General features: G+C 39.3%; 9 protein-coding genes across 10 annotated transcripts in view; 4 read left to right on the top strand and 5 right to left on the bottom strand.

The window, feature by feature from the left end:
• The first annotated feature begins 24,140 nt into the window (after positions 1 to 24,140).
• On the top strand, positions 24,141 to 33,051 carry LOC108678226 (hydroxymethylglutaryl-CoA lyase, mitochondrial). Its single transcript, XM_018166595.2, has 8 exons — positions 24,141 to 24,297; positions 25,166 to 25,349; positions 28,818 to 29,041; positions 29,333 to 29,456; positions 29,656 to 29,753; positions 30,323 to 30,437; positions 30,824 to 31,012; positions 31,902 to 33,051. Exons 1-8 carry the CDS (start codon positions 24,263 to 24,265, stop codon positions 32,136 to 32,138), a joined length of 1,206 nt encoding a protein of 401 aa, XP_018022084.1. The 5' UTR covers positions 24,141 to 24,262; the 3' UTR covers positions 32,139 to 33,051.
• A 2,169-nt stretch (positions 33,052 to 35,220) lies between these two features.
• On the bottom strand, positions 35,221 to 43,423 carry LOC108678316 (acylphosphatase-2). The gene is made up of 3 exons (XM_018166698.2): positions 43,303 to 43,423; positions 37,038 to 37,164; positions 35,221 to 36,054 (listed from the first exon to the last, which is right to left on the bottom strand). Exons 1-3 carry the CDS (start codon positions 43,346 to 43,348, stop codon positions 35,940 to 35,942), a joined length of 288 nt encoding a protein of 95 aa, XP_018022187.1. The 5' UTR covers positions 43,349 to 43,423; the 3' UTR covers positions 35,221 to 35,939.
• Positions 43,424 to 46,063: 2,640 nt separating this feature from the next.
• On the bottom strand, positions 46,064 to 57,590 carry LOC108678290 (nucleolar complex protein 2 homolog). Its single transcript, XM_018166669.1, has 12 exons — positions 57,488 to 57,590; positions 55,356 to 55,636; positions 54,737 to 54,897; positions 53,018 to 53,124; positions 52,264 to 52,415; positions 51,577 to 51,804; positions 50,184 to 50,372; positions 49,881 to 50,000; positions 48,871 to 49,002; positions 47,136 to 47,537; positions 46,542 to 46,717; positions 46,064 to 46,210 (listed from the first exon to the last, which is right to left on the bottom strand). Exons 2-12 carry the CDS (start codon positions 55,614 to 55,616, stop codon positions 46,078 to 46,080), a joined length of 2,061 nt encoding a protein of 686 aa, XP_018022158.1. The 5' UTR covers positions 55,617 to 55,636; positions 57,488 to 57,590; the 3' UTR covers positions 46,064 to 46,077.
• Positions 57,591 to 61,718: 4,128 nt separating this feature from the next.
• On the bottom strand, positions 61,719 to 195,260 carry LOC108678171 (leucine-rich repeat neuronal protein 4). The gene is made up of 6 exons (XM_018166527.2): positions 194,799 to 195,260; positions 133,058 to 133,720; positions 90,460 to 90,549; positions 64,258 to 65,828; positions 63,385 to 63,529; positions 61,719 to 62,662 (listed from the first exon to the last, which is right to left on the bottom strand). The coding sequence occupies exons 4-6, from the start codon at positions 65,455 to 65,457 to the stop codon at positions 61,719 to 61,721; spliced, it is 2,289 nt and encodes a 762-aa protein (XP_018022016.1). The 5' UTR covers positions 65,458 to 65,828; positions 90,460 to 90,549; positions 133,058 to 133,720; positions 194,799 to 195,260.
• Positions 195,261 to 239,334: 44,074 nt separating this feature from the next.
• LOC108678178 (ubiquinol-cytochrome-c reductase complex assembly factor 1) lies at positions 239,335 to 242,052 on the top strand. Its single transcript, XM_018166539.2, has 4 exons — positions 239,335 to 239,529; positions 239,979 to 240,121; positions 240,524 to 240,641; positions 241,195 to 242,052. Exons 1-4 carry the CDS (start codon positions 239,335 to 239,337, stop codon positions 241,282 to 241,284), a joined length of 546 nt encoding a protein of 181 aa, XP_018022028.1. The 3' UTR covers positions 241,285 to 242,052.
• A 1,853-nt stretch (positions 242,053 to 243,905) lies between these two features.
• Positions 243,906 to 252,485, top strand: LOC108678266. Of its 2 annotated transcripts, XM_018166647.2 has the most exons (7): positions 243,906 to 243,969; positions 245,625 to 246,930; positions 247,398 to 247,519; positions 248,413 to 248,511; positions 249,172 to 249,401; positions 249,779 to 249,903; positions 251,307 to 252,485. In XM_018166647.2, the coding sequence occupies exons 2-7, from the start codon at positions 245,685 to 245,687 to the stop codon at positions 251,486 to 251,488; spliced, it is 2,004 nt and encodes a 667-aa protein (XP_018022136.1). In that variant the 5' UTR covers positions 243,906 to 243,969; positions 245,625 to 245,684; the 3' UTR covers positions 251,489 to 252,485. The 2 variants fall into 2 exon arrangements, with proteins under 2 accessions (XP_018022136.1, XP_018022129.1); XM_018166640.2 differs by lacking the exon at positions 243,906 to 243,969 and having other exon boundaries at positions 245,474 to 246,930.
• A 1,361-nt stretch (positions 252,486 to 253,846) lies between these two features.
• Positions 253,847 to 258,915, bottom strand: LOC108678299 (tenascin-R). The gene is made up of 5 exons (XM_018166679.2): positions 258,261 to 258,915; positions 257,616 to 257,723; positions 256,255 to 257,067; positions 255,215 to 255,322; positions 253,847 to 254,644 (listed from the first exon to the last, which is right to left on the bottom strand). Exons 1-5 carry the CDS (start codon positions 258,686 to 258,688, stop codon positions 254,461 to 254,463), a joined length of 1,641 nt encoding a protein of 546 aa, XP_018022168.2. The 5' UTR covers positions 258,689 to 258,915; the 3' UTR covers positions 253,847 to 254,460.
• Positions 258,738 to 262,510, bottom strand: LOC125178127 (tenascin-like). Its single transcript, XM_047881188.1, has 5 exons — positions 262,453 to 262,510; positions 259,968 to 260,990; positions 259,628 to 259,735; positions 258,804 to 259,190; positions 258,738 to 258,747 (listed from the first exon to the last, which is right to left on the bottom strand). Exons 2-5 carry the CDS (start codon positions 260,987 to 260,989, stop codon positions 258,738 to 258,740), a joined length of 1,527 nt encoding a protein of 508 aa, XP_047737144.1. The 5' UTR covers position 260,990; positions 262,453 to 262,510.
• Positions 262,511 to 283,421: 20,911 nt separating this feature from the next.
• LOC108678187 (midasin) overlaps positions 283,422 to 288,358 on the top strand; it is a 34,045-nt gene continuing 29,108 nt past the window's right edge. Inside the window, exons 1-5 of the mRNA XM_018166550.2 lie at positions 283,422 to 283,642; positions 284,997 to 285,487; positions 286,142 to 286,286; positions 287,198 to 287,304; positions 287,870 to 288,051. Of these exons, the coding sequence (XP_018022039.2) occupies positions 283,553 to 283,642; positions 284,997 to 285,487; positions 286,142 to 286,286; positions 287,198 to 287,304; positions 287,870 to 288,051 (1,015 nt within the window). The 5' untranslated portion in view covers positions 283,422 to 283,552. The remainder of the gene's footprint in view (positions 283,643 to 284,996; positions 285,488 to 286,141; positions 286,287 to 287,197; positions 287,305 to 287,869; positions 288,052 to 288,358) is intronic.

Raw genomic sequence — 288,358 nt, forward strand, 5'->3', positions numbered from 1 at the left:
GAAATCTACACATATTTTGCATACATGAACGTTTCCTTTACGTGTGTTATGTGTATCTTTTTATTTTCGTGTCAATTCGAAAGATTTGTGCGAGTAAAAAGAAATTATATTTCATTTTGAAAATCAGGGAGTCACACGCATGAGGGTTGTTAGAATCTGAGAGAAAATAAAATTTCTTAAAATAGAACAGCTCTCACCACCAGCCAAGTTTCTTCGATATTATCTTCAATACATCCATGACGGTTCCAACAGAATCACGGGGCGAATTGGCATTAAGAAAAACATGAGGTGGGCCCTGTAATTGAGAAGCGATCTTGAGTTCATTGGTCAAGATCTTGGGGGCTTAAAATAAGGTAATGAGGCAAAAAAGTCTGTAAATATCGCTTGAACCTTGATGACAATTATGCTATTATATTCGTTCAACAAATGAACTCACGTTGGTCATAGCAGCCCTGATGCAGGAAGAGGTCTCGCCTTCCGACGCCGCAGCCATGGCCTATTATTGTCCAGATTATCAAGATTACTGTTCATAAGGAAAGGACTAACTCGAATTTACCTTAACCCACGTTCATGGAAATATTTTAATTAGTAAACAATTCGGCATGCGAAAGGGGAGTCCTATGTATTGAGAAATCCATAAGTTGTCTATTTCATATTATGAATGTAAAAGATGATTTGTTTATTATTATACATCTAATCGTAAGGAGTACTCACTGAGGCTGAAGTAGAAGTAGGAACTCCTGATGACTGATATTAGTGCTGCAATGCTGAGCTATTTATTGTCGGCTTAGTGTGAAAGCCATGTACAATTTGTTCGTTGATTTAAGACTTTTCTTGTGTACTGCAATTTAAAATTAAATACAAAGGAATAATGGAAGCAAAAGGCTGAGATTCAAAGGTCATCCCTTGATTGTTCGACTAAATTATTCGGCAATTACTTTTTGAGTTTAGTTCGGGAAATCGTGAAGCTCCTTTCTATGGAAGTAAGCATCGAGTTTTGATCAAAATGCCCCACTCCTGGAGGAATTTTAGTGCATGACCGATGCAGTGAACCTTCAGATACAAATCCATAATTAACAAATGCAGGGCTGTCGGATTATTTTTTCTCAGCCAAGAGTGCCTCACAAAACAAAAAACGAAAATGTTGTACAGAAACACGGATAGTTCAACCGTTACCTCACATGATTAAACTCCTGGAATTTTCTTTATGGAACGTGTGTACCAATGTTAGATTATTGTGAACAATGGAATACAATTAAATGCATTTAAATGTAAACTGACTTATAATTGAAGTTATCACATGCGAGATTAGTCAGTAGATATATTTGGAATGTGTGTTGTAATTTCATACTAGTTTCATAATGTAATTTTCAGTTATGTCCTTTAAAACTATAAACTTTCCGTATATAAATGAATGAACAAGGCATATATATAGGCATAGTCGTTCGATTTCACACAAGCAAAAGTCAAATGTTCCAAAACTTTAACAACTCAAAAAAGAGAAATGACTGTTGTATAATGTTAGTTGTACAATGTAAATTACAGAACAAAGCAGTATTGAGAAATACTTCGCTTGACTCTGGCAAATATATAGCGTTTTCTCAATACCATGACTGGACATATTTGTTTATTTACGTAACTTCTATGATCAGGTCTCGCACTGATGATAAAAAGACGTACAGGTGACACTTAAAGTGATTGAGCACTATAAATAATCAGTCCTACGGCAAGTAAAGCTAATTCTGGAATTAGTTTTCTGCGCATCGTTTCATGATCATATCGTTCGCAATCAAACAACTATCGTGTCAAAGTTGTAATCGCCCTGGACAGTTGCGCTTCTTATTAAATTTTTGCCTGTTCATAAGAATTTCCATAATGGTCGGCAATTATCTCCTCTAAACGTAAATGATTTTTGGTGGGAACGTTTTTACCATCGCTACATTTAATTGATATAAAGTTATATATATTGTGGGTGTAAGATTGTTATCCTCACTATACTACGCGGAATAGTACATGTCGTAAGGCCTATCCAGTCATTTGACGGTACTTTGTGGTGTCTTTGCGAGGCTGACTGAGCTATTATAGGCTGCAGTTCGCTATTGTCAGGTGCGAGCGCATTTGAAATAGTTTTTTCTATTAGTGTCTATACGGATTATTCTATTATGTATTATTGTATTATCTTCTTTCTTGTACATCTCTACATGTACCTATTTACTGTCATTTGTTCATCACAGAAGGGCAGGGTCGATCCGTAAACGTGATTATCTTACGTTTACGATTCCAATCTGCTGAGGTTTTCCAGAAATAAATATGAAGACTTGATGAGCTCTGACTGAACCTGACATCAATACAGCGTGCATGGGGTTCATTGCTATAATGTTGTTGCATATATACGTTCAACCTCCAATAATATTGTCGACACCTAAACACTGCGACACCTACACAGCTGATATGTGGGCTAAAAAAGTAAGGAGTAAAACCGCATTAAATTTCTTCAAACAACGTATCAGTTATGAAGAAAATAAATTGTTCAGTAATATAGGACTCACTATTGATACATGCGGTCATAGCTTGATAAATGTTGCCGCAAGAAAGATATTTGTTGGTGCAATAGCCATCAACGCCGCGCAGTCAAAGTTATGTCTGAATCCCATGTGTTCATCAAATCCCGCAGGGCGAGACAACCACTACAATTTATAATCGCTGCCTCTCAATTATCACAGTGTTTTATCATGATCTGCATGGTGGTCATTACAATATGCTGGGTGCGTTACTTCAACCTGTTTTGCATAACACTGCCTTGTAGAGTTATTCGATTATTTTTGTAAATTTGGTTACTTTTAACATTTGTATTAAATCAATTGCACAAAAAAATTTTATTTCTATACCTACATAGGTACAATTTTGATAGTCTCCACTTATCACTTAACATATCGCGTAAATCGTTGAAATCTAATCTGAATATAAAGTTATTATTAAAGTCATAATATGAAGGTCCGAAATGCACTTCTGGAAAATAAATCAACTTTTTTGTGATTTCATACGATATCAGTGGGAGTTAACGGGTTAAACGAAGAACAGTCATTAAAAGCAACTTTATTACTCATTGATGTCCCTTATAATTTGAATGAAAATATACCACTGAAAAAGATGGAACTCTTAATGGAGGATGGAATAACGGACATTCCCTACGGCCATGCAGGATGAACTTATAAATCACTAAAATCAGTTTGGGTACAGAAATTAGGAGTCTGTTAAAGCAATTTCTGAATGATAAGGAAAGAGTTACTGCTACAAGAATATTGCACGGAAAATTAACTGTGAACAATAATTTAGTCGTACAAGACTCGAACAATAAGCAACCAGGTATCGAAAGTTCAGTTGTGAGTGGCAAATTTTTTTTTTGTTCGTTCATTGACTGGTGCGGAGAAATACTTCAAAAACCCATCTAACAATAGTACCTTTTACATCGCAGTGTATTATCTAACACTATGTCAGAATAGATCAGAATCCGATCAAAATCAGAACAAAGTCAGATCAAAATCATATCAGAATCAGATGAAAATCAGGCCAAAATCATATCAAAATCAGACCCAAAATCAGATCGAAATCAGCTCAAAATCAGATCAGAATCAGATCAAAATCAGACCCAAATCAGATCAACATCAGCTCAGAATCAGATCAGAAACAGATCAAAATCAGACCCAAAATCAGATCAAAATCAGATCAGAATCAGATCAAAATCAGACCCAAAATCAGATCAAAATCAGACCCAAAATCAGATCAAAACCAGATTAAAATCAGATAAAAATCAGATCATAATCATATCAGAATCAGATGAATCCAATCAGAATCAGTTCAAAATCAGATCAGAGTCAGATCAGAATCAGCTCAGAATCAGATCAGAATCAGATCAGAATCAGATCAAAATCAGAATAGAATCAGATCAAAATCAGATCAGAATCAGATGAATCCAATCAGAATCAGAACAGAATCAGATGAATCCAATCAGAATCAGATCAGAAACAGAATCAAAGCAAATTTCAATCTAAATGAAATGAGAAACGAAGAAGATTAGCACTAAAATCAAATCTTTTCTGGTGTGCGCACATCCTGCTTCCTTTGGAGCTGGCCCTAAAAATGTCAGGATGGATTTCGAAATACTAACGAATTCGCAAATGTCCGACGCTTCCCGTGATCTGAGGAGACAGACTAGTCCACCGGAGACCGACTAGTCCGTCGGAGGCAGACTAGTCCGTCGGAGACAGACTATAGTCCCTCGGAGACAGACCATAATCTTTCGGAGGCAGATCATAGTTCGTTGGGATAGCGACTAGTCCGAGAAAGGGCATATCAGTTAATCGTTTACCATCGAGGAATCCAACCAACTGCGAGTCGTTTACATCGTGCGGTTCATCGTTTCCCATCGTGCTTTTTATTATTTGAATACTTCATTTAGAACACTGATTAATTATTTAGTCATTCGATTCGAGGCCCTTCAGGACTTTGGAGGCCTAGCACGGAGGAACTAGGGTATGTGCTGGCTTCGATTATTTACAGCAACTCACGATATATCAGGACTATCATGATCATACAAAGCTCACGGTGCATGACGTCCATCGATACAACACCTAACATTGGATGATCAATATTGACACTACAGCTAATTATACAAATGGCGCAACCTAAATTAATTTTTGTTTAAACAACGAAGTGGATAAAAACACGACATTTTTAGATCTACTTACTGAACAGCTCTAATTGATCTACCACAAACAAACGTAAAGAGGAAAACCTAGCCTAACTACGATATATAGAGCACGAATTAGTTGCCGCCTGTGGCTTTCACCACGGTGGCCTTCGGCGTTGACATGCGAAGTTGACACATTAAGTTGACACACAAAGTTGACACATTAAGTTGACACACAAATTGACATACAAAATTGACACATAAAGTTGACATTCAAAATTGACACATTAAGTTGACACACAAAGTTGACACATTAAGTTGACACACAAAGTTGACATACAAAATTGACACATAAAGTTGACATTCAAAATTGACACATAAAGTTGACACACAAAGTTGACACATAAAGTTGANTTCAATGAAAGAGCACTTCAATGAAAGAGCACTTCAATGAAAGAGCACTTCAATGAAAGAGCACTTCAATGAAAGAGCACTTCAATGAAAGAGCACTTCAATGAAAGAGCACTTCAATGAAAGAGCACTTCAATGAAAGAGCACTTCAATGAAAGAGCACTTCAATGAAAGAGCACTTCAATGAAAGAGCACTTCAATGAAAGAGCACTTCAATGAAAGAGCACTTCAATGAAAGAGCACTTCAATGAAAGAGCACTTCAATGAAAGAGCACTTCAATGAAAGAGCACTTCAATGAAAGAGCACTTCAATGAAAGAGCACTTCAATGAAAGAGCACTTCAATGAAAGAGCACTTCAATGAAATTAGGAATTTAATAGCAAATAAAATGCTAAATACATTTGTTTCTTCTCATTAAATATTTTATTAGCATTTTCATCGCACTTAAATTGGGTTTTAATTTACTGTTTACAGCAAACAAATGACGTGAATAATCATAAACTAGAATGGACGCACGGTAGCTAAAATTCTTTAGCTTAAGGTAAGGCGATTATGGCGAAAATTTAAAGTGAGATATATTTTTAAAATCATTTCAGGAATAATTTTCTTAACTATCATTAGATTTCATAAAGTGTTATTTTGAATCAAGTCTGGTCACCAGAAACTAAACTCGCTTTTCCCTGTCACGCTCTGTAGCTAGTGCACTCGAGTGAAGGCCTTATTTAGAAGTAATTTCTTCTTCTGTAGTTCACGAAGAAAATTATCTTGACTCTGTACTTTTTTTAAGTAAATATTGCATTATTATTATTTATACGTGTTCAACATTGCACCCAAATCTTTATTTGTTTTCGTATATTAAGCAATAAATACTGGAAATGCATCAACATTAGTTTGAACCCATATTGCTTTAATCAACAGAATCTTTTTAAAAAGTAATTCTCAACACGGACCTTCTAAATAGTGAATTTTTTATTATTTGGTATGAGTACGGCCTTCGTTATTACTGATATTTATCAATAATTTCTCCAATAGGTGCTTCAGATACGGAGTTTAATTTTCATTGAGTTGGCAATATTTGATGCGATTCCGTCAATTCTTTTTCTATGATCGAATAATTTGTAAGTTACATCTAACTTTTAAGCTCATGTAACGTATACAATACAGCTCACGTAACGTATTGATATCAAGGAAATATTTAATCCGGGGAATCCCGGATTAAATCCAGAATCCTTTAATCCTGGGTCCGTTTACCCTACACTGCCTGAAGCAATAAGATCATCTCAGGGAATTTAAGGAAAAAAATAAGTATTAGCAATTGGGCGCGAAAAGCAAAACTATACCGGTAATTTCGTCACACGTCAATTCCGACAAAATTATTACTGGTACAGGGCGTTCATTAAATATGTAAGCTGCGACTCACCCTCGTCTTGAGAGAAGCTTTTGATTTTTTATCATTCAATATTGGGCACGTATCGGAAGAAAGCCTAATTATAATTCTATTATTGTTTGAGTGATGTTCTGACATCTTTGCCACTCCACGTACATCATTTCACATGAGCTAATCAACTTTAGAACTCCTGCCGACCTATCACGACACTCATTTCAATAAATGGGTCGCGGAGCCAGCCCCTGCCACTTGTTCATCGCCCGAGCTCGCCGTGTTTGCAATGAAGCCGGTGAGTGCCACTTTCTAAGTGCGAATGATATTCTTCATGGATACTTTGAGAGAGCACAGTTATAATTTTATCGAATAATTTAGGATACTACAGAAATATTTTTGCCAACTTTTTTAATAGAGCAAACACGGTTGTAAATATTTTTATTCCCAATACGACACTGATATTCTAATCGAAAAACTATTGTGATATTTTCACTATACACTAAAAGAGAGCACATTAACATCTTTATGGAACATTTTAATAGAGCACGGGGATAATTTGATCGAATAATTCAAGAAAAATTTTAATACTTTCATCTGATGGTCTTAGGGAATGGGGGGAGATTTTAATTGGACAATTTTAGACAGCACAGAAGCATTGTCATTGGATTATTGAAGAAAATGCCGTAATATTTTCATTAATTTATTTACGAGTGCAAAGCTAATAAATACCAGCTCTACAACATTCATTATGAATAATCAAGTGGATGCACCAATATTCAGGATGTATTATGCATCAGAGGATTATATTGCACGTAGAGAAGAATTAATCGCACAAAAATAATAATTATTTATAATTTACGTGAGCGTAGGAACAATAATGAAATATATTTTAAAACTACACTAATTCAAAGGGGAATGTGAAACAGCGAAAGGTGTCAAAAATTATTTACAGAAATATTTTATTTACGCTGATTATTGATGAAGGAAGAGCGTAAGGAAGTAGGAAAACTATTCAGTAATATTCATCTCGCCACAGAATTTCTATTTTTCTGAATTGAAAAGCATCTACAATTTTGATGGCATATCTACAGACACGAAAGTTGTTCCTACATTACAACATTAAATTGACGCAGATGTCGTTTCAAATTGTAGGCTTCACTTCCGAATAATTATACAATAATCGAAAATTTGATAATGGGAGGTTAATTGAGAGAAAGGATGGAATATTAACGACACTGCGAAGTGCACTGACAATCAACTGCTGCTCCGTACGCTCTGTCAAATTCAGACCAATTTAAGTCGATCCATTAAACTGCTTGCTACACCCACATGTCCTGCAATTTACTCGTCCTGAACACGTGCGAGAAAAAATGAGAATCAACAATTGGCGCGCCACGCATTAGTTCAACGCGTCCTAACATCATAATGTTTCAAACATTTAAAAGAACTTAGAAGACTCTTACCCTGAAGCACACGTATCTTCTGCTTCCATTGAAACTACCACAATAGCCTTCCATTTCACTTGCACCTTCATTTTGGCATTGGCAAATCAGCTAACTTTTCACATCGCGGTTCAAGAGCGCAGTAACACTGTCCTTAAATTTATTCATTTTGCTCTGGTTGTAATAGTTTCTGAATTTATATATGGCTGATCTTTCCGAGATTGACCCACTGTGACCAAAATAATCATACGTAAATAATTTTTAGACATACGTGCTTCTCTAGAACTATTTTACACGAATCATTTCGAAAGTCCCAGTTAATACTCTCCAATTTTTGAAAACGAAAAGGTTTCGAATTTTTATAAGAAAAACATAGCTAGTGAAAAAAAACCGTAACCTGTGATTATTAATATTTTCTTCGTAACTTCGAATACCATTTTCTCTCGTCCAGCAGCGCAAACATTAGTCAATCTGAAATTGTCAGCTCAATTGAGAATGTCACTGAAACTTTCTTCCATAAATCATATTCAGCAATGGATATGTCTGCTGATCGTAGCTATCGATCTTAAATGATCACATTAGTAGAGGTGGAAAAACCATCGCACATCGCAGACAGAGCTCGCGTCTCGATTTATAATTCCTTTATAAACGGATCGCGATATGAACTACTTTGATGTTAGTGTTTGGAAGTTCTGAATGTTTCCTGCTATTCATTCATTATAGATTGAAAAAAAATACGGAGCTTGGTATGTCTAAGTTTTCTGTACGTAAATTTAAATTAAATTGTACTCATTGAATATTTATAGCCACCCCTTGCTTCAGGTAATCATTGACGAATGGTTTACAATTTTCAATAAGAGCTCGGCAGCCTTGACCTCATCCAATGTCCATTTATTATCAAACCTCTGGTCAGTTACTCATCACCATGTCCGCTTTAAAAAATAATTAGAACCTAGATTGGTAAAAATCGCAGGACCTAAACTCGTGCGGAAGCTTGCCAGCATAACGTTTGCAAAGTTTCATCTGAATCTATTCATTATTTTAATTGATATCTTTGAACATTGAATTCTCGGCCTAGCTCGCATTTCAATAAAATTTTATAATTTTTCGTCTGAGTAGTTCGAACTCGAATTAAATCAAGCGACTTGCCAATGAGCGAAGGTTCTCAAGCGTTCAGGCGCGAAGTTTTATTTGGGATTGCACAGAAACGTCAACTTGACTGGCCGCGGAAATGTTCGGTGTATATGCGGCCATGATTATAAAATAATTTTTAAAGCTAAATCTGCTGCACTACAATGCCCTAAATTTAGCAATTCAAAAACCTTACTTTTATATTAGAAATTCAGTTTATATACTACAACGACCGCAGCCTTCTCGGTGCTGGTGATGAAAAATTAGAATAATATAAATTTTAGACCAACAATTTTTCAGACAGTTCTTTTTAGCGCATTTTCTCATTTATGGAAAAAATGCACTATTGTGCTCGCCATATCCGTCTGTCTGTCCGTCCGTCCGTGACCTCAAGTTTTCGTCGACGAGAAAATGTGCTCTCTGTCACTCACTGCAGTGAGTCCTGAGTTATATTTTTTCTGCTACTAACCATTTTGACCAGTCCATTTTTCGATACCTGCGGAAATTAGTTAAGAAAAAAAACTGTGATTTCTGTCCTACCCATCTCATCATGTCTCTTGATTGTTCTTAATCCGATTGTTGATTGTTTTCATTCAAAAATTTCTAATCTTAAATTAATAGATATTAATAAATGTTCCTACAAATTAATTTTTCTCGTGAATTAATTTGTAATGAAAAGAGAAAAACAGTAAACTTCACAAGTCTGAGAAAAACAAAGAACTCGTGCTCAGGCTTTCGTTATAGTATCCCTTAAAATATAATGTCGTTGGTTCGGAGTCACATTTTCTTCGCAGCACCGCTTTGGAGTAGAGGTTGGTAAACTATTTTATCTATCGACACCATAATGTGATATTTATATTTATAGGTACACCAATCGTACGCATACACATTCAAATAAGCGAAAATTTTTGACTGCCTTCTTTTGTACCAATAATTCGGTTCGTGTTTGGCTCTGTACCTGCTCTTATTTCAACCAAAATTCAAAATGTTTACAAAAATTTACTGTGACCGCCATATCTCTAATCACCGTGAAATTCCCCGAGTTTCTAATTTAAGAAGCGCCTTAAATAGACTCCCATCTTCTTTCAAATTATATTCTAGAGTTATCTTACGGGTAGTGCTGAGTCACTGTCGGAAAAAATTATATGACTTTTGATAAAAAAGAATTCTGATATATATTCAGCAGCGTGACTCAGCAACATGCTAATGTGACCGTGATAAGGAGACACAGAAATCATCAATCCGACACAGTCTATGGAGGCGTAATGTTTTGTAGATTTTAAAACAGATTTTTGCCAATTTTGGGGAGATTTTTGTTTATTGTGATTGAGGGAGTTTGCTCGCCGCTCACAAATAGCGATACCATACATTGCTCAAAGCGGAAATCATTTCTGAATATTACACATTACAGCCTTTTATAAGTAATAATTAATAGGCATCATGATGAAGAAGTGACACGAAAATATAGCAGCACAGTAATGTAATACTGTAAATTTTGATCAAATTTTTTATTTTAATATTTTTCGCTTGAAATTAACAGGTGTTTTTAACACGTTTTTCTTAGCTTAGCTTCGCGTTTGTTTGTTTGTTTGTTTGTTTATTTGTTTGTTGTTAACATTGACAACGAAAATTAGCCCACTTCTGATTGTTCTAGAGATCTGAAATTCGGCATGCAGGCTATTTTCGCCTAACAATTTCAGATACAATCATAAAAACTAGTAATTAGAAACCTAAATTAGTTTAATTGAGTAAAGTATATATATAGTATATATAGTATGACGTGCGGGCGCTGACGTTATAGACGAGCATGCGCTGACGCTGCGTATCATCGATCCGTACGTCAAGTCATACTTAATCAAGTTTTAATCGTGTTTCTTGTGGACTAAAAAGTAGAAAATAAAATACTTAAAAAACTTTTTAAAAAAACACGTTTTTCTTGTGGACTAAAAAGTAGACAATAAATTATGGCTCGCCCCAAAAAAAACGTGGATCGGGCTGTACGTTCACCATCAAATTTCCAAAATTTAAGTGTTGTGTGCTTTTCGCTTTAATCATAAATCTGCCCGACACACGTTTTTTTGGGGCGAGCCATAATTTATTTTCTACTTTTTAGTCCACAAGAAAAACGTGTTTTTTTTTTAAAGTTTTTTAAGTATTTTATTTAGAGTTTAACTTGGTAATATTTTCAGGGACTCGTTAATATGTTTATTACAAAATATGGAATAGAAATCCAAATTATTGCAATATCTTGAATACTATATTTTATGAATACTTTGTGATATTATTTCTAAAGCTTTTGGCCCTTACGACTATTTAATTTCATTACTATCATTACTAATCTAATCAACCATTGTTATAATTTTTTTAGCTCCATACGCCGAGATCCATAAGCTGGATTCTATCTTTTTATCATTCATTCATTCACAATGATTATGAAATTAATCAAGTAGTGGGTGATTAACGTGACGCATTTTTACAGAGCCCAACAATCGCTGTTGTCTTGGCATGGATCTTTGGTTCGCGTGTTGCGGGAGCGATACTCTCCTCTCACGCTGTACATGATTCTTGGCGAGATTTACGAAATGATCGTCATGAAGGCCTCCCCTCTCGGTACGACATCGAGCGGCCATTCCTCAACCGAAGAGTTCCTCGAGGAACTCTGCTGACGTCATCTACATCGGCCAAACTTGGCGCAAAGTTTGGAATAACAAGTTCTACTCTCCGGTCACCTGCGCCAGAGGAGGCAGCAGAAGCGGTGGACGTTTTCTTGGAGGCTTCGGAGGACCAAACGCAGAAATGTGGACTGAAAGTCTTTGCCGTGTCCAGCGACGAGCAAGACGTTGATTATGTCAACAAAGTATGAGAGAAAAACTAATTAAATAGATTGCATAATTCGAATTTCTTAATTCGGCAAATACAGACTGCAAAAAATGAAGAACAATATTTTGAGATTGTTGTCATCCCTTGCTTAAGATGTAGATTTCTTCCCCAGCGTAAAGCTCCGACAAATAGGGAAATAGATTCTAAATGTGGTCGAAAAAGGCACTTATAATTGGAGACTTTGATATAATGCGACTCATATTTATTTTTTATCGTGCAATTTGAAAATAATTTGTTTGAAGGTAAAATCCTTCATTTAGAGTAGTTTTTTAGCTTGAATTGGAACTTCGAGGAGGGTTTCTTTTTATTATATATTGTTGACGATTTTTGCTCTTAAAATGGACTATATGAGGCAGAAAGAGTCTAATGAGGTAACGTTATCAGGAATGGAAGATGACTTCGCTGAGACTGTATTACAAGAACTTCACTCTAATAACCCATGAAGATAAATCATAATTCATTGTGGTATAATCTTAATGTCGGTGTTGAGGGAATTTTGTTTTGATGAGTTATTCAATTTGGTCGATGATTTTACGATCCACATATCTTATGCAAAAATTGTAACAACTAAATAATTATTGAAATTTCTTGATCTTTCTATCATCAAATTTATCTGTTAGGTCTCCGTAGCAATTGACAGTATCAGCGGCACCATTCAACTCTTTCATTCAATTCCATTTATGCTAACATCCTAGACATTGAATTCGAAAACGATTTGCTATTTTCCTGCTTTACTGATTGTTATGACTAGAAGTCGTACCAAACGTATTACGTACCAAATTATTATTCGTCGTAGCAAATTATTCGCACTCATTCCGTCAAGGAACTAATCATAATTTAGAACCACCAATTATGCGGTGTAGAATTAATAATACACAATGAACCTGTCTTAGAAATAATCAAAAAATATAACTCAGTACTCACTGCAGTGAGTGACAGCGAGCGCATTTTCTCGTCGACGAAAACATGAAGTCACGGACGGACAGACAGACGGACAGACGGACGGACAGACGGACGGACATGGCGAGCACAATAGTGCATTTTTTTTCTTAAATGAGAAAATGCGCTAAAAACGAATTATGAATGTAAGAATGAAGTCAATCCCCATATTTTAATTATACAATAAGGATTATGAAATGCCGAACTCAAGCATAGCCTTCTCTTCTCCCTCTTCAGCTCGTCCAGCACCTGGAGGTGGAGAGCGGCCGTGCGTTGTTCCTGTACCTCAGAGGCGACAACGCTTCTCTGGACCGTAGCTCCGAGCGAGCAGCCAAGGTCTATCGTAATTTCTATTGTAGCATAGAAATTAAGTTAATTTCATTGCATGCAATGTCGGTATGTATCATGCATAGCGAATTCATGACATATCAAGTCTTCAGACATTGAACTCAAATTAACGGCACTTGCTTCACTGACTTACTTTAATAATTTATTGGCCTTAGTTCGGAATTGAATTCTATGAGGGCCGAATTTCTGTTGTTTGCTATAAGTTTTACGGCTAAAAGTGTAATATACCATGGTTGTAGAATTTAGGTGGCCGAGAGTAGCTGATCATAATCATCATAATGATGCGAATCGCAAATCAGCAGCTGTATTTTGTTATAGGCTTTCGGATTTACTGAGAAACTTGTTTCCAGGAAATAATACATGGAATGTAAAAAATTCAAGCAAAACAAGAGGCAATTGCCTCTATACTGTAATATATTATCATATCTTCTCTTAGCTAAACTTTTAGCAAATATATTGTCGAGCACCAAATATTGAAATGAATATTGTAAACATATCACCATTACTATTATACGGGTGCTGTATTGACTTATCTAAGATGATTTGTCGTAGAATGACTTGTCGAGGCAAAAGAGATCCGCTAAGTCCAATCTTTCCCTTTGTTTCAGAGTCGACGCGAGTCTCCGTGCGAGCGAGTCCTACTAATATCCTGGTCAGTGGAAGAGCTGGAAACTTTCGATGAGCTCGCATTGAGGCATCGCATCCTGGGCGCCTCGTCCGCCCTGCTGGTGCTGACTGCGCTGCCGGTGTCCGTCCTACACCGCGTCATGCGAGAGCGATACTCCTACGCATGGATGCACGCCGCCTTCATCAACTGCGAGGATACAGGCGGCGGAGTGGCGTGAGTGACTGGCGCTTAAAGGCAACAGATTGGCGTGAGTGGCATGGAGGAAAGGGGCAGCAGAGTGGAGTGATTGCCATGCAAGAAAGGGACAGCAGAGTGGAGTGATTGCCATGGAGGAAAGAGACAGCAGAGTAGAGTGATTGCCATGAAGGAAAGAGGCCGCAGAGTGGAGTGATTGCCATGGAGGAAAGAGACAGCAGAGTAGAGTGATTGCCATGAAGGAAAGAGGCCGCAGAGTGGAGTGATTGCCATGGAGGAAAAGGACAGCAGAGGAGTGATTGCCATGGAGGAAAGAGACAGCAGAGTAGAGTGATTGCCATGAAGGAAAGAGGCAGCAGAGTGGAGTGATTGCCATGGAGGAAAGAGGCAGCAGAGTGGAGTGATTGCCATGCAGGAAAGGGGCATCAGAGTAGACTAATTGACCTGTAGGTTAGAGGCAGTCGAGTTTAGTGAGTGACCATAAGGTAGGAGGTAGTGGAGTTGAGTGAGTAATCAGGAGGTTAAAGGCAGCCGTGGGGAGTGATCCGAGCGAGTGAATGACACAAATGTTAGAGGCAGTCGAGTGAAGTGAGTGATCAGAAGGTTTAAGGTACAGATTAAGTGAGTTAAGTAGCGGTGGGAGATAGTAGAGTGTGAAGAGAGAAGCAGTGAAGTTGGAGAAAGTGGTGAGCTAAGAAGGTACATCACTCCGTAAGTACATCACTCCGACCGTAAGCTGGAGCGATTGTCGTTACTGATAAGGAAAGAAAGAGCTGCTAAATGCGGCCGATGATAAGGAGAAGCAGAGAGGCTGAATGCAGCTGATGATAAAGGAAGGCAGATAGGCTGAATGCAGCTGCAGGTGAGGGAGAGCAGAGAAGCTGAATGCAGCTGAGGGAATTATCGGTGCAACCATTATATATTACTGACAGAGTGGAGTAAGTGCCTCCTCAGATAATTGGCATAGGAATGTTCTTGTCCAATGCGACAAAGGAAAACAAATATTCAATAAGCGAAAGACTGGAAGTTAGATAGTATGATTTGTTCTGCGAATGGGTTGAAGACAAATATGATGCGTTTCTAAACAAATATTGCGAGAAATGTAATTGGTAACGAGATTTGATAATTCAAAATGGAAGATCAATCGGTTAACAGTGCTGCCAAGTGAAATAAGACCTAGGATTTCACTTTTTTACAGATTACAGCAATTGCGCTTCTGAAAATAGCATGGCAATTCATGAAAGTCACCTGCGAAGAGCTAACATGGACTCGATAAACTTAGAAATAATTTATTTCTTGTGACACAAGTTACATTTGTTTTCGACGAAGTATAATTACAGCGTAAACAGCATGCAAGAACAATATTGTATATAAAAGCAATTTTTCCAGTAATCTCCGATCTTTTTCCAGAAATCTCCACATATAAAATTTTTCAGGAGATCTCCCCTGGAAAAAAGTCTGTACTAAAATGTATGAAATTATTTCCGATATAATTAAAAACTTTTCATCTTTCAGAAATTTAAAATCCTTTCTATCCTTTAAACTTGATCAGATTCATCATCAATTTCCACATACTATTTGGAATAACATATCAATTCACAGCGTCCCAGGCACCAACGGTATTTTAATAGCGTGACTGTGTGCAAACTGAGCAACTCCTTTATCGTGTTAATTAATAAAAAATATTTTAGCTACCGAAGTTTTGATCTCGTTTGCAAATAATGAGTATTTACAGCCTTTTTTTATTAATTAAGAAACAATATTTCAGCACAATAAAGCTACGAAGTTTTGATCTCTGAGAAGAGTATTTGCAGGTTCACGAGCTACAGCCACACGCCGCACCTGCCGCACCCGTCCGACGGCGTCCAGCGTACCGCCCTCTACAGCGCCCCCCGACAACTGCAGGTCTTCAGGCCCATCTTCCCGCGCAAATTTGCTAAGTAATCGGGAATTTAATATTGTCAAATAATTTTGTAGCTTTCAGTTTTAAATAATAATTTTTTTCATTTGTCGCTTGTTTCTGTTTTAGTTTGTTTCATTCCCCGAGAATCATATGTAAAAAACTGGAACGGTGCGTTTGTTCATATTTTTGAACCCCTTGGACGTGTGCTTAAGAAATCATTTGTAAATGGCGGTAGCAAGTCAATTAATTTTGATCATGTTTCCCTAATAAAAAATGTAAAATCCAGACACCATCACCGCAATAAACGTGAGGTAATTGCGGCAAAAAAAATACGACCGAAATTGATTGTTCTATACAGAACGACATTCATTCCAGTTGATGCGAGAAACTGACCGAATAGATTGTTCTCATATCTCCGAAATGTTTTTTTCTGAGCCACTGTGCTCGTCCCGTCTTCTGGCTAAGCGGGTTATAAATCATACATCACTGAAGTCATATAAAAATTGAAAATAATTTGATGTAATTAAGAGAAGTTAAATTTAGTTAAAACGAATTGAATTGCGTTTAAGTACGTCAAATTAAATACGAAAAATAAAATTTGCAATTAAATGCTACAGTTTCAACGGGGCGACGGTGAACGTGACGGCCCTGCCGTACCCGCCCTACTGGGACACTGCGACCGACTCTGGGGGAGGCGTTCACCACAGCGGCGCGGACTACGAGATGATCAACGCCATCGCACAGGCGCTCAACTTCTCCTACAGGATAATGCCCACCGAGAACTGGGATGAGGTGGGCGCCCAGAGTCGTGCCCACCGACTACTGGGATGAGGTGGGTCTTGAGGATCATGCCCACCGACCAATGGGATGAGGTGGGTGTTGAGTATCGTGCCCAACGATAACTGGGATGAGGTGGGTGCCAAGGGTCGTGCCCACCGACTACTGGGATGAGGTGGGTCTTGAGGATCATGCCCACCGACCAATGGGATGAAGTGCTGCCAAGCAAAACAAAGTGCAGGCTTTTTATTTTTACAATTTAGAGAAATTGCATCTCTGAAAATACTATGGAAATTCTGGAAAGTCAACTTACTACACAGAGCTAAACTAACAATGTTTCCTATCACCTGCTTGTGGAAGCCTTGTATTATTAATTCATATTCTACATGATTATACTGGTTAATATTGAAAGTTAAAATCAGATTTAAAACGCTGAGTCATCTATTACTATGATAATGGTAGGCCAGTCAGTTAGTCCATCTGTAGCAGGAAGCATGCTTGGGGTTAGCAATCACTGATCTAAAATGTATTTGTATTCAAATGGTATACATAAAGTGAAGAGCCATGGCAAACGAGCCCTAATGCCAGTCTAGCCTACATAGACGAGCCACCTTGACTGGCGACCTACTGTATATAGTACCTAGTCGATCGGTCAATCGTACCGTCCCTAGTGCCCGTCTAGCTGGAAAGCCGATTTACAATGAAGATTGGCATCTTTAGAATACCGCGTAATCGAACCGTGGCTCATCTGAAAGGTGATACTTGCAATGCGTCTTCCACCTCTACGAGTTCCAACACGACGATGAATGATACTAACTACCTACACCTGCTATAAGGGGCTAGGTAGCCGCAAACATGGTTCAGGAGACCAAGCGACGATTGGCAGCTTCTATATACATGAAGAATTTCCTCGCCAATAAATTTGTTGTTTAAATGAATTTTTTAGCAGTGTCGTTACAGACGAGTACTTGAACAATATTCAAAATTGCGAAAAGCGCTCAGTGGGCTAGAAGTTCAAGCGAAAATAGTATTGTTCAATGAAATGTTTCAAGGTTAGCCCGGCTAAATTTATTTATTATATTAATTGCATAAAATCCTAAAGACATTCTACTAAATGATCATGACATGCTATGACTGAAACTCAAACGTGGATTACAGAGAGTACGTTGCTGCGCCTTTCGTGAAACGAATTTTCGAACTTAGTATTGTTCATTGACACTCTAGACCACGTATTTTCATGCAAAATATTGGCAAATAAGAAGGCTTTGTTTCGCTTTTCTGTTATTCAACTACTGTTTTCCTTGAGCCCCAGCTTATATCATTCAATTGATCATGATATATAAATGCCTATTTACTAGGCAGTCAAAAATCACCTCTTACACTAAAAGCCTTGTAGGTGACGGCCCGAGTACAAGAACGACGCGCCTTGATGGCATCGATCGTCTATGCTGTGTTGCCCGAGCGTCTGCTGTCGTACGACTACAGCTTCATCTTCGAGTACTCGTCCTTTGGCTTCACCATGAGGAAGCCCGCGCTCCAGCCTCAATGGCGGGCGCTCTACCGCCCCTTCGACGACAGCCTCTGGGTCTCCGTCATGGCTCTTCTCATTTTCATCGTCTTCCCCTTTCAATTGGTATCGCAGATAGTTTGGTAAAGTTTCGCTTGTATATGTGTAAGTTTTATCATAATACTTCGACATGCTTTACTGATTTAATATTCATTTTCTTTCAGTTATACATCACATTTACACTCAAACCTGTTTATAACGCACTTATTTGTATGTTTGTATGTGCTCTCACATGGCAGTTATTTCCATTTATTCATTTTTTGTGATTACAGATAAACTTTAGCCGCTGGACAACATCTTCCGCTGAGGCCAACAAGCGGCAACTACCGAAACATCGTTGCTCCTCTGGAGTCACAATCGTTTCCTTATCTGTGGCCGGGACGCTTCTGGGTCAGGACATTCCGACATCAATGCGTCGGTCCTCCGTCTCTTCAAGGACGCTAATGGGGAGCTGGCTTTTCTGCGCTTTCATCTTGTCCATTGCCTACCGCTCAAACCTGACGGCATTCCTCATGTTGCCAGAGTATCAGAACCGACCCGAGTCATTATCTCAACTGGTTGCTGTTGGAGCCACGTGAGGAGTTTGAAGTCTTCAGTTAACCTCAATTGTTTCTGTTTGCCATTACAGATCTTGCGCAACTTCTTGCATTTACTATGAGAGCATGAGACTCATCGAAATCGTTTTTCTATATTATAAAAATCTCATCCACTTTTTCAAGAAGTACATTAACTACAATGCTGTCGACATGCAGTTTAAATGGCAAAAATTCTTCAACTTTGAGTTATTTTGTCAGTAGGGTAAGCCTTTAGCTCAAATCTAGAGGATGAACCATAATAGTGGGAGTGAAGGTCTAGTGTTATTAAAATTATTTCGGAATCTCATTTCCTTAGCAAGTTATTGAAAGTTTCAATACTGATCAACTTAGTGTAAATAAGTGGGAAATAATAATTTTTATTATTATTACTTCATTGTTATCATGTTATTTGCTGCATTTCTCTATTTTGAGGCTTTCTATACTTATAGCTTTCATGCTCCAGTACATGGCAGTACATGGAGTGTCAATCAAAGTGTTTGATATCTACCCCAGAGAATGATGACACAACTAAAGACTTGGATAAACTTATGGGAGTATTATGCTCATAGTGAAAAGTTGCGTTCAATGCAATACAATGCGCCCAGTAGTTTTACGCGCATGAGAATGTGTGCATGAAAGGGGACGAATTAAAAAAAGTTGGATATCCTATAAAGGGGTTGACGGCGGTATAAAAGCTGGTCTCTCCGTGCCAACCGCTTATCTATAGTCTCTCTTATATGCTTACTCGGTCAACCGCTTATCTATATAGTATCTCCCGAGTTTCAATCCGTGCCAGTGCTAACTTCCGCCATTGTGTCTCCACTTCCAATATAAATTGGTCCCAAGATTTATTGTCCGATTAATTTATTAATTTATTTATTCGTGCCCGTGCATGTCCCAATCTCCGATCCGCGTTTGTCTAGACTCTAGAGCTTCATATTAGCGTCTGTTGCAACTGCGTGCGTCTAAATCTATTCCCAGGTCGATTTTTTCCAGCTTTCGACTCTTGTCTGCATAAACTTTTGCCCGATGTGCTATACCTTAATTGCCTGTCTCGTATGTGTCATGACTGTGCCTTGGTCTGCCCCACATGTGCCATGACTGTGTCTTGATTTGCCCCATATGTGCCATGACTATGCCTTGGTCTGCCCCATATGTGCCATGACTATGCCTTGGTCTGCCCCATATGTGTCATGACTGTGCCTTGGTCCGCCCATTATTGCCACCGTCTCCACTCATGCTATTAAGAGCTCTCTACTCAAGGTTGTCCAAGATTCTGTTCGATTCCATGTCAACTTTATAATACTGCTCGCATCATATTCATAATCATGTCTGCTCTAACTTCAACATCATGTCATCACATACCCATAAGTTGTGTCGGTTGTAAACTCTGACCTGTTTACAAATGATCCTTACCACCATAGCGCCACCATGCCGACGTTCGGCAAGTATTTCATCACGTTCTTCGAGCAGTCAACGTCTCCCGACTTCCAGCAGCTCGGCAAGAAGATCGTGCTCGTCGAGTCTTCGGAGGAGGGCTTAGAGAGCGCACTCCATGCGGGGTGCGAATTATTTTGTACTTTAGTTCCAATTTTTGATAAAGAACTCCTATAATAGGCATTCGTTCTTTAATTGCATTCCTTTAGGGTAAATATTGCATCTGGTAGCTTAATTATTATACGAAGAGCGCAATTGAAAAGGCGTAAATTCAATCATATTTAGACGCACCGTTCACACGGAAAATAATTACAAACATTATAATAATTCCTTCGAATTTGGCCATTGTCCTGATGTTGTTTAGAATCAGAAATTGAGATTAATTCGACAGTTACCTTTATTATTATGCTTAATTTACGATTTAGAAGGCTTTTTTACAAAAGTGCTTTCATTTCAGCTCCGGCTGTCACCATTAAATTGAACCATAAACTTTCCACAAACGAAAATCTATTAAAATACTTTTTAATAATGCACAGTTTCGATCTAATTACAAAAAATTTACTCCTATATGTTTCGACGTTTCATATTTCAAATTTCCATTCCACCATTATTTTCACACTAATAAAATATTAAGTGCCTGATATTTCGGTTTGGTCCACAAACCAAGTTGTCCATCCTTGCGGTACCATTTATTACATCCACTTCTCCGCATGTAAGCATTCTTTATGGCAGCATGGTCATGATAATAATAGCGGTTTCAGCGTTTATTAAGCCGTAGGCCTGTCGCCGATTCTTAACATCGTAGAACATCCACGGCTTGTTGTGGTCTCGAACTCGCAACTCACTGCCTCAATTTCGCCCGGCCTCCTCGCCGATTCTGACCAGAAACTGGCGCACAGAGCTGGGATCGAACCCGCGTCTTTCTGCTTCAATCCTGCTACTCTGAACTGTAACTACTGGACCACCCTACCCAAATTGCCTTTGCGAAACTATTTATTACTTTTAAATCTCATGAATTAAGTATTAATTGTACCGTAGCATTTGTGTGCAGCACGGCGCATCTGGAGCCACGCCGGTACATGGAGCTACTGATCGCCGAGCAGTTCACGGACCGGCACGGGCAGTCGCAGCTATACGTGGCGCGCGAGGAGATCTTCCCTGACCCTGTAGCCTGGCCCCTACCTCACGACGCGCCATATCAGGAGGACATTAACCGAAACATGATGGCCATCGTTGAGGTGAGTGATGGCATATCATTGTATGATGTACCATAAACTTTACAGGCCTCTACCTCACGACGCGCCATATCAGGAGGACATTAACCGAAACATGATGGCCATCGTTGAGGTGAGTGATGGCATATCATTGTATGATGGATGGCCTCTACCTCACGACGCGCCTTATCAGGAGGACATCAACCGAAACATGATGGCCATCGTTGAGGTGAGTGATGGCATGTCATGGATATTGCATAAATTTTGCGTTAAATGAAACATATTAGGCTATAGAATAATTAATAGACTTGTAAAGATGTAATCCGTGTAGTTTTTTCCAGTTATGAATAGCTTGGGAACATTAATTTACCCTAATGCGTAACTCCGGACGTAACCTTAGGAAAACTTCATCAAAATTAATGCTGAACATACGAAACAATGGCTTACTTTTATAGTCTATTTTCCTAAAAAAATTTCTTACTCAAGAAAAGGTCAGCGAAATGCTGTGCTTTTATTTCAGCTAATCGATTGGCTAATTTTTGACCAAACATTATCGTAGAGATCCTTCTCCTGCACCTGGCACAGAGATCCGCTACAATCTCCAGAGGATGAGGAAGCGTTAAATTAATGACAGCACAGACTGATTTCTCTTGATGTGCATCACGAAACTGTTTTTGTTATTCCATAATATGTATAGCTTGCTAAGTACTTCAAACATAGGATGGAAGGGAATAGATTCACTTAAAAATCGCAGAACTAAAAATGTTATTAGCATAATATAAAACAAACTGTTGAACTGCCCGAAAATTATTCGCATTCAAAATGAACTTTGGTAAAACGCATTAATTGATTACCTTAATTGAATTAATTGCGCATTAAGTAATTACTTCAACCATTATGCTATGCGGGTGTGCATGACATGATTTAGCTAAGAGTTTTGATGCAGTAATTTTTAGCAAGCTCAACTACGGAAGTATTATTGCATTTTAGGCTGGACTATACGAAAAATGGCTCCAGGATCACATCGCGCTTGTACGCCTGGAGACTCAGCACAAGCAGGCATACGACATGAGCGTCCAGGCACCCGGTGCTTCGTCCGCCTCACCCCTGGACTTGGAAGCGCCGAGCAGCAGTCCTGAAGCCCTGAACCTACACCACTTACAAGGCCTCTTTATTCTTCTCATTCTAGGCCTAGCCGCGTCCGCCATCAGCTTTATCGTGGAATCTCTGCTACAGAAAACCAAAGTGCGCAGGGGATGGACTCCATAGATAGAAGTTTAACCTACTGAAAAAAGCATCGTACTTGGAAGATTTATCAGGACGTCAACGTATCTAGTATTTGTTAATTCAACGCTCTTTTTCATGTTTCAATCAGCGATCAGTTGATAAATTTGTAAGCGTCACCAATATTTTTTTAGTTACTTGCTGTGTGAAGAGATTACTGTCTCTCAAAAAGATCTGTCTGAATGATTAATGGAGTTAAATACCAAAACCTGATCCAGTCGTGAATTTTCAACGAAGAAACAAAGGATTAAGCCGATGAAGGAATAATGATCGAACAAAATTAAATTGAATTTCAATTATTCTTGTGCGACCTCGCGGTGAGCCAACGTGTGTTAGGTATAACCTCATTCAAGAGCTGAATGGATTGGTGATAATTGTTCCTGAATGCATTAATTAATTCATGAATATACATAATAAATTTTCAAACAAGCATTTTCTAGACTTTTAATTCATCCTTTTACGTTGTTCGTAAAATTAACAGGATAAAGCGAGTGGTGTTTCACTGAAATTTTTCTTGAATCAGCTAAGATGTATCGATCGTTGTTTATTTTATTAAAACTCTTCTCTTTAACTTCACTTCTTATTGTTTGTTTGTTTGTCTGTCTGCTACAAATCTTATAATCAATATTTAACATACCTTTCCCGTCGATATGAGATTTTACGCACTTGCGTAAAGTTGGAGACAATGCATGAAACAATTGACAGAATATATAATTTTTAACATTTTAGAAAAGTTATTTTTTATTTTAAAAAATTTGATAAAATAATTTTGTATTCAACAAATCTTATAATCGATATCAACACACTTCTTCCTGTCCAATCGGTCTGAAATTCTCCACACTTGCGTAAAGTCGGAGGCAATGCATGAATCAATTGACAGAATAAATAATTTCGAAAAATTTTAGTTTTTTTAATTTTAAGAATAAAATTTAAAAATTAATTTTTGTAATATTTGATAATAAAATATGAAATTCATTGTACGTGTGTAACATCGGAGACACTGGATTCTTTAGAAGTGTTGTCTTTAAAAAGTAATTTTTTTAAAACGCATATTATTTTTATTTCATTCATTGTATCATTTTTGTATGTTAGAGCTGTATAAATTCTTGAACGGTTTTATTTAGTTATTTTGTTTATTTCAATGTCTTCAGTCTATTAATACTTTTGTATCCAAGCAATAGTGAAGATAAACTTGAAGGTAAACGGCCTTGCCTGCTGGTAAAAACACGGCGTCCTTCTCAGCCCTTCACCGCCTTGGTGGTTCGGGCGACGTACGACCTTTTCTTTTTTAGTATATTCGTGGGTCCGTTAACTGGTAGAGTCTGTTGTTCGCCAGACTTTGTCGAGCCAACATTCGCCTTGTCACCATAGAAAAAGAAAATTGGCTGTGCCCTGTTATTTTACATTGTTGTTAAGTTCAATATTATAAGTCACTTCTATATCCGACAAATTTTTCAAATATGCGCAAGTTATACAAACATTTTTCAATAAAAAGGTACGTAGTGCTTGTGTTTGCGAATTGTAATGATTTGGTAAATTGTTTTCAAAATTTTCAACGGATCATTAAAGGTTCCAACGCACAGTCATCTTTCAAGTGATTTCACTTTCATTAAACAAACATAAGAGTTACATTGTTCAGTTGAATGACCCAAAACTTTTTTAATTTGGGAGAAGTAGCTATAAAATAATTTTCAGTTCGCTAACTGCGGCGATCGAGCAGATGTCATAGGACTCTTATACTACATATGAAACCTTGTAAATAAGATGGATGTATATAATACGATGGCCATGCATCAATTTTCCTGTCTATTTCGCTTGCGCATTTGAAGGTCGTTCTGGAATGCCAGGTAACTTTTCAAGAAGTTTTTATTGATCACGTTCTGATTCTAACAGGACAATGTGCCCGATGTTTTATGCTATATTATGGGTAAATAACTAACGAAAATACCGGTCAGTGTGTACATTTGTTGATATTTTTAGCTAATTATTACTAAATATGCCTTAAACTCAATTGAGGCTTTCGCTAAAATTCGATCTAATTTTAAACGTATTTAAAAAAAACTCGAGTCAAATTATGAATTAAAATGACAAGTTATTTTGTAAATCGGATATAGAGTTTGCAATAAAACTGCCTCGCTCGATCAAAATTTAATAAACAAAGTGATTTTTGTGCTTTAATTAAAAGTGAGCATGTGCATGATCAAACAATATAAAAAATCTGTAGCTGTGACTCGTTTAATATTATTATTCTCTAAATGACAAAACGATTGAAAAAAATTTTATTCTAGACTTTTTAAAGAATGTAATGTTCAACCATGGTAATGATAATCTTATCAGATGTATTATTTATATTCATTTTGCAGCAATGAAAGAAAATCCACGGGTACATGCTTGCAACATGATGGTATGCCAACAGCTGAGTGCCGGCGCGATGAGCAGTCAACAAACAGAACTCGGCTCGGCGACATGGCATCTGTTGCTACGGCCTGTCGGCAAAAAATTTCCTATGTTATTAGTGGTCTCTGCCGAAGATGTGGATCCTTCCCTGTAAGTGTGTCATTATATATTATTTTAGCTTGAATAAAAAATTTAATATGCATTAGATTTTCGTGTGAAAATATCAATCGAAATTCGAAACACTAAAACAGGCTCAAAAACATAAGACAAGAACTTGAACTGAAGATGTGTTTACCTTCAGGCTTCAACTCGTGAGTCATTCTCAACACATCTTTAACTTATGATTTATCTCATCATAATGTGACAAGATGTATATGGCTTAGACGCTCAGTGACTGCATTTTAATAGTCAAATTATAAGGAAATTGTCCTAAAATTTAGTCCACCTCGGGCACCTTCACCTTGTCTCACAAGTCACAAATTGTTGAGTTGATAGTTAAGTTAGCCATATTGATTGTGTGTGAATGATTGGCAAAACTCAAAAGTAGGCTTTATTATATTCTCTTTGAACTTGGAGCTGGTTAAAATAACAAGGCAGAGAAATACTTTCTAGATTCATACTTGATAATACTGGTAGCCTGGTAGGATTACTAGTTAATTTCAAATTTCAATCTAAATTGGCTTATAGCTAAAATATTGTGCCATTAGAATTCAAACAAGCATGTACAAAAAAATTATTTGCCCTGACTTTATAGCATCAGAGTTCAGTGAAATTACCAATACATGATTCTAAAATTATCCAGTAACAGCAAATTTACCTTGCAGGGCAGCAGGTTATGCTGTACAATCAACTTGAAATCAAGTTACAATGGAATTGCATAATTTGCATTTTAAACTAGCATTGTTAAGTAACCTTTGAAATTTCATATCACATTATCAGGTTGCCAATCATTGCTCGAAAAAAATATGTTTCTACTTCAAAGTCAAATTGATGATTGCATAAATACCATCCTAATGAATGTCCTCTTTGTCAATTGTGGCAAAATCCATTTTCCGCACAAGCAGATAAAATGTAATTACACTTACTAAGATATCCCTGATAACATGAGGATGATAACATACTGACACACTAACTCCTAAGTTATGGCATACTTAAAATTCACAAATTACAAGTATGCTGTGAAATTGCTAGCTGATGATAGATTTTTTGTGCCCTACTAAAATTTTTAAATGGCAATGTTTTTTAATCCTATGTATGAATTGATAATTAACTTATAGTCAAATGGGGTAAGACAGGATCACAGGCTTCAAGGGGTAAGAAAGGACCAGCCCTTGGCATGCATTTTAATTGCACTGAATCCAATTTGATAAAAGAATATGTTAGAGCAATCATTGCATGTCATTTCAGTGTTTGTTTCAACCCTCTTCTGCAAATAATGAATTTCTGGCTAATTTTTAAAGAAAACCTATGTAAAGAAGGCTCACAAAATAGTTAACCTTGTTTGGGAAATAAGCTCTCTCTAATGACAAAAAATTTTTTTGCCAGGTTTGTGGATGTAGGCAGGTAACCTCAAGTAATAAGCAACATCTGAGACATACCTACTAGGCATTCCTACCTTCTACCATCAGTGCCTGACATGTATTTTAAAATGGGGTAAAAAAGGACCGGACATGAGGTAAGAGGGGACAACTAAATGATCCTGTTTACCACACAAGTGGTCCTATCTTACCCCACAAATGGTCCTCTCTTACCCTACAAATGGTCCTCTCTTACCCTACAGTTTATCAAAAATAGTTTTTAAATGAATACATTATTTTGCAGTACATGGAGTATTTTGGTTGAAATTTTTATCTTTTGCTCAAACTTCATTATAACTTGTTAGCCATTTTAATTAGAGAAATTTAGTGCACTACCTATTTTAAATTGCATCAAAAGGATGGAGAAAATATGGATGTCTCTTCCCATTAGTGAGCTGCAGAACTATGTGCAACATTGGCTGGGAGAAAAGTTGTGTGAAACATGAAAAATAATTATGATCACAACTCAGTGAGAGGACATGAGCTATGTTTGAAGAAGTGCACCACAAATGCAGTTAGCAAGAAAACATATGATGTCTGAGACTCAATATATTATGCATTGGTTTTATTACCAATTTGATAAATTTTTCAGACAATGACATTATGACACTAATGGAATATACATGAAGCATTTAGCAGTGCTCTACAATGAACCAAAGCCAACCCACCATTACTATGCTTAACAAAGTTTTCTCGTGACAAAAACCACAATGTGACTGATATTAGAGTTGACTTCCCGCCACACAAAACAGTAACAAGTAGTTGTTCAATCAAATAATGTGTTTCTAGATGGATAATATTGAATATAGGATTTGTACTTTTATTAAAAACTTTGTAACATAAGAATTACCTACCTGTTGGTCCTGTCTTACCCCATCGTGGTCCCATCTTACCCCAGTGGGGTAAGATGGGACCAGCACACTCTTTTCAATCTGTACAGAAAACTATGTTGGATGCAAAATGTCTAAGTTGTAGCTGAGAATAAATACACCTTGTGATAGGTTTAGGGTTTTTTAATTATTCATGTTATAGATGCTACAGGCTTGTTAGTGATTTTGGTCCTGTCTTACCTCATCTGACTATATAACCCATTTTCTACACTGAATATAATTTTTTTTAACTTTTAGATGAGCACCTGGAACAGGCTCTATTTTGACAGTATTGTTATAAAAAGATTGTCATTATAACTATCATGTCTTTGATATGCATAACAAAATTAAAGTTTTCAAAAATGTAAATAATATGAAATATCTCCTCATGCTTCTTCATATTGTGATTGCAATTTTTGTGGTTAGAAATCATAGTGTAAATTTTTTCTACTTTCATGTCTTACTTTAGTGGAATACATTGCATGATTATGTTGAGGTGAGTTCAACTCCTTGCTGCAATAAAGCGTTCTATAGTGAAAAAGAATTCAAAACTACTGTTTTTAATACCTTGCAAAAATTGTGATTGATGTCTTAACTCCTTCAGTTATACCTATAATTTACCTATGTCAGTTTTCTTCAAAGTCACATGATAAATTTATCCTGTTCAAATATATAGATTGTTTTGTGTGGTGTGGATAAAAAATTAACTTGAATTAGATAAGTAGTGCTCCTAATGTTCAGAAATATTTCAAACTGCTCTAAACTTGGGTGTTTATTTTCTGTTGCTGTAAATGCCAACAAAACCATTGATCTTCCTGATGAAGTTTTTTTTTTTTTTTTTGCACCTATCATTTGACTGATAATTTTCTCTCATTCATTTTGATTTCAAATGAAATTTTTTAACTCGTGAAATACTTCTAAGTTGGTTCTATTTTGCATATTTCTTGCATGTTACATGCTGTAACATGCTTCTTATTATGTAGGTAATGATCAAAGCATGAAAACCAATTCTAAATAATTAAATACTGTTTGTGTTTTAACTTTTTAGTTTTTTTACTCATTATAGAGTCATCAGTTAGGTGGAATGCCATACATTTCATTTTTTATTGCAAAAATTTTGTATGTCTGCTTAACCTTGGCTTGCAAGTCCCTGTATTTCTTATATATTTCAGATAGAGTGCAGCACATCAAGACCACTCCTATGCCAAACTGGCACTCAAGTAAATCTGCTACAAACATTCAGCAGCCTCTCGTCACTGCCGAGCAGTGTGAGGCTGGTCGAGGTGGGGCCCAGAGATGGTTTACAGAATGAGCCGACTCTTGTCCCCACGGCAGTGAAGGTGGAGCTCATCCATAGACTAGCTGAAGCTGGGCTCAAAACTATTGAAGCTACAAGGTATCTTGCTTTTATATCTTATATATATAATTATTGCATTATATTCTCATTAAAAGTTAGATGAATGTCTCATTTTACAATTATCTAATATGTTTTTTGTATGATATGCTACATTTAAGCAGAAATTTTTAACTTCATTGTTCTTTAATACCATGTAGTTTGTCTGTACTTACTTATGTTTATTTTATTCTTTAGGTGCTTGTAGGCAATAATGCTCAAAATAATGGAAAAAAATGAGGAATTTACAATTGTTTATAAATAACCTAATAAAAATATTCTTAACTTTTGCAGCTTTGTCTCAGGCAAATGGGTTCCACAGATGGCAGATCATGCAGAAGTCATGGCAAGCATAAGCAGGTCTCCTGGTGTGACATACAGCGTCCTCACCCCAAATTTGAAAGGTTTTAATGCAGCTGTAAGTTAACCTTATAAAAAATAATATTTGCATAAGATCCTACACTGTTATTGTGCAAATATACAAGCTCCTATATACTTACCTTCTGCTCTCAGTTATCTAATTAGGCTGCAGTTCTTATCATGAGTTCAATAAATCATCAGAAGAGGGGTTTGCTCATCTTTTAAAATTAATTTCACAAGTTTCTCCATATTTTCAGATTGCTTCTGGGGCAACAGAGGTTGCTATTTTTGGAGCTGCTTCAGAATCTTTCAGCAAGAAAAATATCAACTGCAGCATTCAGGAATCACTTGAGAGGTCAGCATTATTTACTATTTAGTTCATGTCTAAAATTATTATCTCTGTATTTTCAACAGTGACGTTCTTCCTTTTCTAGCAATTAGATTTCATTCTGATTAAACCTTAATTGTGAAAGTTTATTAATTTACAAAGCATACTAGTTATTTGATGTATACTAAAGTTGATGGAAATAAGTACAGTCTCCTACTGTACTTTTTTTTCTGGTTCAATATTATTCCTCCATTTTGTCGCTATATAAACTTGAAACCTCTTATGCTTTAAATCCCATCTGATGGTTTTTACCTAATGGTTTCATAGAGCTATTTACAAAATGCCATAAAATATCTAACTAGTACTAAACTGTGTGACTAAACTAAAACTAACCAACCAGCAAGTGATTTAAAGGTTATATTCCATTATTTGTGCTTAACAAATTGAAATATATACTCTGGATTTACCGCTAAGGCTCTATTAATATGGTTTAGTTATTTATTAATAGTTATTAGAAGCTTGTTCAGGAATATGATCACAAAATCTACTATTTTAACCATGGCAAAGTGTGATTAAATTTCGTTGATAATTTTCAGGTTCGCAGCAGTTGCAACAGCAGCCAAGGAGGCAGGAGTGCGCATGCGCGGCTACGTCTCCTGCGTGTGTGGCTGCCCCTACGAGGGGCCTATTGATCCCAAAGCTGTGGCTCAGGTGTGCACTTCACGGCTATCAAGTTGTAGTATCAATTCTGGAAAACTAATTTTTTTAAAAAGTTGTATTAGATCTATTGTGAAGCTCCAATGTGGAGCTTTTCCTCGAGCCTTTGGGGTAACCACTTTTTTCCTCAATAAATAAATAGATTTAAGTGATGTACCTAGCCAGTAGTAGGGGCTGTGTATTTTATGTGAACGTTTTTATGTCAGGGTTGTACACTCTCATGTTGCTCGTTCATTGACTGGATACTTCTGCTGATTCAAACTCTGCCGCAGCACATATATTAACTGTGGGACCCATTGCTAATGTGACGACTTAATTCTTGATGCGACGGGCTTCGTCTACCCGCGAGTCCAGTTGATGAGTCGCCCTTGTCTCGGCAGGTGTCGCTGGCGCTGTATGAGCTGGGCTGCTACGAGGTGTCCCTGGGTGACACCATCGGCGTGGGCACGCCGGGGTCGTGGGCAGCGGTGCTGCGCGAGGTGCTCACGGTACTGCCCGTCACCGCCGTCGCCGTGCACTGCCACGACACATACGGCCAGGCTCTTCCTAACATCCTCACGGCCTTACAGGTCAGCCTCACTGTCGTACAGGTCAGCAGGTCAGCCTCACTGTCGTACAGGTCAGCCTCACTGTCGTGCAGGTCAGCCTCACTGTCGTGCAGGTCAGCCTCACTGTCGTGCCGGTCAGCCTCATCGTCGTGCAAGTAAGCCTCACTGTCGTGCAAGTAAGCCTCACTGTCGTGCAGGTGAGCCTCACTGTCGTGCAGGTGAGCCTCACTGTCGTGCAGGTGAGCCTCACTGTCGTGCAGGTGAGCCTCACTGTCGTGCAGGTCAGCCTCACTGTCGTGCAGGTCAGCCTCACTGCCGTTCAGGTCAGCCTCAATACGTCACTGGGTCTATAATTGATGTTCCCTGTTAAATGTGAACTTGAACAGATCTTTCTTTTAATGACGTATTTCAGCTTCAAAATTATTTACTGGGTCGGAGATGACGGTCAACGAAAGAAGGGGAATATCAAATTGCTGGTCTAATCTATCCCGGGCAATGCCTGGCCAACCAGCTTGTGTCTTATCTTATAGGTTTTTAATTCACTAGATTCTGTGATTTCTTTTTAGTCATAAATACTTATTAATGCCTTGTACAACTATGAATTAATATCGCTTTCTTCGTTGGGTCTCCATAATCTCTGTTAGTTTGTGCTAATGTGTGATTTACTACGCTCTTTATTAGTGATCATCTTCCGAGATCATAACATTCAGTGATACCAGCGCACATTATCTAGTTTGATAAACGGTGTGATAATATTACAGTTCTTTAAATCGGTGTGATAATTCGTCAATCCTTTAAATCGGTGCGATAATATTACGATGTGCTAATATTACAGTCCTTTGAATCGGTGTGGTAATTTATCAATCCAGCATAAATTCATCTAAATTCTGTAATGCTCTTTGTTGCCCAGGCTGGCGTGAGCGTGGTTGACGCGTCGGTGGGCGGTCTCGGCGGCTGTCCGTACGCTCGAGGCGCGTCAGGTAACGTGGCCACGGAGGACGTGGTCTACTTGCTGCACGGCCTGAGTATCGACACGGGCGTGGACCTACACAAGCTGGTGCAGGCCTCGGACTACATCTGCACCGCCATCAAGCGGCCTAATATGAGTAAAGTGAGCCAGGCCATGCTCGCGTCGTCTGCTAAGTGATTTCGCGGCCGAGAAGGGACTGCCTGTTAAAGAAGGAATGGCTTGCTAAGCGCACTTTTGGGGTAGTCGGTTGGCATTTTATTACCTCTGCATTGGTTGGCGAGATGGTCGTGCATTAATGACGGCAATAATTGTTTATTTAGGTCTTTATGCCAAGGATAGTTTCCTAGTTATGGTTATTCACAAGATGTTCTTTTGGCAACGTTCTGTCTGGTTAGGTTATATGACGTTCGCCCAACACGTGAGGACGACTCATCTTAATACAATAATTAATTTGGTTGAAGTGCAATTTAAAATTATCAATGATCGCAATATTGATTCGAAACATGATCACGCTGTTGTGATCTTCATCATATGAGATTTAATCTAATTCGCCTTACTTTTCAATGAATACGTCACCCCGGGCGTCCGGGATCCCTGCAATATTAAAAGGCCTTTATTCTGAATCCCGTTAACAACTATAAAATTAATCAATGTTAATTAAAGGTGTCTTTTTATACTCGCACTTCACACATTAATGAATCACAGAAATCTAGTTTGGGCTCCCGTTAAGAAAGTTCCAGTTATGCAATACCTTACTATTCTCCCTCAAATAATACCTACATTTCCAGGTCGCGACACGATAAGTATCCTGGATACGCACCCGAACATCTCTCATGTATTTGCGATGCCGGGCTTAAAACGCACACACACAAACTTTAACAAATTGTGTTAATTTAAAAGTTAAAATTCTTTAAAAATTTGTAGCAAAAAAATGCTGACTTACTCCTTTGCTTTCAATTAAATATCTAGTGTAGAATTAGGTATTTATACTAGTCATTAGCAATTGTAATTGCAGTGAATCAAGCCTGTGATTGCGACAGCTGAAATTATTAAAAATATAACTCAGTACTCACTGCAGTGAGTGACAGAGAGCGCATTTTCTCGTCGACGAAAACATGAAGTCACGGACGGACAGACAGACGGACATGGCCAGCACAATAGTGCAATTTTTTCATAAATGAGAAAATGCGCTAAAAATTATTCACCATGTTTGTTTCTGACTTTCGGTCTTACTGTCTGCCGCCTTAATGCTTGTAGACGAACTATCATCATAGTGTTCTTCCCTCGAGTGTATACAGTGGAGCAGCAAGTTCACCTTCCAAGCGACACTCCAGGAACAAGGTGTCTTGTTTGTCACAAGTTGCTCTGTGATCCTGAACCTGTAAGCGCTGCAGGAAGGCAGTAGGAGCCATGCATTAGAAAAGCTTGATTCGTACCGTGACGTGATTTCTATTTTTCAGATTTTTGCTCACTAAAAAGCTTCACTGACCTTCCCTGTATATAAGTAAAAAATTAAACTCAACTGAATAACTTGTAAGGTCATATTTATTATAATATCTTACGCGGTATCGTATTTACTGCTACTGAGCCCTATTGTTGGAACAATCATAGTTGATTATTTTTGTATAAAATAAAACGATTTTTGCTCCGCTCGATTTTACGCATTACTGGAATGAGGAGCTTTTTACGCGAGTCCTTGGGTCGTCACCATTCGCGCACTTTGCCTCGCCATCTTACCGACTCGCATATGGTGATAAAAACACTCAAAACTTGATGCCTAGAAACCAGATATGCACCTTTGATCTTTTCTTCACTGAATCTCAGTCCCCATCTGCGAACACGATCAGGGAACTATTATACTGTCGAAGCGCCCCGTATGTCACGCGTAAAATGGGGTGTACTTTTGTCGACTTGAGCAAACCCAAAACACATCTTGATGTTATGATAGTAAAATTCTGGCTCCCTCCTTTAAGTTGGGAATGGAGGAGTTAGATATCAATTTAGTTTGTACTTTGTGCTCTGAATACGAAAGACGTATAGTTTCATTTAGCTTGATTAGTAGTACTCATTTTTACAATGAACCATTTCAAGGCGCACCACGAAGTTTCTTAGACCTTTTTGTACGTGCTGGCTCCGCGTCGGTGGCATTCCCAAATACTTTTTTTTCTGCCTCCGCCCGCCCATCTAGAAATTTTTCAAATGCCTCTCTGTTCCAAAATACTTCCTTTTGCGACTAGTTTAGTTTTGGATGGTTATTTGGCTGTTTTGCATTCACTCAATCGTTATTGATTATTATTATGGAATCATAAAGAAGACTTAATGCCCAGTGGTTAAAGTTCAGAGTACTAAAATTGGCGTAGAGAGGCGCGGGTTCGATCCCAGCTCTGTGCGCCAGTTTCTGGCCAAAATCGGCGAGGAGGCCGGGCGGTTAAGCACAACAGAATTGTAGCAGTGAGTTGCGAATTCGAGACAGCAAAATGCTGCGAATGTTCTGCGATGTTAAGAATCGGCGACAGGCCTACGGCCTAATAAACGCTGAAACCGCTAACCGCTATTAATCTACGGTAGCTTCTCGTACCTCACATCGTAGCCAGGACTGCCAACCATCACGTATATAAACTTGTATTCACGTGTCGCGCATCTGGCTTGTACGGAAACGAAGTTTCCATCCACACTGCTGCATTAATTCATCAGATGTTAGCGCTGTTCCGCAGATTTGACTCTGTACCAATCGCTTTGTATTCGTTTCTCATCTGAGATTGGGGCTGCTACCAATCTCACGTTGCTTTCCGGGAATGTTTGTCGATATTAGCAAAGCTTTACTAATCTGATTTTTTTTTTCGCGAACATATAGTATATAGATGTGTTGCTTATCAACTATTAAGTTTTCTGTCAACTGAGGAGCTTTCTCAATGGCACGGTGGCCCATTTTTTCGTCCTAATGCTGCCATGGAGGAGGCCGTTACATGACGTTGTTGCACTTCATCAGAAGAGCTGCGTGATCTCTAGTTCGGCGTTCATTTACTGCTCGCTGATCTCATTTTACATCCTATTCACCTCAGTGTATCTTTGACTATTGTAGGCAAGTCTGCCTATAAAAATATATCAATGATATTGAAGGAGCCAATTCAGGTTTGTGAGCAGTTTTCGAATGTGCGTACGATATACATAAAAATTTTGTATAGACATGTTGTTCTTGATTTCCCACCTAAAAACTGAATTAACCAAAATATATTATGGTATAATTGTTAAAAAATAAAAAAATTAATATTTTATTCAACTAAAATCTACCCGGACATATTGCAAGCATTCTCATTTACCAGCTTTTAATTTGCAACCAATTTTGATTATATATCGGGAATTTGTCAGCGAGTGTCAGAATGATTGATGAAAACAATAAATACTTTTTTTATTTTACTTTAAAACTTGGTGGTATGAGATAGCCAAATCATTAAAAGACTGGTTTAGAATTACAGTTAATTCCTGGTCCATTCGTGTATAATGTCATTTCGCAGCTGACTGAATTCCTAGTTAAAAGGAATAATGCACAATAATATGGCATGTTGGTAGGTAAAAATAAACTGCTTACAAATTTATCGCAGCGTATTGCAGAAGTTATGCAGGAAGCATTTCTCTGGTTCTACGTACCTCGACTACGGTAAATGAGGACTATAAGTAGGTAACGTAGTGACCATCGCTAGAATAATCTAAACTTTTCTCGAGGATTGAATAGCAATAACAATCCGAGCACGCAAATGAAGTCGAATGCATCATACGAGTGTTAAGTAATACAAGATTATCGAGCAATCCTCGACTTTGAACCATGAAAAGTCACAAGTAACTAAGAAACTCTAATATAAATTGGTTATTTTTAACATATTATATTATAGATGATCACTTGCCATTTAAACCGTGCCAAGCAAACAAACACAGAGCCTTATAAATCCCTAAGGTAATGAAGTAGATGAATTGATGGAGTCAGAAGGCAATTTTAAATTTTTGATAGTCGGGCCTGACGATCTTTTTCTTGTTGGTGATGTCACATCGCTCTATCATGGATCCTGGGGAGCCTTCCTCACTCAGCCACCGCTCCCTGTAGAAATGGAATCGTTCGTTAAAAGTGAATTTCCATGGTCGGTGGATGTAGGGAGCATTCGATGGCAAGGCATTTTCATGAAGGGAGTATGCGAGGAGAATTCGTTTGCAGGGCATTTTCGTGGAATGGAGATGAGATGTACTGTACTTTCGCAAGCAGGACATTTTCATGAAGCGGAAGTTAAGGGCAATGTAAGATAATAATGTATTTTATTGAAGGGAGATGAGAATGTTCGTTAAGATTTCCATATAAAAGGAAAAACTAAGGAACGTTAGCAATTTGAGAAAAGTGAATTCAAATTTTGTGAAATGACCGAATCGTACCCCTGTGTGTTGTTTCTCGACGATAGCATTATAATTTATATATATCTTTAATGCGTTGAAATTAATCTACTTATTTTTGTTGCTGAATACTCTCTTTTAATGAATTGCTGCTAACTGCATTTAATTGAAGAAATTAATGGAAAGGACCAAATTATGCGAGCGATACTCATTTTAAAGCAAATTCAAGTCACTCATGCATAGAATTTATAGCATAAACTAAAATTATGCAGTATTAAAAATAGCGGCTACCCTTAGTGATCACGGCGATGAGTGCTAGTGCTAATCGAGTACTTGCATCGTTAGCAACCTAATACCATACTGTGCGAGTATAAGGTGGACCCATGAGAAGCTCATTTTTGCGGATGTAGTTTGTTGTTCGCTTGTGACGTCACGGGCATTAACCTATCACCGAAATGCGATGAAACCAGTCAACCAATCCCGCAATCCGTCATGAGAATAACGGAATTGTTTACGTTTCTCGATCTCAGTGACGTAACAAGAAAGCTGAACTGAAAGACGGAAATCCTCGTGGGTCAACCTTATACAGTTCAACCATGGTGCGTATGACGTCGGACTAGATATAGTGAGCACTACTAAATTTTTAGTAAAAAAAATTGCATCAACTGAAGCAGAAACCAACAAGGACGCGTGGCTCACATTTGGGCGCAGGCAGGTTCGGTGCCCTGTATACGCCCGAGGATCGAGCCTGTCTTGGTGTTCTTGATCCAGCCAAACACACCTAGCGAGTCCGCCTGGTCCTTGGCAACTTTCGGGAAATTGCAACCTGCGACAAAAAACTGAAATGGAGCAAAAATATATAAAATCGATGACGCGTAAAAGAACTTCATTACCAGCGAGGTAATGCCTTCTCAATTCAGTACGACGACTAATTAGGCGAATTATATGGACAAAAATTTCACGGCCAATCATAATTCATAGTCTAAAGTTACAAATTAATTGCTTGCAATCCTTACAAGTTCTTATAGTATTTTGTCATTGAAATTAAAGAATTTGGTTGGCAAAGTTTACAGGACATTTGTTGGACAATCAAATTTTCATCACCAACTCGGACTCTCGAGTTCGACATACTCAGCTTAGGTGACGTGTAGCTAAAGCAGAAACATTCGTATACTATAAAGCGATCGAAGTGGTTTTGTGACAAAAAGTGATTATAATATTTTCACGTATTCGGGTACCGGTATAGACTATCGACCTAAATTAATTGCTTATTGCAATTAATATTGCTTATTATTGCAATAAGAAATTATTGCAATAATAAGATCATTTATTGCATTCCTTCTTATTGCTTAGTGCAATTATGAAAGAATGCTCGTGGTTGATATAACTTCGTATTGAATCTTTTGATACGGTACATTAAAATGATAATATGAAAGAATATGCAAAGAAGAAAAATAAGAAGAATGCAAAGAATACTGCATTCGATGTACGAGATCTCGCATTAGCTGCTGGCCAATTGCCGCGTTCAAATCAGGAGTTGCTGGGCAGAGCTCCTGCGATGTTTGTTTGGCAGCGGTGCAAGCAGCGCATGCATCTTGCCAGTGGCCGTGCAAACATTAAAATCATTCCGAGGCTGCGGTGCGGCATGCAGATCAGGGCATGCAAACGCAAGAAAAAAACTAACGCAATGAGCGGTACTTGAAAATATAATGGCAATCTTGCGGATGCTTGAAATATAAATGTCGCGCAAGGATCGATCAGGTTTCATACTAAAAAGAAGGCAATCAGATGCAAAAATTGAAATGAGCGAGTTATTATGTGTATTTGCATAGTGGTGAACAAAATATATTAGTTAATATATAGTTTTTAATATAATATAATATAATATATTAGTTAATATAGTTAGTTTATATAAGTGATTTTTGAGGTCTAACTCAACAATTAACAAAATTTGAACTTGTATGTAGCATTACGTAGTAATTCGTACGAGTTGTGATCAACCTCTACGAGTAGAACTTCACAAGTATACTTTATTACTATACTTACATTACTCGCAAGTAAAAGAACTAAGCGTGGCAATAAAACTAGCCAATTTCTATCGTGGCCCGTCTCTGTTTAGCGAGACTGCATGAGGGCATCAATATGTCGAGAAAGTTAGTCGGCCGTGCTCACGACGTGCGAATTCCCACCGTGACCAAAGAACAGTCGCTTTTCTGTTGCGCGCTGCCAACGAGCGAGACGCATTCGACGCAAGGGCCTCCTTATATAATGATATCTTCATTATACCAGTGTATAATGTTCCTTATATAATGATATCTTCATTATACCAGTGAATAATGCTAACTAGCTTTCTTCGCTAGTGGGAGATACCTACAGTATCTATATTTAATATATAACTTGATAAAATGAATTAATATCACAAATATATAAATAGTATTGCGCTGGGGACTTTCGTTACGTGAAAGATAAACGCCTCTATGAACTAATAGCTTTTTTTAGAGTTATCGACGTTGCAAGTTCAGGAATAATTAATATCAGTTGTCACAAAAGAGATTTAAGTATCACTAGTGTTTAGAGAGGAACTTCATCGATCAAAAAGCAGACCGTAAGGCACGGGAGTCTCGGCGCTTGTTTACACTCCCGACAGCAGCTGGCAGTCTCTCAGTTCGAGGAAAACTTCTTTTCTTCTTCAGCTCGTCTTCTTGCAAGGATAATTCAGAGACGATTTAACTAGCTTATAATTAATTTACTTTGTGCATTACAGACGAGTTCGCAATGACGGGTTGGTTCCGGTAATATAACAAAACTTCATGAACAATTAATGAAAAATATACGTGAACTCGAAAATTCCGACGCGCATGTTCGCTTCGTTTCAGACTCGACGACCTGATAATTAGTTCTGCTTCACGTATAGAAGGCTTCAGCTCAAATGATCTTGTAAGAGACTCAAATCACAACATAAAAATGGAGAAACAACGAGGAAGACAACTTGATAATCACAGCAATCGTGAGTTAACACTGTACATGCTTGTTGTGAGAAGTGTGTTAGTTATTCAGGAGCGAATTAATTCTATTCAGTTCACGATCTAGACCAGGAAATACTAGATGATATAAAATAATTTACAAAACATCAAACTAAATGATTCTAAAAAATTTAAAGGTTTATTACTATGTATCGGTCAGCAATAAAGAGGTAATTTTCAATACCATGAGGAGGCAGATAAAGTGCAAACTCCATTAATACAAATATATCCAATGATGCAGAGAGTCAAATCCCAAATAAACGTGACATTATTTTTGTGGTTTTCCAAACAGTCCAAGTCTCTGCTAACACTTACTAGACTAACTAGAGGCACCAAGTTAACAAATTTTATGCATTTCTTGAACCTATGCTTATCCTGATACAGGTTTGAAAACAAAGAAACATACTGAGTCCTTTTACATGGGCGATAATGATATCTTGCTGTATGAACACAAAATATGTTAAACATCCACACTGAAGATAATTTCAAATTGAATCAAAACAATAACTTGGGCGCAAACAGCAACATGTTGCAATAAACTTCGTTTGAGAGCAGCGGCAGGCGGCTGCCAGATGAACGTATAATTTCACGCCACCATCATGTACAAAGAGTATTCAAATCTCAGGAGTGATCGTTGGCCTTGAGCTTTGGTATTTCTAAGATCCTAGCAACAACCTAAGACTGAAAATAAGGATCAGCTTCTTTCGTCAATCCTATAAATTAAAACATTGTGATAAGGTAACATTTCATGAAATTGTTCCAGACGTGGTAGATTTTGTAAATAACTTAAGAATTCACATAGACCAGAGCTCCTCATACTCGCGTATGAAATGCAGTTTGAAAGTAAGTGCATCAATTTATTCGAAGGCCGAGGGCAGAGCGAAGTAAATCCCAAAACTCAGACGCAGGACGCAGAGTCTCATAGACAGTCTTCAAGTTTGTGCGGCGGAAGTGTATATAACCACAAAAAAATTCACGTCACAGGTTGCTCTTAGGTCGTCGCCACACGAGCTCAATTTGAAGAATTGTGCGTTTGGGTGACGGCTGCAGCCACGTGCTGGCTGTTTCGAGAAGTAACGGCCCAGCAAAAAAACTTGGCGTCATTCATAATACGACTCTTGTATAAAAACATCTAAAATCTACAATGGAAGAACACGTGGACTTAGCTGCATTTCTGTACCACCAATACCAGCACTACGTACAGCGACGGCCGTGAGATAACACGAGAAGCAACAAGACTGTAATAATTGTCTTTCGGAAGCATGATGGTCTCAGTTCACAGCAACAGCGGTACGGCATTGCTGAGTCGAGCTTCATACTAGCGGAGAGAACGCTACTATTCCGAAGTACGGCCGTTATTAACTGTACAACCATGCCGGCCGTGAGGCATCTTTAGGAGCGGCAAAACATACCATTGATAAACTACGAATCAACGATTTTTCTTACTCTAATTACCATGATAGATTACTAAAAAGCCTGATGCAGAGCCTCATTTGCCAGTCTCGGGCCAACAATGCTAAATAAATAAAGAATTGACTTGATGCACTGGATATGCAAGGGAATTCCGGATAAGGAAAAAAAACTTGGTAAAAAGATTAGAAATATAGTATCATGCACTCGCGCTCCAAGATTTAAAAAAAAATCCGAGGGATATTTCAAACTTCGTCCTAGTGTCTCGATTGGCTGAGTGTTTGTTACGTCACTCCTGTTTGTACGTCAGATCTGCTTGTTACGTTACTTACCATAACGAATGATACAAAGTTGGTGGGGCAAGGGTTGGTTTGCTACTTGATTAACCACAATGAGCGATTGTGACACGGGCCTGCCATTAGCGCTAAGAATGCATGCAGCCGGCATCTATGCCCTCTGTTACCACGAGTGACATGACCTCCCTCACCTATGACGGGATTCTATTTTGGATACCGCGCCCTCAAGACTCCGTGTTTGCCGCAATCGCGTCAAACAAGCACTCCGGGAGCTCTTATCCTTACCAAACAAACCTTGCGGATGCGAAGTAATGGCACGTAAAATGAGCACGTTAGCTAAACAATGCTTCAAACATTTTGAAAGTGCAGAATGGTGTTGCTTAGACACCCCACCAATTTCATGACAAAGCTGGTTACTAGCAAAATTAAATGCATGGCCCTAACATGTACAAAATTTCTTTGCAATCTCTGCACAAACCTCGAAATTTCCTCGCAATCTTCGGAGCGGCGCTGCACGAAGTCGAAGTGAAATTACACACGCGTTCAACAACCACTCGGACGCAATGTACCAGTGTGCAGTTCAAAGATCACCAGGAACAAAGATTGAGATGAGATCAATCAGAAAACCTAATTCTTATATAGACCGAAAATTAAGGAACGTCTTGAGAATTTGTATCAAACATTAAGAACCGTCAATGGACAAAAGCTAAGCAAAAAAAGCACAGTGCGGTCAAAGTTAAATGAAATAAATAAACGGCTACTTTTAATCATGGGGAAAAACTCGTCTGCCACGGCAGCAATATCTAAGGTTGTAGTTGTACGAACTTTGTAACGAATGTTTCAATTGAGTTGCTTCTGGAAAACACTTTTTAGAAGTTCCATCATTAAACCTGCCTTAATATATCATTACGTAAAACCTTTCTTCGCTAATGTTCATTTTGACTGCGGATAATAGGTACCTTAAAAGTTTCATTTTGCTATTCTTAAAAGAGATTGCGCCGACTTATTTTGTCAGGTAAATTAAAGACAACAAAGAATATCAAACAAGTTGGAATATAATGTGCCAAGTACATAAATTGTATTTACATGCACGCAATGGCACCTACAATCACAGAATTAAAAAGACGTTACGGCACGTCGAATAAATTTATCGCGATATGCCGTGAACGCGGAAAAATAGTTCTCTGTAAAGCAGAAAAAAGTGACATTTTTTTAATGCCGTGAGTTGTCGAGCTTGAGCCGCGCATAACACGCAACGAAGTTCCCGCGTAAAAATAAGCTTGACTGCTAGACGTTTGCTACTCGTGTGTAGGTGGCCGCTTGGCGAGCCGCGACTACCACAAAATACGAAGAAGATGAAACCACAATTCGAACCACGTACCAAAGCAACGGGCAGACAATTCAAACGCAAATAAAACTATGCGTACGTAGGCGAACAGGCGACGCCGCTGCAATGATAAATGGAACTACGCACACGAGCGGAAGACAAATCAACAACCAACATGCACGCATTATGCCGCATATACGAACGTTTTTACAACAACAAATGGAACCATGAACAAGCGCATAAACGAACGACAATATATACACAATTTAACAAATAATTTCTTATTCGTTCTCACTCAAACTGTTCTCTCAGTACATGGTCAGAATCAGAAGTAGCATGATCATAAGCATGCAACCAGGCCAAATTTTAAAGTTTGGCTGATACCAATCATTTTCCGCGACACAATTCACAGCAAGCATTAGCATAAATCGAATGGCATGAAGAAATTAGTGAGCGATCACCTACCTTCATAGTTTTTTTACTGGATTGACAGTTTATTTAGCTCTATTTCAAAGTAATCTGGAACAGGGAAATAGAAAATGTGGCACCACTGTCTATAGGGTTCTCCAGTGCGCGAAAACGATGAACTACAGCATCTGATAAAAAAGTATTTCATAAAATAACTCAAACTACAAATTACTGAACTTAGTAGTGTAAATCAAATTTGTCAACACCTGACGGAAAATACGACCACTTCTGTTTGAGTATTTCTATTATTTTTCACATTATAAAAATTTACAAAACTGTTCTCGAGATTAAATTAGTAAATAACTCAAACTGAAATGAATTATTTTTTTCCATCACTGAAACACGAACGTTAAAAATCTAACCAGGAAACACGCTTCATTCTCTACTTTGATGTTATAATTGTATTTCCGTATTACCACAACATAACATATTCGACTTACCTTGCACTTTACCGAAGACCTCAAAATCTGCGGACACGAGATCCATCTCGGGGCTACGCACCACCGACCCACAATCACCACCTCCCACACTAGCTCGTGTACAACTGACCTGTCGCCACTCGCCAGTCGCACTTCTAGCCTAGGCAGTGGGCTGCCCATTAAACCTAACCAAGCGAGAGAATTTCGGCTGTTACAAGCTCGCAGTTCAGAGCCAAATAACTATCCATTGAAATATATGGTTGTGCGAAAATTACTGTGTAATCAATCAGCTACATTTGTCATCACTCTTCATTTTGAATTCATAAAATTCAAGTAGAGCTTTAATCAACATTCAGCAAAGCATAATGCCGGCCATCTCCCTAACCTGCATGTGATCGAGGTGACGAAGGAGAGCCCGAACGCTTGATTTACACTACGTAGAAGGCTCAAAACAGTTATTTAGAAAATCCGGCAGAGAATCAATTAACCTGTTGTAAAGTTTCTATGGTCGACGCCAGAGCCATTAAGTTCATGGGTATTTAGAAAAGAATAGAAGTGTCGGCACTGAAGAAATAATGGATCCGGCCTTTGGAACCCGATCTTTCCATAACTGAAGATCGATTGAGATAGCTGCTGGACTTATTGCCTGGTCTGTAATTTGCTAGGCATTTTAAGACTGAACTATTTGCCCATAGGCATTCTCTGCCATTACTTGGGGAGAATATGAAGCAACATTGAGAAGTCCCCGTGAAACAGGAGGGTCATCCGGTCATGCAACATGCTCTTCATAATCCAAAAATTTGTGGGCATATTCCTGCCTGAGAAAAATAGCTCTAGATAGAATTAGTTTATGCGATTTGGCGCTAAAAGTCACTGGAGTCGGTATTAAACAACCACTCTTTACTTTAAACCAGTGGTTCCCAAAGTGGGCGATATCGCCCCCCCTAGGGGCGGTGACAAGATTTTGAGGGGCGGTAGTCCGAAGCCAATGTCAGAAGTTCCAACGTTTGACGATATGTACACAACACGTGCAGCACATGACTCCCAGCGCTGGTTTATTCACCAAGATCTGTTTTTTAACCTCTCCTGGGTTTACGTCTCGGACAAATTAACGGCCGGACTCGCGGGGTCTCACGGGCCACGGCCAATTTCCAAATTCAATGATCAAGTAATATCTCTAAACTAATGAACTCAACTAGATGAAACGTACACGTATTCATTAGGACCTAATGATGATTTTAGGTCTTGAAAATTGTTTGAATTTTGCCATCGTTTGTTTTTGCCATAGTTATATGGCAATACGGGCCGAAATTCACAGTGACCAAGTAATTTCTTCAAAACTATTGAGCAGATTCGAACGAAATTTTGAATTTGCGCTCCTAACTACTGAACGGTAATGTTTAGCTCGTGAACATTTTTTCGATTGTGCCTTCGTTCGCGAGTTTTTTGTTTTTCATTTCACCTTCATTCCTGATTTAAACAGCAATACGTGTTTAAATTTGCAGTAATCAAGAAATTTTTTCCAAACTGCTGAACAGATTTTAACGAAACTTAGTATTTAAATACCTAACCTCAGCAACGGTGATGTTCAGCTCGTTACAATTTTTTCGTTTTGCCATCGTTTGCGAGTTATGCGGCTATACGTATACGGCTCTTGGTTAAACCGGCCGGTAGAAAAGCCGGTCGTTCCTCCTATATCTGTATAACTCGCGAACGAAGGCAAAATAAAAAAAAAATCGTCACGAGCTAAACATCACTGTTGAGAGGTTAGGTAATTATATACAGTTTCGTTGAAATCTGTTTTGTAGTTTAGAAGAAATTTCTTGATCGCCGCGAATTTAAGTGACAAATTATAGAAGGAAGTGATTTTTTTTAGTTCGCAGTCATGAAGGTATACGTCATGGACTGAAACAAACAAATCATCTGCACGCTATATGAATATACTAAATCGCAGCCAAGTCAGTACGTTGTTTCAGATAGTTTGTTTTAAAATATTGAAAAATTGTCATAGTCTTTTTATAGATTCTCTAATGACATGTCGTAGCTATGCCGCGCACAGCGCCAATCTTGGTACTACTGTAACCACTGGGCCACCCCCAGTGGTTACAGTACAGGGTGGCCCCACTGGGCCACCCTGCCAACATATAACAATTCACCGACTTCTTAGCTCCGAGGCGTAGTACTAGCTATTGCATGTTGAGGCTGGACGATGGCTCCAGCTAGTAAGAGTGAAATTACGTCCTAACCTTCTGTACGGCAAAATGGGCTTTGACACTGATATAGCCTCAGGCGCTACAATTAACATGTGATGCGCTGGCCAAAATAACATTTGAATTGGCAACTAGTTCCTAGCATGACAATATCTAATCTGAACTGAGCTAGCGATGCAGAAACTATCAGAAAGAAAGTATGTAGTATATAATATCTTGGCTCTTTGCACTAATTTATCTAGCTGATCAGCAATCTCATTCTTACAATTCCACCGACACCCTTTATCCAGCAGAGGGCAACCGTGATCTCTCAGGAGAAGAAGCGCGATTTATGCAAAAAATTAGAATAGGTATCTGAAGCATACATTCAATTCATACATGCAGTTGCAATATCATTCGCATAACTTACTGAGAACTACAGAGCCGTCCATCACTACAAGAACAGCCTCCTACCTCACCAAAGCTTTAGACACTGTCAACAACAGGATTCTGATCAACGCGCTCCTCTCATCCCCACTACGCCAACGATCAATCAGAAATTTAGCTGCCGTTTAGGGTGGAAAAACAACACGTGATTCAGGACATTTTACTTCAAATCCGCTAGGATGTCGATGCTCTTACGCTTCTTCTTCTTCAAATTCTTTTTGCTGGATTGGGATGCAGTCTTATTTTTCTTGGTCAGCACCGCTGTTTTCTTTTTCTTCATAATTTTGGGCTTCCTGAAACAGAACGAGGATTGATGCATTGAGCTGAAAGTTCAGGGCGATGGTGGAACAGGAATGAGGTGAGCCAAACATTCAATGAAGCGTAATTCGGCAAAATACTTATAGACGTATTTATTCAAATGTTGAGGTAATATCTCAATCGTTTTTTAACGGTCCGAATATGTGGAGCGAGCAGATGTTGAAAACAGGTATGATCAACACATCGGAAAATTAAACCTAAGCAGAAACGTTTAAAAACCTTGCAAAACCACAACGCAAGATTTTAAGCCATTATAAAATCAAATGCACACCTAAAAGCCCACACATCAGGAAACACAGAACTCACTTGGCAGGCTTTTTCATGTCCTCCTCAGGCACTTCTCCCACGCCTCTGCATTCACTGTCCTCTTCATTTTCAGCAGTCGCGTCTCTCTTCCTCTTGCCAGAGGTGTCGCTCTCGCGCTTCATGAGATTCTCGTAGTATTTTATCATGGGCAGATTTGGCTCTTGCTTTACAGTTATCTGCAACAATTAGAAAACGTTAAAAAATGAATTCGTTCAACAAATAATAAATATGTTCTTGATGCGAGCACACAAGTCAACGAGACTTCAACTAAAATTCAAAAGATTGACAAGAACACGAATAGAATATCAATGCGCTTTGTGGAATGCCTGCGTCCAACTGCGTAGTACAATAGTTCGAATCCTTGCACTCATCCCTCGACCTCGTTTATTTTATTCATACGCATATTGTGACGCGCCGAAGCTGAAAATGTACACAAAATTTTGACTATAATTTATTGCGATGCTGAATTGCATCCTAAACTTGATGGGCAATTGCTCTTCATGCGCAAACGCATCATGATATGAAAAAAATTATTTACTAATCATAAGTTCATGCTGGTTTTTGCTGAACCAAAGTCGAAAGCACCCAACTTACCTCCCAGTCTCGGACTTTCTTGACTTCCTTCAACTGGAAGTCAACGTTCTGTCTTCTAGCGTCGAGCAGCTCGGAATGATCCTTGATCTTGGCGAGGAGTTGTCGCACTTGTCCCACACAAAGCGAGTCTTTTCTCTGGCTGTATTTCTTGAGCATGATGGTCGCAGGCACAACAAGCTCAGGGAAGGCGATGTTGTGTGCTTCGGCAGCGAGGTAGCGCGTCACCTGCAGGAGGCACTCCTCGATGAGACTGCGAGCGATCACACGCTTGCCAAGTTCCCCTTCAGAAAGCTTCAGGGCGCAGCGCCAATTTGGAGGGGAATAATCGGGAGCTTCGCCTTCTTTCTTGTTTCTATGCGGAAACTCCTTGTTCCACTTGTTGCCCTTCAGTTGCGTGATCACCTGAACACAGGACAAAATCCTTAAAAACTTAGCCCCCTGCACACAGCTCATGACTCCTACGGCATTGTAGGATAACTTCAAAACGTTTTTTCTTTGATAGAAGCTAACTTCCATCAAATTGCATGAATGCTAAAAATTTCTTAAAATTCGTTTAAAAACTTATATTTTAGAAATTTTGCACGCAATAAATAGCTGAAAAAAGTGTAATATCAGATACAAGAAATCTCATCAATCAGCGATCAATCATCATAACTGGGAACTACGAAGGGCCTCGTCACTGTTTCTAGTGTTTAAGACAGGGTTGGCAATGATTAAATCAAAATGATTAAATCATGTGATTAAATCACTTGATTTTTAAAAAAAAAATCATGATTTTTTTTATTTTTTCGATTTTTTTTATTTTTTCATATATTTAAAAATATTGAGTGGCAGTCTTTAATTTATATTGAGGTATTGTTATTCATGGTTTAGTATAAATGTACTATGAATGACGAATTGGTATATAAACTTGTTGCCTTTAGTGTGTATTAGGTTCCAATAAATTGAATGTTTTTGGTACAGAGGCATGGTTATCGTTCAGTTTATGTTTAGTATTGGTTTATTGGTCTGAATTAAATGGGAACAGTGCTGTCAGTCACTAAGTCACTACTAGTCAGTGTGTATAGAAGGTAGAGTCTGGTAGATTTATAGGACATAAAACTATTAGATCTATTGATAGTGCTGTGCACTGTGCAATCATCTACCTATCTGTTATGTGACTCTTCAATGTACTTTAGGAGATCTGCATTCCTGAAGTGTTTTTATATATTGAAGCCAGTTAAATGGTCAATATTTAGCTCATAACCTTGCTCCATACAAACTTTACAAAGATAATGAATAGACTGATCAATAATAGTTTACCCAAAAATCCCAAAATGGTAAACACCAGCTTGGCCTGTTGGCCATTATTGAAGGCAATAAGTGCCCTTTTTAGCCATCCATTATGATCCATATACTGTTATTGTTAGTAGGCTAATTGCAACATAAAAAATAACACCTCAAAAAAGACAAAAAAGCTGAAAAAATAAAAAAAATCAAATAAATCAAAAAAATCATGAAAAAATCGAAAAAATTATTGATTTTTGATTTTTTTGATTTTTTTAAAAATATCAAAAAAATCGCCAACCCTGGTTTAAGATGCAAGCCATAGTGAAATTATGCGTAACTTAAAACTGATCTTCAGGTATATTCATTTGGTAAATCAACAGAAGAAACGCGCCCTAGATGAGTCGCCACAGCCAGGTGTTGCGAGGCACACCAGAATACGATTTTTGTATATAAAGCAAGAACTAACATTGATGAGGTGAGGCAAGACGGGTATGAAGATAGAAGTGGCAGCGGAGAGGTCCGTTAGCATCCCACATATATGGAGCACAAGAGGGAAGAACCGAGGACTCTCCTGCAGCTTCATCGTCCCAAACGCCAGCTGTGGACAGATGAAGGCATAAATAATTACTGGGGGCAACAGGCGATTTTTTCAAGACGTTCGAAAAGACGGTTTTGAGAGGCAAATTAAAGAGGTTTCTTTAATAATACCAACAGCTTGGGTAAACCAATCGATAACTATGAGCACTATTCTCAACAATTAGAGAAGAAACAATCAATCAATCTTGTGATGCATTAATAACATTGCGTAGATATGGATAAAACTTTAAAATTCATGCACAATTTTATCACTTCATCAAACTATCGTCGAAATCAAAAGTTCGGAGCATGATCAACACAATACTTGTGATCAAAGATTTTGTTACTCAATTAAATACAAAGGCTTGTACTTCCTCCCATAAACGAGATAGAATATTGGCAAGAAATAATCAGCGTTTTTGTTTTTGCAAGGTAATTTTGCTTCGGTGTTAACACACTAGCAATTCACCTCTGAGATAGTGGGCTCTTCTATTAGGTTTACTTATGTGTCAGAATCTATTGCGAAATACGAAATCGAACAAATATCGATTTTGTAACAAATACCTGCAGTCGTAGTTGTGCAAATCACGATTATGGCTACAATAAACTTCTTTCAACTAACTGCTAAAATCCGTGAAGCCTATCGGTCAAGGATACTCTCTAAAACCCGCATTCAAGGAAAAAACTAAACAGAAAACATCCTGGAAAAATAGAAAACATCCAGAAAACAAAAACTAAACACAACATATCATGGAAAGATAATCATAATAATGTTTCGGTGAACTTGTAATTAAGTGGTACTTAATACGTTTTAAAAGTTTATGTTTTGTTTCCAGCCGTATCAATTCATCCATTAATTAAAGACTAAACCATGCGATATTAATAGTCTAGTTGGTTCACCTGCACTACGGGGTACACCAGCGGCTCCAGGACGGTGCTAGGGTGCGTGTGGCTCAGCACTGTGCACCACAAGTGTAGGCAGTGCACAAATTGCCAGTTGTACACAAGCTGCATCTTCTCCTGTAAACAAGACCAGCCATTCATATCCTATGGGATTATAAATAGAAAACATCACAATCAATTGGCGATACTAGGTTAACACACGAAACGAATACTTGGAGGGAGTACCTTTAAAGTCGCTGTACGTGATTTTTAATTCATTACAATAGATCCCAGACAAAAATATGCGCGGAAATACGACACCTTTTTATTGGCAATGATGGCATTTCTAAGATGGAAGGCCATTTGTCTGATATAAACAAAGGCGTGTCTGTAGGCGAGCGCGTGATTGAGCGAGTAGAGCTCCGTCAGAGACACGCGCATGAACCAAATGACGCCGAGAGACGAGGGCGACGTGAAGCGACAGCTCTGCACGTACGCTAGGTACATTGTCTGCAACAAGCAAAACAATTACATTACAATGTAACACAATTACATGACAATGTAACACAATTACATGACAATGTAACACAATTACCTACATGACAATGTTCATTAAGTTCTTTTAATTATATTGACGCGAAATACAATGAACTGATGAAAGCAGCGCTAAAAATTTCCCTGGAAATTAAAGAAAGGTTATGGATTGAGTTGAGAAGAAAGCTCAGTGTGAATCAATTCTTACTTGGTAGCCAGGCTCGCAATTAAAGGTTGGTCAATAGAAATTACTCCTCAACTTAAAGCCAGACATCATTCACTTTTGGTAATAAAATTAATATAATTTCTATTTCAAGTTTCATCATGCCGGAAATCATTTCCCGAAAGACAGGATGGCGTTGGCTGGCATGTCTACTTACTAGAATAAAAACACTAATATGGAAAAATAATTAGCCTCTACTGTAAAAGTGGCCACTTAAAAATAATTGTAATAGCACAGAATGAATTTCTTCAACGCACAAAAACGTTCTTTATTCAATAGAAATTATTTGAAGTTTTGAACCACCTCATGCAAACGAACGCATCCAAGTTTATTTTATCAAAACGTTCTCCACAAAATTGAGTTTACACACAAAACCAAAGCCTCAAATCCTTTAAATATGCGTTTTGGTCACGAAATAACAAAATTTACCTACTAATAAATCGTACGAATTGGCAGGTAATATTGTCTTCCTCTGTAAAATGTATTCTGGTTCTTGAGTAGCCTTGGAAGTAGATGTTATGTTTCTTTAAATGCATTACGGTAAATTGTATGGTAATGATAAAGTCTTTAGATATAGGCTTTCTGATACAAATCTATTAATAAACACCAATTGCATGCGCAAATTGGTTATCATGCAAATGAAGGTAAGAATGAGTTTTCTAGTGAATAACTATTTTTTTAAATAAATAAGTTTTTCAATAGACATTGTGACCAATAAAAAGATTGCGTTCAATCAAATGATGTTCGTGATAGGTAATAATGAAAATTCTCATTTATATCGAAGTTCATATCGAGCAAGAAACTCACTATTAGTCATATAAATAAAAACTTTGCCTTACTAAGCAAAATGACTTGCACTTGCAATCAACACAGAAGTTACAAAACGAGAAAACAGACTTAGCTTTTACTTGGCCATTGAGTAGAGTAAAGTAAAGTTTTTAACATAAGTTTTATTACCTTGAGAGTGAAGTCATAAATATCAGCCTCGCTGATCCTGACAATCCTAAGGAGGCCGAGGAAGGCAAGCACGCGTGTCTTGTGGTGGCCTGATGACCAGACCTCGACCAGGTCCTTGACAAACTTCTTGCACTGCTTTGGCAGGTCTTTGTACACAGAGATGAGAGGCAGCACGCCGCGCCTCAAGATAACCTCCTTCAGTGATGGCTCCGTGATGCTCTCAAACAACTGAAAACAAACTTGTTATTAACCTAACACAGTTTTATAATATAACAATGATTACATGAGGTATGTATATATAGCGAATGGACTCCAGCATCATTGTTATGGTTCTGCAAGAAGTACAGTGAAGCCTAAGTACTCGGCCACTAATTTTGCATGCAATTAAATTTGAGAACATATTGGCATTTCATCCGTAACACTTTTCTGGATAAAATATTTTTCTTGTTGTTTCCAATTTGCTATGTTTTATACTTCTTTAGGCTTCAAAGAGTAAGAAAATACGGTCGTAACGAGTAATAGACGTTTGAGTAGAGGATTTTACTTCAAATGAAGGTAGTGACCAAACTCTAGGACAAAAATACACATGTAGATAGGAATGACGTAACTTTTGAAACAGGAAGAAGACTATCATAAGTCGAACGCTTACAGGGACAAAACTAATGCAACAATCGATTTTATTCTTACCTTCATGAGGTTTTGAAGGAAATTTCGAATGGTGGGCACGTATCGTTTGTACTTCTTACAAGTGTGCATCTGAGAGAGATTATTGACATGCAGCATCTGTCGTAGAGCAGGCACCATGTCAAGCAGTGCTACGTGCACCAGCTGGTTGTAAACTGCACAATATATTTAAATATAGAGTACACAAATGTTGGGTTTGAATGGATCTTAAGTAGTTGCTATAATGAGTGCAGTGCACATTAACACAATGAGAAAAAGCTCCGATTAAACAAATTCATCGCATAGAAAGAAAAATTGAGAAATGTAAAACAACACAAAATGATATTTGTTGTTTATAAAGTTTTGTAGCTTTGCTGCAATCAGAATAAAAAAATGAACAAATAGGCTTTAGGAAAATTCTCTAGAGTAAAATAGATTTAGGATTCAAATCATTTTTTAAATAGTGGTGGTCATACTTTCAAACAGTCTTCAATAAGAATGACCTGAGTTTCATTCTCGTGTGCAACCATGAAAAAAGTTGAAAGGAAAACTTAACAGGAAAATACCAGTAATTTAATTCAACCAATAAATAGCAAAATAAAATCACTAGCAAGAAAATTTTCCATTTCATTTGGCCCAGCAGACATCATATTAAATCAATTTCAAACTGTGCTGACATCTCACTGCAATTTCGTCAGAGGATAATTGGGAGCAATAATACAGTAAATGAAAATGGGATCATGGTGCCACAATGGATTGAACTGAGACAGCAACTCACTATTAGGTGCTTTGACGATGAACTTTGTGGTAGTAGAGCCAGAGCAGTCAACACTCTCAATAGCAGCGAGCAAAGCTTCAGAGACATCGCGAAATGCTTCATCTGGTCTGAAATATGACACGGTCATAGGAACACATTAGTAAACAAGCACAATCAGATAATTTACAGTTTTAATGATCATCAAAGATTAAGCTTGTGTGAATTATAAGTATTGTTAACACGTTGACTACGATTGCTTCATCTTGTACTATTATTTCATTTTTTGTACTGTTTTAAAACAGGGTTGCCAGACGGTAATTTTTTCCAGGACAAATTCGGTTACTTAGTTTTTCTCAATTGCATTGGCCGGCTAAAATTTATGATAGGGATACTTCCTAATTAAATTTTAAATACTGCAAAAAGGAAATGAATGGAATTTTTATAGTGGAACCCACAAATAAACTATTATATTTTGAGTTATCGGCCTTTTTTGTTCTCGGATTTGGCCAATTTTAGGCAACCTGAATTATGTACCACTACATAGTCAACGTGTTAAAACAAGCAAAGATACTTCATTGCATTTCACAACTTTATACGAATGCAAATAAAACAAATAAATTCTACAGTATTACAACAACAGAAAACATTGCTAGAGATTGATAAGATTTGATGCTACCAATATGAATATTTTAGACAAAAAGGTCATTCTAAAACATGGGTAATAGTTATTAACAAAAGATCTTGCCTATCTCCCATTTAATCAATAATCCAAAAGTGAACAGCCAAATTTTCTCACTACTAGAAATGAAATTTCATATCCAGGTTCAGATCATCACTAGACATGCTACCAGAGACATGGCTACAGATAAACCAATTTTCTAGAATATATAGTAATAGATTTTAAAAATATTGTTGGTTTTTTCTAAACTTTTCACTTCAAGCATGCAGTTTTCCAGACTATTGTTTGAATGAATATGTTATAAATTCCCAATACCTATCAATCTGCAATATCACCAGGACTTGAAGTTCCATTTTCCGTAGTAGTAGCAAAAGACAAAGCAATTTGGTTGTTTGGTTGAGGAATTTTAACTCAATCTAATATTCATGCAATAAAAATATATTTGAAAAAAGCAACTAAATCCTTGAATTTTTTAAATTTGGTGATATGTTTTCTGTTGACAGAGTTTCAACAAGTCATATCTCAATTCTACAGTACAGAAATTTTTATGTTAGAGAGTAAATTGATGTGATAAAGAGGCTATCAAGTGCATATATTAGGATCAGTTTCTTTCATGCCTCATTTAGGATCACAAAAACCATCGACTCCATTATTTGAAAAATATCTCAGCTCAAATGCATTCACTGTGGGAACATGCTATGAAAATTTTAGATCCAAAGATACTATACCTATAGTACATCCAGCCATGCTGAGTTTTCAGTTATGTCCAGTTACTGAGTGGCATCACATCAACCTTCTTAGAACTTTCTGAATCTGCCTTATATGCTACCAATATATGAATCAATTGAACAACAATACATACATACAGTATTATAAAAATTTTAGAATTATAGAATATTGGCAAGCTTGTTTAGTCTTGAAAATAACTCTTAGGCGCCAGAACAAGTGAACAAGATTTTATTTATTTTTATTTCAGAACACATAAATGATCTTTCTTTATAATAAAAAAGTAAATACAATTTTATAGAGCCCAAATTGAAGTTCTATAATTTGCAACTTACTTTTTTTTGTGCAGAGCAATTTTCCACTTCTTGACCAGAGCTGTGGTGACTTCTGTTTTCTTGCCCTGGTAAGGTTTAACTTCATCACCAGGTTGCTCTTCATCACCCGAGTCTTCCCCTTCAAAAACATCTTCTGGCTCATCCTCGTCTTCACTTCCACCCTGCCATGCATTGCATTAGAATGTCATCAACATCAGTTAGAGAGTAAATTCTATTTCTATGGCTAGAACAACAGGTTGATATCCTAATTATGTTAAAATCTAGTAACAAGCATTTGAAAGAATCATTATATATGTTAAACATGATTTTTCAGAGATGTTAGCATTTTTGAATCATAATATAACTCAAATAAAAGGTAAAACTTTTCAAGTTGATACAGCTTGTGTTATCAAAGTATCTTCTAGGGAACTCTGGCAGAATGCAAATTAATTAATAATTTTCTAAAAAGAACAAACTTTGCACAAGCCATAGTTCAAACATGTATCACCAATTACTGATCATTCATGAAATACCCCTATTTATTGAAATAACTCAACTTTCAATACAAATCTCCTTCTACGTTTATCTAATGAGAATATCCCAGAAGTTGAACAATTAACACCTATCACATTGTACTTACATCACCAGCTATCTTCTCTCTGTTTGCTGCAGAGATTTGTTCTTCTTCATAATCATCCTCATCATCAGAAAGTGGGCCAAATTGGGGTTCATTTTTGGTGAATTTTTTTCTGGGCTTTGGAACAGCATTAAGTTCTTTGTCCACAAAATCATCAGGCAATTTAAGCAACCCTTTTGCGGAAATGATGGTACGGTAAAATTCTGGATCCTCTTCTTTCAATTGAGCTAGATACTGCTCTTGAGTGGATAGATCAGCCGTCATTTTGAAAAATCTTAACTGATCTGAAATTAGAATGAATACTTAAGCATTAAAAATTTGCAGTTTTAGCTGCTAGAAATAATCTGAATGATCAGTACCTACTGAATGATGAACAATGGTAAGAATTTCAGCTTTTTCACACATTAAAGCTTCTTTTAATTTTTGGAGATGTAAGACTCTTCCTAAAGTTCATTTATCAGTTCTATACTGTCAAACGGGGTAATAAGGGACAGGCAAGGTAAATCAGGACAGTCCTCCAGCATTTTATATAACTGTTGTAGCAATTAAACTAATTGAAATAATGCAAAACCAAAAATAGTGGCATAAAGTTAAATATTTTTCCTATTTATGTAGAATAATGCAAGTAAAGAAATCTTACATTTACTACCTCTAAAACAGGGTGCGTACCAGTATTTAGAAAAAAAATTTCATGACTTTTCCAAAACCAGGTTTTAGTAGGGTAAACGCGGTATATTCCGACATCGTAGGTAATTCCGTCACTTCTCTAGTTTTTCCTTTATATTAAGCTTTGTTTTAGTTCCATGCGTTCATTGATGGTTGAAATGGTGACGTCATACATTTGCGTGTCGAAATACTGCAAAAACACTAGGTCTTGGAGTTGCTGACGCGTAGTGAAGTGTTTTGAGAGTCATGTGAAGGCAACAGAACTTACGTAACGCATACGTTTTTTTTATAGTTTTTCATTTCTCGATGCGTCCTTAATGTGTCGGAATATACCGCGTTTACCCTACCTAATCTTTGAATGTTGGCTGAAAAGAGATAAGTCAGCGCAGCACGGCAGCAGAACAAAACTTTGCTAGAACATGTACAAGATGTGTATCAAACCTATGCATCCACTTGTATATTTATAGGTACATTTCATCTTACAATTTCATTATGAATCCATTTTTCTCTGCTGGTTCCAAATGGAACCGCTTGGCATTAATAGGTTAGCTACACGCATGACGCAGCACAGAAAAACACTTCCTTTTTTCTTCAATATTTGCAAATTCCATGACTTTCCATAACCTGAAATGAAATCCCATGACTTTACAGGCCTGGGAAATGATGAATCAAATTCCATGACTTTCCAGGTTTTCCATGACCGGTACTGGCAGTGGCGGTACACACCGTGCTAAAAACTCCCTGAAGAAAAGTGTGAAAAGTGAGATTTTGGCAATGTGTTAATAAACTGGAACTGAATATGCATTATTTTAAAGGCTTTAACATTATTATGTTGATCCCAGTTCATTACACATCAAACAAAGAGATTGCTAGTGATGCCTGAAAATTAGTAGCATACAAGGCTTCTTAAATTGGCTCTGCTCAAAGCTCAATTAGTTTACAATATAACAATCAATATATAGGATTAAGTTTATCAGTAAACTTTTTAATAAGAGAATAATGAGATAGTTGGCAAGTGTGTATTGAAATGTCTTCCGCATTGGAAACTGTATTTATGTTAAACCCACCAAAGCAGTGTGAAATTCTGTATAGCCTACCTAGCCTACGTAGTAGGTACCTAATATATTCTCATGTTAACATAAGGAAATGTATCAAAAAACCTACCACGTTACACTTACACCTTCCACTGCAGTGAAAATTGATACACTGAGCTCATCAGAAACTGCCGTGCTTCCAAAATCTCGCATGGTTTGAAATCCAATACTGACTAGCCTACCGAGTTGGCAATGCCTCCCTCAAACTGCAGTACCTAGCCACCCAGGTTATGGCCGATGGGCGATGAGCTTAATTTTATTTACTCTAGTATGAGTGTAGTCACATAAAAGTTACAACTGATACAAGTAATAAGTTCAAATCTTGATTAAAACATAATATTAATTAGTTTGTCACAAACTTTGAGCAAAACAAACCGTGGAACGGGGAGAGTCCTTTTAATTCTCATGTAGTCCAATCCAAGCTTCCATGTCGGTCGTCAGCCAATGCCATGTTACTGAAAAAACTGAATGCCTTTTTGTTTAACCCATTAATGACGAGAATTATTTTCTGAATTTTTTTCCAGTTCCTTGTGAGAATATTATCATTTGTGATGGTAATAAGCAATAAGTATGTTCATATATTTATTTTTCGTTGTATGTGAAAAATTATAGCTTGGTTCTATATGGAACCGCTCGGCATTAACATAACGTTTCTTCAAACAACACTTTTTCCGATAGTAAATCAAGCAAGGTTGTTCATAATAGCAGGGAGTAGTCGGCGCAGCTGAACCAAACGTTGCCAGAACACGTCCAAGATGTGTATAAAACCTACGCATCCACTAGTATATTGATTTGACCATACAATTTTATTATGAATCAATTTCTTTCCGCTGGTTCCAAATGGAACCGCTCGGCATTAATGGGTTAAGTTTCTTCTTCTTTTCAAGGTGTCCACGTTGGGTGGACTGAAAGCCACAGGACAGCCACAAGGGTGACCGTTGGGCCTGAGAGCTTATGTTATGGGTTAAGTTTCAACGTCGGTCAAACTTGTGGAATGGTATTAAGTAAAGCGGGAAGAGTCACAAATCAAAATGAGCCCTAGGGATATACATTTTAGGCTTGCAATATTATTGAATTTCTATCAGAGATTAATTTGATAGATATATTATGGAAATGATTTCTCATCTCAAAATTATCAGCAACGTTTCTTCTGACAATATTTAGTTGCAGAGATATAAAAAATTTGATGTAAGATAGGTTCCGTAGCGATTATATTATTCATTGACGTATTTTTTTGTGGTGATCTTTTTAGAAGTACAAGACAATTTGAAGTGTTTTTTCTTTAATTTAAGGTACTTCCCCAGATAACTCCTACTCAAACAAATAATATTTAGCACGGCTAAAAAATATAATGCGTGAACTGCAGCTAAAGATTGTCTGATTCCATTACGTGTACTGAAACGAGAAAGAAGGTCAGCTTCCATCTACAACCCGTTGACTATTCTTCGTCACGGAACTGTTATGATCTCGCTCGTTAAATCTCACAATCACCATGAATAAAAAAATAATTATCTGGCAATTGTTGCGAATAGCAGGTGTCCCACATTACGGGAAGATGACTGCAAAATAAGACTAGAATTCGAAACAATTACCAACAACAGGGGCCACGACTATAAACTAAGAAAACTGCGTTGCAACTTATTTACGGGACATTTCTTCTCGCTTCGAATCACCGACATGGACATAGAACAGCCGCTCCGATTTCATCGTTGACGCTTCGAGTATAAACGTGTTCAAGAACAGACTAGATAAAGCTTTGGAAAAATATATGTTCAGACTTGAAATGCCTAACACCATATCGAACCCGGTTGGAGTCTAGTAACATAACATAACATAGTTATGTCGGCGCTGAAGAGTAGGCCTGATGTGGCCTGTCGCCGATTCTTTTCCTTTTCGTGCCTTGTTCATAGATCTAAACTCGTGTCATTTGACCGGATCTTTTCATGACTGACGATAGTTTGAAGTAGCTACTAGACTTCCAACGGGTTCGATAAGGAGCTAGGCATTTCAAATCTGAACATATATTTTTCCACAGCATTATCTAGTCTGTTCTTGAACGCGTTCATACTTAGAGCGCCAACGATGTCATTGGGGAGGCTGTTCCACATGTCGGTGATTCGAAGCGAGAAGAAATTTTGTCGCGTGGAGAAGTTGCAGCGCAGTTTTTTTAGCTTATAGCCGTGGCCCCTGGTGTTGGTTCTTGTTTCAAATTCCAGTAACCCTTCAGGGACCTTGTATAGACCATGAGTATACTTGTATTCTTCAATGAGGTCCCCACGAAGACGTCGATAACTGAGGCTTGGAAGCTTCATAATCTTCAATCTTTCTTCGTAGGACTTGCCCTTCAAGCATGGAATTATCCTTGTTGCACGTCTTTGAACATTCTCTATTAAATTTCTGTCCTTTTCAAATCTCGGTGACCACACAACGTTTCCAAACTCTAGACTCGGGCGTACGACGGCAACAAACAACTGCTTCGTCGTTTCTGCATCTAGGAACTCGTATGAGCGTCTGATTAGTCCAAGAAGGTTGTTGGATGTGTTAGCTTGCGTTTCAACATGCTTAGAAAATTTCAGCTCCTTGTCGACATAAACTCCGAGATCTTTTTCCACACTAGACTTTTCAATCATTACTCCCTCGTTGCAACCAACAAGTCACGAAAAGTACAAGAATGGGTGGCAGGTGGCCACATCAGGGCAACTCGTCAGCGCCGACATCACTATGTTATATTATGTTAAACGTCGAACAGAAGCTTATTGTTTTGCCTGGACGATGCCGGGTATTTTCTGAAAGTGCTATCTATTAGTTGTTACTCTTTTTAATGCTTATTTTTTCCTCGAAACTTCGTCTGAATGGGCTCGACTTGTAATCTATTGAGATCAGGCCCCCTGGATGGTCTCCTTACATGACTTTAGGTATCAAAAGTCCGATGGGATTTTGAAATATTAGGGGCGTTATTTCTGAGATTCCCACCCCAGAACTAGCGGTGTATGAAAGCTTGTCTCAGTTGTGAGGTCAAGTTATTATGAAGTAGGCAGGATTTCAGGCATTTCTCTTCTTACTCTCTCGTGCGAGCGGCCGACATCTAGTGTTAGCGGCCTCCTGTACGAGTGTCTTGGTTTCTGTTGCTTTCTGCCTGTCCCTCCTTGTCACTTCGTCTTTGTGAGATGTAATCGCTACTGCTTTCGTAACAGCTTCAGCGACCTGGCCACTTGAGACTTTCGGCCACGTGTGGGTGATGAACGATTTTTGATTTGAGACCTTCCCTCCATTGGTGATGTTCATCATGACTTTCGGCGCGAGAAAGCTAAATATCTGTAGCGCTAGTAAACGTGTGGCCACTATACTAACATACTATTGAGGTCAAGACTACAGCTGACGCGAATACGAGTTAAGAGCGTTCGAATTACGATTTACGAGAAATTATTACAATGATATTTCTGGTTCAGGCGAAATTAAAAATACATAAGGAGGCATGGAGGTGACATTTTGCCCCGAAATTAAGGTCTAGATCCATCGGGTAAACTTTCAGTGTCATTTAGGTTGCGACTACTTCAAGTTCTTTTAGAGGTTAACAAAGGTTCAAATCAGTTTTGTAAAATAAGCGAGTCCTCGTACAAACGTATATTCATAAGAAAGATTAACAACTGAACGATGAAAAGTCAAACTGCGACTATTACACAAGTTTTCATGAACTAAATTCCTTCGAGCAAAAGCAAATGTTAAAATAGTTGTCAGTTGTACAGCGCTGAGAAATAAGCGTTACATTATCAAAGAATAATCGCAGTCAGTAACTTATGGATAAACTTTAATTAAAATTCAAAAGATGGAATAAATATAATTAAAAATATTTATATCACAATTTAGATACATAAATGTAAAACAGTAAGTTAACGTTAGGGCAAACAAGGAAGGCCTTCCTCAATTCGATAAAGTAAAGCACGAATTCCTCGGGTTAATATTAAGTGTATTTAGTGAAAAAGTTTTAGTTGAGGAAGGACGAAAACAGTCAGCCATAAAATTGGGATTGACCCAACAATATTCGGAATTCTGATACTTTAACGTAATTTAATATGAACGAATACGAAATACGGTATAAGTTTAGTAAAATTTGGAAAAATATTTGCTAATAGACACGAAAATTTACTGTTCGGCAATCGCAAAAAAATGTCCGTCGACTTTTGGGAATGCAGAGCTTTTAACAAATAAATTAATTATCAGTCGATTCAGGTAAAAAGTTTTTCACTACTAAGCCAAAGTTGTCTGAAAATCAATAAAAAACTCAACAACGAACAATGTAACTGAACGCAAGTAAAAATATTATTTCATCATTTGCACGGTTGAGTTCCGCGTCAGAGTAAGCAACATGACTTAACGTAACCGCTTGACTAACACGAGCTCCAGAGCCAACCCTTAAAAAAATCAATATTATACTAATCGTCGCAGCCAATATTTTCCAGGCATTTAATAGCACAAGTAAGTACAAATATAGCAACGCCATAGAATATCACTGTACAAATATATACACAAGTATTAGCTACCAATGACGCATGGTTGTCGAGACGTAGGACAAGGATAGTACACAGGATATAAATCGTACAATTTATCAAATGTACGAAACAGGAACCACCTCCTCCTCGACAGGACTTCTCTTCTTGTTCTCTATATTCTTATCTTCTACACTTGGCGACGACGGCGCGTTTTTCTGCTGTGGATTGTGTCCCGGCGGCAGCAAGGAGGCGGTCGGCAGCTCCTTGTCCTCCTCCCAGTAGCCCGAGGACTCGTTACCTGCGCCGGCGCTGCTGCTGCTGCGGTCGATGCTCGCGTACCAGTGATGCTGAGGGTCGTCGCCGTACAGCCAGTCAGTGGACAGCAGCTGAAGGTGCTGGGGACCTGACCCAATGGGCACGGGCAAGCGATACGAGTGCTGCATGCCCAGGGGAACATGAGGAGGGTACTTGTAGTGGTGCACGTGGTGAGGTCCTCCAACGCTCGCGGCGTGCAGAGGCGATACGTGCGGCGGAGACACGGAAGGGATTGGTCGAGTGGGAGGCGGGGGAGGGAAGTCCACGAGGTGTGGTGAGAGGTTGTTCGTCATTGGGGTTTGGTTATCCAAAATTCGCGACTGAGTGGGCGTGGAGGATGGGGTTCTGAGGAGCGGACGAAGTGCAGGTGACTGCCGCATGCAGGGACAGTCGGAAGGACAGGAATGCAGAGGCTGTCTGGGTGAGGGGTAGATGAACTGTACGGGAGGAGCTGACGCTGAGTAGTAGCTGGGGGAGGAGTAGACTTGCATGTGCGGCAGCTCCGAGCTCAGAGGCGCGTTAAATTCCCTCTGTCTTGATCTCTCAGCCACCGCTGCTGCGCTAAATTGTAGCGATTTGCCGTCAGCTTCCTGGGACGCTGTGGCTTGGCCGCGTCTCCAACGGCACGCCAAGAACGCCAGGATGGTGACGAGCCCCGCCAGCGCCACCCCCACGCAACCCGCGATGGTCCAAGGCCCCACCGCCGCCCCACACGCGCCCGACCCCAGCTCTCGCAGAGGCACGCCTGCACATGTTAAAATAAGGTTAGTTCAGCAAGGTTGGCACACAACAGCCTTAGACGTACCTACATTGAATGTCTGTTGCTTCGCATGGAAGACCAAACGAATAAGTGACTCTATCGCTGATCATTACAGAAAATATTTCACCTCGTTTGCAGGTATTAGCAGTCACCTCTCTGAATTGTAGCACGTAAGAAATTCCGCCTACGCGATAAGACCAGCAACATTCAGCTCTGAGTCTAAGCACTAATAAAAAAAGCACTTCTAAGTAAGCACCAACAAAAATACGCAGGATAAGATGCGGACAAACTTGATTATCTAAACTTTAGATTATAGATCATTGTGCTGCTGACGATAGAAACCTTCTCTGCTGCAATTTTCCATGCAGTGGATCGACAGGAAGCAAATAAAACCGTGCAAAAATAGTTTCAGTAAAGCAAACTCGTGTAGAATTTCCACAAGGGGTGAGAAGCACAGCAGCACTCAACTCCTATTTGATCTTGACTCATGTAGGTCTCATCAACAAGCGGTTACTGGTAAACGCAGCGTACCGTATAGTGCTCATCAAGTAGTGAGGCACTGAGGCTATACGCTGCATACCGTATAGCGCTCATCAAGTAGTGAGGCACTGAGGCTATACGCTGCATACCGTATAGCGCTCATCAAGTAGTGAGGCACTGAGGCTATACGCTGCATACCATATAGTGCTCATCAAGTAGTGAGGCACTGAGGCTATACGCTGCATACCGTAAGCTAGGGGAGCCAGGGGCGAGGGTGCGGTTGGTTGCGACCTGCGCCAGCCACACCAGGGAGCAGTTGCAGTGCAGCGGGTTGCCTGACACGTCCAAGACACGCAGCTCCCGCATAGGAACCTGAGGAAGAGGGAGTGTTACAATAAAATAACTGGTGCGAGGTGAAGCAGCTAAGTTGTTTATATCTCCTTGTTGTATTATATCTATAAAAATATTACTTATGATCGAGAGATCATCAACACGCACGATGTTCTGTGTAGTTATGAACGACATAACGACCCTTCAGCTACATGTTGAAATCGAGCTACAATGAATGTGCTTGTTAGAATTTTGAATTTAGATCTCGACATTTAATGTCATTTCGATTAACGCAGGAGATGAGAGATATTACCTGCTCTGACATTCGTGAAGTTAACGTTATTAAACAGGGTAATTCATTTTAGGAGGAGGAGAGGAATCAGAATAATTTGTTAAGATTGAATCCAGAACGAACCACGACGGATAGAAATGTAAAGTCTGAGAGCATCAACCATTTAGTTGCTCACTTCTAATTTGTAATGAAAGATTATGTTTCTTGATATGAAATGTTAGGTGTGAGATTTATCAAATATTTAACAAACAGGAGGCGGAGAGTTCCCTAAATTTTCTAAATTTAGATGCAAGATTTTTTTAGTTTAGTTAGAGGGCCTCTAGCCCACACGCACCTGCAGGTGCGTTGGTGAGCCTCAAGCCCTCACGTACCTGGGTGGGTTGGAGAGCCAAAAGCCCACACGCACCTGCGGGTGTGCTGGAGGGCCTCAGGCCCACACGTACCTGGGTGGGTTGGAGAGCCCCAAGCCCACACGTACCTGAGTAGGTTGGAGGGCCTCAAGCCCACACGACGAGAGGTCGAGCTTCTTGAGAGCGAGGAGTGGGGCGAGAGCAGCGGGCGGCAGGACTCTGAGTCTCGTGTTCTGCCGCAGCGACAGCTCCTGCAGCAGCCACCCGCTCACGAACGCGTCAGGACAGACAATTTCGAGCCTCGGGCAGCGCTCGATTTTGAGGAGCGTTAATGAAGGCAAGTTGCCCAGGAAATCTCGAGGCAGCGAGCTGAACATGTTGCCGCTAACGTCTAAGCTCGTCACTTGTGTCAGCGGATAGAAGGAACTAGTCGGCATCTGAGTCAGTCTGTTGTCCAGTAAACTCAAATTTTGAAGTTTTTCTAGACCGAAAAAAGAGTCGGGTAATATTGAACTAATGTTATTCTTATTCAAGTTAAGATGAGTTAAGTTGGCAAGGTGTTGGAAGGCACGTTCAGGTACGATAGAGATTTGATTATCACATAAGTCAAGCTCGTGAAGGGAAGCCAGATTGTTCAGGCTCGATATGGGCACTCTGTGAAGTCTGTTTCTAGCCAAATTGATTCTTCTCAAACTATATAAATATTCGAAACCTAAACTGTCAACTTCTTTAATTTTATTATTTACTAACTCAAGCTGCTCTAAGGAATCTAATCCCCTAAAAACATTTGCATTAAGTTTAGTAAGCTGATTATTATTAATGGTCAATATTCTTAGATTTGACAGGCCGAGGAAGCTGCCATCGAGCAACAAATTGAGGCTATTGCTGTCCAGGTTCAGCGTCCTGAGGATAGCCTGCCCCTGGAAGTTATTGACACCGAGAGACGTGAGCTGATTGCTCGACAGTTCCAGCGTCACGAGGTCAGGGTAAAAGTTCAGCGACTCCTGCAGACTCTGTATTCTGTTGCTGGCGAGGTTGATGGCCACCACGCTGGGGTTCAGCATGATGGGCACGACCTCGAGGCCGGCACCGACGCAGTCCACGTTGACGTCGTTGCAGGAGCAGCCGCGCGGGCAGAAGCCGTCCGTGCCTGACACAAGGAGAGCAAAAGACGTGCAGATTTGCAGCCACAGCGCCCCCGTCACCCAGAAGTGTATAGGTCTCTGCCGCGTCCGGTGGCACGGAGCCACTGTGTTCGTCCATCTTTTAGGAGGTGGTTTGCAGGCTTCGAAGTCCATTCCAAAATTGGGAAAATATTTTATTCGCATGCAGAGTTGAAAGACGAATTCACTAGGCGTTCTGTTAACTACATCGGCTTGAGGTGTTATTCATTGGGATCTCGAATACTCGGAGCTTTGAGTCATGTCATAAAGAACAGGTTGGAAAATTCATTACTATACTTTTAGACAACTATCCATTTCGGAAAATTCAATTACGATTCCCCAATATGAACTTTTTTTTGTTCCTATAGATGTTCAAAAACTTGTGAAAATCCACGACATTTTTGTGACTTGCAGTGCATTATATATGAAGGCGGTGAAACTAATGCGATTCAACGGGGTGCATGTTGCGTTCTGAACTGATGAAACCGACGCAATGATGAATACACGCTTGTGATCTTCCTCAGCACCACCGCGACCTGCAAGAAAAAGAATGACACGGTTAACAGGAGATACATGCATACAATTTGATCTAGTCAAAAATACGAAGGAGTTTAGAAATAATTAAAAAGTGCGGTTCATCTTTAGTTTTGATGATAGAACAAGTAGAAAGACAATGAACAACGCCCGATAAAAAAAATATCTAAACCAATAACGAATAAGAAAATACTAAACGTAAGGCATTACAGAACATTAAAGATACCCAGGGTATGATTGTATAACATTGAAGTTGAGTTTAAGTACACAATAACGATCTCATAGCAATTTAGGGATTGTCAGAAATTAGGGATTTTAGGTTAGAAGGCAGCGGCAAATCGTTTACATTAGAAATAAATAAACAACATAAATTATATTTCTATAAATCATATAGAGTCGATGAAATTCATGATAGCTGGATAACGACCAAGCTCTAGCGTTTGAACGAAGAAAAAATGCCGTAACCAACACATGTCATACATTTGATCTAGTCGAAATGTCTTCTAAAACTAAGCCGCGAGCAATATAAGTCGAGCCGGAGACGAATATAACCATACAAAGTTGCTTTTAGTTTCCCTAAAGTGGCGAGTTGTTGCACAGTCTTGAGCATTTAATACACTAAAGCGGGCGGGTTTATTATGAAGCGAGCCCATAAGTTGGGCAAGGCAAGAGTCGCGCGCCATAAAAGCTCGCAATAAAAGACGGCGCTGCAGCGCATGGGGCGGCCACCATGCAAGGTTCGCTGGTATCCTTCGCGCAGGACCAACACAAAAGGCCCTCGTTTTATGGCGCCTTAACGCTTTTAAACAAACATCACTTTAATTTAAAAATAATATAGCATTAAAAATATAGTTTTACGATCAGCAATAATAATCTCGCGGCCATGGAAGCTTTGGTAGGAAAACTTTTAGAAATAAATTCAAGAAGAAGCTGTCATGTCTAGTTCGTTGATATTTATATATATTGAAGCAATAGTACTGATTGGTCTTTCAAGCTAATTAACGGGTAACTCTGATAACTGAAAGTTTAAACTATGTTTGTATTATGAATCTTCACTGGAAAAGCCTAATCGAGTACAAATGAAACGAATAAATGATAAGGAATGATATAATCGAGTACAAAAGGTGATTAAATGATATTAATCATCTTGGCGGAAGATACAAACGTCAAGGTTACAGTGTATCTGCGAACTATAAGATAGATTGTTAGAAATTTAAGTTGCGGTGATGGTGAACAGCAGCGATTATTTTCTTGCGTCAACGTGTATATGAGCGAAAAATTAGACTGAACATGGACATGGACAAGCCGAGAAAACTATGGATGAGGTCCGACTGGCTTAGTTGAGATTGGACAAAACACGTAAACATAATTTTACATGATAATAACAACTTCTGATGTTCACAACTGTGGAGTTTTATAATCAATATTTATTTGCTGAGGTGCTCGTGGAGTTTTGAGAGACTGAGGAGAGAGTATATATGAATAATTGTGGACCAGCCTCCACTTTCGTTGTTTTCTCGGAATTAATATCGACATAAAACTGCATTATTTTAAGTCATTCTTACTTCAAATTAATATAAAGAGACGGTAGAAAAGTTTTCTAAAAGCATTTTGAGCATGATCAATAATAAAATATGGATACAAAACCCGTGGATTTTTTCCAAATTTTATTTCGCATCCCACTTCAGCAGACGATTTTGTCCCGATGTGGGAACAAGTTTACTCAATCTCGCAATTGTGAGCATAATGAAATTAATATTCTTATTGAAAATTATTTATACGTAACAGTATTAAGATTGTATATAGATTCACAAAAATTTAAAATGGCTAAAAGAGGTACCGCTCTCATATTTATAAAGAATTTGCCGAATACTTTGAGAAGTACCGATAGCGTTATTGTAATTAATGTTTTAGATCAACCTAGGGGTGAAGCATCAGAATTATCGAGGCCCATTTGTTTCATTTGCCGTATACGCGCGAAATCACCCTCGAAAATTCATTAAGTTTCGCCTTATAATGATCGTAGTGTTTTAAACGTGTTTCAGAATCACGGTGCTTATCGCACTAAAATTTATCTAGAGCAACTTCGATTTGCAGGGTAACGGAAGATGTCCATTAGATGTATTACTAATGATGTATTCGTATTATTGAGACTAAAACGCTAATAAACGTTCGTGTCAGTAGCGTTCGCATATCACTAGATTAAGGAGGACAACGAAAGTTAAATAATAAATAAACACTAGATATGCAAGTACGATCGCCAAAATAGAGTGCATTACTCCACGTACCCCAGCGAGACTGGAACGCATTGTCAATGAGAGTGTACCTACATCATTTGCACATCCCCGAGAGCAGGGAACGTTAACTGCGCTGGTACGTTCGTCGTACGAGTAAGAGCGCGCATTTGTCAACGTGCTCCTGCGAGCAGGGAACGTTAACTGCGCTGGTACGTTCGTCGGACGAGTAAGAGCGCGCATTTGTCAACGTGCTCCTGCGAGCAGGGAACGTTAACTGCGCTGGTACGTTCATCACACTAGTAAGACCGAGCATTTGTCAACGTATCCACAGAAGCGGGACGCCTGGCAGTTTTGCATCAGCAACGAAGGGGCGGGAGGACCTTATGGCCGTAAAAAATATGAGGACGTCAGTGATGGACGAGCTTCTGAAAGAAATTACAAACAAGCGAGAAGCTCAAACGAATTAACTCTTACGCTAAAAGGCTTGGGAGTGGCAGGGAGTGCTCGGGAAAAAAATCCTTGTGAGAGGCGAAGACCGAGGGCGAGCACGAGCTTCGTGTAGCTTTAACTAAGCAGTTATACGTAGGAATTAATTTTTCATCATATTACAGACATCGCACTTGACGTCGTTTTAAATCCAAAAGGAATACTAAAATTTTATTTGTGATTCAATACTAATATAGAGCGATACAAAGTAATAGAAATAATGAAATCTAGAAACTTGCATTCTGCACAGTTCTAATAATGGAATGAATATTCCTCTCAACAGCAGTTAATCATTTTATGAATTATAATTGTGACCAAAAAAAAAATAATGGTGCTTCCCGGGCCAAGCAAATACTACGAGCGAAAGATATGAGCAAGTGTCTAGAGCAAAACTGCACGGTCATTAAAAACCTATTCTTAATTCGAAACGCTCGCGCAATTGAACAATTCATGGTAGATACGAGCGTTTAAATGAACACTCCATTAAAAAGACGAGAGTTCAAATAAGCACTCTAAAACAAAGACGCCCGTGCAAATTAAAAACTTCAAGGCAAAAACGAAGTACATTTTGATCAAGAATACAACATCGGGAGCCTGCTGCCAAAGTCTGCCGTAAATGATATCGCGCGTGACACGTGGACGGAAAGAATAAGCTCGACTCTCACGAGTTTCATTTATTATAAAACTGACAGCACCGGCCGCTCGCTCATAAACCATGAAATATGACCGCCTTCACCAGAAAAAGAATGTCACGTACTTCCCCCTGAAGAACTGTCATTCCCGAGACGGGAACTGTCACAGTCGAGAGTAGTTAACATTTTCTCGGGAGCGACACGACACATGTGGCTAATTTAACTGGCCAGGTTACTCAGCTTCCCCTCAGGGACTGCCGTGCGTTTCACTTAGCTAGGAAAGCTTTGAGAATTACTAGCAAAACAATACAATTTTAGAACATACTTACGATATTGAAAATAGCAAATAAATCTCCAGAAAATGTTATTATATTTTTTTAATTGTTATCAAATAATTGTAGCTAATTACTATACTTCTTCGTATGTTATGGATTTCTTCCCAACACAAAGATTCCGCCATCGAGTGAAAAGTTGAAAATTTTCAAACAGCTTAGACCGCGATGTGTACCCGAAACAGCATTCAGTTTCTCAATGAATGCAAATTAAAGAATGATAGAATGATGCCGATACCTCAAAGTACAAATAAAGTACGTTAAGCCAAACAATAGAATTAATCCACTAAGGATTAAATAACGAAATAAATGCCAAAAAATCAACCATATTTCTAGGGAAAATACAGTGTCTGAAACGTTAAGTCAGTGAGGACGATTTCAATAGGAATAGGTAAATTTAAATTGCATTTGTTCTGCACTTCTCGGTCAACTTGCGATTCAAGCAAACTAATGATGGATAATTTAAAATGTGCAATAGCATGGAAATTAATTATTTTCGTAGTACGTTTATTTAAAACGGGAACTCACGTGAACACCGAAATTTAATTGATGGTTAGGTCTAAATAGTGTCAAGCGAAAAATAATGCAAATAAATAAATATTATTAAAGCGCTTCTTCAATAATATATAATTTTAATAAGTCATTAAAATTATTCTGCACATTATTTTCTTTATTCCTTCAATGTTTAATTAAAGTTTGCTTGCATATTGATTTAGTCTTCAAAAGCAAACTTCAAAATTATTTCAATTCACAACATTCAGAGATACGGTAAAAGCAGAGGAGACAATAACCTCATGCAAGCATCACACACCTTTTTCTTGGCCGAAAACTAGCTATCCCCCCAGCGCATCCCCACGCAATGAGTCTGAGTTGGTAATGAAAACAGTGGAAGCGACCTGTCTCAAGCGCAGATAAGAAGGCAGCTTTCTTCATTTCTGAAATTACCGAGCCTGCTTGTTTGTTGATGCAAGGGACGAAGCTCACGTGTATGTTGTCCCTTACCAAACACGGAGGGTTGTAGCCACCCATGCAGCGTCCGTGGGTATAAAATGTATACACAACCTCATACGCACACACACATCGTTTTATAAGAAGCTGTCTAGGCAAATATTTGCCTTTATCTTAGGCCACCTAGAAAATTATGGTGTAAATATTGCGATCAGCTATACATGCATCGTGTGGTAGTATTTGAATTCCATTAAACATATCATGTGATGATGTAAACAGTTTTAGGAAATAATCAAGTAACTATAAGATGATAGAATGAATATACAACGCGACCAGAAATTATTAAAATACATTAATATTAATAAATTCGTAGGTGCATATCAACAACGAATTAGACAGACTTAAGAGGCAAAACATCAATGGCAAGAGAAATCCAAAGAAAAAAAAACATATACAAGCAAGACGACCACCCTGCCACCGCTGAGGGGGCAGCCTTGGACGCACTCGCTTGCATCCATGCAGACGATATTTATTAGAGGATCAATTGTGCAATCTAGACCGGTAGTCTATAAGGAGACAAGCAATCCTGGTGCCACAATAGGAGACCGGCCATTTACTTCACGAAAACTAACACCGCACAGCCAGGAACAACAATTGTGCTCAGCATGCAGGGGGCAACTAGCTTACTGTGCCTTTTGGCTCGGGCACTCGGTCATTGCTTCGGACTAATGCAGGAGCAGTGCACTAGTGTAGGAGCAGTGCACTAGTGTAGGAGCAGTGCACTAGTGTAGGAGCAGTGCACTAGCGTAGGAGCAGTGCACTAGTGTAGGAGCAGTGCACTCGTGTAGGAGTAGTGCACTAGTGTAAGAGCAGTGAAGAAACGACGTTAAGCTAGCCAGAGGCTGATCACATACAGTGCAATAAATTCAGAGTAGTTCATAAGGAAGGCAGATGACTGGTTTTTTATCGGAGGGAGTAATCAGTAAAGACACTCGATTCGCGATTGTTAATACCAAGCGATGTTGCAGCATATGCACTACACCAGCGTTGTAGCTTTACGATGCGGATAGTCAGACAGCCGCGTCTCGATTACGATGCAGCAATGCGAGGCTGCCAGGAATGCTGCTGTCGTTTGTTTAGGAGACCACAAATGAAGGAGTTAATGTAGTCCCTGAGCTGCCGGACAACCCGTGCCTCTCTAACAGCCCACCCACGGTGGCAGCAGTCACACGCACACGCACCTACAGACGACGCTGGACACTACCGGAAGAACACACCTACAGCTCCAGACTGTGCTGGACACTGACTCACTACCAGCAGAACACAGCTACAGCTCCAGACTGTGCTGGACACTGGCTCACTACTAGCAGAACACGCCTACAGCTCCAGACTGTGCTGGACACTGGCTCACTACCAGCAGAACACACCTACAGCTCCAGACTGTGCTGGACACTGACTCAATACCAGCAGAACACACCTACAGCTCGACTGTGCTGGACACTGACTCAATACCAGCAGAACCTACCCACAGCTCCAGACCACTGGCTGCTGGCTCACTATAGCGGCGCCATTTGACATGCGAGGAGCTGTGTCGTCAGAATTTTTTCAACCCCTCTTGAGCTGTACAGATAATATCCAACGCCAATTACATCCTCACTCAGAAACGACTATTTTATCATTTATTTTATTGGACGAGAGGAAGAGACTCACGAGTAACGTCCTCTGTACACGCAAACGCAGAGCTCGTCGGAAGGCAGGATAAGCTATCATGTCTGAATAAAATATTGAAGTACTGTAGCTAGATACGGGCAGCCATGCATAATATTCACAGGAGAATAATTGTACCAGCTAGAACCTTAAGTCCTCAAGTTTAAGAAATGCTTGTTTAAAACACAGCTCAACAAATTTTCCGTGACGTACCCTGCCTACAACCGCACGTAATACACAGACTTCAGTTACGACTTCCCCAATAATTTTACGTAACTTTAAGTTGACTGAACAGTCGCAGTTCGGTCATGAAATTATTCACTCCAAATATTTCGTGATAAAATTAACAAGAGCCCATCAAATTCCACTCTGAGAATAAATGTCTGCAATAAGGATGGATCTTTCGGTGACACACCAGTAGAATGTTCGACGCCATTATTTTTAAACTTCCTTCCTGGCGGCTGAAAACTAAGTACATTACATTTGAATATACAAATTAATTATAACATTTTAATTTCAAAGCAAAAAGAAGCTTACTGTGTTAAAGTTTTTATATAATTCGTTCATTGGAAGCCAAACAATCACCCGAGAAGGCTTTGTGTGACGCCAGGCGGATAGCACGCGACGCGTCACTCAAAACAAACGAGAAAATTGCACCAGCTTGCATACAAGCGGTGGCAGGTCCGGGACGTGGCAGCGACGTGCCCCCTGCCACAATTCCAGCATCATTATCGCCGCCTTCTGTGGGCCACGGAAAAATCCGGTATGATTTTCCCCAGAGTTGCGCCGCCGTAATGCCAGGTTATCTTCGAGTTCCCTGGACGCGGCTTCAAATTTACAAAGCATTCTTGGGTCCCTAATGACAGACAGGGTGTGCAATTTGGGGAGCAAGGTTCATCAGACGCTCAGCTCCTTTTGTGACAAAGAAAAGCAGTTTTGAGGTAAAGTGGAGCGTTTCCGTGATGAAAGGTTGTGCCGTCAACATGAGTTTTGAAGGGCCTCGGGGTCACTAGAGATCCGCAGCTGATGAATTTTCTGAGCCAAAGCCGAGCTTTTTGCGCGTCGTCTGAAATGGGTGACGGCCCCCGGGGGCAGTTCAGGGTCATGCAGACGAGCTCATATTAAATTAATCTAATTAGTAAGGACAGGCTCTAGCATATAGTAGTGAGAGATCAGTAACTGAAATTTATTATACATATAAAATTCACGTCAACGACCGTAAAAACTGAATAAATTCCGTCGTTGCAAACGCTGCACAAAAATCAGTACGGAAACCTTGCACTTCACTTTTCACTGAACTTAGATTGTGATCGTTCCGTAATTAACGGCTGGTCGAGTTTGATAAACTCCAATAAAGAAATTTATTTAAAGTTTTTAATTCTTACAATAGTACATAACCGAGAGTCATAATTAGAATTTTAATATGCATCATATAATAAGCATGGGATAACGGCCATGGCTCAGAAATAGTAGTTGGATTATGAAAAAAACTCAAATTTCAGTGATCGCTGATCTGCTTGTACCGGAGACATTGAAAAATTACAATGAAAATAATGTACATTCCACTAACTCCCACCGATTCCATCGTGGCATGTAAAGTTTAATGCTACATTAGTAATTTGGCACAAATATCTATTCTGATTATTTAGTTTTCTAATGACCTCTGCTTCAGAACGCAGCTTAATTGTTATGTCTTGGCCACCGGGCTCACGAGAACATGTTTTCAGATGAGACACAAGGCAAGCGAAGAAGCCATGCTCAATCCTAGGAGCAATATGAATAGTCTGCCTCAGAAGACGACTTTCAAAAAGCGATGCTCGGCTAAGACAACAAGCGTTGAAACGAGTGCAGTGATCGCGTACACATGTAGGCGTTAATGGAATATACGGGACGAAGATAAAGCGAGGGGCCGAGCAGCCTAGCAAACAAGACACAAGCGAAGAAACTCGGTGGTGTTTGGCGGGCTGTCGCACCTGATGGATTGCCTCTTAATTTTTTGTCGTCTTTCTGCCAGTCGACTAGACGAAAAGATTGCAAGGAGCGTCCTGCAATGTGGACATCAGCCGTCTTGTTGAGCGCAATGAAATTCTCTGTGGCTTTTTTGCAAATGAGCAAAACAATTGGTCTCAGTGCGTTGTTAATGGGTCTTCAGTTGCAATAAAGTTTAGAGCAAAAACTGACGGTACGTGCAGCTGTACAAAACAGTGATTTAATTAGAGCTCGTTCGTTAAAGTTGGAGCAACATGAACATAACGGCAGCTATCATCACTAATATGAGGGAATTTTTACCAAAGCCAGGAATGGAGAGGAGTCGAAAAATCCGGCGTTGGGGTGATTAATCGTTAGTATAATTACGTGATAACTGGGTTACAATCAACGAGTTAATCAATGGCGGCAGATGCTCGTTAGTGATTTTCCGCCATGTTTTACCGATTGAAGTAAACCGTAAGTAAGTAAATTCTGAAATAAGTTTAAATTTTTAAAATTAGGGGAGGAGCGCAAAGTTACAACATGCACTAAATACATCAGAGATCACATGTGTGCACAAGCCGGCCGGAAAGCAGTGTAGGGGAGGCTGCGCTTCCGCACCGCACGAGGGCTCCGCTGCCGCACGTCTCAGCCTTTATTGTTGACTTTGTCGTGCTGCTAATAGCTTCAGTACTGCAGTTGTTATGATTGAAATAAATTTTATATTTAACGAGTAAAGTGCTGGCTGGAATCCTAATGATTATCGAAAAAACAGGATAGCAATTATCACTGCCGCTGTGATAAAGGCATTTTAAGCCATTAGCTAAAGTTCTTAGCAATTTCGAACTTTCTAACTACGAAACAAGCCAAAAAAACGTAATTTTTTGTATGCAACCATAAATTAACGCATTTCATGCAGTGCAGGCCAGATCCAGTCAGAGCTGCCGCCAGTATGAGCAGCACTAGCAGAGCGCAGTGGAGTGAGCGGTCTAGGACAGTGACAGCCGACACTCGCACGGCCGGGCCCGCGCTCGAGGTCGCGCACTGCGGCCCCGACCGTCACGCTCTGCACGTCACCCTAGCGAACTCTACTGCGTCGTCCTCACTCAACCTATTCCGGGACACTCGGTACAAACTTACGCGCTACTACAAGCAGCAATAATGCATAAATATGTTGCTCCAATTTCAACTTGTACAAAAATATGCGATGCTCCAAGCGTTATTCGAAACAAATAATATATACGCGCTGCTCCAAGCGTGAATGCGTGATGTCAAAGAAAATAGCCTAACTCCTGTGCTAAAATGGGTGCTAATCGGAGCGCGATTCGAGAGAAAATGTAGGTTCTGCTTGATGCGTATACGTACGTAGGGTGAAGAAAAAGGTGCTACTTGATACGCACATAAGATGTGCGTATGCACAGCTTTATGTGCAGCAAGTGCAAAAACGCAAGCTGCTTAGTGTGCTTAGAACAGATGGAACATGCGCTACTTAATGTGTTTCGAGGTACAAATTATTTGCTGCTCAACGCGTTTCAAAGTGCAAAATTTGTGCTGCTTAATGCGTTATAAGATGCAAAACTGCTGCATAATGCGTTTTAAGGTGCAAAATATGTGCTGCTTAATGTGTTTTAAGGTGCAAAATATGCGCTGCATAATGCGTTTTAAGGTGCAAAATATGTGCTGCATAATGCGTTCTAAGTTGCAAAATATGTGCTGCTTAATGTGTTTTAAGGTGCAAAATATGTGCTGCATAATGCGTTTTAACGTGCAAAATATGTGCTGCTTAATGTGTTTTAACGTGCAAAATATGTGCTGCATAATGCGTTTTAACGTGCAAAATATGTGCTACTCAATGAATTTTTATGAGAAGAATTTGTGTTGCTGCAGGCGTAATTTGCTCGCAAAAAAGGATTCGCTACAAAGAGGAATGAATTGCCGCAATAAGTTCCGGATGAGGAGTAGCTGAAGAACAAAATTAGGTGTCGACCTAAAAGAAACTGAACAGAGAAGAAGGATTCTGCTTGAAATAAAGGGCAAGCGAACTGCCGCTCGCATGAAAAAAACAGTAAAAGAAAATTCAAGCCATTGTTTCAATGAGCTTATTACAAACTTTTGATAAAGGTATTCATAATTTGCTTGCAGAGTAAAGTAGCTGAGTCAAAAATTTGAAAGCTGAAAAAATAAACGAACAATTTGCTAAACTAAATTTCTAGTTGTTGTTAATTTGCATAATAGACGAGCTTGCAACGTCCAAAAGAGCCAGCACGTCATTGTTTATCGATTCTGAGACTTATTTGTTACGGGTCACGATCCTGCATGGCCTTGCGAGAACTTCAAAGCAAATGCGCCGTCAACATTGTTGTCTTGCGCAATTTTAAGAGCCACACGTAATAAACTAAATTGAAACTCACACCGCTTATAAGATGAAATCTGAATTGAAAGAGGGAAGTCACACATTTAAATATATGCCGCAACTTTCTAGTTATCAAAAAATTATGATTCAATAGTATTACCTTTTGAAATTACATTAATTATATTCTGAAAGAACGTTGCTTTGATTGAATTTCTAAATAGCGTTTATTACTTGAGAAGGAAAAATGAAATTTATTGATTATTATCATGGAAAAACTGAGTCCTATAGAGCTACATTAACGTAATAAAATCTTAAAAGGTTTCCACGCAATTTATCTAAGCAGGAGCAATTCGGCATGTTCAGATCTGCATGGTTTGATTTTGTGTCCCATTACAATGATCCACATATTGAGGCAGTTACGTATACGTGTAATAACAACATAAACTTCAGTTCATACATGTATTCCATAAAATACTTGAATAGACCAATGTGACTATAGTGAGACCAATGGCATAGGAAGTGAGTATTTAAATACAAATAATTGAGGTTTGTACATTACCTTATCTGCGTTATTGGTTACATTTGAGCTCACAGGCACCAGTCACTCGAATTGAGATGACATTGCAACAAGAAAAGTGATTAGTCATAAAAAATTAGACGCAATCAAAGATAACCGCAAGCTTATCGGGAAAACTTTACACATTTGATTAACCAAGTTGAGGTTTCGTTCGCTCACTATAAAGCAGTCTTTTCGCATTCAAAGGTTCGTCAAAATATCATATTTAACAACGTGAATTGTAGCATCCAACACCATCAATTCAAGCAAACATTTAAAACGTCCTCGATACTAAATAATTTGAAGTTACTACATTTCCAATTTTTTAAGTAAAATATTTTCATTTATTTTCAACAGACATCGCCCAACTGACTGAATAACTATTTTAACGAACAAATGTTGCAGTCCCTAATGTCTGGTTCAGTTCTTGGCACTCTGAGAGCAGCGGAAGACACACTTTTATAAGACGCGTATCAGCAGAATGGCCGGCTACACCGAGGTTATCAGCGCGCGGGGTAAGAATGAATCTTAAGTACACACTTTACGGCCCATTTCCACGACTGTCATCTAAAGCAAGAATTAAAGAACTTTTCGAACGCTCTCCAAAATTCAAGTCAAGATTTTTGAACGCCTCAAATGTAGGAAATTCAGTATCAACCATATCTCTATACACGAGGCAAGAGATGAATGCATAATTCATAATGAACTTCAAAACAATTTCGCTATCAACAACATACTTTAACTCGATTATTTTAGAAGCGATAAAAATTGAACGACATCAAGCTTCAGAAAACATTCCAGTTTCTACTATATCTCAGACGTTGTTTATTTTCAATCTCTATAAGTTGAAGAGTTTAGCATTTTTTGTGAGGTGTGTTCGGCGGGCGTCAATAAAACACTGCAGAGAAGTCATGAAATGATAACCCGAGTCCATGCAGCCGCTCAGAGGACAATGCCAACTGCCTTATGAAGCATAGGGTTACTTTAAACAATTTATTTTATGGTGATCGTCTCATATAGGATAGCCACAAACGCCACGCAAAGAGCACAAAGAAGCGACACATTCTCGCGGAAGAACAAGAAGCTTTCCCCCCTTGCGATGACAGCGAGATGAGCGCCGCCATGTGTTCTGTATAATACAGAGGGCGGGTCGCGGGTATTTGGCTTTTTGGCTTTACTGAGAAGTGCAGCGGTAGACTCGGTGACCGAGCATTGTATGGTCCTATTTAACAGGACCAGGAGTGTGCATTATGAGGGCAGGTTGACGGGTTGCACAATGCACAGCCAACGTTGTCGAATTTTAAGTGAAGCGTGAAATAACTCGAGTTTACAATAGAAATTTGCTATGACTATTATTGAACGGTACTGTATTGTCGTTAGTCAGTTTTGTAACTATTTAATTAAATAGAAAAAATATTTTGAATTCATCAATTAATAATTAATATGATACCTGATCTTTCAAGCAATAGAATTAAGTGTGTTTAACTCATAATTACGATAAAATTCGACACAGGGCCATCAATATTATTTGCAAAAAAAGTAAAACCTGGAGTGAAAGCATCTGGAGCTTCAGACAATCAATTAAGTTCATCCACAGAGTTATTTATTTGAGTACGGGTCATTGCAACCATCAAACGTCGTCAATCACAACAACATAAATGACCACTAAAGCGCAGGCAGAGCTATTTCCGCAAACCAATAAGGAAATGTAGCGAGAGTATTTATCTTCCTCAGATGCTAGAGACCAGAACATGTGGACTCGAATCTTTAGCTGATCATTTGGCGTACTTCGCAGACGCAGCGCAGATGGCCAAGAAACAAGTTATGTGCTTCACAAGTCTCGACCTGAAAGTCATTAATAAGAATACGGCGAGACAGAGGCGAGATAAAGCTTCCTTCTATGTCTCTTTAATTAATTACTTGAAAACATCGGACAGATTTATGTCCGGGATAAAACCAAGCAAAAACATCATATAATCAGGAGCAGCTAGCGTCTGTCCGATCACTAACAATAGCCACTGATGGATCCAACACAACTCTTCGCATTAACATATACTCATTTAAAAATATATTTTAATGTATTTTAATTATTGGCTTTATTGGCGATTCACAGGCTACCATCAATATCATCAGCGATTCATATCATCAGCGATTCACAGGCTATATTTTTTAACTAAGCACTGCCCAGCGTTTGCGCTGTGGACTCCCGTTTTGCAGTTAAGTTGGTAGCAAGCAGGAGCACGCGAGCTCACCTTAATTGTGAGCTCATTTACACGGAGAAAGTTGGTTGTGTTGGTAGCAAGCAGGAGCACACCTTAATTGTGAGCTCATTTACACTGAGAAAGTTGGCTGTGTTGGTAGCAAGCAGGAGCACACCTTAATTGTGAGCTCATTTACACTGAGAAAGTTGGCAGTGTTGGTAGCAAGCAGGAGCACATGAGCTCACCTTAATTGGAGAGCTCGTCTGCACCGGGAAAATAGGTTGTGTTCTTCGTTGGTTATGTGACGCGCGAATGAGCAGCATTGGTCAATCTGACACCAGTTGCCTCTTTCGCACGTAGTTTCTTAATTAGAAGAGGGGAGTTTGTGAGACTTCGGAGGTGCCAAACACGAACAAGAAAATATCTTTAGGCCGTTCCATACTTTGTTTTGACATCTTTTCTTGTCACGGATACAACAGAGAAAAGAACGCGTGCGAAAACAGCATTTGAGTAGTTGAGTTTACTAATTTTTAATTATGTTATGTTTAATATTTAATTTAATGAGGTTTACTAATTACTAATTTAATTAGAGAAACTATCGTCAAGAAATTTATACGTTTATTACGTACTACTTCTGAGATGCAGTTGCTATGAAAATTATCTTGGCCAAAATATTGGCATTTTGTAATAAGTATACAAATGTAATTAGATTCTTAATACAATTTTGCATTCTCCGTAGGTACTATGATGCCATTATAAACTAAGCTGAAAAAAACTACTTGGGACGAAAAAGCAACACATATTATATCATTATTTTAATGTAAAACAATTAACTCACATGAATAAACAAGACATAAACATTTTCCCAGATGTAAAAACTTCATAAAATTAACTTTTTTAAGTTTTCGTTCATAACTTTAAATTTCCTAAAATGGTTTAAAAGAGCAATTACGTGTCAGAACAGAATAACAACCTTTGTGGTGTAGTAAAACCTTTAGTAGTTTGAACATAATAACAATATTTTGTGATGTTTGAGAAGATTTGTGCCCGATTAGTTCTTCACTCCCTAAATGATATAAATGGAGACCGCCGAGGGCACGCCCATGAGCCATATAAGCGTTTGACTGTCCCTAGATCAGATGTAAATACTGCATGGCGTGATTAGCGACACATCAAATGCGTTAAATGAGCTGCTCTCTGAAGGGTGAAACCCTATACACTGCACCAGTGGCCCCTATAGAGCCAGCGGCTATATAGATCATTGGAGATCCCAAACAAGTTTTCAGGTGAACTTTACGCGTTATTATTGTCATAAGAGCGAATTTTATCAAAGTATGAGCAATTCTGCCCGATGTTTTACTAGGTAATTATTTGGGAGCGCTGCGCAATAACTTCTCGAACAAATTGATCCCGGGATGTGTGTTTTTAATGTCGCTTCCTGCATGTCCTTCACCTATGTTCCTCCTCTGTATTTTTTAGACATTCGATAGTTATAATTAACCACTTGCACACAAAAACTTTCGAATCTTTTCTTTTTAAACAATATTCCATTCACTATATGCAAAACCAATATTGATAGATATTGACAAAGCAGGATTCATTGATTACTTCAATGAAAATGTAATGGAAGTGTATAAGGAAAAAATAATTTTTTTAAATATTCTGTTTTTGGCGACAACTCGGGGAAGGTTACGGCAAAAATGCGAAATCTGCGAAGAACGTCCGGTGACTGAACACGTGGGGGATTTATCTCCCTACTGGGAGTCAGGACAGGAAGACTGTCTACCAGCTATTAACCACCCATAATACAGCTTCAGGTTTTAATAGTAATACGCGCTACCGGCTCAGAGATAGTCGATACGGAGTCGACTTGGTCATATCCTCAGGGCACGGCGACAAAAACTGCGAGTCTGACGATCCGAGCATTTTTGTTGCCCTCCATCCTCGATCGCTCGACCGAACACGACGACTAAAAAAATGTTTTGATGATTGGTTTCCGCTCACGAAATGATTGCGAGCGAGTTGGTCTCGACACTAAGAAGAACATACACACCTCGGTCAAGCCACTCACATGCCATATGTTGTAATGGGTGCGTGGGGCTAAAACTACATCCGTGCCGTGTATAAGATTAGTCGTATCAGTTTTATCCATACGAAAGCCTCAGATGAGCTGCAGACTAAAATAGAGGTTCAAGTCATGCAACAACTAAAGGAAATGAAACTTCTCGTTTCTAACTATACACAAGGAAGTAGAATTTTTCAGGTGTACATTGAAACTACTTGCACGATAAGAGAATTGTACGACTCAATGCAACAGAGGCAATGAGGCGTTATCTTGATGATCCGACCTTTAAGAATAATTTGGTGATAATATCTTGTCCAAGTGATTAACCACCATTATAAATGATGTTCACGAACGACTCGTAGTTTCTCAAGATGTCATAATCAAATATTAGGAACTCTGGCTTTCATTTAAATATGGTGTGCGGTCATGAAAAATTGTGTGATTGGTGTATTTTTTATATGACACGTGGATCAATAAATTACCCGATAATTTCGTCCAATAAATAAAAAAAATAAATAAAAAATTACATTCGCAAAGCAATGTAAATGACGTTCTTGTCACGAGTTATTTGTAGGAAAAATTTCTTCACTTGGCGTTCAAGAACGTGTGTACAATCTGTATGTAGTAAAATTATCAGGGAACTTGAAAATAAATATGATAAATAAAATAATAAATGATGGACTAAATTTCGAATTAAAATTAGATGAATTAAATTTTGAATTTGTCCCGCAACTGCGGGACTTATTTGATAGGAGCTACAGCGAAATGAGGCCGACTCTGTACGTTCGAGGTTTAGGTTGACGCAATGTCAAGGCAAAATCACGTATATATAGCGGTGATTTCAATATATGACACAACATCGTAATACAGGCTATGCTAACAATGAATAAAAATTCACTCAAAACGTCCAAAATACTTTAGGTTTTCAATCTGATTACACTTTTCCAGTTGAAATTTCTACTTATTAGGTAGGTATCACTAAACTGTAAGACATTAATCATTTTGTATATGCACCGGCGCCAAACTTTTCCAAGGCCAGCAACATACAGTATCGTACGGAATCAACTCTGGAGCACATAAGGGCGTCCTAACGGATCATAAGTCTTTAACATAATTAGGTCTGAACCAGCATGAGCTTCAACATGGTATTATGATGAAATGGTTTGATCTCTAGGTGGAGCATAGTACAACGGACACATTTAAGGCCTTAACTGCCTCCGACATAGACGAGGAGAACGTCAATACTTGAGAGTCGGTCAGATCCGTGACGTTTTTATTCAGAGTTCAAGATGAAAAGCTTTTTCTGAGCACGCCCAGCTCTAGGAGGTTGCTTGCATCGCGTATTATGACGCACTAAAGAATATACAATTAAGAGAGACATACAAATGTAAATAAGGCCTCTTAGGGCAGCCACAGCTACTCCAGTGCCGCACTCGAGCGAGCTAAGGATCTTTTGTCTCGTTTAGACCAACTCCAAGAATTTGCATATTAACAAAAGCTCGGCTGGACCCACATTATTAGAGCCATGGGTCACTCGGGGCCTTCAATATATTCTTTTTCTCGGAGCCGGGCTATTTGAGCTCAATAAGCGTCTAAAATGTTATCCTTTTAGGGCATTTATGAAGGCCGGTCTTGAGAAGATTTCGGCAAGAGGATCACTTCAAACGACGCAGCGGGCCAAGTCAGCGAGCAGAGAACATGTCCGCGGACGCAGTGAAAACGGCGCTGAACCTGCGCTGTCTTGCAAGCGCTGTGCTCATGCTTACGACTTACGTGACCTCAGGGCGACAGCATTTATAATTGGATGCTCGCGAGCCACGGAGCAAGAAAGAGCACTTCCCTCGGATCCCAGTCACCGGGATTGTCAGTTTACTTTTTTAAATATAAGAAATATTGGTAATTTTTAAATTTACATCCTGAAATCGCGAAGAAAACATTTTTGTAATACGAAGAAATAATCCACAATTCGTTTACCGGACGACTGATTTCAAGCAATAATTAATTTAAAGTAGCTGAGCAGTTATTTTAAATTGCGATGTGCTTGAAATTGTGGTATGCGAGTTCGCAGGATATTCAATAATAGCTTTTTGCTCAGACGTGATTCACCATTCAATTGATATTTTCGGGACGTGGATTCCATCGGCAGTTGCTACATCTTTATTATTTATTAAGTTATTCTTGCAAGTAATAAAACGCTAAGGTTCTTGAAGCTGCGATGCAAAAAAACACAGAGTAACTATATAATAGAACAGCAATTTAAACGAATAATTATCATTCAATAAATCATCTTCATTCGAACAGCGGCGTTCACGAAATAGCTGAAAATCTGGTAGCAGGACAACTTCATTATTTGACTAAAACTGAGAAGTAACTAGAAAAATACAGCATTCCATGCACGAAAGTTTTTAATTCTGACATTATTAAATATACTTGAATATTGCCCGCGACTCATTCATTCATGATGACACAGTTCTGTTTGGCACACTCTGTTGACTGAACTTGAATGAAATTAGTGAGTCCACCAGTTTTTAATTTAAATTGATGGTACTAATTTATTAACAAAACGAGGTACAACGTTCATCAATTCTAGGCAATTTGCAAGTCCACTTGTTTGGCCGCATTGATTGCATAAATACATGAACGCTACATAACAAATGGCATACTTTATATTGTTCGCACGGTATAAGGGAGCTGCAAGGAGCCCTAACAAAGGCGCATCTAAAGGCTTGGAATAAATTGTGAGTTTGCAAGATGGCCCTCCTGGTGGTCGCAATAACCAAGCGCCGGCCCACCAGGCACCAACTCAGCAATTAGTCTTGCATCGAGAACTTTAATAGAGTTCACTACCGCTCATTGAACAGATATTGCGAGCGCGCTAAGCCTGTTACGTTCTGCTGACTCTTCTATAGAGCGCCAGCGTGAACGTCCAGCCGCACCTTTTGTGCACGCAAGGCCTAATGCGCGGCATCGGTATAACATTATCAGCCCTGCACTTGATGCCTGAATATGTCGGTATGTCAGTTACAAACATATCAAAAACATCGGAAATCATAGAGAATTTGTGATTTTATTAGGGCAAAATTGATAAAAGGGAGAAAATAATATAGTCTTAGACAGAACATGGTAAGAAACATAACTAGACTAACGTAAATATTGTGTGCATGGAACATTAGTTGGTAGTTAATTGACATCAATAAAAGGCGTAGTTGAATACACGAAAAATATTTGAATCGTAACAAGCACAACAAATAAATTCATTTCGTACAGCCGAGAGAGTAGAAGATGAAGTTTATCGCCTCTAAGCCTTCAAGAAGTCGTAAAAAATACGAACATCGTCCAGAAAGTCAAATCGCCGCAGCTCGTTTCAACTGGGATAGGATTTTCTGCATGAAGCGTCAGCGCGACAGCGATGGAGTTCGGTGTTATTTCCGCGATGCGATCTTAACAGAAGTATTAATCTTATAGAAGGCAGCTCTAATCAGTCACGGTGCTGAGAACACTGCGCTACAGTGACTTGCTTTTCTCGCGTCTTCTGTACGAGAAAAGAGACCAACCGCCAGGATCGCTCCTCCGTACAGGCCATGAGGTGCCAGACGACCGTCGCAACGGTTCGGTACAACACCAGCGTCTCACCGCAATGGCACTACAATTAATGCGACACAGCGCACTGACCGCATGCATTTCAGGGTCCGTCTAAATGGAACTATGATTGGATTTGAGGACGTAAACCGTCCAAACACCTCATGATGTCCACGGATTGACACTTTTTTGTGAAGTGAACGTGAATTGAAAAATGCACGGCAAGGCAGCGGGAGAAGTTCACATGCACATCAGATTTGAACTCACATGAGAAGATCGTGTCGCTGAAGACAACGACTTGCTGAGGCTTTGATTCTTTGCATTGAAAATGAAACAAAATCAACATTTTTGAAGCTTTTGGTTCGCTGTAAAAAAAGTCTTATTGCTAGTTCTTGCAGTTGAAGTGAATAAGGGAACTGAATGAGATAAAAGATGTTATTTCATTTCAGATCCTTTGTTTGCAAGCGAATAGCGGCATGCGGTGATGTTTATCAGCATGGGATATTATATTTATTATTGTTGTTCTCTTAGCTAATAACAAACATTTATAAGTCAATCACTTTAGAAAAAGTCACCGTTTTATTTTTTGTTTAAAATGAAATTAATTCATGATAGTTAATTTACTGAACATGTACATTTTTTATGCAATACTTTTCCCGCGGCTGCTACTGAATTTAACCCTCTAGTCTTAATCACAGAAATGTCCTCTGTTGAAATTCGTATATGCACTGCATTAATTTTGTCTTCTTACTCACTATCCATAGTCATGTCCGTACAATTTTCCAGTAAAAGAAATTAGGCATTTCAGGACTACAGAACTTATTTAGCCTACGTTGAGTCTTTGACAACGATGATTCGATTGTCTCACACCTCTCCTCACAAGGAACGATCTCCATACGCTTTCTTCACGACCAGAAGTGAATATTCAGTACTACAGATGCGAGCGCTTCGTTGGGCGACAGCGATGCAATGTCTTCATCTTGCAACTTATATGCTGTTTAAATTTTGACGTTCATCTTCTATTTTATTTAGTTTCAAAACGATGGCATCTTTTTCGAATTAGAACATGTGACCAAGAGACCAAATTCGGCCGATTCGAGCCAATCTATAGAAAAACTGATCTTTAACCTGCTTTAGGATATCATATATCCATCCAGGTACTATGATAGGGAATCTTATGTAGAATATGCATATTCAGAGACGCTCGTCATGATTTATTGATGCAATGCGCTATCGCTCATTCCTAATTGAAAAGAAAAGTATCTTTCAATTTATAAATATATTTATATTTTTTTCTTCCCTCTATTTCTTTTCTTCACAAGGAGTTATCACGCCAATTAGCTAATCTTTATTCGCTCAATGACTAATTAGATTAGATTAGATCGTTATGATGTCCTATGTAAAGATTTGATCAACTTTATGGAAGTGTAAGATGATCGTAAATACGAATATTGAACATTTGTGAAGTATAGCGCCGTATAATCGCAATAAAACCAATCACGATTGTTAACCACATTGAAGAGGAGCGCTGCCGTCACATGTATCAGTGAAATATATACCTGGATATATTTACAGATGGGTAATTATAGCTGGTTATATACAATGCACTCTAACACCTCAAGTCAGTCAACGACCTCAAATTATTTACTCATCATTGCTATTACTAGAATGGCGTTGATGCTCGATTTCGCTGTGATGTGCCTTTAGTTGAATAACAGAGCGGCGCGCCCGTCATCCGAGGTCAAACTAAATAGAGCATATGAATGTCAAAGCGCAATAATTTGCCAACGAAAAATTCTGGAAATTATAAATTTCAAATTTTCAAGGAAACACCACCTTTTGTGGGTGGAATTTTTTTTTTAACTTCCTACAGTGGAGTGGTCAGGATGCATGATGTTGTTAAAATCCCGAAAACCTACTCTATAAAATAGAATGAAGTATTCAGATCAGTAATACGAGGAAATCGACTAATGTAAAATCATGTAGGGAAGAACAGAAAAAATCCGCAAAGGCAAATAACAACGTACTCTTTTTACTTTTACTCTTTGTGCACAAAGAGTAAATACCAGAGTTTCGCTACGAAATGAAAAGCAGCAGAGAGAAGAGAGTTTGTGTTGAGCGAGTTATCTGGTTGTGGAAGACTTGTGGTATCGGTCTGGCTATGGAAGCTCAGTAAATTGAGTGTGACGTCTGTAGCAGCCGTTACAGCGGCAGCAACATGGCTTTGGATGGAGAGATAAGCCCTCCTCCTCAGCCACTCGACAACCAATAAAATCGCTCTGCCGGCAATACGTTCCTATTCCTTCTGATAATTAGCGTTGAAAAAGCCTCTGGCGACTGCCTGAATTCTATTAGTTAGATATATAAGTCGTTTATAGTTTTAACGCGGCACACGACTTCTTAAAATATAGTTTTGAAAACCATGAAAGAAATATCGTCAAATGAGCCTATATTTAAGTTTTAGATTTGTTAAAATTAAAATGCAAAAATTTCAGTCAATTACCACGCCGCAATATTGGATTCAGCAAAGCTAATAATAATCATCATCCACCTAAATTCTCGGTTTGAATATTCATCTGCACACACAACGGACGAGAAATTTTTAAGATTTACTGGTCAACATTTATTAGTATTTTAAGACACTAGTCAACATTTATTATCATTCAAGGGAAAAAATCCTAATGAATAGCAAGGCAAATTTTGCAACTGTGTTGCATCAAGCTGTCGCAGCTGAGGTTGTTCGATGAGTTTTGTGATAAAATGACCAACAAGATGCGCAAGCTGCTTCATAACTTAATTGCGGCGATTGATTTTTGAGAAAACTTTCAGGATTTCCGCTAAAAAGTTGGATCTATGCAAAGACGGATCATTAGCTTTGAATATTCATTAATACTGATAACTTAACATATTATTTGAAGGTTTAACCGCCTTTGACCGATAAAGATCTTTAGAGGAGAAAAACTAAAATCTGCATATGAAAACTCAACCAGCGTTTACATGAATGTGAGCTAAACATATTTGTTCATTTTCTTATCAATGAGTGAGTGTCAAGTTCTATCATTTATTCAATCTTTAAATTTGCACTAAATTAGATATGAGAAATTAAATCTGCATGTTTAATGAAGCATGACAGGATAACCTTGCATAGGGAAGGCTGAAGCCCGCTCGCCAATAGTAAAAGATATTATTCTTCATAACCAGAATGTTAAATTCAAATAAATAAATTGAAGAATTTGTCATGGGGATTATTAACACATTTCAGGATAATAATCAGCAGTTTTAGGAACAGTTTGCCATTCTTTACCACGGAACTCAATGTCGTGATGCCTCTCAATAAGTCCCGGATTAAGAACTGGAGACGCGTTGTTAAGAAATATTTTATTCGTCGAAATCAACGATAAATTTTGATTTGTCTGAATACATGATGGTCTGTACATTTTTCTTTTAATTTAAGCGAATGTATGTACATTTATGAAGACTGAAATTCTTCAAATAACATTCAGAAAAAATGAGGTGACTATTCTGTCAAGCAATTATTCGCTTTTTGGAACCAACAGAGATTAAGTATTTTAATGTAGTTTTTTAACTCTCTATGACCGTAATTTAACTACGGGAAAATAGCACTTATTTCTCCAGTGTCATGTAAACATTTCATGGCACGGCATGCAAAAGTTCCATCCAGTTCACAATTCCTCACATAATGTCAATTAACATCTTTGAACTGAATGCATCAATGGGTAATGTGGCACTATAGATTTGTTTGTGCACAATTAAGAGAATTACCACTGTAATTATTAAAATTTACTTCATTTGACGGATTAAAGTTTTATTTTTCACTACACAAAGCTAGTTTGGTAAGCATCTCAGCAGTGCTCATTGCGCTGCTAAATCAAGGGTCCGAAGTACAGCGTGTTCGATAGGCGGAACACTCAAGCGATGCTCGCATTATCCGCAACATTTGGCGGCCAATTTTATTTGTAAGCTGAACGACGCTGCGCCCAAAAGCCTGCAATGTCCAGATAAACTCTTGGACGTTAAGCATAGATTCGCCAGACGGAAATTCAAGGTGGTTATCTGCTCATAAAGTGTCCTTGTATCGTCTGCATCTGCTTCTCATCAGGGCATTTCGATAATTCCTGCTAAGGCAAGTGTGCAAATAATTAGACTCCAGTATATATTTTACAGTCTGCAAGTTTCTCCTCAATTTTAAGTAACTATGATCGACATTTTGCCAGGACATTAACAACACATTGGAGCCCAGCGACATTAGTGGGACATAAAAGATGAAGGAGTTCAAACGAATTTGTAATCAAAAACTCTCGACTCGCTACAGTCCCTATTTCCTGCTTCTCTAAATCTATGGATCTGAACTACACGCATGCAATGTATTGATCATCAATGTGCGCCTCGCAGATCTTAATACATGAGCGCTAGTAACAATAGATATTCTGATAAAATTCAGAAAGAAGCCTTTGACTCAAGTAACTGCCTAGAATGGAAAATATATTCATCCCTGAGCACGATAACTGCAGGACTCGATAAAGCAAGACCAAGCTGTCGGCTCGGCCGCGGTCCTATATGATGCAGGCCGCAGCTCGGCACGATTAGCTCATTTGGCGAGAGGGCTGTGGCGGTTGCTGATAGCGCTCGAGCCGCACCGTTTGTGCTATCATTTGTAGCGATCAAAGGTCCAAAACGCTGGTCATGCCGCCGCCACTTGCAGCTATCGACGCTTTGGACCCGAACCTCGAAGCGAAGCTCATAAGCTCAAAACTTATACAAATTAGCTTCATTAAAAGCCAGACCTGAAGCGCCAAAGGAGACACAGTGATGAATGACAGAGGCCGAAGGTAATTACATGCGAACCGCGGTCACCCAAAGGCTCGGTACTTGCAAGTCGCGCAGAGACCGCGTGCTCCAACACAGACACATGAACATCGTGGGCCATTGCCTCCATAAATTGATCGCTTTTTGCGCAGGTAAGAAACCTTAATGAGGCCATAACTTTCCGATCATTTCGACGTCTCGCAAAGAAAAGAACAGAGCTCGAAAAACATAACAAAAAGCTTGTTAAGTGCATGAATGACGAATAAGAAGTTGAACGATCACGCGTTTGCCTTATAACGACTCCTTTATTGTACTCCGGTGATAGCAGAAGCTACATCTTCGAATACAACATCAGAAAAAACACTTAAGCCTTATTAACGCGCTTTTTAAAATCTTCAACATACCAAAAGCATACAAAAGGTAAGTAACTAACAGAGCACATTTCTTCAAAGCCAAGGTATCTTTTCTTCTCCATCTTTGAGTCTTAGTCACTTGAATTAGCTACAAAATAACAGCTCACAAGCGTTCGTGCTCGAATAAGCTTCCTGTTTGCAAGGAAATCCAGGTGAAATAAATTAGGCGACTGCATGATGTTTAGAATCAAGGAAAAGAACCTCGGATTTTGTTGGATATATGTTTTAAATCAGCAATAATAAGAAATCGTTATACTTATCAATAATTAGTCATAATGTTTATATTTTACACATAATTAGCCACGTGCGCAACGAGGGATGACACTCACCAATGAGAGCAGATGCTATCCAGTCTTTCATCCAGCAGTGGCTAACATCGAGGCTGGTTCTTGCCGGCTGGTCATGATTTGCTTCGAAATCTGCAAGGAGGAACAATGAAAGTCAACTTCTTTGCTTGTAAAAAATTTTGAAGAAATGTTTAACTGAAAACAGCACTGAATTAACATGAATCTAGATTTGGCCAAACTTCACCATTAATTTTTATAAGCTAGACAGTGCCAATTAATAATCACAAATAAAATCGAAATTGAAACTGTTTTACAGATATACAAAAACCTTTTTCTATCATTATTCCAATAGAAAAAAAAAGGCTGGCTGGTAGCAATGTGCACAAAACCACACTCTTTTTCAGCAGCAAATAGAATCAGCAACGATGAGTTTTATATCAAAACACTCAGAAAAAATACGGCAATTATTTTTTGCAGAAAATTGTATACCTTGCCGATATGTCAAAAGCGTCTTGGAAAATATATTTTTCTGATCGTTCACTCGCCAAAGCCGTGTAATTAAATACAGTTCTATAGAAGTCTGCGTTGAAAGGTTCAAGAAAACAATTGCCATGGGGTCGATATTAGAGGTTAACAATAACAATTACCGTCGCCTTGGTTACAACGAGATTCGACAAACAAGAAGTCGTAATTAAAATCAATTACGCTCTATAGAAGTTATTTACACAGCCACCCCAAGCTGCCGATGTCGCTGCCGCGATCACTAGCTGCAGGCTTCGTCTAGAAACTCTCCATAAATCGTACACAAGCCAGACCATTAATTATAGAGCTGCACGCTCAGTCAAAGCTCATCCTATACATACGTTTATTAAAGTGCAAATTTCCAATCATTCCATACACAGCGAATAACTACAACACAGGTCATTATTTATGCATTAACGATTGCTTCAGCATAACGGCTAGTGAGTGATGCAGCTGTGGAGATTCGTTCTCAGAGTTGGGGTGAAGATATGAAACAAATGAAAGTTACTTTTCGAAATTAAATATAAGAATCGATTAACATCTGGCAGGGAGAAGCAAGGTAACATAAGTGCGCCGATGCATGAGCACGGCATTGCTCGACGAGTATTGTAGGTAGTTTGAAAAATTATTGTCCACACCACTTGGATATTTGATGCGTGCACTAAACATTTTAAAACTATTTTCGTATTGTTTCACTCTGAATTGGCCCAACAACTATCTGGTTTCGTTGCTAGAACTTGCATACGGTCGCTCATGTATGACTTAAAATGAATTAACAGAAAATCATACCATTAGTAAAGTGTATGTATATATAGGATGATACGAAATTATTATCATAATTCTATCCGCAGAGTACTAATGTTGACATACGAGTAATGTCAGGAACGTTCTTACTGTGGTCGAAGCGAAGAGAAACTCCAGGAGCGGATAAATCTTTTCCAGGAGCGAGAAGTTTTCTAATGTAATATGTATCTACGGGAAGGAAAGTTATAAGTCGTTGGCAGTTTTTGAAAATAAAACTAGAGTTATTCAGAAGATTCACCCTAAATTCCGTTGAAAGGCCTGGACTTTAGCACGTATATTATCTGAGAAGAGAGCCTTTCAAAAGGCGTCTTGGAAACTAACTAATAACATAGGTGTAGGTAATTTTAGAAAATAATACTTGTTGCGTTTGATAGAAACTGATGCGAGCTATAACATGCATTGTTGAAATAGAAACTGTTAAAGGCGCATCGGCATTTTGATGCGCCAAAAGCGGTGATGAGAAAACACCTCAGTTTACGGGTTTTAATCACCTCACGACACTTCAATCGCAATTGACAGAACGCGAGTGCCGTTGGTTTACAAGGAAATAAGATAGTTATGGTCATCACATCCACGGAAGCCGTGAGCAGCTGGTGGAAGTCACCATGTTTTGAACGCTGCACTGATGGTACATATGTAATGCATGGTTGGCCGAGTACAGCTTCCAAGCAGATGAAAGCTTTGCCTGATTACGAGAGAATTTTGCGCTCGTCGAAAAGATGTAAAATAATAAATGCAGATTGGAGCAGCGGGTAGCCAGCGCCTCGGCACCAGAAATAAGACGCACAACCGCAGTAAAAACAGCTGATGGCTCGAGATTAACCTCCGGCGTCCAGGAGACGAGGAATATTTATGGGCAGAACGTGGTAAATCGGGACAGAAGATATTTTTGCATGGAGTGACGGTTATATTCGTGGTTGATGAACATTCATCGAATAACACATTTGCTAGTTACGAGGAAAGCCTTAATTCAGTTCATTAGAATTCCGGCAACATGTTATATACGTTATCGCGCATTAGTATATATTACGATGAAAGATCGAGGTAACATGAAAAGTAGCAGCAGCAAGCACGAGTAGCTGAAATCTCGCAGTTGCATTAGATAAGTAATAAATTAAAGAACTCTACAATTTAATTACAGTACATGAGATCAACACATTAAGAATCTAAGTAGTCGCTGAATCAAATAGCTTATAAATATAATAAACCCGTCGATGAGACCAAAGACTCTTTGTAAAACTTTATCTACTGTTTGATGTATTGAGTAGGAAATTAGTCTTGTACTTATGTCACGTGAGCGAAAAAATTTTCACATAGGAGGGAAAATATCAAATGTTTTTGGCATGCTGCTGGACACAGAACGCGATCACGCTTGGATCCTTACAAAAAAGGATTTCATTAATTAAAAAAATGCGCGAAGTAAAAAATTAAAAAGGAGGCAATGCTATTGGTTTGATCTCAAAATATCATTGACATGTGGTTGTGCCGTTTACCAGCGACCGTTCATTCATCACGTTTGATTGCCAAAGTACAACTTTACACCAGCACTACCCGTCCTTTTCCCTTGCAGGACTAAAACGTATCCAAGTCACCAAAATTACATCACTGTTCCGGCGTTCGCCATAGGGTTGGCTATTTCATTTGGGAGCGTTTTGCGCGCGCATTGCAGTCGTGGCGGGCGAATTACTCAGGATTTATGTGACAGGTTACGCAATTTCGAGAGCGGCTGAGACTGTCGCTTTGAGGGCGGAACCACATGTCACATTTGTCATATGCCGAGCGGGTATCGCAACTACCGAGACAAAAAACGTAATTTACGCCATGATCAATTCATGGCAGGAAAATGGTGTGACAAGAGATCCAGCCATGACTCGGAATAGCTGGACACTGGAAGCGAAGTTTCCTGTAGGCAAGTCCATTATAGGCGACAACCTGGAAAAATAATTCACGATACGAAATCCCTGCTTGAGTAAAATGCCCCAAAAAACGCATGTTTTTAGGGCATAGCCGCTGTAGTTTAATTTAATCTAGATTGATCAGGTGCTTCATCGCGTAGATTCCAAATTTTGAAGTTCGCATGCGAATACTAACTATTCGATACTCAAATTGCTACTACTTGGTTATACCTAATTAGTTATTCAGATCGCTGCAACAACGATACATATACGTAGGGTGCATACTGCATAGCAACAACTCCGGCCGTTCTCTTTCAAGATCGGGACGGTCATCTCCTGTGTATTTTCCTCTTTTAAATTAACGATACGTAAACTTCGTGTTTCGATGGCGTTTGCATCCCATTCGTGGCCATATTTCAAGTTGAGTACGATACAAAAACGTCATTTCCTCGTCAGTGTTCAAGTTATTGTATGGAAACAAGGTCCATTGATGGCCAGTATATGGCGAGTTTATGCTCGTGACTTTAACTTAATGTTATTCATGTTGAGTGAAGCACTGGCGCATGGAAGGCGACGTGTAGTTTCTTCACACGCCAGCACGTCGTTTAATGACGGTGTCATTACGCGCTTCATCGTCGCGGTTCTGTCCAAACCGCCGCGCATAAACCGGTGTCCTACTGTCCGGAGGTAATTATCTTCTCGAAAGAACAGGTAATTTCCTCCTCTGAATGGATATTGAAGGCTCCCTGGGATCTCTTTCCAGGCCTCAAAAAATGTAATTATCTCAAGAAAAGCGCGCTACGGCCGACGCGGTTGCCAGCGCTCGTCCAAAAAAGAAGAAGTCGCCGCGGGACGCCCAGCGGGCGGTCGCCAGGACGCTCAGGATCTGCAGGACTCTGGCGGAGGAGAGTGATCCTTTGGGGTGAGGTGTGAAGGATGGTGATGCCTTCAGTGTGAAGGATGGTGATGCCTTCAGTGTGAAGGATGGTGATGCCTTCAGTGTGAAGGATGGTGATGCCTTCAGTGTGAGTACCCTGCAGTCGGCAGGCTGAGGCCATCACTGCGTGGCGGTACATGCGTGGTGTGCGTGTAGGCCACGCAGCGCCCTGCAGTCGGCAGGCCGAGGCCATCATCATCGTCTCGATGATAATCATTATGCCGGTCCACGGAGGCGTCAGAGGCCATCATCATCGTCTCGATGATAATCATTATGCCGGTCCACGGAGGCGCCAGAAGATCGCTCATGAGGCGCAGGCGCGGCACAAGCCATGCAATGCATAATTATTGACCTCCGCGATGCCATGTCGGGTAAATGACACGGCCGTTACCGGGCGACGACACAATGCAAGGTTTCTTATGAACTTTCCTCTGCAGGAGCATAGGAGACATGACTGGCTCTACAGTTCATTATAATGATGGGTCACTAGCTTGACGTGCATGCGGGTTCACAACTTCAACTACAAGAATTCAATATTAGAATAGAATAGAATAGAAGTGTCGGCGTTGAAGAAATAGGCCCATGGCCTGTTGCTAAGGTATGGCTGAGCTTGCATGCAGAGTTCCGAGGTAATCAATATTTAATGAATAATGAGAAACTTCGAACTTGACCTTGATCTGTAGAACACTGCGATTTTGTGCACGCAATGTGTTAACGGGTAGTGACTGCAAAGCAATGGTGAAACACAAGGAATTTTCTAAGAGATTCGATCCTATTAAAACGTTTCCAATTTTATTTACACAAAACGAAAAGCGATTATTATATGCAATTGATCATCTTCAGCCTAGGTAGAGTAGGTAGTAACTTCAAGTGTTTTGCTCACGTCTATGCAAGTTAATTAACGAAATCACAAAATTTTTGCAAAAAAACTAAGTTTTCAAGGTCGTATCTAATCATCATAGCGGTTGGGAAATAAATATAATGAAGATAATTATTCCTGCGATATATCGCTGGCCATCATTACGGCTATACAGATTTTTTTATGAATTCCAGAAAATTATAAGAAATTCAGGGAAACTTCCGGATTTGCAAACTCAATAAAGAAAGAACTAGTAAAGATATCATTACAATATAAATTTCATTGAAAAATACTCGCCATAATTTTTGTATAACTTAGTTTTAAAAATGACGTCCCCCATCGTCAATGCATTCAGTTCAGTATTTTGGAAGTTCCGTCGCATTGACGGGTATATTGGCGATGGCTTGGCGTATGTTGTTAGAACTTCAAATGAGGTAGGGTCCTTGGGCAGTCATTGTAAACTATTGACCTAAGATAACCCCACAAAAAACACCTCCACTTGCCCTACATGTGTTCACCTTCGTAACAATCTATTTCCGATGAGGAACCCCATCTGGAGGACGAATAAGAAACCGAGTACGGAATGCTCGTCGAGTAGCGATAATGAAATGGCCATTAGAAAAGTACTCCTCAACAGCAAACGTACGCTGCTCACTTGTCCAATGTATAGTGGCAATTCTGACTAGGCGGGACACAAAACTTTATGACCTTGCCTTTCATATGAAATAATCTTCCGCCCTCTTCGTACAACGTCTGGCTGTGTGGCGCGAAATACGAAACAGGAAGTTTCCGTGAACCACCATATATAACAAAACGTAGACCATGGTAACGATCAGTTAAGTTTTCACTCCAAGAAAAATATATATGAGCTGAAGAGAAGAAACTCGCAAGAGAATTCAAGTCGTGATATAATAATCTCTGATGAAGCTCCAGAAGAGTGGGAAATAAGCCAGGATCGCGGCACATAAACTGAGCGCTAAGTTGACAAGCAGAGCTTTATGCAGCGCTTGCAACTTAATGCTAGACAAGATCTGTAGTTACGGCAAGTTACGGTCGAGATAAGCGATGTGGACGGCGCTGCTGCTGGCTGCAGATTACGGCGCATGCAGCGCCCGCGGCAGCAGTGACGGCCAAATACGAGGCTGGTGCGCGCGCAACGCACATCCACGCTATCAATCATCCGCGGAACAAAAAATTTTGCTTTCGACCAACTCGCCATACATGGAGTCTGGTAGCCAATGAAATAATGGCTGCCTCATTCATATTGGGTAGTCGCCAATAGGTTATAGGTTGTCTCGGTTATGATGGGTTGTGGCCAATAGGTTGTTGGTCGCCTCATTTATGGTAGGTAGTAGCCAATAAGTTGAAGTTTTTTGCGAGCAAAGTGACAGGCGTAAAAATCGCAAATTTTCCGAGTCAAATCGCGATATGTGTCACATTTACAGAATTATATTACAATTATGGCGGCTAACAAGCGATGCGGATCGTTATAAAAAAACACATAACTCGTTAATGGTTAACAGCTTGATGACCGTTTCACAAAGATAAGTGCCAATAATTATTTTTTAAAATCAAATATAAAAAACAATTACATAAAGTACATTTCAGTTAAGATGATCACTGGCTTGTATAGCATTTACTTCATTTGCTTTAATATCCAAAATATTTAGTTACGTTTACAGGAACATTTAACTCGTATAGATGAGGAACATTACGCCATCAATCAATTATGTCCCATGTTAGTGTTATAGCAAGTCCAAGTTTTTAATCGACGGTTTTAAAGTATTAGTGTCAGTTTAATGGCTATTACCGTCATTTCTGGGCAGTTAAATGAGATCTTTTGATGAAACATCTGCAGATATTGGAATCTTTGCGCTCAAGTCATTGCCAATTATGAGAGTTGAAATCAATCAGGAAACTCTTTCAAACTGGTCCCTGAATGGTCGGTTGAGAGAGTTCTAAAGTTGCCATGGCATAAATCCCATGGAAATGATTGGAGAAGTGCGCTATAAGCCACTGAATGTGACCGTTAATAGCGCACTCGTGCTACTGCTTTGCACCGCAGGGCAAGGCTTGCAAAGCAAGTGCACTGCAAATATGACTCGTAAAATACCACCAGAAATCTTCGTCTAGAAAACTAGAAGAGAAAAGCGAAGCTCAAAGCATTTAATTTGGTGCCATAAATTGGAAGTAGCGACGTGGATGGCTAGCCAGGCTTGCCTGTGTGAACGGCGTTCCCTCAATCATAATACACGAGCTGAGTTTCTCACATGCCCATATAAGAAATCTAGCGACCAGCACGCAATAAACCATTAAAGACGACCGCTAATAATATGACTGCCATTAATTGCCTGGCCTGCAAAACACACTCGCGTCCAGCCGAGCTGCCTGCCTCCGAGCGGATCTCATTGCACACAACAACTTTGGCTGCTGGTTTTTTTCCAGATCGCTCGCGAGTATTGAAGCTGAAACAGAGGATGGTTTGTCGTCGATGATTAGGACCACTTCTAGAGGGCATTTACGGGAAACTTTCAATAGCAAAACTTCGCATCGTCGCGTTATTCATTTAGTCGCGACCCTGCGCTTTATATTTATTAAAGAGAAGTAAGCAAGGAAAAACAAAAAAATGAAAATATTCGATCCATGAATAAGTATATTTTCTTGCCAGCAAGATTCTGTCGAGTTGCGATGGGACTATATATAAAATAGCTAAAAAATTCGAAGATTGAACAAAATTTTTCCGTAATTGATATACAGTCGACGAAATTCACTTCAAAGTCGAAAATAATTCATTTCAAAAACTTTATTGTAATTAACAGTCTGTGTAATTCGATTATGAGACTATCTACTTCCCAGCAAAATTCTGAAGTATTATGTTTATTCTACAAGTTACATATAATGCCAGCCATGTTCATAACTGCGCTGCCGGTACACGGAGAAAGTTGCCGTACGGCGAGAGTAAACTTGTACGGTGCAGCAGCAGATGTGTAATGAAAATAGTCATCACACATTGAATTATAAGCATAAGATAAGCTTACATATCAGTCCTTGCCGTCGAAATAAAATACGCAAGATGGTTTCATATAGGAACTCATTTATAACTTTCTACAAGTCGGAGCGCATACCGAACTTCATCAATTTATTGCAGTTCATAAATTTTCTGACCGACTGAGAACATAGATCTCTGCTACTGGTCGAACCGATGAGACGATCGAGGCAAGTTCTCAAAAGGCTCGCAAGCCATTAACCTCGCAGGGCTCGCTCTGTGATGCCGCTGCAGAGGGGGCACCTGCGTAGAGGGGGACACCTGCGTAGAGGGGGACACCTGCGTAGAGGGGGGCACCTGCGTAGAGGGGGGCACCTGCGTAGAGGGGGGCACCTGCGTAGAGGGGGACACCTGCGTAGAGGGGGCACCTGCGTAGAGGGGGACACCTGCGTAGAGGGGGGCACCTGCGTAGAGGGGGACACCTGCGTAGAGGGGGACACCCGCGTAGAGGGGGCACCTGCGTAGAGGGGGGCACCTGCGTAGAGGGGGGCACCTGCGTAGAGAGGGACACCCACGTAGAGGGGGCACCTGCGTAGAGGGGGACACCTGCGTAGAGGGGGGCACTACCGCAGAGGGGGGGGCATGGCTGCAGAGTCCACTCCCGCTCGTAGGTATAACACGTATCACACACGCTCGATGATAGGAGGCATGCAAGGCTGATATAGAGCACACGTTTCTTTTATTATTACCTGAGAATGAACGCGCAGCCATGATGCCGCGTGGCGTGATAGTATAACTTCGATGAATAGTATTTATTTACAATGAACATTCATGACCGACAGTGACTGAATGATCACCCGACGAATGATTTCTGATCGCGTATTGCTTGGCTTTGACTGAGGCTCAGCCTCAGTCTCTGTCTGTTTGCTCAGTCAGCTTGTGCTAAGATTGAACACAAGATTTTTTTTTTGTCAGCAAGAATTACAAATTAAGCAAGTGATCTAGATGCATATTTTCCAATTAGGACATAAAAGAATACTTTACGACTAGCTTTCTCTACTAACGATTGCTTGGGTTTACTATAAAACAAATGTAAGCTTACGGATATTTACTTAATCTTTCTTGCGTTGTAAATTGTCTATTCGTTCAAGACTTGATGGCATGTAATAGGCCCATAGCTATATATAGCTTGCCTAGAGAATGTTGAACAAATTAACGTGTTGTTCGATTTGATTATTTTTCATTTCAGAAAGCCAATCAGAGACGTGAAATTAAATTTGAATGTGGGCATTCTCGGCCTTCTGTTAGCGTGATCATGGCTCCTTTGCACCCTGACTCCATAATTTCAAGTTTTTATGAATATTTCGCAATAACAAAAGCGTCGAGTAGCGAGGGATCACTGCATTCTTATTTTGTTAAGAAATGAATTATGATACTTTAAAAATAAAAACCTTGTCTGATTTATCGTGGCTAAAATGAGGTAATGAACATGCAGAAGCCACTTGCTCGCGATTTCGGAAATTTCCCCATAAGAGAGAATAGTTTACTTTATTCCATGAGAATAGTTAATTCTTAGTACAGCACGCCGAACAAAACAAAACTAGTAGTACAGAAAAAAACATAATATTTGTGATGAACCTGGATTTGTCTAATCCAAAATGAATTAAATTTGTAGAAAATGGCGAACCGGGCACAGGGACTTCGATATTTACAACTAAATTGCCGACAAACAGGTATAACGAGAAATGATTACCCTGTAGTATGTAAATAGGCAAGAGAGAATTTTTTTCCATACGTGATTCATATAAACTTTACATATCACAACATTTCAGTCATTCCCAACACACTTTACTATAATTTAAACTCAATGTCATATATGACTGTACCTGCAATGTGAACAGGTACACTTCAAAGAAGGTAGATTCAAGCAGCAATTGTTACCTCATCACATCAACAAGTGTTCTGTGGCCTCATATATATCAGAAGTTTTATTGAGAAGACATCTCATTTGAGCATATAGAGTTTAATTATATTCATGTTCTTAGCATAGTTTCATGTCTTGTCCAGTGACAATACTCGTTTTTATGCATTGAAGTCTTGGTAAGAATTTACATGATCAATCGCCTATACTCTTTTTGCAGGCTTTTCTATATTCAGAGTGACGTTGATAGTAGCAAAATTTCATGAACAAACAACACGATTTCTTGGAAAAAAGCATCGGATCTACCGCAGAATTAGAAAAAAGTACATTTTTCCCTTCCAGGATTATTGAAAAAAACGGATCGAGAAATTAAGTAGGAGCTACTTTAGAAATCATCTCTCCTCTGCAGAAACTCGATAATTTCACAATAACGAACCTATAATACGACCCTTACTAACTTGAACCAATGAAATACAACGATGAGATTGAACGAGTATAAAGACTGCGTGTAACGAAAAAATATCAATTGAAGCCCAAGATACGATCTAGGCTCGAACGTAAACAAGAAGCGACATAAATGAAAGTATTCGAGTGACATTAGAGATGAAGCTTATCGAAGCAGAAGCTGAGCTGCGCTGCCGTCTCGCTTGCCGCGGACCAACTGCAGCAAAAACTGCGGCGTCCATTAATCTGTCGATCTTTGATGGACGAGCAGAGATATAGAAAGTGATTTTATAGACAGGATATAAGCTATGGCGTAACGTGGACAGAACAGATATTTAAAACGAATATTATACGCTGCTAAATAACTTGCGACGAATACTAACATACGATACAAAATTGCAGCGCCACTATATATAGAGAATAATGTGGTGAATTTAACAAGTTGATAAGTGTCGTACGACAGATGCTGATGTAATTAATGTTGAACGCGATTTTTCAAAATATGTTTATCGTATAAAAGTACTAAAATCACTTGACTGCTTAAATCTCAAATTATCAGGGAATTTACAAACAAAAAAGATGCACAGAAATTCACCATATCCATATAGAGGAAAATTTTATATCTTTTATTCTAGAGTTGCTAAGCATATAGGCAGGAGCTATCGAACAGGAAATTTACTTGCGCATCCTCCTCATTCAGAAGTTCAAATTCACGCCGAGCAGAACGGTGTCCCGGTGTCCTACAGTGTCTTCAGAATTTTAGGTTTACTTCCGGCCTTTCTGATTTACGAATTTTAGAATCCCTATAAATTTTCAAACAGAAGCCTAGCTTAAATTCCGCACGCAGTTCCCATCCCCTTGAGATTGTTAAAAGATGGGCCAGTCTTGCTGCACGTTATTTTAGGTTGATTTGTCTTTTATTCGTCAATTTCAGGTTTTAATGTCAGACTCGGAATTTCGGATTATAAAAATGATTGCATTTACTTTCTAGATTATCACACTGACGATGGAGCTGGACTACGAAACGTTTTCCTTTATGAAGTTTGGTGAATTTTTCTGCCATGTTCTTTGGTTTGAATCTCTTTTAAAACATTTCAACCGTGTTCAAGTTAATTCAACAGGCAATGTGCTGCAATGCATGGGAGCCAGGCACACTATAACTGTCCAAAATGCCATTAAACTTCATGAGCTTTTGTCGATCAAGTGACACATGAATATCGACTCGTGTGAACTTTAAAAACCTGATCATAAATTTATTGAGGAACCAAACTATTATCCATACATTAACTCAAATGCAAATCAGGTTTTTGAACCCACGGCAATCAATGGATTTTGATCTTAAAGAATGTCGAGTCTATACATACTACTAGGGGAGTTAGAAACAGCTCCAGGATACGGCAAGCAATATATTGTAATGCAGACGCGTAACGAAGATACCATCAGGGCACCTAATATAAGGCAATACGTTGCCAAGATAAAATTGTTCCAGAGTTCAAAAACGTGCACAAGCAATCTTCAAGCTTGCTCGCTTATATTTATCTTATATTTATACGGCAGAGGATTATGGAAAATGCATTTAGCGAAGACTGGGGGCGGAGTCTAGTGAGTATTTACAAGAGGATCCGTTTATACACAATGAGAGAGTCAGGCTTTCCTTCAAGGTTCAGAAGACAAGTTTTCCAATTTATTTTCGTTAATAAATAAGAAGACGGTGGCTGAGCGGCTCTGGCCGGCAATTGAAGCGTCTTCAGAACATGGAAGATTTTTTTACAAGACACGAACACGAAGACATTACCATAACGCAAGCAGGCAAGGCGCTGCGTGGTGGTTCAGTCCACGGCAACAACAATAGGAACACCACAGCCACGATATGTATTTATATTGTCACATTTGACTGAATTGGAATTGAATGAAACACCACTAATCTTATATACGTCAAAGTATGTGTGTTTGTTTCAGTGTGTCTTTGAAACCTGCAGGTTTCAAAGACGATATATTTGTGTTACCATGGTAACACAAATATATCGGCGCTGTTGTAGCGCGTGTATACACGACACTTATTGCGTCGGGATATGGGACCTTACATTCCATTCCTAGTGGAGAATAAGAAAGGATTGGATCCTGATGCCTTCAATAAGTCAAGACAACAAGTATTATTTGAAACTCATGAACGGTTGCGATTTAATGCGTCGGAGAAATTTATTAACTTGGTTTTGAATCTATGTATAACTAAACGATCAGAACTTCGTGAGGTTTCAGAAAAGAGTTTTTGGTTACATTCTATTGCAACATGTGGAATTCATGAGTGGAACCAAACACCGAAATCTATTGTTAACTATAGGAGCAATTTAAAAATTCAGGATAAAATTGTGAATCAATACAGGATATTTGTAAAACAAATAAAACTTTGCTTCCTTCGTTGCAGTAAAACGAAACATAAAGTCTGCAACTTTCCGTGATAAAATACAGGTGTGATTATTTGTTTCGAGTTCTAACGATCCTTGAGGATGCAAACTCAATTAACACAAAGAAAGCATCATGATTCATCATTCATATTTTATATCTCAATAAACATTTTCACCATTAAATATGTTCTACATTGAATCAAAAGTATTATCTTATATGCGTGTGATCTCAGAATATGGGTAGTTCATTATAAATTAATGAGCGCGAGAATATTCATACAAGATGGCGTGTTGCACACCGCTTTGATGTGAACAAATACCGCGTGGAGCTCCAGGGGCGGTCGCTGCACCGGCCGGTGTAGGGGTTATATAGTATATGGAATACGGTATATGGTATATGGTATACGGTATATGGTATATGGTATACGGTATATGGTATACGGTATACGGTATATGGTATATGGTATATGGTATACGGTATATGATATACGGTATATGGTATATGGTATACGGTATATGGTATACGGTATAGGGGTGCCTACACATGACGGACTGGTGCGCGGATAAGCGCAGTGTCCCTTCAATAAATTAACCATAAATTCAGTTTAGAATGAATATTATTGAGTAGGTGAATATAAAAAGAAAAAATTCCTGCATATGAAATTGAATTCCAGTCATACAATTCCGGTGATCCGTGTTTTCAGGGCTGTTCAATACCTCCAAAAATACTTTTGTAAGTATTTTAATTTCACGATAGCGGAATGATGATGATAACAAAAATTGGTCGCAGTAAATTTCAATGGATCGTTTTGAATACGTCGTGGCACAGTCAAGCGATGGAAAAGGAAAAAAAGAATTGGCTCCATTAAGGATTATTGGTATTTCAAATTTTGCGATAGAATCTCAAGTAAATTCCCTAAGACTCAATAAGCTAAAAAATAACCTCGAGTGTGGGTGCAGTAGTCAACTGTTCGTTTTCGCCCCCACTTAGTAGCCAATGCAGATTTGGATCTATCAGTAGGGCCAATAATGGGCGCCGTTGCGAAAGCTTTTATGTGTAATAAGTAGCCTCTACTACTTCAACTACCTAGAAGTTTAGAACAAGCCACTCATCCACCACAGAGTCAAAATAATATAAAAATAAACGATTATTAGAACATAAGTTGAAATTAGGGCATTATGCGTGCATGATTGAGGCTGATGAAGACTGCGAGTGTTATAAAGAGTATACATGAGATATCTGAGCAAGGTATAGCAACTACGACTGCAAGCTGTACAACAATAAACATCAAGTACGTGTATCGAGGCGTAAATAGGCGTAACGAACGCAGGTAAGCAAGTGAGTGCGCAGTAAATAGAAGCAGCTTCAGTGCCATTAGATATGCATTGATAAGACTTCACTTTGTTGCGGTCACAGAGAGGGCCTGCAGAGAGCGTATTGCTGCCGTCACAGCCCCCATGCTTTAAGAACCTCATAACAAGCCCCCAGACGATCCTATCGCTACGTCGGAGCCTTCCTACATATATTTAATACCTAGTCTTTATACTGGCAAGCGAGTCAACGAGCTATTATAAACTAGACAGCCAGATGCTTGACCAGTAATGTCAGCCAGCTGATCATGCACGCCACTAGTATAGTTCTAGTTCCGATATACTTGACAGTAAGCATGCAAAACATGCCTGAATTAAATCTCGCCTAGTCCCGATAGACAGTACCGTACAGCGAATAGACCACCTATGTAGAACAAATACTTCCTGTTCCCCTCAGTCAGCCGGTCAGTGAGCATCTCAGTACTTCAGTGTTCGCCAAGTCCCCTCAGTCAGCCGGTCAGTGAGCAACTAGGTAGATCAATACTCTCCTAGTCTCTGTCAATAGGTAAACTTGCGACGAACTATACAGACTAATATTAGCAAAATTGACAGAAGTATTGAGGCGACTGACGAGTCTCATTTTTTCTAACGCCGTCTGGTATGCATTTATTCTAATGGTGACATGCTCATGCTCAATGACATCTAAAAGCTCCACTGTTGTAACAGCATTTAAATTATCGAAATTATCAAATTCATCATCACCGCTCCGAAAACCTAAGTTTTCTGGTAACGCACCGACGCCTCGGGAAGCCTCCGTGCAGTTTTAGTTTGGGCTTTCGTTCGTTAACGCGGAGATTTCATGTTTGAGCTCAGAATTTTTCGTCAATTTACGTGCTAAGTTCGTAAATCCGTGCATTTGGTGGAAAATTAAGGACTTAGTAGTTAACATGAATCTTTTACGCGAGTAAGGTCTGGGTGGTTGACATTATTACCCCGATATCTTCATCATTTTATCAACCCGAGAAACTGAGGGCCAAGGTGGCCACTGTCCCAAGCAAGCGTCATTATAGTACAGAAGATCTGATCATTTTCGTTCTTCGATTGAGATACTGTGCATGATTATTCGAATCAACTGATACATTTTACTAAATAAGGTGCTTATCAACTGATACATTTTACTAAATAAGGTGCTTATCAACTGATACATTTTACTAAATAAGGTGCTAATCAACTGATACATTTTACTAAATAAGGTGCTAATCAACTGATACATTTTACTAAATAAGGTTCAGTTACAGCAATAATTTTGACGAGCTAATTAGAATAGTTCTTGCCTTAATTTGAATGCTAGGGTGACTGAGACTTTTTTCTTGTGGAGTGTACTTTTAGAGTCATTGTGGTCAACAATTCAAGTCGCGAATGGCTTTCCGCTACGTATTCAGGCTAGTCTATATCAAGTGTGTGCCTGGCTGTATGTGTAACCACGATGAAGAATAAATAGTAATATTAGTTGAACTGTCGCGCTATAAGCTAGACAATGCAGGGTTAAAGTTAAACTTTGTGTGTAATATTTAGCAAGAATGGTAATTTAAAAGCGGTTCATATATAGAGAAGCTAGAATCAAGCCCACTTTCATCTTCTTGGAGCCTAAAAGACCGTAAGTTAATTAATATGTGTGAATCTTTACTTCAAGCCATATCAATTGTTGTGCGGAGTTTGCCAGCAAGTAAACCAGGCCAGTAAATCCATCAGTATAGCTCCTGCCGGGATCTCGTGTCACGTAGCTGTTTTTAAATTTAATATTACCCTGAATCTCTTTCAACAGTTATCAGTTAGATTAAGTCCTCAATGTGGTTCATCATGATTTGTTCTCATTCTATGTGCCTCAAGTTGTAGCTATTACCAAACAAATCGGCCAGAGTCATGATTTATATCACTGAGATTAATCAGATTAATTCAGAATTCAGAATATGATTGAATAAGATTCTTTTTATGCCATACATTCTCTAGTTCAACGAGCCTCTCTCTGGAACTGTGTTCATTAATTTAATTAGTATGTAATTACTTCGATGCCTTGTTGTTCCACACTCTGATGAAATGGTCATGTGCAGCTTTTGACAAGGAAATGCAAGGAAAAATATATCAAGTCTTGAGCTTCATTTCCATCCTTATACAATTCACGCGTGGCACAAATCCCGAACTAAGTCGGTTTCTTCGGGACCTGTTACAATTGTGATTATAACTACCATATTTACTTCTACGAAAATGAAGATACAGGCGAAGCTTACACCCACATTTCAGCTTTATGAGCAGCTAGGTAAGACTATTCGTGCAGGTAGGTATACGATCAGGTAGGACCAATACAATATAGAATACGTATTCTCTATTTACGAGCAGGTAGGACAAATATAACATAAGAGACGTCGTTATGTTCACTGGACAACATGGGATTCAAAAAGAAGACTAGTGTTGAGCGCCTCTCATCAAGTGATGAGTGCGCGCTGATGGAGAATCCATGTTAACGCGTAATTACGTCACCCGATGCCGGACGGTTCAGTGAAGCGCAGTGCAGCCGCTGTCAGATAAAAAGCTTTATGAACGAGACAATGTCCAGTGATTACCAGCATAATCTCCTATCGACTTTCATCTCAATTGCGCCAGTTTTCAGAGCCATTCACAAAATAATTAATGATCTTTCTGCACAAAATTCCGAGAAGAGCTAGAGCTACCAGGTGGTCAGCCAGTGGAAAAAAAGCAATTTTGGAAAAAAGAGAATAAATGAGTGAAATTCGCTTACACACCAAAATACGTAGCAAGTGAACCAGTAACAGCACAATATCACTTTTGAGACTGTCGCAAACCCGGACATAATTTGGTATTTCCATTGCCACAAGCGAAACCGAAAAACGCATTAGAAGGAGTGCGTTAAGCTGATCGATACTTAACTGGTTTTCTGCTGCATGAGCGCGCGAAAGCGGGATTATTAGAGACGTCATGGCGACGAAGAACAATGAGCTGTGTCGTCGCAGCGTCATTTGCAGAGGTTGCGAGGGCATAATGAACTTAGTGAGAGAGCGTCGCGCCTTGGCATCTAGTGTGTACTTGAAGCACGATGATTTACGGCAGAGCTAAGCTTAATATTGCGGCCGGGACAAAAGAGACTGCCGACGGTCATTGTTTAATGCAGGAATTTAACGACACGAAATGATCCCCTACGGCCTTAACAGTCCAACCAGACGACACTGTCTCTTTTCGTTATTTATGGTCGCCATTACGCGTAAGAGCTCCTTAATATGAGTCAGCCAAATTAAGTTCATGGCAGCAGTTGAGAATGAGCGCCGCCGCATGAGATGCGCGCATAAAAAACATTATTCAGGTACGTAAAAAAGAAGGAGTTCTGATGCGCCGAGCCAAGCGCTCGCGGGAGCAGACAGAGCCTAAAAGTTAATGCGAAACTTGGAAGCTTTTCTTGCCCTTAAACTCGTTAGCGAAATAACATTGCGCGTTGAATGCCCGAAAAATCTCAACTCATTTGGACCCGCCGTGTAACTTTGATCTCATTGCCTTTTCTGGCAGCGGTAACTAAAATAATTCATTTTAGAGACGAGAAGAAAAGCTTCAGGGTCCAAAGAAGAGAGTTGATTAATGCGCATAAATTTACTCACTTAATTACAGAGAGGAAAAGAATGGATGCAGCGAAGAGACTTGCGAGCTCGTATATAAGCGACACATACGAGGCTTGCTTATGAACGTACGGGCAAATGACTAGATTGGAATTACTCAAAATTGGGCAACGAAACATCAATTCAATCTGAGGGTGGAATTTTAGAGCTGCTGCTTTGTTGTGACTGAGCAGTGTGTACATGGTAACAATGTAGCATGAAGATATAGGAAATTCGGTTATTGATTATATTGCTCTTAAGAATTTAATATGAAAAACACAATGTAGTTACATAAATAGTATGAAAATGAAATCAATAGGAAAGGAACAGAGAATGTGATTTGCGTATTCTCTTACGCAAAGCCTGCCAGCTAGGGAGATATTTTCGCAAATATAAGCTGTTCTTCACTAAACTTCCCTAAACTAAGGCCGGGTTTACGGTCAGAGTTTCAACTAAAATCACAACTTCATTATCACATAATTTACCCCATGAGACAAACGACGTTGAATCAACGTTGAAATAAACATTGTCTCAACGTCGTTTGTCCGGTGGGACAGCTCTTATATATTATATGTAAATTATATGTAAATTATTCACGGAACACATTTCTCAAAGTTACAATCTCATCGACATTATTGGTTCAATATTCAACTGGACCCATTGAAAGCAGAGAATATAAAGTACTGAAACCATGGACATAAATATTAGAACAAAACAGCGATATTTCAGGCAGCAGGACGCGCCCAGCAGCGCCGTTGCTCACAGCACGGAAGAGATGCACTAATGGAGCAGCGCAACAAACGAGCTTCGACACCATGTACAATGCAACTGATTTACCAGCGTTCTGCACGGATAGTCAAACTTGCTGCATTAAAAGTCAAGGAAAGAGTAGTTGTTAGTTGTTCGAAGCGGTTTATTAAATGGAAGAGTTTTCTTATCGTGGAAGTTCAAGGCCAATCCAGCGGGAAGAATACGAGATGAAATTTTATTTCTAAAAAAGGTACGTTGCGTTGATCGATATTCGAGTCAGCTCGACTTGTCATCTCTTCGTTCCAGCTACAAGTCTCTTACGTTAATTCACATAATCAACGTTGAAACGTGGACGCGACAGGCAAGCACACGCTGGGAGCAGGATTCTCACAATATATGGTTTAATTATTGACCAATTTTTCAAGAGACCTCGGAAATTTATGACGGAAGTCCTGTCGTAATTTTCTTTTTGAATTAAGTTGTCTCAGTACAGAAGTTACCGATCGAGGCAGGTCCGCTCGAGAAGCAGCAAAATGCAAAGCTAAATCCCGTATATAGGGCTGAGCAGCTAAGCCAGAGCCTCCTGCATTGATCTGACGTTCACATCACGGCGGGGGTGCCTACAAATCTCACGAGGGAAGAGCAAAGCTTAACAAAGCTCTATCCTCCCAGTCAACTTATTATTGTTGTTCCTGTAGCAGTTTTAGTGGCTTTACATTTCGACAATAAAACCTTATAACAACACAACTAGTGAGTGACGGCGGAGGCTCTGCTTCCTGCCGTAACTTTCAGGCTTAAATTTTACCGAATGTAAAGGTGTGAAATAGTCATCTACCAATAACCCGTGGAAATACATTATTTTGACTGGAAATACGGCTATAATGTTTGCTTCGTTTCCACATGACATTCACAGGTACAGTGGCATCCGTTTTGTCCGATGAACACGACAATTGCAAGATCTCATCGATCGCACCACGCCTGCGAGGGATCTTTGTTCAATTTGACTAAAATGAAAATAACAACGACGTACATGTGAAGCTCTTGAAAAATTGGTGTTTACGGTAAGGTATACAAATTAAAAACTAATATAAGCCAACTAAATATTAACCGTAAATAAATGAACTCGGCAAATTATACCAATTAAAAACTAAAAATGAGTCAACTAAATATTATCTTTGAATAAATGAATTCTCAAGTTAGTAAGCATATCAGCCCGAGAACTGGGAGCTGTCACTCAAGTAAACTATATATACAGTCTGTACAAAGGCGGTTGCGATATGTCAACGAGCAGGGGATGTTGGTGCGTTTGCCTTTGAAATGCGCATAGCTGATAATTCAAATGGCTTGTTTTTCATTAGGTTCTTCTGCAATCCATTTCTAACTGATGTATTAACTCTCAGAATTAGCAAGTCTAACTAAACCCCCACCACCGCGACGTGGCTTCAAAAACGGGCTCGGTGTGGGCGTCGGATTTGTTAAGTATTCCATGAAGAAAACCAACTGAAATCATTTCGTTCATTGTTATTCACTGGAAAAAATTCTGTTGAAGGAGAAACAACAGGTCTTAACCGGCTAAAAAAAGCGGATATGGATAGTCAGAGCGAACACGAAGAATACACAAGTGTACGTAAACTACGCTTAGGCTTTCCACAAAATAATTGAATTTACTTTGCTATTTCATTATTGCATATTAAAAATTCTTTTCTAACTAGTATACAAGAAGAATATTCCCAGCTATCATCCATAAAGTAAAGCAAGTACATATTATAGGATAACTTATGGTCGTTCAGCCTGTAAACATGTCATGTGCTAAGGAATTAAAAGGGAATGACACTTTAGAAAGATGTCAGGGTCTTTCAACCTCCAGAAAATATGTTCTGTGGTGACGGTACTCGAGTGTCCGCACCAGTTTTTTCAGAGGAAAAAGATGCCAGAAAGATTCCAAGATAAGAGAAGACTCTTACAAAATGTCTAAAATATATTTACACAGCCGCGGAGAACAGATTATATTTATAAAAGCTGTCAACTTAGATATTTCTTCCTCTGAAGCTCGTGATGATTGTCAATCAATTCTTACATGTAAAATCGAAGAATTCATTTGAAATAAAAGAAAAGCAAAATAAATGATGATTACCGGTAAGATTTACGATACTACATTCATTCTTGGGACGTCAAACCAAACCAGGAGGGGGTATGGAGCCGGAAGGCTTACACGGAGACGACTGTCCCGACAGATAAGGATCCAGCTACGAGAGAAGCTTGGAGAACAAGGACAACTATATCAGCAGCAAGATCACAGCCTTTGTTTGTTGTCGTGACTAGACTTAGCAATAATTGCTGACTGATGAGCAAATGTTTCCAGTTGACAAGAGAAGCACAACAAGATACAAATTGAATGACGTATCGAAAAATATTTGCACTTGGAAACTATTTTATTCATTAAGAGACCCAGAATATATCCGTTAGTCCACTCTCAGCTGGATGGCATTTATAGCTGGAGCATTTCATATCTGAATACAAAATACTTAGTCAAATGGGACTTGAGACGCCGAAAATCAATTCCTTTGTGATGTATTTTGCATCGCTTGATTATAACCCACGATTCTAGACACAGGTTGACTCGTGCATAACATGCGGATTGGATCTTAAAACGTCTCAAATTGCCGAAATTGAACAAAATATAAGCACGCGTACGAATTGCTAACGCTCACAATGTTAATGAAAGGAGTTCAGTCTATCAATCAAAATTTTGCAAAAACATAGCCCATGCAAGAGTGGAAAAATTAGGGAAATAACTATTATTACATACTAAAAAAATGTCATAGCAAATATTTTCATGTAAACATATTAGATCAGCGGGACATTAAACTCCGCATGTCTCTCGACATTCGCAGGCAGAATTTCACATAACAGAATTTTGCCCCGTCCTCAGTTCATTTATTTCAATTCAATAGTCGACCAAAGGAAAACGAGAGAGGCAGCCTCGCGTTTTTTTTTTCAAACGGGATCTTTGTGCTGGTATAGCCTGAGGTCCCATGTCATTTTTAGAAGCGCTTCTAACAAAGAGTTATCGAGTGATGACATCGCCAGATACTGACCGTTCGTTCGGTAGCAGACAGAGAGCGGCATCCCTCCACATAAAATACTTTAAACGCATCAAAGCTCGTTTGCCATCGCATACTCTGCATCAGAATTTTATATCGTCCCATGAAGCGATGCGTGGAACAACAACTTTTCTTCAATTAAGCGAGAGAGATTTATAGTGAAGTATGCGAAGAGCCGAATACCAGAATTCACTATATAGGTATATAATAATATGTGAAAGGGTAGACTCGTACACAAATGACCAAAAATAGCTTGTGCCTCAAAACATTTATTGAACACTTAATGAATTACAGCTTCTCAAACGAAACGAATTGGTTAACTAACTTTAACGTTATAAATGCAATAATCATCACGCATCACACAATGAAGACAGAAGCCGTTATATAGACTATATAAACTACACGCAGCCACTTCGGTTCATACGAGTAGAAATTTGGCCGAAGAGCCCCAATCCCCCAGACTATTTCGGTAGAAATCTGCATGAATAGGATAACGGTAGGCCGAGAAAATGAGCAAATATAGCACGCACATCCTTAGAAACCGTATTACGCCTAAATCGTGAAATGACGAAAATTCCTAGGATGTGTGCGTTGACTACCACGGCTTCTCATGCCAGAAATCCGTTTAGTGTGCGCACTGCTGCACGGCAGGTTGTGTTTTTTGTAGTGATGTAATAGATGCTACCCATAGAGGCTACCACAGGCTACCACAGGCTACCATAGAGGCTACCACAGGCTACCCATTGTTGAAATGTGGATAAAAACAACAGTTTGATAAGATGATAGAAAATGTATTTGAACAACATTTTGCTCTAATAACTTTAGCAAGTAAATAAAGAAGACATGAGAGTCCATAACTCTTGAAATAACGTTAATTAAACGTTGTATCAACAAAATTAACAATTATTCGACGTTGTTTTAACGTTGTTTGCATGGTGGTGCATAGCTAGCACCTGCTTCCTCCCACCTCCTGTGCCACAACAACGCATACCATCAAGTCCGTGAACACAATTAAACGTGGCTGAACTACATATCATCCGTGACGAGATACTTCATTTTCAGAGAGAAATAGTCATATTCCGTTTCGCGTTATTTTACCTTTCAGTACAAAAAAAACATACTTAAACCTCGGGTTCTTTCTTGCTCAGTTAGAAATAGCAATTTCTCATATTTTGGCTCTCAGGTCGGAATTATAAAAAAAATCTGGGGGACACATTTATGGATCAGAGCGACTGTGACGAGAGCGACGTGAGTCTGTCACCCCCACGGGTGGTCAGCAGGGGCACCGCCCCACCTCGGGGCGCTAATGGCAGACAGGCGCGCTTGTTTGTACACACGCAGGCAACCCATGGACGTGTCAAATGTGAACAAAAATATTCACTGCCTAATTACCGCGCAAACGCGTGCATAGATATGCAATGGCGTTCATGTACCTATAAGGGTGACGTACGTGAGAGAGTACAATTTTGTACATAAATGGTGTATATGTACCTATCCTTGAATTTTGTGCATTGGTCTATCGTATGAATACAACAAAACTTTCATCCAAAACTGCGTAATGTAAGATGGCACAAAGATAACCCGTGTACGCACAGGTTATCTTTGCAATCCGAGTTCTTAGTTTGAATACAGTTGGTTAGGTGTCGATCCTATATAAAACTACATGAATACAGTAAGAATGAATTCCCTCTTTTTATTTTGAACGGTAATTGTTAACAATGATCATGAGCTACGACCCTTCAATCATGTATCACACCACTACAAACTACCTCCAGAAAAAAATCTATTAATGCTGCAAGCATATACAATAACCCGAAAGGGAGCGAAAAGCAGTAGAGGAGATCTTCAGGTTTTATTCAGATATAAGATTTTATGTCCCGTTTATTGCGCTAATTATACGTAATTGAACCAACTAAGCTGCTTCGTCACCGATTGTGTAGTGTGTGCAGTCTCAGTGGTGATTGGGTTCGAGCTTTCTTGGCAGGCCACTGAGTTCAAGTGACAGCCGCTGCGAGTCTCCGTATAGAAGTGCACGTCCTTCAAGACGACACAAGTATTTTCATGTCAGACTTGAGTTACTAAGCGGACAATATAAGAATATTGGAAATGGGGAGAAATTAAAGAAGGGGAAATGAAGGACGGAGAGATCATAGGACTTAGAAGTTATAAGAAGAGTGACCACACAGGCAGCAATTCCTGCCCATACGTCGCGACGAACTTGTTTGTTGTTCGTATCAAGGATGAGCGACAAGCACTGCAAGCAGCGGCGTCTGCTGCAGGTTTGGGGAGATTAGCTGCGGGTAGTCGAGAAGTGGCCTCGTTAGGAATAATCTCTTCATATTTCAGTTTATAATAGCGCCATCTCGATAATTTTCGTGACTTTGGCGAATTTTTTTAGCAAGATTAAAAAAATCATGATTATGTGATTAGATCATTATTACCAGGTAATTAAATTTAATTAATACAGAAATGTTACTTTCATCAAACGCAATGAGTAAAAAATAATTTATATATAGATACGCTTACAAGCGCATAATTGCTCAGAACGTTATATTCAGCGGCATTTGATGTAATGAGAGAAGACACTGAATTTTTCTTGAGATTACCAAGCGGCAAAGCCATTTTCTAAATGTCCATAAATACATGAATAAAAGTTTAAAACTCCGATCTTTCATAAATTCCCATATTTCGGTAATTTTCTTCATAAATTTGAGTTTACTCAACATTGCTGATTGAAATTTTACTGAAAAAGTAAAATTCAGAATGCAAATTATCCAAGAATAATCTGCTGCTGCGGCGCAGACAGATCAATCGAAAGGATTTTCCTGTATATTCAAATCATATATAAAGCGTAAGGAGCGGCGTTGCGCTGTTATACCGAACAGTACAGTAAACTTCCTGCGCGGACAATATAAAGTGCATTCCTGTTGTAGTGTACGCGTAGACAATATAAAGTACATCCATGTTGTATATAGTGTACGAGTAGAAAAAATAAAGCGCATTCATGTTGTAGTGTATGCGTAGAAAAAGTAAAGCGAATCCATGATACAGCGAATATAAGCTTTTATACAGTGCAGCTGCTGTTGCAGTGAATCCGCTATTCCTTGCAATAGGCGCGCCGACAGGGTACACAATAAATATTGTTATTGTCGTCTTACTGGAATTCAAACATTTCTTTGATACCGCAGAGCGCAATCGAATATCGTAGCATTTCTAGAAACAATAGCGGCAGACATGCAGACAAGACACCACGGCGGTGTCTCGAGCAACATCAACACTGACAAATATGAGGGGCAAATATTAATAATATGAGACTGGTAAGGAACACTCCTAGAAAACCTACAGCAAATTTATCTTCTCAAAGGAAAATATTAGGTTGACTATCAAAAGATTTCATTCTGATTAAGTCTCTAAAAAATTAGATTCCCCTTCGCAACAGCCAGGATTAGAGCAACAGAACCAAAAAAAGGAGCTAGTTAATGCATGAATATTGTGATTTAGGATAATTTAATTCCTAGCGCTGAGGCAGGCGCCTGCAGTGAAGTGGTGCTGTGGAGTGGTCGGCGGAGGCTCTTGTTCAAGATTTAAGGCCTCCTTTGTGCGAGAAATGCAGCACGAGTTGAGATGCAGCCGCTGCAAAGGGTAACATTAAATGCTTGCTGTAACTAATAATTTGTTAAAATAATATTGAAATTGCATCAAGAAATGACATTGAAATGCATCAAGAAATATAAGAAGTTCCAAGCAATGGCGATAGCGGCCGTGAGGTCATAGAAGTGTGGTGAGGCAGCGCCGGCTGGACGCGCGAACTCTCGTCGTGGAGGCTTACCGAGCCAACACTTGAACGGGGCTGCACAAACAGCCTTGCCCTCAAGAGCCCTTCCAATATGCTAATAAATAATAGCTTTGTTCCTGCTTACTCATTTATCATAATAGGACGCAGGAGGCAACACCATTACGAGTCGTGAGGCTGCTGATGCCGCAGAGATCTGCTCGCAGACGCGCATCTAGTCGCCTCCTCAATGGCTCTGGCCGAGCATGACTCGACAAAAATCTAACTAAAAAATGACGAGACTCATGACAAGAGGCGGGCGCTCCATGCAGGGCACACCAGTGTTTAAAGAGAGCCTCAAAATTGACGGTAAACGCCGTTCCAATACATATACGGAAAATACCAAAATATTATACGGGGGTGTAATGAGAACTTGGCTCTAATTAAGGATACCAGGGAAATCAAGAAGCTCATTTATTTGTCATTGTCAGCACGCCATGAAACATTTGTCTCTTGCATGGAATCCACCACATCAGATGTATTGCTTCTGTGGGGAGCTCTAAGAAATTATCTACAAAAAGTCTGGAACTCTCTCAAGTATCGCGACCACCATCAACATGACATTTTTGTTAAGAATCTTGGATATGGAAAATTAAAAATCCATACATTGCAACCTCAGCAAATTACGATCCAGACATTCATTGTATCCAAGAAAAGTTATATCGCTATGCATGAAAATATGGCACAACAATTTCTACAAACGTGTAGGATAATTAGAGAATATGTGGATACACATTTCTGAAGTGATAATAAAGATGCTCCTTGTCACCTAGAGCCTGTTGATTATCAATACAATATTATTCGCGACAATACACAATCATTTTTTTGCGATCGGGATTTTTAAAAAATTATACAACTTAGATAGAGAGATTTTAGAGATCTAGCTAGAGAGAGATCTAAATTTTTTAACTTGAACTGAACACGGCAAATTGATTTCGAAAAGTGCACGCCGCGATGGTTTAATATATTTCATGTCAAACACGAACAATTTACTAACAACTAATTATCAATTGACTAATAACTAGTTTACACAAATTAAAATACACATTTTTCCGCTTGTCTCAGGCAAACAAATTAATAACAGAATGCGCAGAATGATCCCGTTTTCGGCAAGCTGTCATTATGGTGCATTATTCGATGGCATGAAACTAGACATGAATAATGATGGAAACGTAATGTGACCCCCAATTATGAACCGCTCTTATAAAAGAAGAGCGCTTACCGGCATCAAGTGTCGCCTGGAATGCATCTATGTCGGTAAGTTCCATCCAATTAAATAAATAAAAACGCTAAGTTCGGCTCGTCTTATAGATCGCAAAGCAGCTATATAGTTGCCATGCACAGCAGTTTCTGTGCACTGATTAGAGAAATAATAACGTACACACAGTGAATAGCGGAGGCTTGCAGTCAAGAAACGCAGCAGAAATCTTAAGTTTTCCAAACCTTCTAAAATAAATTGAGGTAGATTGCGTCTAAATCCGAAAAGGGTTATATTTGGTTTCAAATTTCATGTTTCATAGCAAAGAAGATGTTTTTAAAAACGAGTATGAAAAGCTCATTTAAAATTTGTATTGAAAATGTCAACAGTACGATCAGAAAAAGCAGCGCGAACAACTCAAAAATTTCGGTTCAAACTTCTTCATTTTATACTGAAATAAAACAAGTATGTTTTGGACCAGAGCGATAATTAGCCGAAATTTATGCGGGGCTTGGAACGTACGTAGAATTGTTGCGTTACCGTGGATCCTGCAGCTATTGAAGTGCTGCTTCGCGAGAGACTTTCATCAACCGTGAAATTGCAAAACGACGTTAAAAAACATCCAGACTTTTGTCCAACATTTGCTCTTATAGGTAAGACAAAATACGTCGAGTCTTGTTTGTTCGGAGACTCGCACTCGTGCGTATGGCAGGCCTTTTGTTTCGCGAGCGCGGTAAAGAAAAAAATCCTGGTTGATTTGTCTTCATTCAAATGATTCTTCGCCGTACGTATCGAAACGTTGAATCGAGACTGCCTGCAATGAGGGCAAATGTAACCTGTGCTCAGAGTATTAGTTCAAAATCAATCCACGGCAACCCTAGGTAACGCGAAAACGCGTCTCAAAAGAAGCCAGGCAATTTTGAAGGCGCTGGAAGGGTAAACGAGTTAGCGACAGCTTTCTTTGTTTCACCGCCGCCTTAATTAGCTTACCGCGGGCAAATGCCGTGACGTTGTTTCTGCAAGAACAACTGCAACATTTTACGTAAAAGCTTTACGTGTGACATTGTTACCAATGAATTGATAAAAAATTGAACATTGTATTGAATCCACTCAGTTATTTTCTGATAATCTCAATGTATTCTTAGACAGCTTTGAGCCTCCAAAGTCCACACTGTATGGATATATTAGCAATAGAAATGTGGCGGTTGTAAAATGTTAAAAATTTTATAAAATTCAAGAAATTGTTCCTAAATTTTCTCAGTGATGCAATAGAGTATTCGGAATAATCATTTATTTGTCCGAACGTGAATTATTTATAAGAAATAAAACTGAAAATAAAGTGTCGAAGTGTCGATTGTGAAGCCCAAAGAAATCGTAGATGACATTTCCGCCTCTTCCGTGTGCACCTTAAAGTGCCTCTTATTTGTATTGCAAGCAAATGTACACTCAACACTGTTGATGTGATATTCTACAACACCGTCGTTCGTATAAAAGGAATGACAAAATCAACGCGTTGGCCAACCGACAATCCTAGAAAACAATGCGCAGATCCGAAAGCAAAGATAAAAGTCGATTCGATTCGATCTCTATTATACTTTATTTGATATTTAATATACTTTATACTCATATATGCTTTGTAGGAGAAAAGTGCCCGAAATAGTGAGTACCTCAAGATTTTCGATCCGGAAGTGTAATTCCAGTCTTATTAAATGAAATAAAACTCGCTCGGAATATTTAAAATCCATGCTAGGCGTGAGATTCATTTAAAAAGAACACTAGATTTTTACACTGCTGTGGATGGTTTCGAAATACAGAGGTGGAACAGATGAGTTTCAAACTTCCGTGTACACAAAAACGCACATCTTTGAGACTTCATGCGTTTTTTGGTGCACATCAAATAAGATAGAAGATTAATAGAAACATGGAGACATAAAATCCCACAGAGTTTCATATCCACTGTAAGCGACCCAGCCAAGAGCCTCCGAGATTCCCCACAGAGCTTCATAACCGCTGTATCATATATCCAAAATCCCGCATATCATATATCCAAAATCCCACATATATCCAAAACCCCACAGAGTTTCATATCCACTGTAAGCGAACCAGTCAAGAGCCTCCGAGATTCGGGAAGAAACTGCAAGTCACGCGGGCCGAGGCGTCGCAAGGTCCCACAAAGCTATATAGGCAGCTGAACACAACACACGCCAGCTGCTCAAAATACTGAGCCAGCAAATCACCTTCAGGAAATTCCTCAGTCCTTTCAATGCAGGATAATTATGCGAGTCATATTTAGGGAAATGACGAGTAGCAGTGAGTAAATAAAGACAACTTTACCGAAGCACAACATTAAACCGCGTATAGCCTTACAATACATCGTGATGAATTCATACAATAATTCTTCAATTGAGAATGAATTGTCAAAAAGAAGATAAATAGAATTTACGAATTTACAGTACGGTACCCGACAACTCAATTTGCACGACTAAGAAATCAGGAGCTTTATCACAATCACCTGTAGATAATAATTTAATTGACGTAAGGGAATGGACAACTTTATCTTCTATTAAATTTCAAAGGCACCTCAGAATCTGCGAGCACTAGGAAGTGCGGGACTAATAGCGAAATTAATAAAGAATAACGTCTGAGGAACACGGGTGGCATTCGTTTCGCGCGCAACTCCTACATTTGGAATTACATTCAAATTTGTGTAGTGACTTTAAAGCGGATCTTGCAAAACTGGCGAGCAAGAGACACGAGTTTGACCATAAACACGTCCGTAAGTCACGCCATTGCCGCGGTAACTTCATTCAATGAGCCTCACCGCGACGGTATTGCATGCAAATCAGGCAAAGAGTGATACTCTTAGTTGAAAATAACCAGTGGCCGACCATGGATCAGCCAACGGCCGCCTGTAAGCCGAGCAACATCCGCGGCTAGCAGCGCAAGCCACGCCAGGCTAGCGAGTGGAGACGGGGGCGGCAGAGGGGCAGGCATGTCTTGTCCGGCCACGGGGCATGCAAACGCAGGTCAGAGGTCACGCCGGGACAGCGGGACCGCACTCTTTTGACTAGAGCAGCAACACCAGCGAGTGGGGGACAATTGGGGACTCGTTGGGGTGACAGTGAGCCCCGAGACATGGTCCTGTCTCTTGGTTGAGACGATACGAGGTGATATACGCAGCAGTATTGTGTCAGGGGCAGCAAGGTACGGTTTCATCCGCAATTGTGTTAGCCGGTAATGCAATCCTAACGTTTGAGGTAGGTTTTCGCGGCTTAATATTACGACAATTCAAGGCCTTCACGCGCCGTCCATACACGCCAAAAATCAAGCGGCATTACGATACTGCATCGAATTGAGATCCTTCATGTTATCGGAGTACAATCGTCTTACATTAGAGTTCCGACTGTTACAAATTAAATTTTACATCGAATTAAATCCTTTCGGTTGTTCACTGATGCAAGTTACACTGCACATTCCACTTTGAGCTCTGCCTTATCTGTCGAGCACAGATAAGAGATTGTGAGACATAGGTAAATCATGAAGAGTCTAAAGCTTCTTAACAATCACTTTATCATAAACAATCATACGGTAAAATTACATGGCCCTCATTTGGAAATTAACTCTTTTGTAGCTACTTTTCAAAAGCGTGTTTATGTGTAAATTATTGAACAAATTGTTAAACTTATGCGGCTGCATGTGGGCCATATCTCACAGCTATATAATTTCTACTGAAAATACTTGTCAAATATGGAATTGAGATAAGCTGACGGCAGAAAAATTCATTCGTCAAGATTTTGACTTTGTCCAAATGAATATATGGCAAGCTCTTATCGCTAACGACAGCAGCTCTCAAACTTTAATCCATGAATACATTTGTTTGCCAAAATAACGAAGATCTTTCCATATCTTATATCAATGACAAAGTTGAATTTGGAACACGCTCTTTGGGGCTTTTCAGTATCCACACGAGTTGAATGAGTTCACATTTGGAAAGTCCAAATCCACCTAAAGCTGTCAATATTCAGGTCGCCGAAGCACCCATCGAAATGAATTCCGGTGAAGAAAGCTGAATAAAAATACGCATCTCTGTGAATCGCAGCTAAGAGGGCCTGAGTCACACTCGACATGATCATGAAAACGCAATAAACCGGAGCCCAGCGCACAGGCAAGAGCGAGGTGCCAGATAAAGCATTTTATTGCACGCATCATGCACCGCGTATTGCTATACGCCGCGACATCACCGCGCGTGTCAAGCGTTAAATTTTACACTCGAAGCAGTAAAGTGGGAAATGAGGCTTTATGACCGGGGAAATGAATGCTCCAGGATTTGTAGCTATTTTATGGGTACTTTACATAAAGCAATGATGATCTGCAGTCGCAAAAACTCCCCATGCCTAGTTTATATAGGCGAAATTATTGGTAAAACTCAAATGGCAATAAAAGAATTAAATGTTCAAGACGATGATCAATTTATAAGTCAGATGCAAATAATTGAATTATATTAAATTATACATAACTTAAGTTTTCAGGGTTGTTGAAAATTGACAGCTTCTTGAGTTTGATAAATTATATTCGTAACTTCTGATTCATATGAATCATTTAATTGATAGGAAAATTTTTTGAGAATTGAATCATCTATCAAACAAGCACAAATGTTTTAAATATCCTGTCCGCGATTATAACCCATCACAGACCTGTACTCAAAAATTTATCATCTGATTTGCCAGCCTCAAGTTTAATTAAGAAGATAAGACTAACTAATTTATTGAAAATTTATTACGCAGTTAAGGAGAGATCAACTTTTATAAGTTTGTTCAATAACGAAGGAATCATATCAGGCCTTAAATTTAAGAAAAAATTACATTTGAGTCTCAATTGTAATCAGGCAGGCCTTAAGCTATTGCAACTATCGTTGACTGAAATACACACTCATAGTTGATCAGTTTTAATATGGTTGCCATCAAAACCGTCGTTCAGTAAGTACTTTTAACGTTACTTTCTAAATGTTCTCTCTTTTTAAATACAAACAATTAACAATTACATTAATTCAATGAACAGACGTATCACACAAGTATACGAAAATGAACTTGTAGGGATGGACGTATTCATGCATTTGCAATTCATTTTAAAATGCGGACGAATCAAAGATGTTGAGGATATTAAGATCAAATAATGAACCCGCGCAGTTATTCCTTCCTAAGAAGCACGTTATCGTAATTAAACTTGAGTCTTCAACAAAGCAAAGCATGAGAGTTTGTTGTGAAAAACAGAAATAACAAAATAAGTGAGGTTAATAATGTGAAGCAACGCATAATGAACGTGTAATGTGAGGGCAAATTTCAGTCTCACCATATTGAAGGTGCGCCAGCATATCGGTTATATAGAAGGCCACCGGACAGCCGCAAGTCTTCAGCGTAATGCTGCACTGGTGCTTCCAAAAATGCTCTTGTGATCCGTGAGCCTTTGGCAGTGAGAAGACATCAAGCGCACTAAGGCGAGAGCTGCGGAGTGGCACAGCAAAGTGGTCTGCTCACTGAACGAGTGGTCTCCGCTATAACGTAATGCGCTTGCAGCAAGACTGACTGATAGGAGGCAGCAGCACTACATGGCAAAGCCGTGCAAAATACACCGCGCACAAACTTGACTTTTCGAAAGCTTCTTAAAGGTTGGCAAGTACGACATGGGATGCCAGGCCATTAGTGGCTCGAGTGAAAGAACGGCTTTATATCGTCCAAAAGTCGAAGCGAGCAAGCGAGACACGAGTCAGGCATGGCGAGGGAGAGATACAATGCACGGTATTTGATGCCTTTGTAAAGCTGTGTAGTGAGTGGCAGGCGAAATGGCACGTCTTCTAACATTCTGGTTAATCTTGGTAGACAGCGGTGCAGGATAAATTGCTCGCTCGTGCATTAGCTACTACAACTCAAACTTAAGGGTTTAAAAATGCTTACTTATTTTGGTTGGAAAAATGAAAGATGACAAAATGAGCCGTTTAATGTGCTATTTTGTTGGAGCTGTGGGACTGTAATAAAACAATCACAATAGCAATGATGAGGTTGCAATGTTATAAATAAATTGAAGCCTTGATTGCACATTAAGAAGCAGTCAAAAATAAATAATCTGACAAGAATAACTTAAAACACATGGGGAAAATACAAGAAACATTCTAGTAAGCTAACCATACAAAAATTCTCACAAAATTTCGTCGGAAAGGGAAAATAAAAATGAGATGCACGAGAAATTTATAGTCATGGACGTTTCCTATATAAAAGATCTTGGTATGTATTGTACTGACCCCACAGAGGGTGAAGTCAATTCCATGTGCATGAATAATTCCATATGCATCAGCACTTGAAGAACCATCTAACATGAGCACCGTAGCGCTCATATTTACATCTACGATCATCATTATCGTATAACACTTTACCCTGCATGAGCACCGTAGCGCTCATATTTACATCTACGATCATCATTATCGTATAACACTTTTCCCTGCATGAGCACCGTAGCGCTCATATTTACATCTACGATCATTATTATCGTATAATAATTTCCCTGAGCATTGTAACGCTCATATTTACGTCAACGATCATCATTATCGTATAATACTTTCCCAGAGCAACTCAACACATTTATTCTAGTATATCAAAAACGTTTCAAGGGACTTAGCGGCATAAGCTATACTCGAGTTGGCAGCTAGTAATATTTTTTGAGGTGCCGTTACAGTAGCTGCGGGTATGCCGTGTTATTAGCTACCACTGAGCGACATGAGCGCCTGCCTGCACGTACAAGGGTCGTCGTCTGCTCAAGGAATAGAGTCAGCAGCGATGCTTGTACCATGTACAATGTAAGAAATTTGTCGTAAGATTAATGCTCATAAAACATTCAATGGGTGATGACTCAAGGTAGGAGTGATGCTTATAACCCATGTCATGAGTGATGATTTGTTAAGGGGTAGTGAAAAATATATGTGACTGAAAAAAAACATGACAGTGATTTATTCAAGGTTTCATTTTACATTTAAGTTTAACATTAGTTTAAAGATGTAACTATAACAGTCGTATGGGTATGGAAATATTCGATTCGGGTACAGGGTAGAAGTCGAGGTCGACAAGAGGTAGGGGTACAGGGTAGAAGTCGACAAACTAAACTTCCTTAACAGTTTGATGGCAAAATATAATAATAGCGGTTTCAGCGTTTATTAGGCCATGGGCCTGTCGCCGATTCTTAATATCGCAGTATATTCACAGCTTGTTACGGTCTCGAACGCGCAACTCACTGCTACAATTCTGCTGTGCTTCACCGCCCGGCCTCTTCGCCGATTCTGACCAGAAACTGGCGCACAGAGCTGGGATCGAACCCGCACCTCTCTGCGCCAATCTTGGTACTCGGAACTGTAACCACTGCAGGCCACCCTGCCCAGTGGTTGAGCGCATGCGATTCCTTCCTCCTCGCCAAGAAGTAGGCAAGAATGTTCACATGTAGAGAGGTGAATGTCCAAATATGTTTGATTTTGTTTTAATGCTCGTAGATGTTTGATAATCTGATGCATATTTATGTTGCTGCCTAATTTGCCTAAAAAGTGCTGCCTAAAATGTTTGGTTTGTGAGGTGTTTGGAGGTTTGGGACCGTACTATAAAAATATTTACGAATTCAAAACTCCGTTAGCCAATCACTGCATGGCTGCTTTTCAAGCTAAACGCACCAATCACAGACGAGAAATTAGTTACGACTACTATATAGGCAGTTTTAATAATGCGGCCCTGTAAGTTTAATATTTAGGATAGATGATTTGAGAATAACTGAGATCTGGAGGCCCCTGACTGGAGTTGAGGAGTCTATAGGAGATGAAGGATCAGAAGTCGTGACCAGGGAGCGCCGCCCCTCGCCTGATAGCTTCGCAAAACACAGCCCCCGATGCACAAAATATTTTAGACCAGCGCGCATCTGCTGCTAATTTTTATTGGACACCCAAAGCCATGAATTACAAACCGCGACGATCGATGGCATGTGATGAGGACGATAGCACGCAGGGCTCAGAGCAGCACAATTTAAGTCCAACGAACTGGCATGGCTCTCCTCCTGAGACATCACGTGTAAAATACAGCGCGGCTCTTCACAGGCCACGAGACGCTCTAAGGTGGTCCACGTCATCCAAAGCAAGACTTTTAATTATCCTATGAGTGGATTTTCAAGCAATATAAATGAAATTAAAGTTCACACATCTCTATTGCAAAAGATTTAAACTTGTTTTGAAAGTAGGTATGTTTCGACTAGATATTATATGTTGGCAAAATAAAATTGCGCAATTTTCATAGAAGTTATGAATACTCAAATTTTGCGTAACAGTTTTAAAGCCCATCGACGAAGCTTTTAGCCTGACAATTTCCGTTGGTAAAATCCAGCTGTTCGAATAATCTCAAAAGTGCATTCAGCTAAAACACGGTTACAACGTTTCATGCAGGATAAGGTTAAGTGAATCACTTATCGTCAGTGATAGGTCAAGAATATCATGAGTCAATTTATATATATTACACTAAATCAAACTTAAATGAGGATAGAAAAATGCGAATCTACAGCAATTTGTATTCGTTTAGTAGCGAAACATCAGTCTTTCGTGCCCGCTCAGTATATAGGCCACGTGAAGCTAAGCTTGGCCGGTCACCTTCCCGGGTGCTGGGCCAGTCATCGTCCCTCGTGTTCTAGGTCCGGTCACTGTCCCGGGTGCTGGACCGGTCACTGTCCCGGTGCTGGGGTGCTGGGCCGGTCACTCTCCCGGGTGCTGGGCCGGTCGCTGTCCCGGGTGCTGGGCCGGTCATCGTCCCTCGTGTTCTAGGGCCGGTCACTGTCCCGGGTGCTGGGCCTGTCTCTTATACACATCTAGATGTGTATAAGAGACAGGNGGCCGGTCACCGTCCTGGGTGCTGGGCCAGTCACCGTCCCGGGTGCTGGGCCAGTCATCGTCCCGGGTACTGGGCCAGTCATCGTCCCGGGTGCTGGGCCGATCACCGTCCCGGGTGCTGGGGCCGGTCACCGTCCCGGATGCTAAGCCGGTCAACGTCCCCAGTGCTGGACCGATCACCGTCCCGGGTACTGGGGCCGGTCACCATCCCGAGTGATGGACCGAACATCGTCCCGTGTGCTGGGCCGATCACCGTCCCGGGTGCTGGGCCGGTCACCGTCCTGGGTGCTGGGCCAGTAACGAGGCAGGGTCAGGGTGGCCCGCGTGATGCAGGAGAGCGGCCGCAGCACCAGCGCCGTCACGGCCCGCATTCGTGCGGAAAATCCCTCACTAAAAAGCGGCTGCGAGGACGATAAAAGAAGACGCCAGCACTCAACTGCGTGAGAGAGAATAACTCGAGAGCTCATAAGGAGCCAGGCTACGGGGGTTCGTCATGAAACCAAGCATTCGATTGTGCATTGAAAATAATAGCAGTTTTTATACGACCGTAGAAATACCAAGGCCTGGACATCAGAGCACCGCCGATGATTTCAAATACCTGAGTGGACGGGACTTGCAGGTAACACTGCAGATATTCCTTGTATAGATAGACAGACTTGACCGTTCCGTGCCTACTATAGGTCAGTCTGAAGAGAGGTCGTCCTCTTCAGGTCAGGTCGTTGAGAATTTCGACTTGCGCGGCAATTACAAGAATATTTCAGGTAATTCGACATTTGGTAACCCGCGTTTGCAAAAACGGCCAAAAATGCTCTAGATTTGAGTAATTTTACCTTGTTGAAGAAATTAACACACGTAAAATATCCTAGATACGTATAGCCTTGAAAAAAATGACCTTCTGAGAATGCACTTGCTTTTGCTTAATTTATTACAAGAAGATAGATTTCAACGATCAGGCAAAATTAAACTAATGAAGCACTACAATTTATTGACTGAATAATATTGTGATGTTTTTCAATTCACGTTATTTAAAGCGTCTCCAAACTGTGGCAAGTGAAGACAATGGACGCAATCTGGGCAGCGTCGTTCGGTTCGATGCAGACGGCGCTCGACCGAGCATCGATGGAGCTAAAACGAGCCTCACAATTGGTGTCTCTAATGCAATTCGCCTCACAAAAGCTCACAAAGAGCGTTGTTAACGCGCACTTGTCTCGTCGCAAAACAATGTATTGGATGCAGGCTTTTACTCCTTCACATGCGACTTGAGATCTATGGAGCAGCAATCACCGAAGATACGCGCTGACAGCATGGAGCTAGCAGCAGCACGGTCGGACGAACAGCAGCAGCCTGCAGCAGCACGGTCGGACGAACAACAGCACCCAGCAGAGGTTTCTAATAACTACTGAAAATAAAGCAAATAGTAGTAAAATTGAATGAAGAAGACGACAGTCACAAGAGCCGCTGTAACAGTGATGGCAGTCACAAGAGCCGCTGCAGCAGTGATGGCAGTCACAAGAGCTGCTGCAGCAGTGATGGCAGTCACAAGAGCCGCTGCAGCAGTGATGGCAGTCACAAGAGCCGCTGCCGCAGTGATGGCAGTCACAAGAGCCGCTGCAGCAGTAACTGAGGAGGCCATAACAACACAGGCCGCCATCATCAGGCTAATGAGAAGATCATCACAACACCTGCGCCTCCTGATGGCAGCCGCGGCCATAGCTTCCTCAATCAGCTTGTCGACAACCGCTTATACGCGGGCTTTGTTAAGCCTTCAATATCTAATACCTGTACAACATTATTCAAGAAGTATAATACTCTCAAAGAAAGGTACATTTATCGTGCAATGAATAGTTCATATCGATCGACACGTGAGAATTAATAACAGTTATATACAATTAATAAGAATAATTATATTATACATCTAAGATTATAAACACTTAGGCAAACAAGTTAAAACCAGGAGGACTAATATTCGCGACAAAGTGTAAAGCGAGAGAGCACATAAAATTTTTTCAAAGAACTCACACCTTTTAAGAGGGATTAATTGACAGCGAATAAATTAGTATGTCATTTTCTTATATTATAGGCATAATTCCAAAAAATAAATATATGCACTACAATACATAAGATTGAAGACTTCACGTCGCATAATCGTTGAACAAATCTGGAACCTGTAGTAATAGTCGGAAAGTTTTTTTTTTTTGCATTGAATGTATTTCGTGAGCATCAAAATACATTTGTTGTATACTTTGATAAAAAAAATAACTAGAGCAACACAGGGAGACAAAGTCGAAAGTTGTCTTGAAAATTTGCAGGATTTAGACAAGTGGCATGAAAATTATATTGCTCATTAAGTTGTCCGATATTACTTTGAAATTAGTACAAGTTTTTTTCACAAACGAGAAAAATATATCTTTGGAAAAAAAATCCAAAAAATCGAAAGCGTCAGTGTACGGACGGGCGGATATGCCTGATGCCTCGCAAACAGGGTACCGCGCACTCGTGCAGTAGCAAGCATTCTCTCTGTTCACTTGTGGGCATTGGGCAAAATTGTTTAGAACACGATTTAAACCCATTATATTTACTTTCATAATAGCAAGAAAATTATCATCAGGCAATGTGGAACGGGCTCCGCCTCATTTCCACTTACATGTATCGACCATTTCATTAATACTTATTGATATGACAGCGAGAAATGTAAAGTATAGAATTCATGGAATACCAATTATATGACGGATCTTCGTTGATTTTTAACCCTTGAGTATTTTCTGATTCCAGAAATTCAACGAATACCAAACACGCCAACCTTTCGTTGACAGATCGAGTATCCGATGATTTGCAGCTTTCGAGGAATTACTGCACTCGATTTGTCGCACACCTCCGATATATAAAAAAATATATAACTCAGTACTCGCTGCAGTGAGTAACAGAGAGCGCATTTTCTCGTCGACTAAAACGTGGTAACGGACAGACAGACAAGACGGACGGACGGACAGACAGACGGACATGGCGAGCACAATAGCGTTTTTTTCATAAATGAGAAGATGCGCTGAAAACATCACAAAATATTCACCGAGCCGTTTCATGAATGATTTGTTGTACTATTTACTTAAATTGAAATAAAGAACAAAAATGTTTGAATTATCTTAACTGATCGTTAAAACATTTTTTCTTCAAAGTAACTGCTGATGCAGGTTGTGCTTCACTGACTGAGAAAGAAAATAATAAATCTGAGGAACTTTAAACGAGAACCAAAAATTCTTGCTAAATTGGGACAGTTTCAGGAAATTAGAATTTTTTTTAAATTACGGAGATTTGCAACGAGAAAAATTTTCTTTTGCTTCTCCTTCGCTAGAGAATTCGGTTTATCAGAAGCCCGTTATTACAGAGAGTAAAATGTAAAAAGTCCCTCAATGATTGTTTACTTCTAAAATTTACTGCTTCTAGAATCCAGATGGAAGAAAATGTGCAATCTCTTAGGAGAAACAGTCCAGTATCACTACAAATCGAATCGAACACAAAATATATCTTAGGCTATGAAATGTATTCCACAAAATAATATGTTTCTTTCTCGGTGTACTCGAAATATTCCCCCGTCTTCTAAGTATGTGCTCGTAGCCTCCACTTGTACAGAAGTTCCTATCCGTTCATTAGGTCATACAAGCGGCGGAGACCTGAGATCAGCGGCGATCTCTGTACCAGCAGCGCAGTAAAGACTTGGATTTACCGCGACTACGCCTACAGCTGCTGACACTCTAGCAATGTCAGCCGCGATGCTGTTACTCTAGCAATGTCAGCCGCGATGCTGACAATCTAGCAAGTGTCAGCAACGCTGCTGACACTCTAGAAAGTGTCAGCAGCGATGCTGATACTCTAGCAAGTGTCAGCAGCGATACTGACACTCTAGCAAGTGTCAGCCGCAATGCTAACACCCTAGCAAGTGTCAGCTGCGACGCTGACACTTGCTGCTGCCACTCTAGCAAGTGTCAGCAGCAGTGCTGACACTCTAGCAAGAGTTATTAGCGATGCTGCAGACTCGTGGACGAGTTGGGATGCACTACATTACTATAATAGACTCGATTTATGAAATTTCGATCTTTAACATGTGCTTACAGACACTAACACTCAACCTTTAAAATGCTAAGAAATGTGAACAAACTATTCTTACGTGGGGACATTGGTGACATATGTCACTTGCCGGTTTAAATCCTAATTAAATTATAGAACATATGCACAAATAATAGCAAGTAAATTAGACATATTCATATATAAACTATTTGGAGTCTAGCTTCATGATCAGTTTGGAAGCTTCAAGAATACTAATAAAATCCATAGAAGTTACGTGGCCCAAATTGTAACCAAAATATATAAATAAAGGTTCGAAGAGTCCATACCAAGCGATTAACAATTTCAAACGAACAAGAATTGCAAGCGTTGTTAAGACCAGTATTCCGTTTTAAAAACCATAAACTAAACCAAAATTGTGAAATTTTAAACACCGGATGCGAGGATAAAATTTTAAAATCGCATTCAAGCAGAGGGAAGTCGCACTCTTTGGTTGACGGCGTGCAGCTGAATGAGGTCGATAGGCAAGTATGTTTCCTAATGTTCATTAGGAAACTTTGCATAAATAATTCGGCTAGTTCTTATCCGCTGAAAATTATATTAATCGATGTATTTAACGTTATATCGCGCTTCTATTTGTCACTTCAGGTTTCAATATTTTATGTGAAAATTTTGACGTTCTATTGATCATAATTGTGTTATTAAATTATTTGAACACGCTGTGAAACTGTTATTCGAAACCTCTTCACTGAATTAGTGAAATAGATCTGAATTTCAATAATTTTTAAATTCGGGATGACGGGGTTGAATGTGTGTGAAATGATAATGATTACACATCACATTTTTCAAATAACAAATTTCTTATGACCCAGAAAATTTAGAAAGCGAAAAATAAAATACCTGTTTAAAGACAACACTTCTAAAGAGACCAGTGTCTCCGATATTACTCATGTACAATGAATTTCTTATTTTAGTTGTAAATATGTTAAATTATACAGTTTTAATTTTTTTAACATGAAAAAAAATAGCTTAAATTCTTTTAATTACTTATTCTGTCCATTGATTAAAGCATTGTCTCCGACTTTAAGCAAGTGTGCACAATTTCTGATCTTATATCGATTATAAGAATGGTATCAGACAAACAAACAACCAAGAAGAAGTTTAGTTAAAGAAAGGCGTTGTAAAAAGAATAGAATGAAATAAAGAGATAAATAACAAAAAAAATCTCATTAAATTACCAATTAAATATTTCAAAATCCTGCTAAGCAAAAAGACTCGTCAAAATGTCGAACCATGCGATAAGAATGCAAAAGCTTTCCAAACTAAATGCACACAAAAATACAATGAAGTATAAAGCACCTATTCATGTTGGATCATGAATACTGATAAGTAATTTAGGTAGATTATACAACATGAACATGGGTATTGATGTGGCGTTACAAGTTTTAGTGTCAGGAACAATGTTTAACAAGTAGGGACAAGCCCACTCAGCAGGCCTCAGAGATGTTTGGAGTAAAGCGGGAGTCCAAAAAAATTATTTTGATTCGAAGTGAATTAAATTCAACCTTATCTGCTTTTCTTTTCAACAATAATACGAAGATAATATATATTATAGGATGAAGTACACATAAAATGTCATTCTAAGCATTAACTTGAACTTGGTCGTCATATCATGTGTCAGAATTCCACGCAAATATTATTGTACTGGTCAAATTCCCGACGTTTTGTACAAGCCAACCACCATTTCAAAACAAGGCGCAGCGCAGCAATAAAAGTCAAATTGATGCGTCGAGACGTGCGTCTTGAGCCCAAAACGAAGGCCTCTGGTCTGTCCAGAAGAATAAGTCAGAGAAAATAATTCGTCGAATTCCGCGAGGGAGTCGGAGTGTAAATTGGAGAGCACTGGAGGGCAGACGCCAAGTTAAGGGAGGTATAGTGACACGCTAAAATAATGCTAAAAACAACATTCTCTGGCCACGGCCAAGCAATTAACAGAGCTTCTGAGCTAACAAAGCCCAATAAGAAGAGTCAAGGAGCTCCAAAATATCGCCAGGCTACGATACTGGCAAAGCTCGAGGCGACCAAGAAGTTGCATCCAGAAAAAAAACAGCGCTCTCCACCCAATCGATGATTTCGTTTCAGCCTGTTAACCAACTGAGATAAATTTGCCCGAGGTAAAGACAGCTAGACATCGCCTGGTGTTATTTCCTATTTAACGCCAAAACAGAGAAGCGCCAGAAGCAGGATACATTCCCTCGACGACCAAATGCAGGGCCATGTTTTATTTGGGAGTGCAATAAAGTGCCCTGAGTTTAGCAGGAGCGCAAGAGAAGCCGGTGCAACAGCTGTTTTATGACCAGCTCGATAATCTTAAACAAGGAGGCAGGTCGTTAATGTCGCAACACAATCTGCAGGGTCGCCAACATCTCGATATAGCATGTTCTTCATATGCCTCTGCTTGAAGGTTCTTCAGAAGTCAACTCTGTTTTGTTCGACACGCAGAAGACCCGCAAATGCTAGACCTGGCATTTCTGTGCGAGCGTTCTCAGCATTTGCCGACTTAATTGGAAGCCAACTTTATATATTTAGAGAAGCCAGATTACTCCGACCCCTCGGGGGAACAAAAGTGACCAAAGACGCAGCGCTGCAGCAGTAAATTGGCCAAAGAGATGCGAGATTTAGATGACGTTCGGCGAGACACGAAAAAGCGTTAGCGTTCTAACACGAAGCGAGCCCCTTAAAACTCTCAATATATTGTCTGCTCGGTCAGTGCGCACGACAAAACATATGTTTATAGCTGAACAGAACAAGCCACATCTGCTAGCGAGGTGTAAGAGAGACCTTAATAGATATCACACGAGATTTATTTCAGCGTCGCGCTTGCATAAGCCAATTACCACTATTGCAAGGTAAGCAACGTGATCAGCCCAAATATCTGATCTAAGGGAAAATAATATTAGGAAAAAATCTCTGAAAAATTACTTTATAAATATTGTAAATAATCTATAGAAGATCTAAAAAGAAAACAACTAAAATATAATCAACTCACGAAATGGTAGAGAGTAGAAGACGTCGAGCTTGGGTTTATTCGTATGAATTACTGCAGACTTGGTAGTGTGCAGTCGGAGTGAGAACTTCGTTGCGTTTAGGACGCAGAATATATACGAACAATTGGATGCAAGCAATTAGCTAACAGACACGCATAATTAAGTAAAATATTTTCAAAATCGCATTAAACTTCAAACAAAATTTCAGAAAGATCACTCCTACATTGAAACAGTTTATGAGTTCGTAAAATACATCAGAGTCGAGTGAGTGATGTCGTGGTTTTATAAAACAACGCTAAGAAAATTTACAGAAATATAATTGCTTTACTGCAGCATTTATCGCTGTCACTGCATGGCTTTTCTGCGAGACACAACTCAGTTTGCGCGTTAAGTGTACGTTTAGAATGAGCGAATTAACACTGCACGCTCTTCACTGTGATCTATTCAACAGACATGCAAGCCAGCTTTTGGGCCGAGATAAATATGTGAACCAATTAATTACATCAGTTTTTCAGAGGCAAACTTCCCATTGAGATGCGTACAAGATAAATTTAAAACCTATCCTATCAAGCAATTGGATTTAGTTACTTCCACCTTACATATATAGTGACACACTGCCGCTTACGTAGTTTGATTCTCGAGCAGCGTTGGCAGCAATGCAGAGTCTGTAAGAGAAAGAAAAGACAATGTTAATGAGCGAAATTATTGCAAAACAATAATTTGCCATCGAGAGGGATGATATTACTATTCACAAGACAGGGATTCAAATTTAGTAAGGGATTCTACGGTTCTTCAATAAAGTTCAATTACTTTTAACTTAGCATTTATTTAGAATTGAAAAGAAAAATCAAGTCCGTGGACATTATATAGGAACAATAACATTAAATATAGCAACATTAACACACCTAAAAAATAGTGTAGACAGCTGTACAAAAAAGAATAAATCAATCGTTAGAAAACTGTCATTATATACGGAAACGGCAACCGGAATTTTCATCTTTAAGGAAAGAAAAGTTAACGTGTTAAATTTGGAGACCATTCAAGCTTCACGAAAAGTGAGTATCACAGCAGCTGAAAGTTATCGATACAATTTATATTACAATACACAGCACAACAATAATATAAAAAAAGAATTTATACATCTAACCTTCCAACATAAAACTTAACCTGACACAGCGGTACACGGTCTCCAGGTTTGTGGGAGTGTGTTGGGAGTGTAACCTGACACAGCGGTACACGGTCTCCAGGTTTGTGGGAGTGTGCTGGGAGTGTAACCTGACACAGCGGTACACGGTCTCCAGGTTTGTGGGAGTGTGCTGGGAGTGTAACCTGACACAGCGGTACACGGTCTCCAGGTTTGTGGGAGTGTGCTGGGAGTGTAACCTGACGCAGCGGTACACGGTCTCCAGGTTTGTGGGAGTGTGCTGGGAGTGTAACCTGACGCAGCGGTACACGGTCTCCAGGTTTGTGGGAGTGAGCTGTGAGTGTGACCTGACACAGCGGTGCACGGTCTCCAGGTTTGTGGGAGTGAGCTGTGAGTGTAACCTGACACAGCGGTGCACGGTCTCCAGGTTTGTGGGAGTGAGCTGGGAGTGTAACCTGACACAGCGGTGCACGGTCTCCAGGTTTGTGGGAGTGTGTTGGTAGTGTAACCTGACTCCGTGTCACTTGGTCACCAAGGTTCAAGCGGCTGCCCCGCCAAAATGGGCTCGAGTTCCTCTAAAAAATTACAGATTCTATTGAGACGGGAAATTAGACGACGGTTGGATGGACAAAAACTCAAAGCAGGCTAGGGCATGACCGCCTCGTAGCTGAATTTCATTGGAGGCCTCATGAAAATTGCGAGAAGTTTTAAAACAAGAGTTCATAAAATTGAGCGAAATTAAGACGCAGCTGCGAGACGCGGCGCTCACGGTGAGCTTAGGGCCATGTTACTGCATCGTATTTGATGAAGAGTGAGACCTTCAGTATTATTCTGAACCATATTTAGTTTATAAGGGGACTTAGACCTTTAGCTAAATAGTTAGTGCTCACAGTAATAATTTGTATCATATTTATTGGAACTATACTTATATACCTCCATATTTAGTGGAAAAAATGTCTCCAGTAATAATATGTAGCATTCTGGTGAAGAAAATTGTTCTTCTGATAATAATCTGCACATATTCATTGTAGTAAATATGCAATCAGTAATGATCGATGTATCAAAAATAGTGGAATTCCTATCCAGACAGAATTCATCAGTCTCATGCTCAAAGTAGCAACCTGAATTTGAATTATGTTATAATAGGTGGATATAGCTAACTGCAGCTTACTTACTCCAGCAATAAGTCAGCGGTGAATGCCAGAGCGTAGGTAGAATAACTCACAGAACATTGAAGAACTTGCGATATTGACTAATGCGACGTCAAGCGCAGGAAAGCCCGAGTTTAAGCGCTTCTCCACAGAAAAATGGCAGAACATCTTTGAGGATAAACAGCAAATATGTAAATCACGTAACGGCGAAGATCTTAAATTGATCTTGAACCCTCTAGAGAAGCATATACGTGTTAATCTGAACATTTTTTTCCATTGTAGGATAATTTATTGAAGTAACAATTGAATAATTCAAGTTTTAATTCTCTTCAGGTTTGCGCCATGGAGATTTGGTGAGCGAGAGATTTTGACTCTCGCACTCATCTCCCGGGTTCGAGTCCCTTTGAGGAAATGGACTTTCGGGAAGCTCAGCTCATGGTCAACTCAGCCAGTCATTCAATTTTGCCTGATAAATGAGTACCTGGCTTGTCCAGTCTTGCTTAATGCAATAAAATGGTTCTGACGGGTCAGTGAACCAGTGATGGTCGTAGAACTACACTGAGTGCCCTTAAAAACTGACCTATCGCATACCTCGCTAGTCGCTACTGCGAGGACGGGGCAATTACAACAACACGCAACACAACAGAATCTGAATAGTCGAATGAATGCCTATTTGTAAGTTACGATATCGTTCATTTGTATGTGTGTAGGTGCTTGCAGGTGTGTACTCTGTTGGTTGCATGTGTGTACTTGAAGGCTCTGTTGGTTTCTAAACACATTGGGTATTAACCAATATTCATTTGTGCGCATTGATCTTCATCAATCTGCACAGCGCGAGGCTCTGGTGAGGAACCACAGGACGTGAGAATCATGATGTCATTTGCTGATAAAGAGGCAGGGAATAAAACACATGACATCAATTTTTTATTACCATTATAGCAGCCTCAAAAGATTGTTAATTTTGCTTAAGCCATTGAGATCCAGTGTAACATAAATTTGAAATAATATTTCAGCCAAGTATTTCCCACACTTACTTCGCCAAAAAATTTCCATATGCGGCGCGTGCTACACGCCAGGTATATCAGCTCAAGTGTCATCTAACAAATTGACCTCAGGTTTTTAGGATATTTTTAATTACTCATAAAGTAAGTCTGGATGATCAAGACTTGAATACCTAATCATAAGACCGAATATTTTATTCAAATTAAAAACATTTGATTAAAATTAAAAGAAATTTAAACATTGCACTCAACAGTAAGCATTACACTACAACACATTAAACTCGGGTAATGAGTTGAAAGGGAAACGCAATTAAGGTACGTATAGAAAACAGAACAATTTAGCTAGCTTTAATTTTAGTGCAAATTCATGGATCGAAGAAGAAATGTAACAAATTTTTCAAGTGTTAATGAGGTTTACGTCGAAATCCAATTATAGCACAATTTTACCGTCAAGGTTTAATTCAAAATCTCGTAGAACCTTTGCGTTCATCCTGTTAACAAGAGTATGAAGCATTCAAATGGCAAGTTTAAATTAGCAGATATCGATGATTTTTCTTTTGGTCAAAAGTAACATAGAAGAAAATAATCAAGATCAATTCCTTAAATGATCAAGATCTGTGGCGCTACGGAGATCTGCGTGAAGTCGCTTGGCAGTTGAAATGCCGGGAATAAATCGTCGTTGAGCTCATTAGCTCGAACCCTCGACAGCACGAACCCACATGACACGCGAATAAGAGCACGCAATAATAAACATAAACTCATTGCCGTGTCGTGAGCACGACGAGGCGTCAGCGCTGCCCTGGCGGAACGGAGATCATCCTCACCGTACGAGCCAGACTCTTGCCAGACGCGCGCCCCAACATACTGACTCTTGCCAGACGCGCGCCCAAACATCACGAGCCAGACTCCTGCCAGACGCGCGCCTTAACATCATCGCATCACATCCCGGGAAATTCAATGTTCTTCCGCGAACGGAACAATGCGGATCGGATCTCTACGAAAACTGCGGTCGATTTTACGGGTGTTCTTCTAATTATGACTTCGCCCAGCAAATATAATGGCTAAACTGTGACCAATTTCTGCTCCAATCTTAAACTTCCTCACAGAGTTAGGAGTAATTGCACAACCAGCGCAAATCGATTTTCTGCTTCGGTTCAAGGTACCGCGATACGTGCATTCACGGTAACTGTGGGCAGCCGCTGCTCATGTCCCTACGTCCGTTGAAATGTTACGGGGCGCACGGTAACCGTGACCATGCAATCACAGTTCTAGTATATACTTATTCAAATTCAACGTGTATTGAGTGCACATGCACGGTAAGTGAGGCTGAGTCTTAGCTTGTATCCACCAGATTTCCGTCTCGTTGAGAAATGAATTTTGGTAAAAATTGGCAAATGGGATGGCTTTAAAATTAATGGTAACCTTTCCAGCAATTCAAGTCTAAGATATAGTCTCATTGGAAGATGTCAATTCCAGTTGGAAGAAGATCAAATTGCGTTGCAGGAGTAGGAGAGTTAATGGCTGTAAACGGCACCGTATTTCGTAGCTGAAAAATAACATTCATAAAAACAGCCTTCGACGAAAAACAGCTCGATCCTAAATCGAATTAATGTGCCCAGAAAGAACGACACTTTTTCCGGCAACAACAAGCAGAAAGTTCAGTTTGGCATCGAAGTGTCCACACAAACGCTAATTTACAGACAGACGGTAAAGGAGTTGCAGGAGTGTCGTCGTAAGCCAAATAAGCACTTGAATGTCATCATAAAATTGATAGCAGGTTCACACCAACTTAAGTCAACACAGCTTAAACAAAGACGCCTGTGCCAGAACCCATAGAAGAGCGCCACAAGACAAATTTTGTCTCATGCCACCCTTGCTTCGGATGCAGATTTTTATTGAAGTAATTTATTGAATTGAAGATATTCAAACGGTACTGATACTCATAAAGGTCACTATTTCCATCACAAACCTCTTCGAGATGTAACGTTCTATAAAGGTGACCAAAAAAATTAATACCTGGCTATAAAATTAGGTGTGAAAATTCTGGAGCGATTAAGTTGAACGTGATAAATAGCAAACTTCACTTCCTGGCACGGAGTAGCACCTAATGATGAAGTTTTGCCTAATTGGAGTTAAATAATCACGCGGCGACTGGACCGCTTAACGTATAATAGGACAGCCCCGGGGACTGCATGCATAATTTCGTCGATGTAAATCAAGTTTCATTCCCGAATCTCTGACGCCAGATCCACGGTTCAACCATTGCAACAAATTTTATGGACATTGGAATTTATGATAATTCTTGCAATTTAATGAACTGTTGAACAATTACACAAAAAATATCAATAGATGGCGTTCCTCGCAAATTGAAAATCCTATGATCTGATGACCAATGCTTTGTTCACAAGTGTGAGATTATTCAGAAGTTTACATTCTATTCACAAGATAATTAGATTCATTTCCCAGATCAGCAAATTTGGCCTTTTCGAAAGGCATTCCGCTTCGCTAAAGAAATTCACTCCGATGCAGCGAATAAATCTGCGGCAAATTGCAATTTTTCCCATGAAGAGCAGTTAAGACTTTAATTAATAAGCACCCAAGTTCAAATTAAAAAGGAATAGCATATTTATCTATTAATGTCACGGATTACCTAACATGGAATATCATCAATGTAGATATTTCATGAAGCCTTTAGAAAGCTAATAATTTTTTGAGTTAGTAAGTACAATTTAGGAACGTGTTGTACAGACATGGAGGTCTCAGCTCCAACTTTCAAGCTTTCTATTCTTCGGGTTGTGCTCCTCGAAGTGATGATGAGGAGCTGATGTTCACTGGATATTGACCAATGATATATTCCCGATCTTCCTATAAATTGAGGGCAATCCTTGTAGCTTGAGGATTAGGAAATCTAGAGCGCCCGCACCAAAGCTCTGCTTACTGAGCCCCAACCTCCATCAAACAAATTCATTCGCAAGAATTAATGTCAGAAGGGAAGTTGGCTTTATTCAACAAACCATGCCAGACATAATACAAACTTGCATTTGCCAAAAAAAATAAATTTAATTACGGTGATCGAAGTTCAATGAGTCCGTTCATCACTGTGTCAGAAAGTGGACCAGAGCAAATATCATGCGTTGAGTTCACCAGGTTTAGACATTCTGCAGTTCTTATGCACCTATACCATATAAGTGCAATAAACATAGAATGTGCCCCCAAAAAATAAAGCTAAAACATTGCTGGTAGCTCTTAGACTTTTGATCGTTATCCGCAAAGCTTGCAACCGGTCCAGTTTTTAACCCTAGGCATAACTGGCTTTTGCTTCCGCTTTCAAGATAAATTTCACAGAAAAATCACCAGTTGAATAGATTTTACAAACACAGATTAATAAAAGGCATACAAGCTCTATCCGCGAATGCAAAAATGTAAAAAGTTCGATCTGTACAACAAGATATTAAGGTAGCGAACGGCCAGCGTGGTAATTAACGAAAATATAGAATAAATGGAGAATTGTTGAACGTAACAAGCAATACAGACGAATATTTGGTAGGGTTGGAAAATTATCCTCCGCATGACCCGACGGTAGGCGATTATTAATGACATGCACCTCTCATGTTTGCTACGCATTCACGCGTATTAAGTTAAACAAAATGACAATCAAAGTTCTAGCTTCTACAGTAAAAAATTTTTCACGAGAAAAAGCACAAACACACATCACTTTGAGAGCAATTGTCGCATCGCATGAGACACATTTACTCGTCTCGCAGCAATGGTCCACTAGGAAAACTACTGTTAAAATTCTGCACCGAAACATAAGGCACATATTAAATAAGCGATTCGTAACAACAATACTCATATGAATCATCATCTCGGATAAATAAACATTGCTATGAACAAATACGTGTAGAGTGGACAGCGAACAAGTAAATGTTAATCTTGCGTCCTTGAACCGTGAATGTTACGCGCTGCCGTGTTAATTGTCAATGCGAGCAGTCGTAAAATACGGCCTTACATCGGTCCCGGATCCCTTATTCCATTACTGAACCGAACAAAACTCGTCAGGGGATCTTACGAAGCACATAACGCTCAGAGCTTCGAATTATTTTACAGCCATTGTAAAATGCTGAGTGACTTCAACGAAGCCTGGCCAGCCCAGCTCGAGTGGAATGTTGTTCACACGTCTTTTCAGGAGAACAAAGGTCGTTAAAGGCATAATAACTTCAAAGCAAAACTGACATGCCCGCCAAATTTAACATTGTTCAAGTTTGATTTAAAGTCCCATATTTATTCACATACTTTTAACAGGTAAAATACGGGAATAAACTTCAAAATATCATAGTTGACTTCACATGATCTTCAGGATTACTTCATTTAAAGTTCAATTGTACTCAACGATGGCAAGTCAAGTCACAGTTTCCCTGCACTGTACTTAGCAACGTTGAACATCGAACGCTTAAAATGTTGGACGTCTCGTCAAACTTCAATGGTCCAAGAGATCGTGAAAATTCGATCAGAGTGAAGAAACGAATACCGTAAGTCGATTATTTTGCGATAATAATAATTACGAATTGTATTGCATTTGGTATCATGTAATTTCATTCCAAAAATTAATGGATATTAAATTTCGGATGAAGAACGATAATAACTATTGTGTGTTAATGGAAATCTCACACTAAAAAATAAAATTTAATTATTATTGACTTCGCGACGACACGACTGACATGAACGGATTATTCCTTTTAATAATTCACCTATGTATAGGCAGATCATGACGGGAACCACTAACAAGAAGTTTCAAAAGCAAACTTACGATGCCTTGCAAGTCGGGCCGGACACGACGCTGTATAGTGTCTTTTCATTTCATTATACGTATTTACATCCCCATTTCACGAAATAATTCATATATTTTATGTTCATTGGATAGTGTTAAACTCCCGATCAAACTATAAAATGAGGGTACTATTCCTGTAGTACGAAGATTAGGAATAAAAATTAATGAACCAGCTAATTAATTAATTTCTTCAATTTAGTAGTAATAAACCGACAGAAGAGCCCTAATTAGGACAATTATTCTTATATTTGCTTATTTATATCGAGGTCTTTATTCAATTAGAATATACAAGCTTTATTATCAAAAAGGGGATAAGGAATAACAGAAATTAATAAGGAGAATCCCAAATTGCAGGAAATATCAAGCAAGGGCAACGGTGTGCTAATGGCATAAATTAAGATTTGCACATGGCACTCAACATAGAAATTTAACATGCCATCAAAAATTAGATCTTATCAACCTGAACGAATGCCGCAAAATTTTTCAGGATATGTGTGTCCACCTTTGGGCACGTTTACCAGATGGTTTCTGGGAGAGTTGCGCAGGCGTTTGTACCTGAGGAGCAGATATAAGGAAGCATGTATTAAACACTGAAATAAATATTTCACGGTTGAGCGGCGCAAGACAATGATTGTCCGGCTACCTCCATCACAGCGCTGCTGCCTCCTGCCTCTGAGCGGTGCTGTGGCTGCTGAGGCTTGCTTAGGGTGCTGCTGCTGAGGCTTGCTTAGGGTGCTGCTGCTGCTGCTGAGGCTTGCTTAGGGTGCTGCTGCTGAGGCTTGCTCAGCGTGCTGCTGCTGAGGCTTGCTCAGCGTGCTGCTGCTGCTGAGGCTTGCTCAGCGTGCTGCTGCTAAGGCTTGCTAAGCGTGCTGCTGCTGAGGCTTGCTTAGGGTGCTGCTGCTGAGGCTTGCTCAGCGTGCTGCTGCTGCAGAATCCAGCTCGGCTTGCTGCTAAATGTACAAAACATTAAATGAGAACAAAATCGAACATCTTTGTTCTTTGCAGCCCGTAACATGGAGCCCATGCGTAAAACTTCCATGCCTGCTAACCATCAAAAATGCACAAAATTTTGTATTACGAACTTAAGTTTAGGTGAGAAGAACATGATCAGGTTTGGGTTAACTCGGGATATTTTTTACAACACCTTTAAAAATTCCATTACTCGCTCACGTTTTCATGTTATTCGTTTTACTCTCAGTTGCATGGGGCAGGTGGCTTTACGCCAGTGCTTTGAAGTTGGTCCAACCGCGCATGAAAGTTTCACTAAATCCGCTGCTTCTATAAGTCAATTATCTCAACATTAGAAATATCGACAACAGCATGGAAGGTAAAGAACAGATCGTAAACAAGATAAGGACAAAATGGATCAATTACCATATTAAGGGTTTAATTAGTATAGTATCATCATATTAAGGGTTTAATTAGTATTAGTAGTAGTTAATTAATTCTAGTATCAACACATGCTCCTTGAGACTACACTGTACTCTTCCATAAGAAATTGTATTACATCATTTCATATTACTTTAATACGTACACTGATTTTTATCGAGGAACGAAAATTCAAAATTTAACCCAGTGAAAGGTAGAATCGGCGGATCTCAAAGGCGTAATACACGAAGAGCTTGAAGAATAGAATATAAAATACCAGTTAGATTATGAATACCGTATTACTACATTTGTCGTTAGACAATGCCTAAACTACTTGGAACTTCGCATGCAGTAAAACATAATAACACTGGATTGCTTGCGGTAATAGTTGAGACATTTGACGTCAGTATTTCAGCATGTGTTGTAAGAAACATGAGAAGCACATAGCATGGCTTAGCATCAAGTGTTGGCTCTGCAACAGCAGATTAAGACAACAAAGTTATAGGGGCGCGCGTGCTGATGTTTTGAGGACGCAACGAGACTGCAAATGCGCGACGGATTGTTGTCACCTCGTAGAAATGATACAAACATATCGCACGCAGGCCACCCATGCAATTTTGAAAGGAACAGTGAACATTGTATACAGTGTTTTATACAAGATTAAATGAGGTATGCAATTCTTCTCTGTAATTGGAATTCATATATTCTTATCTTTTTCATCATACGCGCTTCGTGTGACGATCGAACGAAAAATAGAGAGAAAGTTGCTCCAAATTACCTGGTTATATACTTACTCGGAATTGTCAACTTCTCACCCAATTCATTGACACATTCTTCCCAGGAAAAAAAAGTATTCGGATCAAAAGTCATAAATTTTAATCTTTTTATTAACAATTCAAGGACAATATTCAGTAGCTTAGGCAAAAAGCATGAGTGCACACCACTAGTACCTGAGAGTTCTTATCAATCGTCACGGTTATGTAACATTCAAAATGTTTCCGTACCAAAAGTCGAATTCAATATCCGGTTTGCTTGCGATTAATTCTTATACCTTCTCATCTAACATAGGGAAGACGCCACACAACACGCACACTGCACGCGCGTGCTATTCATGCATGTATCAAGAGGCTGCATACGCATAACTACACGCACTCTAACCACGTATTCGTGACCAGCCTAACACGAATGACATCCTCGTACCGGGCTGAGTATCTTGCAACACAACTATAACCACATCGTCGAGACGTCAGACATATTTAAGAGCTTGTGTAGCGGAGGTATTGAATGCCACCGTATAACCGCGATGTGCTCACCAACACATATGTAGAAAAAATTAATAACAAATTGATTGATTAATTGATTTTAATTAATAATTTTAATTAAATTAATCAATCACTATGAGCAAGAAGGTAAAATCATAGTTATTTTTACTGTTTTTTCAGTGTAGATGGTAAGGCCGTTTATGCCGATGGCATTGACAGTGCATATCGCAGTTCGAATAGAGTGCTGATCAACGTAACTGATGACAATTACTTACCTCCTTTATTCATATTTTAAAGCTATGTACAAGTGATAAAATTAAAGAATCCCTGATTATAGACGCAAACCAATCGAAGCATGAGCATATCGTCATCTCATCGAGAGATGAGCCTTAAGTTTATGCATCTTGACAATAAACGTGTAGACAAATTACGATAGAAAATGTTCGGAGTATGATTGTGATATTAATTAATTATCAATTTGGAGTATTAGATAACAATAAGCAAAGCTAGAATAAACTGAGGGACGAAACTATACAAAACTTATTCTACGAAAAATGTATGTTTATAAGTGAATTCAGCACTCAGCACCTAAACTCCTAGCTTCGAAGCGAAGAAGCGCACAATTACTACGCACAAAATACATAAACAAAAAATTGCAAGTTTTTCTAATTTTTTAAAGTAAAATTATCAGGTACTGAAAATCGACGAGACATAAATTGCATCCTGCGTTAAGACGGTTGAAAAATGGAAACAATTCCTTCATCAATTAACTTGACCCAGGACAATGTTGTTGTCGCTCGGGTGTTTGAACCATATTGCTTTTGACATCAATATACTGGTCTGACGTGAGGTTATGAGGGTATAAATAACAATAATATCCTCAAAGTACCGAACAAGATGCATTCACAAAATGTTTTCAATTATATTTGAAAGAACTATCATCGGTGCCCAAGTGAGGTCATCTGGAAATAAAAGGTGGACGGGCAATTGCCAGAAAATTCTTTAATGGATTTTGTGCTTTGATGAACCGGAATGAACTGGACGATGAACGATCTCTAGACTTCAATATGAATCACTCATAAGTTTGCGTTAATCCTATTAAATGCTGGCATTGGCACAGCAGCGGAGTGAAGCCTGCAACTAAATTCAAAATTCAAAATAGAAGGTCAATGATTTATAAAAATTTAATAAAATTCTCCAAAAGGTAATTTCTCCAACAGAAGAACACAGCATTTCATTATTTTCTGTAATAACTGAGAAGTAGATTATTTCCTAAAAGTTTCCCCGAAAAACTTTCGTATAAAAGACGCTAATACCCACGAAATTGACGAAAATATTTGCGTAAAACGTAATTTCACAAATAACAAGATATTTTACTCTATTCACAACGCGCAAAAGCAGTTTGCTCGCTGTAGTTTTTAGTTTGCAGTTTTGCTAAACCGAACGAATAAATTTTGCTGCTGTTCATGAACAAGAATAAATATTCCTTGCGATCTTAGTTAATAAGAGCACCAGATACTGAACACCATGCATGACAGGCAACCCAGAACACCTGGCGCCCGATGAACACTTCTGCCTCGCCGGATCAGTCTGTTTGTCGCAATCGATCTGTATTTGCATGCCGCCTCATCAGTGCGGCAGCTGCACTGACACACATTGTTCTGCGTATACAGCACTTCGCTTCGGTAATTAGCGAGCGCTATTTGCTTGCAAAACTCACGAGGAATTTAGTGCAATAAATGCGTAGGATAATGAGCTTATATCGATCTGACGTCGCACATTAATAAACAACATACGTCTTTATTTCAGCATCATTTAAAAAGATTAAATTGAACTTAGTAAATATATTTGTGTTCTTTTAACACAAGTAATCTCTGCTGCAAGCTTTCGCAGCACAGTTAAATTAATTAATTAAAGCCTCGAATTTCATCAAAAATCATATCTCAAGAACATCAATATATCGCTGTTCAAATAAGTGTCACTAATTGATTGCGCAAATATCAGTACCTACAAAGCTGCAAACAAAATAAGAGTCAAGAATGAAGCAATAACTGAGCAGGAGGTACATACGTCTCATCGTTACTAAGCCCGTATCATCTATCATATCGCCAACCAATAATTCCAGCGCAGTTTCTGGGAATATAGGTAAACTGTGCAGAAATACATCGTCTGATTGAAGAGATAATCTGCACATCAAAGAGCTTGTTAGTGGCCATGTCATATATGCTTTGCTGGAGGTCAATCGTAGTCGTTAGAGTAAAACTCATATATATTATATCACTTGTTATTATGGCAGCAGAAATATGTTACAAGTCTGCCATTTAGATTAATTGATTTGATTCCAAAACGTCATCAAGCACTACTGAACATGCAACCGAAGTAAGTAATTTTTTTTTATATAGGCTCGTTAATTATTCCTTAGATGACTTCACGTACTAGCGCGCTCAATGAGCATCCATGACACTATAATCTTAGTCGTATAAAATTTACCTCAAATTACGCTCGATAAAAATCTTTTAGCAGAGATATAGTATGGAATCAAGAATACAGTATGCAACACAGGAGAACACATCCGTAAGTGCCGAGTACTCACTTAGACTAAGTCTAAATTAGTTATTTGATATCGTAGAGTCGGAGTGGAGGTCAACCAACGAACAGAAGCTCAGTAAGTGTTCGATGTTCAACACGATGAGCAATGATGACAAATGCGGTGAGATGGTTGGCACTATATGGTGTGATGCACATCACACGGCCATCATAAGGTTTTAAGATGAAATGAGATATCTAAGCTGTGTTCTACTACTTTAATCTTGGCAGGCAACACGCACACACGCCGCTATAAATATGCAGTGCCGTATGTGTGTGCGCTCATCGCGTGTCACGTGAAATATCGATGTTACACACCAGCTCACCTGTCGCCGCCCTATTAATTAACAGCTAAGGAAGAGATAGCATTGCGATAAACGGACGAGTAAATTTCATAGGGAGATCGTTGAACAAATTCCGTCTAATCAAAATCTAAATAATACGAAAGCCTCACAACAGTGATAACATATCAAGTTTATATTAATTTCTTATCGAAATGTGGCTCACGTAAAGTGAGTCTCAAATCCCGCGCCACGCGTGATGCTCGACAAATAAAAACTATATTCGAGTGATGCATACGAACTCAGTATCGCGCTAGAAAAAACGCATAAAAATTCGCTGCTAAGTTACTCGGTAGCAGCAGAAGCGACAGCGCCTCTGTCAATTAGCGGCCCACTTAGCGCGAGACGAGCAGCGCCATGCATGCGCGACTGCTGCAGGCGCTCGGTAACGCGCCTGACTTTGATGCCCTAAGAATATTTAGGAACAGATTAACAGAAGTGCATGCGAATACGAGTACAAATTCAAAGAGAACGACCGCCACTTGATGAAACGCAAAGCCACTTGATGAAGCAAAGTTCTGATAAAATAAATTGAACAAAAACAAGATGCTCATATAAATTGATAATAAATAAGTGAGACAAATTCTATATTAAAATTTCGAGCAGAGACACATCAATCGTCCATGATACCATGCTTTATGAAGCGGTTCTGAAGCAATTATTGAACAAAATCCGAGCTGGGGTGCAAGAGAACTAGAAGCAAGATGCCGTTCTGTGTGAGGGCTATAAAAGCTTTCTAAATAAGTCTAGTTTTGTTCAGGTCGTAAAGCTGTAAGAAGAAGGCCTTGCTAATGCAAGTCCTGCTTCTCTTCACTCAAGGCAGCCGTAAAATGCGGAATTCTGAGTGCTTCCTGAGGAGCCTACGCGAGGGCGTGCGCCACTTGCCGCTAAACATAGCCGGCGTGTGAGGGACTCTATAAGGAACTCCGTGACAGTTATTTGGGGACCTCCAGTGCATGACTCCAGCATTAATATCTTACTTAATCCCTCATAATGGCTGAAAAACCATTGGGAAGAGCATTATGTCGGTTTCCATTAGTTCTTGAAAATTCTCAAAGATGAAGCTAAGAACCAGTGTGCCAGGTTGTTGATTTTTCGTGGATGCAAAACATCCTTCGCGAAACCGCGTTTTTTCTCACAAACGGCATGAGCGTGTCAGGCTCAACCGAACACTGATAAGGACAAATTACTTGAATTCGTGTACCGAACACAGCTCATCATTAACGCAAAGACATTCAGAAAGTGTCTGACGAACCATCAATCATGTTAATCAACAGTTAGTCGTTTCCAGAAATATTCAATATTCGCGTATTATTGAATGATTTTAAAAATGTAAAACATGTAATCGAATTGGGAATTTTCTCAATCCTCAATAATTGTTGTATCCCTCTACTAGGGCTTAGGTTGACAGTGTGGCAACACTGTATAAGATCCGAATTAACGTTGCATCACTATGTATATACAATCCTGTTCATATATGAATAAACCTCCTACTCTTATATACGCATGTATCACTCCTTGCTACGCTGTTCGTTACGCGCTTAAGTTCGCAGTACACATCATCTGGCGACGAGGATAAAACCATCAGTTGACATGATTATAGTGATGGTAGTCTGATCACGTTCACTTGGAGTAGAAAACGATTTAATTGGCGCAATTTACTTCAAAGAGCAGATCAACGAGCGCAGGCCACCGAGTTTGTTGAGAGGTATCTTAATTCTGGAGCCACGGGAGGCAAACCAATTGAGTGGTCAATACGACAATGTCTCCATAATTGCTAATTAGCAATAAATAAATAAAATAAATATATAAATAAATGGAGAATACTATAAACGATGCATAATATAAATGAGTAACACTTATAACTTAATGCAATCATACATAATCCCCGACAGATATTCTAGTGATGCATGTATTTACACGATCAAGCAATAAGGAATTGAACGCAAATGTAAGTCTCTTAGTGAAATGAAGACAATAACACTAGAAAAATCACCTGAAAATCAACACGCAGGTATGTCGTCACCTTAAAATTCATTACATACAAAACTGAGACATTATACCGTGCACAAGGTGTTTTAACGAACATGTTATTCACAATAGCATTGTGTATGCTATATACTATAAGGTTATTTAGCGATATGACATCATCACAAAATAAGTAAAAACTTGCATCACTGCATCGTACAACAAACGATTTGATATTGTCTTAATTCTTATTATTCCTGATATGGCATAAAGATAACGAACAGTTTCACCAAATCCAAGAAATACTCTGGTACTCTTCGCGTAAGGCACACTCCTATGGTAATTTTACGCACAGCTAGACTAGCATGGCTTAAATGTGGAAATGGAGCTCAACAAAAATATAATAAATCTGAAAAAACTGACTTTAAGCAATCATTAATACAAATTATTAAATCTGCGTTGGTGACTTGGTGTAAAGGCCTTATAGGAGTACTACGCACATAGTCCGCTGGGGCACGAAACTCCTCTCATGTTGCCAGACCCATGCACTGTCTAACATAATATACATAACATAACGCGGATCTCACCAGAAGCAATGACATCGTGCGTGGCCACTAAAGCCACGTCCACACACTCAAACTTATCGTCAGTTTTGCATGTCAAGAAGGAGTGTGTGGACGCTCAAAGTTTGACATCTTGCATGACGGATGATACGGAGTTCGAGGATTGACAAGCCTGGAAAAGACGGACGGGCGAGAGCTTTGGGTTCATGCAAGACTGACGATAAGTTTGAGTGTAGGGACGGGACTTAAACAATACATCGGCAACAGAGGAAAGTCAGTCAAACCCAAAACGTGGGGACACGGAGCCTATAGTCTCCCCCGGTCACATGCAAGCTGGGCAACTGCCTCCTGCAACCTGGAGATACATGCGAGCTTTCAAGTGGCTCAGTGTGGATAAATAAAACGTCTATACGACGTCAGATTCGACGAGATTTCTGGGTAATTTCAACAACGCACTAAAATCTTGTGCTGACCAGACTGGACTATGGCAATGCCACACTCTACGGACTTCCCATCATGGCTCTGAACAAACTGCAATTCGTAATGAACGCTGCCGCGCGACTCGTTTGTGCCCGGCGGAAATTCGACCACGTGACGCCGATTTTGCGCGACCTTCACTGGTTGCGCATCCAGCAGCGCACGCAGTTTAAAGTCGCTGTTCTGACGTTTCGCTGCCTCCATGGTTTAGCACCACCTTATCTCGCTGAAGGCCTACAGCGCGTGTCGGATCTGCCTTCTAGAAGGCGACTGCGTTCCTCGTCGAAGGCTGACCTCGTCGTCCCGTCCTCACGTCTGTCCACAGTCGGCGACAGAGCGTTCCCGGTCGCTGCGGCCAGAACATGGAGTGGTCTGCCAGCATCGGTGACATCTGCTTCTTCGCTGACGTTGTTTCGTCGACGCCTAAAAACAGAACTTTTCCGTAGAGCCTTTGTATCTTAGGCCTAGCCGTTATCTAATTTATCATGGATATTACTGGTTTAGCATAGGTGTTATTTGTTCTAGTATAGACGTCATCAGTCTTGGCATATGTCCTCTGTTTTAGCATAGATGTCATCTGTTTCTATCATCTTGTGTTTTTTTAGCCGCTTGTAACGTGCCCTCGAAGTTCGATCTGAACGAGAGGCCACGACAATCTCTTCGTGGAATAATAATAATAATAATAATAATAATAATAAAATCTATTCGACCCCCATTGCGCCTTAATTTCCGCAACAAATTCTGACAAAAGGATGCCGTTTTTCGGTGCCATATTGTGAAACCAGTTTAAATCATTCACTGAAGAGACATTAAAGGTTTACGCTAATCAGAAATTTGGCTTACTTAAGGCATATTTATTGATAATTATTAATGAATATAATATGAACGAATTATCTGATCTATCTATCTACATTAATATCCATTAAATGAATCTATTAATATTCATGAATATTAATCTCATAATCACCACAATGTTGTGTCACCATTTATATTCACCATTTATTCACCATTTTGAAAACGCTCATATAAAAAAATAGTAGCAACTGGACATTTAAACAAGGGTAACGTAACCTCTCAGCTTTGTTGGTTATTACAACACAGCGTCCGACGAGGCCCTGCTTGCCTGTTACGCTAACTTCACTGCGGATCGCAGCAACTGCATCGACAATATGTTCACTTAATTGTGTAATGTACCATTTGAATTATTCCAAGAAGACAGGTTGAAAAAATCAACGAGCGGGTGGTCACGAAAGCTTCCACAAGTATCTCGAATCATGGGCGTGCATCTGTTAGGTAGGCACTCAAGATGCGTAAGAGGCTCAAATACAAGTTACACGAGGCATTCTTCTTGATCTCGAGCGCCATGACATATCTAAAGTGAATCCATCAGACATGTCAGATCACAAGATACATGGCAGTCTTAAATGCATCATCGAAATTCCTATCTAGCACCGGTACATAAACAACATTGCAGTCGGTAGCTAAAGTGAAGCTCGGACATGCCAGGTAAACCTCAATCAAGATAAACTCTTAAACTGCGGCCCATTTAGCAACTGCTATCTGCGCTTAGTTCAATGCTGGAAAACAGCGAACTCATCAAGAACCGATGGTTGGCCACCTATAATAATCTTACATAGCACCGATCATACCAAAATATTTTTAAAAGATGAAGCGAGTTTCCGTATAGAAGAAGCGAGGGGGCGATATGATCCTGCATTGTAGCGCAGCGGTCGCGCGATGCCATCTATACCTGTACAGAGGCTCGCTCAGAAGAGACGTATAAAACATCGTTAATGCGTACATCAGTGACACGAGCCATGCTTTATGTCTCCGCCATACAACTCACTTCTTCTTCAGCCTTGTAGCCACGTCCCTCACTCATATATAGAGAAGTAACACAAGCTTCTTATTTTTGCCGTCATCTCTATATATTTTATTCTAGAAGAGAGCGATAGCATCGGACCACCTGAACACAGAAGATCGGGGCATGCATACGGATGGGGGCGATGTATTATAAAGACAATTATTTCTGTAATAATAATCTTGCTCTCTCGTTGACGACCTCTTACAGCCCCAATCAAGTAGCAACTCAAGTAAATCATCCATGTAACAATTTAATGATGAGTGGTGTGCATAGGGCATTGATTGAAGCAAATCTCGTCGTTCTATTCTTTCATAAACGCTGTAAAATCAAACTTTTTATTGTTTTTTTGGTAAGTTATTTCGAAAAAAAGGTCTCGTATGATTGTGCTAAACATAGCCGGCGTTTGGGGGACTCAATGAACTCCTCGACCAATCAAGTCATCGCAAAAATTATCTGAACGTTAATCTCTCTTTATACTTCATTCCTCGATAATTTTCATTATAAAGAATATTATAATTGAAGCAGGTTCACCACGAACGCTGATATGTTTCTAGAAAAGGTAAAACTATAATATTTAACCTTGATAACATACACAAATTAGAACAAACGACTCATTCTTTCTCAACGCGCCGACTATATAAGTATATACGCAAGAATAATCTCTCGATAACGCACTCACTTCACAATTGAAATCAACGGAAGACAATAAGTGAAGAACACAAATGTATTATTATAACATTGCAAACACTTCAATGAAAGAAAAGCATTTGGTCTCATTTTTAGTGTTGTGAATGAATACCGAGTTGACAACAGCAAAAAAATTGCGACGAAGCATGAGATTTTTCACGAGGATCCGACAGACTACGCCACGCAAGACGTCGCTGGCACAAAGAGCCCCTTCGCGCGCAGGCACGCGTTCATAATCCCGTGAAATTAAACGTCGTTTAAACACTCCTGGGAGTCAAATTTGTGAAACAGGAAACGTCTTAAAAAGAGCAAAGAAGAGCATGCATGACAAGCATTGATGGCAGTCGCCAAAGATTCGCAGTTTTATAGCAAGCAACAAGCAGTTCCTAAAAGATAAAAATCTTTTAAGAACTGTTTGCTTTGTCTAAAACGAAAAAATAAGACCGTTGTCGAAAAAATTGTCTGAATTTAGGATAAACAGAAGAATCAGGTAATAAGGCTTCTCAATTGAAGAATAAGGCTTCTCAAGTGAAGGTGAAATTATGTCGTTAAAAATCCAATGAAATACCTTAGTGGTGACGGGACTGTTTCTTACTGGATTGCATCACAAGAAATGGCATACGCCGAACACTGCAGTACAGTACACTGCACAATGTATTGTATATACGTATAAAGTGCACGCACCAAGCGGACAAAACCCGGTGCGGTTGAGTTCAAGGAATCAACTCGCATCTGGAATATAAATTCAGTCGAAAACGTACACACAGACGTTTGAGTGAGGACTATACCAGACTATAACTCATATTCTCTCCGCTTGAAAAAAGTGAAAAACAAACTATTGATAGTAATTGAAACTAACTTTTGATCAACTTTAGTATTAAAAAAATTAATTTCTTTGTTAATAAATAATAAAGCAGATAATGACGAGATCATTTAATATAGTATTTCGGCACGCGCATTTGATGTCGCCAAATGAGAGACGATCGTGAAAATCATTGGTGAGATGAAAATCTTTATGAATATTCGCGGAGTCAGAATAAAATTTATAGCTGGTAAATTCGAAATAGCATCGGCGAAATTTTTCTTCCCGAAAGGCCCAAAGCGAGGAATGAGATACATTATTTTGCTATGTATTTCTGCCAGGAAGATTTCTTCGAGTTTATAGACGTCGAGCTCATCACCGATGATAGTGGACCCAGAATAATGAAATTGTTGATGGATGATGCACGGTGAGAACGCCTTTTTAATCAGAGTAAATGTCGTCGGTGATACGCATTTATTAAAAGGTCTCACATGGAAGACCTATGAGCAGTGAATACCTTATAAGTAGGTAGAGGGATCGATATGCAGCCTTGGACATTAATTGTTATTTGCCCTAAATAAGTGAAAATTGTTCTGTAAATAATATTTCAAGATTATTTTGTAAATTCTGTAAAGATTATTTAGGGCAAATCGACTCTCGAGTCTTAGAATGGTCAAATCTTCCGCGATCTGCGATAACCCACAATAATCGACATCGTTTCCCACATTAGCGTTTGACTGTGTAGCAGTGCATATTTAGAGGAGATAAAACACAGATAAATACAAAACCGGGCCACACATCTGTATCAGCAACACACGATGGTGGTGTAAACTGCATGCCCTGCAGTCAAACGACACAAAGAATTGCTGCGAAATTTTGAGGTCAAAGTTAAATGCATGACTGTATTTTAGAAATATTCACTGCTGAGTATCACACAGCGGCACAAAACTACACAAGGCAGTGCCACACAGCGGTACACAGCTACAAAAAGCAAAGCCACACGTGTCGGCATACAACTACACAAGGCGGTGTCACACAGCGGCACACAACTACACAAGGCAGTGCCACACAGCGGCACACAACTACACAAGGCAGTGCCACACAGCGGCACACAACTACACGAGGCAGTGCCACACAGCGGCACACAACTACACAAGGCGGTGCCACACAGCGGCACACAACTACACAAGGCGGTGCCACACAGCGGCACACAACTACACAAGGCGGTGCCACAAGCGACCTAACGAGTGCCATAGAAAGAAGCTGGTCACATCAATGGCCGCGCTAACGAAGCAGCGTGGTGCCATCTGCAGCGTAGAGCCGCCTGCAGCGTAGAGCCGCCTGCAGCGTAGAGCCGCCTGCAGCGTAGAGCCGCCTGCAGCGAATATTGAGGTCTGCGCAGTGGTGCACAGCATCGACCTTCACCCTTCAGAAGTCCTCAATCCTACAAATGTCTTCCATCTTCCAGGAAGAATCCATCCTAATGCAGATCTTCATACTTTCGTATGCCTTTACCCACCAGAACAGACTTTAATCCTCTAGGAGGTCTCCCTTTTTTAAGCGGCCGGCCGTTAACCTGCAAGGTGCCTTGATCCTAGAGGATCACATCATCCTCGAGGAGAAATTTATGCTCCAAAAGAACCTGATCCTCAAATGAACCTTCATAATCCAGGAGACCAACATCTTCCAGGAGACCATCATCTTCCAGGAGACCATCATCTTCCAGGAGACCATCATCTTCCAGGAGACCTCCATCCTCCAGGAGACCATAATCCTCCAGGAGACCTCCATCCTCCAGGAGACCTCCATCCTCCAGGAGACCATCATCTTCCAGGAGACCTCCATCCTCCAGGAGACCATCATCCTCCTGGAGGTCATCATCTTCCTGGGGACCTTCAGCCACCTCGAGAATTTCACTCTCCGGTAAACCATAGGCCAAAGATCCAAAATTAAAAACACAATCTGACGGTTTTGTTTAGTTGCACTCTTCTGTTCACAGTACTTGGGTGGCCTTGCTTTCAGATTTCATGGTAAAAAAATGCTTTATTTTTCAGCAGACAGGCTTAAGTGGCTTATCATGCAGACTTTATGGTACGAAAGACGTAGTAGTATTTTTCATCCGTGATAACAAATTAGGGCAGAGCAAATTTTAAGGCATGTACTCGTTGAATTGCATGGAACGCGAGGCGCCCGCAGCCAATTAAGGCTGCTAAACAGGCCTCGGACGTCGGGGCTCAGGCGCTCGCGTTGCCACAAACTTTTCAAGAGGAAATTAGGAACTTCTTGAAAAACTCGGAAATCCGCTTTCCTCAAGTTTTTTCACATAATAGCGGTGAGGAATTAGCGCGAGGCATCAAATTTATAATTTGGGTGATCGAATTCGAGACGACTCTTCAAACAATTCTGATCCTTTCAGGGTACCAAGTAGAGATAGTAGTTGGTGAAGCAGGTTAACGTTCGCGACACTAATTAAAAGAAAGGAGACGCAATACTCGGTGAAGAATAAACTCTTCTATGGCTGCAGGAAGAAAGAAGTTCAGCGCGACCAGACATATTTTGATTAAACACTTGAAGTTTCATGTAAGTTATTCTCAACTTTGATCGAAAAAGCATGCGTAACGAACTCAAATTAAGATAGTCAAATTAATCCTTACTTGACGAAGCTCTTGATGCTTAAATCATACTATTAACCTATAGAACGTCACGAAATGAAAGGTGGACGGACACGGCGTCAACTAGAGAGAACGCGATGAACGCTTGGGGCGGTAGGTACAACAGGAATTTATTTAAAATGAATCATATTATTTGTTTCCTTTTCGCTAAACTAGGAGGCGTAGACAAAGCGGGCAAATCAACGGCACGACAGTCAAAACGCAGCCTAATGATCGAGTTCATCATCCATTTGTCTCATTCTAAATATAATTCAATAAACATGGTGAAACGAATGCACTTAAACCCGGACTTTTTTAATTGTTTGAATAGTCAATGTGCGTATTTAAACATTACCTGGAAAGAAAATGAATTTCAGTGTACTTTGATGCAGGCATGTTCAGAGGGGAAAAATAACTTTGTTATTTCTGTTAAATAAGCCGGTCTTTTGGTAGAACTGACTGGGAGAAACTGCACAAGAATTTCTGCAAACTTCAAAGTAACTTCGGCTTAAACCAAATAATTTCAGAAAGTTTTTTTAAGAGTAAATCATCCCGGCTTATGCGCGGGAGACTTCTTCCATTCCTACAAACCAAAAATGTCCTAAAAAGAACATTCTAGTCAACAAGTGCAGGCGGATCATCGATGGCCACCAATGGTCACCGATGGGCCATCGATGCTGCAATGGCCGTTGTGGTCAGGGATGACCAATCGCTCACTTGCATGCCTATGAGCACCTCTTGAAAGGACGGATCCGCAGCACCCGCGGGTCACCCGCCCTCTATTTTTGTCGCTTACACCGAGGGAATATTTCAGGCGAAGTGAGCCCCGGCCCAACCATGACTCAGCAAACTCCGTGTCTATTGTTTCGGCTCGTAGGCGTGTGTGCTATAAGAGTGTGTGTGCCATACGAGCGTGTGTGCTATACGAGCGTGGGTGCTTTACTAGCATGTATGCTATACAAGCGTGTAGTACGAGTGAGTGTGTACGATACGAGAGAGGGAGTGTGTGCGTGTTTGTGGGCTGTGTGATTACCTCGTATAGGCGTGTTTATCATACGATCGTAAGAGGAATATGTATGTATGATGACCTGATGCATCACTATAACGTCTCGTCACACCGCATGAATGCTCACTAGCAGTACAGCACAGGAAAATAATGATGAACAGCACAAGACATATTAGCGCCTTGACGCTCTCAGCACATTGTATGCTCTACCGACCGGAACGCTGGCTAAGCATGTAAACATCCACCTCGGTGAAATTAATCCTAATTTATTCTGTTCTAAAGAGCATTTCAAAGGAGCCCGATGTTAGTGCGTGCTGCAGAACCGCGCGATACATTACGCTGTTGGTCGCTTAAGCTGGAGGAGAGTGACAGCGCCAAGTGGATGTTGATGAGCGTATAACAAGCGTTGAGTTAGCCTCGTAAAAATATAATGGATCGTTGTGCGCTCAGCCCAATAAGGTGGCAGCACAACGAACGCTTTCCCTTGCACTTCTGTTGCACCTGGACAACCGGAATTATGAAAACCATAGACGAACGATGCAATAAAGTGAACTATTTCAAGAGGTTAATAGCCAGGAAACGCGGCGTGAGCGTCTGCTAGGCGCGTCGTTTTTTATCGTGACTCATTTAATTGACACCGCCACAAGCGAGAACACATACAGGTGATCGATGAAGTTTTGCGGCCGCTATGTGATAAGTTGGAATTTTAAGATAAATAGTAAATTGTAGTTTGGAGCGAATGCATAGAATTTATCTTCAATTATACGAAAAAATTCAAAGTATATTCATTAAATTGCGAAATTGGTGAATTTTCTCGGCATTTTTTCCACTAATATTCTTGCTTAATTTGCGATTAAAGCAAACTCATGAGATAAATGTAGTAAGAATGTAATATATTTTCATAATTCTCTCAATGTCACTAGAACAGACAAAATGTTTTTGATACGCAGCAATGTGTTTATTCCCTTAATCTTAGCAGGGGAAAATTCGTAATATACTTTAACGATAAATAATCAAAGTTCACACGAAGGAACAAACAGAAGCTTTAAAAGAGCCACAATTTCGTTGAGAAATTTTGCCATAGATGCCAAAAGCGATGTGACACATCACAACAAAAATACCCACGTCAAGCTGCAAATATAGACCGTTTTTACAGCACCATTGAGCCGAGTTTTTCTACAGGTACATCAGAAAATATATAAGCAGAAATACTGAGAAACCACGAATGTGTAAACGTTGCTTTTGTTGCATTTCTGCCACCGAACGAGCGACACTTCACAGCTGACGACGACAGACATGCGAGCAACGTCGCGTTCACTGCCAGCGAGGCAGGAATGTGGTGCGCAGAACGTCGCATTCACTGCCAGCGAGGCAGGAATGTGGTGCGCAGAACGTCGCGTTCACTGCCAGCAAGGCAGGAATGTGGCGCGCAGAACGTCGCGTTCACTGCCAGCAAGGCAGGAATGTGGCGCGCAGAACGTCGCATTCACTGCCAGCGAGGCAGGAATGTGGTGCGCAGCAACGTTCTTCACTAAACTCCTTCAAAATCCTGCAAGTCTCGTCTGAACACTTGCAACAATCCAGACAATTCGAACACCTCGAACGCCCCGGCCGCCTCACACCGCGCCGCGATGTCACAGCCAAAGAATGTTGCTTAGTGTCACAGCTCGACCGCTCATGATTCACTGCATTTCGCAGCAGGACGCTTCATAATTTTCTGATTTTAGTGCAGTCTTGAACGGGAGTAAAGTTTATATGCACAACAGGATGTTCTGACTAATTGTACACAAGTAGTCGTACAGTGACTGCTTGTATGTTACTTATCTTAATATCAATGCTAGGGCTAGTGTAACAGCTCATGAAAAATGATATTGATTTTTCGCTGAATAAAAAATTTTGAGTTAATTTTATTTGCAATTTGAATAACGTCCACGAGCATTATTAATAGATAATACCGCATACTATTTTATCACGGAGGGACTACTGAAATACCGTATATAGATTATCTTCATTTAGTGCCTTGCTCTATCAATTAATAATTAGATATGTAATAACTCTAAACCATTTCAGTCAGTTTGCCCATATTATTCTGATATTTGCTAATAGTGTAATACTCAATTTGTTCTCGTAATAGAATGATGTTTACAACATTTGTGGATTGAAATAAGTTCTGACTTATGATTAAACTAAGATAATTCGATGAACATGAAAGCTAAACAAATGAAAATTCTAAGCCCAATTACAATGTCCAGCTCAAGATTTTTTATTTATTTGACCATTCCAGAGCGAGTTAGATGATTAAATTATTCCAGGCTCATCGTAAGTCTTAATAATTTCTTACCGAGAGAATAACTTGAAATATAAATTCCAAGTTAAAGGCCTACGCGTTATTTTCTAAAGGTGATCGCACGCTGGAAAGATTATGATATATTAAACATCAAGCGTTGCAAACTTCGTAGAATCTGGTGAACTGAAACAGCCAAGAATTGGAAGCACGATTTATTAAAGACCAACCAACAGCTACATGAGCAACTGAGCATTTGTCTTCACTATGGAGAATGCATGCAGCGCGAGACGAGCGATATTCCTTGTTTCGGAGACAGCAATTCAGATCTTGTATTCAAGAGAAGGGATACTATAGGGTATTAATGGTATGCTATAAGCCTATATTGAGCTTAATTACAAAATATGTCTCAAACGAAAGATACAATATTTCTTTCTCAAACACATCGGGACTGAAGATCATCGATCGGTCAGCCCTACAAATAGGTTACAGCAGAAATATCTTGCGTCTCCCACTGGTCAGAAGTCGTTACCCTAATGAGTGACGTTAAGAAGCTTTGTGGCACAGCCACCAGCAAGAGTTAATCAGGGCAGTAAAGGCACCTGTATAACATTGGAGATGTTTGAGACATATTTGAGGCGAGCAATGAATGGTCGGTGATCAGTCACCGATAATTAATCTATGTAATGAAGGCATTCAATGTGTACTCCCTGGTCAAGAAGTATAAGCGTGACATGCACGGAGATACACGGGACTAATAAATAAAAACATTTCCTTACTAAGCCGTTATTATGCGCAAAGCTGAAGAATTAAGTATTCATATCATTAGTTTACTTATATGAAAAGTTGACCGAGAAATTATAAGCAAAGAAATACCAAGTTAACGCTGAATTTACTTGCCGCTTTTTGCTTTAAAATTTTCAGATAAGAATAAAACTGACTCTGGAAGACACATGTATGGAATCCAAGAAGAAGGGGTCGGTTAAGTTGACAGCGTGTATAGGCCTGCAAAAATGTCATCTTGCAAGGATGGGGCAGAGGAGATAGTGAAGTGCCAGCAATAAGGATGAGTTAGTCAACAAAGGAGATGTGGTAGAGGCCTACAGCGGGCAAGCGCGCGCAATGAGCAGGTTGTGTGTAAGCCCAGCGGTATCTTGATACAAGGCGAGATAAGAGACGCATCTCCTATAATAAATAACTTTTCTACAGCCAGTTAGGGAAGAGCAAGCCCTTTAGCAGGAGTTATCGAGATGGCGCCATTCATTGCAGATGCGATGAACATGAGCTCTAACAGCCAAATAAATTGTAATTCATAATCAAAAGAAACTTCGCTTGATCCTATCCTATATTGTAACATTCCAGAACTTCCATCAGGTATGAAACATAGGAGAAGAACAACTACACTACACTATACACCGTGTATGTCGTAAACAAGTATTGAATTTTCGTTGAACGAATAGTGACCTAATCATGACGCATTTGACTGCACAAAAACATTCCTTACGGCATGCGCTCACCGCACAAGCCTCAAACAACGTAAAACATTGTTGTGTGCTCAGCTGGTGGAAGCATCACGAGTGCTGAAGGCAGAGGCTATACGAGAGCACGAGAGCTGAAGGCAGAGGCTATACGAGAGACCGAGTGCTGAAGGCAGAGGCTATACGAGGGACCGAGTGCTGAAGGCAGAGGCTATACGAGAGCACGAGAGCTAATGCTGTAGGCAGAGGTTGCTCGTGCCCTGCCGTGCAGACACGACACGCCCCATGCAGGAGGCCCTGGCGGCGGGTCGTGGAGGTGGGTGCATAAGTCATGCTCGGTCTCATTACCCACAATTACTCATCATGAAACTGCGATGAACCAAGCGTTTAACAGAGCCACGTACACTGCCCTTGGCATTCAACTTGAGCAGCAAAGCGTTCTATAAAGACACGTATACTGCGCTTAGCGTTCAATAGAGCCACGTACACTGCGCTTAACCTTAGTAGGTATTCCTTAGTATTTGTTTAGGACGTAGCAGTCCCAGGCCACGATGGATCGCCGCCTCTGATTATTTTATCGTTCATCCGCCCTCATTTGGGTCACCTGATGCACGATGCTGTTGCTTGCTTCTCGCCGCTGGAAGTGTTGCAGGGGAGGTCGATCCGGGAATGTCCCCAACACGTCCAGTTGTCTCTTGATGGTCTCCAGGGTGAATTCCTCAATTTCCTCCTCTCTTAGATCCCTTGGTAGGACGTTGAACAGCCTTGGCCCTGCCACGAAAAGTGATCCTTCCCGCAGGGATTGAAATCTGACCGCGGATCTCTTACGTAGTGGGGGGATCTTGCACAGTCTCCCCCTTCTCTCGTTGTGATATGTCTTAATCCTGAAGGTCTCGCTCTCGAAGTTTGGCACCATTCCAATTATCATTTTCCATGTGTACAGAATGACATACCTCTCCCGTCTCCTCTGCAGTGAGTACAGACCCAGTCGCTGTAACCTCTCCCAGAAGTTAAACTTCTCCATCCCTCTGATCCTGGAAGTGAAGGTTCGTTGGGCTCCTTCCAGTTACCGTATTGCGCCTAGTGTGAACGGAGTCCAGAGCTGGCAGACTTATTCAAGGATAGGTATAACAAGGGCTCGGAAGAGTGTGACATATTTGGACTCCTATAGAACGTTCAACTTGGTTCAACTTGCGAAGCAAAGCGTTCAATAGAGCCACGTATACACTGCGCATAGCGTTCAACTTGAGCAATTATGCGGCAATATCTCACTCATGGACGTGCATGCAATAATGGTTTGATCAGCATCATGAAAAATAGATCCAATTCCTGCGTGGGCAAGTTAAATGAGCTACACATTAGCATGCCAGCTTCGTATGTGGCATGACAGCGATGGCTGTAACGTTAACAAAAATTCGTTCATTGGAATTAACTACCAGAATTTAAGGCGTTTAATTTGATAAAAACGGAAATGTTTATTCATTTATGACGAAATATATATTTTCATTTTCAGCAAAATTTATGTTCAAATGTAAAAAAAAGTTTTCATCTTGGGAAGATGAAGGAAGAATGAGGAAGATCAAAAATAAAAACAAATGTAAGCCTGTGATTGAAGTCAGTAGAGGATCTTGCTAAGCAAAATTTAAATGGACCATCGGCAAGAAGGCCGATTTTCAGTATACATCTAACCGTACAAGCATGAAATGCATGCTTTTCATTCTAATACAGGGTCCGCCATATTTATGTCAACGGATGTGTGCAGTGTGCTATATAAAAAAATTGGTTTCTAGAAGACTTTTCTTTTATAATGAAGCTTAATATTAATTTATTAATTATTATTAATTCATATATATATACTATTCATTCATATATACTATTAATTCATCTATTTTATATTGCAGAAGTCTAATGTGTCTAAATTTACTATTACATATAGCAGTAGACAGAAATGCAATTGTAACCCTTCATGAAAAGGGCGAGAGTAATTCAGTCATTGCAAAAAAGCTCCAAACTCGTCGTAAAACTGTGTGGAAGGTGGTAAAAAATTCAAGGAAACTGGTGAAACATGCAATCAACCTGGTCAAGGAAGGAAACGAAGTATCCGAACAAAACAATTGGTCAAAAACACGAGGGAGAAGTTGAGGATAAACCCTCGTCGCTCAGTTGCACACTTCGCTGCAGAAGCAGGAGTCAGTCAGACATCAATGCGTAGAGTCCTCAAATATGACCTCAAAACCTCCCCTTACAAGATGCAAACAAGGCATGAACTAACAGACCGTCATGAATGAATGAGGCTCGAAAGATGCCAGCACATTCTGGATCTCGTTGAGGATGGCACGCTGCCCAACTTGGTGTTCAGTGACGAGAAAAAATTTGACATTGCACAAAGCGTTAACCGTCAAAATGACAGAGTTTGGATTCGGGACGGATATGTGGCAACTAGAACAGCAACACGACGTCAATATCCCATGTCAGTGATGGTTTGGTCCGCGGCAACCGCCACTGGGAGGTCCCCACTTGTTTTTGTCCCCTCGGGAGTGAAATTGAACAGTCAGCGAAACATTTCGGACATTTTGGAAGCTGTGTTGCATGTTACCTTGGGCTCGTAAACACTTCAACGGCTCACCATGGAGTTTTCATCAAGACTCTGCCCCATCACATGGTTCAAACATGACCCAAAACTGGATTCAGTGTCACATCCCAGCGTTCATTAGCAAAAATGAATGGCCCTCAAGAAGCCCTGATTTGAATCCTCTCGACTTTTCTGCGTGGGCTATTTTAGACAGTAGGAACTGCAGAACACCTCGGATTTCTTGGATAGTTTGAAGTCTAAATTGACAGGAGAATGGGACTTGATCTCTCAAGAAATGCTGCGTGTCTCCTGTGAAGCTTTTGCGCTAGATTGGAGGCCGTCATTAAAAATAAGGGTGGTCATATTGAATAAATATGCATGAGAATTGTCTAGGTAATTCTTGGCTACTACCTCTTCCAATAAAAAAACAGTGCACCTGTTTGTTTCATTTAGAAATAACAAAAAAACATGCGTTGCCATAAATAGTGCGGCCCCTGTACGTACATGGAACAGGAAATAAGTTCATACATTCGAGAAAAAAAATTTTCAGTGTTCGAGTAGCTTCATATCGTAATTAGTTTAGGATAAAGGGGAATTGAAGCCCAGTTTGGAGTTCGTGAATTGAAGTGAGACGAATCGCTCGTCGAGCACAACCGAGAGGAACGACTGTCCGAGAGGCGGGGGAAGCGCGGCGCGATAATAACGACTCCTTCATAAGATGACGGGGCGCTGCCCTCACACAGTATACGCATGGTTGAACAAGTATAAGGTTGACCCATGAGATACTCATTTTTGCGGATGAAGTAAGTTGTTCGCCTGTGACGTCACTGATCTCAACCCGTCATGGGAATGACGGGTTTGTTTACGTTTCTCGATCTCAGTGACGGAACAAGAAAGATGAACTGAAAGGCGGAAATCCTCGTGGGCCAACCTTATATAATTCAACCATGCAGTATACGTACGCCTGGCCTGCGTGCGTCGTACAGCGTGCGCCGCCCCCCGCAGTACGCGCACTTTTCCTTCGTTAGCCTGTGCGGCCAGTGAGATGCCCTTGGTGTTTCTCACAACGTCGCCTACATCTTTTCCAAGACCTACGGTATAATGATTGCCTTCTACTACTAATCCCCTTTCGTTCCTACAACCTCTACCGCGTGCTGGCTTATACGACTTTGCATAAGGACCAAAGACTCGAACGACTTATGTTTCCTAACACCTTACAAGCGTGCTTCAAAAATCTTAAAAGAGCGTCACACGCGCATCATGCAATTTTTGCATGCAAAAAAAAAATAATCAATATAAAAATACCCTTAAAGGCCAGCATCATACCGTCAGGTCTACTTGCTATGTGTAGAAATATTTTAGGAAATAAACGGAAAAAAGTTTGTTGAAGAGTTAAAGAGAGGTCTGGTCGGGAGACTGCATCGCGATACACGTACGAATCCTTCCGTTCATAGAGGCGTTTACAGCAACGTGATCCAAAATACATGAATAAAATTAATACAAGTTGATCTACGTAATTGCTTACACGTTCTACAATGCCTACACCAACAAGGAAAAAACTATACAGCATTCGGTGGACACAAAAAAATATCCTTTACGCGATGCAGAAGAGTAGTAAGCGTGACATCCGCGGTGGACTGCCTTGATGCAAAATCAACCTATAAATTAAAGTAATGATTTCTACACGTCATACTGACACGGCAAAACGCGAATCAAACGAAATATTAATGCAACGAAGATATATAAATATGAACACAAAACTTGGTGCTGCCGATAACGTCCCGCTGATACTTGCTAGCCTCAATAAACCTGAAGACAAGATGTCGATCATTGGTGATTCTGTGGCGGTAACCGAACGATCGATGATCGCTTCGTCTCAGATCTTCTGTTATACCTACTCAATAATTTGAACAAGGCGACCACAGCGAGACTCAAGCCCCTGGGCACAGAAGGTATCGTCCGCAGTCTGCGATGGTCGACACGGGAACAAATTCATCAACTGCCGACTGCAAAATATACATTATGAGAAAATCACGGTTCACTAACTCTGCGCTCATACGAGCGTAAATTGAGCCACGATTCAGTTCATCAAACAAGGAGAGATAATCGCGCAGCTTAATTGCATCAGCGTCACGACTGCTCCTAAATTGACGACGAAATTATCGTAAAATTGTCGGTCGCTGCTTCGCTTTAAACAGGAAATAAAAAATTAAGTGTTCAGGAGCCCTAATTCCATTGCTACCTCAGATGCCAAAATTGCGCTCTAATGCCCTGCGAGGAGCCGTCGCCTATCCCCTCAACCCAAATAATTTCTAAAATTATTATACTTATTCTGGCGTGGTAATGAACGGTGAGGCATCCAATAGGACCTGAATGCGTACGTACGACGAGCCTTTTGTTGTTATGTTCGTGTCTGGCGAGGTATGGAATACATAGGACATTTATACGAGACAAATGATCGACATCAACAGGCGTTTTGACTCACCGGGTAATCATCTCACTACAATTTGAAGTGAAGAATAAAAAAAGCATATCTTTTGTTCTTTACCGGTACTTGCCTTGCCACGGTAAGGCTGGTCCAGGTAATATCTTACTGATAACAAATATGCCAAGCTTCACCTTAAATTAGCCCGTAACTCAGAAAATAAAATCCATGCTAATTACTATGGCTCATCAACGTTTATATATATTTACGTGCATATCAATCAATGGCCCATCGCAACTAATTTCATCACAAATCAATGCCCTTCACTGGGAGCAAATTGTTCGAGAAGAACTTGGTTCACTTCCTTGAAGTAAATTAGCGTCTGATCGATTGTATCCTTCCTACACGACGAACCCATCGACAGCCTCTAATTACACGCGGGCCTCAAAGCACAGTCTGGGCTGTGCGGGAAATTATCTACCAAGTCATGCTGCATGCATCAGTGTGGGAATTGATAGTTGCATTTTCATCGCTGATGATGAAGGCATCAGCTTTCAATCTTTCATATTCGCAAACTTCGCTTGCATGACCACCACATGACAGAACAGGTAGGATTATCCGTTGTCAGGAAGGTGTCAATTGGATGGGATTGGTCGGAGTGGTTGCCACTACTTCAGGTTCCATTATCATCGATTCGCCAATCATTTTCGATCCGGAAACATGCCCCATTTTAGATTTCATTAATCAAACGTTATACTTCAGGCGACTGCGATGGCATAAAAATCATATGACCCAAGTTTCTGAATTTGAGACATAAAATTAACTTTTGATGCATTTAAAATATCAACAGCAAAGGGATTGGTAACAAGTTGCACCATGAACACTACCTGCAACAGCAGCAGAAGCAACATGTACCAAGAGTCCGGCACCAAGACAACGCTCAAGACCAACGATATGAGCAATAGGAGCTGCATGCCGGCGGCAGGGAGCAAAGCTTTATCAGGATAAAGACAATCCACGAGTCTAATTGTTGCGAGAGACAATGACCGAGCCTATCACCTGTCACCCGGCAAATGGAAGACGAATTACTTGCAGATCAATTACGATACGTCCTCTCAAGCGCTTAGCTGCGATGCCTTCTGCTTAGCACTCCTCTTATAGCTTCCAGATCATGGGTGATAATTTGGCCCAAGTTGTGGGGCGCTGTGCAGAAAACTAGTCTAGTCATGATCTAATCTATCTACTAATCATCATTTAGTGTTCATCCACTAATGATCTAAATCATCTATTAATCATTTACTAATTATCAACTAATTATCTACTAATCAGCGTCCAGTGCAGAGCAGCGACATTCTTGCTACATGCAGGGTAGTTGCCTTGATTCATGCCCGAAAGTCCTGACACATTACATCTTTATCAACAATTTGCGAAGAATGCGAAAAGTAAGTGAACTTCAGGTTAAAAAAACTAAAAATATATACTCAGGATTATGTAAAAACCTATAAGAATGTGATAGATACTGTCAATTATTTTTTACAATTACTTTGTCAAAAATAAACGACGTAGACGGTCGCGCCTACATACGCATACGCAGCTAAAGAACTTCATACACCACCCCGGGCACTGCATGCCATCCCACCCCGGGCACTGCACCCCATCCCACCCCGGGCACTGCATGCCATCCCACCCCGGGCACTGCATACCATCCTACCCCGGGCACTGCATGCCATCCCACCCCGGGCACTGCACCCCATCCCACCCCGGGCACTGCATGCCATCCCACCCCGGGCACTGCACCCCATCCCACCCCGGGCACTGCATGCCATCCCACCCCGGGCACTGCACCCCATCCCACCCCGGGCACTGCATGCCATCCCACCCCGGGCACTGCACCCCATCCCACCCCGGGCACTGCATGCCATCCCACCCCGGGCACTGCATACCATCCTACCCCGGGCACNCATGACAAGCAGGACCAGCAGACGTGACAAGCAGGACCAGCAGACGTGACAAGCAGGACCAACAGACGTGACAAGCAGGACCAGCAGACGTGACAAGCAGGACCAGCAGACATGACAAGCAGAACCAGCAGGCACGACAGACACGTCATTAAGCACCGCCATAACAAGCGTCGTAGAGCAGCCCAGGCGGGAGGTCCAGCGCAACGCAGCTTCTCTACCCACGAGCGGCTAAGAAAGTGCGCATGCATGACGCCGCCAGCTTATATACTCCCATGATCGGTGGATAACGGGTTCACTAAAGTCTAACATTAAATGCCCCAAAAAGTAATTATAAACTACGTGCCCTTCGCTTGAACCGCTCAAATGGTAAACATTAATCAACGGAATTAATCGTCAGTTTGAATCAGGATAGGATACCCGAACAATCAGTAGTAAAATTGTCACGAAAATAAATATTACCATAAATTTTGAAGTTAACTGTCATGATGGCGAGACAGCGGTTATGGTGCCACGGCTGCGTGACAGCGCAACATTACAAATGATCGACGAGCTTACGTGCAAACGTCACTTCACGGAATGCGTGAGGGCAAAGGATTCACCCTCAGCACGATGTGCATGCACGCAGTCACACAAAACCTCGCATCGCAGACCGCGTGCAACAGCTGATGCTGCTCCGTGATTACATTGAAGAGAAATGCTAAGAGTTGAGCAGAGTTTCGATGTGATTCTTCTTATCTAAATCCTTGTTTGTTCAGGACTTCAGGGGAGAAAGGCTGTAGTGATCTCTTTTGGACTCCAGCATTTAAAAAGAAAAATAACGCGCCCGGAAGAATGTAAATTTACAAGGGCAATGACAGAAGAAAGGCTTTTAACTGGAACTTGACTGCATTCTCTAACTGCATGCACAAATAAACATTAATTTCTCCACAAGATGCAGTGGTTGCCAAAACGTTATTTATTCAGAATTGACTCCACCGAAACAGTATCATGTCGCCGTCAATAATTTCAAATGAAAAATAAATTAAAATCCTGAATGGAATAACAATGACCAATTCTAACAATTCATGCTAGTGAGTTCAGATTACTTGAATTTCCATCTGTGTCCGTAGGTTTACTATCTTTGATAATATAGGTTTTGTAATAACAATCGCTTCAATAAACACTGTAACCTCGAAATCCCGCACACCCGTGATCGAGGAGCTCGAAGGTTTCAGTAAATACCGCCGGGTACTGAAATCCCTCTGCTACTTAACCCTAATGCCATTTATGAACTGAACTGACTCGATCACTTTCAGCCTCTTTTAATCTAACTAATGTGGAATCTGCGTTCATGTTGTGCAAATAATATTTATATCCGCCGATTTATTCAAATGTAGATACTATCGTCATGAATTTTCTCTGCTTTAAACCGGCAGTTTCATTTCACAGAATACATGAGGCAGCTTTGCATATAATTATATAGCTGAAGTAAGAGTGACGCAACAGTAAAGGAGTCCAGCAGGAGCAAAGGTCAGATGTGCACGGGAGCGATCCTATACACCTGCCACGACCGCCAGCTGCACATACTCGTATATATGCGCGCCCCATGCAATGGAAACGTGGCACGAACTCGGCTGCTCTTGAATGATGACTCGGACACACGTAAACGTTTCTTTTACTTTCGGAGCCTCAATCGTATTGCTTTTCATTTTAAGATAGAAGAGGATGTCGTTTTCCTGTCCGAAGAGTTTGTCATGACGCTAGTACGCACAACTTTGAGATTAATAGGTTGCTGGTACACAATTGAAGAAAAGGATCTCGAAATATTTAATTCAGATGAAGCAACCTTTTTCGATTCCACCAATAATGCCAAATAAATCTGGCTGAGATGTCATAAAAACCATCAATACTAGCAACGCATGTCTCGGGGTTTTTACCAGTACTGTTCACATTATAGCTCGTTGAATCAAGTTTCACATCGACACCAGTCATGCAACGTTCACAGTCAACGAATATGAGATGAAGACCAACACTCTCACAGTCTGCCTTCAAGTGTGCGTTACCAACAGCACCTCCGCCTTGCAGTTGAGCTAACCTGTCCGAGTTTCATACTTGGTAGGCAAAACAAAGTGAACACAAGTCACATGTTAACAGCCCTTTACACATCACGGCGTGCAACCACTTATACATTAGACCCTCAATACAAAAATTGACCTCACACTCGTGGCCAATACACTTCTATAGTCGGCACGATTGTCGTCAACACAATATACATCCATACAATTGCACTCAATACATTTTACACCTGCCATAATGCCATCAACACAATGAACACCGACATAATGATACCTAATCATCATTGTTCGTGAGTTTCGATAACAAGCAAACGTAACTATAAGAACAAACCGTGTCCCAGCAGAGAGGTGTATACGTGAGAGCTGAAATAGACTTCAGTTTGACGTATCCCTTACACCTGTAAGCGCATGTGGCTAGAATTATCACGTCGCTATACGCGCCACGAAGCTAGTTTACCAAATTAGAGATTTTATCCTGCGGCCTCGGTGAAAGGCTCCGAACTTTCTGGGTGACTGACAAGCATTCCCACAACTGCTACACCGAAAAATCATTCAAGCCGTGAGAATGTTATCAGAAAAATATCAAACCTGATAAAGAAGGTGCGCTCCTGGACAAATAAGAATAACCAACCAAATCTACGCCAAAAATGGAGGCAACGTATACATTGAATGACGGCTTAATGAATAACGGTTACATATGGCAATCCTCCTAACACTCATAACGATGTCCACAAATTTTATACATTATCAATTATACTGATTTATACATTTGCTGTATACTGATAATTAATAAATAACCTGATGAAATAGAAACAAATTCAGCGCAGAGTTCAAATGATTACTCAAATTAAGTAAAAATATAGTAGATATACCTGGCTTTTCCTCTGTTGTCGAATTCTTAGTAAATACACCTACAAAATAAGTGCGCTAAAGACTCCTTATATAGTCAACTGTGAATAAATTTGTTGAGTTTGCTATTTTGGTTGAATACACAAAGCAAAAGTTTTTTCGTGTTTCACGTTATCCTCATACACCATGTATAACAGTTTACACCGAGTTTAATAGGATGCAGAAGCTGAGCCGAAAGCGGTAAAGAGAAGGAGCAGAATTGAGTGTATATTATATACAGCGTTTGCCACTGCGGCGAGCTCGGTCGTGGCGCGGGCTCGTTATTCAGACGCAGTATCCTGGTGCAGATCGCGGGATGACCTGGCGATGGCTTTTGGGACGATGTCACGGAACACATCGTCATACACACGCAATAAATAGAGAACAATGAATAAGAAATGAAATAAATTTAGTAAGAAATGAACGAACAATATCTCGAGAAGAAACTAAATACAAGCGTGTCCGATTAGGAAGACACAAGGAAAATAAAAGAAATATATAATAAAAAATATAACTCAGTACTCACTGCAGCGAGTGACAGAGAGCGCATTTTCTCGTCGACGAAAACGTGAAGTCACGGACGGACGGGCAGACGGACATGGCGAGCACAATGGTGCACTTTTTCATAAATTAGAAAATGCGCTAAAAGAGCAATGTAAGAAGCGGCCACAAAAAATTAGAATAAACTATTAAAATAGAAAAATAACAAGCAATAAAAAAAACGTGTGCCGGGCGTCTCGGGGACTCGGCGTGGTTGCAATGGAGTCTGTGCCCACGCCCCCCGGTGTCCCCGAAGAAAGCACGCCGCGTCGCGTCCAAAGTTATGCTAATGCGCCGCGAATAAATCAAGCATGTCCGTCGCTCAGCGTCGGCCAACAGCCCGCGGCGCTGACGGCGCATGACGCTCCAGTGATGGCAGGGAGAGTCGCGTCTGTCACCTCAGTGGCAACAATCCTCAGGCATGCGGCGCATGACGCTCCAGTGATGGCAGGGAGAGCCGCGTCTGTCACCTTAGTGGCAACAATCCTTCAGGCCGGGCACGAGACGAGCTCTTGCAACGATTTTTTACGACCAACCGACATCTTACGACGCGACTTGTAATCTTAAATTCACGTTAAGTGAACATCACATTACGATGTAGATTTAACGACGGGCGAGAGTTGAAGGCTGAAGTCAGGCTTACGACCAACACATGCCAAACTTTTCTTGACAATCCGAAAGAAGATAACACGACCCGCGTGAGTCTCTTGGCGCTCTTATACGATAATAGAATAACTAACACAACGTAAAATTATGCCGATAATATCGCAGAGCAGATGAGATGCATTGAGCCGTTCATCTTTTCCAATGACTGCAATGAAGCCGAGCTAATCTATGCACAGACAGCATGCCACTCGTTCGAGTTAAACACATAAACAAGAGTATTTACGACACACGAGGAGACGAGTCAATATCTGATGCCTTGGCTAAATGAAAACTTCATATTAAGATGAGTTATTTATGATATATACTAAGAGGCATGTCAATGGGCCACTTGTACCTCGTCTTGGAGGCTATCAGAGACGTGCTAACTGGTGTTTACACGCGCCTCTATGCTCTATGGAGTGCAGGAAGTCTATGCCTTGTATAAACATTCCAAGCAACGAAGGCACGGATCAATGACAGTAAAGACTCTTAGTTATAATTCTACCTAACGAGGCAACAACGTATGAGTCATCGTGCTCGCGTTGCACACACATTCGTTCTCTTCATTTGGTCCCAACAACTCGTGATGGGACAACAACAACTCGACAGCTCAGACGCAAGGTTAGTTAAGATAGTACGAATGTTTCCAAGTTCATGTAACCCTCATCCTAAGCGCAAGTCACAATTCTGAGTATGGTAGTCTACATATGGAGCAACATTAACGGTACAACATGTATTTGAATTTCCTGTTCAAGCAAACGAAGAACACCTGTTGCACAAAACTTGTATACTACCTCCTAAAGGTACTCCCTAAAACAGTAATTTATGAACGCGGTAATTTATGGCGGTAATGATTTAGCAGCGGTAATTTGCTGCGATCATACCAAAATGACCATACATTCAACGCTATATCAAAGTGGTCGAAGATATATGGCCGTAAATAAGTAGGAAATGTCATTAGAAACCGCGCTAGGCTCTACATCTCCGGGGTGAACAGCGTCGCGCTTTTAACAATAACTCGTTGACTTTTTTACTGACGGATTATCAGTGGCTTATGCGGCTGCCCTTTCATTCGCCACCGCTAGTGGCCATGCGAAACTAAGGTAACGTGTTTGCCCCTAAAGCTTTCAGTTTTCGCAGCACAGCTTGTTATTCGGCATAAACAGGCTGACTTTAGTCACAATGTGATACGTTTACGCTTTCGATAGTAGAAATAAGGAGTTCGCTAACAACATATAACGGTATACGTTAATGCAATTTAAGCATCTCTTCCCTTCAACTTATTACACGAGTTTTCGACGTAATGTAACCCGAGACAAATGAATCTTTCAGAAATAGCTTGCATATTTTCATTATAACATGCCCCAATTTGGTGACATGAATACGCGCAAGCCTTTATCACAACAACACATATCCAGGGTAATTGGTTGCATGGGTATTTTGCACGTTCTCGTAGTTCCACAATTGTTTATGATGTCGTTTGGGTCTTAACTGTTTGTACAAATTCACCGGGTAAAGCAAAGGTAGCTAAACTTTACAGTAGTAAACGACTAAAATATAAAATGATAGATGGAATTAAGAATATATATTTGTGTGTTGGAGCATCAAGAGAGCTCATGCTGCACAAGAATCCTACCTATCCATGTGCGATTTTAACCATAAGTAGAACTCATTTTTCATTGTTACTTACCATCTAAAACAGAAAAAAATTCCGCATAGTTTGGTTAGCGCTTAAAGAAATAGCTTTCATTTTCAGAATTTTCAGTACTTGGGCTGGAGTTGCATGAGCGTTTGCTTTGTCGCGCAATGGGGTAAGCAAGCCTATGGGGTTTAAATAACTTCCTAATAGCACGGTGAGGACAGAACTGCCCTGGGCTGCATGCTTATTGACTAGCACAAAATAACTAGTTTCCGTTACACCAACATGTTCTTCATAAACTTCTACTAAATACCATATTTTGCAAAGCTCCGGCATTCCTAAGACGAAGTAATGAGCGGTGTGAGAGCGAGCGTCCTGCGGGTGTGGAAGTGGACGACTCAATGCATATGCGTATAGTAAAATTAAATTATTTTATGATCGCTTTGTAGCAATAAGGAAACTTTTTGTCGAAATATCAATGCAAAAAACTTTGCGTTGCGTATTTAAGGCCTGAGAAGCAGAGTAATTAAAGACAAACGCAAGTCAAGATATTCGGAGGGAATAAGAATCTATTCCGAGCGAGTGGGAAATAAGTTTGTGTTTCAGGTCAAAGTTAATGGAATATTGCAAAATAATTTAACAGAACTTATACAGCGACAATTAGCGTGCTCTGACGAACAAGGAAAATATGTAAAATCAGCGCACGACTCAGAAGGATATCACCTGTGATATTTGAAATTTGCAATTGGTATATGAGCTCAAAATTAAGATAGGCAGTCATTGTAGTGAGATAGCTAGCAAATTTGTTCACAATTCATTCATCGTAAAAACCAAACAACATAAGAGATTATGAATTTTTTTCCTACTTAAGAAGGAAATGAAAAGTTCAAAAAGCATAGATGCCGATTTTTGATTTCACATGTTCCACTATACCGTTTAAAAAAATGTTATGATTATGAGTTTTTTATTTGTAAAGTTTACATTAGGGTTGAACACGAGAAGTGTCATTGCTAGTGTTGGGTTCAAATTGTGATTATCCATTAATGAGAACAAAATAACTCTATATTTATCTGTTACAATTGACCAATGAACAGCCACCGATGAGACACCCTGAATTATAGTTCAGGTCAGGAGCATCACAAATTAACCCTCTACCGCCCGACATGAGTAACCGGAGCAATATTGTATGAGTAACCTACTTCTTAAAAAGGAAACATTCTAGTGAGCGCAAAATGACTTGCACTGATGGTTGCCGTCACGTACAACAACTGTAAGATGTTTTCTGTTGCGTACAAACATCCTCAGGTTGCTAAAAAGAATAGTTTACGTATTAAAGTTAAAAGTTATGTTCCAGGAGAGTGACATACGGCGGTAGAGGGTTAAACGCGTGGCAACATATGATGGCTCCGACATCATATGGAGTTCCAGCCTCCTACATGGAGCCCTCTATAAGGACATGGCTACATATGGTATTCTGTGTCTGACAACATGAAGGATATTTGGGACTTGGCTGAAAGGTCATGAATGCAGTTTTGCAGCAGCCGGTCAGAGAACTCGGCTGCAAATGTCAACTGCAAATGTCATCTCAACTCCGCGGTTGCTTCGGCTCACGCCTGCTCTATTCAAAGTAGGAGTTTTTTTAGCCACTAATGGAATTCGCGTCTAGAATCGAACAACTGAAGGAAGAAACGTAATAAAATATTTCTACTTCTGATATTTGTACAAGTTTCAGGATGTTGTTTTCGAATGATGGAGAAAGCACGTGTCATTCTAGCGATAAAAGTGGAAAACTCTTGCTGTGTTCGAATTTTGACAGCTCCAGAAGAGGTACGTTGAGGATGCCATTATTGCCAGTTAAATACGTCAACAGAAACCGGAAAATTAATTTCAAGTTTTGCAAGCTTTGGCGGATTTTTTTTAAACTGCGTGTAAACTTTCGTGAGGTAGAATGTTAACGTTGGAAGCACATATAAAAAAAATTATGTTTTATTTTAGAATATAGGTTCTACTCTGCAGGTTATTCTCGCATTTTTATAAGTTCGGTTAACATATAACATCAACGTGTATGATATTGTCTGGTAGCTGTATCGTTAGTTCTGGTCAAAAGCAGGAACATCTATTACATTAACTATCTATCAAGCTCGACATTTGTACGATATATATTATTATTTTCACATCAAAACTGCGTTTCCAGATAATTCAAAAAGTAACCGTCAAGGAGGAAAACAGATGAATACGAAATAAAACGTTCTTTGAAATTGTGCTTCGTTCAACTCTCTATGAAGCTTCATTAGCGAAAGAAATTCAACTTAAATTTAATTTAATGAAGCGCCTAACAGCACAATCACGTCAAAGCTAACGCTTCAGCATTGACACTTCACTTTCTTCAGAATTTCAAGACATCTAAATCAGGAAAACTCCCATCCCTTTCACCGCCGCTCCATGTCCATCTCTGCCGCACACTTCACTCCATAGTAATAAAGGGGCCAAGTTTCAGAGGGGCTGAGATGCAGTATATTTTGGCTAGTGCCGGAAAACAGCACGCTTCTTATTCTGACCACGCGTGGAGAGTTTCCAATATTACGTGGGTATATAAGAGGCACACTAAGCCGGCTGTTCTAAGCAGCCACAGGAGTATGGCTTATTCTTCCTCACCAAGACACCGCCATCAATTTGCGCGCACAGAGCAGGACAGGAAAAAGCCCCTCGTTGCTGGGGCAGGGAACAGCTGCTAATGAGCCTTATCAGTCGTACGCATCGCCGTCAGTAACTTACCTACGACATGCCACACGCACGCTAGCATCCTTTGCCGGCGTACGTATACAACAGTGTGTGGTCAACGCACATTATCCGTATTTCATTCTTTTAAAAGTAAAGGTAATGTTTGTATGCGAATGTCCCCCAAACGCCTTGTGATGATTGTTTGGTTATTGTTTGTACACGACAATCGCCACACGCTGCTTGTTTATATATTGTTCGTGAAAGAACGGACGCCAAACGCAGCTTGTCCATATGGCCTTCTGGTTCAAGATTATTCCATATTGTAAGTGAATAAAAAGCGCGTGCCTGCGGTGCTCCTAACACCAAAGTATCGTTGAGTGAGCAAAGTGCGCGAGCAGCTCACCCAACGCCTGATAGTCTTTATCTCCGCAAGGAAGCTCGAGATTATACGAGTTACTTAGGGTAAGTACAATCCTAGGCAACACCCAAAAACTCGTGCTCCATGCCATGGGCGAACAACGATAGCAAAAACAGCTCAGGTAGGAATAACGTTGTTGTACATAGCACGGGTTAGCCCACTAAAAAGGTAGATGTAGAACGAACATACCCGTACCTATATAGGCTTGTCAATGCGAGTTTCATGGAAATCTCTGCCGAAACATACACCTTAATTTGAGACACCACTCCTAAGTTCCAATTAAATTCTAACGGTAACTGCTATAAGTGTCATTGCTAGTGATGCTCACAATTACGGTGAGAAAACATTGCGACTATCTTTACAGGTACCTGCGCAAGCTATCGATCACCTGACTGCTCACCATCTCATATCAGATTGTCAACATGGTTTTATCGCCGGCAGATCCTGCACCACTAACTTATTATCTACGTTGAACGATTGGACTCGCCTGCTGGACGAAAGGGAGCCAGTGGATGCATTGTACCTCGATTTTGCCAAAGCATTTGACAGTGTTCCGCATGAGCGGCTGTTGCGACTTCTTCAAACTATCGCCAGTCATGAAAAGATCCGGTCAAATGACACGAGTTTAGATCTATGAACAAGGCACGAAATGGAAAAGAATCGGCGACAGGCCACATCAGGCCTACACTTCAGAGCCGACATCACTATGTTATGTTATGTTAAGCTACGACATCAATGCAGTGGAAATAACACAGAGTTATTATATAGATTCAAGCTAAGATATATGATAGAAAAAAAATTGTCTTTTTCTTTCTCGAAGCGATGGTCCGTTCAGGAAAGCTCGATTGCCATTATCGTTTCCATAATTCCTTCACAAAAGTCTTTGCAAAGGACAGCACGAGCAGACAACTCCGTCGCTGTATGTGTAAAGATACGTAGAGGCTCTTGTGATACAAAGCATTAAAAACTAACAGTTTCCGCTAAATAATGTACCGCTGGTTAAAAATGCCGCTTTTGTCTATAATCTCATAGCCAGTATGAGGCTACGTGAAGCCGCTGCAGTTTTCAACAAGAAGAGCTCTGTGCGTTCGTTACCTTGAGATGCACTAAACCCTTCAAAGTCTAAAGCAAAAGGCGGGATATATCAGACACGCACGGCCAATGCGCGGCCACCAGCGGGGCGCTAAGAGTTCTCTGTAGGGTTGCTTATAAGAGCCGGCGATTGCTGGTAACTTCCACTTGAGGAGGAGCTACGGCTTCAATACTAATACACATATGAATAAGTGGCTTAAGCATGAAGCGTCTGAAGACGTAATTTCTCGTTTAGCGACGCAAGAAGCAAAAGACAAAATCTCTTCATGAATCTCTTAATCATTGTGATTAGCGAACTGCGTTATCCTCTGGCCAACGCAGCAGTGGTAAATTAAAGTCACAACTCAATGCCGGTGAAACAAGCCACAGCAACAAAGCTGTTCGCGCCATCAAGCCAATAAGATAAAAAAAACGGAACCTGAAGAATTAAAGCGCTTGTTTACACGTACCAAGCCTGACACGTCTCACCCAGCCAGCCTTGTATCAAGATATACGTTCGCGCAACACAGACAAGGAAAGAACATTTCCGCACGTGTTCACGGTGAACACATACGTACAGTGGTCGCCAGACAGACTAGCTACGCACAATTGACTAAGCTAGGTTTCAGATTGCAATGATATTGATATAGCTTACATAGAGCATGTTTTGATTAGGTTTTATGAAAATTACACACACAAAAAAATGAAAACATGTAAAATAATTACGACTCACAAGTTTTCAGGCGTATCAGCCCCCGTTCAAGTATGATGAAACACAGCTAGACTAATTTTCGAAGCATTTAATAGACGCTTTGCTGAACTCCGTGACATTCACACACCTCTCATCATCACCAACGTGAACGCTGGCGCCCGACACGCGAGATATATGAGGCGAGTTGACGAGAAGGGTAATATGTCACGGTGCATGGACAAGGAGATACGTCGTGTCAATACTTAATTACTTACTCGCCATGATAACGAGACTGTTACGATTTACGGGCGCTCATTTGTTAAACGGGCAGCAATGAGCCGGGCCCCTTATACAGCCTAATATATCGTTGTGTTTCACCAGCTCTAAACTCGCTTGAGCTTAGATATTCCTCCTTGCTTGTGCACTGTGGACTGCGCTATTTTGGAGATTGATGTCATGCTCATGCAAATGGCGTTATGCTAATGCAAAAGATGTGCATAAGCGGGCGTATGCATGAGTGTCAATATGCAATCTATTCAAATGTGCGCCCACTCGTGCTGCCTAATAGAGTCATTGTAGCTGTGGAGCTAAGAGAGCATGGCCAGATAACAAGCCTGACATGATCATGGGTGTAGCACCTGAACAGGCAATAGATTCCACAGGGCGGGCGGGAAGGCAACTCGAAGAATCAAATCAACGCGACCTGAAGAATGATGTTGAACGCCAACCAGGCCACGACAAATGTCACGGGGCATCACGCGATGTTTCATCAAGTGCCTCGCAAACCGTTTAGCGTATTGGTATCTATAGCTACGGCTCACACTCATATACCTTCTCATAACATCAAATATTATGACCCAATATGCTGAATCAATTCAATTCTCACCTTCACTTCTTTCGATCCGTGAAAAATGTGCACAAGTCATTAGAACTAGAAAGACCCTTACTTAATGTCCTGTAATAGGAAGATAGAGATGATCGATTCTCTCTAGCTGATAAATGGAATCACTTTTTTGAATTAATTAAGGATTCTGATAAGTGTTTTTTTGATAAATTAACGATTATAAATCAAGATATTAGGTTTTTGAACACACTCAATGAAAATCTCAAAACTTACATTAGACCAACTCGACAGGGAATGTTTACTTTGAATTTTGCATTATTATATTTTACAGTTGTTATACAGATAGGACAATATTTTCTCAATAACCTCATAATTCCTCACATAATGACGACGCCGAGGAGTCGAGGCATGGTACGCGGTGCTGTGATATTCAAAGTGGCCAATTAGCCATGGGTGCAGGTTTTTGCATTAATTTATTCTTCGTAAAGAAATCTTCAACTGAAGCAGGAATTAACCCGGTGCCTGACACTGGAGTTTTGAACTTAGATTATGAAGCGATCCCAAGCGTACTGTTGCGAAAATCTTGAATAAATGCTACACAATTCACTGTTCCTCATCGCAGAATCTTCACAATATTTTCAATTGCATGACACCATTAGTAAGTAATTAGAGCAATAATACAAAATCTTATGCTCTGATATAAATTTCAAGTAGTCATTGAAAACAACATAAGACGAATGGAACAACAGCAAACTTGAAGAGTTGCATCGATGATTCATGAAGCGCCATCATGGCCTGACATTCTGAATGAGAAGCTTGGATCAGAGTTAATTCAGTGGTAGATCTTCCCGAAACTGGACTTTGTTAATTCAGTGGCAGGTCTCTCTGCCACTGGACTTCGTTAATTCAGTGGCAGGTCTTCCCGCCACTGGACAATGTTAATTCAGTGGTTGATCTTCCCGAAACTGGACTTGTTAATTCAGTGGCAGGTCTCTCTGCCACTGGACTTTGTTAATTCAGTGGCAGGTCTTCCAGCCACTGGACAACGCAAATCACCCGAATTAACTCGAATAAAAAACCTCAGTATACTCCACTGCACCTTACATGACATTTCCGAATACTTCTTCAATTCAAAAATCTCTTGTATTCTTCACGTTATAGTTAATAGCTTGAAGTGATGGATGAGCTTCGTAATTTTTGCAGCTTCAATTATATTCGCAGGGGCGAAATGTCAGGCTTTGCAGCACTGGTTTATCTCCGATGCACCAGCGACATCGAAATTTAGATCAGTTTTCCGCCTCATTCGGCCCATATGCATGGTCCCGTTTATATATACAATGTTATTCCTACGTGAACTTGAATTATGCGGTTGGTTACGGATTTTGTCCATTTTTTGTCGATTTTGGGAGATGGAGCCGATCAAGACATGAACATAAATTAATAGTCATTTATTGACATTTTGACGAAACAACAACAAAACATGTTGGCTTGTGATCACGGATCTCATTTTGCGATATTTCTAATATGAATTAGCAATGAGAGAAAGATTCAAATATTTAAGAACAAACATTAATTGATTAATTTATTTATATAATTCTTTCAACAATCTTTGATATACTCTTAAATATAGGCTATAGCATTACAGTAGAATCAGGAATGATGTGCTATAATTGCAGTGCTTTTTCGATACTTCTTCGATGTAACAACCTATAAGAATTCATTTATAAATGAACTAAGGAAAAACGGTTCCACAAATTCACCATAGAAGCGTGCGTCTCTAGATCTAAAAGAATTAATATTACTGCGGCCTGTTGTCCCACTGAGTCTTCTGCCCATTTTTAAATATAAATGAACCCTTTTTTTATTTATCGACCATTATCATTATGATGCTACTAATCGTCAATCTAAGTCGTTTTTATACCGATACGCCCTATATACTAATGCAAAGTGTTCATTGAATTTTATCGAATCTAGTGTGGAAAATTGGGCAGCCCATTTTTATAATGGGTTCCTTCAAATAGGACACATAAAGAAGGCACACATTACCGCCACCTCGACGGCCACCGAACCTGCGCAACTTTGCGCTAATGCGCAACCAATTGAAGAGCCAGACGTTTTCTCAACCTAATTATGATTGGGGCTCATTTTAAGGTAATTTCTCATTAGTTAGGCTAAGAGTAAACGCCCTCTCCTCCAGCAGCAGCATGCCTCTCGTGTCTCCTACAGATCGGCAATCATGTTCCGACGGCAAGGCTGGGACGGCCGCCTATATATATCGCCCTTGAGTGGCCGATGATGTCCACTGATGATTTTAACGCGGTATAAGGCTGCCGCCTCGCCCAAACAGGGCCAAGTTTGAACGCGTAAGAATATTTAAAAATAAATGGTTCAGATAAAGAAGTAATAAGTTACAAGCGCATACTGTAATGAAACTACCGAATATTTTTTTTGTAAAGGTCAGTACTTTTAGGTAGCTCGCCATAACTGTGAGCCATTTTCATCGTACCTTAAATGAACAATCTGACTAACAAGTGTAGCGGTTTCATCACAAGGTACCGTATTCACTAACTGTGCGGATAATCTCGCCAATTTTATCGTCCTTGGTATAAAATAAATTTGAGAGCACCTGGAGGGCATATTCGTGAAAAGAATGTAACGAACATAAATATATACCAATAGAGATGAAACAAGTGAATTAAAATAATCATGCAAAAGACTTGTGACTTATTAATATAAAAGCAAGGAAAATCAATGGAAAAACGCGGTACATATTGATTGATACATACATAAACGTGGTACATAAACGTGGTTTCACTCAAAACATGGTGGAGTGCCAACTTGTGTGTGCATGAGACAGACAACACGGAGCTGATTATTGGCCTGCCACTGAACTACCACTTAACTTAAATAGAAATCCACGCAATGCTTCGTTGTTTATTGATTATAGGATATAATGTTATCATATAACGAGGTATAACCGTATACGAACACTCAAATGATAAAAGCTGAGCGTAAAATTATTGAAAGCACATCAATGTACCACAACACGACCATTATAAGTGTAAGATTTCGTAAACTATCAATTTTGGGGTTGCAGTATCTATTTTATGTTAGATATTTTAGCCTATTAAAATTTCTTTTTGTAAGCTCTAAATTTTTGTGTACAATGCGTTTTCGTAGCTAGTATACGGCCAGTAGCTTTTCTCGCGATTCGGAACAGATTTCCACGATGGTATAAAAACGATGGAAAAAAACAATGGTAAAATTTGTATAAAAGTTGTTGAAAATGATCAATTTTCGGGGTTCTATAAAAGGTTGAATCGAATAAAAGAAATAATTCGGGTAAATCGGTTTAGTATCCTTGACAACTAACTAGTTATTTCATCGAGATCTTATGGAGTCAGGTCAAGTGAAAAATTTGTACTCGTTGCAAACACCGGGATTACGAACTAAGGTCATGTACGTAGATCTTGCATAGCAAATCCAAATTCACCAATAATTATTAATTAATATGGTCAGGGAAGACAGCCTCGATACTGTAATCACTGATCTTAATTAGTCAATAAAAACATCAGTGAGGTGCAAAATATAATTTCAAATAATATACGTTTAAAAATTACTTTTTAAAAACAACACTTCTAAAGAATCCAGTGTCTCCAATGTTCCAGATGTACAATGAATTTTTCATTTTATTTTTGAATACCGTATTAATATACCGTAATTAATTTTTAATTTTTTTAATATATGAAATTTTTTTCCAAAATTATTTATTCTGTCAATTGATTCATGCATTGCCTCCGACTTCACACAAGTGTGAAAATTTCAGATCAATTGGACAGGTAAATGTGTGTCAAATATCAGTTATAAGATTTGTAGCCGAAAAAATTATTTTTGTCAATTTTTTTAATATTAAAAAAAATTACATTTTAAATTCATTTATTTTGTCATTTGATTCATGCATTGTCTCCAACTTTACGCAATTGTGCAAAATTTCAGATCGATTGGGTAAGTAGAAGTGTGTAAAATTTCGATTATAAGATTTGTAGCAGACAGACAGACAAACAACAAGAAGTCAAGTTAAAGAGAAGTGTTGTAAAAATAGACATCAAATATAATTTTATTGATGAAATAACTTTATATAAGCCCTTTCACCTCCACTAATAACACTACTACATGACTATTAATATTCGTGGAGAATTATTCATGATAGATACTGAAACTTCATTGTCGGTGGTAGCATCAGTATCTTCGATGCTAATATAAATATGATTTACGATGATATGGGAATTGAAATTGCACTGTGCATGGTGAAGATGATGGCAGACCGTGTACGGGGCACTGCGCGCAGGCATGCTATGAATAAGCCAGGTTTTAAGATGGATAGTGAGCGCTAACTTGTAGGGCCTGATTGTAAACACGGCCATTATAATGGAATACTAAACAATACATCAACACACACGCACGACAACTCTTGATTAATCCTAGCCTCTAAACTCAACAAGCAATTAAGAGAACCGCAATCGATCGAGGATGAGTAATGAAAATTAAAACTTAGTGATGGTCAAATATGCGAGGTTTGAGAGATAGAACATACTGCAGGAATCCAGTCACGTATATTTTATATGCATCTAGAAGCTTTAACATATGAAGTTGTCAACTGAACAGGTTCTCATATTAGATTCAAGATATTAAGACTAGAACATTGTCCAATATTGTGACATGTTCTTTCAGTTCCACTCTGCGCGATTCCGCTATATTCGAAACTGATTTTAAAATTTTACGCTACACGTCACTTGTACCGGTTTTATCGTTGTCCGAACACATGTTTGAGAGATGGCAACAAAGTCAAAAATAAATTTTAAAGATATCAAGTTTTATCAATGATTGCAAAAAAAAAAATTCAATTCGTAGCGAAATGGTTCTCTTGCTCACTATAAACGATTAAATGATCGTTGGGTGCGTCAGACAGCCCTGATCGTCTCGAGCACATGTTGAATAGGCAACTTGGTGTTGAATCAAAACAAAGTGCGCTCTTGATAGACTATTTAGAGCTCTATGAGTGCTCTACGAATGACGCCAATCATTTGAGGAAAATTAGGATGATCGTCAAATATCAATCTATACAAGTTTCTATGAACAGCGAAAAACATGGAAATTTGGCAATTTGTAATAAGAGGGTGAATATTGGTATGACAAACTTTTTAACTCCCAAAATATTAAGGAAACAGTTGCTCCAATGCTTGTACTCTTAAACGAATATAATAACGGAAATTGTCCGCATAAGATGTTAGCGTTCGAACATCGGCAATAACTCGCGGTGTCTGCTAACCTACGTGTCCGTAAACTATTTACAATTTGCTTCTTATTACCAACTATGGGTTTTTCTAGTAAAAATGTCGTAGATATCGCGCAGACGGTTAAGATTATGAGAAGGTCGTGGTAATTAATTCCTCTTGGCCACCAACGATGCGTCAGATCCATAATATAATGCGCGTATTTAGCTCATCTTGCACGTCTCACGCAGAACAGTTCGTCAGCCTAATGTTCGCTCATCCAATACCAACCATAAAACTACCATAATTTGTTGTAAGAAGGTTGCAACTCGTCCCTACAACCATAATCCTACCATAATTTGTTGTAGGAAGGTAGAGGCTCGTCCCTAAAAACTAAACACTAAATATGGTGCAGCGCTCATGATGTCGGCGAACCGACATCATGACGCTGATGACGACTTTTTTGTTAAATGGATTTTTTAGCGATGGATTTGCTGGCTCGGCAGCACTCGCTGCGACGGTCATTAAGAACAGCTCGCACGCAACCACATGTGAAGCCTGCCCTCCTGCAAGGATACTCATTGTAATGTTATTCCTACGTGCAGTGTGTATAAGCTAAGCCGTGTAATATCAGCACACAATATACCTTGTGTGAAGGCTTTAGACACAAGCCTGATTGGAGTATCATTACTCCTCCCGCTAATAATCACCCAGGATTTAAAATAAATCAACTATAGTGCAGAGGAAACTTCAATATATATCATCCTAAAAAAATAATAAATTTTTCAACGGAATGCGCCTGCAAGAATTTCGGAGCAGGTCGTGCAAGAGCCAGAGCAACTGGCGCGACTCTGGCCGGACAGAGAACGAGTTATCGGAACGCCGATGGCGGCAGGTTATTGCGAAAGGTATTAGATGATTGGATTGAATGATGATTCTAATTATTCAATATAATTGAGAGCAAAAACGCAAGTTTTGACCGCCCCAACCTATGCGGATGCGATCAACGAAGTAACCACGACATAGAATGTAAGTGGCAACGGTAATTTTGATCATAAGTAGAGTTCCCTGCTACCAGCAGCGAGCAGAGTCAAGTTATGAGGCCAATAAATCACAAACTTGCATAATTAGTCGTCTACTGCATACACTGCCTGGCTCATTTTTCAACTAAATGCAAACACATGCATGAGCAAACTTTACCCATGACAGAAAAATACTACACTGCATGCACTATATCATGACAAAGATGAAAAAATGAATTTCAATTCAAACGGGTTAATATGCGGTAAATTCAGATGTCAAAAATATGACACTGTAAATTTAACTGTAATGAAACCTAAATCGGGTGTTAAGAGTACCTACAAATTATGAAGTGATTAATGAGCAAGTAAGTGCAGAGCCACACCACATCCCACACACGCGTGCCTGTCCCTCGTGTCTGAGTGCACTTCCTCATCAGACTTAGTTAGTCCCAACCGCAGTTTCTTCAATGCAAGTTATATTACCTCAGAAATTCTAAGACAATTTAATTACGAACAAAGTATTCACGAAAATAATTTATAATGCGTTTCCTATCGATATCTTAAAGAAACTACAACTACATGCCAATGTCAATGCAAGCACCAAATAACAATATCACTATTCATGAAACCACAAAATACCGACTCCTAAAATTAAGTGCAAACCACAAGTCTATAAAAATGGTTCAGCACAATCAATAACGAGCACCAGTGACGACCAAGTACACAATTATGCAAAGCACTAGAGCGGAAGAGAGATGTACCATAGTGAACACAGCGGGGTCCCAGAGCATTCATTCACAGCTGTAGGCCGAAGGACGGGCCCTACATTCATCATTGATTGAAGTCACACACTGAATGGTGGAACACAGAATGTCTCCATACACGCCATAGCCAGCACCCCCAATTGAAAATTATCACTGGGTTATGCTAGGTGGGACAATGAACAAAGTTCGGTCGGCCGAGGTTGGGCCTCGATCAGTGAAAGCCGTTGAGCGCCGATGTCTAATTTACTGAGCGCTATTGACGTGTCGCGGCTAAAGGCACAGATTATTCTTCTGGCCGATGATTTATTGGGTCTTCCCTTACAATGGTTCGCGTGAGAAGCGCTGGCCGTGGGCCTTTGTTGTTATGTTTCGTTTATTCATTTATGATTTTCACGAGCTGAAGTTTGATTTACGGCTCGTCGAATAACATCCGATCAATCAGTGTATTTAACAGGAAGTCCAGGAATGATGGTATAACTTCCTAATGTAATTTTCGCAAGACCGAAAACGTTAATAATTCGTCGCTCAATATATACAAGACGTTGATTGATTTGAGAAACATAACGCCGTATAATACGAGAAACTGAACATCTAACAACAATTCGGAGATATTGGTAGGTAGGGGTATAGAAGTAGGATGTTAGGCTGCTGCGAAAGCTTCGCGCAGTGCAGCACAAGCAGCAGGCCTGCACTGCGGACATCAGTCAGCTCCTCTGAGACGCTGCGGGCCGCGTGGCTGGAATGCAAGTATATAGGGTGGGCATCTCCAGCGATCCGTGGTCATGTTAACTGAACTCGGGCGCGCGTCTCCTTGCACTTTTGATGATATAGACGGTATTATTAGAAGATCGATTATTTGTATACGGACATCACCGAGAACACATGTAGGTAGCTAAAAATATTATGATACATAGTATTGCTCAATCGTTCATTTTGAGAACCATTTGTCGACAATAATTCACCTGTACGGCCCATGATAGTGCCAAAAAAATTTTTTGGTGCACTATCAATTAATTAGTCAATTAAACACAATTAATTAAATCGCTTATTAGCACGGCTTTACAGATTCAAGTTCCCTGACTCGCTCTGTGCAGAGCAAAGATCATCTGTTTGGCACTGCACGTAGACTTACAACTTTATTTCCATCATATAACCTTAACCCTTCCCAACTATAGGTTCAACCAACGGAAAGTAATGAATAAGTCGAGGACGACTAGATTTATAAAAAGTGCAAGAGCTTTATCACGGGAAAATACGATGTAATACTTAAATACGTATGAAGTCTGCAGTTCAGCAGCATATGTTCGACTAATCTTAATTAAGTTTTGATCAACTTCCCAACATCACACCAATCAAACGTTCCATGGAACAAAATTTTTAATATTCAGTTACAATTTATATGTGTTCAATTTATATGCGTTCATAAGGAATGCAATGTTGCGCTGACATTTATTCCTGTAGCATCAAGTCCGGCTTCACAAAACTCGGAACACAGTTTCTGCTTCTCAAGCTTTAATAATTCAGCCGCAGAGAGTAAAGCTCCTGACGTCATGTTGTAGCACACCTCAGATAAACCGGCATCTTCATGGCTCACTTTACATGTACAATATCGGGATATTTTTTCGATGCCGTACAAGCAATTTTTTGGAGAAGCAATTTTTGTACAAGTTGTTTAAAAATTTTCAAAAAGTATTTGTACAAGCAATTTTTATGGAGAATCCCATCACTACGTAAAGAAAACAAAATTATTTCAAGTTAGCGTTATGATTTTACGTACTAATGAAATTAAACCACGTAGGTAATAAATAACTGAAATTCATTAATTACACAAAGTCAATAAATCAATAATCACTAATTACACAATTATTACGTGGCGCAAGTAGTTACAAGTGAATATGAAAGTGCCTACCGCCGATTAGTAGTAGTCCACTATAGAGTAGGTATATATAAGAGAATATACAATACATACTCTGAGCCGCAATTCACTAGTAAAGAACAAACAAATAATATTGTACAAAATTTAAATATCGATTTATTTTAGAACGACAATATTTCTCGAAATGCGGTTTTCATTCCAATATTCAAATCCACAATATCGTACAAATAAATAAAAATGTCTAACAATGCATTAAATTCACTTGGTAAATTGGTTTAGCTGCAGTCAATTACTGTAACTTTGTAAAGAAAAATAGTCAAGAGCTTCAAATAAAACTATGACAAACAGTACAACTAATGAAGTGAGTGAACACAATTCGACCATGAACGAAATGAAGCATGATGTGAATCATTTTTATGGGAGATTACTCGTTCAATTTTTACAGATAATTCACTTATTTTTTAACGTTGATCTGTGCAGCTCGAAGCGCTTTACACCGTCAGTAACCGCCAGCTGCGCCGGTCACGACGGGGGACTTAACTATAATGATATTGAATAACCGCAGCTTGTGGCTTCTCACGGCACCCGCAATTGACCATTCTTTCAAGGACCTATTTTTTGCCATGAACAATGCTTCTTTTCAGGTGCGGTTCATAGCTAACCGCCGACCTGGTACAGTCGGAGAGGTAGCCTTCTTACTTCTCAGTATAATCCTACATACGTTCTTTTACCTGTAGTTTAGCTTAATATATAATAACAAATACAATAGCAAACACATTTCAACCAAGCTTGGAGATTGTTCCGACTTGGGATACTACTACTACTTCCGACTACTAATTAATTGAATCAGAAACTTTCTTTGAAGAATCTTACTTTGAGCGGAATCCTAGAAGCTAGGCATACGTGAGAAGAGAAAATGTCAACACTATGGACGATTCGCAGCAATTCAGCCTGTACAGTATGCAAGATTTATCGAAAAAGAAATATATTTGTCTTCCTGCTCTCCCACCACTTTATATTTCAGGTACAGAAAATAATGAGGCATTTCAACATTATTTTGACAATACTAGGTAGATACCGGTAGTCAACAATCTGAAGATATATGTCGAAAAAGGAGCTCGGCAAAAACTTGCTTCTTACCATATAACAGAATTGGAGCACATGCAGGATCCGAAATAATGCTCACGGGTCTCGACATTCTACGCATGGCGGAAAATAATTCTAACACTAGTTTTCTGGAGCATCACAGTAAATTACCGTCAAAAATTATCCAAAATAGAGTTTTAAATTAAATTCAATCGCTTCGTTGAAACTTTCGATTTCATGAACGAGCGTCACGATAAAGGTGCATAATTGAGAAGCAGCTTCTGGAGCGAAGAGCCAAGAAATGCGCTGGACACAATAATGTAGTTGGACTGGCATTCAAGGAAGGCTTCTGTGGTCGATATATACGTAGTGGACCGCAACAACATCCGAGATGAAAATGTTACAGGGCCCAAGATCGGAACGTCAGCGAAAGAATAACAACAACGGGGCGCATGTGATGAATAGCAACCTACCTACCTATGGTACCTCAATGGCCTGGTCCAAAAAACCTGGAGTTATATAGAGCTGTGCGGACGCGAGACTCAATGGCGTCTATACAAGGCAGATTAGTGTTAACATAATCTCATGCGACGAGCTTCAAATTAAACACGACCGCCTGAAACACTTTTTGCCCCAGGCATGAATAATGATTATTGTGTTCCGAAGGTTGAGTAAGCAATGGGTGAGGACAAGTTAGTATACCAATACTATTTGATACCCATAAGTAATCGATGGCCACTGGTGCTTATCCACAATGAAAATTTAGTTCAAGCAGTATCATTCTCCTAAAGTGAACGGAATAGAAACGCTGATTGTGTTTTAGAGTTTCATGGGAAATCACGTGAACAATGTTAATCAATATAGTCAAAAAAGGGAACGATACCAAAAAAACAGACATGGAAAGCGCGCTCGCTAAAAGTTTTATTCGCGTACTTGCGCAGTCGCGATGCCGTTTGACAGAGTTGCGGAATAGAGATTACGGTTAATGCAAAACAAGGATTATATTATAGGTTTTGGAAAGATGTTCTTTAACGGAGGCGTGAGTACGTTTGGCTTCATAATCTGATAGATAAGCGTCGTACTGTGCTAAATTTTATCTGCTAGAAAGGCCTGTTTCAATATTGCCTCAACTCGAGTCGATCTGCTTTTGCTCGAGATACCACTATACTTGTGAGGAGTAGCTCATCTACCTGTATAGATATTTACGAATATCACACATGTATTAATGCAAGTGGCATGTTCTTCACGAGCCAAGGGATATCTAACACATTCTATTTTTTATGTGAGACGGCTCTTGAGCGTAGAATCTTGAATCTAAAAAATTTAGCTGTCATTTCTCCAGCAACTGATTTCCTCATGTTTGGTTTCTGTAATTATAAGCTCGAACATATCTGACATATAATGACTTTGCACCTCAACTCTTGGTATCGAGACATGCATAATCAAGTAAAAGAATGCACCAGAGCGACGGATCGATCACCTCATTATCGCAACCGAATCACGTGCAACCTGAAACTTGGAAGATAAATTACACGCACAAGAGCAACCAGTCATTGACTGATATTAGTTCATGGTAGCGAGCATAGTAGAAATTTTAACTGAAAAGAATACTAAAATTCCAGTAAAATCAGCATTCACAATTCTCTGTTTAGTCAGAGCATGAAACCCATCGAAAAAATTATTATAATAATAATAGCGGTTTCAGCGTTCGTTAGGCCGTAGGCCTGTCGCCGATTCTTAACATCGCAGAACATTCATAGCTTGTTGCGGTCTCGGAACACGCAACTCACTGCTTCAATTTTGCTTTTGCTTAACCGCCCGGCCTCCTTGCCGATTCTGACCAGAAACTGGCGCAGAGCTGGGATCGAACCCGCGCGCCTCTCTGCGCCAATCTTGGTACTCTGAACTTTAACCACTGGGCCACCCTGCCCAGTGGTTAAAGTTTATTTTCGTGTTGCATACACATGATCTGAAAATCAGCGCGACGTTTCCACTGAGTTTTGATAGTTTCGCCTGATTAATCTAAACGAACACAATAATAATTTTGACCTTGATGTTTGCCAATAGTAAAGCCGGCATACTCGTGAACAGATATGGTCGCACATCGGATCACATGCTCAGGGTGTATTCATTTGTGTTTAAAACATCCAAGTAGGAAACACAAGCCGCCATATTATGTCCTTTGTTCAATACGTAGATCTGGATTGAAAATCCGGGTAATTGAGTTCGAATTAAGTGAATGAAAATTTAGGTTGCTTCATCGCTGAAAACAAAGACTATAAGCAACATAAATCAACCTTATGGTGCTTATGACAATACCACTACGAGATGAACTAACAATTTCATACTGCGACAAAAATTATGAACTCGTTAACATGTCCTTTGCAGTTGTGACTCGTCAACGAGAAGAGTCACCGTGAGCGTCCCACAGGATAAGCTCATTGGTTAGGGCTCTGACACCGGTACCGTAATTAGTTCAGAAGTCTAGTAGGTACTGTTATTAATGCTCCTTATTATATACATGAATTTCAAATCCAACCTTATAGATTTGTTTAATATTTGAAATATTAATTAGACCGTGACAATTTTAGATTGGCAAAGGAAATACAGGCCTTGATGTAAGTCCTTATTATCACTAAATCACCGAGAGCAAACTTCCGACTCAAGAACTATTACTACATGTCAATGCTCAAGTTAAATAAAACGATGCAAGCAAAATACCACGATCACTATTGATGAACACACGAAATACTGATTCTTAAAATTAAGTGCAAATTCCGATTATTAAAATTTAGTGCAAACCCCTAGTCTTCAGCACAAAAGATTCAGTACCATCAATAAAGAGCACCAATGATAGAGAAGCATTATTATTTCGCTAACATTATAATCATTATACAAATCATTACATATGTGTGCTCGCGAGTGTAACATTAACAGAAGTGAGGTTAGGCTCGTATCGCAAGTTCAATCCTCGACACGCATGCCAGGATTTGATACTAGGGCTACGTTTTCAGGAATGTAGCAGCTGACTCACCGCAATGAAAACTTTCCTTGTAAGAAAGAGACGTTAAGCGACACCAGCACTGTAATCCTACTCGCCGTCGTCACGCTCTGAACTCCTGCAATGCGTCTGCGCCGCTCAACTAATTTTAACGTTAATCTCTCAAAACCTGAGCTTAGATTGTTCACCAAAAATAACAATATTTTCTGTTTTACACAGCTCACAAATTCTACATTGCACATATTTCCCAAGTTATGAAGGGAATTTCCGTCATTTCCGATGTTTAGCGTAAATATAAAGTGTGAACGTCCCACGTTACCTGTAGCCTTTTCGAGGAACTAAAGGAAGATTATACAAACGAACTTATATTATGCCGACAAATGCTGCCTGTAGCGGTGATTTAGTTTCGAATTTTAATTACGAATTGCATTCAACATAAAACAGAGGATTCACATACGTTACTTCTGATCTCAACAAACACTAAACACAATTTTGGTCATATCTATCATATCGTGTTGAATACTACGGTATTCAAAAATAGGGATCCAGTTAAGTTCAATTGGCGATTTAAGTGGCCGGCCGCATGATTTGTTTCAAGTCAATAGGAAGAAAGCCTTCCAAAACAATCCAGTGTAAACATGATTCGCTGGCCCAATAAATTTGCAACACTGGAACTAACGGTTCCTGATGGCATTATTCTCCGGGGCCAACAATCAGAAGCACAAGTAAAAGTCACAGTAGAAACAATTCTATCAATCAAATTAGGACCACATATGAGTCACAGTTGAAGCAATTTTAGGAGTCCACACTAGAAGCAGATATGAGTCACATATCAATGTTCAGGTGGCGTCACTGCGGTCATTCTTTGCTTCGACCATCGATGTCGATTCAGCGGGATGGCTGCTCCACAGTACACAATGTACAGTGCGGAGTTCGGCTTGTATAGGCAGCAAACCAAAGCAGATTATTTCTCGGTGCATCAATTATTTCTGAGCGGCAAATAATGAACAAATATTGATGCATTAAACTTATCCTCCCATTCATGGCTATTGCAGTTTTTCGTGCATTACCGTTAAATGTAAAGCGGCGGCCGAGAATCCACCTACAATATGGAAAAGGTATAGTTTAAGAGCATTCGGAGCTGCACTCCTACACATCTTTAGGTGGTCTTCTCATTTCAGAAGCTAATAGGTGATTAGCATCAGACAACTGCTCCATCTCCACAATTCATCCAGAGCAAGACTCCAACTATACAGAACGTGATAACATTAACAGAATCGCCATGACACGCGACATACTGCAATGAAGGAGCAACATCCCGCTCATGGGGCTCTCCAAACCACAAACAAAGGAAGCGTCAAAATCTACTAGTTTCAAGTCACGCTGGCACTTGTTATTTTGTACCTACCGTTGTTATGAACGGGAATAATTCACACAGAATAACCGGTCAGACATTAAAATGAGTTTAAAATACGAGTTCGCGACATGCGAGGACTGAGGAGCATGCTCCCACAATGATGATAATAATTTATAATACTTAGAATGTCTTCCCGCCCTGCTCAGGCCAAGTTATTATTACAGTTCATTGCCTTATTCTTAGGTGCCGACGTGATCGCAAATCTAGGGGCCGAGTGCAGCTTTCATTGAATAGGCAAGATGATTACAGCAGACAATTACCAATTGCAACAATTAGTGATGAGATATTGAAGGCGGTCAAAGTTATTCATGAACTCTACGGAAGACGAGCGCCAAAACGGACGCAGAGAGGGCGCTCAGTCCAACGACAAAACGCCAAATAAATTCACTATTTGATTGAAAACGTTTCGGATACCAGATCCATCATCAGTTCAAGAGAGTTATGTAATGCAAGTACAATCAAAATGTAATATCTAAACATACACGAAATATATAAAAATTTACTAACGAAAAAACGGCAACAGAATATAAAAATCTATCGAATTACAATTTCAAGAAGATAATAACATTATATACGCGTTATAGATAAAAAAAGATATCTAAATTGAAAAAAAATACGTATAAAAGTAGCATTAAATACTTTCGAAGTAAAATTCATCCTTTTACACAGTTTTCTGATTTAATTTTTAATGGAATATTTACGAATATTTCAAATTTATAAAATAAATTAACGAATATTTCATAGAGCGTAAGAAGAGATGATCAATGGTTAGAGAAATGTATGTCTCAGCCCAGTCTGCGGCTGTTTCGTAAATTTATGCCAAACACCATGAATACTGATAATGATAAATCTATAGTAGGCGTAATTTTGCGGCTTAAAACAGTGGACGAGAGCAGCACTTAGTCGACTAATGCACCGTAAAGATACAAGACAAGAGATACTTGTTTGCTTATGCAGGAACTTCAGACCAGGAATAAATTAGGTAATCAGTCGTGCAGTCATGCTGCATACAATTTATGGAGGAAAGGTAGCTTGAAATTTAGCTCTTGAAATTTTCACGGATAAGAAGAAAAGCAAAGGCAATGTACTCTAAGAATTGGCAAGAAATTTCTGTCAACCTAGTTGTGTGGTTCTTTAATCTGCATGCACAAAATGCATGTCATGATCATTAAATCGGGATTAGAACTTCAGAGAATTTATCCCAAAAAGCATAAGCAAAAAGTTCCCCGGAAGATAATTCAGAAATAAATAGGTGCACCTACAATAAAATAATGAGCGATCGAACCAAGGATGAGACGAGGGCGACTAAGTCGTGAATTTATTTTTAAAATATGAGATAGAATTTACGCAACAAAAATAGTTTTGTTTACTTACATGATGATGATGGCACTGAAATGCTGGCGAACTTAACGCTACCAGGCACGTGTGCAATGAAATCCAAAAAGCTGCACAGAAGTCTCGGATCAGAACTAAAGACGAACGATAAGCACTCCACGCAACATTTTCTTTGTTTTGAATGAACTACATATGTCCTTACTCCTTAGCTGCCGTATGAACTGCAATAATCTTTGAATTGAAATTCATTTCCTCTGCCACTTTTAAAGCCTATCTGCACTGCGACTGTCACTTTCAAAGCCCAAATGAAATTACCGGTGGACTTGGTAACTTTGATCAAAATTAATAGAGTTTATTAAACTTGTGAATGCAGAACAGGAAGTTTACAGCCACTCGTAATTGTGGCAGCTATTGCAGCGCTGAGTACGGGATGTCAACAGGTCTCCACACCGCAGTCCGACTAAAGCCGGGCAGGCACCGCGCATCCACCCACTTCCGTGTCTCAACGCTCACTAAGTAAACTGCAGAATCCAATCCACTCGTCTCTGGCATCCGCCGTCCGCTAAATCAGAATTCAGCTGTCCACTTAATTTATTTACCCAAATAAACGCCATGGTTAACTAGTATATAGTTTATCCTATATACTATAAAGTATATAGTTCGACCATGAATAAACGCTAGGTGAATTGAAGAGCAATTTGCCATCCAATGAATGAATATTCAATACTGCTTATTAGGCATCATATTTTTTTTAACATTGCATTAGTAAAATCAGTAATATTTTAGTATATAACTTATCTATGAGATTGTCCCAACAATCGGCACAATTGCATTAAAACGTTTCAATACTTCGGTTTTGGAGCATGACTGAACACCATATGTATCTTTCACTTAAAATTTAATCTATTGCATCACAGAGACTAAAGTAGAACTCATCCTAGTAAAATTAATTGAAATATAGGCCCGAATAAATTGCTTAGATTGGGCAGCAAATGATATAAGGGCCTCAGTAAAGCCTTTCAATCATCTATAATTAATATGAACATATATTGATGTATCGAGGTGACATGCATGCTGCAGAACATATGAAAAACGAGACAAAATATGACAAATAGTACATACATGCAAATTAACATGAGCATGGCAGCGGACGTGTAGTCAGTAAATCCTCGCCATATTGAGATAGCAGGCGTCGGCGCCAGAACATTACGCGTCCTGTAATCCCTTGACGGACTGTACGTGCAACAGCAGATGCAATTTGAAGGACAGTCCGCCTACCGTCAACCTCGATTGTACGTTTAACAGCACAGCACATCATGAAGAACAGTCCGCCTACTGTCAACCTCGATTGTACGATCAACAGCACAGCACATCATGAAGAACAGTCCGCCTACTGTCAACCTCGATTGTACGTTCAACAGCACAGCACATCATGAAGAACAGTCCGCTTAACAACCTCCCAGCACACAAATGTTCGAGGCACAGCTCTCCACCAGCTCTGCGCGACTGCACCACTACCAGCGGCGAGAAGCAAGCAACAGCATCGTGCATCAGCTGGCCCAAATGAGGGCGGATGCGCGGTAGTCATAGGCGGCGATCCATCGTGACCTGGGACTGCTACGTCCGAAACATATACTATGGATATCATGAAGGTCAGTCGACTCAACAGCCATCCTCGACGACGGCCCGCGTAACGTCCACCATGAAAACAAATCCATGCAAGCAAAACTGAAACATTTCGTGGTTTTGATACCATGTACTCCAAAGTGATGGATTGTAACGGGAAAGGTCACAACCCTACATGACTCGTTGAAGCACTGACGCCGCATAAGCAGAGGAAGATGCAATATGCAAGTTTTACAACAGGAGTAAATTAAACAGAAGCTCATCTGAAGACATTCTTCGTGAATGGTTTTAATTGAAATCAGTAGAAACATTTGCAAACCTTTCCTGTTGTGGCCTGACTCAACAGATACAAGTACCCGCCCCGCTCAACAGATACAGGTACCCGCCCCACTCAACAGGTACAAGTACCCGCCCCACTCAACAGGTACAAGTACCCGCCCCACTCAACAGATACAAGTACCCGCCCCACTCAGGAGCTGCAAGTGCCCGCCACACTCAGCAGTCTAAGTACCTGGCCCACTCAACAAATACAAGTGCTTGCCCCCACTCAGCAGTCTAAGTACCTGCCCCACTCAGCAGTCTAAGTACCTGCCCCACTCAGCAGTCTAAGTACCTGCCCCACTCAGCAGATGCAAATAACCGAGACGTTTCTTCACTCAGAAGCAGCGAGAGCGAAGAGCTTGCCTCCGCTGACAAGACAAACGCTGATCAAGTGGAACATTCAGAGCCTCGCTGGTAATTGCTTCAGTCTGCAGGCCGCCGTGATGCCCCGGCGCGGATGCCCCCACCCTAATTTGCAGGGGCATTCTGCTCGTGTTCGAGCGTCGTCTGCTCGCTCCGATGCTCGATAAGAACCTGTCAGATTCCGTCGCGAGCAGAAGAATGAGAGTATTCAGTAAGGCAGAGAGCGTTGTCGTTGCACGGTTGTAGATTTTATTTATTTTGTCAGTTGAATATAAGGACTCAATTCAATTCCGTGATAAATAAGCTGCTCATGTGTTATGCCGTGAATGTGTTGCTTTCGTATTCTGTCTTGTGTTTAGATTGATTGTTTTTTTGTTGCAAATGTTAGCCTTCCGCTCTCAGGCGCTATATTTCCCTGCATTTTCTCCCATAAATTTAAATGTGAATTTCCCAGTGCTGCGTTCAGAGGCGCCGGAAAATGAGACTAGAGAAGATCCATCCGAAAATTAGACCCTAAAATAGAAGATAGTTCGTGAACATTTTACTGACTGGTCGCAGTTCTTGAAAATTAGGATGTACAAACGTACTAATCTAGTTAATGAAGCTTAATGTGTCGAATTAACGAAATAATATCCAAACGCTTGTACGTTCATGTTGACTATGTAAAAGATCTCAAACCATGTGTATAATCGCTTAAAATGTGAACAAATTGCACGGTGGATTAAACTCCATCAAAGATTACCCATTATTATTTCCTTACTGTTATATTGGAAAAAATTGTACGCCTACAGTTGCACAAAAACAATGAGGGAACAACTATATATCAAAATTATTACTTAATTAAAGTGTGCAAATAAACTGAAGAAACAATCGATAAGATTGCCCTCTAGATTCAAAGTCAAAGTCAAAAATCTTTAGAACTGTTCGCGTTGAATTGTTAATATGTTAAGATATATACACACGATAATCTAATCTCATTATCTGATTCCTCTGTTGTTTGTAGTTCTATTCAATTTAGGTTTCTATCGATTCATCTTCAAGTATTTCTGCGAACGTACGCAGTTCACAAACGCCATTGACCCCAATCATTTTTATCAGTGAGAGTAAAAGTTGAGTGGAAGCACACCAAGCCAGTTTATTTATTTAAGGCTGACTCCATGGAAACAGTATATTGACGAAAAAAACTTCTTCTTCAGCTCTCCTAGATATTGCATAAGTTGAACCCTCAGTGCAAAATATTTACTGTTTTAAGTTAATCCATTATAATAATTTTATCAATAATAATAATAATCTTATATCATTCATAGGCTTAAATTTCAAGTTAGCTAAGAATTTTAAAGCGAAAATAACATCAACTAAATTCAACACTTCTTCATCTGAAAGACCAGATCCATCATCAGTTGAAAAGATTTATAGAAGTAAAGTAAACTAAAAACTGTAAATCTAGATCTACACGAACGAGATTAAACCTAAGGAACGAGAAAACAATAACGGAACAAAGCAACCGCTCAGAATGTAATAATGTCGTTTCAATTTATATTTGAATTATTCTACTTAGACCGATTGATATATGCAATAGCATTACAGCGTTCAAAATAAAAGTGTTTCAAACTGCGTGTTTTTTTCTTGTGCTTGTAGTCATTGCAAACAATGGAGCAGTCGACGCGTCTGTTATATGGAACGATGCGACCACGACGCCATGGAGATGGCACGGAGTGCGAGATGGCACGGAGTGCCGTGGAGATGCCACGATGTGCCGTGGAGATGGCACGGAGTGCCGTGGAGATGGCACGGAGTGCAACTGCTATCAAATATTCATATGATAATAATTCAATGCTCATGAAACAGACACTGAAATGTGTTTTGGAGGTATGAGCCAATTTATAATAGTATTCCTTTAAAAGGAAGCAGATGAAATATTTAAAATTTATATTGGATTTTTTAGGTCCATGATATGAAATAATATCCTCCAGACATTTCGTCTGGAGGATGTTCGTCAGGCAGCAACAAACGGAGTTGAAAAGTTAGAACAAAATTGCAGTTATTCCAGCACTCCGAGGTACTACATATTCATAACGCATCGCTGTCGGCGTCAAAATGAAAATCGTGTTCTCGAGTGGAACTTTCGAAGCAATATTAACGGAAGAAATAATCCTACAGCTCACTCGTGAACATTTCGCTCGAGCAAGTAAATACGACAGGAACAGGAAAGTGGCTAGATTTGTTCTCTCTCCATATCATAATCCGTGTGTTTTCAACCAAGCCTGAATTGAATGTAATTAACTTTTCCAACAACAAAGCAAAAAATAAAACAGAATCTTGCGTATAACCTTCGTACGGAGCTCAGTAAGTAGCAGTCCTCAGCACCACAGCACGCAACAGTCCTCAGCACCACAGCCACAGCACACAGCAGTCCTCAGCACCACAGCCACAGCACACAGCAGTCCTCAGCACCACAGCAAGCAGCAATCCCCCGCACTACAGCGCACAGCAGTCCCCAGCACCACAGCACGCAGCAGTCCTCAGCACCACAGCCACAGCACACAGCAGCCTTCATGTCGCAGCTGTCTCAGCGATCGGAAACGCTTGTTGCGCGCGCGTCTTAGCGAACATCTTGCTCTGTCACAAGCTTTTTAGAAAACTTTTTCGGCAATAGTGAGTAAGACAGAGCTTGTTATCACTGTAGCCTAGTTGATTGCGGTACATTAAATCCTTTCAATACTTTTTTCTCTTTATTGGCAAATAAAATAATTCACGCAAACTTACAAAAAAATTAGGTATAGCACTAAACGTTTGATTTCAGTCATTTCCGCTCGTGTTCATTACTGCTGACAAATGAGATGTCGGTCTCTTGATTGTGTTTGCTGACTGCATTCGTGCTATTGCACCAAATCTTGCAAGAGTAGCAATTGCGAGCTAACCAAAGCCAAGAGTTTAATCGAAAATTTCCCGATAATCGGAAAATTATGGCAGGTTTAATTGATAACCAAACCAACCAACCTAAACAACCAGATTGAACTTCCGCAGGTATACTGTTCTGATAGTTCCTTTCAGTCTCGCATATTAACATTATTGTCTGGTAGTCTCGACTGCTGGTTATATTAATCCTGAAATCAGTTATAGTTTCTATATACGTACATGTCATGCCCGGGTTGGTTGACCACATGACGTGCGTCAACACAAGCCTGCTGGTCTCATCAACACCGTTGACGCCTTGCATGCAACGTGACGAATGTGACGGCCTTAAAGTTTTTACTGCGCCTACAAGTTTTTGTTGAACGTATTTTCCGGAAAGAAAGGTTGGCAGCAGCTGTTGAAAATGACACTTTGGCGACAGCTGAAGCTTCTTAATGTTGTGGTTCCACCCAAAAACACAAGCTTTGTTTTGCGATTATATCTTAAGTTGGGTCATTTCACCCATTGCCACATCTTTAATATGAAGTTTTTTCACAAAAACACATGCACCATAAATCTTCCCTGCAAACTTTCAGTACATTTGATAATTGCCATCAGTACCTTTGGAGAGATTTATCCGAAAACAGTGCAAGCAAAAAAATAAATTAATTTATGTCATAAGGACTACAGATCACTAGCACTATTTACTAAGTAAGTTTAATTAACTTCTCGTTTTTTTCTTCCTGATCGAGCTACTTCGGCCGTATTTAATGTCACACTATGAGTTTGATGTGCCTTTGTTTGAAGTCATCCAGTGCAATGCAAGCAGTCCTCCGACTTCACATTTTTTTACATAAGATGGAGCATAATATTGTACCATGCATGAAAATAGTTTAAGTTACTTTTACCTTCCTTGAACATTTCTTAATTTAGCAGGCCAAGAGGCCACTGCAAGTAAGTAGCGGCTGCGAAGATGCTCGCTCCTATTAATGATATAGATTTGAGATTCCTAAAAATTTCCACCCATTTAAGAAAATGTTAACTAACTCAAATGACGTTATTGTTTTTCTCTTCAAAAGGAAAAATCGTTGAAATGGGCAAAAATAATCGAAGAAAATTTTGAAAAATAATGAATGCGTGACTTCAAATCCCTGCAATTGTACCAGGATTTCAATTTCTCCACATACACACATGCGCCTCAAAATGTGAATCTCAACAAGGTATCCTTTGTTCTGAAGCCGAACGTAAACGAAAAGATTGATGAAGCATTCAGTGTCATTGTGGATACAACAATTTGTTGAGAACAAAGGCTCGTCGCAATTTATTCTACGACACGCTGTCTGCTCCTTCGTTAAAACAACACACTGAAAATTTTGGACATCTTCAATGCCAGCGCACTGGATAGCAGAGGACATCGCTCAACAATTGGCAGAGAGGACATCGCTCAACAATTGGCAGACGCCGCCATCTTTTTTCCATCGCAACTAATGTAAGGAGAACAATGGGACCTCGATGTGTGTCACCAAAGTGAGTGAACCTTCCCAGAAATACTTCGTTGTTTATTGTTGTTCGCCAGACATGGATTGTTATATACATATAGAGTGACACGCAGAAGAGATTTACTCTTCATATTAATTCCTAAACTTATATAAAATCTAATTCAGTTATGTCATACATGACTGATGTTCTGTAGTATCCTGCAAATGACTGAACTTCTTGTAAAAGAAAATTACAATTTTCTAATATTTTCCTATCTGGTTAAAATTATTTTCGCAAACACAGAATAAACTGTATTCAACGCATCAGCATTTTACTTTAATTTTATATTTGTTCAGTGAATTATTGGGCGAGTTGATAAGCGTTCACTGAAAGATGAAAGCCTTCATCATTTCGCGTTGAGCCTTCATGTAATCATACTCCATTCTGATCCCGGATTAGCAATAACATCGTAAAACCAGCCACCTAAAAGTATTGAACTCTATACGCAATGGGATATATCTCCAGTTAAAGTCCGAGAAATTATCATAAAATTTGAAGCTAAGACTAGTATTAGTTAGGGCTTCAGCGTGTGGGACCGAGCCCGAGGCGTGTGGGAGAGAGAGGGGGGGGGTGCCTTATATTATATATAAGCCACGCCCCACTGGTGAATTTGTGTGGTCTTAATTACCAGTCGACTTGCCCACTCTTCTACCATATAAATATTAATAATTGTGTATCAACTTTAGATCTCATCTCTTATTGTAAAATTCAATGAGCAATCAAACTCGTTTACTTTGATTTTAATGTTGGATTACTTAAGAGTACGGGATAACGTTCTTGCACCTAAAAAACAAGTCGCTACGACAAAGGTTATTTTCAAGCTCGAGAAAAATTATACAACGGAGAGTATGGTACGATTGTGGCATCATTGCTTAAGATACATGTATATCAAACCATATGCACGATTGATATATAAAGTTTACATGTCTTAACATTCGCGAAGATTACCTCGATGAAGAAGCATTGGAACGAATCAGTCCATAATACGAATCTCGCTACTCGATGCAAGATGAAAACCACAACTAGAAGTTCATCATTATTTATTCAAGTAAACACTCGCGGGGCGCATCATGATAAGAAAGCGTAACAATAAATCTAAAACTATCCATAACAGAGAGCCGTTATCCTGAGCCCTGGGCCTAGCCTAATCAGGCTGGTATCGCGGTACAACCTTTCTCGTGGACCTGCGAGCCAACGTCGTCGTCACCCGACAACTTCAAAAGCTGAATCATTCCCAAATTTTTTGGCAAAAACGCCCTTACTCTGAGAACAACAAAAGCTCATGACCTCGTGAAGCTTAAGAACAAATTTGTAGGCGGGGAGATATCACAGGTACACGAGGAACACGTCACTGGCTCGTCACATTATGCTGGAACACAGCACAATATCGCTATTATCCTTTCACTTGACGTGCTTGAAAATATTTCCCTTGGATATTTTGTCGTTGCAACGATCGCGTAAGGTTTAAGGAAGCCTTTATTCGTGTCCACCAAATGATATGCCGCCATGTTCCTCGTTAGATAATCGCCAAGCTTGTGACGGACTGGGCCAGGCTTTGAGATTATTATGTCGCCTTCCAGACCGGGAAATAACAAAATAAGCAGACACAAATTATTCAAACATTCTATAAAAAGGAACGCCTAAGTGTCCCACTCCAGGAATGGTGCTCCATGCCAAACAAGTCCGGGTCCGATGTGCGTTGAAATGTTGCCGGATAATTCGATGACTTCAATAGACAACATAAGATATGTGTACTATCAATTGATGAGAGTTTGAGATGATTCGTACTTATGCGTCCGGCATTGAATTAAATTGTTAGCTTTTCTTCTGATGAAAGAATTTTCAATAAAATTCTGCACAAATTAATTATAAGGCACGGCATGGAACCATAGCAACACTGCACGCTGCGTGCAAAACATGATTTTAAAAAGTAGTAAATCAAGAAAAGAACGAGAAACTAATTTATGAACAGCAAAAACTAGTTACAACTCAAGTTAATACGCATAGTTTTTTTGAACTTTTACAATTTGACCTCTACATTAAATAATGATAAGTTACAGAAAAAAGAGAAGAAGTTAACATTTTCATTTGTTCCGTGATGATAGATACTCCTAATGCCTGCTGCAGCCCACCGACAAAGATCGCGCATGACTTGATAGTATCGAAACCATCATTAAACTCCATGAAAAATATGAATATTTCCTTAAGAAGAGATAAGTATTTCATTGTTTCGTCTTCTAGTGGCTTTCGTATGACAATCGATCGAGTTGTTACTTCGGCACGCGTGCACTCTGAGGATGATTGCGCTAGCTGAAGTTTCAGAATCTGGTTCAACGTTTGAAAAATTAATACGTCATTGTTGCGATTTCTTAATTCGAATATTCTGAACAATATTTATTTCGTTAGACTTTTATACCCGATGAGCAGTTGCTAGGGCTTTCACGTGATTTATAACAGTCTTGAAAGAGAATTTACACATTTCCTATGAAATTTTGCCCTAATGAATTATAGTTTTGATTATTATTATATTAGAAATTATTTATATGCGTTAGCATTTTTGTGTATGTTCGTCAATTTATTTGTGACTCAAAGTGGGCAAAGAGCACTGGAGTAGGGAGCACTGAAGCACTTCTTTCCCCAGTATTGTTCCCTCAATATCACATCTTAACCAAATTAGCTGCAAAGAACTACAAAAATTCAATAGGAATATTCTTAAGTTTCAAATCTCCACCTAAACTGCACGTCAGGCATGCAGTTCAGGAACTCAAGCTTGCAGATCTCCAAAGAAATGTCAACTTCTGCTCAGCTTGACCTGTGACGCTGAAACCAACAACTCTCGGCCACTGCGACGCCCCCTTTGACCTGCTGATTTTGAAAACAACCATTCGAAAAAGGGTTAGAAATTAGCGTCACACTGTTAGAAAAATTACCGTTAACGGTATTATACCGGCGTTTCAGTGGCCGGTCGGCACGTGAAAAGAAACACCGTGTCGCCGTTTTTATTCTAATTTAACACTAGAAATCCGTAAAACATCTGATAAAAACGGCGAAACAGTTTATTTTTACGGGGCCACCGGCCACTAGAACGCCAGTGGGACCGTTTTTTCACCGTTTTTTCTAACAGTGCAGTCATAACGGGCCACCGAAAAAACGCCCGTGATTAACCTCATTGTAAAATGGTTATCATCGAGCAGCGCAACGACAAGTCGTTAATCTTTCTGAGGAGCTTCAAAGCGAGTATGATTAATGTCTCCTCACATCCTAATGAGGATGTTAAATCTCATAAGGGAAATAACATCGTAAACATTGCCAATGATTAAAGAGCTGTTGTGAATGAAGCGCTTTCTCCCAGAGAATCTTTACGGTCGCTTATGCTGAACACGGATGATGAATATGTGCAACCAAATGCGTTCTATGGTGGCTTGTCTACCATGAGGCTACATTGTTTTCTGTGGCGATTATGGGCGCTTGCTAGCAGGACTGATAGCGATGGAGAACTTTATTTAACATTATTTGTGAGCGTTGTTAACTTAGGATTTTCGTTTGACTCCCTTTTTCCGTACATTGGCCAAAAAAAGAAGCTCGCCAAAAGATTGCAAGAAAGAAGCTTACCAGTTTGAAGATATTTATATATACCGATGTTCCGTGTAGTTCCGACGTAGATTCTGAAATGACGCAGCAGGTTACTCGTGTCAATAATAATGGTAAGACGGAGCCGCTGCACGGCAAGATGTCGGTGACAAAATGCACCGTAACCAATCGTGAGGTGTTGGATGTTAATGCTTAGTTGACATCCAGCAGCAGCAAGCCTTTATAAGCTTGCATAGTGAAGGGGTAGTAACTTGACAACGCAAAGAATGACAACATCGTGTCATTCACACCTAGGTTTGCCTAGTGAAGGTGTAGTAACCTCCGTACTCAAGGAATGACAACATAGTATGGTCTATACTCTATAGACTATAGAGCCCTAGGTTTGTCTAGTGAAGATGTTGTAACTTCCGTACTCAAGGAATGACAACATCGTGTCGAGTTTGTCATTCCAGCCCTAGGCCGGCATGCCGAGTGATGGCGTAGACTGTAGAGGGTCATTGGTCAAGTCTATCAGCCGTGAGAGTAGATTTACATGTTGTTGATAGAGGGCCGATCCTCGTCGACGAGCTTCTGGTTTGCAATTCGATAATAAAGAAATGGATGAAAAAAACTGGTGGGCGGTATGTCTATTGCCGGGTTCGTCTTTGGCGGATGACCGTGGCATAAAATAATCACAAAAATATTAAAAGGTTATTCACACTGTGACAAAATATTTAAAAGGTTATTTTCGAAAACAAATGCATGATCCACCCAAAAATAATTCTGAAAATAGAGGACTAAGCACACCTCGAATTTCCACGCGCATAAAGTACAGAAAAGTTTAACGTCACTTGAACAACATTGGTTTCTTTGTTTGGTTTAGTACGTATTTATTGGTCTTTATTGGTAGTAGAGAAATGCTTATTAAATGAGATATTGTCACCCTGATACGCTTATTCGATATAGGATATTAGGAATACAGCGCTGTCAATTTCTGCTCGCTCATTGGGATAAATTCGATTGAGAGCCATAAAATCCTGACTCCTAGCAGCGTGGTTCGCACCCCGACGATCTCAAGCTTGTGTTCCCAAACACGAGATGCGAGACCACGGTCACGATAGTAGGAAAAAACGTTAATAATATGCGTAGCAGCTGTAATGAATGCTTGTTAACAGCGATTTATTCTTATTAACAGCGATGTATATTTTTTAACAGCAGTTAATTCTTATGAACAGCAATGTATGTTTGCAATGTACGTTTAGTAACAGCGATGTGTGTTCATTAACAGCGATTTATCCTTATAAACAGCGATGTTTACAAATGAACAGCGTTGTAAAGTGAAGTGTCAGCGGTACCGAAATTCTTTCATAGCAAGCCTGAATACGTTAGCCAACAGACAATTATTTTCTATCAATATAAATTCTTTTCTCTAGCATGTAATTTTAATGCTAGAATGGTATGCGATCTTTCAAGTATGACAGGAGGTAACATTCACTGGATATTTTGGTCACCCGTCCTACCTAGTTTCATAGCCACTGCCTCATGACGAACTAACTTCGAAAACATATCAAGTGAATTTTAGATAAAATGAGGATACTCCTGGTAACATGAATAAGCTGTACTAGTCAGTTTAAAAAATGATTGAAGATTTTCGTCTTATTTAAAATCGGATAATGCTCGTATAACATGGGCTTCTGCTCGATCTTAGTCAGTAGAAGAAAATATCGATGACGTCATGTTTCGATGAGCCGTCGAGCTAATCTCCGTGCGCATTAGCAGCTCATCCTGCAGACTTGGACGGCGTCGTAATGAAGACGCAACCTCTGCGTCCGCCTCGCTTCTTAAGCATTGCAGGAAAAAACTATCAGCGGATATGATAGATGGACGAGTCCGTCACCGGTGATGTGGCGCCCACAACTCTCGCAGGCACTCTAGGCCGGCCTAGGCCCTGCATTAGGTCGAGCAGCGGGGGCTGCGGCAGCAGAGATTGACGCGAGTAATAAATGAAGATGAAATTTTATTATGGATCCAGGATATCAGAATGATTTAAGTGAGGATTATATTTTATTATAGATCCAGTATATCAGAATGATTTAAATGAGGATGAAATTTTATTATGGATCCAGGATATCAGAATGATTTGAACGAAGATGCAATTTTATTATGGATCCAGGATATCAGAATGATTTCATCCGATTAGTTTATATCAAATGCAATTTGCTTCAGGTTTTGTGGAAACAGTGATTTGACTACCTGATTAATATCCATGAATATAAATCTTTAAAAAGAGCATAATGAATAAGAGAAGTATGGTTTGAATAATTTGGAGATCTGATCTTTGATCTGGCTTTCGTCAGTTCATGCAATTATCGTAACGATAGAAACAAAGACTCCTATATATGGAGCATTAAACTTACTGCCAAATGCCAACGTGATTTCCTTACTGCTCGGACATTCCGCTTTACTAACGGCGCGAACGTACCGTCTGCATAACTTTGATATATGCATCAAAGTAACTTCTTGCAAACAATACGCGCATTGCATACAAACAGAAACAAATGCTTATATAAATAGAAAATTCTAAAAAAATAGAATTCTTAAATTCAATTTTTTCCTAAAATAAATAGAATTCAACAACTTAAAGTTTGCACCCAAATTTTGAAGGTACACCTCACTCACTGCCCAGGCCACTTTTCCATTTGCCTCCCCGGCCCTATCACGTCTTTTCAAGAGCATTGCGGAAAAAACCATCAGCGGATTTGATAGATGGAAGAGTCCGTCACTGGTGATGTAACAGTGTGTCACTCCCTGGGACAAGGGAGTGACATTATTATTTTATTATATTATATATTATATATTATTTTATTATTATATATTATATTATTTTCTTCCTGACTCAAGACGTCAGGGAGAAAATAATTTCATAAGAATAACACCAAGTTCAAAGTGGCAAAGTTTGACATTATTATATTCCTAGTTAAAGAGGGTAGACTGGAGCTTACATTAGAAATATAAACTTTTAAAAGGATTCCTACTGATTTGCTCGGGAGCAGAGACATGGAGCAGAGAGCGTACGTAGCACACTGTTACGCCCTAATTGCCGGGCCATACTGAATCAGGGATGACCCACTAAAAGCGAATAAGTGCATCGTCATTTGGAAAAAGTTTCACTCATTTCTTTGAGTGTTAGGGCTGCTATGCAGTTAGCTTCAAGGCCCTTCAGTTTCAAGAAATATTCATAAAGGACTGCATTTATTGTGATCCATTGAGAGAATTTCGCAAATCCCACACAATTACTGAAACAAAATTTTAAAAGAAGATGTTTGAAGTAATAATCATAAGGATCCTTGCACATTTTTTTAAGTTTGGAACATATCTCGTTAATTTAAACGTACAGTTTCAACTGAAAATGTATTTCTTTGAATCACTTCTAGTAAGTACAGCTATTGAACTAGGATTGAATTAACCGATCGTTAATATTATTCGTCATATGTATCACCTCCAAAATTATATGAAAAACACCCGAAAACAGCCTTAATTGAAGACCGCTAACTCCGAATTGGTGAAATGAATTAAACATCATGGATTTGGTCAACACAGAGCGAACTAAACATGAAATAACACTGCAAACGCCAAACGATGCAAGAACCTGAATAAATATACCCTCCAACCTCGAGTTGTTTTTAGCACCAGAGTAACATATCGCGTATCTTGCATGTCTCAGATAACAAGTCTCATTTGCATACAAATTAATTGAGTGCAAATTTGTATAAGTGCGACTTATAACTTGAGTTGTGAATTTATTTTGCGTTTCAACAAGGATAGGAAAAATGTTCACAAAAAAGGTGTAGTATCTTGGCATCAACTTGTATGCCGGCATATCAAATATAAGTCCTGATAGTTTGGCAAACTTCTGCTTTGAAAAAATAATTGTAATTCATTTTATAATTTCTTTACTTCCAATTTTTCATAATGATGAGCAGAAATAAGGACGAATATATTTCACACATAGCATTCCCCCAGCCCATATGTTGCCCATGTACCTTAATATGACGCATCGGCCGTCGCATTGCATTAAGCGTTTGATCGAGAGCCTCAGTTGACGTCGCACCCACATGCTACTTCCAGCACCTAGCGCACCAGCATCACTTACCTAGAACCTTCTTTGTTCTTCTTACATTAATTAAGGAAGCTTTGAATGTGACGGCAGCAAGCATAATTAGAGGAGCCAAGGCTTCATTTGACCATTGAGTTTGTGCTATGGTTTGAAGATACCATAGCGACTTCAGTGTTCCGGTGCTCCATCTTGCCAAATGTGACACGCAAACTCTGGCATGCAACGATTATCGCGTAGCACTCCATCTCTAATGCTGTAGTTTGTGACTAATAAGTCATCGAGACTAATTTTAATAGCAGAGCAATTTATTGAACTTTAAGCTTTGAGTGATCTTTCGTTGTTTGAATTATTTGCTAAGCCTGCCATCAGTTGACTCAGCGCACGACATAGCATCAAACCAAACACGATTGATGCATTCCACGATCCAACACACGGCCGTTGGGCGAGAGGCCGTTGTAGCTGTCGTGAGTTATGGACGGTACATCGGTGGCCACTCAACGGTCAGGGTCGGCCACCCCTGATCCTCCTAAGATTGCCTGCGCGGTTGAGGCGGTCGCGCAGCCCTCGTAGCTCGGAGCCTGCGCTCAACAGGCCGTTGCTCGCCCTAATGTCGCTTAATCATCGTTAAACCCAATTGAATGGATCGTTTATCATTATAGCGTCTCGACGATAAGGATCAGAATTGCTTCACTCTGTGATGGATGGCATAGACGACCAGGAGAATAAGTCCTTAATGAAAATGCGGATACTCGTTGACAAAAATCCCAGGCTGAAGCCATCAATCACAAGTGCGTTCGATGTTTTTGTCGTGTTTTGCATCAGCTTTTGAGACGCCAGAATATAAGCCTTCGATGGCGAGATTATCAGAAATAATAACCTGATTCGCAGAATTTGTCTCTCCGTAATCTTTCAGGCTTAAAACGGTGCCTTCCAATCGCTTATGAATGTAAAACCTGATTTATTCGATTTCTCTGGTGTTGCGATCATCATTTTAATTTTGAGAATGCAGCCTTAGTTCACCAAAACTTGTGTGAGACGCAAATCGGCAATCGCAGAAATCAGACAAAATATGTAGAGGTCCGTCCAACTAACCCTCTTGTTTTTTCTTTACTGTGTGGAAGTCACAGAAACACAGGATGATTTATTTCGTTGCCACGATACAGTGAGAGCAGAATTCGTTCAACTCTCAATGTGACTCAGAGCATTATTTGCGCTGTCAGGTCACTTACATACCGTATTTTTTCGTTGTGATTCTCGACTAAAGCTAATTATATATGCTCGCTTTAGACCCTTCTGGGACTTCTCATGGTGGATATTATGTTCGAATTACTCTGTGAAAACGCTGCATGGGCTACGTCTCTTGGGGTGGAGCCATAGTTGGTTTTTATATTTTTTACTGAGACTAGATGTCTATTAACAGTCGTACCGTCACTTTAGATGTAACGCCTTACAAACTGCATGAAAGTTAGCATAGAACAGTGAAGAATATTTTTAATACACCGGATACATCTCGGAGACTTGCCAATGTTTCGATTTCGGCAAATTAACGAAGTTTGTACTAATATTGCAAGAACATGACTCACACCAGCTTATATTAGATACCATCTCGCTTAAAACACGCTTCTAATTTCTTCAGGAAATATGTTTGCTAAACCTCCTCCAATCCCCAGATGCTTCACATCCCTCCGGCAATTTACATCGCAGCCAATCTCCATACGAGGCATTTTACACACCAAAATTTCTCGGCCCGACGTGCGTGGATGAGTGATCGATATTGTCGTGAGGCCTCTCTTAAACTTAAATAATTCGCTCAGCAAGCAAGCAACTCTGGTCGTTTCTTCCCTGGATGGTCGGCGGGGAGCCGTGGGCCTGGAAATGGTTTCGTCGTGATGACGGCACACCTCAAATTAATTGATTAAGCCTTAATCTGCGCCAGCAACACTACAGGCTGCAATATGTATAATACAAACAGGTTATTTTAGCCTAATTTCACAGCAATGTTGCAGATTTGGTTTACGTTCATGCCGTGAGCTGAGAAGTTCTATCGAGAGGTGCGATCAAAATTATGTGGTTTCATAGAATTATTAATCAATGGAATGTGATAGAAAAAATAACTGAAAAATAAGTTTATGAAGACATTAATTGATTTTAAATTAGTACATGGAAGATCAATTGGAAAAATTTGCTTGCGGTTGTTCTGCTCTTATACTCATTGGTCGCAAACGCAGGAACAACTATTCGAACAACTCAATAATAAGAAGATTTTGTGACTGGTATGTTGATAAATTATGACAGACAAGCAAACTCGATGCCCGCAAGAAACTGGCTTTGCGTATAAACGACAGTGAACCAAATTTCTCCAATCGCCGCATACTTGCAAAAATGGTGTTTAACACCACATTTTTAACAGTGAAAACTAAACCTTTTAGGATTGTAAAAGGTAAGTTGTAAATATTATTGTGTTTCCAAGTAAAGGTTGTTGCCCATGGTTGATCAGGATACTAGTCATGAGAGCAGAGAACCATGCATGGGTTTGTTATGACACGCTACATCAGTTTTAAGTTCGAGCAAGCCGACCGTAGCTTTCCTAAGAGGGATAATAAAGAAAAGCTGAGATCGATGCCGTCCATCTAGCCAGTGTGGTCTAAGCCTGACTGGTTTTCTGGATCGCTGCATCGGCGAGACGGGTAAGCCACCCACCTCCGGCCCCAAACATCATTTGGGCAAGCTTGCGCGCGCCAACCATGCTTTAAATTTGAATAGATTGCCACTTCACAACCACAGATTATGTTTACGAGCGTCCAGGCCGTCTGACCAGCAACAGGAATATTCGTCCGCTGGTCTGGAACATGCAAGACGGACTGGTCCTGCTGGCGCTGCTCACATGATGCGGACGCGAGGAGAGCTCTGCGCAGGCTTGTCGTTTTGGATTAAAACTCCATCAACATAAAGCACACAAAGAGGCTTAATGAATATTGCGGTGGATAGCCAAGGAGCTTTGCTCACAACACACCACAGCTAAATCTAGAACACGTTCTCGCAGTAGTCTTCTGGAAGATCGTTGCGAACTGAAGGCGATCATTGCCCATTTAAATCCAACACTTAAATGTACATATGTCGTTTTTACATATATATGTAAGTCTTTCTGCACATGTGTTGTCTGTACAATCGGTCGTCAAATGCTGTTATCAACATCCGCACAATTTCAGGTATAGACGACTTTTTACGGCTAGACTTCAGTTTCTGGTAGGCAACAGGGAATGAAAACAAAAGGATATAAATTGTCATTTTTAGGTTGAAGGACTATTTAATGGAAGAAATGTTTTATTAAATAGTTACACATATTAGCTATTTCACCTAAAATTATTTGAATCTTGACTGGATAATTATTCTCAAAATCTGATGCAGCATTGAAAATTACTTTAAACTTGCAGTGATGCTAACTAAACTAAACTTATTTCAAAACTTGCAGTGATGGGAGAGCCCTGCATTGATATAAATTTTCCGAGTAGAATAAAAGTGTATATTTTTCAAGTTACTGTTTGTCAAATTATGTTCTTCTTAAACATATTTGATAAATAAGCGTTTTATTTCTGCCTTAAGTCCTAACCAGAGAACGTATGCCGAATACGATTTCGAAACTGAAGTTCCGTTTCAAAATCATTTTTGAGTTAATTCAAAAGTACTTAATGCACGCAACCCAATAAACGATGCAGCCAATATTCCGTTACCTTGATCTGTGAACTACGCTAATCACAAACTCATTAAAGCGTTCGCACATCCCACGAGCTCAGCTTAACGAGAGACCAAGTCCAATCCTTCCCGAGGCTGATGATGGATTGTTTGGAAAACATTTGGATGCGTAATCTCTTAATATCGAAGATTTTGCAATGAATATTACGCATTCCGCTATGAATGTTGCTATTTTACAATGAATATTTCTAAGTTGTTGGTAATTTTGCAATATGCTTCAACTTAATTTGGATGGTGATATTAATTAACTCAAGAAGCTGATTTTCACGTTTCAATCCTAAGCGTGAAAACAAATTAATGGAAGTTGAATAGCAATGTTGGCGAAAGTTGCCTAACTTCCTTAGATTAGTACAACCACTGTTAGTAATGCGGTTGACAGAAAGTCTAGAAAATATATTTCAAACATACCAATGAATTTTGAATGGAAGTTTCAACGTTGCTTTCATTTTTAAAAGATTGCATACGACCGTTTTGCTTCTTTTTTGCGGATCTTAAACAACCACAATTACACGGGCCACATACGCAAGTACTTTCTCGCACCAAAACTTGTGTTTAATTAGGAATAGGTAAACAAATTAAGAATGAAATTAATTTTGCGCATATGTGTCTCTCTGGTCCATTGTTCGGCAACGCTGAAAGTACTCTGGATTAATAAATATGAAATATTTATTCTACATTAATAAGATTAATTTTTGTCTCGGCCATGGAGTTATTCAAGCCATCACCGCGCGGAGGGGCAACCTGAAGGCTCGTGGCATGGCGAGCAGCAATGAGCACTCGCCCACGCGTGGCGGGTGACGGCATGGCTGAATTAATACAATATTCAACCATTCAATTAATGTATTAATTCGACCATGGGTGATGGTGTCTTTGGCTGGCGATTGTGATTCAGGGCGATTGTATTTTGAATGTATTATGTTGTGTAATAACTGACACATAACTTGTAGCTTTTTTATGAAGTGAAGCATTCTTAATTATAGAGTTAAGAATGAAGAATTAAGAATAAAATTCAAAATTAAATTTTATGAACTGACGCATTCTTAATTTATAAAATTTCAATACATGCCACTAATTGAATGTGCGTGTGTAAGCGGATTCATTTTAATTTTATTTCCGAACAGAATCTTGTTTCACAATTACATCGAATTTATGAAACTGAAGTGGATTCGGTCAATCTAAGACGCTGTTCGTTAAAATTAACAGGATATAATATAATGTTTACACTTTGATATGACGTGGATGCTATAAAATTACTGGTACACATTGGGGAAGTTATTGAAATAATGTCAGAGTGCAAGAGTTGGCTGGCAGCAAACGTGACAATAATTGATAGCGGCCACATCGCGTCAAATCGACTTCGAAACAGTAATTATGGAACAAAAGTTTCGAAGCTTTTAATTTGAGGGACGGAATTCTACAAATCTTATTTGGCTTCTGAGGTGACAGTTTTTGACTGGGAGAAGTCCGTAGATGTGAAACACACAATGAGCGTACAAATTAAGAAGGATATACAGGAGCAAAATATAACTAACACGGAAAAATGAAGTTTTCTCTCTTATAGCAGTTCATAAGTAATATAACTAAGATTTCTACCAACTTATTTTTCAAGAAGTGTTAAATAATTTTTTGTGAATTACTTCTGATTAAAGTCGATATAGTTCATTCAATTAATATACGAGACACGAAGACACGGGCTATAATATCGGAGGAGATTAACTGGATTCTGTGAGATTGTATTGCACGATTCTATGAATTTAGAATCATCGACTGACCTATTCTTCAGCACCAACTTCACTATATGATATGATGTGAAATGAGACCTGACTATAGTTCCATGCATATAGAGACCCCAAAAGGCATACACATGCCAAAAGAAAGGTATACACATTCTGGAACAAACAGCGAGAGTGCAATATTCAAAATAACGTCAAATTTAATGTGTGTACTTTTACCACGTTATTCTTCTCTTCGCTTCGTGTCCGTCTGTCTGTCTGTCATCAAAAATTCAAACCTTTATTTAGAGCACTTCTGAAGATCCTAGAAACTTGAAATTTGACGTGCAAGCTTATGCTGCCTAACAATTCAAAATTTGATCAGAAGTAATAATTTAAATGTTTTTTTAATTAAAAAAAAACTTAAAAATTCATGGTTGGGAATCGAGTTTTCTTGTCGAACATCCAGAGTTGTCAACCCTGCAAAATAATTTAAATTGCTAAATTTTCTAAACTAAAAAGTAGAAAATAAATAAATATAAAACATATTTGAAAACCAAGTTTTTCTGGTGGTTACAAAACTAAAAACAATGAAATAAAAAAAATAAAAAAACACGTTTTCCTAAAGGACAAAAAAGAAACATTAACTTTTTCAGTGAGTTGTCCTAAATTTTTTTCTTGACCTGAAATGAAGTATAAAGTTTATTTTTTCAAATTTAATGCTGAGAAAACACAAAAAACGTTGGGCGGGCTTTAAGACACATCCATTACCCAAGTTCTATTCATAATACTTAATCTGTAGCTCCTCAAAATATATGATATTTAGATCTTCACAGTGTCCTCCCCACGTTTTTTGTATTTTCTCAGCATAAGATTTGAAAAAATAAATTTTAGACTTCATTTTAGGTCAAGAATAAAATTTAGGACAACTCACTGAAAAAGTTAATGTTTCTTTTTTGTCCGTTAAGAAAACGTGTTTTTAGCGCATTTTCTCATTTATGGAAAAAATGCATTATTGTGCTCGATCGCCATGTCCGTCCGTCCGTCTGTCTGTCTGTCTGTCCGTCTGTCCGTGACCTCAAGTTTTCGTCGACGAGAAAATGCGCTCTCTGTCACTCACTTTTTAAGTTTTTTTATCTCTTTTATTTCTCGTAGATTTTAGCTGAATTGTGAATTCGGAATGTAAATTACAAACTAGGAGGTGGACATTAACCTTCACATTATCTGCCAAACCTGCCTTACCTCGGCCAGCAGACTCGCCATTAAGTGACAAACCAACAGAAACAAATGATGACGGATGTCTAAGGTTGATTCCTGGTGGGTCGATCCTTCCAATTCTCTCCTCTTCCGTATACGGGGTTTCCGACTCTTAGGTCCGTCGATCATGTATGCTGCGCAGGCCAATTTAACCACGCGACGCTTTAGATAATCCGAGTAAAAGGTTTTCCAGGGTCTGTGTTAGCATCCATGAAGCCACTGTTTCATTTCAAACTCATGCCAAAGGAAATAGATATAATTTGCCATTGTGAATGATTGGAAATAACTTAAGAACAGCTATCATTTCTCAACTATTAGTGCGGGTTCATTAATTATTATCTTTCTGATGTAAAGCTTTACCATAGACATTAAAATTATAGAGAAAACTTTGCAGCAATCTACAACTGTAATATTTTTAACAGACAATTTCTCGCCTGAAACATAATCGCACACCAACGCAGCATGCTATCGTAAGCATGTGAACGAGTCAACCAACCTTTTTTCGAGTCAACCAACCTCCAGAGCCGTAAACCAACAAGGTGATGGGCCAAATGTGAGCGTATTGTGCGCATGACGATGCGGCCGAAAAGCTTCAGAAATTCATTCATCACTCCAGATGATTTGGTATTCATGCGTCAGAGCTCGGGCTTAGCTTGAGGAGGAACAGGCAAACGAGCGCTCATTGTTCGCGCCTCGCCGCAGGAATAAATTAAGTAGAATCCCGGCGATATGCTGGGCGTTTCCCAGGAGGCTGTTTGCACAACTTGTCATGCGCGCACCATGATCGCTACGAGTGACTGGCGCAAGACGCATTTGCGTTATCGATACAAACAAACTCAGCCCGAAGCGGTATGTTTCGACTTCATGCCTGCAGTCTTCGAAGAAAAGCGGTTTCTGTCGACATTGGGCTCATGTTTCGACATCAGGCTTAGAAGAAAACGTGTTTGTAACATACTTTAGTAATGCTTAGGTTATACCTTAGGTTCCTTAGATTGAAATCCATCTAAAAACCTTTACCTGCAACGTGTCCTAATTGATGCTACATATTTTAATGTCATTTTGTATTTATTGTGAAAGACTTTTGCAGTGCTCTGATTTTTTGTGGAATGAATTTGTATCATATAGATTATAGAGTATTATAGACGATGCACATCATCCGAAGTTTTTGCCAATTAAATCATTTTCACAAGTATTATTGCTTTTCGACGACTGAATGAAATTGAAAATAAGAGAAACACATTTGTTCCTAATCCCAAAATGGCACTTTTAATAATATTGAATATTAAATAAAAACAATTTTCCGTGAAAATTATGCAGTATTGCATTTACAAAGTGGCTCATATAAGCAAATGATACTTCATGCGAATTAAATATTAATTTAGAAGAGAATAAGAGATTTTACAAGTTAGACTGGTTTAACTTGTAAACTTGTGTTTTTGTTTAACTTGTTTTTTTTTACTTTGATCAGAATATTTTTCTGTGGCTGTTTCTTGGCGGCGTACGTTGTTCTTTAATTTCATAACGTCAATAGTGGGATTTTTTGCCGATTTCATGAAAAAAATTTTAATTGCTATTGAAAACTGGGCGCATAAATGTTTTCTTTTCCTTTCTATTGTCTCCAGAGGAATAAATCTAGAGAAATTACCGGTTTATTAATAGACAGAGGCTGCCACGGTATGCCACTTACACCACAAACAATGAATGGATCTTTTGCGCAAATGTATTTGAACGCAAATGTATTTTTGCGCTTATTTTCAACATGCAGGTTCTGCTGTATAAGCTGTCGCTCCATCGTGCTGGAAACATATCCTGACTTTACTATCAATTATCGCGAATTGCTGCATGGTGGCATAAAATACTCTTTAATTGCGTGTATATAAATATTTCAGTCGACAGTTACTGCACTGACTGTGCCTTTATCAAAATTGGGGTACAAAGATTGTTGATGGCCGTGATGCAAACTCAGCTGAGTTCTGTGTTTTGGAAGTTCATGAACTAACCAGGCCAGCACACAATATTAAATATTATTGCTTAGTAACCTAATAATTGAGGTATAGTACCTTACATTGCTCTTGATTTGAATAGTTTTCAAAAATCTGTATATATGTTAAATTCCCTCAAACTACTTAGAAATAATATAAATTCGAGAAGAGAGGAACATGTAAAAGGTAGGCGTCCGCATCACAGGAAAAGCGCGGACGAAGGAGGCTCCCCGCAGCCCACGTGGGCGTTGTGTGTTGCTGGTATAATGCGCTCCTTGAAGGTTCCTTTACGGCACCTGCGTCGCATTACGCACCTTAATTGCATACTCTTACGCCATCTCATTTCGCGCGGCTCTCATCTCGAGCTCTCGGACCTTTTTATTCAAAATTAAATTCTAGGGTGGGCTCTCTCTTTTTTTTTGGATGGACGGTCAAGTGTCTTATATGACGCGACCAGAACTGGGCCTTGAGCTCAAGTTTGCGGTTGATTGTTGAATTTCAGACGACATTTCTCGCGCTGCTGCAGCAGTGATACCTTGAAAGGGGTATCATTGGGTACAATTTTACCACTAACTACAATGTTACTATTACTCAGATTTTAAAGCAGTTATTCGGTGAAGGGTTACCGAAAAAAGTATCCTAGCATCACTTTTACTGCTCCTCAAAGTCGAGGTCCCCAGTTCCTGTATGACAATTGGATCGAGACATCGAAGTGAGGGACTCACGAATTATAATCACTGTGAATAAATTGGGTCTAAAAGAATTGTGACTTGAATATTTAACTTCATAATTCACACTTATGACTCTGAATTGAATTAGAGATAGTATTTAAAAAAACTCTCGCTATACGATCGAATTATTAATGTCATAGATTTATTGCTTTTAAACAATAAATCTATGACATTCGAGAACCTCCCTAGTTATGCAACGTATTAAATCTTTAGAAAGGGTAAATTTACGAGAGATAAAACTGATATTGGGATTGTCTGCATTTGGAGTATATAACCTGCAACAAAATCCAATCACCATAAATGATTCATATCTTAGTACCGTACATTGTACGTAGAAACAGAGCTTCGTCATTCTCGTATTATTCAGATCACTCTCCTTCACTCATTTACCATTAATCTCAATTGTTTGTGGAATTTAGGATCTTAAAATAGGCCCAGTAAAATAAATTAGAAGGAATAGTATTTGTTCACATTGACTTGACTTAAGTTCATATTTTAAATTGCGTTGAGAATATTTGTATTATTCCCAGAATGCGGAGAGCCATGGCTCGGCTCATCTCGTCTGAATGCTTGAAAAGCTCTGACCCCGAGGCTGAGGTTTCTCCAAGCGTACCTCATAACAAACAATAAAATCAACGGGCGTCATGCGAAGAAAATTCTCAGCCGCCAAGCCAGAGCTACGTTAGCCAGCGGCTCCGCCACACAAAACCTACGGAGAATTTGGCCGACATGAACAATCCTGCAGCGCGGGACCGAGCCCGCGTCACAACCACGAGCCCAGACGCTAAAACCGTCAAAAATAAATGAGCTGTCACTTGGAGCGATGCTACACTTTATAAGCGAGCTTCAAACGGCGCCCAATATTTGCTCGAAGTGCGTTTGTTTCCACAGCGGCCATAAATGAGCAAATTGATTATCCTCTTCCTTGGAGTTCCATCGTTGCCTCAGATGAATGCTTCTAGATTTATGTGATAAAATTAATTGATCTTCGTTACCCCCGGAGTGACTTCCCCAATACGCATTCATTAACCTTTTAAAACAATAAGTTATTAATTATCGGTATTATTTCCGGACTGAAATTATCATATGTATTCAAAATAAACAATAATTTATTCTAAACATTCTCAAATATTAAAATTGGTTTATTATTTTTGAAGCAATCCCTACACAACCAATAGCTTCATGTGTTCACTTTGAAGATCAATATAGCACTCATACCTTATGGATATTTTAAAGCTTCTTCATTCGCAAATCCAAATAATAAAATTTGAAAGTTTGAAAACCTGCAAAAAGCAAGAAAAGTGAAAAGTGGCCATATACGTGACCTTCGGAACACTAACGCTCTACGGGAATTCAGCGCCTAATTAAAAAACGATTAGGAATGAAAACTGTATCGCAAATTATTAATTGTCGGTAAATATTAAATAACTAAGCAAATTCCGAGAGAAAGTTTGCAAGTTAGACGCTAGCAACTTTGCCTATAGTCCCCGAAAATCATAGCTCGATCCGCAATTAATCCATCCGATCTCATCCGTTCTGATAGCGTATTGGCTGATTACTGCGGATTCTTGAAGTGATGTTAAAAGTGCAAAAGATAATACATATATTTTTTAAGTTCATATTTAATCCTCATTATCAACCATGTTTATTTGTTATTACATCAATAAACAGTTAAAGGCCTGTTTATCTGTTTTATACATTCCCTATCTATTGAATATTATAAATAATAATTTAATTTGGTTTTAAGTGACAAGCTGTACTCAATTGTATAGGCTTTTCAGGGCTTCAAGACAAATGTTGTTCACATCGATTTTGAAAAAAATCCGCACCTACAATAAAGACAGATTGAAATAATAATATTTTTTGTAGCTCGAGGCCTTTGGATAGTGACGCAACGAGGTCCAAAAAGATGTGACAATCATGCTACTTTATTTGGGCTCACTTATTGTGTAGCTTTCTTATGCTTTGCAAGTTGAGGACCCAGGCAACATTTCTATAGACCATTAGAAACAGAACGCGCAATGATCGTTGGGTTCAACGGTACAAGTGAACATTGTCCACTTCTTCATTGCGAAAAAACTTTCTTTTCTATATACTGACTGAACAAAATTCTCGAATTCAATCTCTCGGACACTCTCTCATCAAACTCAGGAATACCAATATAGTTTAAGGAATTGAAAACGCGATATCTTGTGCTCCAAATAATCGATGTTCTTTCCAACATAATTTCAAGCCAACACATTGGGGCAGTCAAATTCAACATACGAGAAGATTTAAAACTAGAAATATTTCTGTCGATTCTTCAACATGGCACGAAATGCCTCAACTGCAGCGTAAAAACGAGCGTGTGGTAAAAAAGCATACTCGTAATTGAAGAAATAAGAGTTGTGCTTAATTCATTGGCCTCCATGCAGAGCGGGTGGCATCTTCTAATGTTTTGAGCTAACATAGAAACTAATTCTTTTGTGTTGCTGCATTGCAACATTAATTTCTTGAACTGACTGCAGCTACTTGCTTTCTTTAACTTTCTTTCATTTCTTGCTTATAATATGTTGAAGTTAAACAAGAACAAATAGGCATTCAATTTCAAGGATTAATTCAGAAATCTCATCAACAGCACGCTTTTCTCAATCGCTCCGCACACGCCTTTGTTCGAGAATAAAATAAGACTGAACAACGGAAGGCAACGTCGATCCTTTTTTTCGGGGTGCGTATCTTCGACTTTAGAATGCCATTTAATAGCAGAGAGAGAGACTCAAGAAACGAGTTTTTGTGGTGACTGGCGCGGCCGCGGTTAAGACAACACCTCGAGTTGCTGACTGTAGCTCCTTCATCTATTAGAGTGCCACAAAAACACCAGCGTTGCTCGTCTCTCTCAGTCGCACTGACCATGTCGTCGTCTGGCGACAATACTGTCGTATCAAGCCTACGGTGCATAACTGATATCAGATGGTCGCTGTTCCGCGTAAGATGCAATACGAACAAACTATCAAAATCAATGTACAATTTATAATACAAACAAATTAAAGAGCTGTTTAACATAATTCCTTACATGGAATTAAATTAGCTTGGCGTCTAAGAGGTTAAAAAAAACTCTCGAGTTCTCCCGAATGGATCTATTAATGAATTCATTTCTAGTCGGAAGAGTATTCAAGTCGCCAAATTATACTTTTTCATCAAAAGTTCGTTCTAAAAATTGACCTTCTATTGCCCTTCTACCCAAATGCACTAGGTACGATTTATGGGCTGTCATCAGAACACAAAATACACTCGAAGCTTTCATAAGCAGCAAACCCGACGCCGGTTCTGCAACTGCATCATCCAAGTAGCGCCCAACAATACTTGCTCCCACTCTGTGTACAAGCGATAGTTCCAGAGAAAATCTGTAAGCGTAAAAATTCATCCAGTTCAAGATTAAAAGCAGGATTGTTTCTAATCACCGTTCAATTAGAATGGGAAGAAAATCTTCCCTTGCACTATTACCATACTCACGATTCCGTAATTTTTATGCGAAAGCAGCACGGCGAGAAACTGGGAAGGCTGTTTTGCGGCGGTCGGTTCCTGCGCAGGTTCGGCGATCAGTCTGCGTCAGTTTGCACACCGGCAATCATTACTCGTAGCTCATAATAGAGCTTTGTTGTGAGAGCACAATGCGGCTCTGTCGCTGCCTAGCAGAGGCCGCAGGCCGTGCAGTTGAGATCGCTACACATCGAGGACTGTTTCCCTAATTGCTCGGCTTTCCAGATTCATCATGCACGAGCTCGCTCTCCTCGGGCGATGTTAGACAGCCGTGGAAATGGCCGACGATCACGGCCCTGCCCATGCCACGACTCTTCATGAGGCGCGCATATATACTATCATGGTTTAGGATTGATAACCGTACGCAGACACAAGATGGAACAAACTGGAGAATTGGAAATACAACTAAAAGATATTTGTATTTCACTTGTTAGTATATGATGTTCACGAGCAAACCATGACACGAGCAGACACGAGCAGACACGAGCAGACAATACAAGTCACCAGATACTCATAGCTCATTACAAGTGTTATAAATCTATTTCAAAATCTACGTGATTTTGCTTCTTAATTTCAAGCTTAGCTTATTATAATTTAAGTTATTTAAAAAATAAGAAGATACAATGTTGGGCCTGCCAGCTGCCGCCTCAGCCTAGACACCGCATGAAGGTCTAAAGTGATCGTTCCTACTTAATTAATTGCGTTTACTAAATAGTGAATCTATAACTAGCAGACTTTCTAGTTTAATAACTTTCTTCACGAAGCAGGTTGACAAACATCGATTCTATATGGTACAGATTGACACCAGTTGACATAGATTAATTATTTGATTGTTTGTCTATTATAGTCACGGGTTCTGGATTCAAATATTTGACCTATGAGGAATATCCAACATAAGTTTGCTGGCAGCAACTTAACAAGGCTAAAGATACTAAACCACGGTTGGTTATTATCTCTTGTATGTTGTGCCACGAGCGCCCTTCATCTAACTGCCATAGCTAAGTTCCTAACAAACTTATAATTCACGTTTACTCTAATTTGACAAAAGTATGAAGTAAGATGCTGCAGCTTGCGGAAAATAGCTTTTTCAACAAATTATACAAATCTTAAGGTGATCGCATGAGCCACAATTTACGTAAGTCTGGGTTTTATGTCAGAAAGTGATCTGTTAATAATCAAGAACTGAATACTGATTGATTGATGGCCTCACGCTGCTCGAGTCATTTCTGCATGAGCATCAAACCCACATTGCTGGCATGAAAGCCACAAATAAGCCCGAGGAGGCGCGGCTTGGTCGTTGTGCTGTTCTAAGGTTCAGAAATTTTGGGCGTACTACGTAAAGTTAAAGTCTTTCGACACGAACCATTAACTTCATGCAGATCGGCGAGCGCCCACTTATGGCGGTGTCGGGTGCTTTGTTTCTCCTATGCAATCTAACTCATGGAAACGCAACTTGTCTTTCAATCCTGGTAGGAATAGCGTTAGTACGGAATCTTTATTATCGATCGTGTGTCAGCTGGAGTCATTACGAATTAGAGTGAATGGAGCCCCCAGATGGATGAGTATCATCAAGAAGATCTAATCGCTGCAGGTCTTTACGATACGAGACTATAACGCCCAGCTCTTCGTCACCTCAGATGGATAGCGTGTTAATTTGTCCCACACAAGGTGTGAAAGTCGCGCGTAAAATACCGAGCAAAGTTATGGGCGATTTGTTAACACATCTTATGCATTCTGCACGTCGAGGTCAAATGCACGTTACCGTGGACTTATGCAACAAAATTGTGTGGATCAACACAAGTAAACATGCACCCATGCTATTATACGAGAATCGGGAGATTTCGTATTGTAATACATGCATGTTAAAATGTACGGAAAAATTTCGTGTTCGATGTATCAACGTCGAATAATGCTTTGCGTCTCACAATATATTACAGATGAAAAACCGGTAATGTATTCTTTTCGGCACGAATACTTCAGAAAGTATTTCTCTGGGCCTAGTAACATTTAAACGATTTTTCCTGCAGGATGAAGTTTCATCTATCTGAGCCCAATTCCATTTGCCAATCCTGAGGCAATTTAGATGAAGTTGAAGTTGAAGACCATTGCTTTCTAAAGCAAACAATTACCACGTAACTAATGTAAATTTGTTTTAAGCTATAGCTTATGCGATGTAATATTATAGAGGTTAGTTTAATATTGGGTAAAATAAAGTGGTATCATATCCAGGTATCTAGGTTTTATATTTTAATACGAATCATTTGCATGCAAAACCGCCTCCGCGAATTGCATCCTGCAGCGTCGGAGCCATAAATGGGTACCCACCAAGTGTCTTATTAGATTCAAACACCTACTCAAGTATTATCCCTTTTAACGTCTCTTGTTGAAAGAAATTAGTATTTCAGCATTTATTAAATAAAGAAAAATCATTCTTTATTGAACAATCTGTGACATTTATGATACATTCAAATCTAATGCAATATTTCTAATACAAATTTGGCCCGTGATTTTCAAAAATTTTATTGTTAAACTCCAATTTTAGACAAAATAATTGTTATTATAGCACGATGAGGAGAATTGTTTCATCACAGCCCAAAATAACTTCAAATTTAATTGAAATGCCTATAACGATCATCAAGAGGACTGTACGTGGATTATTACACAAAATTAAGGTTATTTAGCCGTTATTTCCGGGAGATTTGAGAAGGAGGCGCAGCGAGGCGCGTGATGACCGTCTTCATTGGTGGCCATATTCCCAAATGACGGCCGCCATGATGAAGACGGCCGCCATGATGAATTACAGGAACGCAGCACGCCGGTAACCAAGACGCATAAAATGAACGGGCCTCTTCATGCAGGGCCTAAGCGGTCTGAAAATTATCACTGGAATATCGGTGGCCGAGGGTCGGCCACCGATAAGCAGAAGAAATTTTCCCTCATGAGATTTAGGCGAAAGCTGAAACTCGATTTGGATCCATGAACTTTGAGATGAACGGCTCATTAGGCCGGATTTTTTGAGGCTAGTTGAGCGGAAAGCAATGGATTGCGCCAAGTGCCGCTCAGCGGCCTGCAGCTGACCTCAGATGCCGCATGACATGCCATCTCAGCGGCCTGCAGCTGACCTCAGATGCCACATGACATGCCATCTCTGTGGCCTGCAGCTGACCTCAGATGTCGCATGACATGCCATCTCTGTGGCCTGCAGCTGACCTCAGATGTCGCATGACATGCCATCTCTGTGGCCTGCAGCTGACCTCAGATGAATGACATGCCATCTCAGCGGCCTGCAGCTGACCTCAGATGCAATGCACATGACATGCCATCTCAGCGGCCTGCAGCTGACCTCAGATGCAATGCATATGACATGCCATCTCAGCGGCCTGCAGCTGACCTCAGATGGCACTGCAACAGCAGGCATTGTTTATCGTGTCACTTCCTTCAAAGATTACAATGAAGTTATGTGATTGTTGATCGCCTAACTGCCATCTATACTACAAGCTCATGCACATGATCTGAACTGATTACTGACACACAAACTTCAATCATTTTCAGAGCGATAAATTTTATAGAGCCATTAGGTATGAATACAGATTTATCACACGTGAAGATTTTTTGAAAGCTTAAATCGCACATTATTCAAGAAATTAAAGTAAAAAAATGCAATTAATTATTTCAGTCATATTCTTAAAGCTTTCTGACTTACGATATGATTGGCGTTTAGAACTTAAAAAAAATTATGCTAAATTTTATGTGATTTTTATTTACTTTGAATTCCTGATTTTACATTTGCGTGAACTTTTACTCAGAATTTTTGGGTTACAAACTACTGATGGGTTTCTTTAGCAATTTAAGACGTTATTATTGTATTACTTAACTTATTTTCACTTAATCAGTCTAGTAGGCTAAGGTGCGCTGTCATGTATGACTGAAGCACAATTAAGGACGGCAGTGCGGCGCATAGCACAGCCATGCAGGGAGAGATCATATCAAATAAAACTGTTACATTGACGCTTCTTTTTCAGACCTATAAATCTGCATAAACATATTTTGTGGTTATCCCAATAGCCTAGATTGCAGATATTCTACCGTAGAGCAACACTCTCTAAGAACAGTCAAGTAAAAATAAAAATAGACAACTTTCTTCCGCGTACAAGGAGCATAACGATTTCCAAGAATTTCAAGATTCGAGGGAAGCTCTCAGTGAGAAGCCGCGAATATTGGTGGAGAGTTCGACACGCAGAGAAAGCTGATCTTAGCGCCTTTCTTGTGATCGGATTAATGAATATTCACTGAAAAATGAAGCTCTTCTACACAACGAGCAGAAAGCCTCGATCGGTCTGCGCATATAATTCTTGTAAATATCTAACAAGAACCAATAAATGTTATCATCATATTCATGCGCCCCTTCAAAAACTTGAATTGAATGGTATACTATCGATTCAAAAAATATATCTTATATGAAGTAAGCTCTCGTAACAGACGCCATTGGAATAGCACATCGTATAAAAAATACGATTGACGACAATTTCAGACTTTAAGGTCAACAATATATTTTCAAAATATTCTTCTGCAAATACTCGTCCATTCGTGTTCCTGCACACTTGGTCAAGTGGGCAGGAAATCGTAATGGTTGAGTTTTTTCTAAAGCCTTTCACGGATGTACAGTGCGTGCAATCTCTATCAGGATTTTGAGTGTCATATGTGACCCGCCCGCGATATTCTCAAGTTGATTGATTAAATTATTAACAGCTATCGGTAGGGATTGATTTATCCCATTGTTCAGTTTTTATTATTTTCGTTGCATGATAATAATAATATCTAAAAGCTTTGTTACTTCCGTTTAAACGACAACTTAGTTTCCGTCGTGGTGTCATTCATTATCACTCTGCCCTTGCTAGCCGGCTGTGTTCCGCTTCACCCGGCCCTATCATACTGCTTGGTCAGGCTATTTGGAGCCGCAGTTCTCGTAAGTTTTAATTCAGTGACCATTCGATCATTTATGTAGTCAATTTATTTTGCTCTAAATTTCAGTGTTAACGATTCACTTACGATATAAAATACTCGCATCTGGACATTGGGTGATATACATTGCATAGTACATAGCCATAGCATATGCCATGCATAGTACATAGTTCAGCCATTGTTACTCGTAAAATTTTCATGAATCTAATGTCAAATTCATCAATTCGATATCATTTGAATTTGTAAAGAATACGTCAAATTGTAAATCATTTCTTGTTATTTTGCATATTACGTTTTAGGTTGCCGATAAACTACCAGAATTAAATAAAGTCACACTGGTACCAACACCTGCTTTGTTTAAACCTGATACCACTTGGGCCAAGCGAGCTGCCGCCGTGACACATAGGACCTGCATTCACATTTATTACTCTGAAGTATTTCATTTAAACTGGTTTTTAACCAAGAATATATAAGTTTATTTTTTTTTTTGCATTGGAATGAGAATTTCGTGTAAAGAGACAAGTTAAAAAGAAGATTTTTTTCAAGTGACTCTACCGAAGAAAGATGTATTTAAAGTCAAGGGGCGCACTTAAGACATGTTTTGCTTCATGACCGCGGGCACAAAACCATCAATCCTTCGACAGACGAAGCATGTAAGCTGCGCAAGACAGCGCCTCACTCCGCTACACGCCACCAATGCTACACACGAGGCGTGTAAGCTGCGCAAGACAGCGCCTGACTTCGCTACACGCCACCAATGCTACACACGAGGCGTGTAAGCTGCGCAAGACAGCGCCTCACTCCGCTACACGCCACCAATGCTACACACGAGGCGTGTAAGCGGCGCAAGACAGCGCCTCACTCCGCTACACTAGGCGTGTAAACTGCTCCGGATTTGATTATTGAAGTGATATTTTTTTATTCACATAATAACTCAAATTTTATAAAGTCTAAACTGTATACAAATGTAATGTTTTTTACTTGGATGCCATTGAGTGACTTGCGTAGAAGAAATTTTTTTCAGACAAGTTGATCACCGAGCCTACAATATTCGACCACTGGTATGAGCAGTTCGTAGTAACAAAAAATTCGCTAATACTTTCCGTAGTCGATTTCAGAATATCGACTTGCTTCTACGGTAGAATGCCCGTGTTCGAACTGCTTGACTAATGTGTTGAGGGCAAACTTTAGAGCAAAATTAGGAAAATTTTCCGTGTTATCCGAGGTTCCGCGGTCAAACTTGCAAACACAGACATCCATGAGCGGCACTTCTACATAGTGATGAGGTTGAGCGCTACTCCTAGGACGGCTGCCTGATGTACGATGCGTAATGACAGAGCATTATGGATCATGAAACCACCCGCCACACAGCTATCGATGGCCCCAAAATGCCGCCATAAACAACACCTGCTGATACATCACGCAGCGGCAAACATTTTCTCGCTAATATGGAAGATTGGCTTGTGAAGTCGCTAGTAAATTCTGCTGCCGAGATAATGATAAGCCCAGCGATCTTCTGCATAACAGACGCATTGATGTTTTAATCTGGAGTATGAGATAGAATTTTTTTATTAAATAAAAAATATGATGTTTTATTTTGTTGTTCAGGGTGTATAGTAGAAATTTGATCTTGAAACTAGAGCAAGGTTGTGTTATTGTTAGGGAAACTGGCTCTTTAAAAATTTCAGAACGAGTTTTCATTTCGATGACGTAATAGGCAAGGAATACTGAGAAATAAATAAAGCTATCAAATTGCCTCCTGCATTTTACAACACAACATCTAAGCAATTATTGGTAATAGGTAAATCTCACTTTTTGAATAATAAAAGAATTGTTCCACATACTAGAAATTGATATTGATTGGCCGGTCTTCTTGATAGAGAAGTTTATAAAGACCAGTCACACACAGAAAAATATGAAACCATTCAATGAAAACGGTAAATATAGCTTATTCGTTCACTGAGTTTTCTGTCAATTAATGGCGGGAATTTCTAAATTGTGCTATGGGTGCCACAAGCGATAGACGACAATAACGTTCCCGATATTTAATTAAATATTTCTACCTCAAGAAATGTTTATCATGAAGCACTATGAAATACGGCAACTGCTGCCATTCGTGACTCATCTGGTCCCCTTGGCTTGGATCAACGTCAAATTGAGATATTACACGTATTTTATGCGTCAATTTATAAGCGCATTGAATAAAATAAAATGCTATATGTTATATAAATTACTGGCATGTGTGTAGCTTTAGTTGTACGAGGGGCGAAAAGAGCGTTGACGGAATGGTAAGCCTCAAAGTGGTAAGATATTACAAAAAATTTAAACAGCATCTGTTAACCGCTAATAGTTAACACATATGCTGCTCAACAGTATAGATACCCTGACCTATGGGGTAACAGATGCTGCTCAACAGTATAGATACCCTGATCTATGCATGGAGCAACAGATGCTGCTGAACCGTATAGATACCCTGATATATATAGGGAACAGATGTTACTCAACAGTATAGTTACTCTGATCTATGGAGCAACAGATGCTGCTGAACAGTATAGATACCCTAATCTATGGGGAACAGATGTTACTCAACAGTATAGATACCCTGATCTATGGGGAAACAGATGCTGCTCAACAGTATAGTGTATAGAAACCCTGATACCATAGTTCGGGCGTAAAAGATATACTGTACGTCAAGATGGTCATTAGATTAGTGATACTTTTGACATGAACCAATTTAAATATATTTATTATGGTTGTTAGGTCTTCAGACCTTTGTTTCAGTAAACAAAGAAGAATTGATCGGAAGCCTTAATGAGCTTGTTACTTTTCCTATCTCTTACTTTTTTCGACTACATAATTAGAGCATTGAAACCGTATCAGATGTCTCATCAAAATTGTCATGGAAGACGAATCGAGAAAAGTAGCAGCCCCAAACAAAACAAAGTAGTTTACTTGACATAAATCTTGAGGGCAAATGCCATTCAAACTGCTTTTATTCACCAAGATAAAATGCACGACCTCGTTAGACGGCAAATAAGGCTTCATTACCACCGCAGATAATTTAGCAATACCAACAAGTTGCCGATGCATCACAGGCATGAAGCCGGCACCAATGGCATTATAGTGAACCACTCCGGGGATAATTAAACCAACTGGCCGGTCTTCTGGAGTCTAATTTGCACTTTTGAATCATTTAAACGTTATCTGTAGGATGTCTGTAGCTCAGCGTGAGGCCTGGCTTGCTTCCATACCACTTCGACACGCTGATCCCCACCAGCCGCGTTCACATAAAACACCACTCGCCCGATGCTTTGGTTATCGATACGGAATTTAAATCACATAATGTCGTAATTATATATAAGAGGAATACCTGAGGAAATTACATATAAAGAATTTCTTTATTTGAACGTGTGTCTAAATGATACGTGTGAACATTATAAGAAATACACACGTATACGACCTCTGGATTTGCAGTTTTTATGTCGATAATTCGAGTTGCGGCCGCGGAGTGAACACGGCTCGCACGGGCGCACTCTTCCTCCCCGGCATCAATGGTTTCTAATTAAGAGTTGCTCGCTCATTGGTTACTCCTAATCAACAAAGAAGAGTGACTCGTTTTCTATGATAATTTGATTCAGCTGGCCGCTCAATCGCTGCACAAACCTTATCTCACGCGATGACTCTTCATTCAGCTCCGCCTAAGATTTAATGCTCGAAATTTCTGCCGCGTAACATTCGAACGCTACCATATGCTTGGTCAAAACTGTTCGAATAACTTGAGAGCTTTTTTTTAACTGGTACAGTGATGATGTCAGAAAGTCAAGCACAGATGATTTCATGACAAATGAGACCCAATAAAGGAAACATTGCAATTTTCGGATGCATATTAAATAGTATTATTTAATTAAAAAGTTCACTAAGTCCAGCTAATAGGCAGAGGTGGGCATAAGCGCGCTACATGTAGCGACCGCTACTAGCAGCAGCTACATTTTTAGTAGCGGTAGCGGCGCTTAATTCAAGTAATTGTAGCGGTAGCAAATAGACGGAATACGTCCAACGTTACATCCGACGAAGACTCGGAGACGGAGGACGACGAAGGCGGCGCATCAGCGTGACCGTGGACTACGACGTCCTAAACTCATCATAAGGTCATAAGGTAGCGGTAGCGCCCGCTACATACATATTTAAGTAGCGATACAAGGTTTTGCCGCTACAGCGCTACCGCTACATTTATTATTTATAGATAAAGCCTCTAGATTTTACTTAATAGTATTAAATATTATTTAAAAGCCAGCATGAGACTTACATAATATAGATTACAGAATAAAACTATACGAAAAATTTCGGTGTAATGTTATCAACCTCAGCCTGCTGCTAGTGTCAACATGTTAGTTGTTAACAGAGGTGGGCAGTAGCGCGCTACATGTATAGCGGCCGCTACTAGCGGCCGCTACATTTTCAGTAGCGGTAGCAGCACCACATTTAAGCAATTTGTAGCGGTAGCGGCCGCTACATTTCAAAGTAGCGCTGTTACAGCTCTAAAAAAATGATAATAATTGAGAGTTCCTAACGTCTCAGTGAGACCCATGCACCGGCAGTTCGTGCGGTTTTCCAGGTCACGTGTGGGAATGAAATTCTCATGAGAAATGTGTTTTATTATTTATTGTTTAAAAAGGTTTAGAGGCTTGAAATATATAATATTGGTGAAAGTGGAGCTGAATACGAATGAATTAGAAATGAAGCTCACTGATATTGTTTTTGTCGAATGCATATTAATTCTAGCCGTAAACCAGAGCGATACAAATCAAAATTCGTGAATGAACATTAAATTATTTACTTTACAAAATATCCCGTTCCTTTACATCAGAAAACGAGGAAAATTTAATCATGAAAATTACTATTTGTCTACAGATAACTTTGAATTACGTGCGAGTGTTCCTATGCTGTCAATTGACTACAAAGTTACTGTACAAGCTCTTGATTAGCATAAGTGTACAAGTGTACACTTAAAAGTCACAGATTCAGTTATAAAAATAGACATTTGACAAAGGATAAATGTGTATAAAAACATGAACCAGCGATCATAGAACTCAAGGTATATGTTAGAATTCATCAGAGTATTATTGACTATTCATTTCTTAATGGATTGGGTAAATTATTGTTGTTAATTAAGATATCACAATTATTGGTCGCAAGCATGGAAAGTATTTGAAAAGTAGAGTCATGCATCTATTTTCCCAAATTATTAGTAAACAGAACTATTCCCCATTATATTTACTTGGAATCTTTTCTAAAAAAACATGGAATGTTTTATGAAGAATAAGTAGGAGTTGAAATTTACTCCCATTAAAAAATTTACTCCCATTCCTGCTCGGTGTCGTCGGAACATTTCGTGCCGGCTACAAGTCGTAAATTTTATTAACGGAAATGCGAAGTTATATATGCAATTTAAGCCAGAAAACTTTAATGCACCGCAGTTATTTACATCAAATTATGATTTATAATAATAATATTCACAGGGATTATATTAGAATTATACACATTATATATGTATTTAAATATCATTATACATATAAATGTTTATGTTCAAAAAAGTTTGCCCCATAATATATTCACCGGTACCGTAGTAAGTTTTCCACTCGTAGAAATATATATTTTAAGTCAGTGTTTGTTATATTGAACATGATGATGATGTAATTTTTTACAAATAAATGTAATTTCTATGAACATAAAAACCTCAATGGTTTTAAAATTCAAAAATATTTATAATGAGTGATTTATCCTGAAGCACCCAAACGATTTAATGTCGCGATGTTAAATTGTTTTATTTGCAAGCGCCCAGAGTAACCAATCCCTGGTGGAAGATTTGGATAGTAATTATCACAAAATAGTGCTAAAAAATGCTCATTAACACAATTTTTTCAACTTCCTTCTTCTTTCCTTCTTTACCTGGCTTCTTCTTCTTTACTGGCAACTACGAAGGACGGATCCAAATTTTGCGGATTTTCTTGCTCATGGGCTGCTCATTTACTCCCTCCACATTGGGTCGCCTGCCGAAGACCACCATTGCCCTGGATGTAATGGACTATCATGATTCCTGCCTTCCGGAACGTAGCCTATAACACTTCAAGCCGTCCGTATCTAGGCCGTGGGTCGAACCAGCCCTCGGTCGAACGGCCACTTGTCGAAGGACGATAAATTTTGGAACAGAACTACGCTATCTGAAACCTAACCTCAGATGCGGTGAACGTAAAGTTACGTAATTTCACGATGCCTGGAAGTCATATTCGGTCCGCGGCCTGGTGGTGCACGGCAGGTGATGGTCAAGGCCGGAAGAGGAGAAAGCCGAGTGGTGCACGGCCCGCACGGGCACGGCTGATTGGTGTTGGTCCGGAGAGATCCAAGGCGTTCGATTCTGACGATTCAGGGCTTATTGGTGCACAAAATTGGTGGTGCACGGCTGCGCTCCCCTCCGCCTCCAACATCTACGTGCATTTGAATGATTTGTTCCTCATCCTGCATTCCAGCTTACTGGAACTAGTGCAGACTGCAGAGTGACTGAGTGAGTGCAGACGGCCAGACGCCCTTGGAGGATGGAGTGGAGCCTTCAGCCTTGGACGATTGATGTCGGTTGGTTTCGGCATATTAAGGTTTTGTATTTTAGCAGGATCGATATTTTGGTTGGGTGAAGAGTGGCATTTTTGTTCTCTTACAATATACAAATTAATACAATTAACGTTTTTTAATGGAAAAAGGTTTGACGCGATCCGGTATTGGTGCGGTGGTGGACTGGTGAGTGATTACTTTCGCCTGATACAATTGCCCCGTTGCCCAATAGTAACTGAATTGTTTCACCAAAATGTTCCCCCATGCTTACCTAACAGACACAGAGCACTATGCCAACCAATAAGTTTTATCTCTCATGCACGTGCCAATGGTGCCATCATGTCCACCTTGCAGATCCATGTGCCGCATATGCTTGCAAGTTGCAATCCTTGCATCTCCTCTGGTGTCCCCATTGCCTCCTTGGTTCAATGTACTTGTAGACAAGTACTTTTTGGACCAATTTTGTTTGGCTACAGTGTCAGTTACCTCTTCTGATGCTGCTGTACAAATTTTCTCTGATAGACTGATATGACTCAGACTAACTCAAAATTTCTTACTCAACAGCATAGTGGCAAAGCAGAGAGTTTTTTAGACTCTCCTTCAAGTTCATTTTTGAGTCCTATAAGTAGACCAGTAAAGTATCCTGGATACCAGCATTATCATACTTAAGAAATTGGTTTAAATTTTGAGTAAATGAAGAAATTAAAAATGAACTGATTCTAAAAAAGCTCTGGTTTGCCACTATGCTCAACAGCAATCTACACGGATGCGTCGCAGATCAAAACCCCCACACCCTCCACATCCGCGGCACTGTTCATCCCATCCAAAGGTGTTCTACTGAGCTGGAAGCTCCGTCCGGAGGTAGAAGTAATAGAGTCGGAGCTTTTTGCCATTCGAGAAGCCTTGCATTGGTCTCAGAATAATCTCACAACAGAAAAAATTGTTATACTCACTGATTCACAAGCATCCATTCATCTCATAAGAAATAGACAGCCCTCATGCTACCTTAACCTAATATTTCTAATTCAGAGCAAAATTATGTCTTTAACCTCCTCTCATGAAGTATATATCCAATACATTCCTGGACATAAAGGAATATCCGGCAATGAGACAGCAGATCGCGCTGCCCACTATGCAGAGGGTGGATGCAGCGTCGCCAATATATGGATTTTTAAGCCCAAAGCATCGCCGGCCATTTTAAAGATGCGTTGCCAGGTAATTTTTAATGAAAAGCCATTTACGCTGAGTAATGACGAACTATTTGGAATTGGAATTGGGGTGCGTGGTGACCTACGGTCACGACCTTTAAATCGGTCATACACGCTGCCTAAAAAACTTTTACTAGCATCAAAAAAATTAAAAGTTCACACTCTTATGTTAACAAAAAAGTTCAAATATACCATATTCACAGCTGTCCTAAGAAAAAATATAAAAATTTGACAATTGCAAAAAAATTAAAACCACGTACCAAAACAATTCGGCACGTTCACACGTCTTCCCACCCTCCCCTCTCTCAACCCTCCATTCCTCAAGACTCCACTCTTATCATCCTCCTCCTCTCCCTCATCCTCCACACGTTTTCCAAATATCTCTTCACACTCTCAAACAGCCGCAGTTGCTCCCTCAGACAGACCCGTAATTATTGCCATCCACTCATCGTTTGTTCTCTCATGCCCCACCTCGTTAGTCTCACCTCTCTCATTCAGAATCACCTCAATCATAGACTGACGCTCTCTCTCATACGTCCCACATTCCATCAACAAGTGCTCTACAAAACCTCATTCATTTAAATGCAGCATTTGCCCTTTCCAGTAGCAATATTCTCGTAGTAACTCTGCACTCTGAAGTGTCTTATCTCTGAATTTTTGCCCACAGTTACGCAACCCCCGTAAATCACCGTCCTGTCGAGGGGCTACCTTGGACGCGTCTCCAGAGCTCCTTCAACTACAAATAGAAGAAGAAGAAGACTTCGTTGGAGAATTTGTTCTGAACTGAGAACTCTTCTTTTTTAGGCAAAGTAAAATTGATATTGTTTGTGGAGGACTTTCTGTCTCGACATTTTTGTGTTGTATCCTATTTGTATTTACGTGTATGTGTATTATGTACTTTTGTCCAACAAAATTCACTATTCAATGTTTCTCTTTACTTGAAAATGAATGTTGCTAGGCCTACTTGCTACTTTCGAAACATAACATAACCCCATCACAATACTTAAGTTAATAACATAATGTACCCCAATCCCCATTTTGATTGTGTGGCAGGGTGGCCCAGTGGTTAAAGTTCAGAGTACCAAGATTGGCGCAGAGAGTTATCTTTGCACTTTGCAGCCTTTGCTTTCAATGCTTTATGGGCCTTTTGCTGCCCATTTGCATTGGCTTTGCTTGACAATTATAACAGATTAACAGAATCTAGTACTTGATTTGGCTGATTTTGGATTTTAAGGAGATCCAAATTGAAAATTCCAGGTTACTGGTTGTGGTTAGGCTTAGGCACTTAGCCTCTTAGGGGCTAGGGCCTATGGCTATGGTGTTTGGAATTGGGGCAGGCAGGCTCAGCAGTCAGGATTGAAATTTTTATATAAGTTTTTGCACCCTTGTTTTACAATGAGTCTGAATGAGATACAAACTATATAATTCATCTAGCAGGAATTTTGCAGCTCCAAAAAATGGGGAAAATATCTAATTAGCCTACGGATTAGTGTAATTAGCTGAGGGAGAGTGGTGTGGCGGGGCTGCATCTAGAAACTTTTTGTTGCTGAGTTGTGGTCACTTGTGAGTGTGACTGCAAATCTGTGAATTACTGGCACCCAGTCAGCTGGCTGCTGCTAGCTATTAGGCCTAGCTAGTGCTTTGTCCGCTGCTCCGCATCCAGATCTGATGGCTGATGCCCCAATGTAAAAAAGTCAGGCAGAGATTTTAGATTTTCTGTATTAATGGGTGAAAATGAATATTTATAGGTGATTTTCATCAACTGCAAGTGAAATAATATGCATTTAAAAATTACTTTTACACATGTACAATTAATTTCCAATTTTATTATCAAATAATAAAAAATTAATTTTTTGAATTTTATTTTTAAAATATAAAAAACTCAATTGAAATTGAATCATGTTTAGCTATAGGAATTCATTAAATTGCATAGTTTAGATTATAAATAGGCTAAATAAAGTAAGACTTGTTGAATCCTAAGATTAAAACAAACAAAAACAAAGCCTATTTTGGATCAAGCATGGAATATATCTACTTGGTGAGCTGCAACTAAATTTCTTGAGCTGTGGTTGTATGGATTTGCCAGCCATGATTCCATTTCTTCTAGCCGTGATTTCATTTTTTCAAGCCATGAATTCTATATCTCAGCCATGAAAAACCATTTACAAGGTTCAAATTTATTTACAAAATCCATGCATCCCAAGTCTCTAATTTAACTCTTAATACAGTCAAACGGCAACAACAATAACATTTGCCTTTACTGTAAGCTGAAAATATGTTAATGCAGTCTGAAATGACCTCAACAAAAAGTTTAGCTTGACTTGTTTACATTATGATGGTTACATTCTGCAGGATGTTTTTGCGGGAATGGTAAAGTAATGTGAATTGCGGATGTGAAAAATGTTATGAAATGACATGTTTGCAAAAAGCAAACCATGAATTTTTCAATCAAGCAAAAATTTATGACTTTTGAGCTGCAAGATTTCATACCCACTGAAATTATATGATATTAGAGCCATGATATTTCAGACAAAAATAGGATTTTTCCAGCCTGTTTTGGATTAGAATGAATAAGAAAAAAATATAACTCAGTACTCACTGCAGTGAGTGACAGAGAGCGCATTTTCTCATCGACGAAAACTTGAGTTCATGGACAGACAGACAGACGGACGGACGGATGGACATGGCGAGCACAATAGTGCATTTTTTCCATAAATGAGAAAATGCGCTAAAAATGCTTATGATTGCTAATAAGTTCAGAATTGTATAAATATCCCTTTGCCCATTTCTCCTGCAAAAAAATATTAATATGGCACATTTTTGCCAGCAGCATTAAAAAATTACCTGTGAAATGACCAATCAATTTTATCCTTTTGGGGTACCGGTACCTAAATAGGTTCTTACATTTATTATTGTTATTATTACTACCGTACTTCCAATAGTTGAGTTATGACTAATGCTGCTGTGCATGAACATTTCCAGGTACTTAATAAATTTTTTTTACTTACAGTACCAAAAATATGGTTCTATTGACAATCATAAATCATGAAGTTTGATTGCTTAGATTCACGTGATTATTGAGCTTACATCTTTCTGAAAGAGTGATAATTAGAAAGCCAACAATATGAACTTTTCAAGGATGAAACTAAGAACATTTCCTTCCAATTTCTACTTCACTCCAACTGAAGCATATGCATCTATTTTATTTAATTCAACATGTCTTCTTTTAAACCATAATAAAAATCTGGTAGCAAAATTTCAAAATTACCCACTAGGTTGTGGCACTGCTTTATGCAATCTACAGGCACATGTGTCTCAATGTGAGCGTACTTTCCACAGCAGCTCCAATCATTTGTTTTCCAAGTCACCTGACCAGTTCAAGGATGGAAAAGGATTTTTGTCAAAGATATTTTCAAGCAAAAAGAGATCTCAAAGTATGCTCCTCAGATGTGGCTATGATCTTTACTCAAACATCTCCCAAAATACAGATATTCTTCTGTTTTTTAAAGGTGGGTTTTCTTAGTTCACTATTTTATAGGTTTATACTCTAAAATAAAATCCTACATCTGCAAAAGTTTGAATGCAATCTAAATTCACCTTATCATCATTGTAAATGTTTCGGACTCCAGCTTCATCATCAGTTTAAAAAGTTATATAGAATGCAAAGCAATGATTAGTGAAAATCTAAATATAAATATATATTTGAAAAATATTAAAACCTAAGTATTAAGAACTGACAACCTAAGAAAAAACTATTGATTCTAAATTTTATAGGATAAGAACTGTACAAGTTTGTCAGTTTAGTTTTCTGTTTGAAAATATGCTGTATTTTCAAAATTTTCCCTTTTTAGTTACAAATAAGGTGTTGTATTGACACATACATTTATAATGATAAAGTGTCAACTTCCACTTCTGTTTGATTGATGAATATTTTAAACTATACATTGATGAAACAGTCCTTTTCTTAAGCTATATTCCAACACACCTTTTCAAGTATTAAATCATAAGTTGTTTCAGTTCCATGGAACTGAAACAACAACAACTTCCATTGTTTCAGTTTTTCCATGCAAAAGAAATAGAAAAATTATCACATAATTTGTTGAATTTTACAATTGAATCGTTTTTTCTAGGGTCAATCCACAATTACTCATTCTTAGTGTAAATTCTTGATATTTATTCTAAAATAACTGCATTCTTCAGTGCTGTCTCTTCAAGACACATTGTTCTCCTGGTTCCTGGTCATGGAGCTGCAGGTGTGGCTAGTCTCAGTGAGGTTAATGGCTGAGGGAGAGGATGGCACTAAAATTACTGTGTTTTTCAGTGCTGTCTCTTCAAGACACATTGTTCTCCTGGTTCCTGGTCATGGAGCTGCAGGTGTGGCTAGTCTCAGTGAGGCTAATGGCTGAGGGAGAGGATGGCACTAAAATTACTGTGTTTTTCAGTGCTGTCTCTTCAAGACACATTATTCTCCTGGTTCCTGGTCATGGAGCTGCAGGTGTGGCTAGTCTCAGTGAGGCTAATGGCTGAGGGAGAGGATGGCAAGACAGCAAGAAATGCCCTCATCTCTGCACTATGGGATGACACTAATGCCAAAATCAAGGATTTGGGTGTCAGTTGCTTGCTTAACTTTTGGTAGACATAAGTTATAATATTGAGGTTGAAAGTTATAAGACTTTTGGGAACAATTGGATAATTTTAGTATTATTGTTGGGGACAATCATCACAATAATTTGAATTTTCATTTTAAAACCTCCTTGTTTCATCTGATCTTCACAAAATGTTGAATATTGATAGTTTATGACTATGATGAAATTTGAAGAATCAGTATTTAGATGTAATCATGAAAATGTTTTTTTTCTCATGTTGTGATTTAAAAGGTAAAAATAAATTTATTGAAATAGTGACCCAAGTAGCTAAGTTTAATATAATGAAAAAATTTTAAATAGTTGAAATTGATTCAAAGAATCAAAAAGTTTAAATTTTAGTTACCTAATATGAACTGAATTTTTGGTCTTTGATTTGTGGAAAAGATTTGATATAATAGAATTTATGCCTCAGGTGCGGTCTACCAGCAAGAGAGCTGACCTAGAAGATATGAACTCGCACTTACAGACATCACTTGTGAGCTATGATGAGGGTCTGCTTGGGAGCGACCGAGACCTGGCAGGAGCCGTGTGGCGGAGACTTGTGAGACGTTTAATGTGAGAATCTAAAACATACTTTCATATTGTAGTATATATAAAATATATACTTTTTAGGATGGATTACATGAACTCTGTAAATTTGAGATTAAAAGTACGTAAGGATTGTTATTTTAATTTTAAATCATGCTGTGAGTGGCAAGACCTGATGTTAGAATATAGGGACCCATGTTCAAATTATAAGTAAAATAATATAAAAACCAAACAACACAAAATAAGTAAATTGCGTTTCTTTAAAATCATTTCATCTAATTCCCAGTCTAAGTGATATTTGAATTTACCCCTGTTTTTTTCACTGGTATTTATAATTTCCTAATTAACCTGTCCTAATGAAGCAGAAAGTTGCTCATTAATTATTTAAGCAATTTTTCATATTTTTGTTAACTGTTTATTCCCCAACAGAGATAATGAGGCTGGGGAAGAACAAGACACCCAGACGAGTAAGGTGCTGGAAAACATTGCTGAGCCTCAGGCTGATCCTCGCTGCCTGGAGTCCCTCGTCAGCTACATCAGGCAGCAGGTAGTGACGTGGGTCCCAGGGCCGCAATATAAAAAATACGTATCAGTTTGTAACTGTTTTAGAAAATCAATAGTGGCTTTTATAACTAAACTCACAAATCACTCATGAGATATATGCTGCTGTGTGTATTTAGCGAGTTTCACCAAGTCACTGACATCAGGTTCACAACAATTTTTACTGAACTCCCATTACCGTACCAAATTTTTAGTAAATGATGCATAATATTTCAAGTTTATCAAGTTTATAACAATGCAAGCTGTAGATACATTTCATATGACCTCCATCACCCTTCATTCACGCCCCGTTCCATATGATCTGCATAACCTTCCCTTCATGCCCCTTCAAATGATCTGCATAACCTTCCCTTCATGCCCCCTCCACATGATCTGCATAACCTTCCCTTCATGCCCCTTCACATTATCGTCGATATATTCAAGCCCCTTCAAAGCAGTTACTGCAGGTGTTGACTGCAGTAACTGTAAGTGTTTAGGGCAGTAACTGCGGGTGTAGATGGCAGTAATATTAAAGGTATATCACAACCGCTTAATTGCAGGTGCAGCTGCTGGATGCTCTGGACACCGACGCTCTGCTGACTGCAAAGCTTACCTGGACGCAGCCCAGCCTACCAGAGACTTTCACTTAGCTGCGACCTCGTGCTGGATTAAAAATTTTTACCTTCAGTAATAATAGTCAAAAATGATGTCCTAAAGCTCAAGGCAACTTCACCCTCAATATTATATAATAGTTGTGTTATATAGTGGATATAACAGTTCTTTTATACACTGAGTTTGTTTCGGTGATTCAAGTCAATCTCACCTTGACTACATCTATAACCTATTCCACCCTTCCTCTCCAGGCAAATGACGTGGAAACGACGTTGATTAAGAGTTCAATCAACGTTATTTCAACGTCAGATGCCTGCTGGGGATCCTAACTTGGCTCTCTACATAATAAATGTCGGAATGCTTCAAACACGCCATGTTGATGTCGTCAGTGGTGTAAATTTGATGGTATTTGCCTTGCATTTTCTTGTGTATTGTTCATGGATTATTTATAATTTTGTTATCGAAAAAACGCGTGAAATGGCGGCTGGTGAAGTAGTTTATCTATAGAATATGTAAAAGAAGTTGCAAATCCTTGCAGAAGAAGAAGTTGCACAGAAAAACAGCAATATCTTCCCATGGAAAGAAAAAAATAGTTTTGAAAATTCGAGTTCTGATTTTCTTATCGTAAATTATTATGTATTTTTTTAGATTGTGATTACCGTATGTTTTGTTGACATGTCGTCGATATTATTTAGACAAAATGCTCCCAGAATAGGTTGACAGATATATACGTTGTATGGATTCAGTCAAAGTGGAAGTGTAAATACTACTGAGGTTTTTGTACAAATAAAAATGAATGAAAATTTTAATTGTGCCTTGATTAATGGTTCCCCCGTAAAATGCATATTCAATTCAATAAACAATATTCTCATTCTGTATAATTTTGGAATAAAGCATCCTGTCAGGGCAACCTCTAAGGCCTTAGTCGGAAGGAAGGACAATGACGAAGACTATTTATTTTTCTTTAACAAGTATAATTAAGGATAGAATTAACAATAATTTAGGGAGTTAACGAGCTTGTAACTTGCTTGCTTAAGATTAGACACCTGAATGTGTCAAAGAAACTATCAATCAACTAAATTAGAAACGAAAGGACAGTGGATACTAGGCTGGATTACATGTGACAGTGAATGCTAAACTAAATAGTCTACTGTCCTAGTCGGCTTCTCACGAGCTCGCACACCAACACACGGTATGGAAGCACGCATACGTGCCCCACTCAACTTAAAGCAAGTTTAAGATTCCCGAGGTTGAAGTGGCCCCTGACGGTGACGTGGTGAATCAGCCCACGATTGAAGCAGGCACGTTGTGCTGCCAATCTCTAGTCACAACTACCGGTAGAACTATGCAAAGGCTCCGGAGGTGAACTGGTCAGGAAAACCTCGCAGTCCTACCGGCGTACCTTGAATAAAAGTGACAGTCAGCATCAGGCTACAGGTACTGCCGCGCTAGGGAGTTATAGCGAGCAGACTGTTGTGGTGCTGACAAAATATAAACTAATAGAAAACCATGACTGGCTAGCGAAATGACTAGCTGGTAAACGGAAACCGTTTAGTCAGACTTTAGACTTTAGAGGCCAACAACTTACATCTAATTCACATCCATAATTGCGCCCCACCTAAACCAATTAAACACAACTCACAAGTCAGTATAGTATGGCTAAGACAACAGTTGCGAAAAATACCAGTATTAATTCACATGACGCAGGGTGCAAACCGCAGTACAGCAAAGCAACGCTGACTGGAAACGAAGAGCGTACAAGACGCGCGTGTCTTCAGGGCTCGACAAGCAGTGAACTCAGATTCCAGCGCGCTTAACCTAACGTGACAATTTTAGCGGGAAAATCTAATATTTAGCGAGCTTTCCCACACACATCCTCCTTGCTTTACCATAGCTTCGATTTAGATCTTTTGATTTATTCGAACATCAAGGTACGAAAGACCCAATCTACCATAATAATAAATGAGACACTTATTACAAGGTTGAAATGATGCTTCTGTGAAAAAATTATACGAAAGAATGAGGTATTTATCGTACCATACTGATAACAAGACCTTAAAAAAGAAGATCGGTTTTTACTTCGCCTATTAGGAGGGATACCGATGAAGAATACACTTCAAGTATAAAGATCTAGCGAGACCCCAGTAAGAAACCATCCACTTTGACGCTCTACGATTGAAAAAATTAATTCACCAATAGTTTGGAATCTTATCTTTCATTTTACAAATGATGGTAACGAACCGCCGTTTCTTGAAATGGGTAGCTGAGGTTACGTTAACACAAGTTAAGATGTCGATGCTATGAAGTACGCACAAGCAAACGTTTTCATATTTTCATTTTCTTCATAGTTATGAATTTTTGAAGATAAAAGTATATGAAGTATGTGAAAATCCTTCATATAAAGTATATGAAGGAAGTATAGAAGCAAAAGCCGAAAAAATATTTGGGCGAGCGAATCAGTAACAAGCATCTAACCTATCCTAGATAGATATCCATGTAGGGTCGAGCCGAGAGTCGGGCGGGGTGCTGCCTGTAGTGCCAAGAGTCGGGCGGGGTGCTGCATGCTGTGTTGAGGGTCGGGCGGGGTGCCAGCTGCCCAATGTCTATTACTGGCCCTCGGGAGGGAAGACCCATGACGAAGATGCGCCGCAGTTGATCGTGGGCTCGTGAGGGTCATAGACACGTGAGGGTCATAGACACGAGAGGGTCATGGACATGTGAGGGTATGTACCCTGCCGGCAGGCTCATGTAACGTATGGCAGAGATATGTGCTGTAGCCGCTACACTCCGTACCGCGTAGCTTAATACACGGTTGCATGGTGAACCACTAAAACTAAAAGTGCACTCACAGAAATGAATGAGCCTTATTGTCAACTTGTGACACTTTTTACAACACTTTTCTTTAACTTCACTTCTTGTTGTCTGCTACATATCTTATAATCAATATTTAACACACTTCTAGCAGTCTAATCGATTTGAAATATTGCACACTAGCGTAAACTCGGAGACAAGGCATGAATCAATTGGCAGAATAAATGATTAAAAATTTAATTTTTTAATATTACAAAAATAATTTGAAATACTTTTGTTAATATTTAAAACAAAATGAGAAATTCATTGTACATGTGAAAATCGGAGACACAGGCCTCTTATGAAGTGTTGTCTTGAAAAAGTAATTTTTAAACGCATATTATTATCCCCAACACACGCTGAGAGAGGCATGGGCACTGATTGCAGATAGATACACGAAAAAAAGGGCGCTGTTTGGACATCGTTACACTCATTTCTTTGAGTCTAGACTGATGTTTTTGCAACTGAAAAATTTGTGTTTTAATAAAGTATTACATGAAGTATTATATCATATGAATTGAAAAAGAGTACGTTCACGATTATGTCTTAATTTGAGTTAAGTGTCATAAAAAATACCGCATATGTTCTATAGATCTATATTGTTATATCTGATTATTCTGCTGAACTTCATGGTAACGGGTTGTTAATCCGCTAGTCAATATGGTAATTTCGGGTTAATCCGCTGCTCTATATTGTGATATTGGGTTAATCCGCTCACCTATTTCAAACCCGAATCAAAATAAATATTTTCCGAGCACTATATAACCGTACAATCTCGCATTGCCGAATATTTACTCGTAATCTCAAATAAATATTTTTCTTCCAATCTTACTCATCACTACTTCAGCTAAAAGACTACTTCAGCGTGTTTCTCGAAGCTGAAGTTTAGGAAGTCACCTAACTAAGGATTCAGACGACTTCTTTCTATAACCAAAGAGTCGCCCCATCAGATAAGTTATATCATATGTATAGTAATGGTACTATATTTTTCCTACATGTGGCCATGATGGGTACCAACATGACCATACGTTTCCCTTACGTGGACGCGTTGGGTGAATACATTGCAATATGTTTCCTATATGTGGCCGTGCTAGGAAGTAAGTAAAGATGTATGAAGTATGCTTTAAAATTAGAGGCAAAAATGTGTATTTCATTAATGAGCGTGTGTGTACATGATCAGCCTTACTTACATACGAGGAAAAATTAAAGGAATAACTTGAACTTTTGGGCCCGGGTGAGGGAATGGAGTAGGTATGCTGAATGCTAGCGGTTGCCAAGTGCTGCTGCTATTTCTGAATGCGTGCAGCAGCGGCAAATGCGGCAGCATGCAGCACCGAAGTAGCTGAGCATGCTACGCAGCATTAATACTGCACGCCGCGCAGCATGCAGCACCAAACCAGTGCTGCATTAAAACCATCAGATTCGAGATTCTCAGAGAAGTTAAGCAATTCATTATTAATGTAATTTCTAACCATTCGTAAGTAAGCTATGTACGTATAATATCTTAAAACAATTGAGTCTCTTGCAGGATTTTGATCTATCAGTGTTAGTTGCGCTAGTCTAACTAGATTTATTGTGGCATTCCGTAATGAGGCATTACGACATGGCCGAAGCAGACGCCGCAATGCAGACACCAGCTGTTGATTCCAAGATAAAAGTTCCATCTGAGCAGCCATTACCAGAACATGGAAGGAGCGTACAAAGCTCATCGGTAGCCCAACTATCAAATCAGGAATTTCAAAGAATAGGTATGGATGCTATGGCCAACGATCCATCAGGTAGCCAACATATCTCAACAGGTACGCTTGGTACCGCTCAACAATCTTCTGATGAAGTTCGACGAGAATATTGTCATCTACCCATTGGAGATCAATTGGGTAGTTCTGAATTGACTAACGTATCAGGTCCATCACCCATGGTAGAGCGACTCGATTATGAGATGGAGGCATCAACTGATACCGATACAATGTCTGTTGAACAACTAACTATTTCCGACGATGGATATGCGATATCGGCGGTTCAGTCAAAAAGTTTCGATGGCGATTATAAAATACCTGAACAGTCAAGCAGTTTCGCTTGTGAATGTACAAACAACTTCATAGCATTCAGGGCACAATTAGATAAATTTATCCGTGAATCGTCAGACAAAGACGAGGCTTCGGTCACGGCCGGACAATCTAGCAGCTCTGAATATCGAAACGCGGTTGGGTGTGAAGGAGAACTTGCTTGCTGCCACGCGTCGGTCTGTAACTGCTGGTGCACTTGCGAGAGCTACGAAGAGATGAAAGCCTTTGATGAAACTGAAGAGTCTATGCCGGTGTGTGTGCACTGTGAAGAATGTGGCGACGATGAGTGTATGTCCCCGGAGATCATGTGTACGTGTGACGACAGTGTGGTGGTCGTCAGGCCTTTGTACTCGGTACACTGCTGTACCTGTGGAGTACAACTAGCTCCAGACGATGAACCACCATCAGCTGAATCTCTTGATGACCAACGCAACAATAACATCGTGGAAGCCATTTCTGATGATGAAGCTGGTGGAAGAGTACAGTCGGTGCCTCCTCCTCCTCCTCCTCTGCCTCCCACTCTTTTCTCGGGCTCTAGCTTGACACGTATGTTAGCGCCTACCCCAGCGGGTAGTGCGCCCTTGTTGCGGCTGCGGGCGATTACCTGCGATGATGGGTCTTCGCATGACACGCGGCTACACGAGGCCGCTCGTGCAGGGCAGACAGAGTCACTGAGGAATCTCCTGAAGGATGAAAATCTCAGGGCGAAATGCATTATTGCCAGAACAAGACCGCTCATGGCCACGCCGCTGAGGGAGGCCGTTGTTGGTGAGTGTTAGTATGTTGCTAGCTGGTATAATTTCACGATATAATTTCTGGTTCATGAAAATTGGTACTTCCAGTAGTAAGATTTAAATTTTATTTAGTTTCTAATCCCCGTTATAATGGCTGGCAATTACCTGTATGGGATTTTCAACCGTCGCTGTTGCCGGTTATCAACCGTCTTTGATTATCGTGATCTTCATGTTGTCATCATCTTAATTTACCATGTTTTTAATACGAGTCTTTGATCTTACTCATCTCGCCTGCTTATCCAATGGGCAATCTTTTTGCATACTCTAAGGGTAATCTTCCTGAATGCACAAAGTTTAATATTCCTTATTGCCCAAAGGGTTACATTTATGATCACCAGAAGGGTAATTTTCTTGACTACCCAAAGAGTATTATTCCGAATCACCTGAAAGCGAATCTTTTTTATTACCCTTCTCTCCTGATTACCCTCTCTGCCCTCACAGGTGGCAACACCGCTTGCGTGAAGGTGCTGCTGGAGGCGGGCGCTGACGTGGACGCAGTGGACGTCAAGGGACAGACGCCCCTCTTCGTGGCAGCGTCCCTCAGCCATCACCACATCTTGAAGGTTTTAGTGATGTCCAAATTTGTACACACTAACTTTCTCCCCAGCACTACAGCCTATAGGTCTAATGTAGTGACGTACTATAATCTATACTAATTATTATTTATATATGATTGACTTTCGCTCCAAATGGAGCAGGATTTGCCTATGGACGTCCTGAAGGGTAATCTTCTTGTGAGACCAATTCCCGTACTAAAAAAATGCGGTTATCCTCAAATGAGGATTGATGAGTTGCGCATCAAATTATTTGACAGAAAAATAAAAGCAAACTGTAATGTAAAAAAAGGACAGCGAATAATTTTGTTTCATATCAGGGGGATAAGAATGCGTCAAATAAAGAATGCGTCAAATAAAGCGCAATTGCAAGATGATCTTGACAGCTTAGTTAACTGGGCTGATACGTGGCAGCTGCGGTTTAATGCTGACAAGTGTAAGGTACTTCACCTCGGGAAGAACAATGAACAGCAAGATTACAGTATGAGAAGACATGGTTGCAACGAGAGAGTAATGATTGAAAAGTCTTTCCTTATCGAACCCGGTGGAAGTCTAGTAGCTTCTTCAAACTATCGCCAGTCATGAAAAGATCCGGTCAAATGACACGAGTTTAGATTCTATAAACAAGGCACGAAATGGAAAAGAATCGGCGACAGGCCACATCAGGCCTACACTTCAGAGCCGACATCACTATGTTATGTTATGTTATAACTTTAAGTGGTGTAACAGAGACGAAATCAATCTTTTCACATGCATATCGTGACGAAATCCATTGTTAGAAGCATGTAGTGCATGTGAAATAAATATTTGGTTCTAGCTGGAGGTAGAAGGAAAATATAATTTGAGATTGAAGAAAATACCGCCAAAACCTAACCGATTCCTGCACCTGTAACCCCTCATAGCTGCTGCTGGAGGCGGGCGCTGACCCAGACGGCAGTCGCTGCAACAGCTGCACGCCGCTGCTACTCGCCGTCAGGGAAGGCTGTCTGCCGGCTGTTCAGGTTCATTAATGAATACATATAAAATTATTAAATCCATTAATTGTACATAAAATTGTTGTATATTGTGCATTGTTTCATTGAATTGCGATTTTGACAACCACATTCCCGGGCAAAAATTCCAATTCATTGTCACTAAGAGAATATAAGCAAGTCCAGCGCCCGACCCGAAACCACAAACGATTGTTGCCGTCGCCTTTAGTGAAAAAATGAACAGATTAAGCCACATTTTATTCACTTCGGAAATAAATTCAGTCATACAACGAAAGTGAGTCATGATGATGGTGTCCACTACGAAAACGGCTTCGATTTAGGAGTAGATGTTGAATCATGATGGAGTAGATGCTGAATTTGCAATGATTCAAAGTTAAAGAAATTTTCGTATACGAAACAAACAAATGTTCAAATAACTTACCTATTAAGTGGAAGTCATGAGTTCCTCAATCTTTTTTGGAAGGTAATCTAAATAATCCTATTGGATTAGAGCCTATAGCGTTTCTTTATTTGTTTATGTAGTGGGCATATTTTGGACAAAAAAAATCAGTCAGATTTCTCATTTTTTAACTATTGAACTGAACTTCGAACTAGCGTCCAAGTTTAAATTATAATATCAACTATATATTACGCACATCCATGATTACTATAAAATTCTTGTCCTCGCAGTCGCTGATGGCTGCGGGGGCCGATTCTCAGCTGGTGTTCCCGCACACGACCTGCACGCCAGGATGGCCGCTGCAGCACAGCGTAGTATACCGCCACCTAGCCTGCTTCCTCGCGCTGCTCAAGGGCGGCGCTAAACCGACCTTGACAGGCGTCTGGGGCGACCGTGAGACTATCGACGCTAGCGTCCTCAAGAGGCTGTCCATCATACGGACAGCACTACGCCATGCCAGGTTGGCTGTAGGGGTTGCATCGTACCAGGTACGATGGAGGGGCAGCGTTGTGCTTGTTTGCTCGAGGGTCTTCCTTCCAACCCTCTAGGTGGGCTGGAGAGTGGACGATAAAACGTCAGGCCAAGTGGGTAGGAAGTGAAGCGCCATGGTATGCGAAGGTATGCGCTATGCCAGATGGGCTAAAGGGAAGGCGTTATGCTTCGTGAGCTGGAAGAAAGGCATAAATTGAGGTTGATGACGTGACAATCCTATTAGTCCACCAGTACACACCTGTAATCGCAGATGTAATTACACCAGTAATCACACCTGTAATTACACCAGTAATCCCACCGTAATTACACCTTTAAACACGCCAGTAATCGCCTAACCTTCTTCAGCGACATGCCCGAGTTCGTGTGGGTGTACCGGGAGTTCGGAGGGACCTTGGACCGCACAGAGGACCTGCCTGAGGACCTCCAAAGATCGTTATCCCCAGCGAGGCTCGCACTTCAGGAGGCTCAAGGTTGGAAGGCCGTAAATCTTCCAAAAATGTGTATTTTTTCAAAAAATGTGTTTTTTTCAACAAAAATTAGTAGGTGTATTTTACTTGTATAAAAGTTAGATATTTTGCTGGATTTATTTTATTCCTCAGGTCAACTGGGACATGATGCTGAAGAATGGTAGTGTGGCCATTAATCTTCAATAACGAATTGTTCCCGTTTCTTTTCCTTATATGCATTGCATGAATTGTAACAGGATATTGAAAGTCGGCCTGCTGTATATATTTTTTAAACTGTCCATACATCCTATTTTTATGGTGCATTTGTATTTCTTATTAACTGTCGAATATATTATTATCTTTCAAAAATTTCGTATTTAACCTGTGTTTACTAAATGTCAGTTTAGACAAGGGGTTGCAGATCGATTTGTGCTAGATTTTTTCAAACTTTTAAAAGAACATTTAGTGTATATATTTATATATTTTATTTAATGCATCTCATCGTGTTGAACTTAAGCCATCTATTCTTAAATGAAAAAGACATTGATTTATGAATCTGTGCTCTCTTAAGAGTTTCCCGTAGAAGGATGACCTACCGATGAGTTTAATTGTTATTCCATGGTAGTTTATGAGCGATTATTGTCGTTTCAAGAACGCGTTCAAGAACAGACTAGATAAAGCTATGGAAAAATATATGTTCAGATTTGAAATGCCTAGCTCCTTATCGAACCCGGTGGAAGTCTAGTAGCTTCTTCAAACTATCGCCAGTCATGAAAATATCCGGTCAAATGACACGAGTTTAGATCTATGAACAAGGCACGAAAAGGAAAAGAATCGGCGACAGGCCACATCAGGCCTACATTTCAGCGCCGACATCATTATGTTATGTTATGTTATGTTTCGTCTCGCAGCATCAACTCTCCTGTTGACATTATAGTGCAGCTTGTGTATGTCTGTTTTAGGGGCGTTTATCGTAATTTTAAGGGCGTTTTTCGTATTTTTATGAGCGTTTATCGTATTTTGTAAGCGTTCATCGTAGTTTTATGAGCATTTATCTTAGTTTTATGTGCGTTTATCGTTGTTTTATGAGCGTTTATCTTTGTTTTATGAGCGTTTATCTTAGTTTTATGAGCGCTTATCGTTTTATGAGCGTTTTTCGTAGTTTTATGAACGTTTATCTTACTTTTATGAACGTTTATCTAAGTTTTATGAACATTTATCGTGGTTTTATGAGCGGTTATCTTAGTTTTATGAACATTTATCGTGGTTTTACAAATGTTTATCTTAGTTTTATGAACATTTATCGTGGTTTTACGAGTGTTTATCTTAGTTTTATGAGCGTTTATCGTATTTTTATGAGCGTTTATCGTAGTTTTATGAGCGTTTATCTTAGTTTTATGAGCGTTTATCGTCGTTTCGTCTTGCAGAATCACCTCTCCGTCTGACATCATTGTGCCGTCTGAGTCTGACCCGATGTTTTGGCGCCGCCCTCCTCCCAGAGGTGGCCGCACAGGCCGGACTGCCAGCAAACCTGCGGGCCTTTTTGGCCTTCCAGGACCTAGACGTGGTCGTGGCAAGGGCCGCCAGCGCATCATTTCTCTTGAACTAGAATGAATACGAGCTAGTTGATTATTGACAAAGAGAACATATGTCTGAGTAAAAAAATGTTTTAGTGTACACAAGAAAACCCAGAAAAACCTCTTAAATAGCTTATGAGTGTTGAGGAAATTTTCCTGAATTAATAAGTGGCATTAATAAATATTATACAAGTTTATATTATACAAGGCTACAATTAAGTTGTATATGAGTGTTGTATTTACGAAGAGTTATGTATGTAATTTAAGCGGATTTCTGCACCTCGCGTAATAAAACGCGTTGGATATTGTTAAATCAATACTTTGTTATGTTATCTACTTAATTCTTCTAAGTTTGATGTTAACATTGTACGATGTGTGTTGAATTCAGTTGGAAATCCAGTGTTCCGTCGACGTTTCATGGGCAAGGAGGGAGAGGGTAAGCGTTGATGGTGTAGTTTTTAATTAACCGGGCATGATTCCGTGGGCATTACCTATTAGAAATAATCGCTACCGATAATTTTTTTAACCACAACCGTATATAGAAAATGCGAATGGTAAGATGTGGATGGTATCATCAATACTACCTGTAATACATTAGTAATGCTGCTTGTACTGTCGTTCTGAAGTTGACAGTTGGACCGTGTACTTGCTTGTATACTGTCGTGCTGAAGTTGACAGTCTTACCGTGTTGTTGGTAGTCGTACTGTGCTCTTGAGTATTCAAGAAGACTTATACGAACGTGTAAACATTCTGTAATAGCGTATACTAAGGCAATGTCCATCGATTATTTTATTTGTGGCTGAATACTTTTTATACATCTAGCTCGAGTCGAATATGCTCGTTCTGTTGACATTTGATGGTTTCAACACAGGGTGACGGCCTGGCTGTTCCTCAGTTGACAAAGGACCTACTCGCTACTCCTTCAAATGTTGTGATCGCAAACTCGCATCAGCAGACCGAAATCTCTCTTTGTTTTGTGACCTTAAGATATAAGAGAATAAACTAAAAGATATAAAAAATATATATTTATTCGTGTTTTTTGTTCTGTATGTTGGGCGTATCTTTTATTTGTTTATACGAATACACTTAATATTATTATACGAATACGTAAATTATTATTTATCTTGAATTTTATTTTATTTAGAATTGACTTTCAAATCGTTAATCCTTTAATAAACACAATGATGTATACTTAGGTTATGATACTTACTAATAAAATAATTTTGATTGCGTCATAATTAAATTTCAGTGTTAAAAACTCTCATTTTCTGCCAAAAGCATTAACATGCAGACGACGCAATCCGCACTCGGGGTTGACAGATTTTGGCAAGAAAAAACGGCGAAACAAGTTTCATAAAGGCTTACACAGTTGCTAATCCAATATTATATGTAAATTTGAAATTTTCGGTATAACGATTCAATTTTTTAGATATTGTAAACTTTGAAATTATATTTGGGTCTAGGGCTTACAGATATACTCGCCGGCCAATTCGACTGAGAAAATGCCAAACTCTACGAATTTGACCGGCAAAGGGCCTATCTGGCAGCGGCCAGGATCTTACTTGCTGGCAAAGATACGAATCATGAATTTTGTGAATAATTAGTCAGCATATGTAAATCAACGAATGCAGGCGACATTATTCGAGTCCATGACTATGAATATATTCGAGCTGAGAATTACCGTGACGCACAAGCCAATCAGCTTCGTCGTCATCTACATCGTCCTCTGTGGACAATGCAATAGTGCTGATGAGGATCACAGACGACTTAGACTGCGAGAGGCTACAGGATGACTTGTCGACAATCTTCAATTAGGCCTTATTGAACAACATGCAATTCATCGGCACCAAGTTTCGAAGTAATGAGATACAGAGCTGGCAAAGACCAGAATGTTACATCACATCTTGAAACGCATCAGAGGAAACTACCTTCAGCAAGTGACAAGCAACAGCATCTTGCATCAGCTGGCCCAAACTCGACAGCTAAACGGAACACGTTCAACGTCATCTCCGGGACCAGAGGGCCGGGTGACCTGCCGACAACTTGGAGACGGAGGACGACCAAGACGGCGCATCAACTTAACCGTGGACTAGGAAATTAGTATTCAGACATCTTGTGAGTCAATGATAATAATAATTCCGGTGCCAGCAAACGGAATTACTAAATTCATGAATACTAATATCTGACGTGAATGATGAAATTGAATTCATGGGACAAGATATCTACGAATTTCATGAGATATTCGCAGGATTTCTAGTGCGTTCTAGGATGACTGCGGATCGTAACTTCTTTGCTTGGGATCTGCAATGTCAATTGGCAATTCGCATGCACGACAATCGCAATGAAGAGTATCCTGAAATATAAAGATAGATTGAAATAAATTCCTTTATTGAATAAACATACATAATTATTGTATAGATTTTTTCTAGGTGGCACAAACATGTTTAAAGATCTCGCAAGAATTTCAAACACAGATCAAAAGAAGATCAGCACATCCACATTGCTGATTATAATTGCAGGTTCATACAGGAAAAGATATTTTGGCGACTGATGGGAACTGATGAACTAATTGATTTTACTATCTCATGAACATTAAAAAAACCTAAAATAGATCAGGTTTATTTCATCGTAATATTTACTACAACATTAGTTAATGCAGCATGCTTTAATCCATTATCAATAGTAAATCTAACTCATCGTCCTGATATCTACCATCAATCGCACATATATAGGTGGTCAATTTTCAGAAACTGCACTCACCTCGCGTGCGTCGCTGAAAACGATTTTTAGGTATCTATTGCCATATAATAACTAAAAGACATTTTCAATCGGACAAGAAAGTTGTGACTCGATATCTTTTACAAAATAGATTGGTTCTTTTGAAGGCCGGCGACATAAGTGATGTGGCGTGATTAGGGGCAGTGATGGTAGACGTAACCTGATAGCGTAAAATTGATGCTGAAAGTCCGATCTCTTTATATTCATTGTCAGATCAAGGGTAGTATTAGACGTAGAGCCAGTGCCTGGAAGGAGATCTGAGAAGGATCTTAACCCTGACGATAGGAGCAGCTGATCGCCAAGTCTGCCAGGAGCATCCAGGGCCTCGGTTGCTGGGCGCGAAGAATCCCGTCAGGAAGTTGGCCGTGCTGGAGGGTCCGCAGCTGTCGTACCACCATCCACCTCTCAGTCTGTAATACAATACGCGGCCGAAAACACGCATAACAAAATAATTTGTGAGAGCATTAAAATGTAATTAAGAGGGCTAAATATATCCAATGGAACATTTATAGAAACAAAATCATTGCCACATGTGAAAATTCATTAAAAGACATCATTGTAAATCGTAGTAGATTGAATCATGCTGGCTAGCTAGGGTCTAACATTAGGTGCCACAAGTTTCCTGCGACCTGCGGCCGTCGATTAGCTGTTATGAGTGTCATCATATAAATGTTAGAACCTTGAGAGGAAAAGTAACGATAAGTTATAAATCAGGCAAAGATCACTTTATTTAGTTCTAAAATGAATATCTTGCGCAAGCAGATGAAATGTTCATGGTGAAGTCACACTATGTCACGATACCGGGAGGTTAATTTGGGGCTGTGGTTAGTGTATTGTATTGTGTATTTGGTTAGTGTATGCGTGTTTGCCATTATAAGTACATTAGTATCATGATATAGACCCAAGTTACATTATTAGATTATTCAACGTATTTCTTGTTGATTATTAGATTATTCAACGTTGATAACGGCAAGACGTACAAGCGGGCGCAGTTGATGTCCGGCTGTCCATCGTTGTCGCGGTCGCCGGTTGTGAACTTTCGACCGTTGAGGCCGTAGAGCGCGTCGCCCGCTGCCCCGCCAAGCAGCCTGTGGTCGTAACGGTATTAATTTCAATACTATAACTTCAATACTGTGCCCAGGGTGGCCCAGTGGTTGGCCCAGGGTGGCACAGTGGTTAAAGTTCAGAGTACCAAGATTGACGCACTAGAGAGGTGCGGGTTCGATCCCAGCTCTGGGCGTCGGTTTCTGGTCAGAATCGGCAAGGAGGCCGGGCGGTTAAGAACAGCAGAATTGTAGCAGTGCGTTGCGAGTTCGAGACCTCAAAATGCTGTGAATATTCTGCGATGTTAAGAATCGGTGACAGGCCTACGGCCTAATAAACGCTGAAACCGCTATTATTATATTATTATTATTAATTAGGGACGGTTACTGCATAGTAATGTGATGCAGAGATAACACACTATACATATATATTTAGGGCTTCTTCATGTAGTATGTTTTATTTAATTCGGGGCAACAACACAAATTTCAGGTCCTCAAATGAAGGAGGACAATTCACTAATCATTTCGTGTCCGAATTTCAGTGTTTTTGACAAGTGCGGAAAGGGAGTGACACACACAGACCAAATAGACAGAGCCCAAATAATTTGCGCAACGTGACAGGCGTGAAGTAATAGTGGACTAGCGTTGCAAGAAGCACGAATCTCTTGTCTGACATTGGGCTAATTCAGCATTACATTTTTCTATGCGATCATAATGGTTATCACGTGCATAATCAAATGCCTATTTTGCCTTATGCTTGTTACATATCATTAAAATGGCTCTAAACAAAGAAGGAAGTCTTCGAGGCGTGTTAAATTCATGTTCGTGTCTATAAGATTGATGAAAAAACATAAAATAACTTCCATATTTTACCTGTATTATATTACAATATACACGGATGATAGATTAGGAATCGGATTAAGAAGATAAAATATATACACGTGAAAACATTATAACTTGGAAAATTTAGCACGTACTTTTCCACATGAAATTGGTAGTCGACCTCAGGTCCATCGAGCCACACTCCGGAGTAGTGGGAGATGGCCACAGTGCCTTCAGCGTCGGTGAGTTCGATGAGAAGTTCCGTGGGCTTGATGGCCGAGTTTGTCATTAAATACAGGCATTCGAGCCCCAGCCAATAACCATCAGCCAAGTTACCGAATCCATTCACGTATTGTTGCCAGGGTACATTAAAAGTTTGTTTCTCCGTAGCTCTATCTCGCCTGAGCACCATAAACCAAAATTTCCCGTAAGCCAAGTCGCCAAAACGACCGCAGGCTTTCCCACGTACTTGCAGATTGTAAGGAGGTACTGAAGGTCCAAGTCCGTCTGATGTTGAGAACTTCCAGCTGTTGTAGTACTTGCTAACAGATATTTGTGCTTCGTAAGCTAACCTTGAGAGCTGTGCGTATTCTTGTAACGATACAGTTTGAGCAAACGGCTTTACCCAAGCTCTTAAATTATCTAGTTGAGTGTTAGTCTCGGGAGCACGGGTAGTGGATTCTGTTAGTTTTGGTTGAGGAATTCGGTTGATCACAGAAACTGCTTCTAGCGTTGACGAGAAGACAGTTTCCTCACTGAAGACAGACACAGCTGCCACGTAGAGTTTCATGTTCTCCGAGGGCTTGTGTCGGATGGACATCTTGGTGCGTACCACCGGCGCACTCGAGTTCCAGGTGTGCCAGAGAAGCTTGGTAGAAGACTGAAGTTTGTCCAGTAATCGGTCGGCATTGAGGTTGTTCCCTGGACTGTCCGCCTTACCATTACCAAACCACCAGCCTCCTCCCGAGCTGAGCATCAGCAAGGTGGTTTGAAAGATTTTTTTGGCAGTTTCAATTCAGAGAATGATTGAGAGGAAACATAATTGAGATTGTGAGAGAATTGTACGTTCGTACGAGCAGGAGAGAATATTGTATTTAAATATGATTCATCATCTTGGATTGATTTAGAAAGAAAATGACGATGCATGAAATTATTTGCATTCTAAAATCGGAATGAATGTGTTATCAATGAATAGCTTCAATTCCAGTAAACTGAGACAAAGGCGCAAATCAAAATTTGATCTGAGTGACTTACGTGGAAATTCAAATTAATTTAATTTCTTTATTCTCAGTGAATCTGGAGCCAAAGCTTGTCATTCTAATCATATGCAATAAAGGTTTGAAGAAGATCATCTATAATACAACATAAACGACAAATGAGTTTACGTTAGAAGAATGTCTTTTGCGGAATCTTGCTCCCAAAATATTCATTCTACCACATAGCATTTAGAATGAGCTCTAATATTAAATTATTTTAGGGCTGTGATAATTTTAATAGCCACCATGACAATACCGACATAGAGGCCAGGTTTCCGTCGCTGAAGGCGTCGTTGTCGAGATCGATGGTGCTGAACTTGGACGCTTCGGTTGAGGCGAGGGCGTTGCCCGCCGCACCACCCAGGAACCTGCATGTGGGTGTAACATAAAAAATATTTACGATAATTCGTAATTATGAAGCCGTAATTGCTGACGGCTTTTTAGTTGGAACCCATCGATCACAGACGAGAAATCGGCCGCGACGTGTAATGAGGTTGTATTTGTACTTAAACGAGTTTTGAACTTTTTATATTAGCGAGTTTGACCTAGGCATTTTAAATGAGATGAAGATCTACGTAATTTCGGTTCAAATTAATTTAATTTATTGAGTGATCTTGCTGTAATTTGAGACTCCACATTACTTCTTAGGATTAACTCAGGGAAACTGAAAAATCTTAAATAACACGTGTACCAATGTAACTTACTTCTAATAATAAATTGAGGAGCGAAAAGGTGAAACATCTATTTTACGAGGACACTAAATCTTGTAGAAAAAGGCTTTTGCAACGGAAACGGAATCAATCGTTATAAAGTCGCCGAAATTTGAATTTTTTAGAGGATATTTGAAAAAATACGGTAAAAGAAGAAACGTTTATGAGGTGCATTCATCAAAAGAATTTACTCACTGTTTGACGCGAAATTGATACTGAGAAGTGGATGGGGCCAAAGAAAATCCCATGTAATGAGCAATAGCGACGACCCCCTCAGCATTGGTGAGTTCGATTAGCAGCTCAGTCGTGGGCAAGTCTCTGGTCAACACGTGGATGCAATCCAGTCCCATCCAGTATCCAGTCGCCCATGATCCAAATCCATCGACATAATCTTTCCATGGACGTTTGAAGGATTTGCTGGTTGTTGCATCCCTCCTCTGGATCACGAACCAGTTTCCCCCGTAGTTAGAATCTCCATACAGTCCGCACACTCTGTCGTTACCCTTAATGTGGTATGGACAAACTTCGGGGTTTACAACATCTAGTTTGACTGTTCGCTCGTTGTAGAACATTACAACAGTTTTCCGCGCGGCTTCCATTTCTGCTTTCAGTGACACCGACATCGCCACATCTGACAAATTCCGAATCGAGAATCGTAATTGTGAGTCAAGGTTACCAGTTTCTAAAAGATTCAAGGACGAATTGCTTTTCGCGGGCTGGAGTCCCGTTAGTCCCAACGAAACTCCAGCAATGGGAGTAACAGTTTGGTTCAAGGTTGAAGTATCATTAGATGGAGACGTGGTGGTGGGGGTGGTAGTGGTGGTGGTAGTTGGGGTGGTGATAGTGGGGGTGGTGGTGGTGGGGGTGGTGAGGTTGGTCGTGGTAATAGGGGCGGTAGTGGTAGTGGTGCTGGCAATTGTGGTGGCAGAGTTAGTGTTCTCTGTCGCTACGTTGCTCCCATTGTTTTTTCTGATCAGCATCCTCACACTCAAAATTTTCATTTTCGGTTCCATCGAGAACCAGCGAACACCTGATGGCTTTTCTTCAGTGGACCCAACAAAGCCGGTGAGGAAGTTTTGATTTCGGACCTCTAGGCAATTCTTGTACCACCAGCCGCCTCCAAACCTGTTGAAATGTTTCGGTAGTTCATGATAACGTAGCAGTTACGACGGTACATTCAAACATCATTTAACGTCTTCACAGGTTGAGGATTGAGTAAATTGTCCGCAAAACTAGCTGATCTGATGGCCTAATTAAGATGGCCTAATGAATTTATAACGGCCTGATGTATGATTGATTTAGGTCTATTTAGGTCACAGCTTTATTCTCCAAAATCAATAAGAGACTAGCGTAGAAGTACGTTAACTTGCCCTCTACTATATTAATTTTTATTGCGATTTCTTTTATCAAAGAACACGAATGACCATAGTTGAGAATAATGGAAAAAGTGAAATTTAAGAACAAAGTAGTTTCCAAAGATTGCGATAACAGTTTCTCCTTCGCCAGTAAAGTTCACGCCTATTTACACTAAATTTTGTTCAGTTTAATGATTATTGACTCACAAGAGGGCGCAGTTTTTGTCTTGAAGGTCATCTTGGTCGCGGTCCGGGGTGGTGAATGCGACGCCCCGGCTACCGCTCAGTCCGTCCCCAGCTGCGCCCCCCAGGTAGCTGAGGGTAGAGTACTCATCAAAATATCTTCGAATTTACTTGTGAGTAAGAAATAATAACAATAATAATTTCAAAATAATTCAAATCGTAATGATGCTGTTTATTTTGTACTGCTACTGAAAATAGATGTATTCTTAAAAATAGAGAAAACTATCTTACAAGATTCATTTAATTCCTCACCGGTATTGTGGTGATATACGAACAGTTGCATTGTAATTTCCATAGTACTCACTCGGCAAGGCTGAGCTGGTATTTCTGTAACTCATTGCCAACGGAGAAGCCGGAATAATGTGCCAGACGTACGAACCCTTGTTCGTCAGTCAGTTCGACGAGAAGTTCGTATATGTGCTCATTTGTGAGATTACTCAGACACTCCAGACCCAACCAAAACCCGGAAGTTAAGTTACCAAAACCGCTCCTGTAGTCTTGCCATAGAAGGTTGAACGTAGTGCTGCTGTTAATCGGTCTCTCTAGGACCAAAATCCAATCGTCGCCATAAAAAGCGTCACAGACTTTTATGCACTTTTCATTCTCGGTGAAATTACTGTTTAGACATGCTGAAGAGAGTCCTGATTGCATTTCCCGCGTGAAAGCCGTATAGTAGTTTTCTATTTTGAGCTTTGGGCTAAGATTTATAGATGTTGACTGGGTCGACGAAAATATTTGACTGGTAGGTGGTGTGGGTGATGCTTCAGATGTGGTTCCTAAGGTCGTCTCAGTCGTCAACTGGGCGTTGGAGCAGTTTCTTCGTCCGCCTAGTTTACTTTTTACGTAGTTATACTGACATTTGTTTATCTTTTCGTCTGAGTAAAAATGATAGGTTTGTAATGGTTTGAAATTTACAGGAGGTGATAAACCGCAATTTTTGCACGAATAATGGTCGTTCATGTCAATAGCAAAGAAGGCTCGTAAGAGGGTGCGCAAATCTGACAGGAACTCCCATCGTTCGTTCTCTTCGGTCATCCTATCAGGACCTAGCTGATTTTCGATTGTTCTCGCATAAGGTTGAACAGGAGCCCAATGCCTCAGTGCACGTTGAGGATATACATCCACATTAAGTGGTTCTCGTACAGATGGCCAATATATCGGTTGGGATCGAGGCGCGTAGTGTTCATGCGGATGAGGCTGATCGTGTGACTGGCAGCAGGGTTCAGCACCGGGTGAGCGTTTCGAACCCCCGACGGATGCAACAACCGCCACTAGCCACGTCACCATCACCACCATCTCCACCGTCGGTGTAACGACCAACCACATGCTGTGACGAAGACTTTCATGAAGAATTATCAACTGGAGAAACACTTATTGTTTTTCAATGGAGTTTTGTTACAACTGGTAAATGTAGAAAGAAAAATATCAATGAGCAAGTAAATTTAAGACTAAACAATTTAAATATGAATTATCTAATTGAATAGTTGAATATCGAATATCTCTTGTAAGCTGTAGTGCAAATACGCTTAAGTTAACGTAAGTTAAATCAAACATAACCATACGTAAGTTAATTTGAAGAATTTGAGGAAAATTCGTACAAATATTATTTGGAATTTACTTCTAAGCAAAATGAATAATCTTGTGTGATTGGTCATGAGAGCGCCATGTTTTTGTGTGCACTTCTGTTTACAAATAATTTTGGTGTCGATGTTCATATATAATGAAAAAGTGGCGTTGCCTTCAAAAATAAAAGTAGTTTCGCCTGTGCATTATGAGCAAATTTAGCAACGGCGGAAAGCGTAATTCTTTAATTATTTACAAGGTGAAGGCTATTGATATCGAATAAATTAGCAATCCATGGTGAAAAGTCAAGCCACAGACTGGCATCACCATGCAATCACCGGCGCAAACCACCTTCGTGGCGCCCGTACTCAGACGTAACTGGCCAACACACTTGAAACACTCGCGCATATGTGGCATTATTTTATAAGGCGTGCAGTGTAACTTTTATTTTTATTGTACATTGTGGAGTTCAATGCTTCTGACTACGTATATATAATGAATATGTACCTACGTTATGATATACATCAGCATAAAATGGTAAATGTCCTCATAAAAGTATAATAATAATATAATTCATAATAATACAAACGAAATATGGACGTTTGAAGTAGTGCGTATAATAGCGGAAGGAAATTATCTTCAGTACGTTTTAAAACTGAATCTTGATTCTGCTTATACATAACATCATCCCATTGAATAATAGTTTAGTTATTAAAAGAAAATGACGTTTTTGTGTCATCCTTTTCATCATTGAGTTTAATTTCAGCATCGGACTTGCATATTTAAGAGTATTTGGAAAGTGATATGTTCAATAACACCTGGTATCTGTACGCAAAAAATTTATTATAATTATCTGCGACTTTTTCAGCACAACGTTAGCCGTATAATCATAGACCTATTCATCGGCTATCGGTAGGTAAATCTTTTTATGTTAACGACTATTTCACACAATTGATCTTTTAAATAAAAGTCCAAGAATTAAGCCGTGCAGATTTATGTGAGCAAACTATATTTATTCCGGATTTATTTTTATCATATTTATCTGACAACTGTGAGATCTCGTCAACCGCAATAATTCAATCCCCGAAGTTTCAACATTCAAAACTTTCACTAACGTCCTTCGCTAAAAAGTATGTTACTTTATCAATAAGGACATTATACATTACAGTTTGATTACCAGCCCTAAAATATGCATTTCATGCGGGTTATCAATCTAGCATTCTTACCCAAGATTCTGAATGTCAGTGAATGTTTGCACTCTTATGTCGGACTGGACGCTGCACGAGATGGTGCAGTGACAGACTCGAGCGCCAATTGTTTGACGGCTCCAAAGAACGCAGCCGTGACTTATAACCAAACAAATCTAGCTTGCTTTCAAGATTATATACACACATGAAATCAATCATAAAAATTGTAGAGTAAATCAATTGATAAAGGATAGCATAGAACTATTGGAGAAAGGTCTTCAAGTGAAAGAACTATTTCCTGAAGCATAGAGTCTTTAGCAAATAGCTGAAAAAAATTATCTGCTAAACTAAGTGAATGACAAGTAATCAAATAATCAAAGAAAAGAGAAGTTTGTAAGAAATTGTTCGCCCTAAATTTTCCATCTAAATTTAAAATTAATTCAATTTTGAGTTGCTACATAGTTTCAATTTCAGCCAATACAATTTTAACTTCATTACTTAATAATCTGCGTTTAAAAATTACTTTTTAAAGACAACACTTCTGAACAATCCAGTGTCTTGGATGTTACACATGTACAATGAATTTCTAATTTTATTTTCAAATATTGAAAAAAATATTTAAAAAAATTTTTAAGATATCAAAATTTTGTAAATTTTTTTAAGATATGAAAATTTTGTAAATTTTCAAAATTATTTATTCTGTCAATTGATTCATGCATTGTCTCTGACTTTATGAAATTGTGCAAAATTTCAGATCAATTGGACAGGTCAAATTGTGTCATATATGGATTAAAAGATTTGTAGCAGACGAAATTATTTTTTTAATTTTTTTAATATTGAAAAAAAAATTTTTTTTTACTTTTTAAAATCATTTATTTTGACATTTGATTCATGCATTGTCTCCAACTTTCAACAAGTATGCAAAATTTCAGATCGATAGGATAAGTAGAAGTGTGTTAAATTTCGATTACAAGATTTGTAGCAAACAGACAGACAGACAAACAAGAAGTGAAGTTAAAGAGAAGTGTTGTAAAAATAGTATTACGTGTGTTAGGGTTGTAGTGAAAGGAAATGGAGTGATAGGGCGCGAGAAAACACTCGCGTTCGCAAATTTATTGTTGATGAAAGGACGACCGTGAGGCACATCGATATAATTCGTACAAATTAACACTAATATATTGATATTATCTATCCATGATGTATTAAAAGGAAAATGAGAAGCTGGTAACAAAAAACGTAAACGTTTTGCTTGTAGATGCCTGCTTGAGTAGACAATTTCCTTTTTTGCATCGAACTGTCACAGTACTATTATCAATATTGAGGAATAAATGACAGATAATCCGTTGGAATTGGGTGCGTGCTGACCTATGGTCAAGACCTCTAGATCGGCGTTGACTGAGCATTCTTCTTGCCACATAATAACCTACATTGAAAAGTGAATTCTTAAATAATTTACGTATTTAAGGTGATCGTTTTTGCAGAAATCTTTACAGGAAATGAGTTTTGTAATTTTTATGCACATTTCTGCTTCAGATTTACCGAATCGACACTTCTCCGAACTGCCTCAATCATAACTACTGCAATTATACAGCAAAAAACGCTCAGGCAAGTTCGAAAAGGGTCGACACAGTTTCAAATTTATTGAAATAATCATATCTGATTTCTTCATTTGTTATACTTTGAATATTGAGAAGCTAAGGACCGCATCTAATTATGTGCTCCTAGTGGCTGATATTATGTCCGCATCTAATATAAAACTCCTCGCTCAGGACTCATATTCCGGCTGAAAATATTTATGTGTGTTAAAGTGTACAACACATTTTATTTAGCCAACGAATTTAATGAAGATATATTCGACTATTGAAGAACTTTCTATGGTTGAATTCACATATAAAATCAGCTTCATGGCTCAGTGTAGCAGTGAAAATTGTCGCTCTTCCAATCCGATCCGAAAAAGCGGTGTTAAATCTCAATCTAGGGTTTCATCTAACTGGAAGAATTGCATGCGGATGTCCGATGGACTGTTTCTGTTCGTCTTTTGGGTTGAACCGTCAAACTGGTAAGGTGTATGGTGTGTTTCGTTCGTGAAATAGTTTCGTATAAGGAAATTGTGAGTATAAATAATTGGAAAATTTACAATGATTAATTTATGGAAGTTGTATTAAAAATTTTTTTTTGGAAATAGGATTATTTGTTTAACACTAGAACACTTAAAAGCACCGCAGTCCGACAGTCGTGCTGCTCGTGCAATACCTAGAAACACTGCTGGAGGTCATTTTGACCTCACGCGATAAAAATTGTTAAATAACTCTCTTTTCCCCGGGAACCCCATTGGGTGAATAAAATACAATTTTAATTGCCAATTTCACTGTAATAAAATTTGGCAATACAGAAAAATTAAGTTTGAAGTAAATACCTGCATAGTGACAAACCAGAATTTTTTTAGAATCAGTTCATTTTTAATTTCCTCATTTACTCAAGATTTTAACAGATTTCTTATGTAGGATAATTCTGGTATCCAAGATACTTTACTGGTCTACTTATTATTAACTTATAGGACTCAAAAATGAACTTGAGCCAGGTCTCATAGTGTGGCACAAGAGTCGGTGTAAAATTTATCTCAAGGTCATCTGGTCGTTGAACAACCGCATGCCAGTCGATAGTCGATAGGATTTATGCAGTCGATAGTCGATAGGTTTCTTCAGTAGTTCAATAACTTGACAATGAAAACACTAGTCGTTAATAATGAGATAACCTTAGGTCTATGTACATTATATTCTTTATATACAACAAACACCTACAGATAACGCATTAATGGTTTAATTTTTCAAACCAGTGGTGCCTTCTTAGGTTTCTTTACTAATGAATTCACCGCTTCACCTCACCGTAAATATTGTGCGTAAACAAATGCAAGATTTCCCTAAAATACGGAGGTCACACCTTACTCTTATCCAGAACTGCTTACTCAGTTTTAAATACTCAATCACCAGAATTATCAAGCCTCAACTCTATTTAACATATGGCTACGTGCATTTGTTCGACAAATGTGAGCCACTCACAAATGGGATTCGCGAATTTCATATTCTCTCAGGCATATCCAAGAATACCAGTTAGTTACAATGGGAAGAAATTAAAACTACGGATGTGCACCTCTGTTGTTCACGTGTGTGCTGCAAATTTAAGAGTAACACATTCCTGAATCATTCATCACTGAGTGAATTTCAACAAATGAAATGATCTAAACATAAAAATCAACCTTGTGAATCAAGTCACGACAAGCACAAGAATTGGCAACAGGACATGGGCCTATTTCTTCACTGAATCGACACTTCTGCAGACCCGCCTGCGGTCCTGGCTGCGGATTCGCGCAACTGAACCACTCATAAGTCCTTCAATAATCAATACTGAAGGAATTTGCTTGAATTTTAATATGTGAGTTATGAGTAAACATCGAAATGCTGCCGCAGGAATTAATACAGATTTTTACAAAACTTATTTTTTAATCAAAAACAATAAACATTTTTTTTTCTCAACCCAGATACTCAAAAGTCCTTCAATACTGAACAAATTTGCTTGAATTTTAATATGTGAGTAGATATTATCGATACGCTGCTGCAGGAATTGATACAGATTTTTACAAAAATTATTTTTTAATTAAAAACAATGAACATATTTTTTTTCTCAACCCAGACACTCGTAAGTCCTTCAATGCTAAACGAATTTGCTTGAATTTTAATATGTGAGTAGATATTATTGATACGCTGCCACAGGAATTGATACAGATTTTTACAAAAATTATTTTTTAATTAAAAACAATAGGTAAACATGATTTTTTCTCAACCCAGACACTCATAATTCCTTCAATAGAGAACAGATTTGCTTGAATTTTGGATTATGAATATTTATTATCGATACGCTGCCGCAGGAATTATTACAGATTTTTACATTAATTAGTTTTTAATTAAAACGAATGAACGTATTTTTAAGCAACCTAACTATTCATAACTCCTTCAATACATAACAGATCTGCTTACAATTAAAGTATCGAGATTCAGATGCAGTAAATGAAAAATAGAATATGCGCACTTTATTTATGGTATTTAATTTCGCAATAGGGGGTTTCTTCCCAAGGCACGTGGATGAGCATTCTTTCAACTGGGTAGCATATCATAATTAAATCACGAACAAGAACTCACTAAATCCTTCAGCACGTGTTTAGGTCATAGAATTTATTTCCGACGACCGCTGCGTTCTCAAGTTATATGGCTGATCATTAGACTCGTAACCTGTCATCCAAGGCAACCAAAAATTATATCCAAACTTCAGATATGATTCAATGAAAAATTGCACTCAAACCTTTTTCTCGGGTCTATGTAGTACATTTTTTGTGCATAATAATCTCGTTCACTAAGTATTGGGCCATTAGGTTTTAACCATTTTTATTTAGAAGTGTCTTAGTGCCGTGAAATTAACCTCAACATCCATGATAATGGAATCTTTGGCTTACACAGTTCATATGAGTAAAAACCATTTGCCATTGAGCTGCCCATCCAAGCCTGTAACTTGCTGAAAAAATAAATCTCGCATGTCATTTGTAAGTCATTTATTAGCAAAAGAAAATTGTATAAACAAATTTCCCATTGATTATTATTAAAGCGTGTGATCTGACTTGCAACCTAATGATTCTTGTATAAATTTTTCCAGTGAGTTGAATATCATCAATGGAATATGCGCGTGTTACAAACGTCTCGAAAAAATTTGAGACCGTAAATGCTGCCGGTCTTACTGTAAATATCTAAATTCAGTGAGCAGTTAATATCTCCCAATGTAATGACCGTAGCTCAATGAAACTTGTACACGTATTCATTAGGACCTAATTGTGATGTTTAGCACGTGAAAATTTTTTTAATTTCACCTTCATTCGTGAGTAATATGGCAATATGTGCAGAAATTTGCAGTGAACGAAACATTTTTAGCTCATTTTCTTATTTATGGAAAAAATGCCCTATTGTGCTCATCATATCTCTGTCCGTCTATCTGTCCATGACTATGTTTTTGTCAACGAGAAAATGCACTCTCACTCATTGCAGTGAGTACTGAGTTATATTTTTTCTAACTACTGTACAGATTTGAATGGAACTTTTAATATCCAAACACATGCAACTTATTCATCAGGACCAAAAGTTAATGTTAAGCTTGTAAAAAAAATTCCATTTCACCTTCATTCGTGAGTTATAAAGCAATTGGGGCCGAAATTTGCACTGACCAAGAAATTAATTCTGAACTACTGAACTGATTTGGACAAAACTTTGAATATACATTCCTAACCTTGCAAAGGTTATGTTGAGCTTGTGACAATTTTTTTTATTTTTCCTTCGTTTGCAAGTTATACGGCTATACGTACCGGTATATGGCTCGTTGTCAATTCAAATTTGAAAATTGGCCTAAAAAATGCCGGTCGTTTCTCCAGTTTCTCCATATATCCGTATAACTCGCGAACGAAAGCAAAATCAAAAAAATTTTCACTAACTGAGAGGTTAGGATTGTTTATTCAAAGTCTCATTAAAATCTATTCAGTAGTTTAGAATTCAGTAGTTTAGAAGAAATTTCTTGTTCACTGCAAATTTCGGCCCAAATTGCGATGTACCTCACGAATGAAGATAAATGGAAAAAACTTGAAAAGGAAGTTAAAACCCCAAAAATTGTCACGAGCTGAACATAACCGTTGGAAGGTTAGGAATGTATATTCAAAGTTTTGTTCGAATCTGTTCACGTTCAGTAGTTGAAATTTCAGTAGAAAGAAATTTCTTGGTCACTGCAAATTTTGGCTCAAATTTCTGTATAACTCAGGAATGAAGGTGAAATGGAAAAAATTTTACAAGTTGAACATCACCGTTAGGTCTTATGAAGTTTCATCGAGCTCGCATTTCATTGCTTACAAACATTCAGATGTACGTATTGTTGAAGTGCACGAGTATCATGAATACAGGCATCGTAATATATTACATGCAAACTTTCAGATGTATACGTAGTGTTGAAGCGCACGCGTAACGTGAATACAGGCCTTATGATATATATCATATACAGACTTTCAGATGTGCGTATTACGTTGAAGTGTGTGCATTCCATGCACACAAACATCATAATATTTTGCATACAAATTTTCAGATGTACGTAATTGGTTAAAATGCATGAGTATCATGCATAAAAACACTGCAATATATTGCACACCTACATGCTCTTACATGTCAAGGTTAAAATAAAAATATAACATGCAGAAAATGTCCTCAAGAAAGTTTGATTCTAGCTTCTAAATGGAGAAAAAACACTGGCGTAATCTGTCCGATTATTTTTGGAAGCTTCAATACATATGATGGTTGCGTTGTCTCGGGGCTGAACAATTTACATCCGCCGCTCGTAATGCGCTGTTGGGGTCCGGGTCAGTACCACAGTCGTATCTTGTCGGGTCTTGCTAAGTCGCTTGTTGGCAGTCGTCATAAGTTTATTGTGGAAGAGTCCCATTAGTTGGCAGTCGTTGAAAAAGATAAATGACCTATTATTTTAGCTCGAAAGTCGTTGTAAAGTAAAAAAAATTGGTCGATAACTTCAGCGAAAGTCGTTGAAATTCCAACGACTATTGCCACTGTATGAGACCTGGAACTTGAGGAAGAGTCTAAAAAACTCTCTGCTTTGCCACTATGCAGGCTAGGTACCTGTAGCCAGGCATGGAATATATCTACTTGGCGAGCTGCGACTGAATTTTTTGAGCCGTGGTTCTATGGATTTGCCAGCCGTGATTCCATTTCTATGAGCCGTGATTCCATTTCACCGAGCCGTGAGTTCCATATCTCGACCATGAAAAGCCATTTTCAAGGTGCGAATTCATTTACAAAGTCCATGCACGTGTTACCCCAAATCTCTAATTTTACCCTTAAACAGTCAAACGGCAACAATAAAATTTGTCTNCCCGCTAGATGGCCAAGACCTAGTGTTTTTGCAGTATTTCGACACGCAAATGTATGACGTCACCATTTCAACCATCAATGAACGCATGGAACTAAAACAAAGCTTAATATAAAGGAAAAACTAGAAAAGTGACGGAATTACCTACGATGTCGGAATATACCGCATTTACCCTACAAACCCGAATGTCAATGTCAGGAATACGTTGCGTTCCCGACATCCTCCCGGCTGGAGAAATGGGTTTGTGCGGTGCAAACCCATTGAAATCAAAAATACATGCACTGCACTTTTTTTTTAAATTGTCAGTTCTCATTTTTCGCAACTTTGAAGATTAATTATATAGACTAACAACAAACATTAATAAAATATGAATAGCTTCAAGAGACTCGTACGTCTCAGACAAATTTACGGCCGGATTCTGTACCTTAAACATCTCCCAAAGTACTGAACATAGCTTGATGAAACTTGGTTCACATATTCATTATGGCCTAAGGGTACGCACACAGTGAAAGCAGGTTGCCAGCATGCTGGTTACCTGCTCAGGCTGGCGCCTGAAAGCGTAGAATACAGAAGCCTATCTGTACAGGTTTTCACTGTGAACAGTTACATGATTATCCTATGTTCATTCTTGTGGCAGGTTGAAGCAGGCTGCTCGCGCGGGCAAACCTGCTTTCACTGTGTGCGTACCCTAACGGTGATGTCAAGCGCGTGACAATTCTTTTTAATATCGCCTACATTCGTGAGTTCTATGACGAAACGTGCCAAAATTAGCAGTGTACCAGATATTTCTTCTCAAATACTGATCAGATCTGAACGAAACTTTGCATATAGAAACCTAACCTCCCAACGGTGTGATGTTTAGCTCGTGACAATTTTTTTATGTTTTGCCTTCGTTGGCGAGTATTTTTCTCTTTTCCCTCATTCGTGATTTAAAAAGTAAATTTGTGTTCAAATTCGCAGTGTACCAGAGATTTCTTCTAAAATACTGAACAGATTTGAACGAAACTTTGCATAGAGAAACCTAACTTCCCAACGGTGATGTTTAGCTCGTGACAATTTTGTCAATTTTGCCTTCGTTTGCGAGTTATACGGCTTTATGTATATGGCTCTTGGTCAATGCAAGTTCAAAAATCGGCCTGAGAAATGCTGGTCATTTCTCCGTATAACTCGCAAATGAAGGCAAAATTGAAAAAATTGTCACAAGCTAAACATCACCATTGGGATTGGGAAGCTAGGTTTCTATATGCAAAGTTTCGTTCAAATCTGTTCGGTATTTTAGAAGAAATCTCTGGTACACTGCGAATTTAAACACAATTTTGCTGTTTAAATCACGAGTGAGGGAAAAGAGAAAGATACTCGCCAACGAAGGCAAAACGTAAAAAATTGTCACGAGCTAAACATCACACCGTTGGGAGGTTAGGTTTCTACATGCAAAGTTTCATTAAAATCTGTTCGGTATTTTAGAAGAAATGGCTAGTACACAGGTCTCGGACAAATTTACAGCCGGTCTCGCGGCCAAAAGGTTTTCTTAGTGTTTTTATGAGTTTTTCTAGGTTTTATGTGTTTTTAATGGAACCTGTTCCTAACTGGACCTAACCTGCAAGGTTTTTGTTGATTGGCTAGGTTTTTTCTATGTTTTTAGTCCGGCGGCCGCGAGACCGGCCCTAAATTTGACCGAGACGTAGTGGTACACTGCAAATTTCGGTACGTTTCGTTATATAACTCATAAATGAAGGCGATATTAAAAATAATTGTCACGAGCTTGACATCACCGTTAGGCCATAATGAATATGTGTACCAAGTTTCATTGAACTACGTTCAGTACTATTGGAGAAATTTCAGGCAGAGTCCAGCCGCGAAACCGGCCGCAAGTATGGCCGTAAATTTGTCCGAGACGTTATCACATGACGATGAAGCAGCATTGCGTAGAAGTATGTAAAGACGATGTTGGGAATTTCTGATGACAGTTACTTATGTCAGGACATATTTTATTTACAAAAGATTTCGCACTCAAAACTATTTTCCCATTAATTACAATGATGAAATTATTTCTGACTCCTTTCATTAAGGGGAGCGTCTGGGCAAAATTTTATCTCAGCTGTTTACAGACGGATCACTCTGAAACTTGGTACACATATGTAAAACCGGAAAATAGACAGCTTTTATTCATGTCCATTTTTTCGAAAAAAATGAAAGAAAACGTGAAATTCTTAAAAAACGGCCAAAAAAGGGGGTACTGCAGAAATCTATCTCCTTCTAGATTTTTGAAGTTACAGCAATGAGACACATACCATTCAATTCACAATCAAAATATCTATCAATTCGTCGTAGCATTTTTTGAATTTCGAATTTTTGTGGATGTGGGAGCATTTTTCCCAAAATTTTTGAAAATTTTTAGATTTTCCCCAATTTCCCTTCCCTTTTTTCAAAATATTTTCAAGACTATAAAGAAATTGAAAAAAAGCTACATCAAATCCCTAGATATTTCAATTGCGAATTGAATGGTATATGTCTCATCACTGTAGCTTCAAAACTGTAGGAGGAGATAGGTTTGCAGTGACAATAAGTTAATTGTTCAGTAGAGCCTGACAAAGTCCCGGGCACCTCGAAATAAGCGTTCAAGGTGGTAAGAATGCAAGACTAGGCGATACTGGAGCTCAATTCCTGTCAAGGATGGTGTGAACGACGACACACAAACCCTCCTGTACAACTGTAGGCGGGTAACTGAAGCACATCGTATGTGGACTAGCTATTTAAGTATGCTACCGGGAATTTTCTCCTATCCTAAATGTGAAAGAACTCCACCACCCCCCACCCTTTCGTGATTTGTCGTGAACGCATAAATCAACTTACAGAGATGATTTTGGTACCGTTGAATAGAGTAGAATGTCAGCTTTAAGACGAGACTAAAAACCAGAAAAGCCAAAATTAAAAAATTTTGGCCAGACGCTCCCCTTAACCGTAGAATCTCTAATAACCCCATCAGCGCAATAATAGTATATATAGAACGAGCAAAATCTGTCATTTAACACTAATATTTGTTTACTTCATATGTCCAATTACTGAGGACTTGGTTATTCACCACTTGCCTCACGTCCGGACTGAATATTGCCTCACGTCCGGACCGGACGGTCTACAGAAGGTAAACAAACACAAACGATGTTCACCAGTTCGTATAAGAAATTTGTAGAAAATTTCTTCGAAAATAAATTTCTAGATTATTGCTTTCACAAAATTTCCATATCAAGGAAAATCATAGATTATTGATGGATAATTAAATGCATATTAATTATCAAGTATTATACATTTTCTGTCTCTTGTCTCTTGACAAAATGTATGTGCGCACTATGCCGACGCTTGCGCGCGCTGCGCCGACGCTTGCGCGTGCAAGCAGGGATGGCCAGAAGTTGCACCAACTGTGCGCTGCAATAGCTTGAAAAAAGTCAAAATGCGCAGGAAAATTCACTGAAAACATACATAATCCTGAGTGTGTAAGCTGTAGCCTGTAAGTGTAACATAAATTTGTACCTAGGAGTTTGCCACTATGGTCCTAGGTAGTAGGTACATAAAACTCAATGGTGATATAATGACTAGTAATTCATTTGATTATATTAATTCAACTATGTCATAATGACATGTAGCATAATAATATTATTATTATTACACCTGAAGATTTTGCAAGTTAATATTTCCTCCTTTTTGGTGGCGATGCACTTCCCACAAATGGGACGCTTGCATTTGTTGCAGTGTTTGCTTGTTTTATTCCTCATAGTCTTTGCATGTTTTACAGCACAGTTCTGTTGCTCCATTGATACTAGAGGTTGTAATTCTTCTATTTCTGCTTCATCATTATTGTCAAATTAATTTTTTACAGTTTCTTGTGTTAAGATTTTGTGAACTTTTTCTGTGAGTATCAATAAAATGTTTGGCCTGTTCACTCTGGTTTCAAGTACTTTATTATTTATAAACAATAACAGCATTTATTACAGTGAAGCATAGAACATTAGAAAACACTTGCAATGGCCACTGTCTTGATGAATGATGGGACAGTGCATGAATAATGACGTGCCTACTGGTCTAGGACATTGACACCAATCTCTGTATGATTGTAGAAGTAAACAGTTTTAGGAGTTTTCTTACGGTTGTCAGAGCAAAATACTGAGTTATGGAGATTGCTGAGGTGCTGAGCAAAAGAACATTCTTTGAAGTTTTTGCCTGATCCTATACCTACTGTTAGTCATATTTCTGGTTTGTAATATCATTGTCGAATGGAGCAGAGCTTTCATCATCTTGATAGTTGGTAGAATTTTTCTTAATTGTTCCTATTATATTGGTTTTCTTAGCTTCAAATTTCTCCACTAATTTTAATGATGTGAAAAGTTATCAGTGATCACGTTTGTCCTTTCGATACATACAAATTCACCAGTTTCAAGACATCATGCGTGGGGAGAAAGATGCATTCAGGTTGATGAACAACCTTTCCTAAGTAGGTAAATCCATTCAATATATACCCAGACTTGCTGTCAGCTGCTAACCAAAATTTAAGCACAAAGTCATCAGGTTTACTTAACAATGCATTGTGTGAACGGATATCTGGCTTTTGTAGGAATGAGTTGATCATAAATTGTGATGTTTTCATCCAAAATATAGCAAACCTTGCAGTTTTCTATAAATTGGTTGCAAATAGAGTATGCAATAATAAATTCATCTGTTTGAAGTCTCTCAGTTCGTGTGGAGCAAGGCAAAGAAGGAGACTATTTGTTCAATCCTGCTGTCCAAAGGTTATATATGAAACGCTCTCTAATGTTCTTGTGACAAGTCTGAACACAATGTTTCTAATGTGCACTGTCTTGTAACATGTAACTTCAATGGTCTTTTCCATCTGTATGCTATGTGAAAATGAAATCAAAGTAAATCTACCATGAGGTCACAATGACCTCATGGTGCATGGAGCCTTGGAGATACCTATAGCACTCGATTGTACTGAATACATTTGATTTAACCTATAGCACTCGATTGTACTGAATACATTTGATGTATCAAATTGCTATTACGTAATCATATATACATTAATGAAAAATAAGTCATAAAATTTTGTGTAAATCATATGAACCATTTGCATTTTATGCCCATTTGAAAATGTGATATGAGGTCGTTTCAACCTCACGGTGCTTCTAGTGTTAACTTCAAAAGAAATATGCTTGATAGGATAAGAACATGGATTCTAATTCTCCAGGGCCCACAGAATTAGCAGAAATATTTGAAGGATTGAGGGAAATCAAGTGGGAGACATGATTAAGGAGCTCTGTAGGATGTCTTTGACTTCAGCCTGGCAAACAGAAATGCAGATGGCTACAGTTGGCACTAGTAAATCAATACAATCAGATGATGATGTGCTTTAGCTTGGAGTTGGTCAGTTGGGGAGCCTCAGTTGGGGAGCCTCAGTTGGAGGAGTCAGGAGAGTTAGTTTCCAGTTATGAAGGAAATAAAGGCAAGCCTACTGCCAGACCCCAGTCATAGCCAGATTGAATATTTGGTCAAGAAGAAAAGTTTTGACTCTGCAACTCAGAGACCTGATTTATCAGATAGTGAGAGCCCAATGTGGCCATTACCAAGCAGATCTATGACAAGTTTGGCAGATGAGTCTATCTTTGAAGGTCAGACTGTTGATGATGTAGAAGTAGGTATACAAGTACATTCAAGATCTTTCTTTACCAGCTCTTTCAAATTCACAGCCTAAAGCTACTGTATCCCAATCAGTTGAGAGTAAAGCAACTGGCAGCCAAAATCAGATCCCAGGTAAGAGATCTGAATCTGCAGATCACTTGCAAGCTGTTGTCTCTAAACTAAACAATATCTGGGCAGATTGCTATACAAATTGAGTCAGTGCGGTGTGCGGGGTAAAATTCTTAGATGACTGCATGCCTATTTGGCTGACCGCTCCTTCCAGGTGCAATTTAAAGTTGAAATGTCAAACTTGAAATCAATCAAATCTGGTGTCCCCTAGAGATGCGACGTAAAAAAAACACTCGTGTTTTGTTTAATAAAAAACATCAGCCTAAAAAAACATGTTTTTTATTGTTTTTTTTTTAGAAAAGCATAAATAAATGCAAATAAATCCATAATCACTTTACCTGAGGGCCACAGGATGATAGGTGACAGGTCTATGCTGTATCTTAAAATTTCTAATATCATTGAATGACAGTGAAGTCATTTGTATTGCATCATAGCTACTTGCCTATTGCATCATCTTTCAATAAACGTATATAGGGCATAACCTACAATTGATCAACGATGCCAATAATGAACCTGCTGCATTGCCATCAGCCTCAGTAAAATGGCCGCGATTGTTAACAACTGCAGGCTTAAACCAAGAGCATCAAAACAAGTCAGACCGTGACACTGACAGCCATATGGACATGGATGATGTTCATGACCCTGATGGAGATCAACAAGAAGATACTCTTCCAAGTCTTGGTGATACAGTGATAAGTGATAGTGACTCTGAGTGAATCATGCCTCACGAGTCATGGTGAGTGATGCTGACTCGATGAGGCACGTGACCCACGTCACATACCACAAGTGACTTCAATATGTTTACTTGAAATGGAGTACTTTTTTTAGATGATTTTATTTTTTCTACAGATTTTGATATCAGAGTCTGGTATCTGGTTGGGAGGGACTGAGTCATAGTCTTAGACTCATAGGTCATGGTGAGTGACTGAAAATGGAATGCTTTGAAAATATTTATTTTTTGTATTTTTTGCATACTTTGATTTTTGAGTACAATAAGGAAATGAAAAATTTGTTTATTTACCCTTTTAAGCTTTGAACTAGAAGTATTAGGCTTGATAAATTATAAATCACACATGAGATATGTTAAATAAGATTTAAAAACACATCATTTCAATGTATATTAAGGGTATAGATATATTGATCCCAAATAAATACACGAAAGAAAAAAAAACAATAAAAAAAAAACACAAAAAAATGTCTTTTTTTTTACTAAAAAACACACTCTGAAAAAAAAAACGTTTTATTTGCATCTCTAGACTGTCCCCCAAGGGGCCATTCTCTCCCCATTGTTATTCAACATAATGATGAGGGATCTCCCAAGACTCCCATCACTGCCAGGAGTATCTGTTGCTGACTATGCTAATGATATCTTTTTCACTGCCAGCCCAGACATAAATACTGCCAGTGCCAGACTATAGTCACAACTCTCCTGTTTTTCAACTGGACTAAAAGCTGGTACCTGATACTCAATCTTTCGAAGACTAAATGCACATGCTTCACAAACAAGCAACTCAAACCTCCTCCACTGAATGTAGATAGAACTATTCTAGAATAGGTGCAGATCAATTAATTTCTGGGTGTGGTTGTTGATGCTCCCCATCTGAGATGGCCAGGGTGCAGAAAGGGTGAATATCAAGAGATATTTGGTGATGCTTCAGCAGCAAAATTTACGCCTTCTGAAGAACTTGCCGACACATTTGGATTGAAATTATTGCATTTTGAGAATTACTGCAAATCTGAAATATTGCAAGCACACACAGTAAGGTTTCATGGACACTGGATGGATCAGGATGCAGTGAAGCTTGTCTGGAAATCATATGCAAAGTGTGTAAGTGTTGCTGTGCATGGAGAGTAAGGGATATACTGTCGAAGGTGCTTGCAGCACTTTCTTATGAAAATTTACCAGTGACGGATCTTGAAAATGGCTGGCGACGCTTCGGGCTAAAAATCCATATCTTGGCGACGCTTCTTGCACCCTCTGCACCCTGGTGAGATGGCAACCCCAAATAACTTCCCTTGACCTCTCTTGCATCCCAATAATCAACCTAGTCAAACTGAACATCATACAAAATAACTGCCTCCAAATAGCACTGGGTTGCAGAATGACCACACCAGTATCATCCATGGAAATAGAAGCCAACATTCCTCCTCTGACCATCCACAGGCATGAAGTGGCATGCAAGTATTAATACTGCATTATTAAACTACCCATGTGTCCCATTGTTAAAGAACTACTTCACAATAATCCCCCACAAGCTGCTAACCTCAGAACATCCAACTTGCCTTCATTTGTGTCCAACATCAAGTCTATTTTTACAACACTTCTCTTTAACTTCACTTCTTGTTTGTCTGTCTGTCTGCTACAAATATTATAATCAAAATTTAACACACTTCTACTTATCCTATAGATATGAAATTTTGCACACTTGCACAAGGTTGGAGACAATGCATGAATCAAATGATAAAATAAATGATTTAATTTTTTTCACTATTAAAAAAATTGAAAAAATAATTTTGTCAGCTACAAATCTTATAACTGATATTTGACACACTTTTACCTGCCCATTTAGTTAATATTCGAAAATAAAATGAAAAATTCATTGTACATCTGTAACATTGGAGACACTGGATTCTTTAGAAGTGTTGTCTTTGAAAAGTAATTTTTAAACGTATATTTTTTACAACACTTCTCTTTAACTTCACTTCTTGTTTGTCTGTGTCTGCTACAAATCTTATAATCAAAATTTAACACACTTCTATCCTATTGATATGAAATTTTGCACACTTGCGTAAAATTGGAGACAGTGCATGAATCAATTGACAGAAGAAACAGTTTGAAAAATTAAAAATTTTTTTCTCTCAATGTTGACAATATTGAAAAAATAATTGTCAGCTACAAATCTTAAAACTGATATTTGACACACTTTTACCTGTCCAGTTGATCTGAAAATTTGCACACTTGTGTGAAGTTGGAGGCAATGCATGAATCAATTGACAGAATAGATAATTTTGAATAAGTTTTTTAATTATTACAAAAAAATTGAAAAAAGTAATGTTTTTTAATATTTGAAAATAAAATGAGAAATTCATTGTACATGTGTAACATTGAAGACACTGGATTCTTTAGAAGTGTTGTATTTAAAAAGTAATTTTTATATGTAAATTATTTCTTCTCTAGAGATCAATGTTCCTTAACCCTTTAGCGGGCAAGCATTGAAATATCCAGAAATTAAAATTTCAGAAACCATTTCAAGAAAGTAAAAAGTATTATACAATATATTTATTTATATGAATTTTTGCAAATTTTGCCAATTGAAGGTTTAAATCACACTTGAAGAATTCAATAAATGCAGTCAGTACACAAAATTTTTCTTTATAATTAAAATTCAGTTTATGCAAATGAAAAATTAGAAACCTAAAAATTTAATTTAATTGAATTTAATCAAGTTGCCAAAATAAATAAATATATATATTGATACTTCCAAATTTTGAAGAAAATGCGGAAAGAGCGTCAATTCTATTGTCTGAGTCAAAACCTTCATTTAAATGCTCATATTTCAATTTTTGGACTTTGCAGCTGGTGATGCTATAGATAGAATGATGGTCAGATGATTAGTGATTGACTGAGGCCTTATAAGGATGCCTCAAAAACAAACAGGAAGCTGTGGTGAGGCTTTTTGTGATGCGATTTCAAGTGATCATGTATGGTAACTTACCCGTGAAAGGGTTAATTACTCGCATTGTCTTTGATCTCCCCAATACCCCCATGGCTCAACATTCAGAGCTACAGTCTGACTTTTCCATTTCTACAGTGTCCACCACTTCTCCCCAGGCTGCTCAACAAATCTATGCAGACCATGTACAATCAAAATGCTCAGGACACAATGCTGCATTCATAGATGGGTCTCACTACTCACCAGCCCCTTCAACATTGGCAGCTCTGCACATTCCTTCCAAGGGCATCTTGCTTAACTGGAAACTGCGTCCTGAAGTGGAAATTTTAGAGTCTTTTGCAATTTTAGAGTCGTTTGCAATCCATGAAGCTCTCAACTTGTCCCTAACAAACCTCTTGCCTGCAGATTAACTAGTTATTTTCACACTCTCAAATCATCTATATTTCTAATCGGTAACAGAAAACCTGACAGCTATCTGCACCTCATATTTGAAATCCAAACTAAACTAATGGCTTTACTTTACTTCCAAGTAGTTATCTTGCAATTCATTCGTGGACACAAGGGTATCAAAGGCAATGAGGCAGCTGACCTTGCAGCAGCAGAGGCAAATTCCTTGAGTTACCATACCATAACTACCCTATAAATTGAGCTGGTAAAGCAGCTACATTTCAAGGTCAAGTCAGAATGGAATAATACTTATGGGACAGTACTACAAATTCAGGAAGGGTTCTCTTTATTAGATCAATTAAAGATGAAGTTGGCAGTTGGCCATGGGCCTTCAATAAAAATTGGGTCATTGGGACTGCCTTAGCCATACTTTGAACTGGGCATGCCAGGGTTAGAGCACATCTTGCTCCTTTCAAGTTAGTGGACAGCCCCTTGTGCTCTTGTGAGATGCCCCAAACCATCCAACACTTCCTGCTTCATTGTCCAATTTGTGCCTCTGCTCATACTAACCTTAGTAACTTGCTAACCCAACTTAATGTCCCTGTTAATTTAAAAAACTTGCTTGGATTGGGTCCGTATTTGGGTGCCATTCAGGATTCAATTGTTGAAGCAGTGGCCACCTTTTTAAGGGGACAGTCTCCCTCTTTTGAAAACTTTTTACAACACTTCTCTTTAACTTCACTTCTTGTTTGTCTGTCTGTCTGCTACAAATCTTGTAATCGAAATTTAACACACTTCTACTTATCCTATCGATCTGAAATTTTGCATACTTGTTTAGAGTTGGAGACAATGCATGAATCAAATGTCAAAATAAATGATTTTGAAAATTAAATTTTTTTTTTCAATATTAAAAAAATTGAAAAAATAATTTTGTCAGCTCCAAATCTTATAACTGATATTTGACACACTTTTACCTGTCTAATTGATCTGAAATTTTGCACACTTGTGTGAAGTCAGAGGCAATGCATGAATCAATTAATGGAATAAGTAATTTTGAAAAAAATTATATATTAAAAAAATTTTATATTTAAAAAAAATTGAAAAATTAATTTTTATAATATTCAAAAATTAAATGAGAAATTCATGGTACATCTTTAAGATTAGAGACACTGGATTCTTTGGAAGTGTTTTCCTTAAAAAGTAATTTTTAAACATATATTATTCATTTATAAATCGATCGTTTGAAACTTGGTACACAATGTAAAACAGAAATCTAAGAACTTTTTGTTCCTGTCAATTTTTTGAAAAAATGAAAGAAAACATGAAATTCATAGAAAACAGCAAAAAGGGGATACTTTAAAAATAAATCTCCTCCTACAGATATTGTGCTACAACATCAAGACACGTATCATTCAATTTGTAACGATCATATCTAAAATCCATCTGATCATTTTTTTGAATTTTGAATTTGTTCGGGAGGAGGGGGGATTTTCCAAAATTTTTTAAATATTCCCCCCTCCGTCCTGCCTTTTTGCGAAATATAATCAAAACTATAACAAAATAAAAAAAGACTGGATGGTTTCTAAAGATTTTATTTACGAATCAAATGGTATAGGTCGAATCAAATGGTATAGGTTGAATCAAATGGTATAGGTCTCATCGCTGTAGCTTCAAAACTCTAGGAGATAAGTGTGCAGTGACAATAAGTTAACTTTTCAGTAGGGCCCGACAAAGTCGCACGCGCCTCAAAATAGACATTCAAGGGTGCAAGGTTGCAAGACTAGATGATACTGGAGCTCAATTTCTGTCAAGAATGGTGCAAACGACGGCATGAGAACCATCCTGTACGACTGCAGGTGGATAACAAGCACAGCATGTTCAGACTAGCTATTTAAGTGTGCAACTGGTAATTTTGGCCTATCTTAAATGTTAAAGAACACCACCACCCCTAACTCTTTCACGATCTGTCGTGAATGGTTTTGGTACCATTAAATGCGTCAGAATGTAAGCTTTAAGATGAGTAAGAAAACCGAAAAAGTCAAAATTTTCAATTTTAGGGAAGACGCTCCCCTTAATCTCAACCAACATGCTCAATGTAGTTTGATTATCTTTATTATGATCCAGGCAATATTACTAACCATTAGTAGACTAAGAGTGACTACTACATATTTGAACTAAAAACCTAGATTAAAACTATTTTCCCAACACAAACGTGTCACCTGTTATGGAAAAAGGAGCACTTAATGCGGTCTCAATAGATTTAGGACAGTCTAGAATTATTTAGGCAGTGACTGCCTCATGTGAGGGGTGCTATTTTTTCCTTCATTACCAAACTATTCCTATTCTCCTTCATAGCCCTGCCCACAGGAGGTCATGTTTTTTCTCTCGTTTGAGAGTGTAGAGTAGAATCTTGCCTTGGCTGCTAGATCAAAGGAAGCTCCAGGCTTGCTCCCCCCAGGCTGGACATTTGGTAAATTATATAATTCCAATCTGATGCGCAGGTTAGGGCATGGATACTACAACTAACTGAGCTGGGAATGGAGTGAGACTCTGTCAGTGTGGTGATCTCTCAAACCAACCTTTAAGGGGACCGGCTACCCTAAAATTTTCATTTTGGCGTTTTTCGGTTTTTGTGCTCATCTGAAAGCTGGAATTCTGCTCTTTCCAATGGTATCACTGCCATCGCTGTACGCCAATATTTACGTTCATGACGTCTCTTTAAAGGGAAGCGGGTGAGAGAGTTCTTTAAGTAATTAGATATAAAGTAATTAGCTGCTGAAATCTTTGAATATAGTTTCTACTTGAGTTGTGCTGCAGTTACATGCTTAGTTTCACCTTAAAGCTGACATTCTGAGCTTTCCAACGATACTACTGCGATCCATCTACGGCAATATTGACGCAGATGGCCGGGCTTTAATGGGGGGCGGGGGGTGGAGTTCCTTAACTAAATAGACCTAAGAAAATTAGAGCGGCAAGACTACATATCTTGGTGTATCTGGCATCTGAGCTCAGTTACCCTCCTAACATTGTACGTAGAGTTGCGCTACAAGTTGCTGCTAGCATCCTTGAACGGATTAAGCTACAGAAGCTTTTAGTTTGGGATCCATGCTACATTGAGTGCCTATTTCGAGGCGCACGGGACTTTGTCGCGCCGTCCTGAAAAGTTCAACTTATTGTCACGGAAAACCTATCTCCTCCTACAGTTTTCAAGCTACAGCAATGAGACATACACCATTCGATTCGTAGGGAAATTACCTAAAAATTTGATGATCATTTTTTTTGGATTTCTGTCTGGTTTGTTTTTTATATGGGGGAGAAGGGGGGGGAGGGGGGAAAAATGAGAAAAATGGGATAAAACGCGCCTAAATAAAAAACTAAGGGGAAAATGAGAAAAGTGATCATCAAATTTTTAGGTATGGTCCTTGCAAACCGAATGATACGTGTCTCGATGTTGTAGGATGATATTTGTAGGAGGAGATAGATTTTCTAAAGTACCCCTTTTTAGCCGTTTTCTATGAATTTCACGTTTTCTATCAAATTTTTTGAAAAATTCATAGAAGCAAAATGTTCTTATTTTTACATTTTACGTATATATGTGAAGTTTCATGATGATCGGATAATAACTGTAGAAGTTTTTCCGGAGGGTAGCCGGTCCCCTTAATTTGTATCCCCAATACCAACTCTCTACCTAAATGTGGCTATCTTGTATATAAATTTATATTTTTTGGGGATTTCTGTCGCCGATGCTCAATTTTATAATTTTATATTCCTCATGCTCTTTCTGTACCTTAACATTTGGCCAAGTTATCATAAACCATGTTTTATTTTATTAGTTTTCTCTTCTATTTATATTCATTGTTATTAATATTATTACTATTAATTATTATTATTTTTATTCTTTTGCATTTGTTTATGTTCTTTTTGCTGTTAATATTCTTGTACCAATTTTTTTTCTTTTATTTATGTGTGTGTGTTCTCTCTCTGTTTCAGATTTTCATTTTCAACTGTTAGGTATTAATTGAACCCAATTTGGGGAAGGGGCTTTATGGACTAGCTTCCAGTGCTCCTATAAGAATAAATGAGAAAGAAAGAGTTGAGCTTGAGCTCGCCTTTATGTTTGCACTGATAAGGCTACAACTTATGAAATCAATTAATTGATCATAAGCTATAAATTTTTCAGAAACTTTCCTACATACTGGGAATTAAAATATAAGTGTGAATAGTTGTTTATTTAAAACAAGACGAAAGTCAGTCCAAGTCCTTGAAAGTTGAAATCAATTGTGTCTTAGTGTTAATTTAAATTGGGAAAATAGTTACCAATGGAGTCTTCAGGTGCATTTTTGAAGCAAGTGAATGCCCTCAAATCTTTCTCATCTTGTCAAGAATTTTTTAAAGGAATAAGTAAAGAGGTAAGTTATGAAACTTTTCACAACCAGGACCTGAGGCTGATTTGTTTATTTTGGCATTGAAGAGGTTGTGCACTGTACCCGTAGCCCCTAGGCTGTGGAAAAACATTACCGTCAAATGGGTAATAAGGGACGGTTTTGAGCACTTTTTGTTAATAACTTCTTACCATGAAACATTTCATAAACAAGTTTAGGCTCATTTTATAGCTCTTTGCAAGGGCTATTGAATAGCATCTTGAAAAATTTCCATATGCTATTCGTAAGGTGCCAGACGCAAAATAAAAGCGTCCCAATTTAACCCTGGGAATGGGGTAATCCGTCCGGGACACTTGAAATAAAACTAAATTTTAAAATGTTTGAAGCATGCAGAGTGCACTCATCCATTACTAACAGTACTCTGAAGTCTTCCTCTTTCATTGTAGATGATGTAGATGTATAATAAATGACATTTTCTGTGTTTTTTACATGTTTATCCTTTATTGATATGATATTAACATATTCATTCATTACCATATTACTGATGTGATATTACGGTATCCATAAACATGCCATTCGGCATTTACAATGTAATTAGTAATAAAAATAATAATAATTAGTAATTAGTACAATGTAATTAGTAGTAATTTTAACAGCTGTGCCTGTGGTCTTTTGATTATCCTTTTTGACCTTTACAATTCAATTTAGGTACCTACTGACAGTCTCTCTAAGATAACATAAATTTTTGGCCAGACCTGTGCTTTGCTGAGGATATTTTTCCTTCTTTTTCAAAAGCAGTCATTACTTTTGAGACAGTAACTCTAAGTTCTAAAAACTTCAAGCATTTGGGAAGTTTATGACTTTCTGTCACACTAGCACCTGCTGGCTGCCAAAAGGGTACCAACAATTTGGCCTCTTTGAAAGTCAGAGAGGGCTGCCATTTATAGCTTATAGGTTAGGTTATAGATACAAAAATTTACTTAAAATATCTGTGCAATGATAAAATATCAATTAGCAGCAAGAATGAACAATAAAACATAAAATTTTTGCATTTTTGTTGTTTATTAGGTGTTCAAAAATTACAATATAAAAATGTCAGACACTTCCCTTGTTTTGTCCAACCCCTGTACTTGATATATATTTATATATATATAATAAATCCTCTCTGTTGCTGGTCTGTGACTTGAGTATTCTATCAACATTACTGACATTAATGATAGCTTATCACTTTCTTGTCTTGAGTTATTAAACACAATAACACCATAAAATTATTACACATATAAATATTTCATATTCTAAATTAAACAAAGGGCGTTATTTTGCAAAGAAGTTTTTAGTTTTTTATCTCTACATCATTTTCATGTTACTATTTTCATTGCAGGAACTTATCAATGGCTCCTTCTCCAAAGCCATTCCTCTGGCATGCAATGCTCTTCTGCAGCCTGTGCTCACAAGCACAGTTGGCTCCCACCTTCGACCATGGCTGCCTGAACTTCTGCGGGTCTTAGCCTGCCATCCCATTCTGTCTACACAATTTCTAATCCAGACAACTCCTGACAGAGAAGAAGAGAAAGACAATCTAAACCTTTCAGTTACAGATGACATAGATGAGTTGGCAAGAAAGAAATCCAAAGTTTTTATAAAGCACAATGAACTGCAATCAAAGTTGGGTCTGTCTAAAAAGAAAAAGAAGAAAACTCATGAAAAGCCTTCAAGTAGTGAACAAGCAAAAACTAAACGAGATGCAGAGGAAGTAGAACCTGCAATGTCCATTAGCTCCCCTCAATACTGCCCACTCTACCTGAAGATGCACCGCAGCCTGTGTGTGGCAGTTACGCAGCTCCTTCCAATCTCCCCACATGCTGTCTTACAGTGAGTGACACAGTGATACTATGTCCATTTCAATATTCATTTCTGCATTCATTCATTTTGTATGCTTTTGTATATTGTATTGTTTTTCTTGTGCACATATCTTAAAATTACATGATGAAGTAATTTGACACGTTTTGACATGAAACAAATAAAAGAATTCCATCCAATGTTGGTTGAAAAGCATCTATGAGTGGCTACTTTTTATATAAATAATTTTGTATAATTATTACACATAGTATAGAGTCAGTTTATTGAAGCGGCCTACACATGATGCTTCAAGATTTCATACCTCACGCACTTTGTACCTTGGGGGGATGACTGTAATAGGTCTGTGTATGGCCTGCATGGTAATATGCTCCAAGAAGCTATTGGGAATCAATACTTGGGGTTAAAATTATATTGAGCACACTTCTTAAATGTTTATCCTCATATCTGGTTGAATTATTTGGTTAATTGGCTTTTTTGGTATTTGATTTTGAAAGATTATTGCCATGGTTTGATTGTTTCTCCATAATCTCCATGTTTCAAAAATGTTTATGGAAAAAGGCATCAATTTCTTCCTATTAACTGGGAAAAATGGTAGTTTTGTTTTTATTCTTCAAATTAACCTGGTGTATCAAGACAATTCTTGTTATAATTATAGTTTTATTTCAGGTTTATGCTGGAGTACTTTGAGAAGCATCCTCCCCCCTATGCGGGCATGCAGCAGCTGCAAATTGGACAACAATCTCTTCCTAAGAAGCAAAAGTTCGACTTTGAAGTTACAATTCCTGACATCTCAATGGAGACTGTGCTTGAGGTCAGCCTTTAAAGATTTAAAAATAAATACCTACTGTACTCTAAAATTAAATTAGAGTAATTCATCAACCAGAGATGCCTAGAGACAATTCCTGACATCTCAATGGAGACTGTGCTTGAGGTCAGCCTTTGAAGCTTTAAAAATAAATACTGTACTCTAAAATTAAAATTAGAGTAATTCATCAACCAGAGATGCTTAGAGCCACCTGGAATGGCTTTAATCACTTATTAATTTGACCTTTTAGTTCAATGTAGTAATCTAAGCTTTAGGATATAGAGGTATAGGTACTTGATATTTTATTTTCATGTTTTTATAACTCACCAATGTTATCACAGTGGTTGCTGATCATCTCCGAATGGTATAGTAAAATTCATCTATATGGTACTCTTTGCCTAGATTTATCAAAATGTTGTGTATAATCACTTAAATACAGGGCTGTCACTATAATTTTGCCCAATGTTACCCTAGGTAATTCTTACTGCCTATTTCTTAAACATGCTTTTGGCTAAGAAACATATTTGTGTCACATCGCCTGAAGGTGTTACATGCACAAAACTGTGTTGTTTCAAAATTATTATATTAGATTGAAAAATCCTTCATTGTTAGAGTACAATGATTCTATTGTGGGGATTGGATATTTGAATCATAACACCTATAGCAATTGTAAGGAGTGTTACATTGTAATGGTGATCTGAAATAGGTAGTATTATTGATTGATCTGCAGCTAACAATATCATCTAGTACCATTAAAATTGAGTGAAACAATTTATTGAACAAATTCAACAATTACTTGCATAAATAAGTCACACACTTGCTTGCTTGGAAAAATTCAACAATCATTTTGTTGAACAATTTAAAAAATTTAGTTTAAGCAATTTCAATTGTTTGTCAACAAAAGCTTCATGTTGCAGAGTTCTTATCTGATGGTGCTGGCTGCGGAGAGTGAGCTAGCAGAGCTCTGGCAGTGGCAGGACCTCATTACATTTACTGCCAGCCAACAGTCAGACTTCATCAAGTGGTGAGGTTCATTTTTCTGAGTGCAGATGTCACTGGGCCAAATAGGGTCAGGATGACTCACATTTGGGCAGAATTGCATTGCTATTTGGACAATGTCTCACTCATTTCTCTAAATGTATGCATCAGTTTTATTTTATCAACTGCTGACTTTCAGTTACAAGTACACATTTTTTTAATGGCAGTTGTTCAATTTTATTCTTTCTATCAGGTATTTGTCAAGGTTTTTTTTCAGTAGACTATTCCTATGTTGGCCCTGCTTTATGCCCTTTTCAATTAATTACTCTGGCAAACAATTTTCATGTACGCCAATGTATTGTATGTTATTGCACACTATTTACTCTGCATGTTCCATTCAGAGGAATTCATTTTGACAGCATTTTGGGTGATCTTCACAGGAATATTGAAGTGTTTTTTCTCACGTCAAGTATTGCAAAAAGATTTTCAACTAACATATACCTACCATAGTTTGAAGTGGGTGTTTGCCATGGTATTTAATCAGTAATTACCATTGTATTAATATAGTATTACCTGGTTTTTATATTTTTGCACTGTATTAACACCTTCAGGGTGTGCTGTGCATGTGTCGGTCTGCTGAGTGGCATGACGGAGGCACAGAAGGAGGAGCTCACCCAGCGGCATGTCTCTACTGACGTTGCTGCAAAGTTCTCCGTCGCCTTCGCGCTGCGTCAGCAGAAACTGCAGGACAAACTGTCCAAGCTGCCTTGTGTGTGGGATGAACAGTTAACTGGTGAGTTACAAACTGCAACTGTTTAGCAAACTGTCCAAGCTGCCCTGCGTTTAATGAACAGTTAACTGGTGAGTTACAAGCCGCAACTGCTCAGCAAACTGTCCAAGCTGCCCTTTGTTTAACAAACAGTTAACTGCTGAGTTATGTGCAGCCACTGCAGGGCATGCCGAGCCATGGGCCATTGAAATTCTGTTGATGCTGCAGCCCATACTTGGTTACGAGTTACTGCAGTTACTTTTTTCTCTGCTGGACTAGCGTTGTAAATTATCATTGCTCTTACAACTGTCCCTGAATTGTTTGACTGTCT

This window comes from Hyalella azteca, unplaced genomic scaffold, assembly GCF_000764305.2.
Source record: "Hyalella azteca isolate HAZT.00-mixed unplaced genomic scaffold, Hazt_2.0.2 contig7276, whole genome shotgun sequence".
Classification (NCBI taxonomy): domain Eukaryota; kingdom Metazoa; phylum Arthropoda; class Malacostraca; order Amphipoda; family Hyalellidae; genus Hyalella; species Hyalella azteca.

What these genes read in the sequence shown, in the direction of transcription:
- LOC108678290 (XM_018166669.1), bottom strand. Translation starts at nt 55,616, where the DNA reads ATGACGGCTGATCTATCCACTCAAGAGCAGTATCTAGCTCAATTGAAA. An exon ending in CCATCATTGCCAATAAAAAG is followed by an intron (nt 50,001 to 50,183) that starts GTGTCGTATTTC and finishes TCTTGTTTACAG; the next exon opens with GAGAAGATGCAGCTTGTGTA. An exon ending in TCTTGCCTCACCTCATCAAT is followed by an intron (nt 47,538 to 48,870) that starts GTTAGTTCTTGC and finishes TCCTGTGTTCAG; the next exon opens with GTGATCACGCAACTGAAGGG.
- LOC125178127 (XM_047881188.1), bottom strand. Translation starts at nt 260,989, where the DNA reads ATGTGGTTGGTCGTTACACCGACGGTGGAGATGGTGGTGATGGTGACG. An exon ending in TACCAGCTCAGCCTTGCCGA is followed by an intron (nt 259,736 to 259,967) that starts GTGAGTACTATG and finishes CTCTACCCTCAG; the next exon opens with CTACCTGGGGGGCGCAGCTG. An exon ending in GACAAAAACTGCGCCCTCTT is followed by an intron (nt 259,191 to 259,627) that starts GTGAGTCAATAA and finishes ACATTTCAACAG; the next exon opens with GTTTGGAGGCGGCTGGTGGT.
- LOC108678178 (XM_018166539.2), top strand. Translation starts at nt 239,335, where the DNA reads ATGGCACTAAAATTACTGTGTTTTTCAGTGCTGTCTCTTCAAGACACA. An exon ending in AGACTTGTGAGACGTTTAAT is followed by an intron (nt 240,122 to 240,523) that starts GTGAGAATCTAA and finishes ATTCCCCAACAG; the next exon opens with AGATAATGAGGCTGGGGAAG. An exon ending in TCAGCTACATCAGGCAGCAG is followed by an intron (nt 240,642 to 241,194) that starts GTAGTGACGTGG and finishes GCTTAATTGCAG; the next exon opens with GTGCAGCTGCTGGATGCTCT.
- LOC108678226 (XM_018166595.2), top strand. Translation starts at nt 24,263, where the DNA reads ATGCGCAAGTTATACAAACATTTTTCAATAAAAAG. An exon ending in AAACATTTTTCAATAAAAAG is followed by an intron (nt 24,298 to 25,165) that starts GTACGTAGTGCT and finishes TTCATTTTGCAG; the next exon opens with CAATGAAAGAAAATCCACGG. An exon ending in ATCCCAAAGCTGTGGCTCAG is followed by an intron (nt 30,438 to 30,823) that starts GTGTGCACTTCA and finishes TTGTCTCGGCAG; the next exon opens with GTGTCGCTGGCGCTGTATGA.
- LOC108678316 (XM_018166698.2), bottom strand. Translation starts at nt 43,348, where the DNA reads ATGGATCTCGTGTCCGCAGATTTTGAGGTCTTCGGTAAAGTGCAAG. An exon ending in GGTCTTCGGTAAAGTGCAAG is followed by an intron (nt 37,165 to 43,302) that starts GTAAGTCGAATA and finishes TTTTTGTCGCAG; the next exon opens with GTTGCAATTTCCCGAAAGTT. An exon ending in GAACCTGCCTGCGCCCAAAT is followed by an intron (nt 36,055 to 37,037) that starts GTGAGCCACGCG and finishes CCATTTCTACAG; the next exon opens with GGAGCGGTGGCTGAGTGAGG.
- LOC108678299 (XM_018166679.2), bottom strand. Translation starts at nt 258,688, where the DNA reads ATGTCGGTGTCACTGAAAGCAGAAATGGAAGCCGCGCGGAAAACTGTT. An exon ending in TATCAATTTCGCGTCAAACA is followed by an intron (nt 257,724 to 258,260) that starts GTGAGTAAATTC and finishes ACCCACATGCAG; the next exon opens with GTTCCTGGGTGGTGCGGCGG. An exon ending in TACCAATTTCATGTGGAAAA is followed by an intron (nt 255,323 to 256,254) that starts GTACGTGCTAAA and finishes TTACGACCACAG; the next exon opens with GCTGCTTGGCGGGGCAGCGG.
- LOC108678266 (XM_018166647.2), top strand. Translation starts at nt 245,685, where the DNA reads ATGAGGCATTACGACATGGCCGAAGCAGACGCCGCAATGCAGACACCA. An exon ending in GCCATCACCACATCTTGAAG is followed by an intron (nt 247,520 to 248,412) that starts GTTTTAGTGATG and finishes AACCCCTCATAG; the next exon opens with CTGCTGCTGGAGGCGGGCGC. An exon ending in ACAGCACTACGCCATGCCAG is followed by an intron (nt 249,402 to 249,778) that starts GTTGGCTGTAGG and finishes AACCTTCTTCAG; the next exon opens with CGACATGCCCGAGTTCGTGT.
- LOC108678171 (XM_018166527.2), bottom strand. Translation starts at nt 65,457, where the DNA reads ATGCGAATAAAATATTTTCCCAATTTTGGAATGGACTTCGAAGCCTGC. An exon ending in AGGCCCTCCAACCTACTCAG is followed by an intron (nt 63,530 to 64,257) that starts GTACGTGTGGGC and finishes CCTCTTCCTCAG; the next exon opens with GTTCCTATGCGGGAGCTGCG. An exon ending in GTATGCAGCGTATAGCCTCA is followed by an intron (nt 62,663 to 63,384) that starts GTGCCTCACTAC and finishes TAACATGTGCAG; the next exon opens with GCGTGCCTCTGCGAGAGCTG.